The sequence below is a fragment of the Cervus canadensis genome, chromosome 5, assembly GCF_019320065.1.
Source record: "Cervus canadensis isolate Bull #8, Minnesota chromosome 5, ASM1932006v1, whole genome shotgun sequence".
Lineage (NCBI taxonomy): Eukaryota > Metazoa > Chordata > Mammalia > Artiodactyla > Cervidae > Cervus > Cervus canadensis.
The window spans coordinates 75,133,727-75,422,084 of NC_057390.1; the positions used below are offsets into that span (position 1 = coordinate 75,133,727).

Sequence of the window (288,358 nt, forward strand, 5' to 3'; positions counted from 1 at the left end):
GAAAGGACTATAATGACCTTGGTCATTTTGAGCTGTTTAATCTTTACATCGTTTGGCCTATTTTCATTATGAAGGAGATGACTGACTTCATGGCAAGCAGGAAGGATCAGAAGATGGCCTCTTCCCCAGAAAGTCTGCAAAAACCCTGCCTGGCCTTCGGGGGTTCCCACGAGTGTATGCAACATAAAGGATCAGTGTGATACGGGCACATTCGTACATTTTTTAAAAGATTAAACGTGATATAGTACTGGAACTGAGCAGGGGAGATTGAGGCCCTGGGTATTATGCTTTCCCTTGCTACAGGGGATGGAAAGAATATTGTTTCTCCTTAAAATGATTTATTTAAATGGGTAGGCTAGAATTCTACTTAAAACCCAGCGTCTGAATGCACCTGTTGAAGTCAGCTTCTTGTTCTCGCAGGTATTTAGGCATTGAATTTTCCCCATTAGGGAAGTGATTGACACCGTGGTCCTTACAATAACACATGATTATAACTCTGCAAATGGCAATTACATTCAATGGAAACCAGATGTTGCATGGAATTTGACTCTCTTGGTTTCTTGGTGAAGTAGATGAATTTGTAAAGTAGAAAACCACAATCATTACTCAGATGGACTGTACATGAATTAATGACATAATATCTAAATCATATATGGTTGAAAATAATGATTAAGTTAAACTATCAAGATAAGCAAATGAAAAACAGACTCTTAAAAAATTAAAGCTATGTTTTCTCCAATATATATTATATCAGTATGCTAATAACAAAACCAGGCTTGTGTTCATGTCTCTTCAGCCCCAAGAAAGAAAAAAAAAATGTTTAAAAAAGAAGTTCTTCTCAGTGGTTAACATTGAGGAGAAAGTGAACAAGCAAGATAGTTTTTCTTGGCTGGTGAGTTTTTAGAGTGTCTGAAATTTGTCTTTAAAAAACATACTGTTGTTAGGGACAGTTAGCAATGTTTTACGCTGAATAACACAGAGACGGTATATTTTTAAGGACACATTTGGCATGCAGAGTATCAGCTTTATATGCCTGTGCAAAGCATAACCTCTCAAATACAACTTCTTTTCCTGTCTCCATCTCTATCTAGAGCTTCTGTGCAAATGTGTGTGTACACACATATGCATGCGCGTGCACGCACACGCACACACCCCCACACCAAGGGTGCCTCAGGCCAGGGAAGGCAAATCAGCGTCACATTTGAACCTGCCCTGTCCCTTGAAAATCTCAACCTTCAGTTAGCAACCACCTAAGCGGTTCAGTTTGCAAACCTTGGCCCATCATTTCCACTGTCATGAATTCTCCATGACATCATCACTGTAAAATTAGGAACTCTCTCTTTTTTCCTGCAGATGTGAAAGTTTGACATTGCATTCCATGGTCCCGTGCCACATTTCATCAGCGTTTTTCCTTTGCTTTCTCCAAAGCCCGTGGCCGCATGTGGCGTGTAGATTGCTGGTGCTGTTTGGGATCTCATATCAAATGCTGCTACCTAATCCCAGGCGGCCTTCCACAAGCCCACACCTGCAGCTCATTGAATCCTCCTGGAGTACAAAGGGCTGATTTACAGCACGAAGGATCCAGGCACTGGTTGCAGCTGGGGCTCCAGCAGGAAAAGGAAGTTGTTCATCATCTTGTGTGCATTTCATTAACAATAGTGTACCCGATATGTAGCTTACAGAATAATTTCAAATCACTGACAGAAAGCATTATGGCATTTGGCACTACTAGGAAAAATACTTCGGGATGGGCAAATTACACCTGAGCGTGAGGTTTCCATGCGACCCTCTGGAACCGTGCACGCTGATTTATACCAGGTGGGTTGACCTTGCGATATTTTCTGATTCCTTGGGCATTTTCCCATTCCTCACTGCTTTCCCTTTGTCTTTGAAGCTCCTCTAGGGTAGAGTTGGGAGATCCTTAGCTTTCTGTTCATTTCATGTATTAGCCACAAGAGCTTAGAGACACCTGTGCTAAGCATGGTGTTTCTAAACGGACGACCTGAGGAAACGTCCTTGTAGCTGGTGGGCCAGGAGCGCTACAGCAAAACGTGACAAATGGTGTGTCTCTTTCTTTGTTGTGTTTTGATGGTCATAGAAACGAGCGAGTCCCACTGAGTCACTGAGATCCCAGCGCTGGCTCACCGGGATTCTGGGGAATGAAGAAAACAGAGGAGAGTCTTAGTCTTTCTTCTGTCACCATGCTGGGCTGTGCATCGGTTTTAGTATTAACTCCTTTGTACCCCAGGAAAGCCCTCCTGGTGGGGCTGGCCTGAGGGTGATGATGCTGACTGCAGATGAAGAAGGAAAAGGCAGGAAGAGGATCCTGGTCTTCTGGTTCAGGTTCCCACAGCCCTCAGCAGCCTAAGGGCCTGGCTCCTTGGGGAACAACTTGGCCTCCAGTTGGACATCTCACCTATTTACCAAGAAGTCTCCAGGTGCTCTGCCTTTCCACATCTTTCCTGGGAGTATTCTGCAGATCCCAGTTGAAGGATTTTCCTTTTCTTTTTTATTTTTAAAGGAAGTAGGAAGCCTTCGAGACTCAAAACAAAAATGTGTCAAGAGCCCTGGCTCTCACCAGATTGAGGGTCAAGCCCCACACAGGAAGGACGGCAGTGATGGCCATAATGAAAATGCCAAGACTTCCGGTTAGTTTATCATGGATGTTTTTAGCTTCGACTTTTGTATAAAGGAGGACAAAATCAATTAAAGTTGCCATCCTCAAGGGAAAGGGAGCAGGGAAGGAAAAGCAAATTTCTTTTCACTTTGTAATGGTAAACAAAGTCGACACAGAACAGTATCTGATGTGGCTGCACGGAGCCTGGTTTCCAGTTTCTCTTGATGTGTCAAATGTATCCCTTATGTGAATCATGGTTTAAAAATACTTTTCCTCAGTGGGTTCGGGAAATCAATAAGCTTTTATGATTCTTTCCTTGCTTCACATGATTTCTGATTTCAAAAGAGACTCCGGGTATTCCTTTAAGATGTTTATATATTATGCATTTTTAAAAATGAACAATGCTTCCAAGGGTTTCCCAGGCATTGTTGTTGGAGTGGTGTTTTTTTTTCCCTCTTCCCGAGCTTTTTCTTTCTTTCTTTTTTTTTTTAAACATAATGCTCATGATTATGGGGCTTACACATAAATTGAAGCCGGATTTATAAAATGCAATATAAAAATCCTCGGGAAGGAAGATAAATATAACAAGCTATGAAACTCCGTTAGCCTCTTCCAGCACTGGAATGACTACAAACGAGGAAATTAATGACCAGGATGTGTGATGTTGCCCAGGTTAGGGGCTTTGGCTCCCAGGCAGGCCGCCCTAAGACTAGCTGTCCTGCATTCCTTGATTTTTCTGAAATACAAATCTAATTGCAGATTGGAACCTATCCATTCGCTTAGTCTGTAAAAATAATTTTCCCTGAATATTTACCCAAAGCGCATTATTGCTTATACAGTTGTGAAAAGCATTTAGCACTTTATAATCCCATATTTGCTCCTATGTGGGCCTGGGAGTGCACTCGCCTTACAAAATTCACAAATGCCTAGAAGGCTAACAATTTTTACAAAGTGTTCCTCATGGAAAACATCTGGACGCTTTCCAGAATGGCATTCCAGCTGTTATGGTTTTAGCAGTCACAAAAGCACACTGCGCACTGTGTGTGTTTCCTGGTTCTACATAGCGTGTTACTCAGACATGCTCAGCTCTCTGCTCTACCTCTGGAACATTTTAGGTTTGAATTGTTTAATATTTCACTTATGGACAACTCTGCTTTCAGGGCAATTACACATCTGTATGGCGGGGAGTATGATGTAGACTGCTGTAACCAGATATGCACTGGGAGAAGGCATTTTTAATTGGTAGCTTAAAATTGATTTTTTTTTCTCTGTTGGGTCAGAAAGAAGAGTAAACATTGGGGGAGTGAGCCCTAGAAGCATTGCTGGCATCAGGAGAGGGCTGCCCTCTTTCCGATGACCAAGCTATACTCGACGCAAGGGTTTCCAACCTCCGGGATCTAATGCCTGAGGATCTGAGGTGGAGCTGATCTAATAGTAACAGAAATAAAGTGCACAATAAATGTGATGTGCTTAAATCATCCCCAAATATCACCTTGCTCCTTCCATGGAAAAATTGTCTTCCATAAAACCGGTCCCTGGTGCCAAAAAGGTTGGGAACCACTGCATCTATGGAGAAGAGAATCCTGCTGCTCCTCCCGTCTTCCTCCCTCGATGAAGGGTGCTAGGTAGAGCTCTGGACAGGAGACCAGCCACCATGAGGCAGGCTCTTCTTTCAAACTGCAAGTGCTCCTCAACTGGGGAGAAATTTAGGAAAGCACCAGTTCCAGGTACCTGCTCCTTGATCCTTCTTTGCTCCCCGTTCTCCTTCCCTCACCTTTTAGACCTGGGCCCTTGCCATAGCACCCAACCCAGGGGGATGTAATTGCCGCAGCAATTCCAACAAGAGATGGGCCTCTTTGTCCAACCAGCTTCTTGCAAATCCTGTCTAGTGACAGGTCTCCTGCTCAGAACCAGGACAGAGGGTGACAACATGGAGGAGAAGGGAGAAGGGAAGATGCAGTCGTGGACCAGATGCAAATAAGTGATGCTTCAGGGAGCCCTGGGCTTCTATGGCGTGAGCTGTTTTCATCACATGGGGAGACAGGTGAGCAGGGATCCATCTCCTTAATAAAGCTCCAGGATTTGATGACAGCCTCCTCTGAACAAAAATCTCTGTTGATGCAATCTTGTTGTGGGTTACAGGTTACTTTGGGGGGTGGGGTGGGGAGTGCATACTGGCAAGGAAAACAGCCCGAGGAGAGGACAGGAGAGGGGATGATGGGAGGCACGTGGGTGATGGGTCGGGACTGGTTGGAACAGCACAGAGGTAGGGACCAGAGGGAGGTGAGCTGTATGGGACCTGTATGGGGGGGGGGCATGCAGATTGGGGAGCATCACAGAGGAATGCAGTTATTCTTGTAGGCTTGGGAGGAATGATGCGAGAAACTCTGAAGAGAAGTCTAGGGAGATAAGGTTGCTGACTGGAGTTGGGGAGAGCAGCCTTCTTCTTTTGTTTTTTTTTTTTTAATAATTTATTTGTTTATTTTAATTTTGGTTGCCCTGGGCCTTTGTTGCTGTGTGCAGGCTTTCTCTAGAAAGTTGTGGTGAATGGGGGCTACTCCAGTTGCAGTGCTCGGGCTTCTCGTGGTGGTGGATTCTCTTGTTGGGCTCTAGGTGGAGGGGCTTCAGTAGTTGCAGCACACAGGCTCAGTAATTATGGCACGTGGGCTTAGTTGCTCTGTGGCATGTGGAATCTTCCTGAGCTAAGGATCAAATCCGTGCCCCCTGCATCGGTGGGCAGATTCCTATTCACTGTACCACCAGGAAGTCTTCAGCCTGCTTCTTTGAGTCAAATTCAGCTTGGCCAAGAGTTGCTGAGTGCTTGCTCTGAGCAGAATGGAGGGTCAGCAGGTGAGAAGCAAGGTCCGAGGCTGGAAGGCGGTGTACTGTGCCTGCTGCTTTCTGGGGGCCTCCCCAACTCCTCTGAGCAGCTGGGAGGCACTGAGTAGAAATGCCCCCACTGCCCCGGGGGTGGTGTTGCCTACACACAGCAGGGGAGTCATCCCCCAGTCAGATGTGAAAATGGCAGAGGTCATCTTGTTCTCCCATCTCCACTGCTCAGAGAGGTGTCAGTGCCAGGCATTTGCCCCAGGGAATTCCTGAAGAGTCTTTGCTTGACCTTGGGAAAGTCAGAATCAGGATCCTTCAAATTAAGAGGTCCTATCATCCCAGAAAAGTAAGACTCCCTCAGCATGGCATCCAGACCATGTGTGGCACCTGATCCTCCATCAGCCTTTGGGCTCTGGTTTCCATAGTTCCCTGGGCTCACCATTGGCTCAGGAAGAAGCTGCTCCTTTGGGATTGTCCTGATTCTCCCGGGCAACAGTTGGTGATCAAAGTTGGAGCATGTTTCTGGCTTTAGATCGGTCTGCCTCAGAGAGATGTTGGTGACCCTCTGCCCTCTTGCAGGGCTGCCACAGCTGAGAATCTGTTTAGAGCCGGCCTCTGGGTCTGCCCTGACACCTGGAAGACCCACCACACTGCCAGCAGATCACAGCAGTCGAATCTTGCTTCAGGGGGTTCATGATCCCCCTGTGCCAAGGAAGTACATACATCTTAACCCCTAAAGCCTGAGCCCTGTGTTTGCCTCCAAGCCTTGTACCCCAGAATGCCCAGAGGGTGGTTACTGGCAACCTGCTATAAGAAGCCAGGAGGGTAGAGTTCACAGGGAAAGAACACAATACCAAGGCTAAGACTGTTTCTAGCTCTGGATTCATGATCAACTACAATTTCACCCCTGGGATGTATTTAACCTCTTCTCATCTCAGTTTCTTTATCTGTCAAATGTGGATAGTAATTCTTGCCTCTTCAAGATACTGTTTATAAAGCTTTAGTGCTGTGGTTGACATGTATTACTAGTTAAAAAAAGTGTTTCTTCTCTGATTCGGGGACATGCGGAGTCATCATCCAAAGTGAAATAAATGTCATTGTCCAGGCTAAGGGCAGATGTGACCTATGATGGTGACCTGAGTGCCTTTCACATTGCTGCTTCCTCCTTCACCCTGGGTTTCTCCTCTTCTGCCTTCCTGACTCACCTTCTACTTCTCTGACCCTCATCAGCTTCCTCCCAGGGCCATGGCCCCCACTCCTCTGCTGATGATCATGGTTGCTGTCCATAATATTTGTCTCTATTTCCAAGGCCAATCTCACCCTCACCCATGGCATCTACAGGGCTGCCAAAGGCTTCCAACCCACATGCATTCCATTTCTATTCTTCATTGCTCTCTTGGACACCATGTATTTTTAGTTTAGTAACATTGCAAACATTGACTCTTTAGAATCTTTGTCTTCCTTGTTTGTCTGTTGCCTGTATGTCCGGCTCTATACATATATGGACACACATACACACACAAACACATACATATATACTCACAATTTAATTAGTCAACAAAGTTTAACTTACCTCTACATATTTTTCAAAACCAAACTATTCTCATAGCCTCTCTCCTGGCCTATTTAAAGTTCCCTTACAGATTTTCTTATCTCTGATTCCATAATTCTCCAACCTACCCACCCCCTCAGTGGGATCAGTGTTAGCGTTTTAAAACCTTCGTTGGACCATGTCACTTCCTAACTCACAAACCTTCACTGTATCCACTTTGTTTCCAAGCTAAGCCCAAGTTGGTCAACCTAGCATTCGAGGTCCTTAGCATTTGGGCCTTCATCTCTCCAGCTTCATGTCCCGCCATTCCTTCCTTCTCTCTTCCTGTCTCTGTGCTGTTCAGTGACACTCAGTGCCTCTCATCTTTTGCACGTGCTGTGCCTTCAGCTTCCACAGGCTCTTCCCCACCCACCTTCAACACTCAGCCTGACTTTACCCCTTTTGCTGAGACAAAATGAGAGCCATGGAATCTTGTACATTCACCTGTTGTAGCACTTAACACCTTGCGTTACAGGTTTCATCTGTGACATCAACACTCACTACCAGGCCTGGACTATCTAAGGCCGGGGATCTCTAGTTGAACACATGAATAGCACCCGCATGACAGATGACAGAATACTCACAACACCATGGTCACCAAGGCCAGGGTGGCATGAAGGGGTCACTCCAGGGGCTTCAGCAGATGACACAGGGACGCTGGCCAGCTCTTCAGTGAGAGGCTTGGGGACCCGATTGCGGGGCTTCCTGGGGATAAGAAATTCACAGTGAATTTCCCAGGTATAGAATCCTATCCTCTTGAGGGCCCCAAAGCACTTATCACTATAGGTTTTAAGACAATAAACTGGAAAAGTTGAAGTATATAGAAATCTGTTAATATTACCTTGAAGTAGAATTTAAGGAATTATGACTATATCTTTTGTATCCATTTCATTTAAGTAATTGAGGGTATTTTAATGACAAAATGTACTTCTAGTCCTGATTTTTTTTTCGGAGTTAAAAGAGTTGGTGTGTTAATATGACATCCAAACAAATCTGTGACATGACAGATGAAGGGATGGTTGATACTCAAACAGTATCAGAGCCTTCAACCAGTTTGACAGTATTCGTTCAGTTATTAATAGTAGGTCACGGGCATGAGGGAGGCAGTATGGTGGGACATCAAACGGGGTTGAACTTGGTTCACCTGGTCAAGCCAGGAACCCTGTGCTATGTACTAGATAGCTGGAGTATGTACATGGAGTTTAGCAGCTTCATTACCCTGCCCTGACTCACCAGGGGAAAACTCAGCTCCTCCAACACACCAACACTCAATGGCCCTTGCCCAAGGTGTGACCTCTGAAGTTGACCAGGGTTGATATTCTGCCATATCTAGACAGTATCCCAGACCTTACAACATCAGATTTTGATTCACTGTGATCTGAAACCACATACATACTGGATGATAATTTGGGACACTTGATACCAAGTCAAAGTATCCCATAGTAAATTAATCATCTCCAAATTTAAGGATGAGTAAGCACTTCCAAATTAAAGTGTTTACAGAAAGATGGGTCATGGTAATAAAAAACAGAACTTATAAATTTATGGGAAATAATTTTTGAGTTACTCTAGTAGGTCACTTTCACTTAGTCTGTCCTCTGGGGATGTATACAGATATAAAAAACTGATACACATATATGCTAATATTTGATAGGTAACTTTTAAAATCTGAGATACTGATTCCTAAAATTCAGTCAGTAGGTTTAGAATAATTTTCTTTTTCTTTCTTTCCCAGGATGTTGGGTTCTACATAGCTTATATCTGAACCAGTTCTCTATGTTTTTATATTATTTGGCCCCATCGAGTCTTCGTTGCGGCATGTGGGATCTTTCACTGTGGTGCATGGATTCTCTAGTTGTGTTATACAGGCTCTCTAGTTGTGGCATGCTTGCTCCAGAGCACGCAGGCTTTAGTAGTTGTGGCACACAGGCTTAGTTGCTCTGTGACATATGGGATCTCAGTTCTCCAACTAGGGATCAAACCCATGTCCCCTGCATTATAAGGCAGATTTCTAACCACTGGGCCACCTAGAAAGTCCTGGAACCAATTCTCTATATTATTTCATATTCTTCTTGAGCTGTTTGTCAGTTCCCATAGCTTCACCTTTCAGGTGTATATCCCTCACCTTCTAAGTGTAGGGCATGGAACTAGGAGTTCATTGTGTGTACTATGAAAGTTGTAGACCTCTACAAGTTTACCTGTCAGTGTGGGAAATGCAGTGTACACTTGGGTCAGCTGGGTGGGGTGTGCCCTTTGAGATCAAGGCTTGATAGAGCCCCCCACCTCCCATTTTGGAAATCCTAGCTTGTAGAAGTCCAAATATGTCTCCAACTTTTCTGTGAACTCCTAGGAACATTTGGTGTATTCTATTTTCTAGACTTTTGCTTCCTTGTATGAAAACTTGGCTCTATGTTTTTTGATAAGTCATTAGGGTGATTCTCTCGCTGCTGTCTGTGAATCACACCTTTGCAAACACTGATAAAAGGTAGTACAATTTGCCTCAGGTCTTGTTCCCAAGTGGGCATATCCAGAGGGGTTCAGCAGAGTCAAGGACTTCGATGCAATACAATCCCATTAAAACTCAGCTGGGATTCATGACTCCCTGTTATTTTCTTATGTTCATAACACAGAGATGTGTATGAATAATATCAGAGGAGTGTTATGGACAAGTCAATATCAGAAGCGTTCAGAGGATGGAGACGCCATTGTGTTCCCAGAGTACACAAGGAGATCTGAGACAGCTTCCTGAGAGCTGTTGAGATGAGACTTTGGGCATCAGCTCTAGGGCGAACAAGATGAACAATAGCTTGGGAGGGGGACATGGGGGCAGCAAGAACTTGATGTGGTTGAGCCCAGCCAGAGGGAAGAGCCCCTGGCATCAGACTGCCACTTGAACTTGGAGGAGAGACGATAATCTTGCTATCTCTACTGGGAAATTCATAAGACATATTTTCCTTTTGAATTAGTGCCTCCCACTCCATTGATGGACACAACAGAAATTTGTAAAACGACTCCTCAGGGAGGGTGCCTTCCTACTCAGTTGATCCAAAGGGCCTGATGCTCTGCTAGGAAGCAGGTTTTGTCCGCTTCCCCAAGGCCTTCTTCTAAGGCTTCTGAAAAGACCGCCCTTCTTCCCTCTCTGACCTCAGCGCTCCCTCACCTCCACCTGCCCACTCCCGGTCGTCCTGAGGCTGCGATTTCCCGTCTCGCCTTCCTCTCGTTTTTGTTCCTCGTGAGCCTTGATTAGGGGTGAGCCACAGAGCAGTCCCCTCGGGCAGCTCCTTTCTTTCCACTCCTCCCTGAGCTGAGGCATCTGGTTCTCATTCTCCTCTTGATGCATTGGGCTCCACTTTCACCTTGCTCTGTTTTCGTATATATTACCCTGCCGGTTTGAAACTCAGAGCTCCAAACTGGTCTTGCCCTCTGTAATAAAAGTAGCATCCAAAGGGAATCAGAGGAGAGCGGGACAGGTTGAGAAAAGCTTGGGTATGAATTAAGCCTTATCCAGAGCAACATTTCTGTCGTCAGGGAGATGGGAGTCTGTCAAACTCTTTCGATGGAGGATTTCTTACCTCGATCTGTGTACAGTCTTTGTGGAGTCTGTTGACCCCCACAGTGAGATTCAGATTTGGGTATGGACATGTGTGTTCTTTGGATGATGGAATCTGCAGGTTTAATGAAATTCTCAATGACTTCTCGGGCCCCAAAGAGGTTAAAATCCACCGTCACAAATCTTTCTATGTGGTTATCTGTAGCAATCCTGCTGTTCCTAGGAGGAAGCTAAAGCTTAGAGAGGTTACATGCTTGCTAAAGTCACTAACTGAAGTGAATGGGAGGCAAACCAAGACAGGCTGATCCAGGCGGTGAGTCCCTCTCGCTCCAGTACTGGAGAAAAGTCCTTATTCTTCCTAGAAACTCTTGTCACCTATTGGACTGCTCAGGTGTGCAGAGAAGGCTGGGTGATACCAGGTACTTTCTGTCAGTACCTGGAATGATGAGGATCACCTAGAGCAGCTGTGTTCATCCTTGGTTGAAACAAGAGGGTCCTAGGTACCTTGTAAACAGCCTCATGCCCTGGCCATATCCCAAGTCCAGTCATTTAATTCGACCCTCTAGGGGGTGGAGCTCAGGCACCAGTAATTTGTAAAGGTCCTCTCCATTAACCACAGCGTCTGGAATGGTGAAATGAGACTGAACGCCATTTAGGAAACCTGGGTTCTGGCCCCTGAACAGACACCAATGAGCTCAGGGCCTTCATCTTTGATGGTTTCCCACCCAAAAGGAATGCTTAGTCTGGATGCTTCATCAGGACTGCCCTGTCCTCATCTCTGCTCTTCAAAACATTGTTCATTTTCCGAAGCCCAGGTCCTAGGATGATGCCACTAGCCAGAAATGCCCTCTCCCTTGCTGGCCCCTCAAGCACTGCTGGGTCCTCTCTCCTGGCTCTGTGGTTTGCGCTTTGTGGGTCTCACTGTCCCCTACTGAGGGCCGTCTTTGTATCTTCTCTCCTGCTGCCTGCCAGCTCTGTGCCTGGAGTCCAGTAGTCAGCCCAGCATGTGTTTCTGGATGGATGGATGGATGAATATGTGGCCTTGAGGAATTCACCTCCTTCTTAGCCACCCCTTTACCCCAGCCTTTTAGATTAATGTCCCCCCTGAAGTCATGACAACTTTTCAGTCTCAAGAATTAATTTCTAGCACAGTCACTGGTGTTTCCCAGGTGTTACAGTGATTAAGAATCCACCTGCCAACTCAGGAGACACAGGAGACTCAGGTTCGATCCCTGGGTAGGGAAGATCCCCTGGAGAAGGAATTGGCAACCCACTCCAGTGTTCTTGTGTGGGAAATCATATGGACAAGAGGAATGTGGTGGGCTACAGTCCATGGAGTCGCAAAGAGTCAGACATGACTGAACATGTATACATGCATGCACAGTCACATAGTCAACTGGACTAGGATGGTTTTCTGGGATTCTTTCAGTTCTCCCAATGAAGGATAGGCAGAAAGAAGAGCCACAGGTTTCACTCAGTTCTATTTGTAAATAGTTTTTTTTACAACTTCTAGTCAAAGGGAACCGAAGTGAGCTATTTGTTTTGGAGAACTCAACTATTTTTTGATATTCTTGCTGCTATTCAACATTTCCCTCTCCTGACCTGAGAACATCTCACTGGTTTTAGTTGCTCACTGTACAAGGATGTCTGCTGCTCAGCCCCTGTTCAGTACAGACCTCAGAGTCTGCTTCTACAGCCTCAGTACTTAACTCGACCTTGTCTTTGGCATCTCTAATATTATAATGTTTTTTCTTGTGATTTTCGGGGGCAGCAAATTGTACCCTTGCCTTTATTTACTTAAAAAAAATAATTTACTTTGCAATTGGAGGATAATGACTTAACAGTATTGTGTTGGCGTCTGCCATACATCAACATGAGTCAACCATGGGTATACAAATGTCCCCTCCCTCTTGAACCTCCCTCCTACCTTCCACCCTTTACCACCCCTCTAGGTTGTCACAGAGCACCGGATTTGGCACCCTTGTCTTTAAATGCCCTAGTTTGTCTTCAGTGTTCCCAACAAATTGTATTGAGATTCTCCAGATGCACTTACTTGTGATTCATCTAATCAAACAACATTTGGGGATACGGTGGGGGTAGACAAGGAGAAGGAAGTAAAAATACTCAGACGGGTGGACTGAGAGGCCCATGGAGTCCTAGAAATGTGGCTCCTTCTTACTGAGGTTGTTCTTCCCTGGCCTCTAAGAATTTAGCTTCCCAGTACGGTGATCATCACAATGGGAAAGAGCAGCGATCCTGGAGGGTTAGTGTTGGAGAGCGTCCCCACCAGCATCCTGAACTTGGTTTAAAAGGAAGAGGCTTTCACAGGGTCACCAAGAAGGATGCCCAGCCAGTGCCAGGACCCTATGCTCAGTGGAGCTTAGGAAAGGTGGACAGGACCTGGCTCCTTCTCATCATAGGTGGGCAAAGTGCTGTGGTACTGGAGCTGCTCTTTCACAGTGTGAATGGCCTATGGGGTCCTGTCACCAGCTCAGTTTAATATTCATGGAGCTGCAAGTGATGCTTAGGTGATGAAAGTGAAAGTGAAAGTCTCTCAGCCGTGTCCGACTCTTTGACCCCATGGACCCAAGGAATTCTCTAGGCCAGAATACTGGAGTGGGTAGCCTTTCTCTTCTCCAGGGAATCTTCCCGACCCAGGGATCAAACCCAGGTCTCTCGCATTGCAGGCAGATTCTTTACCATCTGAGCCACCAGGGAAGCCCAAGAATACCAGAGTGGGTAGCCTATCCCTTCTCCAGTGCATCTTCCCGACCGAGGAATGGAACCAAGGTCTCCTGCATTGCAGGCGAATTCTTTACCAACTGAGCTATCAGAGGAGCCTTAAGGTGATGAGAGCTCTTCTAAATTAATCACACACAGCCATCTGAACTAGCCACGTTCTCTTAGACATTAAATAATGTAGTCTGTACTGAGTTCAGCCTTGACATTTTCTCTGCCTGCAGCAAACAGGCATTGGAGAAGCTGTTTCTTTTCATTTTATTTAAAAATATTTTTCTCAGGATTTTTATAGACAGAGCCTTCTGAACAAGATGCTAAGGTGTTTGAGGCTCCCATTTCCTTTGAGCTGACCAGTGAAGCACACATTTGCAAAAACTTGTATTCATATTAGAAACCAGAAATTGATGCCAATCACATGCTGCAACACCAAAGAATTTCTGAAATAGGAATAATGGGGTTTGAACTGAAAAAAGCTACCTCAGTAATCTTGTCTCAGAGAAAGCAAAGTCCAGGCAATTATATTGCAGTGACATGGACAGGATCTCAGTGACAAAGCTGACCCTGAGAGACAAACACTGGAGGTGGAATCGGGGTGCAGAGCTCTTCAGGGCACGCTATTTGAATTGCTCCTCTGTGAAAGTGTAGGCTTAGTTCCCGCTAAATTGCAAGGTGAGATCTGGAGTCCCTCCTGAAACAAGCAGTAGCACCAAGTGCAGACCTGTTATTATGGAGAATTCCACTTGATGCCAGACAGATATACTATATTATAGGATGGGATTGATTTCACTGGTGTTTCCTAGATCAATGTTTGTGGCTAAGAATTTGCCTCTGACTGTTATATTGGCTTTATCCTTATTATTTCAATATTTTTTCCCTGTTTTTTTTTCAATTGTTTGATTTCCTCAAGGACCCTAAAGTTATTAAAGAATTTTTTTTTTAACTTCTCCTAGCTTTCCTTCCTAACTCTAAAATTTAGGAATAATATTATTATTTCCTAATTTTATTGAGTTGTGGTCAGGCAATGTGGTTGTAGAATTTATGCATTTTGAATTATTAAAACTTTATTTATTGCATAGTATGAAATATTTCATAGGCATATATTAATATATTCTTGGTTGAATGCCAAATTAGACCTCTCTCTTTCTATCCCCCTCCCTCCTATCCTCTCTCTTTCACATCTATATATCTTATTCCAACCTTATTAATTATATGGTTCAAATCTTCTGTAACTTTGTTTTTGATTTATCATAGGTTAATAGTGTGTTATTAAGTTTCCTTAGTTTCATTTCTAATTTTGTAATTAAAATCATAAAAATTTTATCTAATATTAAATTATTTAGCACATAGTATTTATGGCTTACACTATATTATTGTCAATATAAAAATTATTGCTTTATTCATTTAATATTTTTTTACCTTTTTCTGATGTTATTTCTATTCCTTCTCTAATTTTATTGCATTGCCTGACATGTCTAAGTTAAATCTTGTGCTTTTAACCTTTCTGTGTCGTTTGCTTCGTTGCTCTAATTGGTGATAAATCACTGTTATGTTTTCTAACTTAAGCTTTCTGTTTCTTTTTACTGAGAGAGTTTAACCTGTTTCTGTTTACTGATATAAATTCCTCTTTTTCCATTAATCTGTTATGCTTTCTCTTATTAGAGGTTTAATGAGGATTAAGTGAGATAAATAAGTCTAATGTTCTTAGCATAGTGTCTGGCTCATATGCAGTATAAGTATGCTACTTATCATGTACATAGAGGCTCAGAAAAGAATTCATTAAGCACTCATTCCTGAGAAAGCTTTTAAAACAGCAAAGGTAAGAAAGAGATTCTAGTCTATTTAGTTTATTAAAATTTTCAAATATCCTTCAAAATTTGTTTTGTTCCAGTGACTTACGTCTTCTACCTTAGAAGCACATAATTGACATATGTGCGTGCGTGTTCAGTTGTGTCCGACTCCTTGTGACCCTGTGGGGTGTAGCTTGCCAGGCTTCTCTGTCCATGGGATTTTCCAGGCAAGAATACTGGAGTGGGTTGCCATTTCCTCCTCCAGGGATCTTCCCCACACAAGGATTGAACCCTCATTTCCTGTGTCTCCTGCATTGCAGGCGGATTCTTTACTGCCAAGCCATTGGGGAAGCCAGTTGTATTAAAAATACAGCGTCCTGAGTCTCGTTCTATACTGCTGAGCCAGAATTTCCAAGAGAGAAGCCTGGTGATTCTTTTGAAAACAAATATCCAAGGTGATTATTGTTATTAAAGAAATTTGAGATCTACAGTTTCCTCATTGGGACTTTTAGACCTTATCGTTTGGCTTTATTTAGTAAATCTGATGTGCTTTTTAAAACGTTTATAGCATGGAATCATAGGTTCATTCCAAATCAAAGCGGGAAATAACATTAAAATTAACTGGAAGGGTCCTTTTTAAGAAAATACTTTAAAGGATTCAAATATCATCAATAGCTTTCTTAACAGATAAAACAAGAAAATCTGATAAACAAGAAAACAAATGCTGGTCCAGTACTATCAGGAACAATACTGAGATGGCCACAGTTTTCATTATAGTTTAACTTTGACAGTCTAGCTCCAAGCTCAGGTCCTGGAGTCCAGAGGTCCTGGGTGGTGGCCTTCTTTCCTCCACCACTGTCTCTTTAAGCACTGGCTCAGTGTGCCTCTTAGTTTTCTCAGCTCTAGAATGGGATAGAGTAACAGTACCGACCTAATGGAATGTGAGGATTAAGTGAGGTGAAGCATAGGAGATGCTGAGCAGACTTCGAGGCCCATTTGTTAGCACTTGCAAAAGTCCCGTTTCTAAAATTCTCGCTCATGAACACATGAAGAAGGGGCTGAGACAGAGTGTGGACCCAGAACCCCTGAGTTAATGGATGTGAACGCTGGCTTTGGAAATTTGTCCAGAGCATTTTTCACTCCACCGCCCTACCGCTTAAACCTGGACTTGTTAGAGTTGAAACATGAGAAACAAACAACTGAAATAGATTTGACACGCAGCACAGGCTAAACTGCCCATAAGTCCAAAGGTGAGCACTCATGTTCCCTGGCCACAGCCCTGCGTGATGGAGGGTGGAGAGGGAAGAACCTTCCAGCACCTTACACTGCAGTGGCCGCAGCTCATGCACAGATGGGAGAGAGTGCCGCAAGGACATCCATCCCGACTTTTCCACTTGTAGCCAACCTCCAGTGGGAAGCAGAGGCTGGTACACATAATCCAAAGCCTTGTTACATCTGCGTGCTGCCCTCCCTGGGGTGGATGGTGCTGTAGGTCTGCCCTCCCAGCGGGCATGGCTTGAAGCTTTCATCGCCAGGACCGCAGGGCAACCTTGAAGGATGTGGTGAAATTAATTCTATGGGTCTTGATGCAGAGCCTTGAGCACCCTTCCTTCACATAAATGTATCACTATTTCCTCCACTTTGTTGGCTGACAGGGAGACAGGAAGTGCGCTGACATGGAAGTGAACTTCTCTGGTTGGGCTTGGCCCACAGCAGCCAGGAACCATCAGGAAACATCAACAGGTAAACGTCTGGGTGAATGAATGAAGGAGCCCATGGCTGCACGAAAACCTGTCTTGATTTCCTTAGCAGACTTGGTTTTTCATTCTCGTTCAGTTATAAGAGAAGTCTTGTATCTCCTGTGACAGTGAGAGTAGGTAAAACAAATAAACTTCACCTCCTATGAAAATAAAAAATGAAGATGTATAAGCTCAACAGAGACTGGGCATCAGTAATTCTGGGCTCCAGCCCCAATTGCCCTTAGCAGTTGTGTGGATATAGGCATATAAGCTCAAACCTCAGTTTTCTGTAGAATACGGTTAATAATATTTACCAAGTTGATCTCACCGGGTGTTTAAGGTGTACTGGACAAAGCTTCACACAGAAGCTTTGTTGAGGGCATGGTTCAATTCTTATGTATCGCTGTCTGTGCTTGACTTTCAACTGTTCAGTGGATTTTTATTGAGTGAATGAATGGGTTCATGAAAGAGCACTTCAAGCCCTAAAGACCTCATTTTAAATGATCTTTTTGTCACTCTTTATCCCCTCCTAGCCTATGACTTTGATGAAGCCAGGGAGGGCATCTTATTCATTGTTGTATCTCTGAAGCCGATATCAGGGCCTGGTGAGTGGTAGGCTCCAAGGTCACGGTGGTAAAGTTAGTGAATGCTGGACAGCAGTGATGCTATTACAAAGAAGCTCTGAAGCCCCAGCTCCTTCTCTTGTTCTCAGTTTATTTATTCTGAAAATCCCATTTGGTGTGAAATGTATCTTGGTTCACTTTATCTGTATGTCTTGAATCTTCCATAAACTGTGAGGTCCCAAGGGAGAGGTCACCAGCTCCTCTCTTGGCAGTTTTCCTGACCCCTGAAGACACGCCTTTAAGCTTAGTGGATGGAGCAACTGGAACAGGTCTGACTGACCATTGGGCCAATGAGTACTTTAAAAGCTAACATTTTTTTTTTAAGTAATACAAGCTCATATCAGGAAATTTGGAACTACAAAATATTATAAAGAAATTTAAAAAAACCTTTCCTTAATCATCCCATCCAAGTACTATTCTGTCTTTACAGAATTTAAATTTTATTTGAATTATCAGTATAAAAGGAAATTGAAGAAATTAGTTTCTGACAATGTTTCTTCAGTGTGAAAGTCACTTATTTTTAAGCTAAATTTTATTTGAATTATCAGTATAAAAGGAAATTGAGGAAATTAGTTTCTGACAATGTTTCTTCAGTGTGAGAGTCACTTATTTTTAAACTATTTCTTGTTGCTGCTCTAAATTATTTCTTGTTGTTGCAGCACACAGAATCTTTTAATTTTAGTTGCAGCATGTGAACTCTTCGTTGTGGCCAGTGGGATCTAGTTCCCTGATGAGGGATAGAACCCAGGTTCCCTGCATTGAGAGCACAGAGTCTTAGCCACTGAACCACCAAGGAAGACCCAGTATTCATGTGTTTTAACACATCTTTGATGGACGTGACTTTCAGTATCTAGTTAGTAGAACTTAGTCAAAGGTCAGAAGACACCTCTGAAGTCTAAAAATCAAGCAAACAATACAGTTTTTCTCTAATGAAGTTAAAAAAAAATGCTATGCTGATTTTTCTAATTACTCTGCAATAAAGATTAATAGCAAAAAAACTAATCTGTAGCAAAAATATCCAATAAAAGCATAAAGCGCTTGAAAAAAGATAAGCAGAAATGTTATGGGGAAACAGGGTGGGTATGGTGATTTCCTATGACCACCTCAAGTGTGTATGTGCCGTCAGAGGACTAGTTTGTGCTTCCTTTTCTCCTAAGTTACCAGAAACAGTAAAGTTTTAATTTATTCATTTACGCCAAACATAAGTTGAACACTTATACATGCCAGATAGTGTCCTACACTCTCAAAAATTTAAGCTCATTTTCTTCTCACAACTCTCTTCTTTTGCAGATAAGGAATTGAGATTTGGGGTGAGAGAAGGCCTTTATTCCAATTTCAGTAGATCTGTCAAGGACTTCTGAGAGATTACCTGGTCTAACCATCTGTGTCAGAATCAGGAAAATGAGACCGGAGCAGTTAGATGATACTCATGGTCTCTCAGACATTTGTGAGCACTGCTGGACTAATCCTCAAGTCTCCTTCTTACTCCAGTGCTCTCTCCATAATTCTGGCCCTGACTACAGTCCCGTGATTTGTCATGGGACTAAATACCATTAGCTGTCAAATCTCTGTGCTCAGACCCATTGGGGATGTTGGCACTTGCTCTCATCAGTTACATCATCTTTGCTGTGTGGGGGACCTCTTGGGCCAGTGAACCTGTGTGCAAAGCAGTGAGTATCAGCATCATCATACAGTAAGAGGAAAACAGGTTGGGAGAAAAAAAACAACTAGAGATTCAGAATACTGCTGTTTCCAGAAATTCCAGGCCATGATGTGTGAGAAGATGCAAGCCATCATCCCCCTTCCAACTTCACCCTTTCACTTGGAGTTAGACCCTAGGTGAGAAGGTGTGAGAGGGAATATAGCTACTGTGTTTTCTTAGGCAAATCACTAATGCCAATCAGTGCGTGTGGGCACAGACCATGTGGTAAGCCTTGGAGAATGTTTTCCTTTGTGTCTTCATTTTCAACACCAGCTTCTTGTTGTTTTTTAGCAACGGTTTAGTAAGTGTTCCTCAGGTTTCACCCTTTCAACATCTGAATGTCATTCCTTTGGCTAACCGATTTTCTTTTTTTTTTCCTTCCACTTCTTCACTTGGTGATGACAGGAGAAACTGTTAGTTTTTTAAAAAGTTGATTTAATGGTCCACTTGCAAGAAGCCACATAGCAACCAATCTGTTCTTAAGATTTGGAATTTATTTGATTCATCTTCTCAGATGACTTATTGAAATTGTCTTTAGAATGTGTCTAAAATGGGTGTTGTGCGCTCTGCTGATGGCACTAGACCCAGAATTTCCATCCAGGTATTTATTTAATTGTCTCTTCTAATTCTCTCTGCTGACACTCATCTTGAAGCTTACTTTTGCCATTTTATTGGAACAGTACTCACTCCACCCCTGCCCCAAACATTTAACTCCTCTAAGATAAATCCAAGCCCAACCCTGAAATTCCCAGGTTGGCCCTAAATCAATGCCAGACTGTACGGTATGTTAGTAATGGCTCATACTTCAGGGAGAAGAATTTTCATGAGTAGTTTCAGAGAAGCAGATAAAAGCAGCAGAAAGCCCACACTTGGGCTGTAGTGATCATTGCTTAAGACAGGTAGGAAAGATTATCATGGAGAGAGGAGAAATTCATTGTTTGGATCCAAAATGAGTATTACAACTTTGTGTCAGGAAGCCTGAGCACCTCCAAATTTAAGCTGAACTCTGTAATGGCATTTGAATTTGGTCTTAAGATAAAGATAGATTCAGGGTCTTTCAAAGTGAAGGATGGTCTGCTGCTTTAGGCTGTTTTAGGGGCCTTTGTCCATTAATGGCCTGGCTGCTCTTCAAGAAGGAGTGATCTTTGATCTGCAAAACAACAGAAGTGCCATCTTCCTGAGTGTATGGAAGACACTTGAAGAAGATGTGGGTCATGGGCCAGACTTTGATTTCTTTCCTGTAAGAATCTATGTAGCACAATCAAGCATTTTAAAAAAGATAAACCTGGGGCCCTCACCTCTCTTCTGCGTGTCAGTTTCCTCTGCAGAATCAATGGTATAGAATAGAGATATTTCTAATGATACTATTGTGTTCTCATTATGATTAGTTCTGTACCAGGGTTTTGGAATCGTGAAACTGAAAGCACCTTAGAAGTTATATGGTCTAACTGCCTGGCTCAGATAGCCTTTGCTGTGTGCCAAAACCATGTGGGAATTTAGTGGCTTCAAACAAAAATATATTTTTCTTCATCATCCTGTGGGGGGGGGGCAGGCAAGCAGTCTTTCTGCCACTTTCTTGGGACTCACTCATGACTGCTTTCAGCTGGAGGGTTAGTTGGGCTGGAAGGCCAAAGATGGGCTCATTCACATGTCTGGAAGTTGGTGTTGGCTGTTAATTGGGGTCCTTATTTTTCATGTGACATCTTATCCTCTAGTAGATTAGACCAGCTTCCTTATAGGGACATCTCAGGACAATATCCTAAGAGGGGGAATGTCTATCAAGGACTAGGCTCCAAGTAGAACTCAAACAAAGTTGCCTTCCATGTATTGATCATGATGAAAATACAAGGATCATAATTCCCCTAATCTAGTGCTATGTTTGTTTTGTAACACACTGTTCCCCAGTGGTCATTTCCAAGTTCATTCATCAACCCCAGTAGGTATTATTGGGCAAGTACCACATGCCAGGAACTGTGCTAGGAATTTTGGTAGATTGAAAAGAGGGATGGGGTGGGGAGGGAGGTGTGAGGGGGTTCAGGATGGGGGACACATGCATACCTGTGGCTGATTCATGTCGATGTATGGCAAAAACCACCACAATATTGTAGAGTAATTAGCTTCCAATTAAAATAAAGAAATTAATTAAAAAAAAAGAAAGAAAACATCCCTTCCTTTCAAGTAATCTATAACCTATGCCTTGCATAACATTCAAGAGGGGTTAACGGACCACATTTTAAATATGGCTGTAACCTACTCCTATAGGCTCTATAAGACCGTATTCATGGGTTGAAATAAAAGCCCCATCTTATCTTGAGTTCAATAGCATTACCATATATTTTTACTGGGAGAGGTGCTTTTCCACTTTCCACAATCTCCTCCACAGTAAGTTTAATACATGAAGAAAGACAATATCCAAATTATCGTAAATCTGTCGGCATTCCATTTCAGAACAGAGGCAAATGGAGCTTCCTTGTATCTGAAATGTTGTATGTATTGGGATTACTGTTTTATCCTTTAATGGGGTGGCCCTCAGGGTCAAGTTTTATTATCTGCATCTTAAAAATGTAAAGCTGGAGTTTCAGAGAGGGGAGTAGAGGGGTGACCTGAGTCAGGGTGGGACATTAACCTCCTGACCTTGGAGACTGATGACTCTCAAGCAGCACGGCACTCCAGAGGGGAGGCTGTTTTGGGACCGAGAGGAAGGCCAGACGCCCTGGTGTTTCATTTTAAGCTTTGAAAGGTTAAACTTAGGCTTGCCTTTGCCCTCTAACCTGCCAGGGCCACCCCCTCACCGAGACCACCTTTAGAGTTCTCCACTTTTTCTTCCTGGACCTTCGTTCTGCTCTTCTCCCACACCCCCTTCTGGTACCTGATGTGCACTTGTCATCAGCTGCTCCCTTCCATACCTGATTTTCAAGAAAGAACCAGCTACCAGTTATTTACATTTCAAGTGTGAATGTCAGTTAATGGGCAAGTCTGATCTTTTTCTAGGAAAAGAAAAGCTTTATTCATGGGAAAAGGGATCCTGATCATCAGCAAATAGGTTATAAAAACATACCCAAGGCTCCTTGGATCATGCCTGCTACTTTCTGCTCTTAATACCTACTCAGAGTCTAAAACCCTAAGACCATTGAGGAGTAGAATTTGAAAATCAGAGTGGTCAGTGGAAATACTGTTGGTACTCCCTATTTTGTGGGTGAAAGGACTAAATTCCAGAAAAAAGTGGTGGCTTGTCATGTTATACAACTAGTTAGTGGCAGAGTTGGGATCCAGCTTTAAATCACTAGATCTTTAAACAAGCAAAGTTTGAGCCAGGTATTATTTCCTCTTCCTGTGAAATAGATCTGCACAGAGCTGGACACTTTGCAGATGCATAAATTCTCATAAATCTTTTCTAAGTCAGTGGAGGTCTTTTGATACAAAAAGGGTGGAATAAGGAATGGAAAGGAAGCCATGGACTAGTCTCCGAGTTGCTATTGTTATTGTTTTTGTTGCTGCTGCTACTTGGAAGTAACATCAGAAAAATAGCATTTGACAGAATGAGTCTTGGGCTCTAGCATTCAGACATAAGTCTTTTATGTGGTCTTGGCAACTCACATAATCTCCTTGCTCATCTATTAAACAGAGAACCAGAGTAGGTAATCTCTAAGCAAATTTATAGACTTTCCAACTGTGGAGTTGGGAGAGAAGATCTTGGTGCAGTGACCAGATTGCACATGGACTTGGAGTAATTAGGGAGTGATGGTTGGAGTAATAGAGTAATGCTTGGGGTAATGGTAGCTGTTTGGGGGACAGCAAAGAGGCTCGTTTGAGTAAGAAGAATGACTTATGTTGGCAACTTTGAGTAAAATAGAGATAACAGTTACTTTCTTAACATGAGAAAATATGCCTGTCAGGAACTAAGATGGAGTGCTGACTCATGTTGCCATGGTTAACCAGTGCCCTAGAAATACCCAACAATGGCATTAGCTCTTTGAGTTCTCTTGTTTGGGGCCCCCTTTAAACTCAGGAAATTATGAGAGCCTCTGTTCTTTACTTAAAGAAGTGGTTCTTAAATGATAGAATTTTGGGCATTGTGGACAAGCAAATGGAAGAAACAATTTTAGGCAGAAGCCTTCTAGATGGTCATGCATTCATACTTACACATCTCTCGTCTGGTTTCTCACTGGGGCATTTTTTAGGGTAAGCATCTTATAACAGGGCTTCCCTGGTAGCTCAGTAGTAAAGAATCTGCCTATCAATGCAGGATACATGGGTTCGATTCCCTGGGTCAGGAAGATGCCCTGGAGAAGGAAATGGCTACCCACTCCAGTATTTTTGCCTGGGAAATTCCATGAACAGAGGAGCCTGGTGGGCTACAGTCCATGGGGCTTCCAAGTTGGACATGACTTAGCAACTAAACAACAACAGACCTTGTAACAGTGCTTCATTCAGAATTCCTCCTGACTGCTGGACAGGATAGCCTGTGGATGGAGCACTACTCATGTGAAGATCACATTTCAGGTCTGCTACTCACCAGCCAGGGGGCCTTGGCCAAGGCAGTTAATGTCACCAAATCCCTGTATGGTTTTATGAAAATAGAGACAGTGAAACCTACTCTCTTTGTATCACAGAGTTATTGTAAGGATCAAGTGTAAAAAAAGTGTGAATGTGTTTTATTATTGAAGAAAATTTATGGAGATGAGGGATGGTTCTTGTCTGGACCAAACCCATGGGCCTCTAGGCTCTGGAGACCCATGGGACCATACATCAGCCCTCATCCTATAAAACCACAGTCTTTTCCTAGTGTACCCAAGGCCCGCATCACGGAATCCCATGCACCGAGGGTATATGGATTTCAGAGTGAGAGCCAGCTTGGAATTGTGTTAGCAGAGCAGGTACAGTTAAAAAGCCTGGGGCTTTGGAATTTTTAAAAGGGAACCAACACCAACATCTCTGAAATAAATTGATTTGGTTGAAACTCTTCCAAAGAAATTACCTTAATTCTGAGACTAAATATGCTGCGTTCCAGCCCAAATGGACTTTTCTTGGCCAATCCCCTGAGAAGTAAACATTCAAGTTTAATAGGGAAAGGGCAGTAGAACTTGCAGTTTTAGCTCACTGATGTCACCCATTGCTTTTTGAGCCAAAGAACAAGAAAACCCAACACTTCCTTCAAGTATGAAGGCATCATATGGGAACGATACAAATATGTTTGTGGTTTCTCTATATTTTCTCTTAAAGAAAAACACAGGAATTGAAGAGGATACATTTTTCAGAATCTTGACAGACATATGTGCCTCTCTGGGAGAGGGGGCCCACCTGGGAATGTTGGCTGTCTGGTCATAAAGGCTGTCTTTTTATTCTTTGATTTAAAAATACGATAAAAAATATAAGCACAGAAGGTCCAAACTTGTGGAAGAGCTTAATGTCAAATTGAACTACAAAAGTCAGACCCAGGGATAAGATCTTAGTATTAGGGAATAGGAGAACTTTTGAGCTGAAAGGCCAGAGTTCATTTTGCTGGGGAGGAAGTGAAAAATTAAGATCTGGGGGGTTTGTCTAGCTTACCCCAGGTCACAGGGCTTCTGTCATCAAGGTTAGACTAAAACACAGGGCTTTTTGACATCAGAACTCCTGTTGTCTTGTTTGAGAAAAAATCATTCCTTGATAACAAAGACATTGTCTTAAGGCCACTCTGAGTCCAGTGTTCTCACAGTCATGGCACTAATGACTCTAAGTGATTAGATAACTGGGCAATGACACCTCACTCATACAAGGGAGCAGGCTTAGGCACCTTCCAATGGTAGCTGACTAAAGTCAAGATCTGTATTCCAGGGCTTAGGCAGGTGAATCAAATCATGGATTTCAATGGTCCCAGTAGAGCTTGCATTTTGAGCCAGCTCAGGACTGTTTTCACTGGAGTATGCAGAATACTTGGGTGAATCCAGTTTCATTCTGTCAACCTTAAACAGGCACCGCTGAACTAGACAGATGTTCAAAAGTGAGGGTCATCAACCAAAGAGATGGCAAAGATTGGAGCATCTCCATCTTTATATCCACAGTCTCTAAGGCCCAGGAATTATTGAATATGGATAGTTAAATATTAAGTCAGTGGTACGATTGCACTGAGTGTGGAGAAGAGGGGACGATCAATCTTCCTGGAGTATGGAAAAGAACAAGTTCAAGGAGTGCTTCAAAGCTGATATTCGATCTGCACCTTAAAGGAAAACACATTGCAGAACAAATGATCATCCACTTTATTTAAGTCTCAGGATATAGATCTGATACTTTGGCGGGTGGGTGGTGGGGAGTTAGTAGGCATGTAAACCACCCAAACCTCCCTGATAGGGAAAGTGACCCCTGGGTTTGAAAGCGGGGATCAGCTTGTTTGTATCTGAGCTGCCCAGTCTGTGTCTGGGTGGAGCTTTGTCCTCAGGCACTGGAGGTGACCTTGGGCCTTGGACCGGGTCTCAGGAGGCCTCACCTGACTTCCTGCCTTGCCCTTACTTGAGTCCCTGGGAAAGGCTGTTGTCCTTGGCCTCCCTCCACCCCCAGGGTACGCAATTACTCAGAAACTCCCAGCTGCTCCCAAGCCCCACACTGAGTTTCCAAACAAAACCTATGAAAACAGATCTCCGGTGGCAGCTTCGGCCACAGTTGGCAACTGCCCGTGTCCACGGTCCACCAGCAGGCTTCGAGTCCCAGACACTCTCCACTCCAGATGCACACGAAACCCGAAAGGACACTGTCTTTGAGACACATCCAGGAAAGATCTGCCCGGGAACTCATGGATGCGATGTTTTTCTTTTGGCTCCATCCAAACTAAATGGAGCGGAATATCTGCATCCCAGCCCATCCCTTTATTGCAGACATAGGCTCACAGCACTGCAATGGTGCAGTAGGAGAAAGGCTCTTCTACCTGCTGGGTCTCACGGGGGTTCCCAACCTCTGCTTCTTCCCCGATGGGGACCCCGAGCTCACGGGCGGCCCTGCTCCCCTCACGCCTTCATCTCACCAGTTGCCCTGTCCTCAGTATCTGCACCAGCTTTCTTGTCTTCCTGCTGCTCTCCCCCTCACGCAGGTCCTCATCTCTGGCTATGTTAATTCAATGAGCTCGGTTGCTTCAGTCACGCTGACACTTTGTGAGCCTAAGGACTGTAGCCCGCCAGGCCCCTCTGTCCATGGGATTCTCCAGGCAAGAATACTGGAGTGGATTGCCACACCCTCCTCTAGGGGATCTCCCCAACCCAGGGATTGAATCCACCTCTCCTGTGTTTCCTGCTTTGCAGGCGGGTTCTTTACCTCTGAGCCTCTGGGGAAGCCCATTGTTTCAATAGTCTTCTACTATTCACCCTACACCAGCCATCTGCAGCCTTTCTGGCACCAGAGACTGGTTTCATGGAAGACAATTTTTCCGTGGATGGGGAATGGGGTGGGGTGGGAATGGAGGCAGGGAGTGGGGAATGGTTTGGGGATGATTCAAGTGCATTGCATGTATTGTGCACTTTATTTATAATATCAGCATCACCTCAGATCATCAGGTATTGGATTCTGGAGGTTGGGGACCCCTGTCCTACACTGTTCCCTTCATTCAGAAGAGTAATGTTGCCAGACTTTTCTTTCCAAAGTGTAAACCTTCAGTGACATTATTCCCTTGCTTGAAACCCTTCTGAGGCCAGCTCCCCTACCCCTCGATAGTCTTGGAAGCCAGGCTGCCAGTGTTTGAACCCGGCTCTGGCATCTGCCCCTACTGTGTGACTAGGGGCGTGACCCTGATCCTCTCTGCCTCAGGGTCCTCCTTGTGAAGTGGTTTTAATAACCTCGCTATTCGAGTTGCTTGAGGGCGAAACGTGGTGGTGTTTAGGAAGGTCTTAGGACAGTAATGGGTTGGGGTGAACGCGGTTCCAGGGTGCTCATCACACCTCTTTACCCCTTTTCACTTCTCTCTTGTCTTTCTCTACATCTGTTCTCCGGCCCTGTGGACACTGAGTAGGCAGAGAAGAGAGCTGCCCAGGGCCTGGATAACGAACATGCCTTCCCTGTGTGTCACTTACTGTTGATTATTTGTGAGGGGCTGCCTGAGTGCTGAGGGTGGGTGATTCTGAGTCAAAAAGAGAGCCGTGATCTGTGGGCTATATGTGCCATTAATTCAGGGGAGGTAATAGTGGCACAGGGGCCAGGCATTATTCATTCCCAAAAGAACTAGGGTTTTACTAGACATTGTAACTTAGAGGAATGAACAATTAACTGTGGAATTTCAACTTTCTATAAATAAGTGTTCAGAGTTCAGATGAGTCATGATAGCCTTAGTGCCATAAAACTGTAGAGAATCCTCTACATACCCGTATTTAACTTAGCAAGCACCAATGCCTAAAGACAAGAGGAATCTGCCTGCAGATGCAAGAGTTGCAGGTTCAATCCCTGGGTTGGGAAGATCCCCTGGAGAAGGAAATGGCAACTCACTCCAGTATCTTGCCTGGGAAATCCCATTGACAGAGGAGCCTCGTGGGCTACAGTCCATGGGGTCACAAAGAGTTGGACACGACCGAGTGACTAAGTGGTAAAAAAAAAAAGACATATGGCATGTTCAAGGGGCCATGGCTGGTTTCAACAGTGCAAACACAAGAACCTGGCCCCCAACTACTCACCCAGTGTACTCCTTAAGTAGCACAAGTGCTAACCTCAGGTGAATTTGATAAAGCTTGTCACAGCTTGCTCTCCTATCCAAGAGTCTGCAGTGGTTCCCTCCTACCCTAAGAGGATGGTGAAATCTCTCGTGTATATAGAAATCATCCACAGCGTGATCCTCTTTCCCTGCTCAGAATCCACCATAGCTGGCACTCTCCTGCACCTCTGATGACAACAGAAATTGACATAATCCTTTTGGAAGCTTCCCTTGTGGCTCAGCTGGTAAAGAATCCGCCTGCAATGCGCAAGAGCTGGATTTGATCCCTGGGTTGGGAAGATCCCCTGAAAAAGGGAAAGGCTGCCCACTCTAGTGGGCAGGAGAATTCCGTGGACTGTATAGTCCATGAGGTCACAAAGAGTCGGACACGACTGATCAACTTTTGGAAAGCAGTTGACAGTACACATGAAGAACCAAAACATATTCAGGGCCCATAATTCTATTTCTATATCTCTTCCTAAAGAAATAGCCCTTAGTAAAGAAAAACCTGTATGCAGAAATATTCATTGTAACATTTTTGTAATAATACAAAACTATAGAGAACTTTGGTGTTTATCATCAAAAGAATTTTTTAAAAATAAATCACGATGTATTTATGAAATGAACTAGTGAAACCATTGCAAGTGATGAAGATAAAAACTGTGAAATACCATAAGACATACTTTAAAGCTAGAATGTTAAGTCAAAAAAAAAAACAGGATATAAAAATATCAGTAGAGTACAGTGACAATGATCTGAGAGAGACACGTAGGGGACAAAAGACCCTAGCGACATTTAAATAACTTGTATGAAAATCTTATTCTATTACAGAAAATTTATGTGACAGCCATACATTACTTTCATAATATCTAAAAATTTAATATGTCATAATGATAAAGGTTATGGTTCAGTCTCATTTTCTAACTGTCCTTGCTGGAACCTTTCCACTCTTGTCCTGGTGAAGTTGTGTGAGCTGACGTCTGTGTGTGTGCTTCTGCTCCAAGTGTGGTCGGTGGACCTGTCCTCTACAGAGGTGTAGCCATAGAGTAAACACTAATATGTTCTGGTCATGGATGGGAGAAAGTCAGTTTAGGGTCCAGGACAGGACTTGAGTGCTCTCTGCAGGGGTGGGGAGTGGGCAGAAACGATGAGGAAGATAAATGAAAAGTTGGGCAAAATTAGAGAAAATCAGTGACAGATCCAGGGGGTTCACTGCACTATTTATTTTACCTGTGTGAGTATTTGACTATTTCCATAATAACAAGAGCTGAAAATTCCTGCACATTCCTTCTGAATGCTGCTCTAGTCCTGTCTTTGGGGAATGTTATTTCTGTGCATTTCACTCATGCTGATCTCACTTTTTGTGTGTGTGCTGAGCTAAGTCGCTTCACTCATGTCTGACTCTTTGTGACCCCATGGACTGTAGCTCACCAGCCTCCTCACCAGGCTCACCAGGATTCTCCAGGCAAGAATATTGGAGTGGGTTGCCATGCCCTCCTCCAGGGGATCTTCCCAATCCAGGGATCGAACCCAATCTCTTATGTCTCCTGAACTGGCATGTGGATTCTTTACCACTCGTGTCACGTGGAAATATTTTATTCTTTATTTATTTGGCTGTACTGGGCTTTCCTTGTGGCACGTGGGATCTTTCAGCTGTGGCATGTGGGATCTAGTTCCCCGACCAGGGAATCAAGCCTGGGTCCCCTGTGTTGGGAGCATAGAGTCTTAGCCACTGGACCACCAGGGAAGTCCCTGATATCACTTTTGATGACTAATTTCCTTGGTAAGATGGTTCTATGTGTATGTATGTATGTTCATGTGTGTATACACATCCCTGTGCATATATGTGTATATATACACACACATATTCACATGTGTATATTACATACATATTTTAGATATAACTTGCAAATAGAGTTGTAAACTCTCTGACAACGTATTTCTCACTTTATATTTCTTTTGCCCCAAACAACACTTTTGAAAGACATGGGGATGCATGGTCACTGTTTTATAAATGACTTAGTTCAGATTTATAACTTTCCTGATGACTTGTTAAAAGCAGATTCCTGTGTCTCTGCCTGGAGATTCTGATTCACTTGGCCTAGGGTGGGCCATGGCCTGTAGATCTGCCAAGAAACCTTCCTTCCTCAGTGTCTGAAGCGCAGTGAGGTCTTATACTGTCCTCTATTAAAATAAGCATGTGATTGGGAGGGGAAAGTCCATTCAAACAATTGCCAAGGCTTACTGACCAACACCCTCAGCCTTTAGTCTTTCACCGCTGGCCCAGGGTGGAGAAGGGGATCTGGGGTGAGGCTGGGAATAAGATCAAGGTCTGGATGGTCTCTGAGAGAAAAGATTTAAGGACAAAAAGAGAACTTCACTGATTTTTAATCAACACTGAGGCTGTTTGTTGGACTCATGGCTTTGGCTCAGTAAATCCCTTCCAAAATCTCCTTTCAATTATTTAAACAGATTTGAAGATAATTCAGCAACATGGAGCAAAAACATGTTCTTAATGTGGAGCATGTTCTCAAAAGATCATGAGCCCAAGAAACATGTACTCTGTGAGGGTCTAGATTACATCTGAGAAATACTAGTCGATATGATGGATTTCATGCGTTGGGTGCCCACGTGTCAAGCACTGTGGTAAATACTTTATACTTGGTTCTGGTACAGATGGAGAAAGGAAGACCACAACAGCTTAGTAAGTGGCAAAGCATCTATTTGAACCCACATCCGTTTGATTTTGAAAGTCGTCTTTCTTCCATGCCATTCTGCTTTTTTGTACACCCAGTATCTAGCCAGGGTCAGGAGCACATGGATTCTCAGTAATACTTCTTAAATGGGGTCATTTCCCACCGTGTTAGGTTCCTGCATATTCTCAACCCAGTGCTGGAGGCCAGAAGATTCCAAGAAGAATATAGATGATTCAGAGGAAAGGTCTAGGGAAAAAAAATTAAAAGACAAAATAGCACTAATGAAAGGTAGAAAAGGTGAAAAGAAATAAAGATTTAGAGTAAGAGTGAAATGACTGGGGTAATTACCTGGAGAGGAAAGAGCTGAAGACAGCCCTCTAAATGGTCCTCTGGTTTATGGAGCTGGCAGGGGTGTAGCAAGAAGAGGCTAGCTCGGCTGGAGGAGCCAGGGGAGGCCCAGGGAACCCTGCAGGGACCTGGGACTCCCCAGCCTGTGGGGCTGAGCTCTGTGGAGTGGCTGACCACGGGGTTTTGGATGGTGACCAGTGCTGCCTGCTGAAAAACCTCTAGAAAGGAAAGACCTGCAAAATTTGCTAAGAGCTGTTTGTGTCTATGTGTGTGTGTGTTAGTCACTCAGTCCTATCCTCACTCTTTGCGACCCCATGGACTATAGCCCAGCAGGCTCCTCTGTCCATGCAGTTCTCCAGGCAATAATCCTGGAGTGGGTTGCCATTTCCTTCTCCGTTTGCCATGCCTTAATCTAGTGACTTTGCACACGTGTATCATCCCATAGTGCTCGACCTGTCGCTCCTTCCCAGGATCAGTCTGGTCTATAACAACAACTGGAAATACCATTATCTGCATCTCAGTGCATTTTTGCAAAGAGACCCGAGTCTCAGTGGATAATCTGACATCATAGGCCATGATGGATCGTCTCCGACCATATGCCCTGAAAGATGCACATGCCACAGCGCAGCCAAGACTGTATCGCAGGCGCTCTGGTCTCTCCACTGAAGCTCCCTGTCATCAATAGCTTCGGCTCCAGGTGAAAACATGGAAGGCAGCAAAAAACCAGCCTGTTCAGCCTGTATACTGGGAGCACTGGCATTATCACACTCATTAACAGAGCAGGGAGTGAGCTGGCCAAAGGGATGCTCAGTTCTAGCTTCTTTGACCTGTGTTTTCTGTGGGGTCAACTCTTCTACTCAGCTTTCCTGATTGTTTTTGCTCTCTCTACCTCCTGTTTCTTTTGAAATCAAGCAAAATTAAATCCCATAGTTTTAACAAGTTTAGGTTAGTATTAGTATTAGTATTAGGTTAGTATTTAGAATAGTATTTTTATTAAACCCATCATACATAAAAAATAAAACAAATTCCACAAGAAGCTTTCCACCAGAGAATGAACATAATTGTTTTAATTACAAGGCTTGTCACAAAATTCCTTTTGTGTCCGGGGTGCCTGGATTATGCATTTGGATCTCTTCTGCTATTGGAAAATGTAAAATGATGTCAGTAAGGAGACTCCCAAAGGCCTTTCAGTTACATGGAGCTACTGATTCTGTTACTCCCAAAGATAGCCCTAGGGTAGCCAGCTGCCTACAGCCTACAACTCAAGGACAGGGAAAATATTATTGGCTCATGTGTTAAGCCTGTTGACGTTGAAAGCATCCTTCAAAATTTCTTTCAGAATCTCAGCCTCTCCAGTTGGAACTGTCTCTGCCTCCTTCCAGTCTCCATGATCCTTTCTACTTAGAGCCCTTGTTAGAGATGGCCCAGCTGAACATAGCACCAGGGCACATTCACATGCTTTTCCTTTCATGCCTAGTAGAGGGCCTTGAACCCTATGGACATTACAAAGGTGTTTTGTGAAATCCAACCTTTGCTTCAGAAATCATTAGAGCACCACAGAAACCACTGTAAGTGACTAAGATGGCCATGAATAACTCAGCTCCCCACCATCCAAACCAGAGAATGATCTCAGTGGTATAGCAGCTTGCGTTTGAAGCCAGATGTAGCTATATCTTTTCTTGTGACCAACTCACATCAGCCTCCAGAGGAACCTGAAAGTTCCTAATCCAGAAACACAGGTGATCACACACTGCAGCCCTAAAGGGAGACGTCTGTCACCGATATGGATTTCAACAACCAGAGAAGGTTCCAGGTAAATGGAGATACAGTAATCGTTTCCAGATACGTGGAGGTTGTGGCTGGCTCAGTGATTGTCCCCATCGAGCTGGGAGATCATGAAAAGTGCCCTTTCTCTGGCTCAAATCACTTCCTCCTGTTGGTTTATTATTATTATTATTATTTTTAGTGATACAGTTACGGCTATTCTATGTAACGGACGAGTCTCATTGTTAATATTGTGAATGCTTTGTCCTCAGGACAATTTTATTATGTAAATTCATCATTATGAAATGCACTTTAAAAATCATAAAGACTTACATGGAATTTAAAATATTTCCTCTAATTATTTCACAACAGCACATGGATTAGCAAATAATATAAGGTAGAGGATACTAACGGAGATCTTTACGGGAAAAAAAAAGTACACATGAAATATGGTTTGGCCAGGTTTAATACACACAGAATACACTTTAATACTTTCATATGGTCTGAATAATATCCCCATATTGATTTTTTCCTCGTTTCTACCAACTCCACAGCAAATGTACGACAATGGCTCATTGATTTATTGTGAGTGTAGCAATGGGTTTATAACGGCATGAATCATGCCGATTGCTCAATTCACCACATGCCTTAATAAAAGTTTCACTTTAATAAAACTGAGCTAAGGCAAATATGCCCAGAGGCTGGCCTGACATTCCTTGTACATTACTCTGCCTCAGGAAATTATTGCCATATATTTTACAGCAGCTACAGTAGGCTAGGGGATCAGGATTAAAATGTACTAACTACTGTGATATTTAACAGAACTCCTGTGTTCCCAGTTAACCCTCACAGGTACAAAATGAACAGAGCAATTAGGAGAGAGCACAGTGCAGGGAACAGAACTGGTCTGGGATGCGGCGCTGGGATCAGTGCTGGCCCTTGGCACACTGTGACCTTACCCTAAACGCTCTATGGAGTGGACATGGGGTAAAAATGATCCTATTTCCCTCCCAGAGTTGCTGTGAACATCCAAAGAACATAGAGGAAGTACAAGACTTCATAAACTACAAATGCAATGCAAGTGTAAGGTGAGGTGTAACCCTGAGGGCAGAGCCTGTAGGACACAGACACGCACACACTGACCCCTCGGCACTGTGAACTCGGTCTTTGGCAAGATCCATCATCACGGTTGTTAACTCCAGTGAGTTTGGATAGAGAAAAGATCTTATCCTATTGATAAATAAGGTAATTAGGGGTTAAAAAGAGAAAAAGCCAAGCATGCTAATCAGGCAGTAGTATTCTTTTATAAGCTAAGGATTGTTTTTGTGTTCCATAGTAAGAGTTGAAAATGCCCTGCCACACCTGCGTTGTGTTAGAGAAATTTAAGCTGGGGTGTGAGAATGTAGGCCGAAAGGAATTGCCGGTACCATTCAAATGACTTATCACCTGCTCGTTACTGCTTTGGAAGAAATTGAGATTAGACCATCCATATACCATTAAATGATGATTGGTGCAATGTATGTTAGTCCAAAAGACCAGGAAGCCTCTTTAGACTTCTAATCAATACCAATCACAGGCTTCTTTATAGAATGTGTGATAGAGTAAGGGGGCTGTGGTATGATCCTATGGAAAGAGTCAGCTTTGGGCTCAAGTCACACCTCTGCCTTTAACTACTAGCTGTGTGATCTAGCGTGCATGTGTGCTAGGTTGCTTCAGCTGTTTCCGACTCTTTGTGACCTCATGGACTGTAGCCCTCCAGGCTCTTCTGTCCATGGGGTTCTCCAGGCAAGAATACCAGAGTGGGTTGCCATGCCCTCTTCTAGGGGATCTTCCCGACCCAGGGATCCAACCCACAGCTCCTGTGGCTCCTGCATTGCGGGCGGATTCTTTACTGCTGTGCCACTGGGGAAGCCCCCGTATGCTCTTGGACCAGGTTCACAATCTCTCTGGGCCTCCATTTCCTCCTCAGTAAAATGGGGTTACAGTTGTTGGAGTGACATTTAAAGCTGAAGTTCTCTCCACCTGATCTCAGCTATTTGGTGGTGATTAGTCTCCATCTGCTCAACGAGTCTATCTCCTTCACTCACAGCCCTTTTCCATTTCCACTCCGGTTTTTGTTTCGCCCACACAGCACCCTGGTAGGGAGGACGGCGCTCACCCAGGGCCCAGTCTGGTTTAGAAGGCCTTTCTCTCTGCTTCTGCAGCAGCTTCATCACATTCAGCACTCTCCAGAAACAGTTCCTGTTCATCTCAATCTTGTCTCCTCAGTTAGAACCTGGAGGGAAGAAACTATTTTGTTTTTCTCAACTTTGTTCCCCTAATATTTAACTTTCTGTTTGGCACATCAACAATAGTCAGGAAATATTAAATAAACGATGAATGTATACATGAATGAATAGGGTACAGCAGGTCACATCTCAAAGAGGACGAGCTTTCACAAACGTGAACCTGATTATAAGTTTGGAAAACAAATGAAGACTGGGGAGATGCTGGATGTGCCAAAACTCAATATGTAATTCAAAGTTGCTTCTTCTAAGGTAGGAAAACAACATTAATGCACAACTCGTGTTTACGGACCACTTACTGCGTGCTAGGCACTGTGCTATTTGCTCACGTACTGCATGTAGTTAGCCCCTGTAACAACTCTATGACATTATTATTATTCTTATGTGCTATTATTTTTCCCATATTACAGCTTACTACACTGAAGCTTAGAGAGATTAAATAACCTGCCCAAAGCTGCACAGCCAACAATAGCTGAGCTAGGATTTGAACTTTCTGATTCCAGAACTTGTGCTCTAACTCCTATGATGTACTGAGCAAAAGGGAGTGAGCACCCCAGATGCCATCGATACTGCCATCCACAGAGGAGTTAACGTTTAAACATGGGGCTTAGGGTTATGGCGAACTAAACTGTCACCTAGTTCTCCATACAAGTTTCGCTTCCCCTGGTCCATGTTCTGAGGCTTTAACCACTCATTCTCACTTTCAACCGCAAAGGGACTCCGACAGGGGCAGCTGAAATAAAACCCACCATCATCAGCCAGGAACTGAGCTGTCAGAAGAAATGAAAAATCCAGGGGCAACTGCCTTTTTACCATTCATAAGTGAGTTTATCGGGAACTCTCTTGACGTTGAGCTCTAACTACAGCGTTTAAGAAAATCCCAAATTTGAAATAAATAAGTTGGCTGACATACAGACATTTTACATATGAATTTAATAAAATAGATTTTTCTTTTTGAAATCTTTGGTAATCTCTGAAATATATCAACTGCAACCCAGGAACATTGTATCCCAAGTTGTGATTCATGAAATGAAACGGAAATGTATTATGTAATTCAATTTGGAGAGTCCAGCACAGAGCTCATTAGGGCTGTTGCTGGTGATGTGGACTAGAGTTCGGAGGCCTTGTGGTTTGGGCAATTTCTCTCGGTCCGTACCTCCCCTTCTTCTGAGAACATTTTAACCAAATATCGTCACCCTTTAAAAATAGCATTCTTGAGCATTTTGCCCACAAATGAGGATCGTTCAGGGGAAATATTAGGAAAAACTGTGGATTGCCCCTCACCCCCCACTTTACCATTAACCCGCCTCGTGATGAGTCAGGCTCAGAACTGACTCATGGCCTTTCTATGTAGTTCTTGGATTCAGACCAGGCCTCGCCCGTACGTTGGGCAGGTGGACATCAGGGTGTCATCTGAGGTAACCAGAGCCCACAGAAATGAAGAGACTTCCCCAGGGTGATACTGCTCTTAAATTCAAGGCTAGAACCAACTCTGAAATCCCTGTGTTGTTGTTGTTGTTGTCTGTTTTGTTTTTAAGCTCATCACATGCCTGAATTTCCAGTCAAAGCATAGTTTTCCCTACATGTGGTGATTTCTAAGAAAGCAAATTGGAAAATGAGTAAGAAAGCACTTTTAGTCCCATCTGATTTTTATTGTACTCCTTTAAGATTCTTTAAAAATTTTTTTATTGTGTTTAGATAAAGTACGCCATTTTAACCGCTGTAAAGTGCACAATTCAGTGGCTTTTAGTACATTTACAACGTAGTGTACTGTTACCACTATTTAATTCCAGAGCATTTTTATCACCTTGAAAAGAAATTCTGTGCCCATCAAGCATTTGCTCCCCATTTTCCTCTTCCCTGAGCCCTTGGTGACCTGATCTCCTTTCTGTCTCTATGAATTTGTCTATTGTAGATATTTCATATCAAGAAATCAAACACAGTGAGGTCTTTTGTGACTGGCTGCTTTTACTTAATATAATGTTTTCAGAGCTCATCCGTGTTATAACATGTATCAGTACTTAATTTCTTTTTATGGTTGAATAATATCCCATGGTATGTATATACTAATGGGATTCCCAGGTGGCACAGTGATAAAGAATCTGCCTGCTAATGCAGGAGACACAAGAGACGTGGGTTCAATCCCTGGGTCGAGAAGATGATCCCATGGAGTAGGAAATGGCTACCCACTCCAGTATTCTCACCTGGGAAATTCCATGGACAGAGAAGCCTGGCGGGCTTCAGTCCATAGGGTCCCAAGGTGTTGGACGTGACTGATCCTCATATATGTATATACTATGTTTTGTTTCATCAGTTGATGGATACTGGGGTTGTTTCCAATTTCTGGCTCTTAATGAATAATGCTGCTGTGAACACTTGTGTAATAAGTTTTTGTTTGAATTTTTGTTTGTTTATTTTCAATTCTCCTGGGTTTACCTAGGAGTAGAATTTCTGGATTGAAAAGCAATTTTATGTTTGACTTTTTGAGGAACACCAAGTTGTTTTCCAGAGCTGCTGCCCCATTTTACATTCTCACTGGCAATGGATGAAGGCTCCAGATTCTCCACATTCTCAGAGACACTTGCTACTTTCTGTTTTTTGTTTGTTTACTAGAGTCATTCTAGTGGGTGTAAAGAGGTGTCTCAGGTTTTGATTTGTGTTTCCCAGATGACAAATGATGTTGAGCATCTTTTCATTTGCTTATTGACCATTTTTATATCTTCTTTAGAGAAATTTCTAGTCAAACCATTTGACCATTTCTCTACTTGGGTTGTTTTCTTTTTGTTGTTCAGTTGTAAGATTTCCTTATATATTCAGTATACTAGCCCCTTACTAGATATATGATTTGCATATATTTTCTCCCATTCTGTGGGATGTCTTTTCACTTTTTTGATGGTGTCTTTTGCACAAAAATTTTAAATTTTAAGTTCAATTTATTTTTTCTTTAGTTCCTTGTGATTTTGGTATCATATTTAACAAACTATTATCTAATTCAAAGTCATAAATATTTGCAACTATATATTCTTCCAAGAGATTACAACTTTAACCCTTACATTTGGACCTTTCATTCACTTTGAGTAATTTTTTAACTTACGGGGTAAGATAGTGGTCCAAATCATTTTTTTCCATGTGGATATTCATTTGCCCCAGTACTATTTATTGAAAACATTATACTTTCCCCACTGAATGCTAGGTTTTTTTCATACTTGTAAAAACAATTAACCATATGTTTACAAGTTTACTTTTGGACTCTAAATTCTATTCTATTGATCTATATGTATACCCTTATTCTAATACCAATTTTAGTAATTGTTTAATTACTAAAGCTTGACAGTAATTTGAAATTAAAAAATATATGAGTCCTCTAACTTTGTTCTTCTTTTTCAAGATCATTTTGGTCATTCAAGGTCTCTTGCAATTTCTGTGAATTTTGGAATCAGCTTGTCCTATTCTTCATGAAAGGTCATTGGAATTTTGGTGGAGATTGCATTGAAACTGTAGATAGATTTGGGAAATATTGCCATTTTAGCAATATAAAGTCTTTCAATCCATGAACAGAGGATGTCTTTCCATTTATTTTTAGGTTTTTTAAATACATTTCTTTCAACAATGTTTCCATTTTTTTCAGTGCACAAATCTTGCACCTTCTTGGTTAAATTTATTCATGAGCATTTTATTCTTATTTATAATATTATAAATGGAGTTATTTTCTTCATTTTAATTTTGGATTATTCATTGCTGGTATGTAGAAATACAATGGATTTTTGTAAGTTGATTGTGTATTCTCCAACTGTATTGAATTTGTTTACTAGGCCTGATTGTGTGTGTGTGTGTGTGTATTTTTTAAAGGTGTTCTTTATGTTAAGGTCATGTTATCTGTGGATAGAGATAGTTATATCTGTCATTCCAATTAAAATGAGTTTTCTTTTTCTTAACTAATTACCCCATATAGAGTCTCCAGTATAACACTGAGTGGAAGTTGTGAAAGCAGATATCCTTTTCTTGTTTCTAATCTTAGAGGGAAGGCTTTTAGTCTTTTACCATCAAATATGATGTTAGCTGTGAGTTTTTGATCAGTGCTGCTTCTTATGTTGATGAAGTTTCCTTGTATCCCTAGTTTATTGAGTGATTTTTTTAATCACCGAAGGGTGCTGGATTTCATAGACTGCTTTTCTTGCATCATTAGAATAATCCTGTGAGTTTCCCTGCTCTTTCTTTCTTATTAATATGGTGTATTAACTTAATTATTTTTCATACGTTGAACCACTCTTGCATTCCTAGAATAAACACTGCTTGGTCATGATGTAAAATCCTTTCAATGGGTTCAATTTGCTAGCCTTTGCTAGGATTTTTGCATCTACATTCATAAAGGACATTGGGCTGTAGTTTTCCTATGATGTCTTTGTCTACTTTTGGTATCAGGATAATACTGGCCTCATAGAATGAGTTAAGAAGTGTCCTATCCCCTTCTAATTTTTGCAAGAATTTGAGTAGGGTTGGTGGGTGAAGAGAGCAAAGAAGAAGAGAGGGATCGGCAGCTACACTTTACTGTGGATCAAGAAATGCCAAGCTCTTAGAGTGATTTCCCCCTAAATATTTAGACAGGGAAAAACAGGGTTACCTTGTAGTGACCTTCATCAGTTCCCTAGTGGGAAGCAGGCAGAATTTCTTTAGGTGAAGGAAATTTGTGCCAATTAGAAGCAGAAGTCATTGGGTAATCAGAAAGAGGCCAACTGAAGGAAGGCAATTGTCTGGGGTATATGTGACCATTGGCTGGAAAACAAAACTTCTGGTGATGGAAAGAGATTCAGATTAAAGGGTTTTGATGGAAATAAAGGTAATCCAGATAGGAAGTAGTGACCTTCCACTAAGACTGGCCTTTAACCAGGGATTGTTTCTTGGGGTGGAATTCCCAATGAGCCAAGTCCAACATTTTTCCCTGGTACGATCCTGGAAGGTGTCTCCTGGAGAAAAGAGCAGAGTAAAAGACATTGTAGGTTATATTTAACCTTGTGATAGCTTCCCTGGTGGCTCAGAAGGTAAAGAATCTGGCTGCAATACAGGAGACTGAGGTTTGATCCCTGGGTTGGGAAAATCCCCTGGAGAAGGGAATGGTTACCCACTCCAGTATTCTTGCCTGGAGAATTCCATGGACAGAGGAGCCTGGCAGGCTACAGTCCATACGGTCACAAAGAGTCAGACATGACTGAGCGGCTTTCACTTTCAACCTTGCGATAAATTGGGATCCAAATAGTCTAAGAAACTGGGGTCTCTGAGGGAAGGTCTCCACTTCACATATCAACTTGCACTTATCTTATGAAGAGATGACCCAAATATGGCAATGACTGGTGCTGTTAGGAATTCTTTGCAGCCTTGAAACAGTCCAGCTGTGTTGGAATGTTTCTAGAACTAAGATTTTGGATAAAGTGTCATGTAGTTATGAACAAGATTTTTAGTGTTGTATGGTCCCATCACCTCATGGGAAATAGATGGGGAGACAGTGGAAACAGTGTCAGACTTTATTTTTCTGGGCTCCAAAATCACTGCAGATGGTGACCACAGCCATGAAATTAAAAGACACTTACTCCTTGGAAGGAAAGTTATGACCAACCTAGATAGCATATTAAAAAGCAGAGACATTACTTTGCCAACAAAGGTCCGTCTGGTCAAGGCTATGGTTTTTCCAGTGGTCATGTATGGATGTGAGAGTTGGACTGTGAAGAAAGCTGAGCGCCGAAAAATTGATGCTTTTGAACTATGGTGTTGGAGAAGACTCTTGAGAGTTCCTTGGACTGCAAGGAGATCCAACCAGTCCATCCTAAAGGAGAGCAGTCCTGGATGTTCCTTGGAAGGACTGATGTTGAAGCTGAAACTCCAATACTTTGGCCACCTAATGTGAAGAGTTGACTCATTGGAAAAGACCCTGATGCTGGGAGGGATTGGGGGCAGGAGGAGAAGGGGATGACAGAGGATGAGATGGCTGGATGGCATCACCGACTGGATGGGCATGGGTTTGGGTAGACTCTGGGAGTTGGTGTTGGATAGGGAGGCCTGGCTTGCTGTGGTTCATGGGGTCGCAAAGAGTTGGACACGACTGAGCGACTGAACTAAACTAAACTGAACTGATGAACCTGGGGGAAACTGTGAGGCTTTTGCACTGAATCTTAAGATTCAACAGTCAGTGTTCTGTGATGTTTGTGTCTTCTGTTTCCACCATTTAGAAGTATGTATAAGAACATTATAATTAATAACAGAACATCATAATGAAATAATTCAAAACAAAGCACACAAGTGTGCTTGTGCAACCACACACACACACACACACACACACACACACACACACACACTTGTCAATGGAGCAAAAATCCAGAGTAGAAAGAAAACAAGAAGGGCGCTTGTTCCCCTGATGACAACATGCAAGTGCATGTCCTCAGGATGTCAGCTTCCCCATATGAAGAGACATAACCTGCTTTGCCCCACTTTTTGGGCCTGGTCGGGAGAGTGAATGGGAAGATAATTACCTATGTATTTTGGAAGTAGAAGTGTTGTAAAAGAAAATGTTTTATAGTCAGCCAATTAAAAGGAATCTTGTCCAAGGATATCTTCTATAGCCCTCAACCATCCTGCAGATAGTAAAGGAAGACAACGGAAGTAACAGTGAGAAGAAAACTGACCTAGTGGCCCAAGTCCCAGTGTCGGGGTTATATATTTGCTGAGCACTTCTGTTCTCGCTCAGCAAGTGGCTGAGATTCTAACTTCCACAAATAGCCTACTTCCTCTCTCCTGCAGCTTTGCTGACTCTTCGCTCTCCCTCTCCCTTCCCTGGACTCAGCATCGATGCCCTAATATGTTGGTACCCGTGGACCTGCTGTGTGCTGCTGGCTTCTGGCGTACCCAGCCTCCCATGCCATTCTAAACAACTGGTGAGTACAATGGACCTTATCCAGCCATGTCTGCCTCAGATACCAGCATAGGACTGAGAGTAAATATTTTTTGATCAGTTGCTTGATGAATAAAAATATTTTAAAAAATGAAAATGCAAAAATTCATCTTAGAAAGAAAACAGTGGCGTAACCTTTTTAAACGAACCAAAATGGAAACTTACTGGCCGGGAACTATTAACTTATCTCCCAAACACACAGAAGTAGAAACAGACCAGATTTAGGTTTCATAGTTCACATTTCTGTAGCAGGAGTTGTTGTTTTTATTATAAGCTCTATGTAGACCAAATTAACACTGAATTATAAAACAGTGGAAAAATGCAGAAAGTTGATAACTTTTGTTTGGTGATAACTTTGATAAATCATTATTTTCATAACACAAATGTACATATTTGACAGACTTTTTTTTAAGCTCAATCAATGGCTATTTTTAAACAGTACAATAAAACAAAGAAAATGGTAGTGTGGAGTAATGGAAAGAGGACAGGATTTGGCTGTTAAGTCTCAGGTGTAAAAGTAATACACTATCCTTTGTAAAATTCTCTGAGTCTTAGTTTCCTCAATCGCACTATTAACATGGCAATAACACATTCTTGCACAACCTCCCAAAATTTTGAACAGCCCCAGTGATAGAATGCATGTGACCATGATTTATAAATTCTAAAATGCTCCAGTGTATTAGTTAATATTATTACCAAAATAAAGCAAAGCTCTCTACATCTTCTGTGGAAGGGGGATTTGGCCTTAACCATGATCATTGTAGAATTTCAGATAAGCAGAACCACTTAGATCAGAATTGGCACTGTGGAATTTTGAGAAATGAATGATCTAATTTCATTTTTGTTTTTGTAAAATCGTCAGACAATTTGTTTGTGGTGCTTTCTTACTTTTTTCTTTCCTTTCTTCTCTCTCTCAACATCTGGTTTTCCTGATTTGATCAGACCTAGACATACCAAAAGAGTGTAGAAAATATTTTTGGGATTCATTTGCAGACACTAGTCATTTGGATCTTTTCATGCATTTTATGGGTTCTTATCTCAGCTCAGCCTAGACACTTGCGTCTTTAAATATTCCTCATGTAGAAGATGATGTAGTTATCAGGTGAACCTATTTTATATCCAACTTAAGAAGTTTCTTGAGACTGTACTAGTCCAAACTCCTTCATAATAGAAACGTTGTGGCCTGAGTTGTCCAGGTAGCTTCCTGTCATTGTGTGGAAGGGAGAAATGTCACTGAGGAGATGGCTCGCATGTGGGATGTCAAGTAAGAAATTGGGAGCCCTGCCCTTATTGGCACAACTAGCTCTTGTGCCCTCTTAAGGATGACCTCTGACCCACATCACCAGGTCTCTCCCTCACATCTTCACAGGCATAGAGACTCCACAGCTCAGGTGTAATTGACCTCGCTGTTGAGGCAGGTGTGGAGCTCAAGCCCCCTTTCCTTCCCTCCAGGCCAAGACCACCATAACCTCCCTAAGCTTAGATATGAGGAGCTGGATCAGACTTTATCACTCTGTGGCTTGATTGTGTTGACCCAGCTGGACACTGAAGAAGCGTAGTAAGCTGAAGAAAGATAAGTTATTTACCACCTCGGCTAGGGTTCCCCATGCCTCAAATTGATGTGCACAGATCAAACTTGCTCAGTCCATCAATATAGCCTCAGTCAACAGGCCATCAGGTGGTCAGTCGGTGTTCAGTATTCAAATAAGAGCTACTACGTGAATGAACGAAGGGATGGTAGCGCACTGGTTTTCTTACACCTGGAGCCTTTGGGCATCAGTTTCCATTTATTCCTAATACAATAGAAAAATATTAATTGAGTACCTGTAACTTGAGCAGTATCTGGGTCTTGGGGAACAGTTTTGTCCACAGTGATTAAAAAAAAACAAAAACAAAAATAGTAGTAGTCACTGCACCTGTGGAACTTATAGTCTGCCTGGAAGGGGAGATAAATGTGAAACAAAAGGACACATATTCCTTTACTGTCAGAAGTGCTAGGAAGGAAATGTAGTTCTATGATAGCATAAAGAGGGGATGCAATCCAGTTTGAGTGGATTGCCATGAGGCTTTCCTAAGGAAATGACATTTAAGGTGATATTTGAAGAGCGAGAATGGGTCAGCTCAGAAGAGAATTCTAAGAAGCAATTGTTGCAGCAAAGATTCTGTTCCAGGAGGAGACAATGCATTCCAAGAGTTGAAAGACATTGTACGGTGTGAAGTTAGAATAAGAAGTAGAGTATTACCTGCTGATGCTGAGTATGCAGGGACCAGACTATTAAAATCTTTGTGGCCAGGATAAGAATTCTGATCCTTAGCCTAAGAACAATGGAAAAACATGAAAGGATTTGTAAAGCTCTATATAAGGAGTAGTCTGGAGTGTTAAGAGTGAGTGTGGGATGCCTGTTAGGAGGCTAGAATAGTAGTCAAGATGAACTTGTTAGGAGGCTAGTCAAGATGAAATAAGATGGTAACTGAGAAAGACTAAGGTGATGGTAGAAAATGAATGAAGATAAGTGGACAGAATGGAGAACTTGGTGAAAACTGACAAAGCTTGATGCTAAAAATTCACCAGTTAGGTGGCTCAGACAGTAAAGAATCTGCCTGCAATGCAGGAGAACTGGGTTCGATCACTGGGTTGGGAAGATCCCCCGGAGGAGGGCATGGCAACTCATTCCAGTATTTTTGCCCAGCGAGTCCCCATGGACAGAGGAGATTGGTGGGCTACAGTCCATGGGGTTGCAAAGAGTCAGACACAACTGAGCGACTAAGCACAGCATGCATGTGACTCTTGGGTTTTGGCTTGTACAATTAAATAGATGAGGGGGCCATCTCCTGAGACAGGCATTCTGGAAGAGGACCAGGTGTGAGGAAAGATGACAGGTTCAACTTACCCATGTGGATGTTGAGATAACCTTGTGCCATCTTTGTGCAGACATAGAGTAGACAGTGGATATGTGAGACTAAAGCTCAGGGGAGAGGTCTGGCGAGAACTGAAGCCATGGACGGGAATGACATTCAGTGAAGTGAAGGGTGATGCTGCTGGGGATCTTGCTCAACATCTGCTACCAGGGCTAGGTCCCCAGCTACCAGCTCTCACACTCTGAGAGCTGCCTCCACAAGGCCACTGAGAATGCTTTACATCCAGGGTTGGCAGGCTTCTTTTCAAGTTAAACAGGATTGTGTGTGTGTGTGTGTGTGGTATGTAAGTGTGTGTAGGTAAAGAAAGGTTTGTTCTGTGGATCCGGGGTTGGAGAGTTACCACACACTGCATTTGAGTTTCATTCTCTAACACTCTAGTCTGCCAGCATTATCAAAATGGAAGGAGCCGAGTGGCTTTTTCTGGGATATAATTTGTTTCCTTTACCTTTGGCTTTTTATGGCATTCACACCTTCTTTCTCCAAGGTTCCCTACTGCTTGAGACTTTAAACAGTCTGATTTTGTTTCTAATTTTCTCAAAATGTCACCACCCACAATCAACTGGATAGCTACGCGTTTCCTTCATCCAGCAAGGCCAGGAGTCAAACACCTACTTTTTATTTTCCCACCTGTCTTGGCATCTGATCCTGACTCCTCAAATGAGTCTGCTGGTTACAGCACTCCATGGTGCTGGCGCTGTGTCCCCACAGGTGCCCAAACAGTCTGTTCTTTTGAGCGGGCCCTATCAGAGGTCTCGATCTTGCCAGTGGAATTGTATGGCTGGGTTTTCATTGACTTTTAGTTCTCAGTTTGGTTTGTATTGATGGGGAACACATTTTAAAAATACTTCACTCATCATAGTCCTCAGGTGGCCTTGCTGTTCTACGTGTCTTGAAGAAAAGGCGGTTTTGAAGGGCCCCGGAGTGTGGATTTTGGAAAAGTGAGAATTTTTGCTTGTGACTGATAGGCCTGTTTAAGGCTCAGAGTTTAGTGTCTGTTTTTATTGCCTATCATCTTTTAGTTCTTGTGTAGAAAATCATATATCTTGCCTTGAATTTACCAATGAATTTAGAGTGAGTATGTAGTATAATGTGCTTGGTTTTCATGCTCTGGGGGTACCAGAATAATAAAGGAAGCTGTAATCCACATCGTCGAGATGCATATTTGCATAGCAGTGGAGACAGAAAGACAATGACCAAATCTCAGTGCTATGTTAACAAAGGCAAGGAAGCAACTAACATGGAGAAAATGAAATATTTCACTCATGATTTAAAAGCTACACATTTAAAGGAAGTGGATCTGGTTAGCGTGCAGAAAAACAGGCATATTTAATAATTCACGTCACAGGAAAAGATGGCAATATCCATAGACAAATTATGAAAACAGAATATATATCCCGAAAGTAGAATGTGGGTTTAAATACGAAAGATGCTTTTCTGCCAGTTAGATGTGTAACAAAAATTAATATTAATGGATAAGTAATTCTGGGAGAATGACGGATGCACGGAATATACCAGTGTTAGCAGAATGGCAAAATTTGTGCGACACTGAAGCTGGATTTCCAGAGCTAAAATGTCTAATGATTACTATCTAAAAAAAATACAAGGCTTCCATAGCCACCAGACAGTAATTAGTTTTAGTGAATCTCACACCTGCCTTAAATTAACAACCTTCTACTCATGTTCATATCTTCATTAAATATCATAACAAAATATACCCATTCATTAGATAGAATTCTAGCTTGTAAGCATGACCCAGATATTTGTAAGAATATATTCAATATCTGTACACCCATTACGTTTTCAGATAACAGGAGAAAAACACAGTACAATTTTTTCCTCTTGTTAAGTCACTATCATTTAAGCTTTAACCTGGAACACTTAAAATAGAATTTAGGTTTACAAGATAAAAGCATGGCAAGAAATATCAGATGGCTGTGGAAACATGTGTCTCTGAAAAGTAGAACTCTCAAGAAAGAAAAACAGAAATGGCTTGCTCAGTCCATCTTGCTTAGTAAAGGAGCTGCAGCTTAAATTATCTAAAGGGGCATGTACAGTGAATGTTGTCACAAATTGTGTCAATTATTGTGTTAATTATTGTGTTAATTATTGTATATGTGCTAACAGCAAGTAGTATCAAAATATACCCAGGATTGTTTTGATACCTGTATTTGTTGTTGTTGTTCCAAAAACCTTCTTTGTAGAAGCTTTTTTAAATTGAAGTATAGTTTTTTTAATTGATTTACAACATTGTATTAGTTTCAGGTGTACAGCACAGAAATTCATTTACATATATATGTGTGTATGTGTGTGTGTATATAATATATAATAATCCTTTTCAGATTATTTTTCCTTATATTGATACATGTGTTTGTAATAAACATCTTGGGGGACAGGGGTGGATGAATTTCTGTTAAAAGCGTTCATGTGTGTTACATGTAACATACATGGTAAATATTTATTTACAGTCTTTGTTTAAGAAAACAGGCATTTAAGTGAAATCAACAAAAGGGAAATAGGTACATGGATGTGTGATTTTGAGATGGAAGTGAATCTTAATATGTAAATAAGATGTGTAATGTGAAAAAAAAACCAGCATACCTCAAGGTGTGAAGGGATGTGGAGGCCAGATCTAACAGATAGAAATTCTGTATTACCCCAGAGGACATAACCAGGGCTTAGAATTTATAGAGAGGTAAAATTTGGCACTCCAGAAGGGAGGACCTTCCCAAGAACCTTAGATATCCAACATGGGATTGCTCGGCCTCAGCTTTAGTGAACTCACAATGGCAACAGTGTTTAAGGAGGTATTGGATTACTGCTTGTCAAGGATGTCATAGAAAGAACTGATTTGTGTGAAAGACTAGGCTAGATTGGTGACTTTCAACTTCTTTTTAAGGAGTGGAGCTTTTTTTTCAAATCACCTCTTACATAAAAGCAGAAAATTTAAAAATACACAACAAAATAAGAGGAGTGCTTTGGGGAGTCCCACTCTCTTGGTTTTCTCAACTCTCACATAAATGCCCCTTGGCACCTCCTCTGAATTCCAAGAGCTTAAACACCCCCTCCTCACTCCATAATATCTAAAGGATTTATGGTTCCTTTTGCTTCCAGGATTCCATGATTATTCTGTGTATAAATTGTTCTTGTTTGAATTGCTTCATTAGCCATGTTTCTTTTTGCTTTAATTCCTAAAACATATGGAATTTTACAAATTAGATTTAGGAATTTTTAGCTCAGAGTTTAGTTTAGATTTGTCTAACTACACATGTTGACCAGTCAGGATACAGACATGATGATTTTTTTTTTCCAAAAGAAGAGTTTTTGAGGTCTAGTAGTATCTGTTTTAGATTCAGACTACTTGAAATCAGATTGTATGACAATGAGGAAGTAGAGCATTAAGGAACCAGGTCCAATAACTTTGATCAGATTGTATTTAGTGTGTTATGGAATTATGTGTTTCTTTCAACTCTGTCTGGCCACAGAGGCTCTTTTGAAGCTCACGTGTAGGCAGTTAATCTTGACTAGGTTCATTGATTTATAACAGGGAGAAAAATGCTCTTGTGAATCCAAATAACTTAAACTTGAAAAAGTTTTCAGTCAAGTGATTTTGTCCATAAACCACTAATAAAATTAAAAAGATGTCAAACAGAGAACGGATATCTTGCAGGGGTCACTGCTCTGCAGGTGCAAAAACTGGAGTTAACCAGTTAATCAGCTTGGGAGATTCAATGTGCTAACTAACCTAAAAAAGATGGGTGCATCAAGCAGCTGATGACTTATGAGTCAGAATGAAGAAAAAGGTGGCATGTCTGATTTGAAAAATGAGGCTTTTTAAAAATCTGTTTATCTGGATTGTATATACCCTTAGCAGGCCAAATACAGCCGATTTACAGAAGAGGGAAACATTGACAAGTATTTTCATTGGCACCTTAGTATGGCAGCAAAGAACTGAAGGCATTCTGCTTGTGCCTCAGTTGGAGAATATATGGATAAAATGTGGCGGGTGTGAGGGCCTTGGAATATTATGAGTAAATTGTTAGAAGCAACATGCTTGCTGCAAAATAACAACACGGATGCATTGTAAAGACACAGAGTTAACACATGATTGCCTATGGGAGGGATGTGGGAAGATTAGGAGCTGGGGAATGTGAATAAAAGACAACATTCAAACAATTATTTGTTGTGTGGTGTAAAATTAGTTGTATGCAAGAGAAATGCCCAAGGTAAAATTTTGAAATGAAGAAGAGATTGATCAAATCTGTGAGGATGGATGGAGACTTCTCAGAGAAGGAAATGTTTGGACTGCCTCTTCAGGCATAGAACAATATGGACAATTTGGAGAAAGTCAACAATTCAGCATAACTGTGGCATACAGTATGTATTAAAAAGTAGCAGGAGATGAGGTGAGTGCTACAAGCAGGGTGTAGATTACAGATGGTCTGGTGGACTACATAAGCAACTTGCATTTTAAATCTCAGAGGGAACAGAACTAAGCTGAGAAAAAGTAAGAATGGATTGTGTAATAAACCACTCAAGAGGAAGAGCATAGATTGGACTAGAAGGGATAGGACCGAGAAAGAGAAATTAGTTGAAATATTTGAAAGAACCTATACAAGGAGGACAAATATCTGAATTTGGGAAGTAACCATGAGGATGGATGCTGGGAAAAGATATGGATGGTATTAAGGGGGGAAACTGGTAAGACAATTGTGACTGATTAGATATTAAATGAGAAAAAATGAGAATAGACCTCAGGTTTCTGGCTTGGATGATTAGATGAAAAGTTATGTTGTTAAGCAGTAGAGGGAGTTTAGGAGAAAGTTGAGAAGTGGACTTAGTTTAAGTACATGTTGAATTTGAAGCTCTTGGTGTGCCATTCAAGTGGTGATATCTAATGGGTAATTCGATCTGTTATCAGGAAGTGGTCTGAGCTAGAGGTACACATTTGGGACTTGAGGCAGTCAAAGAGCTGCTGCCTCTGTTTCAGAAACTCAGGGGAAAAATGTAGAAGGAAGAGGAAAAGGGACCAGACATTTTGGAGAATATGAGGGAATGGGTAGATGACAGAAGACTTCAAGGAAGGCTTTTAGGGTATAACAGAAGAATAAGAATAAGAGAAGTTCAGTTCAGTTGCTCAGTTGTGTCCAACTCTTTGCGACCCCATGGACTGCAGCGCGCCAGGCTTCCCTGTCCATCACCAACTCCCAGAGCTTACTCAAACTCATGTCTATCGAGTTAGTGATGCTATCCAACCATCTCATCCTCTGTCGTTCTCTTCTCCTCCTGCCTTCAATCTTTCCCAGCATGAGGGTCTTTTCCAGTGAGTCAGTTCTTCGCATCAGGTGGCCAAATTATTGGAGTTTCAGCTTCAGCATCAGTCCTTCCTATGAATATTCAGGACTGATTTCCTTTAGGATTGACTGGTTTGATCTCCTTGCAGTTCAAGGGACTCTCAAGAGTCTTCTCCAATACCACAGTTCAAAAGCATCAATTCTTTAGTGCTCAGCTTTCTTTACAATCCGACTCTCACATCCATACATGACTACTGAAAAAACTATAGCTTTGACTAGATGGACCTTTGACTAGATGGACAAAGATCTCTGCTTTTTAATATACTATTTAGGTTGATCATAGCTTTACTTCCAAGGAGCAAGTGTTTTTTAATGTCATGGCTACAGTCACCATCTGCAGTGATTTTGGAGCCCAAGAAAATAAAGTCTGTCACTGTTTCCATTGTTTTTCCATCTATTTGCCATGAAGTGATGGGACCGGATGCCATGATCTTAGCTTTTTGAATGCTGAATTTTAAGCCAGCTTTTTCACTCTCCTCTTTCAATCTCATCAAGAGGCTTTCTTTTTAGCTTTTACCATCTTTCTAGCTTTCTGCCATAAGGGTGGTGTCTTCTGTGTATCTGAGGTTATTGATATTTCTCCCAGCAATCTTGATTCCAGCTTGTGCTTCATCCAGCCTGGCATTTCACATGATATACTCTGCAAATATGTTAAATAAACAGGGTGACAATATACAGCCTTGGTATACTGCAATATACCAAAATCTGCAAAATACAAGGAAAACTAGGAGAAAGTAATGTATTGGAGGTCTACAGAACCGAGTACTTTATGAATGAGGAGGCCGACTTTCTTCTGTTCTACACATCTACTCATTAGCGCGTGGGAAGGTCATTCCTGTTGCTCACATCTCCACTGATCCCCAACAACCCACTGTCACCCACCCCTATGCCACTGTCAGCGCTCTACTGTGATCGCCTCTTAACTGTTCTCTCTCCTCCACTCTAATCTTAAAATTTAGCCAGAGTACTTTATCTAAAACATAGGGTCTATCATGTTGCTTCTCTGCTTATAAACCTTCAATTACTTCCCCTTATAAAAAAAAAAAAAAAGAATAATCGACACTTTATGATGGACTACAAGCGCCTGCAAAATCTGCCCCCTGCTGGTCTCTCCAACCCAACTCCTGCCACTTCCTCCTTTGATCTTCACTGATCTCTCTTCTGTTCCTAAGAGGCAACAGTCCCCTGCCTCCCAGGCCCCTTGCTTTTCCTAAATAGTAGTATGGCTTCTCCATTCTTAATTTTAATGACTCAATTCAAATGCCATGTGCCCAGAGCAATCTTCCCCAGTCTCTCTGTCCCTCATTACTCTGTCTTCAGGGTCAGAAGTGAAGTGTCCTCTGTGGTGTCCTAAATGGGAAAGAAATCCAAAAGAGGGGGGATATATGTATACGTGGGACTTCCCAGGTAGCTCTAATAGTATGGAATTTGCCTGCCAATGCAGGAGATGCAGGTTTCATCCCTGGGTTAGGAAGATCCCCTGGAATAGGAAATGGCACCCCACTCCAGTATTCTTGCCTGGAGAATTCCATGGACAGAGGGACCTGGTGGGCTACAATCTATGGGGCAGCAAAAAGTCGGACGCAACTGAACAACTGAGCACAATATGTGTACACAGAGCTGATTCACTTTTCTGTATAACAGAATCTAAACAAACATTGTAAAGCAACTATACTCCAATAAAAAGTAAGTGAAAAGAAAAATAGAAGTGGAATCTTCTGTGTGAGAGTGATAGAGGAGAGAACTGGGTCTTTCCCTTTATAGGAGGAGAACTGCAGGCTTCATCAGCATGGACGCATCTGTGTAATCACCCTCAAAACAAGTTCTAGAATATATTCATCACCACCAAAATTTCCCTCTTGTCCCCTTTCAACCAGTTTCCTCCCTCAGTACTTGCCAGCAGAGGCGGGCTGCTTGTTGATTTCATTGCCAGCCTTTGTGTTTCCCCAAACCTCATCAAGATGTCTTATTGGGAAAAGTGGTGGGAAATAAGGAGCTTGACTATATTTCAATCCTTCAACATAGTCTGTGCAACTATCAGATTTCATCTGGATTGTCTTTCTCTTAGTAAATGAGCTCTACTTCTCTGAGCACACATGAGTGGCAAATGCCCCTTGCGTAGAAAATAGCCAGCATTTGTCAGCCAGCCACAGAGAGGACATTTTTCTTCTCTGGAAATTTAGACAATTTTGCTATTTTTGGTTCTATGGCTATCAATGTCTTCAAAAACATTGTTTTATATTATTTTTCTATTTTACCCCAAATTGTTGCAACAAAAATGTTGGGCTACCACATCCTGCTGAATACTACTTGAAAGTGGAGGTCTGTTTTCTCTCTAAAAGCCAACTTAAAAATTGCTGGAACTTCCCTGGTGGTCCAGTGGTTGAGAATCTTTGCAATTGATGGTTGAGAATGCAATCAAGGCATTGCAATGCCATGGAGCCACTAAACCTGAGCTCCACAACTAGAGAATCTGTGTGCTGCAACTAAAGATCCCACACGATGCACGAAGATCCCACGTGCCTGCTGCAGCTAAAGCCTGACACAGCCAAATAAACACATAAATATTTTAAAAATTTGCCAACAAGTACTTCTTTGACATTCTCTACTCCAGTAGAAGGATGTTTCCAGCCTCCAGGAGATGTAAGAGACATAGGGATCAAACTTACATCTCTTACATCTCCTGCATTGGTAGGTGGATTTTTCACCATGCCACCTGGGAAGCCCTATTTCTTGGACCCCTGTTTTATTCTTAACATGGTACTGAAGGAGTTAGAAAAAGAATCTAAGCCATGAGCTTTAATCAAGGTAGCTGACATCCATTTCAGAAGGAAAAACATACCTGAGTGGAACTATTAGAAAGCATGACAGTTATGTTGACTCTAATGGGGACACCTAGAACCTTGGTTAAGTGATTCTGTATTCCAGATCTCATTTTCGTCCATTGCAAATGAGAGGTTTGATTTTGATGAGCGGTTATCAAACGTTTCTGTTAAATGCACTGAGCCACATAATAGGGCTGGCCAGCTGAATAGCTGCTCAGGATATCCATCTATATGAGGTGTTAAAACAGTGATGGAAATAAAATAAAATGGAGAAAACTGAATGTATCAGAACTCCTCTCAGGAAGAGGACCATATGTGATCTCAGAGTCAGCCATTTGGGATATTGGGTGAGATTCCCAAGGAGCTTGCCTAAGAAACAACAGATGGAGGATAAACCCTTCTAATGAGGAGGAATCTGGTTTAGTGCAGGGCTTTTGTTCTGTTCCCCTGCAAGCTTGGGCCCCATTCAAGATGCCTGGGATGATAGAGCAGAGACTGAGCCTCACTACCAGTGGTCCTGTTTTTCTGCCCTCTTTACATACTGCTTAGTATTTCTACATAAAGGAACAAATCTTTAAAAAATGTAATCTCAAGTATGAATGCTGCATGCCTCACCAAGCTCTGCAGCAAATAACTACTTTACAAATGAATTTTTACCTAGAATCCCAGTGTGAAAACCAGGTGAAACAAACCCCACCCTGTTTAAATTAGATGTAAGGACATGGGACTTTGTTCACTCAGTTTCCCTTTAAACCTGCTGAGAAAATGTTGTCAGATTCTAGTCCTCAGTGGAATAACTATTTAAAAACTACTGATCTAGCTGATTTCCACCCTTTTAAAAAAGCACTAATCTTCTCTGATTCTATGATAAAGTACAGACATCTAGAGAATCGTGTAGCAGTGCTTTGTTTCTTAAATTCTTATATATCTCTCACCAAAATTAATATTTTCACTGGTTTAATAACAAGTATTTTGAGAAAAATAGAACATTGACATGTTAACCCATACAACTGTCATTTATAGTTTCTCTTTTAAAGAAACCTATGCTCTGAAAGTTTTCTTGAACTTTCAGCCTTTGTATTAAATAATGTGTTTTCATTTCCATGAACTCATTCTTGTTCTCTGATGACGTCTTTTTAAAAAAATAATCACCTCTCTTGTTTCATGGAAGCCCTCTCTTAAGCCTCTCTGAGGCTATTCAGAGTTCTTTGGGTGTCTGTTTCTCTTTTTTAAGTTACCTTCTGCTTGTTTCTCAGTTTTTGCTTCTCTTCCTTCTCTTTTGAAGAGCTGGATCTTTGTAAGTTTCTTAGAAGTCTTGACTGCAGTTCATATTTAAGAAGGAATAACTAGGTTGATTAATAAAAGCAGATCCGGGAGTCCCTCTGTTGTTTGGGGCCCCTTTCCAGAAGGAGATGGCGATTCAGACTCTGGGGATCTTGGCTGTCAGGCTTTCTCCCTCCATCTCAGCTGGGACTAGATAAGAAAGTCAATGTTGGGTACCCACTCTCATGTGGAACACAGAGTCCTCCTAGGCACACTGCTGAATTCTTTTGGGAGCACATCTCAGGTCTATGGTCCAGGGGAAGACACTGCTGCTGCGTGGGGTAGGGTGATTGGAGAAGAGGGTGGGATCAGGCTGACTCAGCAGAATTGCACAGGCTCTTCATTCACTACTTCAGCCTCCTCTTCCATTGCCTCCACTCCTGCTCATCCCAGACACTCTGCCATGAAAAACTGCATGTGCCCTGCCTTTCTCTTCTACCTGCTCTGAGCTGTGGCTTCCTGCACCCTAGTTTATTAGGCCGTATGATCCTGTTGTCTAGGATTTCTAAAAGAATAACCATTACTCCCATTACCAGTGCTTTTAATGGGTTTTTCCCTTTTGTATTTTACTGCAGTGGCACACTGAAGATGGGGAAGTTGGAGAGCTCCATTCAGGGTGTAGGCAGTAGTGGTACATTGCCGTAGAGAATTTATAAACAATAATAAAAACCAACCCAAAGAAAGTCTGGTTTTTATTATCACCCAGATCAGTGATAAAATGTTCTCCCTACCCCCTAAAAAAGTATCTTTAAAAAAAAAAAAAAGTTCTAAACAATTGCATTGGTTACTGTAGAGTTTTAATAAAATATATGTATGTTTCAAATAAGCACATTTTTACTACTATTGTCTAACAGACATTGGGTTCTACAGAGAAGTTAATTTGGAAACCTCCCAGTTATACAGTTGGTTCCAACACAAATGGACTCAGCTATACATGTTTGTTTCGAGAGTAAGTTTATAAAGTTTTGGAATCATTCAAGCTTGATTTTGGCGTCACTTGTGTTTCCAATTCCTGTGGTACTACATATTCCTGCATATAACCAGTAGATTGGAAATAAGCATTGACAGGGCAGTATTGTGAAGATAAAGAAACAGAACTTGAGTAACTTGCATTGTCTCATTCTGTGTGACCATTTCGAGTTTTATTTGTGTTTCAATTTTAAACAATGATATACAGAGCAAACTGTGAGGCATAACATCTTTTATTGTAAGCGCAAATTGTAGTTTGTGCATGAAATATTTTATTAAATTACAATAGTATCTTGAAATGGAAGTTTTGTATTTATAAATTAATTTTTTGTTTTAAGCTATGGACCAATCCAAGGAAACAGTGACTGTTACTGAAAGTAATTTTGTCATAAAGGAAAAGGGAATATTAAGACTATCTACTCCAGGTGCCAAAGAGCACTATGCATGCCAGTGTTTCAAGTCATCTAACTGGATTAGAGGAAAGAAGGAAGGAAGTCCAGGTGTTTAGGTGACCATTTTGAAGCAGAAGGTTGGGTACTATGATTAAAAGGAGAATTCAAGAGGTAAAATGACTTTTCAAAAGCAATGGAAGTTCAATAGTGGAACTTGTCTCCCACTTGTGTTTCTTTTAGCTGAAGTGGTCTCTGCAATTTGTGTGAATACTTGGCCCTATGAAGAATATGCACACACATCCAGCTCTACCAGTCCTTCTGGGCTAAGCATGAGTCCTGTTCCTCTTGCTACCATTTCTCAGACAACTTTAGCCCAGAATCATCCGGACTCTCACATATCTTACTCATCCAGCATTTTTCATACTATACTTGTGTTTTGCTTCTACTTGGACTACAAGCTCTTTAAGAGCTGGGATCTATCTTATGGGTGCCTACATTCCTGGCAGCACAGAGGTTCCCAGGAATGGTTGCTGATAGACATGTCTATGGCAGTCTTGCTAAGAAGGGCTAGTCCTCAAAGGTGACCTACTTTGAAGGTGGATTAAAAAAAAAAAAAAAAAAAGAACTGGCCAATTCATTTGGAAACTGGATGAAAAATGAACTCTGAAATCTAAGTGCTATTTTACATCTTAGTCAAAAGTGAAGTACAGTGATGAAGCCATGGGATTTCCTGCTAGTTTAATTGACACAATGGCTCTAAAGGAATTTCCAAAAGTGTGATTTCAGATGTGTTCTGTGCTAAGGAAAGGTCACTGGCATAGGCATGTAGCCTCCTTCAGAGGGACTGCTCTGAAAGATAATACTCAGTGCATCTGCTGGTTCTGTTACCTAAATATCCAGAGGTAATACTGTTTTCTCAAAGCATTAGATCACAGTGAAGGCATTGGTTCAATCTGAATCTCATTATCAGAGATTAAAGGATGACTTAATTTGATAAGAGAGTAACAGTTTTGCTTTCTCAGTTTAGGAGAAAGTCATTGTTGTAATCAGATACCTTCCATACTGAAGCTGAGCAAAAAATTGTTGCTCAATTCAATTCCATGGAGAAATAGAAAAGGGTAGGGTAGGGTAGCTATGACTGTCAAGAGAATATTAGCTTATGTCATCAGGATCCACCCCCCAACCCCTGTTTTTTTTTTTAATCCACACAGACAGTTTAACAGATTGAGGAAGTGGTGGGAGAAGAGAGCTGTAAAGATTCAATCTTCAACAGAAAGATCTTTCATTTGGAAAGATAGGGCTGTGTTTGGATAAAAACAAAGCTTATCAAGTCATGATGGGATTGAAAGGATAAACTGAGACTTGTTCTCAGTTTATCTCAAACACTTGTTCTCTTGTTTATCTCATAAACACAAATGCTAGATATTCAAAAGTGGTAGATTTAGAGTAAATAAAAGGGAATTATAATTTCGATAGTCTTCCCTGGCATCTCAGCTGGTAAAGAATCTGCCTGCAATGCAGGAGACCCCGATTTGATTCCTGGGTTGGGAAGATACTTTGGAGAAGGGATAGGATCCCACTCCAATATTCTTGGGCTTCCCTGGTGGGTCAGATGGTAAAGAATCCACCTGCAATGTGGGAGACTTGGGTTTGATCCCTGGGTTGGGAAAATATACTGGAGAAGGAAATGGCAACCTATTCCAGTATTCTTGCCTGAAGAATCCATGACAGAGGAGCCTGGCAGGCTACAGTCCATGGGACTACACACGACTTAGTGATTAAACCACTGCCATAATTTTGATAGAGGGGAATGAATACACTTCTGGAACCCATTAACCTAAGAGGTGGCACTGGCAAAAATATAAGTAGACTGCCAAGAGATTTGATCCTTTCATGGGTGACAGGTTGTTGTTCAATTGCACTCCATGGACTGCAGCATGCCAGTCTTCCCTATCCTTCACTATCTTCCAGAGTTTGCTCAAGCTCTTGTCCATTGAATCAGTGATACCATACAAACATCTCACCCTCTGTTGCCCTCATCTCCTCCTGCCTTAAGTCTTTCCCAGCATCACAGTCTTTTCCAATGAGTCAGCTCTTTGTCACATCGGGTCGCCAAAGTATTGGAGCTTCAGCTTCAGCAACAGTCCTCTCAGTAAATATTCAGGGTTGATTTCCTTTAGGATTGACTGGTTTAATCTCCTTGCTGTCCAAGGCACTCTCAAGAGCCTTCTACAGCACCATAATTTGAAAGCATCAATTCTTCGGTGCTCAACCTTCTTTATTGTTCACCTCTCACATCTGTACATGACTACTAGAAAAACCATAGCTTTGACTATACGGACCTTTGTTGGCATGGTGATGCCTCTGCTTTCAATATACTGCCTAGCTAAAGAACAATTATTCAGGGAGGCCAGGATGACTGGTCACTTTCCTGACCTCCAAGGCTGATGTTGAATGTGATACTCCAGGCCTCTAGGACTCATTCTTGGTTTCATCATTGCAGACGGTCTTCTGGACAGCAGGGACCAAGGGACTGGTCCAAGGACCAAGGGGCATCATTCTGATGTTCTCAAGTTTCATCTTCCCAGGCTAAATATTAACTTTCAGCCTGGAGTATCTTTCACCAAGTCATCTGTCTTAGTAAATGCTCTTGGGGTCCCAGTATCAGGAGGAGGCCATGAATCTTCCCTGCTGACAGTGAGAATACCCACACCCAGCCGCCATCGTGATTCCCGCATCCCACAATGTTCATGACAGTAAATTAGGCACCAAAGATTGTTTACATAACCCCTGATACCTGGTATATTTGTCAGCCCCACTCCATGGTCTGTGACTTTTGTAGAGCCAGGAAATGTTTAAAATAGAAGGCTACAGATAATATATAAAATTATGAGCACTTTACAAGAACTCAAACAAGTTTATCTGAACATTTCCCTCAGATCTCATATATTTCCTTTCTTCCCTTTTCTGTCTCATTTTGTCTCCATTTTACTCCCCTTCTTTGTTTGGTTTAATTCCATACTCAAACAGAGTAGCTTGTGCTCTCCCTATAAGCTTTTCACTGGATCCTCTGCTTGCTTCCCTAAGTAGCCATTTTCTTGGCTATACTATTTGGCTGTGTGTGCATGTGATTTCCAAATCTGCAGACCCCACCATAACTTTTATCCTAACTCTTGACCATGTGTCCAGTTACTTCTTCTTAGCTTTATGGTTACACTTACCTCGTAAGTTTAGTCTTTAGCCAAAATTCCTGTGTTATGTTATCAGACCTGGTTGCGAAATAAAGACATTGTTCCTTAAAACAATCTCTATAGGGTGTCACCCCAATCAAAATAGAAACTGGGGAAATAGTCATTTTGGATGTATTTCTCAAAACACTTTTGGAACTTCTGTGTGTAGTCCTCATTGGTGGTAAGTTTGTCCTTTGACATTGGAATCTGATTTTCATTTGTTTTTTCTTTCTTTCTTTTTTGCATGGCATATGGGATCTTAGTTCTCTGGCTAGGGTTTGAACCCAGACTCCCTGCATTGGAAGTGTGGCATCTTAACCACTGGACTGCCAGGGAAGTCCCAGAATTTTTTTTTTTTTTTTTTAAGAGTGAATGTTACCTGGTTTAGATTCAGCAACTCTAATGGTAAATTAGCCCTCATAGATTTAGATAGTGCTAGCCCTTCTACAAATCTTACTTTGACATAGCTGTAACTTTTCTTATGCAGTCTATTCCTTTGTATAATTGAGTATCTACTTTGTTTTCAGAACTACAGAAGAGTTGCTGGTATTGAGATGAATAATATGCAGATAATGTTATTGAAATAAATGCTTTGTGTGGAGGAAAATTTTGACCTTGATTCTAACAATCCATTATATCCATTTTTTTTCAGGTCAGGACTAATTCATGATTGTGACATTTTAAATTTGGCAGTCACTTTCTGTGGTTATTTTTAATTGAGTGGAATAAAATAGAATGTGTATAATATATTTTCCAGCCTTGTTGAAATATCATTGAAATAGAAGAGAATAGACTAGTATTGAATAGATTAGAATTCTGCTTCTGCTTAGGATATAGAAAGCTACAAGATAACTTTGCTTCTACTCTATTAATGGGCTAAGACTAAATAATCAAACCAAAACTAAATAATTTTCTTAATAATAGAGTTTAGGTAATAAAGCAACCAGGTAAATAGAATTTCAGAAGTGTGGATCTCTCCAAGGAGAAGAAACACGTGAACTCTCTCACCTTTTGTCATAGCATGGGAAGAAGTGGCTGCCATAAAAGGGGAGAAGACCACTGACATTTTGATGAATTCTAAAAGGCTGAGCATGGATTCATATGATAGTTTAGAATAACTGGGAATCCCAGATACAAGAGAATTTACACTCATTTACAAACTCTTTTATACTGATATCCAGTGGGTTCTCAAAAGAAAGACTGGGGACTGGGCAGGAATGAGGGGGTGAGTGCTCATTGGTAGGGATCAGCTCCCGCTGATGCACAGAAATAAAGCACTGTTAACTTTCTTAGCTCTCCCTCATACCTAGGAAAAGGTTTCAAGATCTGGACAAAGGGTTTGAAACTCTTTTGGATCTAGGATTCTGCACTCATACAAAGCAGACGACTTTTATCACTGAGACGGGGACAAGAAATTCTACCACCAATGCCCCGTCTCCTACCTCCACCACGTCAACACAAGGCAGAGTTGCTACCATGGTGATAAGAAGGAAAGGAGCACCAAAAAGCCTCAGTCCCCGTGGCCCTGGTACATAGTACTTGTCTAAGACCAAATCTGGATCAGGAGAACCAAGAACCCCCACTATGAGTCTAGCCCCAAATAATGAGCAGTAGCTGTCTACTGTTGCAGTTGGTCAGGAGCATGAAGACAGATGGATCTGTGGTATAGAGCTGAAGCATCTGCTGAAAGCTGAGTGGAGCCAGACTTTTGAGGAAAACTCCTCAACACTCCACGCCCCACACTAAGTACAACGTAACAGCAGCACATTGCAAGAGGAATTTGAGTCTGTGCTGCACCAGAGGTTATGTGCCTGTGTGCATACTTCAGTTGCCCCCGACTCTGCGACCCTATAGACTGTAGTCTGCTAGGCTACTCTGTCCATGGGATTCTCCAGGCAAGACTACTGGAGTGGGTTGCCATTCCCTCTTCCAGGGTATCTTCCCCACCAAGGACCAAACCCTGGTCTCTTATGTCTCTTGCATTGGCAGCAGGTTCCTTACCACTAGCGCCACCTGGGAAACCTGACTATAGCAATAAGATAACCCAGATCAATGAGACTGAATCAACTCAAACAGCCCAGTGGAAGAAGAGACATGCCTATTTCTGCATGCAAATATTAACCCTATCTATATTGTTTTTCTAAACAGAATTTTTATGTACATAAAGCAAAAACTTGCAACTTAATGGAGAAATAAACAAGTCCACAATTACAGGTTGAGAACTTAATACTCTAATGCAGTAACTGATAGAACAAGTAGACAGAACATTAGTGAGGCTATGGAAGACCTGTACTAGCAGAGTGATGCTTAGAAGAGTTCACCCACCAGTAACAGAATGTACATTTTTTTCAAGTGCACACGAAACATTCACTAAGATGCACTACCTTCTGAGCCATAAAACAAAGCTCAACAAATTTCAAAGAATCGAAATTATTCAGAGTATGATCTTTTGGTAAGAATGGATTTAAGCTAGAATCAATAGCAGAAAGTTATTGGAAAGAATATTGTAAAATACTCAAATATTCTAAAATTGAATAACAGGCTTCTAAGCAATCAGTGTGTCAAGAAATCATAAGGGAAATTAGCAAATATTTTTAGGGCCAGTGCACTATGACAACGCTGAGGGATGGAATGGGGAGGGAGGGGGGTTCAGGATGGGGGAAGCATGTATATCCACGGCTGATTCACGTCAATGTGTGGCAAAAACCACAACAATATTGTAAAGTAATTAGCCTCCAATTTAAATAAATTACTTAAAAAAAAGAAAATGAAAACAGTATATAAAAATTTATGTGATGCAGCTATGGCTATGCTTAGAGGGAAATGTATAACAGAAAAGAATAGGATAGAAAGTAGTAATGCTATGCAAGGATTCTATTTAGGAACTGCACACATAGCAACTGATGTTAGGTCAGCTGCTGTGAGCCTTGTGGGAGATACCTTTGTTTGAAGGAGACATGACATATATACACATTGGGTAGAAATGTGTTTATAATTTATTGCTTACTGTTTTCTCATTGATTTTGTAAAATAAGGCAGCCAGTTTGATTATCAGTCTAATAGGAGCTCCCAAGTGTGTTGATTTTTTTATTACCATAGGCCATAGTTTTGAAGCAAAGTGAGAAATTTTTTCTCTGTTCTTAGCATGAGTGCAGGACTTTCTACCAAATTTCAGTTATGGATATTCAGTGCATTTTTCAGAAAGGAAGTTTAGAACATGACAGTTTTTGTGTTTATAGCAATTGTGGTATTTAATTCTAACTAGTGTAGATTGCTCAGTAAAACATATTGGTTTTTCATCAGAAGAAAAAATTAATTTGCATGCTTAGTTTCAACTCCTGGATGTAAACTGTGATGATATTGAGAAAAATCATTCACCGTATTCTAAAAAAATACCTTATAGTAAAGTTTATTGAAAATATAGTTTTATCAAATGCTAAAAATACAATGAGAATAACAGAGTCCAGTGTATTTTTTAAATTTATTTTTTAATTGAAGAGCAATTGCTTTACAATATTGTGTTGGTTTCTGCTATACATCAACATGAATCAGCCATAGGTATACATATGTCCTCTTCCTCCTGAACCTCACTCTCACCTCCCACCCTATCCAACCCTCTGGGTTGTCACAGGGCCCAGGTTCCAGTGTATTTTTATTATGAAATTTCAAACCTTCAAAATTAAGAGATGAAAATCTACTTGGCAATACAGTATGCCAAATTTGTTGATAAAAATTCTCAAATATTTTCACCAGGAAAAAAAAGTTATTGCGACATTTTCTACAAAGTTTTGTAATCATTGAGTAGGCTTTTTTTATTATCAAATTTAATAGTTTATAGTATTAATATGTGGCATGGTAAAAAGAAAAAAGTCTAGCTCATATAATTGCTAGAAAAATGATTTTTTCTGTTGTTTATTGATGATGTGTATTGTTGAAGAATATTCCATAGCAATGCTTATTACATCATTATATTCAATTTTGGATTCTGCAATCCAGTCTGATGAAGTCCTGATATTTTTAACACTTATAATTTATGAAGGTAATTGTGGGAAGACAATTTTACAGAGAACTTGTTCAGTTGTATTTATTTTACCTAGATTATAATTTAACATAGTTTTGAATTTCTTCCTAGACTCAGGAAGAAAAGTTATTAGTCAACATAAATTAACCTGAAAAAGCTTTAAAAAATAATTGTAGGTGATAAGGCTGAAAATATATTGAAATGCATATAGGAGTTAATAAAATTATTAGTCTATTGATAATGGTTTCATTTCAAAACATTTAAAAATACATAATAAATCTTGGGAATATCAAAAACTTCTGCTAATGGTCATGAGTATATTTAAAATATTTTTAGTTATTTTTAATTTTTTAAAAGAATTTACTGGGTAACTGGTTTTGAAAGTATTTGTCCAGAAATTGTGGTTAACCATCGACATTTACTATTATCATTCTGAAATTTCTAGATTTTGGAAGAGAAAATACTCAACAGGGCAGAGAAGTTCACAAATGAGATTCATATTTTCAGTTATGAAAGAATCTCTCTTGGAAAATATTTCTACAGATGTCATATGGGTAACAAGTTTGGCTACTTAACTGATATTTTTAGCATTCTTAACAAATTTAATTTAAAACTGCCTGGAAAACCAATGCTATATTTCAACATGTCAAATGTATCAGAGATGTTCCAAAAGATGTTGTTATGGCAAGCAAAACCCAAAATTAGTCACCCTAGTTGCTATGTTTTCCCAACATTGCTGTAACATATTGAAAAGAATGCTATTAATGAAGCCAATTTGAATAAAATAAATTTAGAGGTATTGTTACTTTTCACTTTCATGTCTCAAACTTCTAATTATTACTCTCCAGAAGAGAAATTTAAAACACTAAAGAAAAATGCTTTCTTTGCAGATTTTGAATTAATAATTTAGTTAAACTTGGTCATCCAAAAAGTTTTATTGTATCTCAATTCTTCATTTATACCAGAGACTAGGACATAGAATTTACCATTATTTTTGGCTATGATTACTTGAGAATTTCTATTGCTAAATAGCAAAAGTATATATTTATAATTAGCATTTGCAATCACATACTTTTATAAACTAGAATTTTCAGTACTGAATTGATCAACCACCAAGGCAGACTTAAAAGTCTACTAAAAGTCCTCTGTTTCTAAGGTGGAAAAACAAGGAGTGGGTTTGTAATTCCACTTGAAACAACCAACAAAATTTTTTAGATGTAAAAAACAGGCAAGATAAAAGAAACAACAATTTTCAGGAACTTAGGTATCAGGTGAGGAAAAGCAGTGATCTCTTAGATATGAGAAACCAATGAATTGACCCTTATCATTAGCCACAGTGAAGGGAGGGGGGACCCAGCAGAGTTTGCTGGCCTCTCTGAGTTGAAGAGGCAGAGATGAGATGTGTGCAGCTAGGGTCACAGAGCAGAGTACCAAGGAAAGGAGAATTGCATGGATAGAAAACAAACTGATTTGCAGAGAGTCCTGCTTAAATATTAAGCAGAGTAATGAGCCTGTTCTTATCAGCCAGACTGGAAAACCTCATCATTCATAATTCAAAAAATTCTCAGAAGAGTCTTGCCTCAGTTGTGGGGGTTAATTAGCCTTAATTTAGATGCAGTGCTTCCCAGGTGCTGCTGCTGCTGCTAAGTCGCTTCAGTCGTGTCTGACTCTGTGTGACCCCATAGACGGCAGCCCACCAGGCTCCCCCATCCCTGGGATTCTCCAGGCAAGAACACTGGAGTGGGTTGCCATTTCCTTCTCCAATGCATAGGAGTATATCTACCTAAAGAAACAAAAGACCTATATATAGAAAACTATAAAACACTGATGAAAGAAATCAAAGAGGACACAAATAGATGGAGAAATATACCGTGTTCATGGATTGGAAGAATCAATATTGTGAAAATGGCTATACTACCCAAAGAAATCTATAGATTCAATGCAATCCCTATCAAGTTACCAACGGTATTTTTCACAGAACTAGAACAAATAATTTCACAATTTGTATGGAAATACAAAAAACCTCAAATAACCAAAGCAATCTTGAGAAAGAAGAATGGAACTGGAGGAATCAACCTGCCTGACTTCAGGCTCTACTACAAAGCCACAGTCATCAAGACAGTATGGTACTGACACAAAGACAGAAATATAGACCAATGGAACAGAATAGAAAGCCCAGAGATAAATCCACGAATCTATGGACACCACACCTTATCTTTGACGAAGGAGGCAAAGATATACAATGGAAAAAAGACAACCTCTTTAACAAGTGGTGCTGGGAAAACTGGTCAACCACTTATAAAAAAATGAAACTAGAACACCTTCTAACACCATACACAAAAATAAACTCAAAATGGATTAAAGATCTAAATGTAAGACCAGAGACTATAAAACTAGAAGAGAACATAGGAAAAACACTCTCCAACTTAAATCACAGCAGGATCCTCTATGACCCACCTCCCAGAATATTGGAAATAAAAGCAAAACTAAACAAAAAGGACCTAATGAAACTTAAAAGCTTTTGTACAACAAAGGAAACTATAAGCAAGGTGAAAAGACAGCCCTCAGAATGGGAGAAAATAATAGCAAATGAAGCAACAGACAAAGGATTAATCTCAAAAATATACAAGCAACTCCTGCAGCTCAATTCCAGAAAAGTAAATGACCCAATCAAAAAATGGGCCAAAGAACTAAACAGACATTTCTCCAAAGAAGACATACAGATGGCTAACAAACACATGAAAAGATGCTCAACATCACTCATTATCAGAGAAATGCAAATCAAAACCACAGTGAGGTACCATTACACACCAGTCAGGATGGCTGCTATTCTAAAGTCTACAAGCAATAAATGCTGGAGAGGGTGTGGAGAAAAGGGAACTCTCTTACACTGTTGGTGGGAATGCGAACTAGTACAGCCACTATGGAAAACCGTGTGGAGATTCCTTAAAAAACTGGAAATAGAACTGCCATATGACCCAGCAATCCCACTTCTGGGCATACACACCGAGGAAACCAGATTTGAAAGAGACACATGCACCCCAATATTCATTGCAGCACTGTTTATAATAGCCAGGACACGGAAGCAACCTAGATGCCCATCAGCAGACAAATGGATAAGGAAGCTGTGGTACATATACACCATGGAATATTACTCAGCCATTAAAAAGAATTCATTTGAATCAGTTCTAATGAGATGGATGAAACTGGAGCCCATTATACAGAGTGAAGTAAGCCAGAAAGATAAAGAACATTACAGCATACTAACACATATATATGGAATTTAGAAAGAGTGGTAATGATAACCCTATATGCAAAACAGAAAAAGAGACACAGATGTACAGAACAGACTTTTGGACTCTGTGGGAGAAGGTGACAGTGGGATGTTCAGAGAGAATAGCATTGAAACAAGTATACTATCAAGGATGAAACAGATCACATGCCCAGGTTGGATGCATGAGACAAGTGCTCAGGGCTGGTGCACTGGGAAGACCCAGAGGGCTCGGATGGGGAGGGAGGTGGGAGGGGGGATTGGGATGGGGAACACATGTAGGTCCATGGCTGATTCATGTCAATGTATGGCAAAAACCACTGCAATATTGTAAAGTAATTAGCCTCCAACTAATAAAAATAAATTAAAAAAAAAAAGAAAGTGAAAAGTGAAAGTGAAGTCGCTCAGTTTTGTCTGACTCCTAACGACCCCATGGACTGCAGCCCACCAGGCTCCTCTGACCATGGGATTTTCCAGGCAAGAGTACTGGAATGGGGTGCCATTGCCTTCTCCGCCTCCCAGGTGGCTCAGTGGTAAAATAATTCACCTGCCAATATAAAAGCCTTTGCTCTGTAACTAGAGAAAGCCCACGTGCCACAGCGAAGAGCCCATGCACTGCAATGAAGATCCAGTGCAGCCAAAATTTTTCTAAAAAAATTTTTAAAAGCTGGGGGATCAATTAAGCACATTCCTGGGACATGCAAATTATATATATATATATATATACATATGTTGAATATAATGTTGAATACACACACACACACACACATATATATATATTCATACACACACACACACACACACACACACACACACACACATACATATATAAATGATCCAAGTTAGACTTTTAGAAGTTAAAACTGCAATGTTTGTGATAAAAATATATTGTATTTGGTTAATGTCAGATTAGACACTGCAAAAAAATAGATTAAAAAACTGAAAGACAGTAGCAGAAATGATCTAAAATCAAACACACAGGAAGCAAACAAAATATGGATTATCAATGAGTTGTGAGACAACTTCAAGCAACTTAATGTAATAAGTGCAATAGGAGCTCTGAAATAGAAGGGAGCACACACATATATGAATGGCTAAATAACTCCCAAATTTGGTGCAAACACTAAAGCTATAGATCTAAGAAACCCCCAAAACTCCAAGCATGAGAAACATAAAGAAAATTATAGGAAGGCAAACTATAAGAGTATTTCAAAAGGAATGATGAAGAAAAAATTTTGAAGTCATCGAGACAAAACAAGATACACAAGAACAAATGCAAAAATGACAGCAGACTTCTCAGCAGATTGTATGGACACTATACAAGCAAAAAGTCAGTGGAACAACATATTGAAAGCAATAAAGGAAAAAAAAAAAAAAACCTGTTCACCTAGAATTTTATATCCAGTAAAAATATCTTTAAAAATAAAGAGATGGAGGTTCAAGAGGGAGGAGACATACGTTTACTTATGGCTGATTAACATTGTTGTAGGGCTTAAACCAACACAACATTGTAAAGCAATTATTCTCCACTTAAAAATAAATTTTTAAAAAGGGGGAAAAAAACCTTGTTTCAAATATATACAAAGCCAAAACAATTATAAGAAGATTTTCACTACAAGAAATGTTGAATGAAATAATTTAAACTAAATGTTGAATGAAATAATTCAAACCTAAGGGCTTCTCTGGTGGCTCAGTGGTAAAGAATCTGCATGCCAATACAGGAGATGTGAGTTTGACCCCTGGGTCAGGAAAATCCTCTGAAGAAGGAAATGGCAACCCATTGCAGTATTCTTGCCTGAGAAATCCCATGGACAGAGGAGCCTGGTGGGCTACAGCCCATTGGGTGGCAACGAAGTGGACAAGACTTAGTGATTAAACAACAAGGGAAAGTGATAACTAGATAGGAGACTGCACAAAAGAATGAAAAGCCTATAAAACAATATCTAAAATTTTCCTGTGATTTAAATATCTTTAAATGCTATTAAAAATAATACAAATTTAATGTGGTATTTATAATATGTATAAAAATAAAATGCATGACAACAATAGCACAAATACCAGGAAGAAGGAAATGAGTAGCTCTATCATAAGGTTCTTCTACTGTATGCCAAGTGGTATAACATCTCTTGAAGATAAACTGTGATAAGATTATATGCATGCTTTAAACCCTAAAACAACAAATGAAATTTTTAAAAAAAATTATAGCTAATGAACTAACAAAGGAAATAGAATTGAATAATAAAAATATCTGAAAACTGGAAACATACCAAGTATCCATCAGTAGGTGAAATGAGTAAACAAATTGTAATATATCTATATAATGGAACACTGTTTAGCAATAATAATGAATCACTGAAACACACAGTAACATATATGAAGCAGAAAATAAATATGTGGAGTGAAATAGCTAAATACATAAATTTTTAAAAGTATAACATTTACTAGGAGGTTTTTGTTCTGTTATTCTTCCTCCAACATTTTCTGTATTACATATGGCAGGCATGAAAATAACCATAGTGTGTAATAAATGCTTCAGTAGTGATACACATTTTCTTCCATAGAGTGATTAGAAACCAGCGCTTTAACATAATTGACAGAATGCCACCCAGTTTTTATGCCTTCTTCATACGTTATTTGGCTTGGCACAATACATATCAAATAAATGGATCCTGTCTTTATTTAGGTTCTTCCATGGCTTTATATTCAAAAGCTTAGTTGTCACTGCAGCCAGATCGCTCCCCTGGCCCCAGATCATATATCTGCTCATCCACTTTATGTCTCCACTTGGAGACCTCAAATGCATCTCAAATTCAAAGAGCTTCAGATTGACCTGGTCTTCCTTCAATGTTCTCTGTCTTAGGGATCGTCTTCAACATCCATCTAGTTAATTTTGCTTTTTTGAGTGAATGTAATAAGAGTTATAGCTAGTAATCTGTATCAAGTGACCTATATATAGTGATCTTTTGATGGAAACTCATCAAAAGCTCACTATGTTTATGGTGAGTGAATGACTGTAATAAAAACCATTCTTGATGGCACCCTCACCTCACCCCCCAGATGCATTCTAAAGCTCTGATGAGTATATGCCCTCAAGGTCTCTCCAATTCATCCACCTGTTTTGCTCTCTCCCTCCATCACTTTAGTCTAATTTCCAATTAACTCTTAGCTAGGTTATACAATGAACTCCAAACTGGACTCCCCTTATCCATACCTGCCTCATTCTGATCTGTTTCCTATGTTTTATCTACTGTGGGGTCTGATCTGGGGACAAGACTAGGTCTGATCTTGCCACTCTGTCCATCTCTTAAAACCCCTCACCTTGATTTCCATAAATCCGTCCACCTCTTCTCTCATATGCTCTCTTACACTTGCTGTATTTGCTCCCTCCAGGTCTCTTTTCCATTTCTTTAATACTCCATGCCCTCGTTCGCCACAGGCTTTTTGTATGCTATTTCTTCTGCCCCCAGTGTCTTCCCATATCCTTCCCTTCCCTTCGCCTGATTTAACTTAATTCAATTCAGCTTGCAGGTCACAACGTCATGTCACCCTGAATCCATGACTAGTTTTAAATATTCATTTTACTCATTTATAACACCATGCACCCTCCTTTACAGACTCGATTATAATTTGTGATTTGGTGTTTATTTGAAAGAAGTTGTTTAGGTCACATGTGTCTCCTCCAGACTGTCAACTTCATGAAGGCACCTGATTGTGTCTTTTTCGTTCATTACTGGATCCTTAGCATGTAACCCCGTGACTGACACATATTGAGCAATCGGTAAATATTTGGGAAATGAATGAATCAGTGACTCTAAAATGTCTATAAGAGGAAACTCAAGGACACTAAGACATTCTTATTTAATGAAGCTGAATCTGATCTTCAGCTTTTCTAACGAAGCTTATGAAGTCAGCCACATCAGTAAAGGACCTCTGTAATTTCTCCTTTCACTGAAGTAATTTCTGTTGTTAAACAGAGTGGAAGCCTCTTGTTCTCCTCTAAACTGCTAAGACCTAAACGAATGCTTAGCTCTCCGGTCTTGCCTTGGTAATTGCTGCTGCAGCTTACTGCATACACCCGAGTGCATGAACTGTGTCTTAGCTGACTAGCTCCTTGATGGCGAGCCAAGTGGTAGCAACGAACTGTCAGCTTTAGAGCCCTTGCCCCCTGAAAACATCTCACACTCTGCTGGAGGAACATAATCTCCCACTGCCCTGTGCTCCCCCGGCCCTTGACTTCTGTTTGTACATTATACTTACATCCATTTATTTACACAAACACACACATACACAAACATTCAGGTGTTTTTACAGCTCTTGCTTTGTTGTGCTCTCCTTGTAGCTCATTGCCTGCCTATCTCTTATGAGACAAGTGTTTCTGGGAAGTTGGATGGTCTTGCTCTCAGCTTCTTCTGACCCCCAGCATGGTGCTTTGGTGGTGACCCAGTCTAATGTAATGCTTGCCGACTCAAGCTCAACTGACTCGTGGAAAGTGGCGGCAAAGTAAGTGCTGGAGTTTTCCTCTTCTCTTAGCCTCTGCATATGTCTTGTGCTGTGGTGTAATTGGCAGAACATTCAATTCTGGGTCGGCAAACTTGGGTTTCAGTCTGAGTTTCAGCTTTCTTGCCTATAAAACATAGAAAATAATCCTTGTTTATCCATTGCAATGAGTATTTGCTAGGGTTAAATATGGTATGGAAGGGGACTTCCTTGGTGGTCCAGTGGCCAAGAATTTGCCTTCCAATGCGAGCCAGGTGGGTTTGATCCATGGTTGGGGAACCCACAGACCGTGGAGCACGTAAGCCCTCACACAGCAATGAAGAGACCTCTTACTGCGACTAAAACCCTGAAGCAGCCAAATTAGCTAGCTAATTAAAAAATAGAAATAAAATTCAGTTGGAGTCTTTATAAAATAGGTATGGAGGTATCTGGGCTTCCCAGGTGGTCCAGTGGTAAAGAATCCGCCCGCCAATGCAGGAGATGCACGAGATGTAGGTTCAGTCCCTGGGTTGGGAAGATCCCCTGCAGTAGGAAATGGCAACCCACTCCAGTATTCTTGCCTGAAAAATCCCATGGACAGAGGACTACAGTCCATGGAGTTGCAAAATAGTTGGACATGACTGAGCGACTGAACACATGGAGGTATCTGATAATATGTAAAGCATTCTACAGATGTAAGGAATTGTTATTATTTCTCAATATGAATGTGCATAGAAACATAGCCTGAAGTAGCTAAGACTTCAACTTGCAGTTCCTCTGCGCTGGACCTGTAACTCATGGAGGGTGCCAGAGGCGACTTTGGCTTCCCTCTTTATGTAACCAAAGGGAATGATTCATGAGTTGCGGTTATGAGGTCTATATATGTAGCACCACCTGGGTGTGTGGTCAGCAGTGCCAAAGTTATTTGGTCACCGGAATTTCAGAGAAATGCCTGAAGCACATCACTGGTGCGTGGTGGGTGGTGATGGTAAATTTCCTTCCAAAGGACTAGAAGGGTAGATTTGATGCTGATATCTATCAGAGAACCTGTTGAAAGCGAATGAATGTAAGTTACAGCTTGCCTTCAGCAGCCACAGGAGAAGAATACTTGCAGTCAAGGGTCTACTTAACCCCCAGAGCACCCAGGCAGGTCTGACTTTGCTATCCTTTATTGTGATAGTTGGCTTCCTTTTCTGCTGCTCCTAATTGGATGTGAATTCCTTGAGGTTAGGGATGACTTATTGTCATCTTTTAATTTCCAACTCTTGTGACCTGCAATGCAGAGTATGTGCTCAAACACACACACACACACACACACACACACACACACACAAAACCTTTTGTGACTATTTGGAGGACTGAAAAGAAGGGAAAAGAAAAGGATAGCTGAGATGAGGTTTGTGGTCTCATGGAGTGACAGAGCTGTGACCAGATTGTTACTAAGTGATGTGTTATATGAGCAGATAGAAGCTTCAGAGAAGGCTTCAGAGAGGGGAAGATGACACTTGAACAGCATCTTGAAGGAGGAGGAGGCCAAGGGAAGAACAGAGGAAATGATGGTTTGGAAGGCTCTGTAATGTTACATGTTAAGATGGTGCTTTCACATCCACTGTCTCAAATCTCACTGAAATTCAGATATGAAGAAGGTAATCCTTTAGGGCTACATTCATAGATCAGGAAGCCAACTGCAGATAGCTAAAAGGACTTAATGGTCACACACAGGTTAGACAGAAGGTCAGAATTAGAATTCTCTTAACTTTTATTCGTTTTTGCTCTTTATACTTGAACACACTGTTTGATGTGCTGGTGGCAAAACTTCAACTCTGCATCCCAGACGATTCCTTTGAGTGCACCTAGTAGTAAATTTGATGGACTTCCCAGGTAACTCAAATGGTAAAGAATCTGCCTGCAATGTGGGAGACCTGGGTTCAATTCCTGGATTGAGAAGATCCCCTGGAGAAGGGCATGGCAACGCACTCCAGCATTCTTGCCTGGAGAATTCCATGGGCAGAGGAGCCTGGAGGGCTACAGTCTGTGGGGTCACAAAGAGTTGGACATGACTGAGCAACTAACACACACACAATAGTGAATTTGAAGGGAGTTTCCAGGTGTCATTATAAATGGGATAGAAAAATGAACTGTTTATCAAAGTTTGGAATGGAGAGATTTATTTGGTAGCTGGTGTTTTATTTACAAACAAAAGAAATCCATTGCTTACAATGGCAACCTCAAGGGTAGTAAAGATAAAAGAGTCCAATTCACTGTGACATTAACAAGTTGAGAAAGTGTGGAGAGCAGAACCAAATCTCCTAACTGTTGTTCAATATTGGACACTTAAAAAAAAAAAGAAAGAAATCCTTTTGAATTTGAAAAAAACCCCAAAAAACTCAAACTCCTTTCTGCAGGATTCTTCTCTATTCCTTTCCTTTCTAAACTTGTGAACATTTAAAGAAAAATCAAATCCATATGCTTTGGGATTAACAACATTTTAATCATAAAACTGGATTGCATAATAGCTGCTTGGTGTCCAAGAGTCTGCATGCCTTTGGTCTTCTAAATGAATGTTCCCTTGTAAGACACAACTCCAAAATGTTCAAGCACTATGTAAATTCTTAATGATCATGAACTTTCTCAAATTAAATGTGTGATCTGGAAGCAAATCACTTTAATTCTCTGGGCCTCAGTGGTCTCATCTACAGATTGGGGTTTACTAGGTCTGCTATGTATTCCTTCCTCACCTTGACATAATGTGGTTCTGGCCTTGTGGCTATTTCTGGCTCATAAGCACAATGAGGCTGCCTGTGTTCCAGCTCTCACTCTGCCATGTATATACTGAATCATTTAGTAAGAGCCTCAGTTTCTTTATTTATAAAAAGGCAATAACAGAGCCTACCTCATAGTTTTTGAGCTTAAATAAGTTAATATAGGTGAAACACTGAGATCTGGGTCTGGACATAGGAAGCAATAAATGTGAAAGCTAGTATTGCACACTGGTCTTCTGAACAGAACCAGCTGTTGTTGACAACAACAGCTAATGTTTACCATGTGCTCCACATCTTGATAGGTGCTACAAGCTTGACCTGCATTGTCTCCATCAATCCTTACAACCCTGCATGGGAGGTAATATTTTTATCTTTTATAGACAAGGAGACTGAAGCTTAAGAAAGTTGCTCCAAAGCACATGGCTAGTAAGTATCAGATCTGGGATAAAGCCTCTCTCTGGATGTCAGAGTAGGACTTTTCAACCTCCATCAACTGCTTCTTCCTGTTGTTGTTCAGTTGTTCAGTTATGCCCAACTCTTTGTGACCCCATAGACTTCAGCACACCAGGCCTCCCTGTCCTTCATCATATCCCAGAGTTTGCTCAAACTCATGTCCATTGAGTCTGTGATGCCATCCAACCATCTCATTCTTTGTCACCCCCTTCTCCTCCTGCCCTCAGTCTTTCCCAGTATTAGAGTCTTTTCCAATGAGACGACTCTTCATATCACGTGGCCAAAGTATTGGAACTTCAGCTTCAGCATCAGTCCTTCCAATGAATATTCAGGACTAATTTCCTTTAGTATTGACTGGTTTGATCTCCTTGCTGAGCAAGGGATTCTCAAGAATCTTTTCTAGCACCTCATTTTGAAAGCATCAATTCTTCAGTGCACAGCCTTCTTTATGGTCCAACTCTCACATCCATACATGACTACTGGAAAAACCATAGCTTTGACTATACAGACCTTTGTCAGCAAAGTGATGTGTCTGCTTTTTAATATGCTGTCTAAGTTTGTCATAGTTTTCTTTCCAAGGAGCAGTCGTCTTTTAATTTCATGGCTGCAATCACTGTCCAAAGTGATCTTGGAGCCCAAGAAAATAAAGTCTGTACTGTTTCCATTTTCCCCCCATCTATCCAGGTAGAATACAGGGCTATATCCAAGACTGGACATGGAGACTCGCTGTAATTTGAAAACTTCCTCTGGACTAGGGCTGGAAAATATGATTCAGAAAGTAGCAAACACTGATCTGTAGTACAGACTCACATTATGCATAAATTCTTAATCTAATTCATTCATCTCATAAGTGACTTTCTCCCTTTATCATCAACTTATTGATTATTTCTGTGTTTCTGCTGATCTTTTTACTCAAGTCATTTGCTACCCTCCACTTAAACTCAACTGATGACTCAAGGATATAGCACTGTTGATAAAGAAGAGCATTATAGCAGTTTTGTTTTTTTTTAATAACAGCAAATCAAAACCAGCCAAACAAAACTTAGCACACAATCTCAAATAAATAAAAGTATATGCTTATTAGGGCTTCCCAGGTGGCACTAGTGGTAAAAAAACCCACCAGCAATGCAAGAGACATAATAAGACCTGGATTCAATCCCTGGGTTGGGAAGATCCCCTGGAGAAGGGCCTGGCAATCCACTCCAATATTCTTGCCTGGAGAATCCAGTGGACAGAGGAGCCTGGCAGGCTATGGTTCATAGGGTCGCAAAGAGTCAGACATGACTGAAGCGACTTAGCATGCATGCACACGCATGCGTATTATATTTACTATGCTTCTGTTGAAAATAAAGATGGCATTTTATGTATCCATATATTTATGTATCTATATATTTCTTAACTAGACACAAGGAAAAACATTCTGTGGGTATTTTAAGGTGGGGATGGGAGGCCCGAGCATAGATTGTCAGCCCTTCTCACTGGCATCACCCCATGCCATTCTCCTCCCCCTCTTTTGAATTCAGTCACACTGAAGGTGGGACATTCTTCCAGTCCCACAAACATGCCACACTCCTTCCTGCCCCAGGGCTCTTGAACACAGTTCTTCCTCTCTTTTCTCCCCAAATTTCCTCTCACCTTTGCTCTTTGCCTTACTGATTTCTATAATTTTTCCAAACTTCAGATCAAACTGCCTTTGTTCAGTAAGTTCCCCCACTGCACACTCTCCTTGCATTTGTGAAATTAACGGTTTAATATTTGTCAACATGCTGGAAGGCAAGCTCCTTGAAGGCTGGAACTTTCTTTTCTGTTGTTTTTACCACTGTATCCCCCATGACAAATGCTATCATTTGTGTGCTCCATAGTGAATGAAAAGCTCATAAGTGTCATTTATTTGGGGCTTCCCTGGTGGCTCAGATGGTAAAGCATCTGCCTGTAATGCAGGAGACCCGAGTTCGATCCCTGGACCGGGAAGATCCCCTGCAGAAGGAAATGGTCACCCACTCCAGTATTCTTGCCTGGAAAATCCCATGGCCAGAAGAGCCTGATAGGTTACAGTCCATGGGGTCACAAAAAAGTCAGATATGACTAAACGACTAGGCTGCGCTGGGTCCTGGTTGTGGCATATGGGATCCAGTTCCCTGACCAGGGATCAAATCTGAGTCCCTTGCATTGGGAGCACAGAGTTTTAGTCACCGGACCGGCAGGGAAGTCTTCTCACGTATTACATTTTACTCCTGGAGCCCAGTGCAACTCACACATTAGTGCTCAAAGAGATGACTGGAGAGTGAGTGTGGAGTCCGGGAATCTGCCTTTTAAACCCTACTCTTGTTGGGACCACACTGGCAGACAGCATCTTGAGTGCCACGTTCAAGTGGAGAGAACATGTCTCTTGGAGTCAACATCTGATTTTCAAGCCCATTCATTTATGCATTCAAAAAGTATTTTGAGTGCCAGACACTGTACCAGATGCTGGAGAAACAGCAGAAACTCTCTCAAACTGTGCCCGTCTTCAAGAAGTTGATATTCCGGTGAGGGAGGGACAGGTGATCAGGCAGTTGTGAAAGGCTGGGTGTGTGCTGTGAGAAGGGTGAGCAAGGGGTCCTCTGGGGACCTGGCGTGGGGAGGACACCTGACATCATCTGGGTGGTCCGGAAGGCTTCCTGGGAAAGTGAGAGCTAAACTGAGACCTGGCAGAGGAGGTCAACTGAGGAGCTGTTCTGTGGGGCATTGGGAGGCATGGCCAACAAGTGCCAGCTGAGGGGATGGAATGGATAGAGCTGAGGAGCTCCCCGTGTTTCCAAGACTAGGGAGCGGACATTTGGGAGGGGGCATCTCTGAAGGCAGATACCCTCCTTCACGGTGAGCAATCTGGATGGTTCACAAAATTCCAAAATGTTTCTTCTCTTTCTCCTCTCTATATGGAGAGTAGGTGATATTGCTCTCTTTCCTGCCTCCTCAAATCATCCTGAAGTTTGAAGCACATATTCCCACCCCTCCCAATGCCCCCCCCCCCCATATTATGTTCATGCAATTGCAAAGGTCAAAGTTTAGTCCCTCATGATATGGAAAAGGCTCAGCAAACACCAAAGCAATAAAGTTAAGAAAGTGGGTGACAGCACAGAATTTCATAAGTATTAAGAGTTAATTTAGGGCTTTTATCTGAAACCCCCCAAAGGTCCTGATAATAAATTCTCATTCTCTTTTCCACAGTCCCTCCCATTTCCCCATCCCAAACTCCTTTGGACTTCAGTCTCCCTCGGGCCCCAGAGGAGTTCTCTGGCCATGAGCAGGGAAGTGAGTCTGGTAACTGGCCGACGTGGGGTTCTGTCCTCTCCCCTTTCCGAACGAGACCGCCTGTCAACCTGGGTCACTGTCCTCTGGTGGAAAGCGTATTTTGAAAACACTCTGAGCCAATGACTCTAGACGTTTTGGTCTCTTGTTAGTATAGGATAATAAATTTCTAAATTCAGCAATGACAAATAACCCTTTGCAAGTTATTAATACTTCATAAAGCAAATATTCCAAGTTTTGTTCCTGGCTTTCTCTCACTCTCCTCCCCTTCTCTTATTCTGTCTTTCTCCTAATTTTTCTTTCTCCTCTTCTTGCATCTGTCTTTTCTCAGACATCCTGCATAGTTCTAAGCTTGGTTTTGACTTTTTAAATGTTGTTCCAGGAATCTAGTGTGCTAATTTCTACTTTGATAACCTCTGAATTTCCAAATGGGATTTTTTTTTTAAATGACTTGTCTTGGTTGCAACTGTTGTAATTTCCTTCAGGATATCTTTTACCTTGTTGAAGTTAAAGATTTTATACTTTGTATTTTTTTTCTTTTATAACTACTTTAAAAATCTAATTGCTCTTTCTTATTCATCCTCTTTTCCTCTCCGAGGCTTTCTTCTCACTTCTTTCTCTCTTTTCCCTGGGCTCCATCTCATTTACCCAGCAGCTTCTCTTGCCCTCACCTTTCTCTTCTGTTTCTCTCCAAATTCCCTTCTTTTCTCTCTGGTGTTGATTTCCTCATCGGTAAGCTTAAATATTGTGGGAGGAGAAAAAGATTCTGGGATTTCACTTGAACCCCCACCAGACCAGCTGTTTCTAGAAGCAATAAGGATTTCCTTGAAGCTTCTTTTAAAATTTGTTTGATATGAATTTTCAAAAAAAGCCTTTGCAATAAAAGAGAAGAATCTGAAATTCTTAACAGAGGTGTGTAAAAATTGCTTATGCAGATGAAAGGATCTACTACAAAACTAATCTCGGCATAATACATGTTATTAATACTTCTCTGTGTTGTGTTGATTCAAGTTCTGTGTAAATATGCTTTCAAGCACACATGCTAAATTTAAACGCCACGCTTCCCTTTGCAAACTGCGCACCCCAGCACTTGCTCTTATAAGCAGGCATCGCTAGCACTTTCCTGCCACTTCCCAACTCTCAGTGTTTTATAGCCTTCCAGGGAGAAAGGAGCCTGACTGCTTAAGTATCCTTCAAGGCAGGACGGACAGCGTCTCCAAATACCTAACAGATGTCGTGCTGCATCTCAGGACGTATCCATTATTGATTCGGAACTTTCGTTAGGGTGACTTTTGCCAGGTTTCCTTTCACACTTGTGATGAGGAAATGGATTGAGCATCAGTAAGGGGACAGACAATAACAATAAACAGACACGGGCTGAAAGCGAGGCAGTAATAACAAAAACAATCCCGGCCCCCTTGACAGTTGCTCTTCTTCCAGAGCCAGGTTGCAAATCACTTTCTGTTTCCTTCTCTCTGAGCTCACACACGTTCAGAGACACGGGATCTGAAAACGTGCCCATTTGAGTTCTTGTTCAAGGAAATATTTGGATAAGAGAGACAGGACTAAAGAAATTCAGATCATCTTGGAGGAAGTTATCAAGAAGAGAAGGTGGTGTTAGGCTTGGGAAGGGAACAGAACGACTTAATTCTCTGTTCCTGTCTAATCAGAATTACTCGCCGCCTCAAAAGCAGGTCCTGATTGCGGTGGACGCCAAAGGCATATTTTCCATGTTCAAAGCAGAATCTATCATCTTCTCCGCCTCCTTCCAAACCTGTAGTCTCTCATCCAATTTACCTAATACATCACTGTCCTAGTCATGCTTCTAAAGCTCTCTACTCTCCTCTGCTTTAGAGATTTTCAGGAAGTTGGTGTGATTAACAAATACATGCATTAGCTTTTCCAACCATTGTGTATTGACCATTTGCCTTAAGACTGCAGAGAGCAATGAGAATGGTGGTGCCCAGTGCAGCGGGAAGACGGTTGTATAAACAAATACAGTGACATGTGAGGAGTGGAGTCTCAGAGATCTTATATAATGCTATGGAAGAGAAGAAAGAAGATATTAACTGAATAAGGGGTGCGAGGCTGGAGATTATCAGGGAAGGCTTCCTGGAGGAAGTAACATTTGAGCTGAATTTCCAAGGATCAGTAGTATGTTCCCAGGCAGACAGGGAGGTTACATACACAGAGGTTTGGAGGTGTGAGAAATCATGGTGTATAATGGAACAGTGACAAATTCCAGGCCAAAGCATGGGCCAGGGGAGGGGCACAGGACATGTGTGTTTGAGGGGGTAACTGGATAGACAGGAGAAGTTTAGAAGATGACAGGCCTTGCATACCATGCTGAGGGTTTGGACGTCATCCTCCAGAAAAGAGGAGCCTAGTGATGGACTTTAAGCTGGGGGATGATGCAATCATACTTCTGCTTAAGTTGCAGGACTTCAGGGTAGGGGAGGAGATGGGGAGCATGATGGAGGCTGTCCTGGAATGGAGGGGCTCTGACGTGGGACCCTGAGAAGAAAGTGTTGCAGTGAGAGTATAAGGTAGAGTTGATAGGGGTTGGGGAGCAATTCGATGTAAGAGGGTGAATAACGATCAGTAATAAATTAATGTAGACCATTAACTCACTTAAAAAAAAGCAACTCTAGAGTGGTCTCTCATGACTTAACCAAATTAAGCTGAAAATATTTAGTCTGATATTCAACACCCTCAAGAATTTGGGTCCAATCTATCTTTCTGATTTTATTTTCCAATATTCCTCTGCTGGGAGAAAAAGTAGAGGAATGCTAATTGCTTTCCCTGTGTTTTCTTGATTCCCTGTCATTGCTCAAGCTTTTCTCTCTGCGCTGACAACCCTTTTAACTCTTCTGGTCCAGAGCCAGTGGCCCAAAGAATCCATGCTCCTTTGTCATATCCCCAGTTCATTCGGAGATTTCACAGGACCCTGAGTTTACTTCTCTCATTTCCCTTATTCTGTAGGGCTTTGTATTTATTTGCTAGACTTCTCTTTTTTCCACTCCCTTTATCAACTAATATATCTGAGGTTGTGTTGTTCACACGTTTATTCCCTTTCACATCTCACTCATAGAACATTGCCTGTTGTAGTTACAGTGTAAATTATTTTTAGTTAAAGATTTTTACTTTGGCTGAGTTTCCGTTAATTCCATGAAGTAAAGTGGAGAATTAGAACATTTAGGCAGATAATCCAAACGAAAGTATCTACTTTGAGCATGATATTTGGCCATGGCTAAGTGAAATCTCAGGACAATTTCTTAACTTAGACGAGATTTACTAATTGAGCAAAGGAAAACACATATAAAGTTTTATGCCCTCAAACATTGATTCCATCAATAAATCTTGGTTATGTTTGGCACATCTCAAAGAGACCAACAGATTGTAAAGATATTATTGATAAGATCCTATAAGCTTATATCCTGTTATTAATTTTTATAACAAATTCCTATTGGCTTTAATGAAAACTCTAATTTTTTTAAGGACTGTGATTCCATAAAAGTTCTAAGTGAATTTGTTTTTAGTTCTATAGTGAGGTATGTGTGGATATGAGTAGAAAAAAGTGCCTTTGGACATCTTTATGAACCAGATGTATTTATTCATTTAGAGATATTTGAGTAAAAACTCCCCTCCAAAACCACAGACATGAAACATTATATAGATGCTTGCATCATTGTTATTTTACTTCTCAGTATGATTATTGTTATAATATTTATATGGTGTTTGTTTCTCTGAGCAGCAATGAGTATATCTATTAAAAAAGAAGAAAAAAGAAGTGTTTCATCTCTACATGGATGTTATAGCCACTTAACATATATGAAACCAAAGGATGAAGAGGTGAAGCTAATTGGTTGGGGGTAGTCTGGGGAGTGTCTTTGTAAAAATTTTAGCACAACCTTACCCACTCCAGTATTCTGGCCTGGAGAATTCCATGGACTATATAGTCCATGGGGTCACAAAGTGTCGGACACAAACAAATGACTTTCACTTCACTTCAAAGCCTAGTTCAGTCCCACTGCCTCCCAGTGGGTTAGTGAGTCACACACATCTGTACATTCTGAGTTGCTTCAGTTGTGTCTGAGTCTTTGTAGCCCACCAGGATCTTCTGTCCACGGGATTCTCCAGGCATGAATACTGGAATGGGTTGCCACACTCTCTTCCAAGGGATCTTCCCAACCCAGGGATCAAGCCCACACCTCTTCCATCTCCTGCACTGGCAGGCAGGTTCTTTACCACTAGCACCACCTGGAAACCCTAGCGAGCCATATTAATCCTCTGTACTGTATTGCATCTGTGGTTCTTGGGTCACCCTCTATTTTGCCAGTGTTGGTCTTGCCTGTCTGTCTAGACTGCAGGTTCTTTAAGGATATGAAAACTCATGTTTATTGAGCACTTAGTAAGTGCCAGATACCAAGGATAGAGAAAGGAATAACTCAGTACAGTACCTTCTCAAAGTCGATGGCCAACCCAGGAATGTAAATCCACATTTGCAGCGTAGGGAGACAAGTGCTTTTATAGAGAAAAGCATAAGGTCTCACTGGCTTACAGAAAGGAGAATGGTAACACAAGCTAACTGTTCATAGTTGATAGAACAAAGGCTCACAGAGGACAAGTAACTTGCCCCATGTAATGGCCCATTAATCAGCCACTGCACAAACTGAACCCCAATTCTAAAACCCCAGGTTCCAGGCTTTTTTTTTTTTTTTTTACATCGGCTTATACCCCTTGCACATCTGTGTCTTACATGTTTGTGAACTGTGACCTTATAAGAGTATATAGGAAATGGTTGTTTTGTGGTGTTATTGAATAGCTGGTGATGTTGTTTCATACTGTATTTCATGCCAAATTTTAAATTAAAGCTAAGTGACTCACTAAAGCATTTGCATGTTTTCAAAAAGTAATAGTCACCCTAGAGGCATGCTTTTCTGGAATGAGGGAGGTTGGGAGAAGGACACAATAGACTATTGCTCTGTTTTTCTTGTGCCAATGAAACTGAAAGAAGAAAAAATAAACAAGGCCACTGTTTAACCCATAAGATGGAAATGGGGCAGGACTGGGGTTTTGCCACTCACAATTAGTGAGTGGACTTTGAAAGCGGTGGGGTTGGCTCCTTATATCTTCTGACAATTTCAATTCTGTTTTTGTGGGTATCAGACAGGGAAGATTCAAGGGCAGGGTGAATTTTGGACATAAGTGGCCCATTTTTAATGCCCACTGCTCCATCATTAACCCTCCCACTCAGTCCTGGAAACGCAAGGCCCAGCATCTTCCATCTGCTCCACGTTACTTATGATGATGCCTCTAATTATGTCCAATTGAGTTGCTGTCGATGATTAAAGGTAATAGGTAATAATAACTTGGCCTCATCATTACCACCATTATTATTAGCTCATTGATTGCAATAATTTCTAAAATTACCCCTTGGAATAAAATATGTTAAGCACCTGGTTTATTCTTTTTTAGGAACATCTGCTCTAAATGTGTGATAGTGGAGGATAGAACGTGTCTTACTCTGAAAGGAAAGCAAACAATGTTGACATTGGGAGTCTTGTCTGTGCTGGTATGAATATATCGTGAGATGATGAGAGGAGGAAGTAATGATCAGTCTCAAGTTCAGTGCTGGAATTAGAGCTGTTAAAAAAGGGGAAGAAACACACACACACACAACCCAGAATATTCTGCAGCTACTGCAATCTCTGCTTCTTTGGAGAAATTCACATCTTCAAAGCGGCCCAGATCTCTGCCTCTCCTGGCCTGTGTGAGCAAGATATTGGGTATGTGATGGGTGGGAGGAGGTTGGGGCCATGAATGCAGGTGGAGAGGGGAATGGTATCTAGGGAATTCTTTGAGAAGGATCATCTTGCTAATAGAATGTTTTTGCCTTCATTCTGGATATCCCACCATTGGTCTTTCATTCTTTTTGATTAAGGGTTCCCTTCTCAAGGATCATCTTTGGGAGAGAGAGGCTGGTGTGTGGGGCTCTACAGGGTGATGTCTCCGTGTGTTTTAGCTCATTAGACGTGTTCCCCCTTTATAGGATTGGAAGTCCTGGTGGAGACAGACATTGCATGTTCCTGCTTCTGGGAGGTACCTCAATTCAGTTCAGTTCAGTTGCTTAATCATGTCTGACTCTGCGACCCCGTGAACCACAGCATGCTAGGCCTTTCTGTCCATCACCAGCTGCCGGAGGCTACCCAAACCCATGTCCATTGAGTCGGTGATCCCATCCAACTATCTCATCCTTTGTCGTCCCCTTCCTCTCCTGCCCTCAATCTTTCCCAGCATCAGGGTCTTTTCAAATGAGTCAGCTCTTCGCATCAGGTGGCCAAAGTATTGGAGTTTCAGCTTCAACATCAGTCCTTCCAATGAACAACCCAGGACTGATCTCCTTTAGGATGGACTGGTTGGATCTCCTTGCAGTCCAAGGGACTCTCAAGAGTCTTCTCCAACACCACAGTTCAAAAGCATCAATTCTTTGGTGCTCAGCTTTCTTTATAATCCAACTCTCACATCCTTACACGATACTGGAAAAACCATGGCCTTGACTAGATGGACTTTTGTTGACAAAGTAATGTCTCTGCTTTTTAATATGCTGTCTAGGTAGGTCATAACTTTTCTTCCAAGGAGTAAGCGTCTTTTAATTTCATGGCTGCAACCACCATCTGCAATGATTTTGGAGCCCCAAAAAATAAAGTCTGACACTGTTTCCACTGTCTCTCCATCTATTTCCCATGAAGTGATGGGACCAGATGCCATGATCTTAGTTTTCTGAATGTTGAGCTTTAAGACAACTTTTTCATTCTCCTCTTTCACTTTCATCAAGAGGCTCTTTAGTTCTTCTTCACTTTCTGCTATAAGGGTGGTGTCATCTGCATATTTGAGGTTATTGATATTCTTCCTGGCAATCTTGATTTCAGTTTGCGCTTCCTCCAGCCCAGCGTTTCTCATGATGTACTCTGCATATAAGTTAAATAAGCAGGGTGACAATATACAGCCTTGAGGTACTCCTTTTCCTATTTGGAACCAGTCTGTTGTTCCATGTCCAGTTCTACCTGTTGCTTCCTGACCTGCATACAGGTCTCTCAAGAAGCAGGTCAAGTGGTCTGGTATTCCCATCTCCTTCAGAACTTTCCACAGTTTATTGTGATCCACACAAAGACTTTGGCATAGTCAATAAAGCAGAAATAGATGTTTTTATGGAACTCTCTTGCTTTTTCAATGATCCAGCGGATGTTGGCAATTTGATCTCTGGTTCCTCTGCCTTTTCTAAAACCAGCTTGAACATCTGGAAGTTCACGGTTCACATATTGCTGAAGCCTGGCTTGGAGAATTTTGAGCATTACTAGCGAGTGAGATGAGTGCAATTGTACAGTAGTTTGAGCATTCTTTGGCATTGTCTTTCTTTGGGATTGGAATGAAAACTGACCTTTTCCAGTCCTGTGGCCACTGCTGAGTTTTCCAAATTTGCTGACATATTGAGTGCAGCACTTTCACAGCATCATCTTGTAGGATTTGAAATAGCTCAACTGGAATTCTATCACCTCCACTAGCTTTGTTCGTAGTGATGCTTCCTAAAACCCACTTGACTTCACATTCCAGGATGGCTGGCTCTAGGTGAGTGTGAATGATCACACCATCGTGATTATCTGGGTCTGGAGGTACTTAGGGAAATATAAACTCTGGAGTCGTACTGAAAATATGACTTTCAAATTTCTATCCTGCCCACGACTGTCCAGTGTGATAGTCACTACCCACGTGTGGCTATTTGTTTTGAAGTTAGTTAAAATGAAATAAAATTGAAAATTCACTCATTAGTTGCACTCATCTCGTTTCAAAAGCTCAATAGATAGTTGTGTATAGTGGCTACCATTTTGGTCACTGAAAAACACAGAACCTTTCCATCATTACAGAAGGTGCTCTGGAGCATGCTGGTGGACCATTAGAAACACTTATTGAATAAGAATTGAACGTGGTGAACTTCTGCCAGGTGCTAGATGCTGAGTTGCCATATATGGTTGGTAGTTTAGTCACGAAGCTGTGTTGGATTCATTGCGATCCTGTGGACTGTAGCCTTCCAGGCTCCTCTTCCATGGAATTTGCCATAAGAAATTCCCAAAAGGTCTGAGTAACTGAATCACAGAGAATCCATCCCAGCTCTGAAGGACTCAGATGCTTTTCTTTTTTTTTTAAAAAAAAGGCCAAAAATATATAACAGGATATATGCCTCTGTTAACAATATGTAAAATAAAAGAGTGTTTAAGAATGAACCACTGTCACATTTGTTGTATCCTTTACTGTTCATCATTATACTGAAACAGTGGCATTTGCCCATTTTATAAGTTGATAAAATGAGGCCCAGAGAGGCTGGATAATTTACCTAAGACCACACAGACTACCATGGCAGCCAGCATGCCATCATAAGTGATATGAATTTCTAGTTTTGTTTCATTTTAATTAAAGCCAGAACCTTAGAATCCTGTTTCAATGCCTTCTCCAAAGTATTTTCTGTATACACATGGAAATATAAGCTTATTTACTCTTTCTATGTAGAGTGCTATGCCCCAAATGAATGCAATTTTATCATGATCAGGTCAGATGTTAAGTTAAATCTGGGAAATGAAGAGAAAATATTTGTCATTTTCACAATTCTGAATTAAGTTACTTTTACAAGTCTCTTTCACTGGGTCAAGGAGGTACAATTCATTTTTTAAAGCAGCTATCAATTAATGGTGAATTTGAAATACTCATTGAGAGCAGCACAGAATATATTTGTTAATTTCACAAATTTAACCATATTTTGGAATCACAGTGGTAGAAGTTTAACTTCCCTTCTGATTTCAAGTCTTTACTTTTTCCTCTCTTCTCTGATCAAATCATCACTTCCCTGCAGTCAAATGTGGCTCTGGACTGTTCTGCCCAGATCTGGGTAGCTCCCAGACCCCGTGCCATGGTATCTCTGGTTTTTCAGGGACTTTGCATAATAAACTTTCTGATTGAATTCACAGAAACTAAGGAATATAGATGTCATGGTATATAAGTGCTTGTGGAACTTCTATATGGCTCCAGGGGCATGATTTGGCCCTGGCATCCAGTCCCTTTAATACTGTCAGGGTCCCTGAAGAATGTCATATTTCAGGAAAGAGCGCTAGTCACGTTGTATCATTAACTTTATGGAGTGTTGTGGAATAACATTTAGTTTGATTCTGATGGAATAAAGGTGCAAATCCACATGCATAATTTAAAAATAAAAATCCCTTCTCTGGTACAGTATAAATAATGCCAGGTGTGAAAGGAGAATGGAAATGGTCTCCAGAGATGTTCTAAGGAAGGAGGCTGAGCTTTCTTCATCAGCACCTCCCAGCCCCTGGGGCATGCATGTCAGTTGCTGCCCATTCTTGCCATTGCATCTGATGCCGCTCCTAGGGATTTTTCAGGGCTCCCCTTCACTATCCCCACCCTCTTTCTCTCCACCATAAGTAAAAATAAAAAATGAATTTCTGGGGTATGCTGGCTTCTTTTTTTGGGTTGTGATGCAGAAAAGATTGGATGAGAGTTATGAGAGTTCTATGTTAGCACCACTGGTGCAGGGGAATCAGTTCCTTATTTGCAGAAGATTTTAAGCTTCAGCTAATGAGCTCAGCGCTAGGAAACTCAGTGTAAGATGGAGACTGATGGGCTGTCATTTCAAAACAATGGATGTGTCACTTGACTGACCTGGAACCGTGGAATGCCAAGGTATCAGAAAGCATTCATGTCAACATGTCCCTCCCTCTGTCCTCTGTCAGGCATCCAAATCTGTAACATGGATTTCCATTTCTTTTAGCATCATAGAAAGGTAGTTCATTGCACACTTGGGCTTCTCTTAAGAAATATGACAGGAAAAAATTCTCTTCAGGTTCCCCAGGTTCACTCTTCTGAACCATCTTTCCTCCTTTTAGGGTCCTCACTTTCTTTCTTATCTCACTGTTTTTCTGCTTCTCAAGGATACCCATGTGATAGAGGGAAAGATAATAATTTCTTTGCAGTGAAGTGTTAGGAGCTTTTAGTTGTTGTTCAGTCACTCAGTCGTGTCCAACTCTTTGTAACCCCATGGACCACAGCACGTGGGTTCCTGTGTCCATGGGATTCTCCAGGCACGAATACTGCAGTGGGTTGCCATTTTCTTCTCCAGGGGATCTTCCCAACTCAGGGATTAAACCCACATCTCTTGCGTATCCTGGATTGCAGGTGAATTCTTCACCACTGTGCCACTGGGTACCAGGTTCCATATCCAGAAACATGGGCATCTAAAGGAATAAACCAGTGAGGGAGATGTTTTGTTCAAAAGAGTAAATCAGGTCAGGGTTTTAGGTGCTGTAGCCCTCGAACATGAGAAAAGCAGCGGGTGAAGGTGTTCACCAATGCTGGGACTCTCCCATCAGTCTGATCATTGTCTTGTAAGTCATTGTTTGCTGAGAGAGGAGGAAGGAAGCTTCTATGGGGCCTAAGTATCTGCCTATTTGAAAAGTCTGGAGTGGGGGAGGCCCACAGCCATAGAGCACTTGGAAAAAGAATAAGAACATGTGGTCCACTTGTGATCTGTGTTTACTCGTCTGTCTGGTGTGTCTGAGAAGAGGGCGCAGGCCAGCCAGAGGTCGGCGAGTCAAAACCCTTTGAAGACAGACCCAGCTTCTGAAATGGATCTGGCATCCCCTCGCTGGCTCAGTGTCCTACAGTAGTCTGCATGCTTCTCAGCCCATCACCTTTTGCGTGTGTGTTGTCCACAGCTTTTGCTGGTAGAAACACAGGTATGCAGGATTGTGACATTCTCTAGATTTCTACAGCTGAACGCTTACTCTCTTGAGCCTCTTTCTGTGTGATAGCAGGAACCTTAGCTACTTCTGCTGCTGCTGCTGCTAAGTTGCTTCAGTCATGTCTGACTCTGTGCGACCCCATAGACGGCAGCCCACCAGGCTCCACTGTCCCTGGGATTCTCAGGGCAAGAACACTGGAGTGGGCTGCCATTTCCTTCTCCAGTGCATGAGTGTGAAAAGTGAAAGTGAAGTCGCTCAGTTGTGTCCAACTCTTCACAACCCCATGGACTGCAGCCCACCAGGCTCCTCTGCCCATGGGATTTTCCAGGCAAGAGTACTGGAGTGGGGTGCCATTGCCTCCTCCGCTACTTCTAGGCAGGCTTAAATGGAAAGCCAGTCAAGCAGTGGTTTCCCCTCAGCCTTCTTCAGCCAAGGCATCTAACTGCTTTTAGAGGGGGTGGTATGCACACGATGGCTTTAGGACAAAGGATCGGTGGTGTTGTCCTTGCCCCTCGTGGTCCCCCAGTGGGGTTTACCTCTTTCACAGTGACATTGACCTGTGTCTCTCTGCTGGCATTCAGGTCCATTCACAGCCTCAGGTTAGTCCCACCCGTGCTGTCACTGCTGATGATGGTCCCTTGTCAGGCCTCTTCTGATCCAAAACCTCCCTCCAGGATGGAGCGTGTGTATCCCTTGGGCTTTCAGCCACTCAGAAGGTTGTCTCAGTCTCTTTCTTCCTAATTAGTCCTGGCTTTCTCTCCCAGTTCACGGCCGTGAGGTGCAGAGCACATCTGAGGGGCATTCCATTCAGCCTGCTGGACAGGAAGTGAGATGCCAGCCCTGTTTCTTCCAGGAACTGGTCCCCCCTGCTACAGTTTCTGTCATCTTCCTCTGGGGCTGGGCCTGACTCTACATGAAGGGAAGATGGGGGCGTGGGGTCCCTTCAGTGGAACCTATGTAGTGACGACCAAGTCTTGTCCCCCTTTCTGTCTCAGCCCTCTTCTTTCTCCAGCAGATTGAATTTATGTAATTTTTGGAGGAAAATCTGCCTTCTGCCTAACACTCCTATTTATAGTATAAGATTTGTGTTCTGATTCCATCCAAGTTGTTGAAGACTCAAAAATCCTTCTCTCTACAATAAAAGCCTGGCTCTCACAATGAAAACCTTGGCTCTTCAGGGTATGCTCTGCATTTCTAGAACATATTTTAAAACAAAAAAGTCAAGATTTGATTGCTTTATTTTCTGCATTCTCTCTTTCTAAAGGGGTAAGCCCAGTCCAAAAAATAAAAATCTGAAGTTTCAGCTAATGGTGCTATGAAGAAATGTAAAATAATGCACTGATTATTATTTCAGAGAATTACCCTGCTCTACTTAGAACTGCTACAGTTCACTTTGTCCATTTTAGCAACAATCAGATTCTCCTGACAATCAGGGGAGAGAAGGTAGAGACTATTAAGAGGACAAAGGAGACTAAGGGATATTCCAAAAAATGAAAAGTGAGAAGATATTGATCATATCTTTAGCACTCTTCACCTTTATAAATTATGAAAGAGGAATTATGAAAGAAAAAAGAGGAAAACTGCAGAATAAATTCCTTTTAGTCTGAACTCTACCATTCAGCAGCCATGTAACATTTGACAAGATAGACTTACTGGTTTCTTCATGAAATAAGTGTAATAATACTCACCTTGTCTACTTCAGAGGCACGTGTCCATGTGGAAATCTGAAGAGACATCAATTTTTAAAAAAATTAATCTATTTATTAATTTTATTTTTTTGGCTGTGCTGTCTTTGCTGCTGGGTGTGGGCTTTCTCTCGTTGCAGCTAATGGGGGTTACTCTTCACTGGGTGTGTGGGCTCTAGAACGCAGGCTCTGTTGTGGCACACGGGCTTAGTTGCCCCGTGGCATTGGGATTTTCCCAGACCAGGGATTGAACTTATGTCTCCCACATTGGCAAGCTGATTCTTAACCGCTAGGAAAGTCTGAGACATTATTTTTCATAAATTTTGTTTTCTGTAGAGCAGACGTAACTATGCCTAAAAATAGTTGTGTGAAGCATGATAGGTAAAGAAGGCCAGAGACAGAAGAGCTTGGAGGACTATAGTCCATGGGGTCACAAAGAGCTGGACATGACTGAGGGACTGAGCACGCACACACACACGTACACACACACACACACACACACACATACACGCACACATACACGCGCACACACACACACACACACACCTACATGTTCCTTAAGTGATAGTTGATCTCATTTCTAATTTTAAGGATGTTATTTTCTTTCCAAACTTAATAATAGATCTTTTTCTTTCTGCTTGTTCCTTTCATTTTTCTCCCAGGAAGAATGTAGGTAGTGCTTACTGTAGCATAGTCATTTCACTGTATTTGACTCCAAATTCAACACAGAACTGCAATCTGTGTTTGGACTTTGGGGTGACTTATCAGTCATTGAGCATTGGAGAAGTATGAGTACTTGGTAAATAGGATGTTTGTGTGACTAAAGATAAAAGGATAGTAATATAGTCCCTGCCCATGAGAGATTCCAAGTTCTACTGGGAAAACACTGTTCAGTCATTTATTCATTCAACAAATATTGGTTCATCCATAAGATGTTATAGAAAAACACGAGTGAACATTTTGGCCAACCCAATATTTACCCAGTCCTCTTATGTGCCAGGCACTATCCTAGGTGCTAAGATTACAGAACTGAACAAAGCAATACAAAAATAATACGTGGTGTTCGCCTTCTAGTGAAATTTGACCAAAATACACAAAGCAAGAGTAATTTGCAATATAATTAATTGCTAAGTCATGTGGTAGAGAAGACTAATGCTGTAGGCATGAATGTGGGGGTGTTTGTTTGCAGAATGCAGACTTCAAAGAATTATATTTTGATCTGAAGTTTGGAGGAAACCCATCAAAGTTTAGGTAAGGAAGAAATGAAAGGAAAAGGCTCAAGAGTAAACATGGTTATTTTGGAGACATGGAGGGGTCTTGCTTGACTTGAATGGCACGTGTATTCTGGAGAGAATTGGGGAATTTGACTGGAGCTGAAATCCAGGCGACCATGACAACTAAATGGAGCAGTTTAATTTCAGAGTGATTGGGAGTAAAGGGCTATGGGAAGTTTTGGGTGGGGCAGCTGTAGGGTGTTGGGGGTATAAGGGTGTGCGATGTGATGAATATTGTTTTTAAAGAATATGAGTTTGGTGCACTCAAGAGTCAGACCACAGGAAGGATGGTACCTTTGAGTTTTCATTTCTGAAGATCTATACACCATGAGGAAGATTGGAAATGATCAGGACAGTTGTTTATTTGTATAGTGGTGATGTGTGTGTGCTCAGTCACCCAGTCATGTCTGACTCTTTGTGACCTCACAGGCTCCTCTGTCCATGGGATTTTCTCAGACAAGAATACTGGAGTGGGTGCCATTTCCTACTCCAGTGGATCTTCCCCATCTGGAGATCAAAACTGTGTCTCCTGCATTTCCTGCATTGCAGGCAGATTCTTTATAGCTGTCCACCTGGGAGGCCCCCATAATGGTGATAAGCCTGAATAAAGATGTCCTAAAATCAAGATTATTAATTAATTAAACAAATCATATTCTGTTAGTCTCTGTCTAGTTTGCACAAAGTATGTAACTTTGAACATCTACCTTCATGACACTTATATATGGGGAAAATGATGTGGATTTAATGAAATGATTTTTCTTGGAGTTACCAAGTCATGTTTCTGTTAAACAGCAGAAACTGACAATAGAAATGTCAGCTTCTTAGGAACAATCCTACCACACAGAGAGAAAAAGGGTTTGTGGTATTGCTTTAGGAACACTTTTCTTTTTCTTGATCCAGTGGCCAAGGGCAAATTGGTGAGCAGGCATTATTTTCCAGAGGTGCTTAAGAAACTTATCGTTGAAAAACTAATCAGCTCTCTATTGAGAATTTAGACCACAGCAGTCACATATTTTATAAGCCTTTACTTTATTCAGGGAGGAGGTTTTCTTATGCCACTAAGACTAGAACTTGGTTTGGGATAATGCAGTTCAGGTTTTCTCATAATAGTATGAAAATGCGCTGGGTGAAATGTATAGGTCTGGAAAAGATCAGAGCTGACAGTGTTCAATGGCTTCTGATTTTCCAACCCATCAGAATGCCCAGTGATCTCTCTAGGATAGCTCCTCATCAAGTTTTAAGTTGATAAAGCCCTTAGTAGATGAAACAATGCTTCTCACTGTGGGCTGTGAAAGGAATCTGAAAGGAATAGGATGCAATGGAATTGGCAAACAGAGCAGAATTCTGGGGCATCTGGACATTGTTCATAATGAAACCCTTTATTTGTTCATTTAGAAATGAATGATCAGGAAAGCTTCTGCATTTGGGAGGTATTTGCAAAACAAGTTCTTTCTGGTTGGGTTTGGCTACAGTCCCATGTGAAGCAGTCACACTGCTTCCTCAAAAGATTTTGAATAAACCAGGTGAGCTGGGCTCCTTGAATGGTTTGATCTTTGTTACATTGCCCAGTTCTGCAGGTTCTGACATCTGGAAGGTAAATTAGAACCGCACATCTAATATTTCTGTCTAATGCTTACTATCGATCTTCCCTGAAGATTGTTACTCGGCATTGGTTGCCAAGGGCCTACTAGTCTAGTTGACAGAGTTCTAATCCAGCATTCTCTCTCCCTGAGTAGACCAAGAAAGGGATAGTGCACTTCTTCAATTTTCATTGAAAACAGAAAATGATCAGAGCTGTGTAACTTGATATTTGTGCTGAGCTGTTCACAACTGTTTGTTGAATGAGCCATTCTAGAGGCTTCTAGAACATTTTTGTGTAGAAAATTCTGATTTGCACATTAGGAATTTTGGAGAATCAAACACTCTAGACCCCAGACACAGCATGTTACTCACCTCGTTTCACTCACTTCTGTAAAGTTTAATCAACAAATACTAGACCTGTGTCTCCAGAGGCCTTTGGGAATACAAAGAAAAAGAAGAAATACCTTCTAGTCTAGAGTAATCATATAGTTTACCAGGGTTGCTATAGCAAAATACCACAGATTGCATGGCTTAAACATGAGAAATTTATTTTCTTACAGTTTTGGAGGCTATGAGTCCAAAGCCAAGGGGTTGACTGTTGGTTTTTTCCTAAGCCTCTCTCCTTGGCTCGCAGCTCACTTCTCACTGTGTCCTCTGGTCTTTCCTTTGTGCAGGCATGTCTCTGGTGTCCCTCTGTGTGTCCTGATCACCTCCTATTTTAAAGACACCAGTCATATCGGAGAAGTGCATGGCCACCCACTCCAGTATTCTTGCCTAGAGAATCCCATGGACAGAGGAAGCTGGTGGGTCCATGGGATGGCAGAGTCAGACAAGACTGAGTGACTAACACTTCATATTGGATCAGAGCCCACCAGGAGACTTCATTTTAGCTTACCTCTTTAAAGGCCCTATCTCCAAATACAGTCACATTACTGGTGGTTAGGCTTCAACATATGGCCTTTAGGGGGGCACAACTTAGCTGATACCAGTACCTTCCAATAGTAGAGGAGAAGCTATACTCATAATGTGTGCATGCGTGCTCAGTCACTAAGTCGTGTCTGTCACTTTTCGACCCCACGGACGGTAGCCGCCAGGTTCCTCTGTCCATGAGATTTCCCAGACAACAATACTGGAGTGAGTTGCCATTTCTTCTCCAGGGGATCTTCTGACACAGGATCAAACTCATGTCTTCTGTGTCTCCTGCAGGGTGTATTCTTTACCACTGAGCCACCTGGGAAGCCCCATAGGCATAATGACTATTATACAAACATAGAATCAGCCAGATGTAGGAGCCAAGTTCCACAGATTGAGTTTGAGAGAAGAGAATAGTCACATCTATTCACAAGATCTGCGAAAGCCTTCAGGATGAAATAGTTGTGAGATGGAAATTGAAGATTTCAAAGAGTAAACTATGAAATTGAATCATGAAATTGCTATTTTTAAAATCAAAACAGTCAAATATCAGTGGTTTCATGTGGTATAACAACTATTTCTTTTCCTACTCCTGTTATAAGGCAGGGGCTGGCCGATTTTTCTATGAAGAGCCAGATAGTAAATGTTTTAGGGTTTGTGGGCTATGTGGTTTCTTTCTTAACTACCCAACCCTGACATTGTCGTGAGAAAACAATCATAGGCAATATGTAAACAAATGAATGTGACTGTATTCTCATAAAGCTTTATTTACAAAAATAGGCAACAGACATGCTTGTTAGTATAAAACTCAAGTCTTCAATAATTAAGTCCCCTGACTTCCAAACTAATGCCCTTCCCCCTTTGCCATCCTAATTTTATTTCCTAGGCACTGGCAAGTTTCTAAGTACATAGTGGAAGAGTTCTTTGTTTTAATTAAGAAAAAATCTATTTGGGAACATAAAGACTGCTCCCCCAACACACACTCAAAAAAGACTGCAGGCTGGATTTAGCCCTGGGCCATAATTACCCTACCTTTACATAAGAGAAACTTTAAATTCTCTAAAACCTGTCTTCCCTGTTGTATTGGGACACCCATGGGCCAGGCAGAGCTCCTCCTCTCTGACATGTGGAGCCTTCCAGCATCCAGAAACTGGAGCGAACAGAATATACCTTGGCTCCAACTCAATGTTGTCATGTGGTAACAGACCACAAACCTAAGCCACTTCCGCCTTGTTGTTTAACTCTTGGCACATGTATGTTTTCTTTCTATTTTATTGGCTCTTTAGTGGAACTGCAAAAAGACTTGTGGCCTCCTTTCATCCAGTGGGGGCAAACAAGCAATGACCTCGCTTTTCACAACCTTCTCAGTATCCTTATTGGAAAAAGAGCTCTTTCACAATATCAGATCTTTCCAGATGACTGAGAATTTCCAGCAAATACAAGCAAGCATCCATGGGAGTGGGAGAGACACTCAGTGTACATAATCACTTCTGTCATTTGTTTCACAGAAAGGAAACTGATGGCTGCAACTTCCTAGTGACAATTCAGTGATATCACTGGGGACCCCTCTCCTCTTCTTTTTTCTTTTTAATTAAAAGATTTTTCTATTTTATACTGAAGTATAGTTGTTTAACAGTGTTGTGTAAGTTTCAAGTGTACAACAAAGTGATTCAGTTAAACATATCCATATATCTATTCTTTTTCAATATTGAGAATATACAGAATAGTGAGGAGAGTTTTCTGTGTTATAGAGTAGTATATATAGACTGGCTGCTTTGTGCCTTTTGAGGACTGGAGGTAGAATGGTAACCAGGAAAGGCAATATTCCTTTTCTCATGGAGCTTTCATTTAAAAGAGAGAAGGGAGAAAATAAACAAATAGTAAGGTATAAAAGTCATATATCTTCGAATAGTAATTATTGTTCATAATGAAAATAAAACAGCATAATGGGATGCAGATTAAGGGTGGCTACTTAGGAAATGGTGAAGGGATTTGACCAGTGAGGGGATGGCCATGTGATGAGCTGCCTTGGAGAATTACAGGCAGAGGCTAGAGTGATGCAGAAGCTCTGAGGCCAGAACAGACTTGGCGTGGTCACACTGCAGCCAGGTCAGTGTGGCCAGAGTGGAATGAGCTGGGGGGCAAATAGCAGAAGATGAGGTTGGAAATCCGCTAGGAGACAGTGAGCACCTGGCAAACACTGCGTAGTGTAAGACTCTGTCCCAGACCCCATAGCCTCAGACCGCTGCACTTGTTAAAGCCCTGGGTTGGAAAGATCCCCTGGAGGAGGACATGGCAACCCACTCCAGCATTTTGCCTGGAGAATCCCATGGACAGAGGAGCCTGGCGGGCTACAGTCCATGGGGTTGCAGAGTCAGACATGACTGAAGCAACTTAACACACACACGTCTTTTTAACATGGTTTTCTTCCTTTTTTTTCTCTGAAGTTTTCTTAACTTATGCCCACTCTTTTAATGCTCTGCTTCTAACATCTGAGATGAGGCACTAGATAATTAATCTTATTGAAACAATGTAGGGAATTTCCTGGAAGCCCAGAGGTTAGGACTTGGCGCTTTTACTGCTTGTGCCTGGGTTCAAGCCCTAGTTAGGGAACTAAGATCCCCAAGCGGCTTGGTGTGACCAAAAAGGAAAAAAAAAAAAAAATAGACATCTGTGTTCATGGTTTGGAAGACTTAATATTGTAAAACAAAACAAAAAAAAAAAAACCAAAAAAACACAGAGACAATTTAATGTATATGATCAAGTTGATGCCAAATGAGGACACCAAAGACTCTTCTATGGTAAGATTCATGGGGTGTTTTACAGCCTTTTAAAAGCTCACAAGTTGGCTTAAACCTCAACATTCAGAAAACTAAGATCATGGCATCCGGTCCCATCACTCCATGGCAAATAGATGGGGAAGCAGTGGAAACAGTGGCTGACTTTATTTTTCTGGGCTCCAAAATCACTGCAGATGGTGATTCCAGCCATGAAATTAAAAGACACTTACTCCTTGGAAGGAAAATTATGACCAATCTAGACAGCATATTAAAAAGCAGAGACATTACTTTGTCAACAAAGGTCCTTCTAGTCAAGGCTATGGTTTTTCCGGTGGTCATATATGGATGTGAGAGTTGGACTATAAAGAAAGCTGAGCACCGAAGAATTGATGCTTTTGAACTGTGGTGTTGGAGAAGACTCTTGAGAGTCCCTTGAACTACAAGGAGATCCAACAAGTCCATCCTAAAGGAGATCAGTCCTGGGCTGTTCATTGGAAGGACTGATGTTGAAGCTGAAACTCCAATCCTTTGGCCACCTGATGCGAAGAGCTGACTCATTTGAAAAGACCCTGATTCTGGGAAAGATTGAGGGCAGGAGAAGGGGACGACAGAAGATGAGATTGTTGGATGGCATCACCGACCCAATGGACATGGGTTTGGGTGGACTCTGGGAGCTGATGATGGATAGGGAGGCCTGGCGTGCTGTGGTTCATGGGGTCGCAAAGAGTCGGACACGACTGAGCGACTGAACTGAATTGAACTAAACTGAAAAGCTCACATGCCTTTTTCATACTGAATTCTAAGCTGAGTCTTGCTAGGGAAGACTGCTGTTTCATGGCCAAGTTCTGGAAAACAGTGGCGATGCTGTAGAAAGAGTCTCTTTCCTTTATCATCTTTCCCCCGCATCCTGTATCTTTAGAAAGAAATCTAGTAGATTTCTAAAGGAAAATCCTGGCCATTTCCTAATAATTGTGCCTTTCGAGTATCCCAAATCAGCAGGAAAGATGGTGACTGAGTTCAGAATTTAATGTACGTTTCGCTTTTGGTCCAGCACTGGCCAGTCCATGTTTTATGACTTACCTGTCCTCTCTTTCTTGTGAGTTCATACGAGAATTAGTTATAGAAAGCATCTTTCCTCCCTTCTCCTTCTACTGATGTTGGTGACAAGAAGACAATAAAATCACTAAACAATAAAAACAGTAGAAAACAATAAAATCACTTTTGCTCTTATCTCTAGGGAAGAAGTAATGTTTGAACAGGGCAGGATTTCAATCAGGACAATGAGGGTGTTAAAGGCTTAGGACACACTCCTCCTAGTCTGACCCTGAAAAATTTCTGGGCCTTGGTTTCTTCTCTGTTGTGATTTTTTCCCTCATATTCTTTTACTGTGGTGTCACACTATGGGATCTTTGGCCAGAGTCCCATTACTACTTTTTTCCTGGGCAAACCCAGTTTTTAAAGGTCTATTTTCACTGATCTTAAAATATTTTTTTAAAAAAACTAATTTTTTTCAGAAGACCAGAATCCTGTTTGGCAAGACCAGCATTGATTTTACTTCCAGGTGCAGAAGACAGCCACCAGAGTGACCTCTGGGACATATAATAACCCTGCCACATCCTCCCCAAACCCTTCCTTGAAATTCCATACCAACAGCTCTAATACTTAGATTTAACATTTTTATCTTCCATTAAAATGTAAATGCCCAGAGGGACAGTAATACCTTCAACGTTAAGTATTTATCCTTAAGGGGAGTCAGACACTTAACTGACCTGAGGTTTTTATAGGAGGAAGAGAGGAGAGTAAGAACACTGAAATGCCTAAAACTCAGGAAGATGGGGTTGATGTTGGGAGTAGTTTTTGGTGGAGAGGAAGGGAGTATTGAAGGAGAAGACGCAAAAAGAAGGTTCTTGCCTGGAGAATCCCAGGGATGGCGGAGCCTGGTGGGCTGCCGTCTATGGGGTCTCATAGAGTCGGACACGACTGAAGCGACTTAGCAGCAGCAGCAGCAGTAGCAGAAACATCAAAAACGAACTTGGCTGACTCCACGATCACCTATAGCTCTGGCCTTAGGAAATATCAGTGGGCTACCTATTCCATTCTTTGGTTTATTAATCCTGGTTTCTTTGTTTGTACTATTGGTTTCCATTTCCCTGCCTGATCTACCATATCACAGCCAAGCACCTCTACCTGGGTAATATGATTGGCTAAGTTTGCTGGGTCCAAGTTTCTGAGTCATCTCAAGACTTGATGCATTTGTTCAATTGTTTGGCTCCCTTTCAAGGCTTATTACTTTAAAAACAAAAGAACAAAACTATCCTAAAGCTGACCATTTTCTCTTACTACTGTCCCTCCTCCATTCATGTAATCTCTTTCCAAGTCACAAATCCCTTCCCTGTCTTTCATCCATCTCCCTTTCTAGAGCCAGTTTTTATTTTTATTTTTTTTTAATCTTGTACGCTACATCACCCACATCCAATGGCTCTTCTCCTTGACCATTAATCCCGGATGTGGAATCTTGTCAAATCTTATTTGAAATCAAAGTCCTCTTTATGCAGTCACTAAATCTCCTTCATCTTTCATGACAGGGATATCTTCAAGAACTCCCTCCGATTTGTTGAACATGACCTCCTCTGCCTGGGTCCTTGCAGCCTTCCTTCAATAAAGTGGGCTTCCCCAGGTGTTCTCCTACCAAATCTTTTCAGAATGTTTCCAAGAGCTCTTCTACTGCACACCCCTTCTATCCCTAAACAAACCAGATGTTACCATGCTGAACTCCTATCTCCCTGCTTGTCTTAAGAGGGATCTTGAAAGAAATATGAAGGATGGTCTGGCTATTTTCAAATCCTCGGGAATTACTTCCAAATAAATGAATTTCAGTTACTGCCTCTTTACTTTGTCTGTTCTTCCCATGATTGCAAATTAAAAAAAAAAAAAGAAAAAGGTAAAATGAATAGCCATGTGTTTTCTACTGCTTTATATGATGTACTTATATTATATCCTGCTTTTTTCCAAAGCTTGCCTCTAAGTCAGTTATCCTTAAATATAAACCTGAGAATTGAGGTTGCTCAATATATAACATTCCTTTCGATATATAATATGCCTGAATTTAGAATCGATTGAGAAGGGGCATAGATACATGAAGAATAAACCATCGCATTGAACACTTTGAGTAAGAGGATTTTCCATTGTTTTAATCCTACATTAGATACTTTTTCTATCCAATCTCTGGAACAGTTGGATAACACAGACTTCCTCCCTCACAGTAGTGAAGGGAAGTGAAGTGAAGTGAAGTCGCTCAGTGATGCCTGACTCTTTGTGACCCCATGGACTATAGCCCGCCAGGCTCCTCTGTCCATGGGATTCTCCAGGCAAGAATACTGGAGTGGGTAGCCATTTCCTTCTCCAGGGGATCTTCTTTACCCAGGGATCAGACCTGGGTCTCCTGCATTATAGACAGATTCTTTATCATTTGAGTCACCAGAGAAGTCCAGAGCCCACTGGACAGAGTCAAATGGACTCTCTCGGCATGCAGGCAGTTCCCAAAGAGAGGAGAGAGACACAAGGTCTGAGGCAAACACACCTATTTTATTTCTTCAAGTCTATCACTCAGGAAAGTCATTCCTCCTTGAAGAGTAAATGTGAAAGGCATGGGGGAGGGACCAAGAGAAGAGTTCCATTAGAGGGAAGTTCAGATAGCATGGGGTAGGGTCTTCAACAATGTGAGGTTGCATAAGAATTTGTTACTTGTTTTAAAATGCAAATTTTCAAAGCTCAGTCTGATTCAAGACCTGAGAATGGGCCAAAGGTATCCAAATATATAAAAGAACCCCAAATGATTCAGATGTAGGTGGCTTGTGGCCCCCACTCTGAGTAATAACATTGCACTGAAGTCTTAAAAGGTATTCTCTTAAAAAGGGCACTAAATAGTCAAGTGTTTTGGAGAAACTGGTTTAAAAAATGAAGCAGGTTTCTTTTTTGATTTATAGTATTATAAATACTTGAGAGAAGGATATGTGGTATTTTCCAAATTTCTTTTCAGAATATCTGTTGATCACCTGAGGGGCACTACTCCCTGTCTAACCCAGTTTGGAAAAGTGTGCATTGGGTGTCTAACACAAAAGAAGTAACAATTATAATCTGTACCGGTTAGGACACACCTGGAGTTCAGTTTGAGGTGCTATTACATTGTATGAGCATTGCTGAAAAAACCTGGGGCGTGTTGAAAGAAGAGCAGCTTGGATTTGTATTAGTTCCCAGTCATCTTACCTGAACAATGATTGAAAGAGACTGGAGAGTCTCCCAGGCTAAGATGGCAGCTCAGACATGCACATTTCAACTTACTCCCTGTCAAAACCCTACCAGAGACATGGGAAAGGGAGTCACAGGACTGGGAGATAAAGAGAGACAACAACAGCCATACTGGGAGCTGGAAAGCCTGCAGACCATGGTAAAGGAGTTGGCAAAACCAAGCCTCTGAATCCAAAACCAGAGGGGAGAAAGCTGGGCATCAACATGCTACCCATCCCAGATTACACAGAATGCACAGATGGAGAGGTCCACTCTCTCTTGAAACTGGGCACAGTGGTGGCAGTGAAAATAAGTAGGATTGGGTAAAAATTGCTGGCAAAGCAATCAGATCTCTGGATCTTCCAAAAGCTATGCCACTGGGTAACTGACCCTCCCAACCCCACGTAAGACTAGAGATTTAATCTTTAAGAAGAGTAAAACAGAACTTTGGATTGGGTGTTGGCTGGCACAGATGTTGGTGTAATTGAAAATGAAGGTATCCTACTGAAAACAAGTAGAGAATCAATCTCTGTATGTATTAAACGTCAAATGCTAGGTTCACCAGTCCTTTTTACCTCCAGTCCTGAGTCCTGTAGAATACCAATGTCCCAGGCAAGAAATTCAGAGAATATACTTTAAGGAAACTGATTATCCCAAATGGAAAGACAAAAACCAAGACTTCGCTGCAATACAGCCAAGCAGATCACCCTGCATGGAAGCTCAAAGTCAGAAAGCCTCATCACAGATGGCTATAACAAGATTTTCAGTCCCACAGACAGTTTCAGAACGTTGCAGGTCCCCACTAACAGGCAGTATCAATTTCTCCTCTTCTTGAGACTGAGTGAGATTTTGGGACTTCTTCAATAAATGGACTATGTTTCATGATTTTTTAGGCTAAGTCATAAAAGGTGATGCGGCTTCTGCCTGGCCCTTTCTTTGGATTCTTGCTCTGAGAATCTTGCCATCATGCTATGAGGAAGCCCAAACTTGCCTCCATGAAGAGAATGAAGCCCCCAGCCAAAAGCTAACATCAACCACAAGATCCATGAGTGATGCATTACAGCCCCCGGCATTGGAACTTTTCTGCTGAGGCCTTTGTTAGTGTGAAGCAGAAAGGCCATCCTTGTTCTGCCTGAATTCCTGACCCACAGAATCCATGAACATAACAAATGGCTGTTTTACTTTTATTTATTTTTGGCTGCACTGTGAGCCTTGTGGAATTTTAGTTCCTTGACCAGGAATTGAACCCGTGCATCTTGCTGTGAAAGTTCAGAGTCCTAACCAATGGACCACCAGGGAAGTCCCACAAATGGTTGTTTTATTAATCACTATGCTTTGCATTAATTTGTTATAAAGCCCTTAGTATAATAACTGGAATAAGCATTAATTAAACATTTAAACTGTAATTATTTCGGAGGTTATCTTCCCTAAACATTTCAAGATCCTTAGAAGAAGCAATTTGCCATCTTGGAATTTATAAGAATTGTGTTTGTGTGTGTGTATGAGGAGCAGGGAGATGAGATTATCATGGACTGTAAGTGGGTACAGTACTTGGTATGATCCATCATTCTTTTAAAAGCTTTTGTGGAATTTGAAACTATTTTCTTCTCTCTTTGATTAAAATAAATCATAGAGGATGAGACATGAACTCATTATGAGAATAATAAGTTTCAGGATTTTGTAAAATGAAGAGAAAGTTTTGAATATCCTGAATAGGAATTCAAAGACTACTTATAATACATTCCAGAGCCCAGCAACTTTTTTCATATTGCCTGCTGTTTAGGATTATAGTCATCACTGCTGCGTTCAGTTACAGGTGGGGACATTATTTTGGAAACCTCTCTTTGTATTGTCTTTGTAACCTAGATCTATTGCCCATGACATTTTAGCTATTTAATAACTCTACTGTTCCAGCAGAGCCTCCCCAAGGAGTACTTCAAGCTCCCAGTGTCCACCAACCTAAGCTCTCCGTAGGAGCAATGAAGAACCACAGGTGCAAGAAATCTGAGGATTCCTTCTCCGAGGGGTCTCCCTTCAGTCAGCTCTGTTTTTGTCTTAAAATAGATCTTAGGCTCTATGGAGTAGTTAATCTTAGAAATTCAGAAATAGAAGATTAACCCCCAAAGATTAAGTGATTTTTCTAAAATATGTTAATTCCATGTGATTGCTAATTTATTACCATCTATCCTTAAGATGAATGACAATTTATCCTGCAAACTTCATATCGATTCTTTTCACCAGGTAAGAACAAAAGATTTCCTTCTGAGTAAGGAAAACACATATCTTTTCTCCAAATGAACAATAGAAAATAAAACCATGTTTATGTAGCTTATAAAAGGTGTGAAAGGGATTCTGAAGTTCCGTGGCTTACTCATCTGATGTCACGTTTTTCATTTGAGAGAATATTGTTTCCAGCTTGTGCTTATTATAAAAATAGGATTCCAAATATTTATGGAAATAAAAAATCGTTTGTCAGTCTCTCTCTTCCCAAAAAGATTTAAGGTTACCAAATCACTGGCAAAATCTTATTGATTCAAGAGATACTTACTTTTAGGTTACTTTTTGCTAGGCTTTTGATTGGTTCTGGAGAGACAAAGTCAAGATAATTACACATGGAATGTGCCTTCAAAAAGTTTACAGTGTAATAGGGAGTTGGGCTTTTATAAAAACACTTAAAATGTAAGATATTAATAGAAAGTGAGATGGATCATGCTGAAGGCGGAGACACACTTGAGTGAGAGTTAAGAAGAGGGAGAGAAGTTTTGCAGCTGGTGGTAAGAAAGCAACATCGTGGGATAAAGGAAAGAAGAGTCAGAGAAAAGTGTTTTCACGCTGAAAGTGGGCTTTAAACCCCTCCAACCCCCATCCCCCGCCCCTGCAAAGGATTTTTTAAAGTGAACTATAAAGCTTCAGTTTGTCTGTAACATCCAAACTAGACGTACATCAGTGAGGATATTTTTAAAAAGGCGATTCCAGGGCTTCCCTGGTGGCTCAGTAGTAAAGAATCTGCCTGCCAATGCAGGAGACATGGGTTCAATCCCTGGTCTGGGAAGATCCCACAGCCCATGAAACAACTAAGCCTGTGCCCCACAACCCTTGAGCCTGTGCTCTAGAGTCTGGGAGCCACAGCTACTGAAGCCCATGCACCCTAGAGCTCATGCTCTGCAACAAGAGAACCACCACAATGAGAAGCCTGTGCTCTGCAACTAGAGAGTAGTCCCTGCTTGCCACAACTAGAGAAAAGCCCTCGCAGCAAGAAGACTCAGCATGGTCAAAAATAAATAAATAAAATAAATTTTAAAAAGAGGATATCCCTGGACCCTCACCAGACCTAAAGACCCAGCCTCCATAGAGGCAGATGTGGGCAGTCATGTTTTTAATAGTTTCCTCTTGGGATTCTGGTTGTGGCTGGATTTGGGAATCTCTGGGATGAAGTGTAGGGTTCACAATAGGGAATGTTGGAGATAAAGTTGGGAAGGCTGATTGGTGCCAAATACCAGAGGGCATTGACTTCCAGAAGGCATGTGGGTTTCATTCATTAGTTAGTGGGATGCCAAGAGAGAAGGCAAGACCCTTGAGTAATGAAGTAACAGATCAGTGTGGTGCTTTAAGAACAGTGATCTGCTGGCGTGTGGAAGATGGGCTAAGAAGGAAATCTGATGTAGAGAAAATAATTCGGTGCTGCCTGTAATTTCTCATGACAAAGTAACTAAAGCACAAACTTTAGGAGCAGCTACATCAGAACTGCATGGATGCATTTCTAATCTCACTCTTTTCTTTTAGTTCTTATAACAGCTCTTTGATCTTACATCCCATTGAAGACACTCTCAGTGAACACCTAAACACTCCTGACCCAATGTCTTGCTTTTTGGTTAAAATACATTGTGTTTCAATGTGTGGATGGTATTTGTTGCCATTATTTTTTATACATTTACTTGTTTATTTATTTTTGGTTGCACAGGGGCTTCATTGCTGCGTCCAGGCTTTCTCTAGTTGTGGGGAGTGAGGGCTACTCTCTTGTTGTGGAGCATGGGCTCTAGGCCTGTTGGTCTCAGTAGTTGTGGCACATGGGCTTAGCTGCCCCTTGGCATATGGAATCCTCCCGGACCAGGGATTGAACCCATGTCCCCAGCATCGGCAGGCAGATTCCCAACCACCGCGCCATAAGAGAAAGTCCGCTGCCATTATTTGAAGGAACAAAAAGGTATGTTAAGGCCATGGAGTCTTCTGGACTGTGGAATGCTTAGGAAGGTCCCAACTCTGGATGCAACTGATTCCTTACCAGGAATGGTAGAAGCTGTTGAATTTCTGTAACTGCCCAGCACATTGCATGAAAGCGGGCATATAGGAATCACTTACAAAGTTTCAGTTATTGATTTGAGCTCCAATTCCAGTTTTTGAAGTGTTTGATCCTGTTCCTTGATTCTCTTGAGAAGTCCGGAAATGTTTTTCTGACACATATCCTCTCTGATAACCCTTCCTGTGCAACCCGCCCCCCACTCCTGTGGCCTGGCAGCATGTTCTCATAGACTTAATGGACTCTGATTATCCAGGTCTTCAGATCTCACCAAGTAGTCCCTTTTGAGGATCACAAAGAAGCCTGGGGACTTCTTGTTGGAATCACCTTGCTTTTGAACACACTGCACCTATTTGGGAAAAGGCTCAAATGTTTGGCATATTGGGCTTCCCAGATGGCTTCCCAGTGGTAAAGAATCTGCCTGCCAATGCAGGAGGTTCGATCCCTTATTGTTAACCTTTCATGTGAATCCTTCAAGCAGGTAGAAGCAGATAGTCCTAGCTGTATACAGGAACATAATTAAAAAGAAGAGAAAGGAAAGGCAGTGTCCTTTTAAATGAAAACATCAGAGGAAGAAAAATGGTTATCTGTCTCAAAAATGTATTGGTTTAATAAATTCACGTTAAACGTAACCAAAAAGAAAAAAGAATAAAATGCAAATTAACCTTGAGAAGAACTTAAGATCATCTACTGTGATCTCTACGGTGCTTGTTATGGGCTAAACTGTCAAAGTGAACGTGTTAGTTGCTTAATTGTCTGACTTTTTGTGATCCCATGGACTATAGCCCACCAGGCCCCTCCATCCCTGGAATTCTCCAGGCAAGAATCCTGGAGTGGGTAGCCATTCCCTTCTTCAGGGGATCTTCCTGACCCAGGGATCCAACCTGGGTCTCCTGAATTACAGGCAGATTCTTTACTGTTTGAGCCAGCAGGGAAGATAAACTGTGTTCCCCCTAAAATACATATATTGAAGCTCTAGCCCCAAGTACCTCGGAATAAGACTGTATTTGGACTTAGGGTTTTTAAAGAGGTGATTAAGTTAAAATAAGTCTCTTAGGGTAGATTCTAATCCAAGAAGAATGCATGTAGACATAGAGAAACTTCAGGGATGTGTGCAGAGAAAGGAATGACGATGTGAATACATGGGGAGAAGGAAGCCATATGCAAGCCATGGATTTTGTTGTAAAGGGGAGCAAAGCTCTAGTTAATTAACCTGCACCAGTAATACCATATTCCATCAAATCTAGAACACCATCAATTGGAGCACACAGCATTATTTTATACACCAACAAAAAAGAATAAATACTGATAAGTAAACTGTAATACACTATGAATGGTAAGATGCCTTAAATTCCAGAATAGTTCAAAAGTCAAAAAGTGTATCTTTTTTTTTTTTTTTTTTTATTATAATCAGATCTTTATTTAAATATCCAATCTGCCAACTTAGCGTTTTCCACCAACTCGAGGAGCAGAAACCTTCACAGGCTTCACAATCTTTTGCTTAGGTGCTGCCTTTGTGGGAGCCTTTGCAGCAGCCATTGCTGTCTTTTTAGATGCTTGCTTAGCCTTTTTTGCTTCCTTGGCAGCCCTGATAGCTTGTTCTCGTTGAGCCTTCCTAACTTCAGGTTTCTGATTCCTCTTGGCCATTATATCAGCAAGAGAGGCACCAGTTATGGCCCTCTGGAATTTGACTGCACGGCGAGTTCTTTTCTTTTGAATTTCTTCCGACTGTCCCTTTTTGTGTTTTCTTCTGTAGAGGACAGTCCAGTTGATCTGACGAGGATTCCTCTTGGAAAGGAATGCCGACTCACATTTTGCATTAAGAAACTGGAAAACCTTTCCGTCGGTTCGGGCGTAGCGCCTGCCGTGTCCTGGGTAGATCTTGTACCCGCTGAAACTGCACAGCTCGACCTTCATGGTTGCTAGTGCTGGGGAAAAGGAAAGATGGCGAAGAGAAGCAAAAAGTGTATCTTAAAGTGAATGACATGAGATATAGAAGCACAAAAAAATCACTTAATGAGCAAACTTAAAAAAAAAAATATATATGTCGCAAAGCACGGTAACTACCTGAGGTCTGCTGAAATCACTCTGCCCTTTAAGTTGCTAATACATTCACTCATACGCCAAATATGTGATGGATGGGGCCAGGATGTGTAAAGTTCATCTCCAAATTTCTGAGACTTCAGAAGCACATCCATCCCATGCTAAATTTCTGTTCTCATTTCTGTGTTCCACACTGAGCATGGCCTCTTTTCCTCCTTATTTTAAAATATTTATTGCATCTTATTTTCATGTGTATCCAATTTTATTAGAAGTTTGTGGCAACAGAAGTAGTGAATATTGCAGAACTTAAAAGTCTTTTGCCTCATAACATAAAGAATTTCCTTCCAGCTGATATTTCCATATTATATTCCTCATCTATTAGGTCTGTTTTCTCTTCAACTCCTCTCCTCTGTTGTCATATACACTCCAATTTTGCTGTCTTTGACTCCTGACTGCTTCAGGGAGTTCATAACTTTTAAAAAATCTAACTTTTTTTTTTTTTTTTAAAGCAGCTTGTTAGTATATTTACCCCAGAAAGATATTATGCTTGTCTCCCTTGGAGGCAAAAAGAGGCACATTGTATTTGTATTTGTCATTGCTGTACTTTTGGTATAATAGACAGTAAAAGGCACAAATCTTAAGTATTCAATTTGATGAATTTTGACAACTGTGTATATTAATGTAAGTACCAGCTTAAACAAAATTTAGAGTAGTTTCAGAAAGTCTCCTGTGTCCCTTTTCGATTAATTAACAGCCCTCCCCCCACCGGTAACCACTTCCTGATTTCTATCACCATAGATAAGTTTTGTCTAACATTGTACTTCGCATAAGTGGAATATGTGTGTTCTTTTGTGTCTGAACCCTTTTGCTTAACAAGGCTTTGAAATTCATTCCTGAATTAGTAGTTCATTCATTTTTATTGCTGAGTATGATTCTATTCCATAGATATAGCTCTATCGTTTCTCTGTTCTCCTATGGATGAACTTTGGGGTTGCTTTCTGTTTTTTGCTATCCTGAATATTCTCATCAGCGTCTTTTTGCAGGCATAAGATTTTCTGCTGTGAATTTTAAATTTGCAGTAACTTTTCCCTGCTTCTCAAGAAATAAGTAAATTTCCCTAAGCCATCATCAAAATCGACAACTAATACCACATGTAGTTTTCCCAGGACGTGGTAATGAAGGCATGAATTTAGAGTGATTACTGTTCCAGAGATTTTCATGAATATCTAAACTTGTGATTATTGTGTATGCGACTGTTTCCAGAGGCTCTTCTTTTATTCCCAAATGATATTTTGTCGTAGGTTGCCTGATGGCCTTTGCTGTCCAAATTCTCTTTATCTGAATTCTTGCTATCTAAATGCAGGTACTGAATAGATGCAGATAGGGTTTTTTTTTTTTTTTTTTTTTTTTGAGGTGGTCTCACATCTCTCAGTATCTCAACTCTCATTCCTGTCTACCTGAAACCCAGGGCCACTCTGATTTGGATACTGTGCTTCACAGCACAGTGAGATTAAACTTTTCCAGGTCTGAATGGAACTTTCTAGTGCCAGGATGGCTAAGCTTCTGTTTAGAAGCTTACTTAAGCTTGCCATGCTTACTTAAGCTCCATCCACCACCTTCCAGTGAAGAATCCTGGCAATGCTTTCACTGGAGACCTCAGTGGTCTAATCGTGCAACCTTGAGTGAGTTACTGTGCTTTGCTCTCTGAAGGATGGAATCACGGCTGCGTGCACCACAGAGGTATGAGGAACACGTGTGACTTATTGTATGTAAAAGCTCAAGCATCCTTAGGACTTCTGCTGGGCCTCACTCTTATTTCTGGCTCATCTTTGTTTGCCTCTCTAGATGCTTCCCCCACCCTCCACTTCACTCACTTCAGCTCCCAAAAATTGACCTCTCCAGAGTGCATCACCCAAGTTATCTTCCTTGACTCCCAGTTACCAGTTGGTTTCAGCCAATGGGAGACATAGTAAGGTACTGGGGACAAGGAGAAGAATCAACCTTGAATATTCATTGAAAGGACTGATGCTGAAGTTGAAGCTCCAATACTTTGGCCACCTGATTCGAAGAGCCAACTCATGGGGAAAGACTCTGATGCTGGGAAAGATTGAAGGCAGGAGAAGAGGGGGATGACCGAGGAGGAGATGGTTGGATGGCATCACTGATTCAATGGACGTGAGTTTGAGCAAACTCTGGGAGATAGTGGAGGACAAGGAAGCCTGGGATGCTGCAGTCCACGGGGTTGCCAAGAGTCAGACATGACTGAGCAACTGAACAACAACAACAATTCCTTTCGAGTCCTTTCCCTTCTGCCTTGACTGGATCCCTTCAGGTCTAGAAGTCCTTATGGCTTCCTATTACTTTTAGTCCCCAAGAGCTCCCATTCTTGGCAGGTTTCTGCTTACAGTGTGTTCAAAGGTTTAAGTCTTTGCTTCAGTCTTCTGAGCTACTCCTTTAAGTCTGCTATCACTTTTCTTCCAGGGCCTTGACTGGTGCCCTCTCCCAGGCCTGCAGGTGGTGGTGTTTGCCCCCTCATGTAGTTTGCTGCTTAAGAGACTGTATGTCCATGCAGCAGCAGCAGCATGTCTGAGCCAGAGGAATCCACCTTTTGGAGCCTGGCTTTGTGCAGCCTTATTTTGTTTATGTGCTGAAAATAAGGAGAATGTCATTCTTGAAAAGGGATTTCTTTTTTTTTTTAAACTTTGGGCCAGGCACTCCTTCCCTCCCTCTCCTCCAACACACACACCTAAAAAAAAAATAAGAAAGAAGATGATGCTCTGGCTTGTATTTATGAGGGAGTTAGGCATGCTGTTCTCCTTTCAAAGCTCTTCACATGGAAAGGAAACTGGCCTTGACATTTACACAGTCCAGGAGAATTCCAAATAGAATTTGGACAGATTGGGAAGTTACCATCTTGGAGTGTGTGGGGAAAACAATCCTGGTGGGAAGACGTGGTGACATATATGAGACAATCCATAGATGTTAGGAATGCGCTGCTTTGTATGTGCGTCTCCACTCCACGATCCGATGGGATTGCCAAAAATATGCATATGTTCTTTATGATATCACATGAGGAGGCCATCCAATTAAAGCACTCCCCAATAAATGCAAGGAGTATAATTTCTGAGTATATTTATGATTGCTTAATGTCAACAAAAGGGTCTTTTAAACATAGCACATGCCTTCCCCAGCACTCGCAGATCAGGCTAAACACATCCAAATGCACGAACCATAAAAGAAGGAAGAGGCAGTGTCGGCACCGACCTCTTTGGTTTCTGCATCTGGCCAGCGTCCACTGGGAGAAATGTAAGTCAGAGTTTACCACATGGATTACAAATGTGCTGAATTGCAAGAATGATTATTAAATGAAAATATCCATAGCACCTGCAGCTTGTCCTGGAAAATTCCCCCCGGGCATTGTGGGTGCTTTTTTAAAAATTTTTTTTTTTTGAGAGGGGAAAAAAAGTGAGACAGGGTGAGATGCAAATGGCAACTCCAGCTGCTTCTGGTAGCAGCTCCATCGATGTTCCTGAAGGGTTTGCAGGGGCTGGTCAATCAATCTGAGCTGCTTCCATTCCCAGCACGAGTGTGGTGAGGGAGGGGCTTGGGGAATATCATTAGCCTCTTTCCTTTGAGGTTTGGATGATCAAGAAAATGAAAATAATAGTAATGTAAATGGCAAGTGCTTTTGAAAACAAAGCACATCAGTGCAGGAGGAAGCATGAGACTGGCTCCGTCGCTCGGGCCCAGCGGTAGTGTTTATTCTGTGATAAGGTCAGGGCTTCTTCTGGAAGCAGAAACTGAGCAGCTATGTGGATTTTGTTGATTTAATACATGATTGTGTATATATATAGAACATTCTGGACATATGTAATATTTGGCTGTGTTTCAATTAGCTCCTGTGTGTGTGTGTGTGTGCATGCCCATGCATGTGAAAACAAACAAAAAATAAAGTTAAAGAAAACTCAATGAGGTGGTTAATTTCTGGAATTTGACATCGCAATACCTAGAGTCATTTACCACTCGAACCCTATAAGGACCTGGGCAAGTCACTTCACCTTTCTGAGCCTGTCTTCCCTCACATGTAAAATTGGGATGATGCTTAAGCCCACACTTATCCCACAAGTAGCTGTCAGAATCAAATGAGGTTCTTTGTGTGAAGATGCTTTGAATATGGTAAATCACTAAGTATCAGTTGTTACTATCACAAAGAATTTCCTGCTGCTAAAAAATCTCACATGTAGGTATAACTCAATCAGATGTGTCAACATAAATATGGTTTGCACATACCTAGAAATTGTAATCTGGCCAGAACACCTCACCTTTAGATAATCTCTTTTTGCTTGTCTCCTAGTAAAGAGACTGCATCCATTTAGGTTTCTGTTCAGGGTTGGAGCTGCTGCTGCTGGTAAATTGATGGAAAATATACTTGTATTTTTTTTCTGAACTGAGCTTTTGTAGTACAGATATGACATACATCTTTAAAGAGTTTTAAAATGGAAGTGTTTGCACCTCTTTTCTTCCCCCAACCTCCCTTCCCACCTGCTGCCAACAAGTACAGACATCTCTAGTGTCCCTCGGGCCCTGGGGTTCATGGTGCTGATTGAGATGACTGGTGAAAAGAGGACCGAAATGAGCTGAAAAGCTAACCTGACTTGCCGTATAGAAAAGCCAGAGGGTGACTTTCCTGGTGATCCAGTGGCTAAGACTCCAATGCAGGAGGCTGGGGTTCGATCTCTGGTCAGAGAACTAGATCCCACATGCCACAACTAAGACCCAGTGCAGCCAAATAAATAAATAAATAAATAAATAAACTCTATCCTTAATTAAAAAAAAAAAAAACAAGAAAACAAACACACAAAGTATAAGAAAAAAAGCCAGAGAAAAAGCAGAGATGTAGATGTAGAGATGGGGGGAAGATGGCATTAGAAAAGGTGAGAGCCATTGAAACATTTGGGGGCAGTTTTGAGATAGTGAGAAAAGAGATTTTGTGAAGATTGCCATGCTGTGATGAGTAATATTTTGGAAAGAAAATGGTTTAAATCAAATTTTGAAGATTCCTCCCCCCGCCTCCCCTTACATTGTGCATTGCCATCCCCGCCCCCTTGTCCTTTTCTCAGACTTCAAGAAATAAAGTATTTTGGACTGTGTTTTCAATTTCTCTTGAATGCCAGTTTTAGATTTCTTCTCAATTCAGCTGTATGTTGAGCTGGAACACTAGGTAGCCAGGCTTTCTGTGGGTTATATAAAGATAGGCTTTAAATGGCCATTATAAGAATTTTAACATATATTTTGATGTTACATAGACAATAGATTATATTTTCAGTTATGGAAAGATTCTGGCTTTTTGTTGAGGATTGTGTGGTAAAATGAGGAAAAGCAAATGCAGAAGACATATGTGAATCTATCCGTATCTTCATAGCAAAATGTGGACTGTCAGAAGACTGAGAAAAAGCCAACAACTCAGGCCTATTGGGAAGTTCCTCATCACAGTGCAGACCCTCTCTACAAGTAATCAGACACCTTTCCTGCTGCCCTGAATCTTGAACTCTTTAAAGGTTGTCCTCACACCACAGTCTGTTCCAACTGGATGAGACTGTTGGGAGCATTACTTATATTCCCTCATTTCTTTTTTTTTTTTAATTCCCTCATTTCTTATAGAGAACATTCAAACACAAACTGACTTTGAAGGACTGACTCAAGGACAAATAATGAGCTAGAAGCATCTGATCCCAGGGGCTTCCCAGGTGGCGCTAGGGGTAAAGAACCCTCTTGCCAATGCAGGAGACACAGGAGATATGATCCCCTGGAGAAGGGAATGGCTACCCACTCCAGTATTCTTGCTTGAAGAATTCCATGGACAGAGGAGCCTGGTGGGCTACAGTCCCTGGGATCGCAGAGAATCGGACATGACTGAAGTGACAGCACATGTCTGATCCCACAGTTTAGTGTTCTTGGGACCACCTCATTCTTTCCTTCAAAGGATCCTCATAAAGATCCACAAGCCCAGGGCTCATCTAAAAGAGATGCCCCAGAGAGGTGGATGGTGGAGATGGTGTGGTTCTCGCCACGCGCTGGAACCTCATGACAGAGGTATCTGCTATATCGTCCCCCATCCCACTCTGTACCCTCAACAGAAGTAAGGGGCTGCAGGATGCGGTGTGTGGGCCTCCTGCTGGGAAGGCTTCCTCTACTTGATGAATCCATCTCTAGGAAATGGCCATCCCTGTCTGTCTTACACGGGGCCTGCAGAGTTATGTTCATAATCTCCCAGTCCGTTAAACTGAGATTTCACACCTGCAATGTTCACCTCTACATAATATGCACACTCAGCATTAGACAGGAAGTAAGCTTAAGGCTCTTTCAATGACTGCACATAATGATACATAGGGTTCCGTTTTTCTTCTTATAACAGATTGGCAAAAGCTTGAGCTGACTTGAGTGTAATGTGGCTGGAAAATCACAGCTTGAAATTTATAAATATGAAATCTTTTTCAAATCTTTTTCCTATTGCTAAAAATTCATTTTCTAGGTTCAGTGAGAAGAACTTCACTCATAATGGGCTTTAAAAGAAAAAGTACAAATGTAGTACATTTCCTGACTATAATCAAACTGGAAACATCATGTAAACATCTAGCTCTTATATTTTAGCTCTTCTGCTTTAAATTGCAACCTTCCATCTCTGAGTTATGTGCAAACCAAAGTGAGGACCGTGGGAAAAAAATGTCTGGCTTTGTTCAAGTTAGAGTGCTTGAATATTGGCAGGAATTAGAGATTGATGGAGTCATGGGAAATCATGAAAAATCATTTTGTATAATTGCCTCTCCTCCTGTATCCCATCCCTATTATGCATGACTCTATTTATTGAAGTTCCTTGGAAATTTCTTCTGGGTTTTAAAGGGAACAGGAGATTACTCTTGCTTTTGATGACCCAGTAGAGTATCCAATAATACTTAGAGAAAAAAATACATAAGTGTTTTCCTTACGTCTAACCTAATTTCTAAGTAAACCCTTCTGATTCTTATTATGATGTTGTAATTTGTGATGGACATAACCTCCTGCAAGAACAACTAGAAGCTTGATTTAAAAAATGTCTCCAAAGGCATGAGGGAACTATTGACACAACAAGGACTTGAGGGCACAGATCCTGGAGAGAAAGGAGATTCAATGAGATGAGCACACTCATTTCCTACTCAGAGCACTTGACAATTTGGAGTATGGCGTAAGAGATTGAGAAGTGAGTCAGAGAACCTCTGTCATGGGCAGGAAGGTGGTAGAGTGTTAGGAAACATTAAGGGCTTAGAGAGCAAAAAATTGGAAATCTGGGCCTTCAAGTCAGCTAAGTTTGAGGGCCAAGAAAGGGGGGAAGGTGCAGAGAAGTGAGCCTGGCATTTGACACCAGCTTTTCCTCCAGGCATTTGACAAGTTGTGTGGAGCAAGAGACTGCAAGGCTAAAGAGAAAGCAACTAACTGAAAAGCAGAGCAGATTATATGATGCTAAGAAAAAAAAAAATAGAGTTTAGAACTTGGAAGAGAGGAGGGAACCAATGCAGACACTCCAGGCTCTCAGCTGAGACTACTGGAGGGTGATATTCTGTACGCAGAAGCCAACCAGAGGTAGACCAAGCCCTTCAACGATGCAATCCAGTCTCAAATCAATTCAATCTCAGATTAGACTGAGACCATCTGTCTCCTTCCGTCTTCCAAAAGAGAGGTTGAATCCTCTCTGTAAGAAGATGATAGCATCCAAAGCATGAACATTTTAATACATAATAACTGACATTCAATTAAAAATGATCAGGCATATAGATAAACAGTATCAATCAGTAAATAGACAAGAGAACAGGTAGTATAGATATTAGAATTATTAGATATGGTTTTGAAATAATTGTGATATGTTCAAGACAGTAGATGGCAATATAGAGAATTTTATGGTAGAATGTGAATCCGTATAATCAAATGGAAATCCTGGAACTGAAAATTCTAATGTCTGATATTAAAAAGTGAATAGATGAATTTAGTGGCAGACTGAACAGAGCTGAAGAGGAGTTCAGTAAGCTTGACAATTGGTTAGTAAAAAGAATATTTAGAGTGAAGCATGGAGGCAAGAAAGGTAAGAATTAAAGGAAAGAATATAGAAGACACAAATATGGTAAAAAAAAAAATCTAATACAGGAGGTTTCTAAATCTCTGCACAGTTGACATTTTGAGTCAAATGATTATTTGTTTTGGGGCATTTTTGCTGTGCATTTGTAGACACTCAGTTGTGTTTGACTCTTTGCCACCCCATGGACTGTAGCCTGCCAGGTTCCTCTGTCCATGGAATTTTTCAGGCAGGCGTTCTGGAGTGGTTTGACATTTCCTACTCCAGGGGGTGTCTTTCCAACCCAGGGATTGAACCCACATCTCTTGCATCTCCCGCATTGGCAGGCGGATTCTTTACCACTAGCACTACCTGGGAAACCCAATGGAAGTGGGAGATGAGATAATAACAAATAGTTGATTAAGTCAAAGAAGGAGAACAAAGAATATAATAAATGGGCCAAATGAAAAACAAACATTAATATGGCAAATATAAACCCAGATATATAGCAATTATGTTAAATGTAAATGGCCTATATAGTCTAACTAAAAGGTGTATCAGAGTAGATTTTATCAAAAATCCAACTGCCTAAGGGAGATATACTTTAAATGTTACTGTTCAGTCTCTACGTCGTGTCTGACTCTTTGTGACACCATAAATTGTAGCAACCAGGTTCCTCTGTCCTCCACTGTCTCCCTGTGTTTGCTCAAATTCGTGTCCATCGAGTCAGTAATGCTATCCTGTTGTGTGGTTTCCCATATTTTATTTTTTCTCCACAAGGTCTTATGATAAGTTTCTGTCATTTAGGTAAACTTAATACCTCAAAAGAGCTTAACCCTTAAGCCAAGTAATGGAAAAGGCTAGAGAAGATGGCATTTTCCTGGGAAGGTAGAGGAGACAAGACTGTGTGAGAAGATGGAGGTTTTAAGATCAGTAGAGCCTCTCTTTGTGGCATTAAGGATGCTTCCCATCCTTGGTGGTGGGGGTCAGGGGGCAGGGGGAGGGAGTGCCCTCAGAGGCATTCAAGTTAATGCAGAGTACATTGTAGCCATCATCATCAGTGTTATTTTTTTTTAATCAGTGTTATTTTAATAATTTTATTGCATTTACTTTTTTTAATGAGGATTGAATGAGTTAACACAGCATCATGCATGATATTCAATGGAGATTTCTTTTCCTCTTGCCTTTGAGGAAGAATGCGAACAAGACTCAGAAGGTGGCTAGAAAGAAGGTTCAATTGAGAATAAGCAATTTTTTTCTAGCTTAGAAAGAGATATCATTTACATCATCAAAAAACAGACACCTTTTTAAGGAACTACATTCTCCACTCTGATACAAATCTTCTACTATAGCTCAGTCAGCACCTACTCTGGACCCCCGATAGCCACACACAGTCCTTCCTCTACATCAGTGGTTCTCAAATGGTGGTCTGTGGACCAACAGCATGTAGACCTATTAGAGAAAACCCTTGGAACCTCATCCCAGGCCCACTGAATTAGCATCCCCAGTGACCCAAGAATCAGTTTTAACCAGCGCTGCAGGTCATGGGTGTACAATCAAACTGGAGTACCACTGCTCCATCTTTTTGCTAATGGAGTTTCCCCCAACTTGAGATGCTCCACTGGCTTCTCTCTCCATATTCAATGTCTGAAGCCAGCCTCTCAATCTGCTTTCTCTAGGAGGTTATCCTAAACTTCCTGAGGCCAAAGGAATTTCTGCTGTCTTGCAGAAATGTCAACACTTTTAAGCTAAAAGAAAGAAAGTGAAATTCTCTCAGTTGTGCCTGACTTTTTGTGACCCTATGGCCTATACAGTTCATGGAATTCTCCAGGCCTTTCCCTTCTCCAGGGGATCTTCCCAATGCAGGGATTGAACCTAGATTTCCCACATTGCAGGTGGATTCTTTACCGGCTGAGCCACTGCGGAAGCCCAAGAGTACTGGAGTGGGTAGCCTATCCCGTCTCCAGCGGATCTTCCTAACCCAGGAATCAAACCAGGGCCTCCTGCCTTGCAGGTGGATTCTTTACCAGCTGAGCTACTAGGGAAGCCCTACAATTTTAAGTTGTTCTCTAAATGGTTTCATGTGTGTGAGACAATAAGGACTGATGCTGAAGATGAAGGTCCAATATTTTGGCCACCTGATGCAAAGTGCTGACTCATTGGAAAAGACCCTGATCTTGGGGAACAACAGAGGGCAGGAGAAGAAGGGGGTGACAGAGGATAAGATGGTTGGATGTCAGCTCTGACTCAGTGGAGATGAGTTTGAGCAAAGTCTGGGAGATAGTACAGGACAGGGAAGCCTGGTGTGCTGCAGTCCAAGGGGTTGAAAAGAGTCGGACATGACTTAATGACTGAAAACAACAAATGGTTTCATGCATGTGAGACAATAACCCTGTATATTCCTTTACAGGAAGATTTTTGCAACCTTCTTTTCATCCTTCTACAAGTACAAAGTAATTTTCTGCATTGAATTGAAATCACACAAAACTACTTTGTCTTTGCAAGGAAAATAATGATAATTTCCTTTAAGGTCAGGAATAACATCCCACAAATGGCCTTTTGTCTTCTTCCTGCCTGGGATGTAGAATCTAAGCCCTAGGTAAACGGATCTTGAAGGCCTCTCTCCCATCACTTAAGAATATTCTCCTACACCTCCAAACATGCCAGGGAAGCTTTCTTTCTTCTCTTAAGACTTTAGGGTATGATTGCAGTTTCCAAAGTGTGGCTGCAGTTTTAATAGAGCCTCTGAGCAAAGGAGATAAGGCTTGAAAGTCTCCACCAATTTGCCTGTTCCCTTTAAGACCTTAAGAAACTCTTTGGGCCCATTAAAATGTTTTCCTTTAATTTTTAATTTTTGTTTTACGATAAGGCTAATTAAAGCAACACCTGTTTGGAATGATACAGTTGGTGCTGGGTCAACATTTCCATTGGTTTATAATCCAGCTGTGAAAACTCAATTTGAACTAAAACTTGGGTGTATAATATCCAAACCCAGGGGGATTCAAAAGAAACACTAATATACCAGTGTGCGTATTAGGGGGCAAAACAAATAGAAGCAAAGTGGTTTCAGGTGCTCTTTAGCACTTGCGTAGTAAGCGAAAGGTTTTTACGACCATGGTTTGTAGGCCTTCGGCTCATGTAGGTAGGATGCCTTTGGGTATTTAAAAGGAATGAAAACAGGCCAGTTAGTTCATGTGAAATACTAGCTACTGTGTGCGCGTGGTAATGAGGCTTCTCTCATCAGAGGGGTCTTAGGACCTGAAATGACTGTGCTCATGTTTCTCTGGATTTAAGACCACCTGGAGATGTCCTGGTGTGATGGATGACAGTATGCCTTGAAGACCAATGGGCTGCTTTCTGTCCCCCCTCTTCTGTTGGGAGGCTGAAGCAGAGATTTATTTGCATGTCCTGTAAAGAAACTGGAACTTGGGTTCAGGCTGGAAATAACACTACAGACTAGAACTTGCCCTACAGTGGTTCCCAAACACTTTTTAATACCTACAGAGAGACCAATAAATAAAGCAGATAAAAGGGGAGCTGCTCAGATTGAATTAATCGGAGAGCCAAGAGTCTCTACCTGGCTCAGCTCAAAGACTCTTGGGAGAGGGAGAGGCCTGGTGGGACCTCTCTGGTTATGAGAAGCCTAGTTGGAAAACTGCTATCCTGCCAATGACATGAGCAGGTGACCCGACTTTAAGCTTTATTTTGATATGCTCCTTTGAAGAAGTTTGGTTAGTTGATAATGAGAGGTAAAATAAGTGTTTAGCAGGCTTTGCTTGAATAGACCTTCAAGAAAGCCTTAAGCTCCAAAGACTGGTGGAGACCAGCGTTCTGATTCCAGCTGACCCCTTGAAGTTTTCTGAGTGTGGATCTTGTGTAAGTCCCTGAGTTCCAGGACTTTTTTTTCCTGAGAAATAGGGATGAGAATTTTTGCTAAGTTCATAGTTTCTTTTTTTTAAAAGGGAGATGGGGAATCAAATAAAATGATAAATTTTAAATTATTCTACTGTTAAAGCCATTCAGAGGGTCTAAGATGAAGTAGAATGTATCCTTCTGTACCATATCAGAAGGATAAGGCATGGAGACAGCAGATTTTTCTTGAAATAATTTCAAGAAACTGTGTGGATCACCTGCGGATAGTCTCACCCACTCTACATGACTTCAGTTCCTTTTTTCTCCCCATTTTTCTCACAGCCCAGACTCTCATCTACCATACATGTTTACCATCACTCAGGAGAAATATTTGCCTAATCTAAAGTAACCATCGGCCCTTCAAGCTGGGCAAGGTGTTAGAGATGATGCCATCTGCCTTCTAATCTTACCATGGAAAATTCCAAGTCTAGAACCCAGGTCCCTGGATTCCCAGGTTGGGCTCTTCTGAATAATGGGGTTGGTGCCCATTTACTCCCACCATGGCGGACAAGGATGCTGCCACCCCGACACTGGCCAATGTCCCTTGGTGTCTCTTGTTCTGTTTGGGATCATGGGAAGTCAGGGGCTCTTATATTCCAATACTCTGCTAGGAAGCAGCAGGCCATTTCTTAAAGAACATGCAGCAGCCAGCAAGGGTCCTTACCCACTGTCTCATCTCAGATGCACGTGGATTTGCCATCTTCCAATGAGCTCTCTCCTGATGTCAGACCCTTCTCCAAAAGGTGTCAGTGACTGAAAACAACAATAAATTCTGTCTAGACACTCTTGGAGATCTCCTTTAATGATGGATAAAAATTTGAGTCAAAGTTATGAATTTCAGCTGACCCGATTATAAGTATCAGCAGATACAACCCAGGGGCCAGGCACCATCGCATGCTCCTTTAATCCCACTGTGAGAGAGTCTCGTCTGCCTGCAGGTAAGTTTGCCTAGGTGTCTTTCTCACTCCTGTCTTCACCTTTCACATTTCACAGCGCATTGGTTCCTTGCAGTCGTGACCTGTAACAGTAAAAGGAGAGAAGAGAGAGAGAGATGTTTAGGGCAGTCCGACATCCAAACTTTGTAAGAAGGTCACAATTTCAGTTTTGTTCAGATCCTCCTGTTTAGGATATAGATGTTATAAACTATTGAAGTCATGTAAAACTATTTGCACCAAAAATATATTTCCTGAACTATCTTTACAGTCAAGAATGACAAAATATTCTAAGTCAAGGTATGTGCCCTGATTGTTTTGGTTTCAGAGAAGTAATGGTTCCCGGAGATAGGCAGGGAGTCGGGAGCCCTCAGGTGGTCAGGGAGTACCTCGTGCTAGGAATGTGATGAAGCCAGGAAGGATGCCGGAGAGGGACGCGAGGGCAATGAATGGCTTTTGTTTGCAGTTGACAAGCAGGTGATGGCTGGAAAACACTCTGGAGGCCCAGAGAGCCGTCTGTCATGTGAGCTCAACAGCAAGCAAAACCCACTTGATGGGATGGAGCTAGAGGCAACTGAGGTCTGCTGAGCCTGCAACCCCCTGGGGAGAAAGTGTGTGCTGTCTCTAGAGAGGCTTTGGGCCCCTGCTCTCCACTGGGCTTCCCCACATTTATCTCACACGACTCACCACGCTGGAATTTGACCTGTACCATCCTAATTCCTTTTCCATGTGACTCTTCTGAGATAGGGCTCGCATGCAACATTCCCAGAGCCAGCCACAGTGTTCTGTGACTGTAACAGAGAAACCCCAGACACGAGACCGAGTAGTAGCTGCTTCATGAAGCATCTGGGGCTGAACTGAATCCATTCTGATCAGCCCAACGCCTTCATTTTACCAACGCAGACTCGAGATACAAAAGTCCATATGGCTCACTCCATTAGTGGCAGAACATAGATCCTGGAGCCCAGATCTCTGGCTTGTCCTTTCCTGAGACTGGACTCATCCTACAAGCAGAGTCATGGGAGGTGGGGGCGCAGAGAGAAGATTCTTGTTTGAACACAACTCCTGGGGAGTTTCTGGGTAAATGCCAGGAATGGGGCTTTTTATGGGCCATTTCTTCAGGCTGAGCTCTAAGCTTTCAAGCCAAAGCCGAGGCTCCTGGGCCCCAAGGTTGAACAGTGGTTGAAGGAGGCAGGTCCCTGTGCTACGCCATGTCTTCACTCTGTATTTCTGTTTAACACACTGGCATCTGGCAGTGGCACAGAGAACGTTTTGTTTCTTTGGCTGCCCGTCTGTTTATACCAGGAATCAGGGATGAGGATGGGTTTCTACCTGGAGGAAAAGATAAGGAACTTAGGAGTCAGTTGATCTGACAAAGTTTTGTCGGTGATCATCCGTGATCACATTTAAGAGATGTCTAGTAGGTAAAAATGATGGGACACAGTAACTGAATGAGTTGAGAAAAGGGAGATGTATAGTATGTTTCCCAGACTAGACATTCAGCTGTTTTGCCTAAAGTCTTGAACACGTGTGAAGTAACAGGGGAACAGAACAAGACCTCATAGAATTAGGTGCTCCATCATGTGCTAGAGACTTGAAACGTAGCTTTAAGATAAAGGCAACAATAAGGAGGATTAGAGGCTGATCTTTCTCTCTGCAAAAGGAAAACAATAGTTGGGGCTTAATTTCCACCTTACACCCCCACCCTCACACTCCAGGGTGGGCTGGACTTGGTGAGTCACTTCCAAAGAATAGGTAAGGTAAGGGAAAAGCTTCCCCTGTGGCTCAGACAGTAAAGAATCTGCCTGCAATGCAGGAGATCTGGGTTCCCTACCTGGCTTTGGAAGATCCCCGGGAGAAGGGAATGGCAGCCCACTCCAGTATTCTTGCCTGGAGAATTCTATGGACAGAGGAGCCTGGTGGGCTACAGTCCATAGAATCACAAAGAGTACGACATGACTGAGTGACTAACACAAAGGAAAAACAGAAACCTTACAGTGGAGACCCTACATATCATTAGTGTTGTCAGATGGAGCTCATGTACCCCCAATATAAAATGATGAGAAGACCACGTCTGTGGTATTGCTTCCCCAAATCCAGTCTAACCATGAGAAAAACTCCAAGACATTCTCCAGGCTACTTGGCTTGCTCCTCAACAATGTAAAGGTCATAACAAAAACAAAGACTGCCCAGAAGATATTGGGGAGATATGGCAGCTAAGTGCATTGTGATACCCTGGACTGAATCTTGGATTAAAAAGGGACTTTGATGGAAAAGCTGATGAAGTCCAAATAAATTCTGGAAGTTAGTTAATAGTAATACTGTGTACTTCTGAGTTTTGAGGACTCTACCATGGCAATGGAAGATGTTAGTAATGTGGGGAACTGGGTTATTTTTTCAGCTTCTCTGGAAATCTAAAATTGCTGGGGATTCTCAGATGATCCAGTGCTTAGGACTCCATGCTTTCACTGCCAAGGGCAAGGGCTTGATCCCTGGTTAGGGAACTAAGTTCCCATAAGCCATGCAGCCTGTCCCCCTCCCCCCCAAAAAAAAATTGAAAAAAATTATTCCAGTTAGTAAGCCCCTACCCACCAACCAGTAAGGCCCTTTGACCCTCTCTTCTTTCCCAGTCAAGCCTCATAGAGAAGTCCCCTCTCTTGATCTTTGTGCACCTAAAGTATCCTTTCATTATGACAGCCCGATGCCACCCAGTCCATGTTTTATGGCTGAATTTCTTCATGCCTGGTCCTCTTGATAAACGGAAGCAACGAGATTCAGTTCCATGCTCACTCTTACCTAATGAGCAGTGGTCTTTCTCTGAGGACTCTGAGCTGTTGGCAGTTTTCCAGTGTTGGCTGGTTTGTTTGGCGATGACTTCTCAGAGAAATGAAAAGGATTGGAGTGTATGGTCTGGTGGTTACTAGAATTCTTTATAATGGGAGGAAGGAGAAACCGGGGAGGAATTAGTGGGCCCCTTGTACATTTGAGATGTGAGATTAAGGGGGAAAAAAAGGCAAAACATCAAGATGGCAGACTAGATCCCAAATTTAAAACATTAATTTATAATGATTATCCCCAAAGAAAAACATCCTCTTTGGCCAGTGATTCCCAAATTGAAATGGCTGATGGATGGCAAGGGAGCGACTGCTGAGATGAGGTATGATGCTGTCCACGCAGAAGAGGGGCGGACGTGGCTGAGTTATGTGCTCTGACTCCACCTGGGACTGCGAGTAAATAACAAAGTGCCAGAGTGAGGCTCCAGATGGTTTGCGGAGCGAGTGTGACCAGAGCTCCACGGAGGAGTCGGAGCCTGGTAATTCAAACCGGGCCTGCCTCTGTGTGTTGTAGCAATTCACGAACTTGCCAGAAAGTGTCTACTGGGTGTGCTGGTGGCCCCTTGAGGGTGGGGTGGCAGACTTTCTCGGATGTGGCTGATTCAGAATTTGGAGGCCATGTCACATCCTGGCTAAAGCCCACTGCTTTCTGGGAGGTGATTATTGATCACTCCAGGGAAACCTCTGGCTCAGATCAACAAGCTCGTATCTTATTGTATCTTGTGTTAGCCTATCCTGTCTACTGCAGGGTGAATGTTCGAGGCTGGGGGAGGCAGAATTGGATTAAGAAAGTGAAGCAACAATTCCTTTTCAACCCCCACCATCAGACCTTGTTTTCTATGCCTCACTGCCAGGGTTGCCTTGAACAGTGATGAGGACGCATTTTTACAGAACTGTGTGAAAAAGAAGGGGGGGTCTCCCGAAGCCTACACTGGCTGTCAGTGGGTTACAGGTGCAGGCGTCCAGCTGAAAACCTCAATGAATGCTTCCCATGGTTCCTATCTGTAAGTCCGGGGGAGAGGTTGTCAAGCACCTAGAGCAGACAAGATGGGGCTAGACCCACTCACCCAGAACAGAGGAAGCCTTCAGGGCAGTGTTTCAAGCCTGAAGGAAGAAATGGAACCAGAGGCATCAGGACCTCCGGCCAGGAGGGAAGGGATATAGGGCAGGATGAAATAGTTACAGACCGAACCCCAGGTTGACATCATTGTCATTCAGATGGGCCTATGTCTGAGGACCCATCTGTAAGTAAGTTGTCCTGTAAGTTGGGGAAATACAGCTTTTTTATTTATTCTTTCATTCCCAAACCACTTTTGAGCATCAATTACCTGGAGGGTGGGAAAAAAAGAATATAGCATATTTCCTGCCCTTAAGAATTGAGTAAGTTGTATCACTGAACACATTCTATTCAGGAGGTGCAGGCTGGAGGGACTCGGAAAGTTACTGTGGCTAATAAAGTGCTCACTAACTAGTCTGAGAGACCAGTTTAAAAAAAAAAAAAAAGATCTGTTGATAGAGGTCATTTTAAAAAGCCAGTAGATCTTCCATGAAGGGACATTCAATGTTCAGTATTTGGGACTTACCTGGTGGTCCAGTGGCTAAGATTCTGTACTCCCAGTGCAGGGGGCCTGGGTTTGATCCCTAATTGGGGAACTAGACCCCACATGCCCCAACTAAGAATTTGCAAGCCAAAACTAAGAGTTCCCATGCTGCAACTAAGCCCTGGTGCAACCATATAAATAAATAAAGATATATTAGAAATATACTCAGTGTTTGGAGGAATCTCAGAGAAATTTCTGAAGGATGTGACATTCCAGCTGAGATAGGCTATTTGAGAGGGTGAAGAGGTTTTTCTGAGAACAGGGAGGTGCATGGTCTATAATTCAGAGGTGAGGGAACCTGGGATGTGTCTGGCTTTGCACAGTGAAACAGCGGATGGGGTGGGGAAGAGGCAGGAAGAAGCTGGAGGGGCCATCTAGCAGTCCAACGGGGCCTTTATGCTGATTCCCAGGAGCCCTGGATAATTCTGTGTAAGGACTTGAAAGGCTCAGAGACATGTTTTATGTCACTGTCAATCAAGCGGAGGACAGGTGAGGGAGGCTAGCCCAGAAAACCAGGGGGAACCAGAAGATGAAGAAAATGTGCCCCAGTGTTTTCTTAGCTTGTGTTCTAGACACTCCATCTCGCAGAGTCGGACACGACTGAAGTAACTTATTAGCACACACAGTAGTGACATGAATACCAGAATAAATTCTGTTAATTTCTGACCGCTGCCATAAACAGCTTACATGTAAGATGGCTTGACCATCCTCATAGATCTTCCAGGCTGCTATCGACAGGATTGGAGGCCCATCTGCTTCTTTGGCTTAAAGGGAAGAGGGCAACGCACGATGAACCTTCCTGTGTTGTCCTGCAGGCAATTTGTGGCCCATTTCTTAGGTCCATAGGAACGGCCTGGGTCACCAAGTCCACGCTAAGGAGGCATGGAACCTGGGGGCTGGCTGCTCCTGAGCTGGCACAAGCTCTTATTTTTCTTGTGCTCAATTGCTGGGGAAATGGTTGAAATCAGAAGCAAAATGCCACATTGCACGCCCACTGAAGTCTGGGCTCGGGGAAAAGGAAAACGATTGCCAGGGTGTTAGCTGTTCCCAATCCGCTCCTGGACCTTAAGCTGTCTTCGACAGAGTTGCCAAACAGCCTGGGAGAGACTGGCCTTTGGGTGGGTGTGAGCAGGGGAGGGGGAAGGGAAGAGAGCAGTTGGCTCATCTCAAGGACTAGTTCAGAAGCCGCTCCCTTCCTGCAAGGCTCCGTTACCGCTGGTCTATGTACATACAGCAGGGTGAGTCTTTGTCTGACAGCTTGCTGTCAGATATGCCGATTTGACAGTGTATGCAGGTGAAGAGTTGTTTGAAATGTTTTGGAGGTTTTCATCTTCCATTTGTTATTTTTGTTGGGAGTTTCTTGGGTAAGATGAAAATCTCATGCTAAAGCCTTGGAAGGGAACAACCTTATTGTGAAGGAATGATGTTGTCTTTCTGTAGCTTTCTGGAAGGTATTCTGGGGGTTCACGTCTGCGATTGGGAGGTGATGGTTTAGAGAGCTGGCAGTGACCAGGCACCTAGGAAAGAGCACCATTGGCGGTTCAGTGGACTGGGGTTCGAGCCCCTGTTCTAACCCAGTGTGTTACTTCGTTCACTTCCTCAGGTCTTGCTCACCCTGGGTGAAAAGGAGGGCGGTGATCCTTCCAGTCCATCTGACTCTTAGATTTTACAAGGCGAGGCGGGGAGAAGTGATGGAACGGGTCTCAGAGTGAGCCGATGTCGGAACTGTGAACAAACTCATTCACCACGCTCTGTAATGAAAGCGCTGCAGTCCACCGTGGCAGGCAGGTGTGCCCTGCCGTGGGGCACTGGGAGCCGTCACGGCAAGGCCACAGGTCGCCATGGTTTCCCCCCTCAGGCGTGTGTGCTGTGTTGAGGCCGGGTTACGGGGATAGGGTAGAGTAGTCCCCAGGGATAAAGCAGCAGTCTTCTAGCTTTTCCAGTGGGGATCACAGGGTGCCAGTCAGCAGAAACAGGGACAGCAGAGGGGAGGGTAAGAGAGAGTCTTCTTTTGCCTCCTACTGAAGTTTCATTTCCTAGAATATGACTACAGGCTTCTTCCATTCACTTTTGTATCACAAAAGAGCTCTGTCTGGGACCCTGGCAGGATAGCACGACTTTTCACAATAACCACAGTGATCTAGAATGATTTACGACTTGTTGCCTTGAGAAGCACACGCCTAGAGTCGGGCTGGGTGCCTTCTGGACTGATATCGTGTGGGGTCTCCATCCAAGGAAGGGCTTAAGCGCTAGTGTGGACCCCTCCCCAGAAACTCCCTCCGGGGTGTGGGGAGGAGGGCTGAAGCCCCAAGCCCTCTCAGGAGTTCCTGTGTTCGCTGACATCTTCTGAAGGAAGGGAGGGGACAGAAATTGGTACATTTATGGCAAAGCTGAAAGTAAAATGCTGACCCTTACTATCTACTAAGAAAGGACAAAACCTTAAGAAGTAGAGCTTACGGCATCATTGCATACCCTTTTTCCTATTTTAATTAGAAAATAAGATATGTATACAATTTAGTAATAGCAATGAGTCAAGAGTTGAAAATACTAAGTACTACTTTTCTAAGTGCATTACGAACTAACTCAAGCCTTACAAAAACATGAAACAAAATTATTATTATTCCTGTTTGAAAAAAGTCATCAAAGCACAGAGACGTTAAAGATCTTGCCCAAGTTTACACAGCAAGTGTCAGCACTGAAATCCAAATCCAGTCTGGGCCTGTGAGCCCCGTTTCACACTACTTTGAAAGCAAAAGTCAAATAACATCCTAAATCTTCCAACACAAAACAGCAGTTTCATGTTCTGCCCTCTTTTATCCCTGCTTTTGATTCTCCAGAAGTAGCCACGTTTAATCCTTACTGTTGTTTCCCTGGCATTTACTTCTGTATTTCTAAATATGTTTATGCTTTTTCTCCACTTTTCAATTTTAGACATTATCTACAACTTTATTCTATGCAAGATGATTTCATTCTCTCTATCCCATCCTTCTTTCCCTGCCCTAAACACATTCACATCTCATCTCCCTGTCCCCACCTTTCATGGTTATGGTGCCATTTTTACTCAAATCAATATTCAGTGTGAGGCACTGTGTAATTCTGTAAATACTATTCAGAGGTGAGCCAGGCAACTATACCATTACTCTGTCTCTACAACTTTTTGTCGTTAACACTCCTTCCTTTGGTTTCCTGTTGTTATCTGTGTAACTAATTCTTCCCTAGCTTTGCTTGACAGAGCTATAAAGCATTTCTCAATATGAGCAGAAACTTCAGGCAATCTCTCAGGTTTTGTTTTGCTCTTAGGGTTATTCCTCCCAGAGCCATCTGTCCCATCCTTCTCTGCCAGTCAAGATTGTTGATGCTCTCTGGCTGATGCATCCTGGGATTTGTCTTGATCATTGTCCTGGGAATTTCCTTCATCTGTCTCCTAAGTTAGATCCCTGGTTTCCTGGATCTCACGTCTTCTTTCTGAGTTCAGACCTTCATAACGGGAGAACATATTTTCCATCTTTTTTTTCCTAAGAGAAAACACAAGGAAGAAAATATTTGTAAAGCCTAGCGTGTATGAAAATATCTTTATTCTACTATCATATTTGATTGTAGTATGGGTTTAGATTTCTAGTTTGGATATAGTTTTCTGTTAGAATTTTAAGTCATTTCTCTATTGTCAAGGGGCTCCCAGTGCTACTTTTTGAAGAGTTTGAAGCAATTCTTTATATTCCTAATTCTTTTCATGAGAAGAATTCTATGATGATTTTTCTCTCTGGAAACTTTAAGGAATTGCTTCTCTTTATCCCAAATTTCATGATGATAAGCCTTGATGGACATGCAATATTCTCTTTTGATGTAGAAAGCCATGTCCCTTGACTAAAAAATATTTTCTTACACATATATATATATTTTACAGCTTCTTTCCCTGATCATTTTCTTCAGGTCATTTTACCAGCTGAAAGCCAGTTTTCATGAATTTGTCTTTTAATTTTCTGACTTATTATTTTCCCTTTCCATCCAAATTTTCTTGTTATACTTTCCAGAAGAGTTCCTTCAATTTAATCATCTATTGAATTTTTAAATGCTAATTTTAAGTACTATAATATTTTTAGTGTTTAAGGGTTTTCCTTGTTCACTGTTCTTTATTAGTACTTGTTTTTTTTCTACGTAGACTTGCTATCTCTTAATATCTTTCCTTATATCTGAGAGCATTCGTTCTTTAAAAAAAATATTTCCTGATTCTTCAGTTCTGCTTCCTCTGAGTTACTTTTCCCCCATTTTGTTTGTTTGTTTAGGCTGATATTAGAAACTCAGTGCAAATGTCTTGGTGCAGGTGGATGGTCAAGATCCTCAAAAACTGATTCGAAACTGTATATATACGTTTGGTAGCTGTGCTGGGGGTGGGGAAAGACATGTTGGTGACTCTGTGGGCTTTGCCTTGGGATTATTGGGCAAAGACCTGGGTTTTCATCAGGTTCCCAAGATAAGTAAGCCTGTCTTCCCTGGGGACTGATTAGTTTCTCCAGAGAGTAATTCTCCACCCTGCCACCCCCGTGTCTGGGGAATACATTTGGCTCCTGGTGTTCTAGCTGCTGCTGAGCAGGGAGAGAGGGTGGGTTTCATCACTCCTCCCCCAGCTGCTCACTTACACCCCTGTTTGTTTCTGTACCTCACCCCTGCCTTCAGCTGGCCCTGGAGTCCTCAAGTCCACAGTCTCTCCAGAGGCTAAACCTGGTCTTTGCGCCTAGACGGAGGAAAGCTAGCTGTTTGGTTGCGTGGGCTGTGGGAAGGTTCTGGAGTCGACTTCTTGTCGAAGCCCAGCCAAGCCTCCTGTCTTCAGGCTCAGCCCATACTCTTGTCTTTATAGATGAATACCTGACCACGGCCAAGATCTGTGCTTTTCCAGAGTTGTACTGTGTCCATGCTAAGGTCACTTCTGTTGTGTCCGACTCTTTGCGACCCCATGGACTCTATATAGCCTGCCAGGCTCCTCTGTCCATGGAATTCTCTAGGCAAGAATACTGGAGTAGATTGCCAAGCCCTCCTCCATGGGATCTTCCCAATCCAGGGATCAAACCCGGATCTTTTAAGTCTCCCATATTGGCAGGCAAGTACTCTACCACTAGCACCACCTGGTAAATCCAGAGTTGTGCTGGGTGAATTAACTGTATCTCTGGTTCCCCAGTCCCTTTACTGGCAGTTAGATCTTAGCTGTGTGCTGTGTTGTGCTGTGCTAATTCATTTTAGTCATGTCCAGTTCTTTGTAACCCTGTGGACTACAGCCTGCCAGGCTCCTCTGTCCATGGGATGCTCCAGGCAAGAATACTGGAATGGGTTGCCACGCCCTCCTCCAGGGGATGTTCACGATCCAGGAATCCAACCCGAACCTGCGGCTCTTGAGTCTCCTGCCTTGCAGGCAGATTCTTTTTCGCTGAGCCACTGAAGAACCACTTGCTTAATCTGCTTTTTGTTTCCTAAATTTTGTTGAGCATCTCTCACCTGCGGTAATCCTCTCCCTGTCACTTGGGGTTCATATCTTTTATAGCCCTTTATTTTAATGATGTAGGAAGAAGGAATGAATATAAGTACCTATTTGACTTTTAGCAAACTTGTTTACCTACTTGTTGCTGATTTTCTACATCTAAAATTGCTGAGAATGTTCACTCCATTACCTGTGTGGGATCATTTCTATGCTTCACTATGGTGACTCATGTGCGTGGTCATTAGCAAACAGTTCCTGTTGTTCAGAGCTTTGGCAGTTGTAAAGAATGGTGAGGACCCAGTTTCTGCCCTCAGAGGAGGAATATCAGACCTGCAGGACCACTCATGCAGAACAGAAGACACCAGGAGGGCAGGCAGGGGGAAATTTCTAGGAGAGAGGTGATGAAAGGGTCATAGAGTAGGTATATTTTGAGATATAGCCTGAAGCTAAAGATGGGGTTTGTAAGTAAAGAGGTGACTAGGGTATTGTAAGGGGCAGGAGAGCTCAGCAAACACTCCTGGCTAGAGCAGAAATCTCTTATGAGCCTGGCTTGGGAAGACAGGATAAGAAAGAACAATTTGAAACAGATGGCAAAGAAGCTCTCATGCCAGAAAAGCAAGTATAGACTTAAGTTTAGGGGTGTGGTCTTTTCAATTTTGTAAGGAGGTGAAGGAGCTACTTGCATTTTCTCACGGCTTTGACTCCAGAAGTTGGCAGGAATTTCGTCAAAAGGCGGGAGTCAAGAAGCAGCAGTTGTCCTGGTTGCTGTAACTTCTTGCAGGCCTTTGTGGATGGGACTGAGGTGGTTTCATTGCCATGGGAATGCCCCAGGGGAGGAAGTCCACTTGTCAACCAAATCCAATGACATGTGATGACTTCTATGAAGGTGAGCAGACAGACAGGCCCTTTGTGAGCTCTGGAGAGACTGAGCGAAGGGAAGCGCAGGAGAACTGAAGGAAGCTCACAGCGGGCAGTACAGGCATCAGTCAGAGAGGGTGAGATGCTCTTCTATGCCCTCCATGACTTGTTGGTATCTTGACAGTTTGGCAATATATGCCTTAAGAGTTGTATTATTTTTTTGCATTTTCTCACTGCAACTGAGCAAACTGTTGTCCTTGCAGAGGTTTGCAGAAAGTCAAGGAGGAAACTTCTGGTTGCATGTGGTAGACCAGATACCTGCCTTTATCTCTGATCCCTCTGAAACTCAGCCTGAAACCCCAGAACCTATCTCACCCAATGTCTCAGATTTCACCATGTCAGTAACAGGATTCTCCTTATAATCATAAACTACTTGGTTTGATTCTTTCAAGTGAGGATTTTCAGCCTAAAGGGTTTCATTTTTTTAAGCTACTTAGTTCTCATCTTAGAAATTAGCTCAAGGACCAGAAATGTGCCTGTGTGGATTTGGGGTCACATTGTCGGCTTCCCCAAAACCATTCCAAACATGCAATGACTGTGTATAAAGGTCACTGAGGCAGGCTGAGATGGCACGCTCAGCATCTTTGGGGGCCATGTTACCTTCTTACTATTACATGTGTGAAGCCCAGGAAGCTGATGGTCTGTACTTTCAACAGCCCTGGTCTTGGCCTCCAGGTGTATCAGAGGGATAGGAGGAAGAGGATAAGTCAAGTTTCCTGGCTGTGGGGCTGCCCAGACACAGCCAGCAGCCCATTGAATGATCTGAATGGGTGTAATTAACATGGATCCCATCTGATGTGATGTCCGTATTTCAAGGGGCTCCCCCTGGGGAAGGATGACGGTGGCATGTGGGAATGGTATGGCAGCAGGAGTCTCTGGAAGAGGGAGCTTTAAACTATGACTGTCCTGATTAGAGGTGACTTGCTGAAACAGGAACCCACCCATCTCTGTTACATCCTTTCAGTAAGGCCAGAAGACAACAGATAGCCCAGGGAAAGAAGAAACAGACAAAGTTTCCCAACTGGGCATTGAAGGACTAGTTCTGATTTCTTTTTCTGATTTTATTTTGTTAGTTGCCTATGACTGCTATAGCAAATTACTGCATTTTTGTTGTTATTGTTTGGTCTCTAAGTCGTGTCTGATTCTTCATGACCACATGGACTGTAGTCCGCCAGGCTTAATTACAGCATACTTGGTTGCTTAGAACAGTACAAATGTATTCTCTTATGGTTCTGGAAGTCTGAAGTCTGAAGTCAGTTTCCCTGGGCTAATGTCAAGGCATCAGCTGGGCTGGGTTCTTCTGGAGGCTCCAGGGAAGAATCTGTTTCCTTGCCTTTTCCAGCTTCTAGAGGCCCTGTGTATTCATTGGCTGTGGCCCCTTCCTCCAGCTCAGGGGTTGTGTGGACTCCCTGGGTCTCTGGCAAGACCAAGTCCAGACAAAACTTGCTGCTGGGAAAGGGACCCTCACTTCATATCCTTCGGCTCTGGACTCAGCAGTTCAGAGCCAGCAAGTGGGAGGTCTCCTACAGGGAGAAGGTTGGGGAAGGTAAGCACTGATGCCATATGCTGCTGGTTTGCCAAAGAGAGCTACCGTCCTATCTCATTTGGGTCGCCTTCCCTGGCTTCCAGCACATGGCCCTGAGTGCTATTTTAGTAATTATAGCTCATATTTTTAGCATGATATTTCATGTACTCTCCCCAAATTCCTGTATCTCAGGTACTATTACTTTTTGTACTTTACAGATGAAGAAATTTAGCCTGTGAGAGGGAAAATAACCTACCCAAGGTCACCCTGTAAGCACTTTGTGATGCCGTTGCTTGCCTGCGTGGTAACCTCAGATCTCACCACATCAGTACCAAGAGATGTCAACAATTAGAATATTCAGTGCATTGTGGAGGGGAGTGGAGTTATTGCTTATATTAGTGGCACAGGAGGAGTGAATAAGCCTTCTTTCCTGGACAAAAGAAAACCAAACAAATATGCCTGCATAGGAAATGCTCACCCATGGTGACATGCATCCCATTTATTAATAGCATCAGTGAAAGATGCCTGAAAAGCAGAAGTTCTTCTGAGTAGGGTACTTGCCCTGGAATGCAGCCTTTCTTCAGAATGGTCTTCAGGGGCACAAGCCTTCCCTCCAAGTCCAGAGTGTTAGTGTATGATTTATATAACCAGCTTCTGAGCTGACGTTCTGAGTGGCTCCACTAAGCTTCTTTTACCATATATAAATTACCTAAAAAAAAAACCAAAACAGTGATTATCAACAGCAACAACAGAAATTGGTCACTAAACTCACAGAATCCTATTTTGTATAATAGAATTATAAAAGACTAGTAAAAACAGGTCAACAATCTGTTTATTATAAATTGTTGCTTTGGATATTTTTAAATTCTTCGTAATGTCTAGCACAGAAGCTTAGAACAAAGTAGGTTAAGTGATCAAGAAGTGCTTATCTAATTGGCTGAGCATAGTTTATAACACTTTCATTAGTAGAAATAGTAGTTATCTTCCAAATGATGTCTTTATAAACACATGTCATAGTGTTACTTTTCATTGAGAAGAAGATCTAAATTGTTACCAGGGCATTCAAAAATCCTTTAAAGTCTGGCCATGATGACCTTGCCAACCTCATCTCCTATATACAATGACTATACAATATTTACTGATCCCTCCAAAATGGTAGAACCTTTTTGCTCCCCTGCTTTTGTTCATTTTTAAATTTTCTCTGCCCCAAATATTCTTTCTCCCTTGTCTATTGAAAGTGCTCCAAAACTAAATTCACACTCCATAGAGTTATATCCATTTGTTCCTACTTAGAATTAACTCTTCCCTGGAAAATTCTGCAAGAGATGGGAATACCAAACCACCTGACCTGCCTCTTGAGAAACCTGTATGCAGATCAGGAAGCAACAGTTAGAACTAGACATGGAACAACAGACTGGTTGCAAATAGGAAAAGGAGTACGTCAAGCTGTATATTGTCACTCTGCTTATTTAACTTATATGCAGAGCACATCATGAGAAATGCTGGGCTGGAAGAAGCACAAGCTGGAATCAAGATTGCCGGCAGAAATATCAATAACCTCAGATATGCAGATGACACCACCCTTATGGCATAAAGTGAAGAAGAACTAAAAAGCCTCTTGATGAAAGTGAAAGAGGAGAGTGAAAAAGTTGGCTTCAAGCTCAACATTCAGAAAACTAAGATCATGGCATCTGGTCCCATCACTTCATGGCAAATAGATGGGGAAACAGTGGCTGACTTTATTTTTTGGGGCTCCAAAATCACTGCAGATGGTGATTGCAGCCATGAAATTAAAAAACGCTTACTCCTAGGAAGGAAAGTTATGACCAACCTAGACAGCATATTAAAAAGCAGAGACATGACTTTGCCAACAAAGGTCTGTCTAGTCAAGGCTATGGTTTTTCCAGTGGTCATGTATGGATGTGAGAGTTGGACTATAAAGAAAGCTGAGCACCGAAGAATTGATACTTTTGAACTGTGATGTTGGAGAAGACTCCTGAGAGTCCCTCGGACTGCAAGGAGATCCAACCAGTCCATCCTGAAGGAGATCAGTCCTGGGTGTTCATTGGAAGGACTGATGTTGAAGCTGAAACTCCAATCCTTTGGCCACCTGATGCGAAGAACTGACTCATTTGAAAAGACCCTGATTCTGGGAAATATTGAGGGCAGGAGGAGAAGGGGACAACAGAGGATGAGATGGTTGGATGGCATCATCAACTCAAAGGACATGGGTTTGGGTGGACTCTGGGAGTTGGTGATGGACAGGGAGGCCTGGCGTGCTGCAGTTCATGGGGTCACAAAGAGTCAGACATGACTGAGTGACAGAACTGAACTGAACTGGCTTTGGCAAAAATAATTTGTGTGTGGCAAAGGTAAATTGTGTGTAGCGCAAACGTAGCACATATAGTCCACTTTGGGCCTAGGTAGGTGTGTATAACTTGCTCTACATTCCACGCTTCTTGAAAGCACAGCCTCCTACGTTTTGTTCTTTTGAGTCTTCCACTGCCTTACCAAGAGGCTCACACTTGTAAGTACTAAATACATTTTCATTTAACTCGGTGGTTCTAGAATTGGAATACACAGAAGAACGTGGGGTGTTTTTCTAAAAATACCAATGTGTAGACCCCACCTACAATAATGAAGTCAGGACTTCCAGTAGTGGGGTACACACACTGATATGCTAGTAAGTAAGTTTCCTCCAGCTACTCTTTTTTTTTTTAATTTGTTTTACTGAAGTGTAGTTGATTTATAATTTTGTGTTAATTTCTGCTACACAGAAAAGTGATTCAATTATACATATATCTATATATACATATATATGTATATATATACACTTTTTCATATTATTTTCCATTATGGTTTATTACAGGATATTGAATATATTATAGTTCCTGTCCTATATAGTAGGACCTTGCTGTTTATCCATTCTATATATAATAATATGCAACTGCTAATCCCAGATTCCCAATCCTTCTCTCCCTTGTCCTTCCTCCCACTTGGTAACCACAAGTCTGTTCTCTATGTCTGAGTTTGTTTCTGTTGCATAGATAAGTTCTTGTGTGTTGTATTTTAGATTGTGCATATAAGTTACATCATATGGTATAATTTGTCTTTCTCTTTCTGACTTCACTTAGTATGATAATCTCTAGGTCTATCCAATATTGTTGCAAATGGTGTTATTTCATTCTTTTTATGGCTGAATAGCATTCCATTGTATATATGTGCCACATATTTTGTATCCATTCATCTGTCTATAGACATTTAGGATGTTTCCATGTCTTGGCTATTATGAATAGTGCTACTGTGCACATAGGGGTACGTGTATCTTTTTGAATTATAGTTTTATCCAATATGCTCCAGAGTGGTGTTGCTGAATCTTATAGGAACTCCATTTGTAGTTTTTCTGAGGAACCTCCATATGGTTCTCCATAGTGGCAGAACCAATTTACATTCCCATCAACACTGCAGGAAAGAAAGTAAAGAAAGAAAGAAAAAGAGAAAGAGAGAAAGGGAGAGAGAGAGAAAGGGAGAAAGAAAGAAAGAAAGAAAGAAAAAGAAAGGAAGGAAGGGAGGAAGGAAGGAAGGAAGGGAGGAAGGAAGGAAGAAAGGAAGAAGGAAAGAAAGAAAGAGAAAGAAAGAAAGGAATGGAGGGAGGAAGGAAGGAAGGAAGAAAAAGAAAGGAAGGAAGGAAGGGAGGAAGGAAGGGAGGAAGAAAGAAAGAAAGGAAGAAGGAAAGAAAGAGAAAGAAAGGAATGGAGGGAGGAAGGAAGGAAGGAAGAAAAAGAAAGGAAGGAAGGAAGGGAGGAAGGAAGGAAGAAAGGAAGAAGGAAAGAAAGAAAGGAATGGAGGGAGGAAGGAAGGAAGAAAAAGAAAGAAAGGGAGAAAAAGAAAGAAATGAAGAAAGAAAGTGAAGCTGCTCAGTCGTGTCCAACACTTTTTTTTTCTTCATTTATTTTTATTAGTTGGAGGCTAATAATTACTTTACGATAATGTAGTGGTTTTTGTCATACATTGACGTGAATCAGCCATGGATTTACATGTATTCCCCATCCCGATCCCCCCTCCCACCTCCCTCTCCACCCGATTCCTCTTTGTAACTCCATGGACTGTAGCCTACCAAGCTCCTCCATCCATGGGATTTTCCAAGCAAGAATACTGGAGTGGGTTGCCATTTCCTTCTCCAGGAGATCTTCCCCACCCAGGGATTGAACCTGGATCTCCCTCATTGTAGGCAGATGCTTTCTGTCTGAACCACCAGGGAAGTCCGCATTGCAGGAGGGTTCTCTTTTCTCCACATCCTCTCCAGCATTTGTTATTTGCAGACTTTTAAAAAATATATATTTTATTTATTTAACTGTGCTTGGTCTTCATTGCGGCATGTAGAAACTTTAGGTGTAGCATGTGAACTCTTAGTTTCGGTATGTGGGGACACGTTTCCTGAGTGGGAATTGAACCCATGTTGCTTGCTTTGGAAGCTTGGATTCTTAGCCACCGGACCCGCAGGGACATCCCTATTTGTAGACTTTTTAATGATGGCCATTCTGATCGGTGTGAGTTGGTACCTCACTGTAGTTTTGATTTGCATTTCTCTAATAAATTAGTGATCATGAAACTTCCTCCAGCTCTTCTAAACTGCATCTGGGTAAATGAAGTGGACAGGGGTATCGCAGAAGACATGGCAGCCTTCTCTAATTCCCAGTTTCACCTGGACCTTGATCACAGTCATCTCTGAAGGCTCATCATTGCACCTGGAAAAGTTTTTGGCTTCACTATGACTTTGAAGTGAACTTTAACTTCTAAAAGAAATCTGTGATGACACAAAAGGCAGGTAAGATATATAGTTGAGAGGTCAGCCCCCACATATGGAAATGGTTTGTTACACTCTGGAACGTACCTGTGAAAAATTTAGCTTTGAAAATGTTAGTAGCAGATGCTTCTGTTCATCCCTCTGTGCAGTTTTCTGATTATGATGTGCAATTGCTTCCTCTCACATTCCAAGTCAGTTGTCTTCTGGAGGCGTTTCCCTCAGTTAGGTCTGAGGTGCTAACGTGTAGATCAGCCAGGCTGCCCCTTTTATGCAGTGATGCTCTCTGGAGTCATGCTCCAGGCTCCCCTGACTTGTTCCCCGTCCTGTCTTGACAAGTGTAATGGCCAAGGTGAAGGCTATTTCGCTGAAATGCTAGAACACTTAGTTCCTACAAAGTGAGGTACTAGGTCAGTGGTTCTGAAATTTGAGCATGAATTAGAATCACCTGGAGAGCTTGCTCTTGGAAGAAAAGTTATGACCAACCTAGACAGCATATTAAAAAGCAGAGACATTACTTTGCCAACAAAGGTCTATGGTTTTTCCAGTAGTCATGTGTGGATGTGAGATTTGGACTATAAAGAAAGCTGAGCACCAAAGAATTGATGCTTTCGAACTGTGGTGTTGGAGAAGACTCCTGAGAGTCCCTTGGACTACAAGGAGATCCAACCAGTCCATCCTAAAGGAAATCAGTCCTGAATATTCATTGGAAGGACTGATGTTGAAGCTGAAACTCCAACACTTAGGCCACCTGATGTGAAGAACTGACTCATTTGAAAAGATCCTGATGCTGGGAAAAATTGATGGTGGGAGGAGAAGGGGACAACAGAGGATGAGATGGTTGGATGGCATCACTGACTCGATGGACATGAGTTTGAGTAAACTCCGGGAGTTGGTCATGGACAGGGAGGCCTGGCGTGCTGCAGTCCATGGGGTCACAAAGAGTCAGACACAACTGAGCAACTGAACTGAACTGAACTGAACTGGAGAGCTTGTTAAACCACACATGACTGGACTCCAGCCTTAGAGTTTCTGATTCAGTAGGTTTTGGTATAAAACCTGGCGAATGACACTCTTAAATTCCCCGGTGCTATCAGTGCTACTGGTCCAGCGACCACAGCTTTGAGAACCACTGTTCTAGGTAGATGAACAAAAATGTAATCATAAAGGGAGTAGAAAAAATAGACTGGATTCAGTTTTCAAGTGGTATGGATTAAGGTGATAAATGCTTTTATAAAGGCTTAGAGGAGAGGGGAGGGGCTAATTCTTAATGTTTTAAGTGTTCTTCTGTGGCTAACCTATGTTACTCTCTAGCAGCAAGAAATGAGGAGCAAATGTGTACATGATTTTCAACAACAGTGCACTCTGAGTTATGTGTGTGTAGATGAAGTTACACTATAACATAAGAATTTAGAGGGAGGTGGTGGCTCAGAGGTTAAAGTGTCTGCCTGCAATGCGGGAGACCTGGGTTCGATCCCCAGGTTGGGAAGATCTTCTGGAGAAGGAACTGGCAACCCACTCCAGTGTTCTTGCCTGGAGAATCCCATGGACGGAGGAGCCGGGTGGGCTACAGTCCACGGGGTCGCAAAGAGTCGGACACGACTGAGTGACTTCACTTCACTCACTATGTCTCCACCACAGAATTCTTTAAATTTATTTATTTTTGGCAGTGCTGGATCTTCGTTACCCTACATAAACTTTCACTAGTTCCAAGAAGCAGAGGCTACTGTCTAGCTGTGGAGCATAGGCTTCTCATTGCGGTGGCTTCTCTTGTTGCAGAGCATGACCTCTAGGGCAAGTGAGTTCAGTAGTTGTGGCCCAAAGGCTTAGTTGCTCCAAGGCATATGGAATCTTCCCACATTGGGGATCAAACCCATGTCCTCTGCATTGGCAGGTGGATTCTTTCCCACTGACCACCTAGGAAGTCCTCCACCACAGAATTTTTTTTTTTTTAATTGTGAGTGTAAAGCTCTGAAAGTGAAAGTGAAGTCGTTCAGTCATGTCTGAGTCTTTGCAACCCCGTGGACTGTAGCCCACCAGGCTTCTCCATCCATGAGATTCTCCAGGCAAGAATACTGGAGTGGGTTGCCAGTTCCTTCTCCAGGGGATCTTCCTGACCCAGGGATCAAACCCAGGTCTCCTGCATTGCCGGCAGACGCTTTAACCTCTGAGCCACCAGGGAAGCCCAAAGCTCCATCATGGCAGAAAACAGATATTTCTAATAAGAAAAACAACTTTGCTGACCACAACCCTTCCCAAAGATTCACAGTCTTTGCGTGCATCTCTACCAGGGCAAGTTTCTACCTGCCTCTAAAAACTTCAGAACATTGAGGAAAAAAGGAAAATAGTGACAGAGAAAGAAAAAGAGTTGCTTCTCTGCTGTTTGTATCAAGTAATAACTCTCTTTTAGGATATGAAGTCGGTGCTGAAAAAGTCCAAAGACAAAAAGATTAATCAACCCTGTGTTTTCTCAATGCCCCCGCAGAACTCATCACCTGCTGTGTACTCAGGAAGTCCTGTGTTAGGCTGTGATGGAGAAAATAAAAAATACGTCCAAGAAATGACCCCATCCATCAAGAAGCTACAGCCTATTTTGTGAACTCAGGAAAGCCAGAGCTGACAAACCAAACGCTAATACAACACTAAGGGGGAGGAGGGAGGAGTAGGGTGTGGGGGACCTGGTTCCTGTATGTAGTAAACGGTTAAGCTGATGCCAATCAGAAAATGAGATGAGAGGTCTAGTAACAGAGGAACAGGATCTTACAGGGTTGGACTGAGTCTTCAAATTCCCTTTCCAATTTTTTCTTCCCAAGTTCATCTGGAGAAATGCCTATCCCATCCTTTTCCTGGGGCTTCCCTGGTGGCTCAGTGGTAAAGAATCTGCCTGCCAATGCAGGAGACCCGGGTTCAATCCCTGGGTGGAGAAGATCCCTGGAGAAGGAAATGGCAACCCACTCCAGTATTCTTGTCAGAGAAATCCCATGGACAGAGGAGCCTGGCAGGCTCCATGGGGTCACAAAAGAGTCAGACACAACTTAACAACTAAACAACAAACAGCCCTTTCCTAGCCAGTAGTACATAGAGTGTTCCCTGGTACATAAAATGAGGTGGAAAGGGGCTGCAAGCTTGAACACCGAATAGCTATGGACTTTATTTGGGAGAATGGTTTCTATACCTTTGCTGGCCCCACCTATGCAGCCAGTGGGAGAAAGAGGGGAAGGGAATGGGGAGGGGAAGGGCAGAGCCTATAAGGGCAACAAGGGAAGCAGCATTTAGCTTCGACTCCTTAACAAGTGTCACTAAATTCCTCAGCTGTGTAGAAGTCTCATTTTTCCAGGAGCTTACTGTGTGCCCCTAGGGTCAGGACCAGCCACCATCAGCTCCTCTATTTCTTTTTTCGGCAGGTGAAAACACATCTATGCAATCCCTGTTTAGGGGTTCCTCCATATTTGCTTTTCACCCATGAAGGATATAGGATCTTTTAAAATTGTGTGTGTGTGTGTGTTTTAAATACTAGGCTGTTCTTTTAAGGATCCATTAAGAGAGATATTTAGATATTCTTTCCATTGGCACCTTATGATCCAAATTCTTGCCTGTTAAATGCAAAAAAAAAAAAAAAATCTAAAGAATTGTTTCTTTAAAAAGACCCAACTTAAATGCATCTGTGGAAACTAAGCATAATTTATTTTAAAATTAGGTTAAAAATGTTTGCAGTGTATGCTCAAACTTTTCCAGATGTTAAGACAAGTAAACACTATTAGATCAAATTCAATTTGGCTCGGTGTTTTAATCAACTTTTACCTTGATTTTCTTTTGTGCTTATAACAAGCTTTACTCGTGTGTTGGAGGTGGTCTTAAAAGTGTTAATTTTAGCTTTTCTTTATAACGCACACGCACTAAGGCATTTTCTTATTATAAACGGAGTTAGATAAACTTTCAGTGTAGCTCTGCTTCATTAAACCAGGAAGTTTATATACCCTAACAAAAAAAATATGTATTTCTATTTCATGTTGGCATCAATGGTGGTACTGTGTATAATGTCGTTAGTACTGGTAGCTGGAATTCTCCATGGGAGACTGATGAAAGACAGATGACAATAAAAAGGGCATCAGAAAGCAAAAATAAAACGTGAGATGTGGCTGCAGAAGCTTGGAGGAGACCGAGCCTGGGTCTTTCTGTGTAAAATGATGGGCGGTGGAGGAGGCTGGACGTGCCGGGGGGAAAGGGTGTTCCCATCTTCTGAATTAGGAGGGAGGAGAGATGCTTTGTGGAATGTGTGGTGCTTTGCATTATGTTTCAAGAGGAGTTTTCCGAATTGCTTTGAATGTCATGAAAAGTACTGATTAAGCTCCTGTTTAGAGGACTGAGTGACGCAAGGAAGAATTTAGCCAAGTTAAAGTGGTGGGCCAAGGTGGGAGTTGACATCTGATGCTTTTTACAACAAGCCTTGTTTGAACAAGATTTTCTGGATTCTGGGTGTTATCAAAGGCAGGTGAATATAAGTATGTGTCTATGGGTGTTTTTTCATTATGCATGTGAAGTCGCTCAGTCGTGTCCAACTCTTTGTGACCCCATGGAGGAGCCCACCAGGCCCCTCCATCCATGGCATTTTCCAGGCAAGAGGAGTGGGTTGCCATTTCCTTCTCCAGGGGATCTTCCTGACCCAGGGATCGAACCCGGGTCTCCTGCATTGCAGGCAGATGCTTTGCTGTCTGAGCCACCACGGAAGCCTGCATGTATCTGTTTATAATTAAACAATAGTAGAAGGTGATGTTAATGGCTTCCATTTCCCTTTTCACAGTAAGGATAATTTTGTCTTTGCCAGTACTATTCCTGTCACTGCTGCTGCTAAGTCGCTTCAGTCGTGTCCGACTCTGTGCAACCCCACAGACGGCAGCCCACCAGGCTCCCCCGTCCCTGGGATTCTCCAGGCAAGAACACTGGAGTGGGTTGCCATTTCCTTCTCCAGTGCGTGAAAGTGAAGTCACTCAGTTGTGTCTGACCCTTAGCGACCCCATGGACTGCAGCCCACCAGGCTCCTCCATCCATGGGCTTTTCCAGTCAATAGTACTGGACTGAGGTGCCATTGCCTTCTCCAGTTCCTATCACGGATGTGGATAAATGGGTGAGAAGGAGAAATAAAAGCAACCAAACTGATTTGTTTAATTTGTTTTGGAAAGGACGAAAAAACTCCTAAAAACAAAAAGAGAGAGAGAACAGTTTGGGAAAGTATGAGGAGGTGGGCAAAAATGACAAGGTCTAGCTCAGGACAAATTTGGGGAATGTTTTGGGGGTACATTTTGAAAGAGAAGGAGAAAGACCAGAAGAAGTCATGCTAGGAAGAGAAGGACCTTAGGGTAAAGACAGCCAAGGGTAGTGTGTTATGAATGGGTATTAGAAAGACTCACTCATGTTCTCAGTGAACCCCCAACAACCAAGCACTATTCTTCTTTGTATTTTTTATGAAACACTTTTCTTTCCATGTTTTCCTTATGGCATAGTTGATCAGCCCCCATTTTTTAATGATCTTTTCTTCAATTTCCAGAAAGCCTACTAGATTTCTAGTTCATGAAAATCTGCAACAACCTCCTATCCCATCAACTTTAGGATTGCATTTAGCTTCATGTAGTCATGATAACTGTATGATAATCGTCTTCAGTGGGTTTAATTTTTCCCCACAAACCAAGAAATCTGAAGACTGATTTGGGGACAGTGTAGCTTCTCAAGAAAACATCCCTGTCTTTCCCATCCTTACTTTTTTTTTTCAAAATGGCTGTTCGCCTCCAGGCATCAGAACTGTGTTCTAGGTGGAAGAAGGGCAAAGAGGGAAGGAAAAAAGGTATATGTCAGCTGTGTCTGTCTCTTTAATCTAACATATCTAATAGACGTCCCCTTAAATTCAACCACAGTTATGTCACCTGGTCAAACCCTAGCTGCAAGTGAGCCTGAGACACAAAGCATTTTGTCTATGTTTGTTGTTCACCATCTCCCCAGACAAAATCTGGGTTCTCTAAATAAGACGAGGAGAATAAACACTCAATAGGCTACTAGACATGTCAACCATATATCCAGTTTGTTACATAAGACTGGATACACAGGGATTAGTAGACTTATTGGAAAAGACCCAGAGGCTGGGAAAGATTGAGGGCAGGAAGAGAAGGAGGTTCTCAAAGAAGGAGGCTCTTTGCAAACCTATTTACACTTTTTTAATCAAAGTGAAAAACACTACTTCTTGTGATAGATAGATTTTAGTCATACACATATTTAACTATTTGCATTGTCTCTTTTTATCAAGTTAAATTGTTTAAGTTGCTTTCGTTTTTAACAATTCTGTTCTGTTTCTCTTTCTTAGTTCATTGATTTATTACCTTTTTTATCTTTAGTTCTTTCCCTCTTATTTTCCTGTCAGGAATGTATAAAATCAGAAAAATAAAAAGACTGACAACTCTGTTCAACCCTCAATTAATAACTACTAAATGTCACTGTGTTTTCTTCTATTATGAAGAAATGTCATAAATGAAGAAATTAATAACTACTAAAGGTCACTGTGTTTTTTTCTATTATGTGTTTTCTTCTATTATTCCTTCTCCAGATGATCTTCCCAACCTAGGGATTGAACCCGGGTCTCCTGAATTGCAGGCAGATTCTGTAGCTGCTGACCCATAGGAAGTCCTTCTAGTATGATACTTTTCCACAAACTATCATTTGAAGAGAGGATGTGATCGGTCATGGGAGGCCTATGCTCTGATTGCCAGCACTTAGAAAAGCCACATTAATATATATATATATTAATATACACAAACATTATACATTATATATTATACATTAATATACACAAACATCATATTGTAAAGGCGTTGGAAGCTCTCGAAGCAATGAGCACTTCAGTTCAGTTCAGTTGCTCAGTTGTGTCCGACTCTTTGCAACCCCATGAATCGCAGCCTGCCAGGCCTCCCTGTCCATCACAAACTCCCGGAGTTTACTCAAACTCATGCCCTCTAGATGGACTGAATTTTCAGGTGGTGGAGAACCATTCAGAGGAAGCTGAGGAACAGCAATTGCTTTATTCCAATGGTGGATGTATCCATTCTTGGTGCTGGCAGGAGCCTAAAGATCAGGGTGCCGCTTCTGGGGCAAAGAAAAACCAGGAAACTTTTAGTGATCTCATGGGGCTAAAGTGATGTCTTGAGAGGCTTTAAATATATGACTAACTTTCCCCATAACACTTGATGAATTTAAGGCTATGTGGAAAGATTTAAAAAATATATTTTTTAAAGATTCTGGAAATTAGAAAGAAACTAACTGGAATGTCTAGTTCTTAAAAGCAAAGAGCTACTAAGCAGAGTTAGCTGGGAAAAAATCAGCAAGAGTGAACACCCTAGAAGGAACAGTAAATTAAGCATCCGTAGGTGCTTTTATTCTTGGGGACTTTCATCAACTCTGGGCCCAAAGAGAGGCTTGAAATCCCAAAGAGGCTTGCTTCTGGCAGAAGATTGCTACAGAAGATAGAAAAGGAAACAAAGCTTTTGGTGGTCACCTACTGTTGGAGTGTCAAAATTTGGGGACGAGACTTCAGCACATGTTTTGTCATGCTTCAATCAGTTAGTTCAGTCGTTCAGTTGGGTCTGACTTTTTGCGACCGTGTAGACTACAGCACCTCAGGCTTCCCTGTCCATCACCAACTCCCAAATCTTGCTCAAACTCATATGCATCGAGTCGGTGATGCCATCCAATAAATTTGTGTAATTTTGAAGCACATCGTGGGGGAAGAAAGTGGCAGATTAACCTTTGTCTCTCAGGGTAGAGGACAAAAAAGATTATAAATCTATTGTGATTAAGACTGTTATTAGCATAAGTAAAGTCACATACAACAATGAAACAGACTGGAGAATATTCTAGAAACAGACTTTTACATATGGTCACCTGATACATGACTCATTTTATTGTTCTACCCCAGATTCTATTAATAAATATATTTGTTAGATAAAGTGTGAAAATCATGTTATTGAAGAATCCTAGATACTTGCTTTTTCGAGCAAAATAGTTTCTGATAGAAGCATATTAAAATCACCCTCTCTGATGGTGTTTTTGGTATTCCTTATAACTAAGGCATATTGAGTTTTGTATATTTTGGAAGTATTTGGATGGGAATATATTAATTCATTATTGTTCATTTCTTTATCCCTCTATGTTATGCTCTGGTAGTTTCTCAGTTCTGTCTTCCAAGAAACCATTCTTCAGAATATCCTATTATTTCTCTAGTTCTTTTATTTCAGTTCTAATTTTCTAATGGTTTTTAATGTATACCTTTAATCTTTCAAAGCTTCTAATTCATCCATGATGTTAGTTCCTCCTTTGGCTCTTTGAGAATTTTAAGCATCCAGGATTTATTTTAAAATCTTTTCCAAATACTTCAATCATCTCTGCATTGTCAGGAGTAAACAGTCCCATCTGTTGGTTCTCTGGACTTCCTTTCTTGGCATTAGAACCCTCATATACTTTTCTTCATTTTTCCTCCCTTCCCATCTTCTGTTGGAATGATCAAGGTTTCTTTACCATGTCTCATGCTCCCTTGGGTTAGCAGTTTTATATTACATTTTTATTTTTGAGATGGTTATACTTAAATTTCTAACATACATGATTAATTTTAAAATTCAAGTCATGTCATCTTCACATTCATAAAAGATTTGCATCAATTCAGAGTTCCATGGGAACATTTACCCCTGCAGCCATGTTGGAAGATTAAGTGTTAGCAAACTTTCCCTCGCATTATAAGCAACTGGAAAACTGGACAACATACATGAAATACCTGTTCTCAGGACAGTACTGTGTTCCCTGAGAGGAAGAAACAAAATGAAACCAATAAGCATCCTGGATTTCTCCCTGGAGATGCTTTCTGTCCCGAAGCACAGGAGAGGAGCCCAAGCAGAACACGGTGGTTTTGCTGAATCAAGGAGACAGAGATTGGACTACTGGGAACTGATGCATGGGAATTTGATGGGCAGAGTATAGCAACAGACAAAACCACAGATGGGAGGAGTTGCAGAAATATGCACAGGGGTTCTCAAGTATTTTCTTCAATATACTCAAGGGCATAGATAAAGATGCCATGAGGGTAGACAAAGGACAGCTATTGGAGAGATGTCTGTTGAATGATTTCCAGAGCTCACACTGATTTAGGAGAATTTCCAGTTTCAAGCAGCCAGAGAGGAGAGATTAGACTGATAAACCAATTCTTCAGTATATTTTTGTTTCACGAATAATAACAAAATAAGGTAACCTACACCTACGACTCTCATACTTGCAAGGGTTCCACTACATCTCTTTTGTTCTTATATATTGTTATTAAAATGCTGACCATTGATGAAAGGGGCAGCTTCAAATATGTCCACTCCTCTGATCTCTGTTGCCATCTATATGTAATGGATCCCAAATCTTGTTTCTCTTCCACCCAGATGTCTATTGAACACCTTCACTCAGAAGCATCTCAAATGGAAGTGAAGTGAAGTGAAGTGAAAGTTGCTCAGTTGTGTCCAACTCTTTGCGACACCATGTACTATACAGTCCTTGAAATTCTCCAGGTCAGAATACTGGAGTGGGTAGTCCTTCCCTTCTCCAGGGGATCTTCCCAACCTAGGAATAGAACCCAGGTCTCCCACATTGCAGGCGTATTCTTTACCAGCTGAGCCACAAGGGAAGCGCAATAATACTCAAGTGGGTACCCTATCCGTTCTCCTGCAGATCTTCCCAACCCAGGAATTGAACCAGGGTCTCCTGCATTGCAGGCAGATTCTTTACCAACTGAGCTATCAGGGAAGCCCATCTCAAATGGATGGAACACATTAAGTCGTGCAAGAATGAATTACATTAATGACAGTGCTGTAATATATAATTTCCTGATTATTCCATATGTGTTTTATCTCTCTAGCTGCACTCAAAAATGTGGAGGTCACATATCTGATGAGTTGTATCCTGGCTTTGTCACCTCCTATGTTCCCTAGAGCAATGTTTGGTTTTCTCACTTGTGTACTAAAGATACATACTTCTTAGATTTGTTTGAAGGCATAAATTTAAGCCTGGTGTGCTGCAGTCCATGGGGTGGCAAAGAGTCGGACATGACTGAGCAACTGAACAGCAACAGTGTCTGTTCAGTGTTTTGAAAATCTGTAAAGGATTATGAAAGTGTAAGATATCAGTATATTTCTGCATCCCCTGGCAACATTTTCCTCCTCACCCCCTTTGCATTTCCCCACACCCATGATGACATTAAGCACAGAGAAGCTGCTCAATAAAGGTGTGAGTACTGATGGACTATTTAGAGATGGAGTGATGAAACTAGAGACACTAAACCAATAATACGAGGACCTGCCTTGCTATCATCTATACCACTGACTTCCTGTGTGAGCTCCGTCAGTCTTCTCACCTTTCTGAACTTCTTTTTAAATCCAAACAATCTCTAAGAATATTTTGTCTCCATGTCAATTCTGTTAGTCCTGCATTATAGATCTCAGTGACTCTTCCTACCCCACATGCTACTTTGCCCCCAGATTAACCTTCTCATTACCTTGTATGTTTTACTCTTGCTGTCTCAGATGAGGCTCTAGAGTCTGATAGGGGATTCTCCACTGAACTCTCCATCACAAAAGGAAAACAAATGTGAAAGTGTTAGTGGCTCAGTTGTATCCAACTCTTTGGTGACATTCTGAATTGTGGCCCGCCAGGCTCCTCTGTCCATGGAATTCTCCAGGCAAGAATACTGGAGTGGGTAGCCATTCCCTTCTCCAGGGGATCTTCCCAACCCAGGGATGGAACCTGGGTCTCCTGCATTGCAGGCTGGTTATTTACTGTCTGTGGCACCAGGGAAGCCTGAGATGCCCTGTAATCCCACCTAATTCTCTGGTAGTGCTAGTCCTGGCCTTTTAGTCTCCAGGCCTCCTAATGGACAGGTGAGGAAGCAAGAGCAAGTTGGCGATTTTTTAAGCTAGTCAACAAGTTTCTTGACAGTTGCTTTTCTCATCCTTCTGTCAACAAGGAGGGGCTGGGACCAGTTTCTCCCCCAGGGATGGGATGCTGCCTCTGTCCACCTTTACACACTAACCCCTCAAGGCTCATATTTGGCTCCATCCAGTTTTGGCTGGGTCCACCTAGATGGCCAGTGACCAACTTCCTGTCTGACTTCTACTTGTACTGAAGGAGGAAGCGAGGGTCCCACAGGCAAAGCCTTTTCCACTTCTGGGGCTGTTTCCAAAAATAAAGTTACTGTAATACCCAAAACACCAGGCCTGGGACAGAGCAGCCACAGTTGTTCACTGGCCTTCCACCTCCTGGTGGCCAGCCGCCAGCAGACTGCAGGGCTGCTGAAGGCTGTGTGATGAAATGTGGTCCCCAGGGTCCTCTTTCTGACATTTTTAGACTCACCATAAAATAAACTGCCCCAGGATGCCACCTCCCTCCAGCCCCTCCTAGGGCCTTCAGAGGGCACTGGTGACATACAGATGGCCCTTGAACTTTTCCTCTTGCAACTGCTGTTTCCTAGCAGTTCTGCTTTGGAACTTTTCCCATGGGCTTCAAAAGTATCCTTCTTTCCTCTGTTTTAAAATTCAAACTCTAAAAAAAAAAAAAAAAATTGTAAAACACTTTTTGCTCATTTAGATGCAAACAAACTTTCCTGCATATAAGTTCTCCTCTCTCTATCCTGTATCTCTCTCATCTCTATATCTATGTCTACCACCTCTTTCTCTTTTCTTTCACTCAAGGGTCATCTGCATTCAGGCATGTGAAATTCTTTAAAGAAGAAATGCAAGGAGGAAGCAGAATTGATTTTTTTAAAAAGAGCACTGCATTTAGATCTTGATCCCAAGATATCAGCCTCCCAAGAAGTCCAGGTTCTTAGCTGCTTGCTTGACTGTCCTAACAGTGACAATAACCCAAGAATGCACCCAAACACAGGACTTTACCATAATTTAAACCTGGCAGCTGCTACCAAGCTCTTCTCCACTAGCAGAGGCAGAATTCTCTTTGGGGATCTAGAGCTAAGAATTTGAAACACATTTCTGATGTCGGTGGTGTGTTGGAGATGGCGTGGGGTGGCAGAGGTTGCTGTGACAGGTATGCAGAGATGGAAATTCATCAGAGCTCCCTGAAACCGAGTTGAGGGTCCCAGAATTAGCCAGAGGACTGAGCGGTCCTGACGAGGCTGATATGCTGATATGCTGCATTAGTGGAGAGAGATGGTGAAGAATCCATCCTGGTGGGACACTGACTCTGTACCCACAATACGCACTCTCAGCTGTGGGACACTTGGTGCATTGTTCTTCATTACACAAGAACATTGTAACCAGAAGGGGACCCTTCTAGAGAAGGGGTTTGAGCTGCTGTTTCCCCGTATCTTCCTAGGCTAGACAGAGAAAATGTGCTTAGACTTCAGCATATGACTGTCTCAATTCACTTCAGGAGAAAAAATTTCAGATGAAAGTTAAAGAGAGATTTTCTATTGTATCTTTGCTCTTTGCTCCCAAACTCAGAGCCTGAGGTCTGTGCTTCTGACTTAAGGGTCAGCTGTCCCTCTTCTACCTGAACCTGATCTACAACTCCATGTTTATATATATATATGAAAATGTGTGTATATATATATATATATATATATATATATATATATCTCCTTGCAAAAAAGTTTTGAAAATACGTTTAAATTATCAAAACTAACTCCAGGTGAAGCAGAAAACCAAAATAGGCAGTAGTATTGTAATTAATATAAAAAGTTGTTAACAAACTATACCATCTAAAAGGAAAATGGCCAAAGGCCCAGAGAGAATTTACTAGTGAATTCTATCAAATCTTCAAGAATAGATTTTTTATAGCCTTTCTAAACTGTTCCAAAGGGTAAAAATGAAGTTCCTAACACATTTTTAAAGCCAGAAAACCCTGACACTAAAATATAAAATAGAAAAGAAGTTATAGGTCTACCTTACTTTGGAGCATTCTCAACAAAATTTTGTGTGTGTGTCTGGTGTTAGTTGCTCAGTCACATCCAATCTCTGTGACCCCATGGACTGTAGCCTGCAGGCTTCTCTGTCCATGGGATTTCCCAGACAAGAATACTGGAGTGGGTAGCCATTCCCTTCCCCAGGCAATCTTCTTGACCAAAGGTTCATGTTCCTTTAAATCACCTTGGGATGGATGATGGTAATGCTGACAGACTAGGAGTTTGACTGTCCCCTTTCTAAGTCCTTCATGAATGGTTGACTGAGCAACTTTCTTTAGGATGTAAAGATACTTAAAATATAACTTTTTTCTGTCACTTTGAAACCTCAGCCCTAATCCAGAGATAAGATGAAAATCTGATTTCACATTCTGGTAGACCAACATTTTCTCTACTTAACATGAATGAAAAATTTTATCAGATGGTTTGTCTATATTTATTGAGATGGTCAGGTAATTTTTTTCTTTAATACCTTAATGGGATCATTTGTGCCAGTAGATTTTCTAATGCTGAAGCATCTTGCATTTCTGGGAAAAACTCTATTCATGTATAATGTATTATTTTTTTCATATTTCTGCATTTCACTTGTTAGCATTTACTTCAGGACCATTGCACTCAGATTCATAAATTAAACTGGTCTATAATTTTATTTTCTGATACTGTTCTTATCAGATTTTTGTGTCCGATTATGCTAGGCTCAAAACAGGTCTTGGGGAACTATCTTTTCTTTTTCTATATTCCTTTTCTATTTTCTGAAACTATTTGTATAATATAATAATTATTCTTTTACAGCTTCATAAAATAGCTTCACCTTGATATTTCTCTGGAAGAGAGATTTCTATTGGTTCATTTTCAATTTCTTTAATAGTTATTAGTGTATTAATAATTGGGCTTCCCTAGTGGCTCAGAGGTTAAAGCATCTGCCTACAATGCAGGAGACCTGGGTTCGACCCCTGGGTTGGGAAGATCCTCTGGAGAAGGAAATGGCAACCCACTTCAGTACTCTTGCCTGGAAAATCCCATGGACGGGGGAGCCCAGTAGGCTACAGTCCATGGGGTTGCAAAGAGTCAGACACAACTGAGCGACTTCATTTCACTTCATTTCAGTGTATTAAAATGTTCGTTGAGTCTTTAGTAAATTACTTTCATTCATATTTTCCCAGAAAGCTGCTAATTTCATCTAAATTTTCAAATTAGTTTTATGAAGTTATTCCTACAAATTTTCTAAGATTACTTATCTCTTTCCTGATTCTGTAGAAATGTTCTGTTTTTTGTTCTTAACACCATTTATTTCCCCTTCCTTTCTTTTTTTGACATTCCATTTTGTTAGGCACATGCCATTTTTGTCTTTTAAAGATGAAAGCATTTTCTCTTTTTAAAATTATTTTTATTTTATAATAATATTTTATAAATTTTACAAATATATGTATAACATATAATATATATTATATATAACATATAATATTTTATAAATTTTATAATAATGTTTTATAATAATAAAATTAAATTTATTTATATTTTATTTTATTCAAATAAAATTTTATTTGAATTTGCTTTCTATTTGTTAAATTCTCTATTAACATTTCTTTATTTCTATTTCCTTTGAGTTTTCTGTTCTTTTTTATTTTTTGAGTACCTATAATTTTTATTTTCTTATTTTAATAACTTATTTGAATGTATAAATTTCCACCTAAGTAAAACTTTACTGCAACCCACAAATTTTGATATAGTGTGATTTTAGTTATTTAGGGTTAGGGTTAAATATTTCATTATTTATATCATCATTTTCCCCTTATACCCATGAATTATTTAATAGTGTGTTTTTTAAGTTTATGCATATAAGTTTTAAAATTAGCTTTTAACTATCAGTTTCAAATTCAACAGAATGATGAATAGAGAATAAGAGTCTTTATGATCTCAAATTTTGATGTATTTTGAGTCCTTTTGGCATAATCTGTGGTCAATCTTTATAAATATTTTCAGTTCAGTTCAGTTGCTCAGTTGTGTCTGACTCTTTGCGACCCCATGGACTGCAGCATGCCAGGCTTCCCTGTTCATGACCAACTCCTGGAGTTTACTCAAACTCATGACCATTGAGTCGGCGATTCCATCCAACCATCTCATCCTCTGTCGTCTCCTTCTCCTCCTGCCCTCAATCTTTCCCAGTATCAGGGTCTTTTCAATGAGTCAGTTCTTTGCATCAGGTGGCCAAAGTACTGGAGTTTCAGCTTCAACATCAGTCCTTCCAATGAACACTCAGGACTGATTTTCTTTAGGATGGACTGGTTGGATCTCCTTGCAGTCCAAGGGACTCTCAAGAGTCTTCTCCAGCACCACAGTTCAAAAGCATCAATTCTTCGGTGCTCAGCTTTCTTTATAGTCCAACTCTCACATCCATACATGACTACTGGAAAAACCATAACCTTGACTAGATGGACCTTTGTTGGCAAAGGAATGTCTCTGCTTTTTAATATGCTGTCTAGGTTGGTCATAACTTTCCTTCCAAGGAGTAAGCGTCTTTTAATTTCATGGCTGCAATCACCATCTGCAGTGATTTTGCTAATGCTAAGTTGCTTCAGTCGTGTCCGACTCTGTGCAACCCCTTAGACGGCAGCCCACCAGCCTCCTCTGTCCCTGGAATTCTCCAGGCAAGAATACTGGAGTGGGTTGCCATTTCCTTCTCCAGTGATTTTAGAGCCCCCCAAAATGAAGTCAGCCACTGTTTCTACTGTTTCCCCATCTGTTTGCCATGAAGTGATAGGACCAGATGCCACGATCTTAGTTTCCTAAATGTTGAGCTTTAAGCCAACTTTTTCACTCTCCTCTTTCACTTTGGTCAAGAGGCTTAAGTTCTTCTTTACTTTCTGCCATAAGGGTGGTGTCATCTGCATATCTGCATAAATATTTTGAGTTTATCTAAAAGTAATATCTATTCTTTATTTGTTGATGTGCAGGATTCTATATGTATCCATCAGATAAAGTCTTTCATTTTATTGTTTACATTTCTTGTGTTCTCACTAATTTTGTATCCAGTTGATTTGCTGGGTCTGAAAGAGGTATGTGAAAATCGGCGGTTTTGAGGCAATCCAGATAGTTGAACATTGATGTCCCTTAACATGGGCGTTGTTGGGTTTATGATTCTTGGTTTCATTTTGCATCTTGTTTTTGCAGATTTCTGTCTTTCATCAAGTTTGTATGTCACATTGACATTATCTAGGAGATCCCCAGGGCCCCATTCTTTAATTTTTTTTTCCCCCACTCTGTTCTTCACTTTGTGCTTCCAGCTGTTAAATCTATCTGGTGATTTTTTTTTTAATTCTGAAATTTTATTTTTAGGCCTAGAATTTCCTTCTTTTTAAAAAAATAATTTAATTTATATATTTTTGGCTGTGCTGGGTCTTTGATGCCACACAGACCTTTCTCTAGTTGTGGTGAGCAGGGGCTACTCTCTAGTTGTGGTGCACGAGTTTCTCTTTGCAGTGGTTTCTCTTGTGGAGCACAGACTCTAGGGCACTCTGGCTCAGTCGTTGTGTCTTCTGGGCTCTAGAACACAGGCTCAATAGTTGTGGTGCATGTGCTTAATTGCTCCATGGCATGTGGGATCTTACTGTATCAGGGATTGAACCCATGTCTCCTGCATTGGCAGGTGGATTCTTCACCACTGAGCCATCAGGGAAGCCCTAGAATTTCCTTTCTCGTTCTTTGATTTCTTATTTTTCTGCTGAGATTTTTATTCATGAAAAGCACTTTTTTTTTTTAAAACTTCATTGAACGTAATTATAATAATGACATTAAAATGTGAATAATAGTAATAACAGGATTTACTTTACAGGCTTTTAAACAGCAACTAAGATAAATCCTATAAAACTTTTAACACAGTACCTGGCAAATTGAAAGAGATGAGGAATAGAAATTCATGATAGTGAATGAGGTTGAATATGTAGAGATCATTTCCCGTTGTACATTTCCCTCTGTACCTGAACTTGTGATTTAATAAAATGTTTACCATCTCTTCCTCAAAGTTGCTGTTCCACTAAAACATGTATTTCAGTGTCTCTCATTTGATAGACTCAGCTGTCACACAATCTTTCTTTGATCAGAATTTCAGAAGTACCTGTAATTTGTGTTAGGAGAATAAGATAGAGACAAGAGAGTAGGAAGTGATTTGCCATGGCATAATTTAATTAATCTGTATATTTATTTGATTGCCAGTAGTACTGTATTCATGGCCATCATCACTGATAGTATTAATTGATTATTTTGACAAATAGTTGATTTACCTCTTGGAGAAAAAGAGTATATTTCAAACTTAATTTCCCACATGTCAAAACCTCTTTTAAACCTGGGTGCCCAGCGACAGATTATCTACTTCTGAAGAGAGACTTGCTCGATTATACACCATTTCTTCCCATGATCGCTTCCTCCTCAGATCACAGTTTTGTAAGTAGCCTGATACTATTGCTTGACATCAGGATACAGAATCCTAAACACATGGAACAGTTAAAAACCAGCTCCCATGGATGATTTCATTGCCTCAACTCCATCTGTAATGTAAATCCTTCAGAGGTGCTTTCTATTCTTAGAAGAAAAGTCACAAGCTGGAGGGTGCGTCACCCTCACAATCAGCACCCCTTTTAGTCCCTAATGTGGACCATCTGCTGGTTGAAGAGGTTACAGTGCTACAGAAATGTCATTACAGAATTTCTGTATGTTCAAATGTATCATCTGTCACGTAATTGTTTGTTTTACAGCCCATACCTATAATGGGCTAAGTGGGGACTATTTATATTAGTTAACAATGAGTACCTTTAATTAGTATTTCATGCAACTGGAACATGTTAAGAAAGCTGACACAAATCTGGCTGGGTTGGGAGATTCCATGTGAATTTCATTATGAAATTGCTAGGATATTACAGTTGCACAGGTACCAAGGTTTCTTCAGCTGCCAGAAATTCTGTGTAAGTTCAACACACGTGAAAATGACAAAGCATCACACTGGGTCTAGCTCAGCTGATGGACAGTCAGAATCAGTCCACTTTGTGTCCATACCCTAGATTCTTCATGATGGCTCACCCAGGGCCTGTGGAGGCGTGCAGCTGAAAAATCACAGAACCTGAGCAAATCCTGGGGAAGAAAGCCGGAAAAAGAAACAATGGGCAAAAATCTTTGTAGTCCAAGTGCTTAATGCTAAGTGAGAGGTTGGCAGTTGGATAAAGTATTTTTGTTAACTGATGCAAATGGTTTCGTTTTCTTTATTCTCATTTTTAGACACTTTTATTGATTCAAAGACACCTCTTCAATATCATAACTGCACTAAAGCAAAACTGGGTTTAGTAGACAATGAAGACACAGTTACATGTCTAGACCTATAAGAAAGTGTCTCCAATTAAAATATTGGAGAAGATAGTCATGTCAGCAAACCATCCTTTAATTCCTTTGAAAAGGAATCCCCACCTATGACTACAATAGAAGCTGGCAGGCCATTCTAAACAATCTCTGAGCAACTCCACATGATGGGTCCCCTCTCCCTTTTAGGATTTTGTAAGGTATGCACAGTGTATTCAATCTGTCATCTTGGTTTACAGAATCAGACAATATTTTCACATGTTGATCTCAGCTTCAGAAAGAATGCTAATTGTTTTGTCAAGCCAAAACGAATTTTTTAAACAGTGAGGTTTTATAACATTTTGTGTGATTTATTACTTGGTGGAAAAACAATTCTGTATTTCTGACAACCAGGTCAGTGTTACAGAAGTTAGTAATATGGTTTACGATGTTTTCTGTGAAATCTCTAAAGTGTTGTTTAGTAACAATCTGCGGAAATTCTGGTGGGTATATCATGCTGCCAGAGGCCGCTTGTGTATCTTTGTTTGATAAATACACCTCAGATCACCAAACAACTCTTTCCATCACAGAAAATTCTGGGAATCTGAACCACTGGTTACCAGCAGGTCTCTGCTTCTTGTTACCTATGTTAACCCAAAGTGCATAGATTTGGATGGTAGTTACTGGTGAACAGGCATCACTCTGGCCTGACAGCAAGCTTCAGGAAGGCTTACTCCTCAGAGTCCTCCCCAGTTTCCTTGCCTTGAGGCAATAGGAGGGCAGATACCTAGTGAGCATGTTCTTACCACCCTTGTCTCTCTGTAAGTATTTTGCAATGGATTTTATTCACTCTCAGAGAAAACCATCAGCTTCTCTGTCTGTGTCAATAGCTGGATCTCTATATGTACCGTGTCTGCTTCCACATCCGCTAGATGGACATCATCTACAAGCACATAGTTATAACTGATTTCTGACCACACATTCGCTTGTGCCCTTTATAGGTCCCAGGTCTTTAATCATATCTCACATAAGCAGTAGATGGTTGCTTGTGAGTTTTAAATACAATCAGCAACTTCCTTTTTCTTACAGAAGTCTTGTTTCAATTATATTGGACTGAACTGACTGATTGCACTTGAATGACAATTTTCATCTTTCACTATTCTGTATTTGTATATGGCATGATTATTATATTTTTCTTTTTATCTAAATAGTATCCATAGTAACTTTTACACTTTATATTTCAATAGAAATCAGATATGAATATAACCTTCCTTTATTTTTGTATTTTTCTAATATCTTTAGCATTAAGACTTTACCATGAATGCTTTAAATATTTCCTCTACTGAGTCATATGGAAAGGTTAAATCAGTTTTGAAGTCCTATTAAGGGGATGTATAGTATCTTGGCTGCCTCCAAATCAAGATACAGGATGTAGAACAAAACAGGAAAAAAATAAAAGAATATATTCACAGTTTGTACTGAGCTTTGGGATGCTCTGTGGTCACTTTCGGTCCCCTACTGCCCATAAGGCTCCCTCCAGAGTTCATGTATCCTCACTGGAGATAAAACCAGGTTTGCAACCTCCACAAGATATTGTCTGAGTTTTGCTGGGTTTTTTGGTCATCGAGATAAATGCCACTGTCTCAAACTTGCTGACTGGATGCATGTAAAACAATCCCATGAGGAAGAAGGAGCAAATAGCATCATCTCTGAGCTGGGAATTCCCTTTCCTGTTGAGAAAAGCCCTTATTGGGCAAAGCAGACATCAGACTCAAATGAGAGCGGGATACAGAAATGAAGGCTCATCCAGAAAGCAGGTTCAAGCCACTAAACTGAACGGCTTATGGGAGATGAAAAGGGAGATGAAATATACTCTGAGGGGAATGGCTCAGGATGATGAGTGAGGCTAGGAGTTAGCTCTGTTGCTACATCTTTGTCTTCTGACCAAGTGAGTTCATTGTACCAAGCCAGCATCTTTACTATATGCCAACTCAATTCAATGAGAAAAAGCATCAGAATGGTTTATTGGGAGGCCTTAGGCAAGCTGTGGTGTTGGAGAAGACTCTTGAGAGTCCCTTGGACTGCAAGGAGATCCAACAAGTCCATCCTAAAGGAAATCAGTCCTGAATATTCACTGGAAGGACTGATGCTGAAGCTGAAACTCCAATACTTTGGCCACCTGATGTGAAGAACTGACTCATTTGAGAAGACCCTGATGCTGGGATAGATTGAAGGAGGGAGAAGAAGGGGACGACAGAGGATGAGATGGTTGGATGGGATCACTGACTCAATGGACATGAGTTTGAGTAAACTCCAGGAGTTGGTCATGGACAGGGAGGCCTGGCATGCTGCAGTCCATGGGGTCACAAAGAGTTGGACACGACTGATTGAGTGACTGAACTGAACTTAGGCAAACTAGAGGATCACAGTACCATGAAGTGGCCCTCAATAACGTTTTGCTTAATTGAGTTTTACTCCATTACTAAGTTCTGATGAAATAAAATCTCCCAGGCAAATGTTGATCAGGACAAAAATGTATATATCTATAAAGAACTTAAAATAATTATGATGACACACAGAATAACATAGATCTTCTATCTAGTATATTAATAGAGTTCAAAGACCTTTAATTCTGAAAATCTTTAAGAGTTGGATAATGGACAAGTCTGTTTCACATCAAGTCAGAAAGGATTAGGTTATTGCTAATCCCTTCAACATCTCTTATTGAATAAACCAGAAAGAGTCTAATGCTCTGATGTTAAAACCATTCTAACTTGTCTCTTTTGCTTGGGTTTGCAAATGTGCACACACATCAACCAAATCAAATTGGAAGGAATACATTGTAGTAGATACCAATAAAATCCTCTGCCAAAAATAGTTGCTAGAAATACAGTAGCTTGTAAACTAAATATGCTTAAAGTAACAGAAAGCTATGACAACCAATGTATTATATGAGGTTGTGTGATTAAATCTAACTGTGTGGATTCAATTATAATTGCAGATGTAGGAGCCGGTACATTGGCAGACAGACTTGCTAAGCTCAGCTTGCAAAACAGAGTAACAAAAGCTGGAACCACACCATGAAAAGTCTCAAGTCTCTCTATTCCATAGCATGCTGCCCCCAGAGAATAGTTATTGGGAGGTGGACAAGGGCTAGAACAGATTAGCATATGGTTAGATATAATGATTAGATGACTCCTTGTATAGTTAAAGGAGTGCATAACAAATACTTGGGATGCTGAGCAAAGCAATGTAAGTCAGTGCCCTGCAGCTTGGTTCTTCATGTGTGGGCTTAAGACAGCAGAGCTTACCAACCTGCTGGAATAATTTATGACACTCTTGTGGGCAGAGAGGTAGGGGGATGCCTGCGCTGATAAATGAATTCTTGGATGGGATGCCCTTTTTTGAATGGTCAAACCAGAAATCTATTTGGGTTATCAAAAAGTTGGTTTACTGGTTTGAAATCCAAAAATACCCGGATAATTTAAATAGGCTCTCAATGCAGTAGCATTAAGTCATTTTCTAATAGACAGCTGGTGGGAACCTGCTGCATAGCAGAGAGAGCTCAGCTCAGTGCTCTGCGATGACCTAGATGGGTGGGATGGGGTTGGTGGGAGGGAGGTCCAAGAAGAAGATATAGGTGTACATGGAGCCCATTCACTTTGTTGTACAACAAAAATGAAAACATTATAAAGCAATTATACCCCAATAAAAAATTTTTTTAAGAAAAACTAAGTCATTTTTTTTCTTGAAGTGTCTGTAGACCACAGCTAGCCAACTTTGAGTGCTTACTATGTGTTAGGGGTTGAGTTAAAATTTTACATCTTCAATTCTTTTAGTTCTTTAAGCAACCTTTAGAAGTAGACACTATTATCATGTATTTAATTTTGTTGATGACGAAAATGAGGCTTAAAAAACTGGTTACTTCCACAGGCTAGTCAGGCAGTGGTGGTGGTGGTTTAGTCACTAAGTCGTGTCCGACTCTTGAGACCCCATGGAATATAGTCTGCCAGGCTCCTCTGTCCATGGGATTCTCCAGGCAAGAATACTGGAGTGGGTTGCCATTTCCTTCTCCAGGGGATCTTCCCAACCCAGGAATTGAACCCAGGTCGTCTGCATTGCAGGCAGATTCTTTACCAACTGAGCTACAAGGGAAGATCCAAGTCAGGGCTTAAATCTAAATATGTCAGACTCAAGTTTGGGTTCTTTCTTGCACTTCTGTGCTTCCCAGTAGGCATCTAAACACTTCACCTAGATATTCCAACAACCATGAATTTACAGAAAAAAATTCAAATGAAAAATAAAATAGAATAATGACCTCCAAAGATGTCCATGTTCCAATTCCTGGCACACCTGCAAGTATATTTCCTTACATGGTAAATGGACTTTGCAGATGCAACTAAATAAACAGTCTTGATTAGAAGGTTAGCCCAGTGAGACCCATGTTTAACTTTCTAATCTGTATGTAGAACACAAGAATGAATGTCTGTGGCTCTCAGCCTCTAAATTCGTGCTAGTTATGCCAGCAATAGGAAGGCAATACAGGAAACTTCACTGATATTAGAAGGTCAAGGAATTCCATAGAAAAAAAGTCCAGGCTAAGTTTATGCTAATGGCATTTTAGTACTGATGCATTGAGAAAAATACTCTTGGACTTCATATACTTTGAGAAGCAGGTCATATAGTATATAATCAAAGACCATGACTTAACCATCACCACCTCTGCCTTCTTCTGGGATGTAGAGATTGATATGTGCTTAGTCACTCAGTCGTGTCTGACTCTTTGTGACCCCATGGTCTGTAGCCCACCAGGCTCCCCTGTCCATGGGGATTCTGTAGACAAGAATACTGGAGTGAGGTGCCATGCTCACCTCAGGAACCTCAAGATCCAGGGGATCTTCCCAACCCAGGGATTGAACCCAGGTCTCCCGCATTGCAGGCAGATTCTTTACCATTTGAGCCATCAGGGAAGCCCAGAAATTGATGTGACCAGAACAAATTAATGGCTGCTGAGCCAGTAAATGTCTGTCCTGGGCCCTAACCTTGAACTCCAACTCAGTCAACTCTTTTCCCACATGGACTCGATGATAATTACCAGCCCATTATGTAATGGGAGTGGTGTAGGATAGATCTCAGCACCCTGCATTGTCATCTAAGGAATTTGGTAAATTCCACACGTACAAATAATAACCAGCTACAGGATATAATGAAGGTGAAAACCTATTTAGAGTAGCAGCAAAAATATGAAATATTTAGAAATAGATTTAGAAAGAAGTGTTCAAATTGTGTATTTAAAAAACTGTAATAGCTCCTGAAAGGTACAAAGGTAGACTTGAGTAAGTGCAAAGATATTGCTTGTTTTTGCTTGGAATGTTTTGACACCATCAAGATGTTAATTATCTAAAATAAAATCAGTTTAATCCCAATTGAACTAGACAAATTGATATCAGAATTTGTTTTGGAAAGATACACATGCAAAATAACTAAAAAGCAGTGACAAGGAAGATATCTAAATATATTACAAAACCTTGATAATTAAAACAGTATGATAATGGTGTGCATAAAAATCAATGGCAAGAACAGAAAGTTTATAAATATATGGAACTACATATACTACAAATTATAATCTAATCTAGAATATTATAATGGTGGTTTCTGGAACCACCAGGGCAAAGATGAACTTTTTATATCATGTTGTTGGGAAACAAAAACATAACACTAGATCCATTTTCACCATACATATATGAGTATTTCCAAATGAACCATAAACCTAAATGAAAAAAAAATGCAACTAAACAAATATAGATGAAAACATGGGAGAGTAATTCTACAACTTTGGTATAGTGTTTCCATACTGTGTTTTTTTACTTTTTACTTTTAATATTTCTGTAATCTGTTTTGGAGGCTTCTCTTGTATGCAATATATGTTTGGTTTGAGTTTCTGTGACCCAATATATAAAACTTTAAAAGATTAATATTTTATTTACATGTATGATTATACTATAAATACACATACATATTTGTTTAATTCTGTTATCTCATGTTTTTAGTTTATAAAGTTTCCTTGAAATCCATTACCTCAGTTGGCTTTGGCAAAGATTCAATTGTTCCGTATCTGTTTTTCTTTGCAGATAATGTGACTTTCAATTGATAGACTCAGTATTTCCTTAATCCCTTGAATTTTTTCTGTATTAGGACTTCAATACATATTGTTTTACTTATAGGATTCTTCATTTCAGAGACTCCAGTCATGTCATCTTTAGGTTAGACTGTACCACTCCATTACTAATTGCTTTAGTATCTTAATCTTTTCCCTCTCAATATTCATTAAGATTATTTTAAATCTTTCCTATGTGCTAGTAATTCAGTTTAGTCAACTCTGTTACAATCTTTTTCTAATTAATTATATTTTCTGTGATATAGAAAATATAATTAATTAATGTTAAGCAATGTTTTGGTCCTTGGTTTGTTTTAACTCTAAAAATTCTCTTTTCATCTTACTCTGTTGTTTGAACATCTTATCTCTGAAGTCATTTTCACTGGATCTTTTGTCTTTTTTTTCGCATGTGGTATCCCTTTTGTCTTCCATTTGTTATCATCAACTTATCATCATCTGTTTCTACAGTGTATTTGCAAGCTCTCCCAATGTTTTTCGTGCTTAAAGCGGGAATCTCTTTCTGGCCCTTTTGTCCCTTTGTTTTATTGCAAGGTACGTAGATTCCCTTCAAGTCCCTTTCCATCTTGGCTGAGAGTTGTCTTTGCCGTTGATGGTACAGTTCAGTTGGGGTTTTCCGTATCCTAAAGACCACAGGAGGGAAAAGGAGGGCCAGGCATTTGAGAAAAGCCTCTGCCAGTAGTTTCTATAGCCTTGGTTTGCCGTTGATTCTCCTCTCCCAATTTGGGTATTGTTAAACTATGTCCCAAATCTCACAGATAATTTTATATAAGAATATCCTCCCAGTGTTGTTTAGCCATTAAGCTTTTCAAAGTTCCTTGTAAAAAGTTGAAGCATGGAATTATTATTTGAATCCAAAGGACAAATAGAAAACTGAAAGATCAAAAGTGATGATTTGTTAACGGATGCCTCTAAATGTCACATGATGCCACGTTTTCACTGTTAAATTTGATATTAGTAAAAATAATCCATTATACTTGAAAGAAATCATATGTTCAATTTTCTTATTTTGTAGAATTCCTGAGCTTATATGATACATGTGAATTAATCATTATAATTTTAAAATGTAATAAACTACTGGAAATAAAAATAGTTTTAAAAGCAAAATTATAAAGGAATTTCCAAAAAAATATGTGTGGGCATCATCCATATTTAATGGGGAAATGCAGATGAATTTTAATACGTTTGTTATACTGAAGTGGATATTCGAAAAATAAGACTGTCCAGGAACTATAGACATCACACACATCCCAGCTTTCGTGGGTCATGGATATTTTCTCAGTTCCAAAGTCCTGGATCCTCTCCTTTACAGAGTTGCCTGGCATCATTCTCTTACCCAACTTTACCTTTCCGAAGCCAGCAGCAATTTCAACATCTTCCCAAGCAAAACAGGGCAAAGAGATGGTAAAAGAGGTTGTGGCAGTGGATCCATGTTATATTTACAGTGGCCCTGAATCTTTTGAAATCCTGTCTTGTAGTTTGGCTTTTCCCCCCACATTATGGGTCCTACCTCCCCAAGTTAGGAGCTGGAAACTAATTTTTCTGGTCTTTATATAGCCAGGGCACAAAAATGTGACCCCAGTTGCTGTCATCTATGCTCACCACCCAGTCTGCAAGAATTAGGGATGGACCTCTTTTCAAAATCTGTGCTTTTGCCCCATCTTTTGCATGCTGGAGAAGAGAAAGTTCCGTGTGGCATCTCTTCCTGGGCCAGGAGGCTAACGGAGCACAGTGGAGACACAAGGCTTTCAGACGCAGTGATGGCAGAGGTCCTAGCAACAGCATGCCTGGTGAAGTGTCTGTAGGATGCCCCCCGGCACCTGGACACAGAGATGATGAGATTCCCATTGCAAGAAGTTCTGTGATGTGCTTGGATGTTGTTCTAGGCTACAATAGTAGCAGCCAGTCTGATTCTCTGGCTCCCCCAGAGTTGCTGTGGGTTTTCTTTAGGAAAGAATGTTTCTCCCTAACCAGTCACTGGCTGCTCTTGACTTTGGGGCTTGTAATAAGGGACCATGAGTAGTGAGGAGAAGCGCCTCCAGGTTTTCCCTGTGCTGTGAATTTTTCTCTGTCTGCTGCAGTGAATTTGCTTCCCCTTTGTATTCTCTTTGGTTAAAATGACTCTTCATTGCTCTAGACTATTGGCTTTGGGCCAGGGCTGTCAGATGTAGAAAATAAAAATACAGGATACACCATGGATTATATGGTTCAATTATACGAAATGTCCTTGTCACCAGCTTGGTGAGTGTACAGAGACAATGTTGCAAAGTGTAGATTTGTCTTTGCCTCAGGCTAGGCATGCTGACGTCAAGTGGGTGCTAATAGGTTCTCATTTCCTTTTGGAGGGATGACCATGGTCTTAACAAGGGTTACGGTGATGACTGTACAACCCTGTGACTATTCTAAAAAGCCCTTAAATTATATAGTTTAATTGGGTACATTTCATGGCATATGTATTACTACTCAATAAAAATCAAAACATTTAAGACGCCTAGTTAGATTTGAATTTCAGATAAACAAAAAATAACTTTTAGCATGTCCTATATAATATTTGGAATACACTAAGAATATGTCTTGTTTATCTGAAATTCCCTTTTTAATTTAATTTTTTTTCTTTTTTTAAAATATCTTTTGTCTATTTCAAATTCTTGAATCCAGGGCTGACTTTCAGTAGAGCCCAGCAAGGGAACTGCTCTGCTCGATACAAAACCCTGACCCAGAAGCAGGTTGTCTACAAATATTTTAGTACAAGTTTCCCCATAAGCATGCAGCATCATGGGATGAGGAGGCAGTCACCTTTCCAGCCACACCTGAATTCCCAATTAACTGATGTTCTGTATTTTCTCTGGCAGGCTTACTGTAGATGTTGATGATGGCCTTGCTTTCCTCTCCTCTTTAAGTAGGGCTCACTATAATGGCAAACACTGGAAAATGTGTTATTTCACTTTTGTATTTATTTTTTAAATGTCAGACTCTTAGCTGCACCAAACAAAACCATATAGATGCTTGGAAATTTATGTCTTAATCTTTTAGTGGCTTTTTTTCCCTATGATTGTAACTCCCTGAAAATATCTGGTTGAAGCACACTCATTTGTGTGTTGTTGTTTTTTTTTTTATCTCCATCTTCTTCAGTGTTAATCTATGTATGGCTAAAAAAAACAAACATATTGGTGAAAATGTGCATTTAACTTATGAGAAGTGACTAACTACTATCAATCAGAATATTTTCTCAAGAAAACTTCATTTCTAGAAAATTAACAATCTTTATGCATGATACACCTGGGAAGGGCTTCCCAGGTGGCACTACTGGTAAAGAACCCACCTGCCAATGCAGGAGATGTAAGGGATGTGGGTCCGATCCCTGGGTCGGGAAGATTCCCTGGAGGAGAGCATGGCAATCCACTCCAGTATTTTTGCCTGGAGAGTCCCATGGACAGAAGAGCCTGTGGGCTACAGTCCATAGGGTTGCAAAGAGCCAGACACCACTGAGATGACTTGGCACACATGCATGATGTACGGGAAAAGTTGCTGTGGTACTTCAGTTACAGAATGAAAATCCTGCAGTAGACATCCACGAGGCCATTGCAAAGGTCCAGTTCAGTTCATTTCTGTTGCTCAGCCGTGTCTGACTCTTTGCGACCCCATGGACTGCAGCATACCAGGCTTCCGTGTCCATCCCAACTCCCAGAGCTTGCTCAAACTCATGTTCATCGAGCCAGTGATGCCATCCAACCATCTCATCTTCTGTCGTCCCCTTCTCCCCCCACCTTCAATCTTTCCCAGCATCAGGGTCTTTTCCAATGAGTCAGTTCTTTGCATCAGGTGGCCAAAAGATTGGAGTTTCAGCTTTGGCATCAATCCTTCCAATGAATATTCAGGACTGATTTCCTTTAGGATGGACTGGTTTGATCTCCTTGCAGTCCAAGGGACTCTCAAGTCTTCTCCAACACCACAGTTTGAAGGCATCAATTCTTCCATGCTCAACTTTCATTATAGTACAACTCTTACATCCATACATGACTACCTGAAAAACCACAGCTTTGGCTAGACAGACTTTTGTTGGTAATGTCTCCGCTTTTTAATATGCTGTCTAGGTTGGTCATAGGTTTTCTTCCAAGGAGCAAGCGTCTTTTAATTTCATGGTTGCAGTCACCATCTGCAGTGATTTTTGAGCCCCCCAAAATAAAGTCTCTCACTGTTTCCACTGTTTCCCTACCTATTTGCTATGAACTGATGGGACCAGATGACATGATCTTAGTTTTCTGAATGTTCACCCATGTTCAAAAGGAGAAGACACAGGCTCCACTTCTTGATGGAGGAGTAACAACAGAGCATGTAGGATGGGAGGTATTTTTGTGGCCATCTTTGAAAAACACAAGCTAATACAATATATTCAGTCATCAATTTTTTAGTAAAAGGCAAAATATGTTTAGTTAAATATAGGTTCACTCATTGGATTTCTTATTGTTTCATGTAGATAAACCATGCCTTTGCATGGCCCAAGATTTCAACTTAGACAAAAATGTTAACTATACTAGGTGATGGATGCATCAGTCAGCTTGATTGTGGAAATTACTTCACAATGTATGTGTATATCAAATCATCTTGCTGTACACTTTAAATATATACAATTTTATTTGTCAATTATTCCTCAATAGATCTTGAAAAATAAGAATCACAAAGTTTTTTTTTTCTAGAACTATATGAGTTGGTTATAAGATTCATTTGAGGGGATAAATAAGGAAGAATATAGAGGAAGTCTCTAAAAAAAGAAGCACTGCAGGAAACGGCCTACTAAATATTTGAAACATATTATGCAGTGCAATACTGGTGCATGAATAGACAGATCAGTGGAAAAGTAATGAAACTCCAGAAATTTTTTTTTAATTAACATATGATAATGATGAGATAACCGGGTAGTGACATGATTAGAGATAAAAGTGGGTGTATTTCTCATCTTGTAAGTGAAGATAAATTATCAAGACAATATCTAAAATGACCAGATATTTAAAATGTAAAATTTGGGAGACTTGGTTCTAGTAGTTAAGACTCTTTGATTCCATTGCAGGGGATGTGGGTTTAATCTTGGTTAGGGAACTAAGATCCCACATGTCGAGTGAGTGCTGCAGCGATAAGCAAACAAATAAATAAAATGTAAAAGATCCCCTGGAGGAGGGAATGGCAACCCACTCCCAGTATTCTTGCCTGGAGCATTCCAAGAACAAAGGAGTCTGGTGGGCTACAGTCCATGGGGTCAAAAAGAGTCAGGCTACAACTGAGGGACTAACACTTTCACTTAAAAATTGAAAGAATCGGAGGGAACTAAGATGGCGGAGGAATAGGACCGGGAGACCACTTTCTCCCCCACAAACTCATCGAAAGATGGCGGAGGAATAGGACGGGGAGACCACTTTCTACCCCACAAACTCATCGAAAGATCATTTGAACGCTGAGCAAACTCCACAAAACAACTTCTGATTGCTAGCAGAGGACATCAGACACCCAGAAAAGCAGCCCATTGTCTTCTAAAGGAGTCCTCTATTACTCCTCTATTACTCCTTAATTTTCATTTTTATAACCCACTATAACCTGGCAGAAAAAAAAAAGGACCCTATTTTTAAAGCGAACTTCATATATATTTCTTAAATTTTTTTGTGTTTTTGTGGTTTTTTAATATTGTATTTTTAAGAGTCTAACCTCTACTCTAGATTTTTAATCTTTGTTTTTCAGTATTTGATATCAATTTTGGACATTTAAGAATCCAACCTTCAGTACCCATTTTTACTCAGGAGTATGATTACTGGTTTGATCACTCTCTCCCCCTTTTGACTCTCCTTTTTCTCCCCCAGATCACCTCTATTTCCTCCCTCCCCCTTCTCTTCTCAATCCAATTCTGTGAATCTCTGTGGGTGTTCTGGACTACAGAGAACACTTAGGGAACAGAGTACAACCTAGATCTATCTCTCCTCTCTTGAATCCCCCTTTTTCTCCTCCTGCTCACCTCTATCTCCTTCCTCCCTCTCCTCTTCTTCATGTAGCTCTGTGAACCTCTCTCGGTGTCCCTCACTGTGGAGAATCCTTTCACCATTAATCTAGAAGTTTTGTTATCAGTGCTGTATGGAGGGAGAAGTCTTGAGGCTACTGAAAGCATAAGACTGAAATCCAGAGACAAGAGGCTTAAGCCCAAAACCTGAGAACACCAGAGAACTCCTGACTGCATGGAACATTAATTAATAAGAGATCATCCAAAAGCCTCCATACCTAAACTGAAACCAACCACCACCCAAGAGCCAATAAGTTCCAGAGCAAGACATACCACACAAATTCTCCAGCAATGCAGGAACATAGCCCTGAGCATCAATATACAGGCTGCCCAAAGTCACACCAAACCCATAGACCCATCTCAAAACTCACTACTGGACACTCCATTGCACTCCAGAGAGAAGAAATCCAGCTCCACCCACCAGAACACCGACACAAGCTTCTCTAACCAGCAAACCTCAACAAGCCAAACATCCAGCCCCACCCACTGGGAGAAACCTCTACAATAAAAAGGAACCACAGACTATCAGAATACAAAAGGCCACCCCAAACCCAGCAATCTAAATAAAATGAAAAGGCAGAGAAATACCCAGCAGGTAAAGGAACATGAAAAATGCCCACCAAGCCAAACAAAAGGGGAGGAGATAGGGAATCTACCTGAAAAAGAATTTAGAATAATGATAATAAAAATGATCCAAAATCTTGAAAACAAAATGGAGTTACAGATGAATAACCTGGAGACAAGGATTGAGAAGATGCAAGAAATGTTTAACAAGGGCCTAGAAGAAATAAAAAAGAGTCAATTAAAAATGAATAATGCAATAAATGAGATCAAAAACACTCTGGAGGGAACCAACAGTAGAATAACGGAGGCAGAAGATAGGATAAGTGAGGCAGAAGATAAAATGGTGGAAATAAATGAAGCAGAGAGGAAAAAAGAAAAAAGAATTAAAAGAAATGAGGACAACCTCAGGGACCTCTGGGACAATGTGAAACGCCCCAACATTCGAATCATAGGAGTCCCAGAAGAAGAAGACAAAAAGAAAGGCCATGAGAAGATACTCGAGGAGATAATAGCTGAAAACTTCCCCAAAATGGAGAAGGAAATAGCCACCCCAGTCCAAGAAACCCAGAGAGTCCCAAACAGGGTAAATCCAAGGTGAAACACCCCAAGACACATATTAGTCAAATTAACAAAGCTCAAACACAAAGAACAAATATTAAAAGCAGCAAGGGAGAAACAACAAATAACACACAAGGGGATTCCCATAAGGATAACAGCTGATCTTTCAATAGAAACTCTTCAGGCCAGAAGGGAATGGCAGGACATACTTAAAGTAATGAAAGAGAATAACCTACAACCCAGATTACTGTACCCAGCAAGGATCTCATTCAGATATGAAGGAGGATTTAAAAGCTTTACAGACAAGCAAAAGCTGAGAGAATTCAGCACCACCAAACCAGCTCTCCAACAAATGCTAAAGGATCTTCTCTAGATAGGAAACACAGAAAGGTTGTATGAACGTGAACCCAAAACAACAAACCAAATGGCAAAGGGACTGTTCTTATCAATAATTACCTTAAATGTGAATGGGTTGAATGCCCCAACCAAAAGACAAAGACTGGCTGAATGGATACAAAAGCAAGACCCCTATATATGCTGTCTACAAGAGACCCACCTCAAAGCAAGGGACACATACAGACTGAAAGTGAAGGGCTGGAAAAAAAAATACTTCACGCAAACGGAGATCAAAAGAAAGCAGGAGTCGCAATACTTACATCAGATAAAATAGACTTCAAAATAAAGGCTGTGAAAAGAGACAAAGAAGGACACTACATAATGATCAAAGGATCAATCCAAGAAGAAAATATAACAATTATAAATATATATGCACCCAACACAGGAGCACCGCAATATGTAAGGCAAATGCTAACAACAATGAATGGGGAAATTAACAACAACACAATAATAGTGGGAGACTTTAATACCCCACTCACACTTATGGACAGATCAACTAAACAGAAAATTAACAAGGAAACACAAACTTTAAATGACACAATGGTCCAGCTAGACCTAATTGATATCTATAGAACATTTCACCCCAAAACAATCAATTTCACCTTTTCCTCAAGTGCACACGGAACCTTCTCCAGAATAGATCATATCCTAGGCCATAAATCTAGCCTTGGTAAATTCAAAAAAACTGAAATCATTCCAGTCATCTTTTCTGACCACAATGCAGTAAGATTAGATCTCAATCACAAGAAGAAAACTATTAAAAATTCCAACATATAGAGGCTAATAACACGCTTCTGAATAACCAACAAATCATAGAAGAAATAGAAAAAAAAAATCAAAATATGCATAGAAACGAATGAAAATGAAAACACAACAACCCAAAACCTATGGGACACTGTAAAAGCAGTGCTAAGGGGAAGGTTCATATCAATACAGGCTTACCTCAAGAAACAAGAAAAAAGTCAAATAAATAACCTAACTCTACACCTAAAGCAACTAGAGAAGGAAGACATGAAGAACCCCAGGGTTAGTAGAAGGAAAGAAATCTTAAAAATTAGGGCAGAAATAAATGCAAAAGAAACTAAAGAGACCACAGCAAAAATCAACAAAGCTAAAAGTTGGTTTTTTGAAAAGGTAAATAAAATTGACAAACTGTTAGCCAGACTCATCAAGAAACAAAGGGAGAAGAACCAAATGAACAAAATTAGAAATGAAAATGGAGAGATCACAACAGACAACACTGAAATACAAAGGATCATAAGAGACTACTACCAGCAGCTCTATGCCAATAAAATGGACAACTTGGATGAAATGGACAAATTCTTAGAAAAGTATAACTTTCCAAAACTGAACCAGGAAGAAATAGAAGATCTTAACAGACCCATCACAAGCAAGGAAATTGAAACTGTAATCAAAAATCTTCCAGCAAACAAAAGCCCAGGACCAGATGGCTTCACAGCTGAATTCTACCAAAAATTTAGAGAAGAGCTAACACCTATCTTACTCAAACTCTTCCAGAAAATTGCAGAAGAAGGCAAACTTCCAAACTCATTCTATGAGGCCACCATCACCCTAATACCAAAACCAGACAAAGATGCCACAAAAAAAGAAAACTACAGGCCAATATCACTGATGAACATAGATGCAAAAATCCTTAACAAAATTCTAGCAAACAGAATCCAACAACATATTAAAAAAAATCATACATCATGACCAAGTGGGCTTTATCCCAGGAATGCAAGGATTCTTTAATATCCACAAATCAATCAATGTAATACACCACATTAACAAATTGAAAGATGAAAACCATATGATTATCTCAATAGATGCAGAAAAAGCCTTTGACAAAATTCAACATCCATTTATGATAAAAACTCTCCAGAAAGCAGGCATAGAAGGAACATACCTCAACATAATAAAAGCTATATATGACAAACCCACAGCAAACATTATCCTCAATGGTGAAAAATGAAAGCATTTCCCTTAAAGTCAGGAACAAGACAAGGGTGCCCACTCTCACCACTACTATTCAACATAGTTTTGGAAGTGTTGGCCACAGCAATCAGAGCAGAAGAAATAAAAGGAATCCAGATAGGAAAAGAAGTAAAACTCTCACTGTTTGCAGACGACATGATCTTCTACATAGAAAACCCTAAAGACTCTACCAGAAAATTACTACAGCTAATCAATGAATACAGTAATGTCACAGGATATAAAATTAACACACAGAAATCCCTTGCATTCCTATACACTAACAATGCACTAACAATGAGAAAACAGAAAGAGAAATTAAGGAAACAATACCATTCACCATTGCAACAAAAAGAATAAAATACTTAGGAGTATATATACCTAAAGAAACGAAAGACCTATATGTAGAAAACTATAAAACACTGATGAAAGAAATCAAAGAGGACACAAATAGATGGAGAAATATACTGTGATCATGGATTGGAAGAATCAATATTGTGAAAATGGCTATACTACCCAAAGCAATCTATAGATTCAATGCAATCCCTATTAAGCTACCAATGGTATTTTTCACAGAACTAGAACAAATAATTTCACAATTTGTATGGAAATACAAAAAAACCTCAAATAGCCAAAGCAATCTTGAGAAAGAAGAATGGAACTGGAGGAATCAACCTGCCTGACTTCAGGCTCTACTACAAAGCCACAGCCATCAGGACAGTATGGTACTGGCACAAAGATGGAAATATAGATCAATGGCACAGAATAGAAAGCCCAGAGATAAATCCAAAAACCTATGGACACCTTATCTTCGACAAAGGAGGCAAAGATATACAATGGAAAAAAGAAAACCTCTTTAACAAGTGGTGCTGGGAAAACTGGTCAACCACTTGTAAAAGAATGAGACTAGGACACCTTCTAACACCATACACAAAAATAAACTCAAAATGCATTAAAGATCTAAATGTAAGATCAGAAACTATAAAACTCCTAGAGGAGAACATAGGCAAAATACTCTCCGACATAAATCACAGCAGGATCCTCTACGAACCACCTCCCAGAATATTGGAAATAAAAGCAAAAATGAAACTTAAAAGCTTTTGCACAACAAAGGAAACTATAAGCAAGGTGAAAAGACAGCCCTCAGAATGGGAGAAAATAATAGCAAATGAAGAAACAGACAAAGGATTAATCTCAAAAATATACAAGCAACTCTTGCAGCTCAATTCCAGAAAAGTAAATGACCCAATCAAAAAATGGGCCAAAGAACTAAACAGACATTTCTCCAAAGAAGACATATAGATGGCTAACAAACACATGAAAAGATGCTCAACATCACTCATTATCAGAGAAATGCAAATCAAAACCACAACGAGGTACCATTACATGCTAGTCAGGATGACTGCTATCCAAAAGTCTACAAGCAATAAATGCTGGAGAGGGTGTGGAGAAAAGGGAACCCTCTTACACTGTTGGTGGGAATGCAAACTAGCACAGCCACTATGGAAAACAGTGTGGAGATTCCTTAAAAAACTGGAAATAGAACTGCCATATGACCCAGCAATCCCACTTCTGGGCATACACACCGAGGAAACCAGATCTGAAAGAGACACGTGCACCCCAATGTTCATCACAGCACTGTTTATAATAGCCAGGACATGGAAGCAACCTAGATGCCCATCAGCAGACGAATGGATAAGGAAGCTGTGGTACATATACACCATGGAATATTACTCAGCCATTAAAAAGAATTCATTTGAATCAGTTCTAATGAGATGGATGAAACTGGAGCCCATTATACAGAGTGAAGTAAGCCAGAAAGATAAAGACCAATACAGTATACTAACACATATATATGGAATTTAAAAAGATGGTAACGATAACCCTATAAGCAAAACAGAGAGGGAGACACAGATGTACAGAACAGACTTTGGGACTCTGTGGGAGAAGGTGAGGGTGGGATGTTCAGAGAACAGCATTGAAACAAGTATACTATCAAGGGTGAAACAGATCACCAGCCCAGGTTGGATGCATGAGACAAGTTCTCAGGGCTGGTGCACTGGGAAGACCCAGAGGGATGGGATGGGGAGGGAGGTGGGAGGGGGGATTGGGATGGGGAACACATGTAAATCCATGGCTGATTCATGTCAATGTATGGCAAGAGCCACTACAATATTGTAAAGTAATTAGCTTTCAACTAATAAAAATAAATGAAAAAATTTTTAAAAAAATTGAAAAAATGAAACCATGACAAACACTAAAAAGAGAGCTGGTAAATGCCTAATGTCCATGGGGAAAACTTGCTGGTTATGACTCAAAATCCAACAGCGATAAGGAAAAAATATTAATTTGACTACTTAAAGTTAAAAGGAAATGATTTTGCATAACAAAAATAATAAGAAAAGTTAAGACAATGGACAGATACTGGCCACATATTACACAAGGATAATACACCTAATGTTTGGGTTCAACCATGCAAAACTCTTTGCTCATAGATGTTCAAAAATGACAATTTTATATTGATTAACATAATATACAAAGGACAGCTGAAAAAGAAAATAGAAATTTTAACAACCTTATAGAAAAATAGTCTAGAAATATGAGCACACAGTTCACAGAAAAAAAAATACAAATGGTTCATAACCCATACGGAAAAATGTTTAACCTCACTCATTGTAGGAAAATGCATATTCAAAAACTACAGGGAAATACCATTTTTCACCTGTTATATTGGCAAAAGTCCCAAATGTTGACAACATGTGCTGTTAAGGAGACTGTGAGGGAAATAGACACTCTCATATTGTTGTTGATGGGGTGCAAATTATCCAACCCCCTGGAGAGGAGGAATTGGTACTATCTAGCATAATCATATATGCACTGATGCTCTGACTCAATGGTCCTACTTCTAGGGATTCTTGGGGGTTCATTTTGAATGTGTTGAGCCTTTTCCATAGTAAAAGTCTGATGAAATTACAAATAAAAAACAGGAAATGGGGAATTCCCTGGTGGTCCAGGGGTTGAGACTCCATGCTTCCGCTACAGGGGGTACAGATTTGATTCCTGGTAAGGGCTTCCCAGGTGGCACTGGTGGTAATACAGAACCTGCCTGCAAATATAGGAGAGATGTAAGTGATGTGGGTTCTAACCGTGGGTCGGGAAGATCCCCTGGAGGAGGAGGGCATGGCAACCCACTCCAGTATTCTTGCCTGGAGAATTCCATAGACAGAGGAGTCGCAAAGAGTCAGACACAATTGAAGTGACTTAGCACATATGGCAGGGAGTAAGAGTCTACGTGACTCTCGGAGCAGCCAAAAATAAATAAATAAAATAAAAGACAGGAAATAGAGGGTGGTCCTTAAACTGGTCAATTGGTTAAAAGAAGGTCAGTTAAGAGACCTTCCACTCCATTTTTATGCAGAGCCATCTGGATTTGCAGCTTCATGACATATATTTTGCCAGGGTTCTTAACAAGCTAAATGTAAAGAGGGGGGCTGATGTGTACTTAGATTACTGGGAAAGAAACCAGAGTGGTGGATATCAGCATCTGTAGTTGATGAAGAGGCAGGCTAGTTTGGTGGGTAGTACAGGTCCTGCTAGCTGTATCACCAGAACCATTCAGGCAGTGTCAACAAGACAAGCAAGACTTTTGCATCCACACTTGCTTGTGTAATGCAAACTCAGTTGCAGTTTAACTATGAAAACAAAAGAGAATTCATTACAACACAGAGAACATGGGTCAGAACGTATTTACGTGCCTCTGCTACATATAGACACTCAGACCTCTGTGACTGGGAGCAGATCACAACTGTGGATCTCCACGTTCTCACCTAGAAAGCAAGGGGTTTAGTTCACATGGCATCGAAGGGTCCTTTCAATTGTAACATCTGCAAATTCCACGCAGCTGCGTCTCTGGAGCCTTGGCCTCCAGTGCATTAGCACTTGGCAGCTATGGCAGAAGGGGACTCAGAGTACTATTGAGACAATGTTGGGTGACAGGCTGCCCCTACCTGGACCTCAGTCATGGCTCTGGCCAGCTTTGATAGTCTGTCCCAGCTCAGAACTCGCTCCACTCTTGAGCTCTGCTCAACATTTCTTTTTATGAAGACCATTTGAATGTTTCTGTTATACATCTTGGTTGCCATGCAAACTTGGCTCGCAGAAGCCTGAAACAAACCCCAAACACCTCCTTACATACTTGCTTTATGACATTTTATTTGAATGCCAATATAACAAGTTTATAGTAAATGGAGGATATGGCAGGAGACTAAAATAACACCATAGTCTTTGAACACTCTAATCTGAGCTTAATAATTTTAAGATTTTTTAGATGTTTGTAACTCAACCTATGGGCATAATCTAGTAGTAATGGTACTTGGGTAAAGATGTTATGCTCAAAAAGATTGTACTGGATCAAATAACACAGTGGTTCCAAAGGAAACTAAATCTTTTTAAAACCCTCAAACATCAGTTTAAACTGTTAACTTTAATTTTATTTTAAATTCATGTTAAAGTAATTGCATCAAGCTGGGATTAGGTACCGTCTCTGACTCTCCTTCTACAGAGTTAACCATTTCATGTATTAGAAACACAACTAGAGTTACTTAAAAGGGGTTGTTGTTGTTCAGTCACTAAATTGTGTCTGACACTTTGCGACTCCATGGATGATAGGCTGTTAGGCTCCTCTGGGATGTCCCAGGCAAGAATACTGTAGTGTATCGCCATTTCCTTCTCCAGGGGATCTTAACAGACCAGGGATGGAACCTCAGTCTCCAAGCGGATTGGCAGGTGGATTCTTTACCATTGAATCACCAGGGAAGCCCATTTAAAAGGAGAGGAGGTGCAAAATAAGCTAGAGGTTGCTGCATACGGTGGTTTTGCATAAGTAGTACCTGTTCATGTGTCTCCCTCAGCCTGGACATCGGTCATCCATCTATGCATCAGTTAGAAGGCAGAGCATCCCTCGGAGTGAACTACCTCGTGGAGAGACCACAAAACCGTCTCAAGTCCTTGAGCAAAGGGACATTTCGACCAGAACCTTGCTCATTAAGAATGTGAATGTTCAAAGTTGGTCTGATGGGGCTTTTATAACAACAACTCCTTGGAGGTGCAGCCTTTGGAGGAGAGTGAGCACTGGGCAGGGATCACCCAGACCAGGATTCCAAGGCTTGCTCGGCCAGTCTCTAGCATCCCAACTTTAGAAAATTTATCTCTCTTGGTCTCTGTATGCTAAACTGTCAACTTAGATAGTTAATAAAATCTCAAGGGTCCCATCAGAGCCTGATGTTCTGGGATTTTTTCATTTAGCAAAGCTCTTTGGATGCAAACAGCAAGAAGGGAACCATCCATGGGGAGCATTGTAGAGTGTTATTTCACTTCTCTTTGTTTTCCTGTGACCACAAACTCAGTCACATCAAGAAAGGGCCAAGAAATGCCCAAGTGCTCTGGTCTGGGCAATCTCAGGCTGTGGGGGGCAGTATTGATCTCATTATGTGGGGAAAATAAGGATGCAATGTGGGTGCTCAGTCACTTCACTTGTGTCTGACTCTGTGAGATCCTGTGGACTGTAGCTCGCCAGACTTCTCTGCCCATGGGATTCTCTGGGCAAGAATACTGGAGTGGGTTGCCGTACCCTTCTCCAGGTTATCTTCCCAATCCAGGGATCAAACTCAGGTCTCCTGCATTGTAGGCGAATTCCCTGACAAGTCCAAGGAAAGCCTTTAATTCAGTTTTTCCTTGACAAAGCAGTACTCCATATTTCCATCCACAGAGGGGTCCTGCCCAGTCCAAAAGGGCTCAGACGCTCCAGCAGATGACCACTGCCAAGGTCATCAGAGCTGCAGACTGTCCAGCAAGAAGACTGCATACAGATCAACTTCAGGGTGGACTCACTGAGATTGACTCGGTGGACAGAAGCGGCCAACAGAGAGGGACCAGTCAGGGCTGATGGTCAAGGAACAGCCCGAGTCAGAATAGAGGAACCCTTCCTAACACTGGCCATTTGGGACCAGCGTCCCCTTCTTCCCTGTGCATGTCGTTCTTTTGCCCCAGTGATACAGTATAGACATGAGCCAGCTCCCAGAAGGGGATCGGAACGTGATGTCTATACCCCATCATTCCAAGTTCTTGAGTAAGTGTCTACCTGCGCTGGACAAAGATCACTCCTTGGAAACCAAGTGTCTATGATTCCGTTCAGAAGAATTTCCACATAACTTCCTCTCAAGCTCTTAAAGTTTAAGTGCCCAGATGTGATTTGGAGGCACTTAGTTACTCTGAGACTCAGGCTTCACACAGAACCCAAAGTCTTTGATTTTTCTTTTTTAAACAGGAACGTAAGCGTTTGAATTGGTAACTTCTCAGGCTGCGGGCTCTCAGCTTCATTCTTCCAAATAATTTTTCTTCTGCTAATTATAGAGCAGGGTCACCTGTAGAGTAGCTTCAATACTTAATTTTTTTGAATGTATAACATCTAAAAGACATGGACTACAAGTCTCATCTCAATTTCCTTGTTTTAATTAGGGATTTAAAAATATAGCTATGTCAAAAATAAGATTAAAAATTCAAAGATATACAGTCATGAAAGTTTTTAAAATGGCATGTATTTCATGTATCTACCCAGCGAAAGCCTTACTTTAGCAGGAAAAACATAAAATTTTTAAAACTTGGGTTTGTTTAGATTAATATGTGCTGTATGCCAAGTTGCTTCAGCTGTGTCTGAGTCTTGGTGACCCCATGGACTGTAGCCGGTCACGCTGCTCTGTTCATGAGATTCTCCAGGCATGAATACTGGAGTGGGTTGCCATGCCCTCCTTTAGGGGATCTTCCCTACCCAGGAACCGAACCTGCATCTCTTACCTCTCCTTTATTGGCAGGCAGGTTCTTTACTGCTAGTGCCACCTGGGAAGTCCCTTAGATTAATACAATCAAGTGTAATCATTTATTTTTGGCTAATTTATTCTTCCTTTGCTAAAATAGGTAATTCTTACCTCACAAGTTATGTACTTGACTTCTTATGGGTTTGTTTGAATTTCTGCTCCTGGAGGCGGGGTCCAGGCTTGGACACTGCTACCCTGCTTAAATCCTTGTGATGAGACCTCATTTAAGTGAAGGATTACTTTTGTGAAGTGTGTTTGTTGCTCAGTCCTGTCCGACTCTTTGTGCCCCATGGACTGTAGCCCACCAGGCTCCTCTGTGGGCAAGATTACTGGAGTGGGTTGCCATTTCCTTCTCCAACTTTTGTGATGGATTTGTTTAATTTTGTTCCTTATTATAGAAATTAAGTGTTTAGGGGATCTTTAATATTTTATACATCATTTATAGAATAGAGATCTGGACTACTCTAAACGAAGGAAACCATTTCTCCTTAAAGAGCACAACAGATGTTTCAGGTAACAGGGCTACCTGAGACCTATGGACTCTGTCTGTGTATTAGTCAGCATTTAGCCTGCTCAGCCTTCTTTGAATGGTGTGTGTAGGTTGGGAGGGGGGATGCTGAGGGGAAGAGTCCTTACCCTAAGAGAGCTTTAAGGTCAACTGAGAAAATAAGGAATGATCAATAAATAGTAAAAAATAGAAGAATTACTTGTGTTTGGGATATAAAACATCCCCAGCAGTAACCCTGCTCCTATCCATCCTCCAGTGTACCTATACTGATTGACATCAAAGAGTGAAACCCTAAAATACCAGTGTTACCTTCACCCTCATCTTCTTTGACCTCTTAACCCTTTCCAGGAGATAAGACAAATGGGGGAGTAGAGTCCTGATGGTGAATTTTATGTGTGAACTTGACTGGGCCATAGGATGCCCAGACCTTTGGTCAGACATTACTCTGGTTTATCTGTGAGGCTTTTCCTGGATGAGATTAATGTTTGGATCCTTAGGCTGAGGGAAGCAGACTGCCCTCCTCAATGGGCGTGGGCCTTACCCAGTCAGGTGAAGACCTGAATAGGATAGAAAGGCTGAGCAAGAGGAACCTCCTCCTGCTTTGATGGTTGGAGTTGGGATAGCAGTCTTTCCTAGCCTTTGAAATGGAACTGAAACATTGGTTCTTCTTGGGCCTTCAGTCTGCCAACTTTCAGAGTGGCATTTAACCCCATCTGTGCCTCTGGTTCTCACGCTTTTGGACTGAAACTGTACATCAGATCTCTTGGGTCTCCAGCTTGCCTACTGCAGGTTTTGGGACTTCTCAACCTCCATAAGTGTGTGAACTAATTCCTTACAATAAACTGCTTCTTAGATAAAAAGATGATGATAATGGTGATGCTGCTGCTGTTAGGTAGGTAGATTAGATAGACAGATAGAGGTAGGTATATAATCTGAAGAACCCTGACTAACACAGGAATCTTGCCCTTTAGTTTATTCATGTCCAAAGCACATAATGTCCAAAGCATCACCAACTCGATGGACATGAGTTTGAGGAAGCTCTGGGAGTTGGTGATGGACAGGGAAGCCTGGCATGCTGCAGTCCATGGGGTCACAAAGAGTCGGACACAACTGAGTGATTGAACTGAAAGCACATTTTAGGCATGTGCTAAAAAGAACAAAATTAGAGGGACAGAAGAATATCTTTGTTTGCAAATGGTCAACCAATCCGAGTGTGACTTGCACTTTACCAGCTCGCTCTTCCTCATTCAGTCCTGAGCTGTTGCTGCCGTGGCTTTCCAACTCTAATTGCCTGGAGAATATCACCATTGCTCCCACTGCGAGCCCGCAGGCTGATGTCAGGTGTTGTCTGCAGCCCCTCCAAGTGCTGTTCAGACCCCATTTCTCTGCCATCTGGGGGTGGTCTGAAGTTGTTCAAAGGCATCCTCTGCTACTTTTGACAAGCATTGCTTTCCTCCCACCCTTTGAAGGCTCATACAGTCCCCATTCTATCCTGGCTTTCCCCTACTTTCCCCACTTTACTTGAGACACTTTGCCCAAACCTCACTGAAGGGCAATGTCCTGGAGGTAGAGTTCACCCAGCCACAGCAGCTGCCACCCCACCCAGCATTTTGGCATCTTCACCAACAAACCCCTCCCAGTAGATAGCATCGTTCCTGGGGAAATAGAAGGATGAGGGGAAGAAAATATAGGAGGAGAAAGAAGAAGGAGAGGGAGAAGAGAGGAGCAGAAGAGGAGACAGAAAAGAAAAGGGTGGGAGGGGAGAAGAAAAACTCAGCAATGTGAGTTGATTTAGCCAATATCACAGAGGGACCGGGAACCAGTGTATGAGCTTTATAAACCCCAGTCCAGGACTCTCTACACTAAACTCTCTTTTAAAGACAATGCTACACTGGGAGCCATTCATCTTTGGAGCTTTAAGGGAGAGAGTCCTGGAAGCTAAAATGGTTGATGAAGCCTTTTAGAGGAGGTAGGATTTAAGTTGAGCCTTAAAGTTTGGAGAGGATCTGCAAAGGACACATTCCTGGGGCATCAGGGACAGCAAACCCTAGGGGACCATCTGAACACCCGCTGGGTGCCCTTGAGGCCTGCACCCAGTGCTCACAATCATACCAGCAGAGCAAACTAGCCAGTGTGCAAAGTGCACATTGGAGTGATGGGTTGTCTGAACTGTGTGTGACTTTGCCTTTACATAGAAGCAGTGAGCCGTCTTGTCAGGTGTGCTGGTTGTGAAGCTGGGCTACGGCGAGCAGTGAATATGCAGGTTGCATGAGGCTCTTGACTCTTGCTTTCCTTTCCATGTCCGTTCACAGCAATCGCCTGCCTGCATATTTTCAAGGAAGATGGAGAAATACAATCTGCAAGGACAGTTGAGGCCCCCACAGGAGCATGGAACTGCCTCGAAGTACAAGGGGCTCATGAACATTTTACATCCCCCTTTGGAAATCCTCCTAAACTCTCTGCCTCGCTGGTTTCCTGGTACAAGATCTAATAAATCTGTACACTCAGCTTAAACTTAGTGCCAGGCCTCATAATGGAATGATTACATGTGTTTTGTGTGTCAGAGATCTGACAGAAAGATTAGACAGCACAGTGAAGCAATCGTTGGGGTTTTGGCAGGGAAAGAAGGAGATAAACATGTGTCCAGGGGAGAAAAATGGCAGCTCATGGACTTGCCGCCTCGATGTCATTCAATCATTCAGCAAAAATGTATTAAGTTTAGGTCAACACACATTTGTCAAGTCCCTCCTATGTGACAGGCATTATGTTACGTCCTGTGAGTGCAAGGGTGTACAAGACACATCGTTTATTCTTGGAGATTATGGAGAAGTCCGTCGGAAGAGACAGGCATCTATGAAGTGATTTCAGTATAATGTGGTAAGTGCAGTGCTAGGGGTTGTGATGGGGTACAAAGGTAGTAGAGAGGGAGGGGGCTTAGCTCAGCCTGGAGTATCCAGAGGAAATTTCTGCAGGAGGAGTCTGGAGGGACAAGTCTGGTGAAGGGGACCAGAGGTCCAGGCAGGGGTAAAACATGAACAGAAATATCTGATGACATGTTTGAGTTTGGAAGGAATGAGGGATGGAGGTAAAGATATTAAATATAAGTTTGATGTTACTAGAGTGGAAATAAAAAGACTGATCAGTGCTGTGAGGGATTCAGAGATGAACTGTAGGCAGTTCTAACAAGGAAATTACCATCTGGTCAAATTGATAAGTGAAGGGTGCATTTAAAGTTATAGTGATATAAGATCCCATTATAAGAGACACCAAGTCCAATAAGAAGTAGTAAAGTATCAAAAGTGAGTCAGGGACTTAGATGGAAGGGGTTTGAAAGAGAGAAAAGACACTCGTCAGGGGGGAAGAGTTCAAGGAGGTGGTGATCCTTGAGCAAAAGAGGATAATCCATGAGTGGGTTGAAAAGAAGGTGATCGTCATCCCCAGCAAAGAGAGTACCTTCATCAAAGACTTAGACATAGCATTGATTCTAGTCATTTTAAGATTGCATAGGAACTGAGGCCATGATGTGAAAAAAATTTCGAAAGAAAGTCTTTGTGTGTAAAGCCTTTTAAATGGGACAGGTTGCTTCTCAAAGTGGACTGGAAAGGGAGCCTGAAGATAGACACTAGTGGGCTAATGTGTAGCATCACAAGAAAGAAGAGGTATGAGCAGTGCTTCTGTGGCTTCAATACTAAGCTGTATTTCAGAAGCTCAGAGTAGATGACACCTGTCCCAAAGTAGAGACAACAAATATGCCTGTGGATCAGAGAGAAACAATAGAAATCTGCACCAAGAAACTAATACAGGCACCTGCTTAAGTCCTTGCCATGTGGTCAGTTAAACTATATCTCAAGTGACCTCATGGAAACCAGGACAATTGTGTTTGGGAAAATGCTAAACAAGACAAGATGTCAGGAAGACTACTATAAATCACGATAGACAAGATGTCTGGAAGACTACTATAAATCAGGATAGTCTAGGTAAACTGGGATATGAAGTCCCTGTATTGGTCAGTCCGGCAGGGAAAACAGAAACCATGTGAGGCATTTCAACAGAGAAAATGATTGAATAGAGAAAATGGCTTCGGTAGGCAGAGGCATCTAAGAAAGCAGACTGGGAGCAGTGCAGGAACACAGAGAGGGGAGGGCTGGGGAAATAAAGGCAGAGGTTGGGGTTCTTAGAACCTCCTAACAGAGCACGGACCCTGTAGACCTGGCCCTCTGGGGAAGGAGTGCTTCCTTTCTGCTTCTGGAGGCTCAGGAGTTCAGGAGAGGAAGTCCACGGGGAGAGGCTCAGCTCCAGGGGAGGGCACTGCTGGCTGACTATGGGTGAGGCTGGTGCTGAGACCACTGGATGAAGTTGGAAACTGGAACCACCTGTGATGCGGAGCAAGGGGGCCACGCTGGGCAACACTGACAAGCAGCGAGCAAGCTGCCTCCCAGTTCCCCCGCCCCTTCCACCGATTCACAAAGTCTAACAGCTGGGAGAGGAAAAGTGTAGTTCACAAGGTCCCAGCCCCAGCTTCACAGAACAGAGTGTGGAAAGGTGGGTTGGAACAGAGCACCACTGGTGTAATAATGGGCACTGGCTTGGAAGCATTCCCAATTTTGAGGCAGGAATTCTCCTAAAAGACCTCTCAGCTCAAGAAGTGATGAAATGATAATCTGGTCTCAGCAGAAGAAGGAGATAACATTTATTAGTTATCCACTTTGTGCCAGGAGTTTTACAAATGTTGGTTCATTAACCACAGTGACCCCACAGAACACATGTTCATCCCATTTTATAGATGAAGTGTCAAGCGGTTAAGCAGCTTTGCCCAGAAAAAATAGCTAGTTGGAGGCAAGGTCAGGACTAGAAACCAGCTCTATGTGAGGCCAAAGCCCAACTCTTCTTATGCTGTGGAGCTTGGGTCTCTCTTTGGTGGGAGTTCCTCCTTCACAGGGCTGAGACCCAGGACCCTGGCTGGAGAGACAGTGGCTGGACCATTCCTGGAGACCGTGGGCCAAATGAACTCTTCCACCATCGACCTCTTGAAAGCTTGGGCCCAGGAGGTCCTCCATCCTTTGAGTTCACATCTCTCCAGATTCTAGCAACACCAGCATGATTTACTCCCGCCCAGCGCTGGCGTCCCTCCCATGGGAAGGAGCCAGCTCTCCGAATGAGCTCGCCACCTCTTGGAGGAAGCATGACGCTGCAGCTAGCCTTGGCTCCCTGTGTGGTGCCCTGGGAGTGTTTGTGCCTAAGCTCCCATCCGCATATGTGTATGTCATACAGATCCAACTTTACTCAACAGGATGACATTCCTGGATAATAGGCAATTCAGCCCAAGAGCCAAAAATTGCAAAGGCAAGAGTTATTTTTCTGGCTGAGTCCAGTCTCCAGTCTTCGGTCAAGATGGAAGCAAATTGGGTCTGTGTTTTCTGTAAACGCTGACGCTGAGATGGGACCTTATTGAGGAATTCACTGAGACCCAGGGGAACGGAGAAGATAAATGCTACCAGGCGGCTGCAACTTGAGCGGAATTCAAAAACAATAGCATGTCAACTGGAGATCATAGAAGGCTATGGCGAGGGTGACAGAAAGCAAGGGAAACGACTTGGTCCCTAGACAAACCAAGACGTGGATAATGGGCGATGGCACTACAAACGCGGCTTTGAAAGGAAGCCTGAAGGGAAGGAAGTGGAGTCCGCTCATCCCGAGGAGGAGGGAGGCGAGGCGGTTTGGCGTCCTGCCTGCCCACACTCCCCGGTTCCAGCCTTTGCCCCAGCCTTCAAATGCTTCCCCCAGCAGCTCAGCAGGGCCAGGTACAGGTCTCTCCTGTCACACCAGTGTTTTTGCAGAGAGGGCTTTGGGGTCTTTTGGAAAGTGACTTAGCTCAAGCCACACGTCTGCCAGTGGGGCAGCTGTTACCACTTATACCAGGAACATCTGGCCTGAAGATTACAGTAAAAGTGACACTTGTCTACAGAGAAAAAAATGTTGAAGTATACATTTTGGACAGAAGAAATAAGTAATGACATTTAATGTTTTCATAAAGCTGCTCCATCACGAGCAGCAATCATCCAAACCCAGGGCGCAGGCATCCACGGGGCATCTTGACACCACCGCATGCCTGTGCGGGTGTGCGGAGGGCCTCCTACCCAGAACACCATGACCTAATACGGGCTCTGTCCTCTGAAGACACAGGACAAAAGGAGGCCCTTGTTAGGCTCCCCCTTTTCTAGATCTAAGTCACAAGAATCCCAGGGAGCAGGGCGCAGTGTGCAAGGAGTGCCCCCCCACCAGATGTCAGGAAACCTCGCTCCAGGGTGCAGTCATGTCACTGGGCAAATCGTCTTTGGAGGTTCAGGTTTCTCGTCTGTGAAATGGAGGTGTCAAAGATGATATGTTTAAGGTTCCTCCAAGAGTTTATACTCCGTGCTTTTTGGAATAGAGGCAATTTCTACCATTTCTATGCCAATTCCGTAGGTTAAACATGATTTTTTCCAGACCCTGCTCTTAAAATGCACAATTCCCTTGATGTGGTGATTCTTGCAACTTCTCCAACCTCAGAAGAAGGGAGAGAGTCAAATAGGGCCAGCACCAAAGCCCTGGGCTCCTGGAGAAGAAGACAGCACGTGGAGAGGAAGACCAGCATGCCAACACGGCTAGACATCTGTGTGGGGCAGAGAGGATGCTCCTGGCACACCTGGCCCCTGACCTCTGCATCCTGACCTCAGCATCCTCTGTGTGTGATTTCAGAGAGGGGAGCTAAGAGAAGATGAAGCATACTTGCTGAGACCAGGTTCCTTTTTGTTGGCAGAGTGTTGATGCATGCATGCGTGTGTGCTCAGCCACCCGGTCCTGTCTGCCTCTTTGCAACTGTAGCCCGCCGGGCTCTGCTGTATTGATGAGGATGCTATAATAACTCCACTGAGTTTGGCAGAGATCAGGATAATCAAGTAAGAGTGCATACTTTAGAACTTGGTGATTCATGAGTGATCAGTCCTTTGCATAATTTTACCATGCAGTCATTAATTATGGATGCCTTTTGAATTAAAAAACGTTACCTGTGCCAAAATGACCCAGGAGCAAAGCAGTATTCGTGTACAAACATCCTGTAATGTGTACGTTACTGTGTAGTGCGTGCCTCACCAGAGAAGATCCTAGGAGCCCCTTCTTAGTTTCTCTTCTCCTAGGAGGAGGCAAGCAGGTACCATCATTGCTCCCCAAACACCATCAGACTCCTGTCCATCTTTCATCTGCCGTCTCCCAAAGCAAGCTCTGAAGCCTACCCTTTCCTACGGAGAAGCTGGGTTCTGCTCCCCTGGATTCTCTGCTGAGTCATCCTAACCTCTGGAGTCCTGAGAGGAGAATGACCATGTGCAAGGCCAGAGCCAGGGTGCTGGCCAGCGCACACTGCTCACTCTTGGGCCAAAGGAGATTTTGTGGGTCTCTGGGGCACCTGTAGTTGGGTGATGCAGTTTTTCTAAGCTGTAGTCTGTGGGCCTTTGATTTGACTTTGTACATCTAGCAGTTTTTGCTGTCTATTGTAGAAGCTTAGAGTAAATCCTGGGTTTAGGGCTAAGATTCTGAATAGGGCTAGAGACTGGGCGGGGGGATCCCGATGGGGTCCACCGCTTCCAGGTCTTAGGTCTGAGGCAAGGCCTGAGCCTCTGTATTGCACACAAGTTCCCGGGGGAAGCCCGTGCCACTGGCAGACATGCTGTGAGTACTGCCAAGGGAGGGTGCCTTCACTATGAACTTGGGCTTCGGAATCAAATGCACTGGGTTTAAGTCCTGGCTGCAGACTTACCAGGCTACGCGACTTTGGGACAGATTTCTAAGCCAAATCTGCTCAGACAGAAAGTGAGGCTGATCATTGATGTCTTGGGTTTGATGTTGAGGATTCCAGCTAGTCACATAGGAGTGCGAGGCACACATGCTCAGGAGACAGAGGACCCTGGAAAAGAACTGGGTCTGGCTCTGCCCTCTGAGGCTTCAACCCGTTTGCATTTCTGGAACTGCACTCCTCAGCTATAGGGAGGCCCCTGACCTTGAGACTGTTAATGAAACGGGGATAACAGGAGTGTCTCCTGGAGACACCACACAACAGAGCCCCTGAAATCACTCCAAGGATGTTAGGAACTGAAATCTCATCATGGGCCCTGGATGCACTTGATCTGAGAAAATCAGATAAACACTTTCAAAAAGATATGTACATTTCGTCATCTGTATACTATGAAAGTGAAAGTGTTAGTCACTCAGTTGCGTCTGACTCTTTGCGAACCCGTGGACTATAGCCTGCCAGGCTCCTCCGTCCATGGCATTCTCCAGGCAAGAATACTGGAGTGAGTTGCCATTCCCATCTCCAGGGGATCTTTCTGGCCCAGGGATTGAACCCAGGTTTCCTGCATTGCAGGCAGATTCTTTATGGTCTGAGACACCTGGGAAGTGATATATACCACATATACATAGCTATATAGCATAGGTGACTAAAATTGTTAGCATTCTTTTTTTGACAGTATTCCTCTAGAATGCTTTATGCTGCTATAAAATTAGTAAGATATGTAAAGTGACATGTTTACTAAGAGGCATGTAAATAGACCTATTTTTACCACCACCAACAAAAAAAATTGGGAAGTGCTTTCAAAATAAAGAGCTTCCCTGGTGGTTCAGTGGTAAAGAATCTGCTTGCACTTCAAGAGATGTGGGTTAAATCCCTGGGTGGGGAACATCCCCTGGAGAAGGAAAGAGCAACCTACTCCAGTGTTCTTGCCTGGGAAACCCCATGGGCAGAGGAGCCTGGCAGACTGCAGACAGGTCATAATAAAACCATAAAAAAGGCAGTCAAAATAAAAACATAAAAAAAATCCTCATCGGTTGGCACCAAATGTCATGACCCAAGTACCACAGGGGAATTTATCAGCCATCCGAAGGTTTCCATTCAGCTGTCTACACTGCTTCTGTGTGTTACCTGTTAAACCTGTTACAAAATCTGGAATGTGCAGGGTGCGTCTGGAATGTGCAGGGTGCGTGGGCAAACACAAACTCACCATATAGCTCATCTAGCACCTTCCTTCTCAAAGCTTCTCAAACACTCCTATAACAAACTATGGATTAAAAAAAAAGAAAAGGTCCAGGGACTTCCTGGTGGCACAGCGGATAGGAATCCGCCTGCCAATGCAAGGGACATGGGTTCGATCCCTGGTCCCGGAAGATCCCACATGCCGCAGGGCAAGTAAGTATGTGCGCCACAACTACTGAGCCTGTGGTGCTCCGCCGCGGTGAGATGCCCGAGCATCACAACTGGAGAGAGGCCCCTGCTCATCACACCTGTAGGAAGTCCTCAGTGCAGTTCAGTCGCTCAGTTGTGTCTTTGTGACCCCATGGACAGCAGCATGCCAGGTTTCCCTGTCCATCACCAACTCCCAGAGAAAGCCCTCAGGAAGCAATAGAGACCCAGCACAACCAAAAAATGAGTAATTTTAAAATTTTTCACAAAAAGGTCCACCAGGTTATGTTAGAGGCCTCTTTTCCCTCCCTTTACCCCAAATGTGATCAACTTCTGGCCACAAAAGCTGATGCCCACGTGCCTGAAACTGCACATCCCCATGGCCCCCATTTGACCTAACTTCTGAGGGCACATTGCCAAATGAGGGTTCTTTCCTGGGCCTCCGTATGGTACTCCTAGGCGAGTTCTCCTGCAGAAATGACTTTTTCCTCTGCCTACTAAGAGGAGTCATTTTTTCAAGACCCAGGATGACTGGGATAAACCCATGGTGGAACCTCCTCTGTGATGTGAGTGAAGGGAAGCCCAAATCACTCATCATCCCACCGACAACATAGATGGTAACATTTTGGAACCCAGAAGTTTTCATGAACTTCTGGAGAAGTTCATGAAAACTGTGGTCCAGTTCTCCTCTCTTACAGACAAAGAAAAGATAAAGAAGGAACCTTTACTCAAATGTATGAACTGATTTAATGAAGACCCATTTCTTTGACTCTTGAGTAACTTTTCAACCCTCCTTAGCAAAACCCAGATACCACGGGCAGAATCAGACTTTATCTATGGTTCTCACTCTGCCTGGACTGGAAAGACCACCACCATCTGAATCATGTGTGGAGCTTTTAAAGCAAGCTGACTCCCAGGGCCCCCTGCAGGTCTCCTAAATCAGAAACTCTGAGGTGGAGCCTGGGAATCTGCCTTGTGAAAAACTCTCCAAGTGATTCTGTGGCTGGGATTTTGGAAAACACTTTCTTAGGCTTCCCTGAGAGCTCAGTTGGTAAAGGATCCGCCTGCAATGCAGGAGACCCCGGTCTGATTCCTGGGTCGGGAAGATCCCCTGGAGAAGGGAAAGGTTACTCACTCCAGTATCTTGGCCTGGAGAACTCCATGGACTGTACAGGCTGTGGGGTCACAAAGAGTCGGACACAACCGAGAGACTTTCACTTTTCTTAAGCCATTAACTTGATAACTGTCAGTTAACCACTCACTCCAGCAAGAATTAGCTGAGGACCAGCTTTTAAGCTGAGCTGGGGGGTGTTTGTGGGTCCTCCCTTTCCTCTGTGAGTGGCCTTTATACCTCAGGGCTTGAGATTGACATGCTCTGAGATGCTTCACACTCCCTGTACTTTGCTGCCCTTGAGGACTCTGAGCATTGAAAACTCAGCTTTTCCCACTCATATGGGCCACGTGGCCTTCTGCAGCTCCTCCTGGCTATCTTCTTGAAATACTAAAAAAGCATAAGCATCCCCCCCCACCCTATGTGGTTTATCCTTTTTAGATAAATCTCCTAAAATGTTTGTGACAGGAATTTTTAGCAAAGCAAGGCATGATTCCAGAAATTCTTTATCTGAAAGACATTGAAAATCATGTTCCAGATTTAAGTTTTCTCTCCATTTCCTTATCGGTGATATGCAAACACATACCCAAATATACTGAAAGGACCCAACCATTAGTCATTTTGAAGTGAAAAATCATATGCTAATATATATATATATATATACATATATATATATATATATCCCCTTTTTTTTGTATTTTGAATTTGCTCAATGTGTTTCAGCAAATGCCTTTCTCTTCAGAGGAAAGGTTCTCATGTGGGGGATTGGAGGTGGCATGACCAACAAATGGATTTGCCTGGAATCACCTGGGAAACAGGAGCTACAGTGGGAGCCAGCATTCTAAGCGCTAGCTGAGACCGGAAGGAAGGGCAGCTGGCCCTTGATGGTGGCTACAATAGGGAGTGTGGTTTCCTGCTCTGTGTAAATGTTCAGCTACACTATGATATGGCTCAGATCCATGAATACCATTCCTCCTCCTGAGCTGAAGGTCATAGATACCAGAGAAATGAAGGTTCTTCTAGCAGAGATCATAGTCCTCTTGCAGCTTGCTGGCTACTCTGGATCTGCCAAGGAACAAATATTATGGAGCATCTCCAATTTCCATCTCCCAGCCCACCCCACACCTCTCAAACCTGGGGCTTGGGCTGCAGTCACACCTGGTGAATGGACACCACTTCTTAGAGCTGATCTGGATGCCTTCCACGTTCCATGAGTGGTCGCTTCTCTCCCAGCTGAGCCACCACTTTGGGGATCCAGCACTTCTTCAGTGTGACATTCTGAATGCAGGAAGACCCCAATCATAAACACTAAAGAGGCAGAAGCCCCCATCCCCTTCCATCCAGTCATTATCTTAACTCATGCGTGGAGGAGGCACCCCAGGGCTTCTCATCACTTTAGCTTTAGTAGTTCTTTGTAAGGTCTAAGTCAGTCCCTCCCCTTTCCACCTCTCACTGTGAGCTCAGAATAAGGAACTGGGAAACCCTGCCTCTTATTGAGGCAGAGACAGATGGGTGGCAGGGAGCAGAGCCTTCTTCTGACAGTCTGGAGCAGGGCCAAGGAGCCTGTCCTTCCCTCAGTGCCGAGCTTGTCTTCTCTGCTCATGATCTCAAGCCTCTGCTCCGAAGAGTGCTATAAGAGTCTTGGAATAATCGGTCTTGGAAAGCAATTTCAGCCTCTGTTTTCTTCCTTACGAGAAACTGCAATTTCAGCTCTGAACTTCCCAGGGTTGCCTGCAAGGGATGCCTGTGCCTGTGAGAGCAAGCAGAAGCCCCCAAGGGTCTCGTTCACCTTGTTTTCTTTTGTAGGCAAAGGACAGACCAAAGAGCCCCCAAGCAAGTATATTTTTAGGACTGAGTTCTTCCGGTCTCTTATCTGAAAGCTGGAGCTTTGATAACAAGAAAAAGAGAGCATCAGAGTTGTAGCTTTGCTGAACTCATAAAACAGAAAGTAGAATGGTGGTTGTCAGGGGCTGGGGCAGGGGATTAGGGGGAATTGTGGAGATGGTGAGGGTATAAAATTGCTAGTAGGTAAGTGCTGGATGCATGGCAGCATGCTTATAATCAACAATGCTGTGTCATAAACTTCAAAGTTGCTGAGAAGCTAGATGGTCATTTTTCTCACCACAAAAAAAGAAAGGATAATAATGTGAGGTGGTAGAGCTGTGACCGAGCCAGTACTGTGGTGGTGGTAATCACATTGCAATATAAGAAAATATCAAACCAACTGGTTGTATGCCTTAAACTTACACAGTGTTACATGTCAATTACATCTCAATAAAATTTAAAACAGCTTTTTCTTTTTTTAAAATTGCAGCTTCGATAGATACACTACTATGTATAAAATAGATAACCAATGGGAATTTGCTGTATGTCTCAGGGAACTCTCAAATCAGAGTTCTGTTACCACCCAGAGGGTGGGAGGTGGGTGGGAGGTTAAAGAGGGGGGAGACACATGTATCCCTAAGGCTCTGACGCATGTTGATGTATAGCAGAGACCAACACAATATTGTGAAGCAATTTTCCTTCAATTAAAAATAAATGTTTGGAAAAAATCTGCAGCTTCGATGCCAAGGAGTAGAGAGGGTCCAGGTGAAATATTCTATAGGGAATTCCAGGAAGGAAAGGGACCTGGAATCCAGTGGCCTGGGAGGAAGGTGAGCGCAGGAGACTTGGCTTGTTTCATAAGCAGCTCCTCATCCTCTTCCTTGGGTTCTTCAGAAAGCAGGACTGGGAGTCCTGGGAGGGGCCTGGTCCAGAAGCACCTCTGAGCTGAGGAGGGAGGGCGGGGAGGGAGGAAGTGGCCCCAAGGAGTTATCTGTGAGCTAGCACTAACCCAGCTCTGAGAGTGCATAAAACTTTCACAGTAGATCCTGGTTCATTGTTTTTCCCAGGACCAGAAACCAATGGTGGCATATAGTTGCTAAGTATTTCAAACTCTTAAACCAAAACAAACAAAAAAACCTCATAAACCTGGAGGAGGGAAAACAGAAATTTTGTTCTTTGGAAGGGCAAGAACGTGTGTAGCTTTAAACAAGGTAAATTTCGTAACTCAGAAAATAACATTTAAGGCGATTGCGGGTGAAACCCACTTTGGAGGCAACTGGAGTTTAGACTTTTCGAGGAAGGGGGGCCGGGAGATGTCACTTGCTCACCAGCAGGTGGCGCGTTTTCTTTACGATTACGGTCCCCACGTCTCTCGGTAGAACATCGCAGCCAGACTTGCCCCGAATTCCCTCGCCGGAAATCGCTATGCAGATAATAACCCTCCAGTGTCTGGAAATTAATTACCGCGAACGCGCATTCCTCCAGCGCCGACCGCCTCCTATGTAGCCCGTCAGAGTCACACAGCCGCGGGTACAGTAAGGTATTTCTGTCCGCAGGGCTTCCCCCTGACTATACGCGATTCAGCTAAGATAACTTTCTTTTTTCATCAACTACAGTTTAGTTAGACACTGCGTCGTTTCCAATACATTTATTTTCACCTTTAGATAAAAAGAAAATGCTATAATCTTAGATCCGTCGAAAATAATTCTGACAACTCATACTTGTACAAAAAGTAAGAAAAAACTCCCCACAATGTATGCTCACATTTAACGTCTGATTTTCCCAATTTAAGGCGTGATTTTCATTCTATTTTCCGGGGATAGTCTGCCCGGAGTTCATGCAATTCCACATGAATATTCGTGCTTCGTACATCTTCACATAATAAAGCAAGGATAGATGTATGCATACAGGAATTGTTTTATTTAGTAAGGTGACAAATAGTAACAAGGTACTTATGTGCTCATAAAGCGCTTAGGAAACGGGAAACTGCCTGGAAAAACAGTTCAGTTTCCCTTTCAGTTTTGATACTGTAACTTGTCTGCTGTTACAGTAAATACCGGCTCGTGGGTTCACCTGTGATCTATTCTCCTAAGACCCTGGAGTTGCTTGTACCTTATCAGAGCGTGTTATCTGCGCCAAGTGTGTGTGGAAGTCCTGTTGCCTACCTCCCCGTGGTTAAATACTTTCCCCCCCAAGCTGGATTTTGACCTGATTGATCGTAATGGTTCCAGAGGAACTATTGAGCCATTACAATCCATCATCTAAATGATTACAGAGGGATACCTAAATCTCCTGGTTATTTGAAAACTCTGTACATGCTTAAAGGGGGGTCAAATGAACAGACCCCCCGATCGTCCACAAAGTAGTTACAGGAAAGCTTGCGTTGGAAGCAAAAGCTCGCAATTATTAAATAAATTCCTTTTTTAAAAAAAGAGGTCATTTTTGTGTGGTTGGGAAGTGAGGAGAGGTGGGGTTCATTTTTTTAATCCAATTCCCGCCCCCCAAAGCAAAATAAGCTACCTTCTAGTTAATTTTCTGGAAGCTGCTCAATTTTCACTTTGAAGACAGGCTGGCGCGTTTCCTTCCTAGTGAGCAGGAGTCGGGAGAGGGTCTGGGGTTGGGGCGGGGGGTCTGGCAGAGGCTGTCGCCACCCCCTTTACGCCCAGGATTGGCGCGGCGAGGGCTCGCTTCGGAACGCGGCGCAGGGCGGTCCACGATCCGGTGCCACGTGCCGGCTTGGGTATCGCTCCCTGCTGGACCCCATCGGCACTGGCAGAGAAGCCCGGAGCAGAGCTGGAGGCCCGGTTGTTACTGTGGGGCCATTTCCCCAGGGCTTGCTCAGGCCCAGACTCGGGTGCCCGCGGTTGCGCGGGGCTGGCGGTGGGTGAGCGAACCAGAAACAAGCAGTGGCGGCGGAATTTGAACCTGCTCTGGTCCCTGCTGGAGCCCGCGGGCTCTAAGCGTGTACGGGCTGCAGCCACGGCGGGGAACCCTGCGCGGGACGCCCCGAATGGCTTGGGCGTCCAGAGACGAGTTTCTCCACATTCACTGGGCTCCGGGGGGCCAGAGGGTGGTTGAGTCCCGCCCGAATACCCAGGACGTTGACCACACTGGAACCGTGATGTCCTTGCGAGTTTTAAACGAATCTGTCTTAGTTGAAAAGCAACCTACCTGGTAGCCCTGTTCTCAATCTACCCACTCTGCAGTCCAGACAGCGCGAGGGTACCTAGAGTCAGCTTAGTTTGATCAATTTCTCTATGTTCCCATGGCACAGAGAGGTGAGGGGTTCTTAACTTGCAAGGTTTCTTCCTTCCATCCAGAGGGAACTAGAATCTAGTTGGTCTCCACTGGGGACTGAAGCCAGGGTTTGCGGGGGTCATCCCCTTGGGAGCTTGGATTGAGATGGGAGACTCTCCAGCAACTATCAAATCTTGAATTTCATTATTCCAGTCTTCTGGGGCTGTTCACAGTCCAAGACCTAGAAAGAGTGTCGTTGAAGCCAGGTGTCTGAAACAGAGGCAAGGCTGGGTAATGCCAACGTCCTGCATCTGTCTCATCTTGTCCTGTCCTACCTTGCAGATCAGCTCCGGACAAGGCAGCTTGAGAGGCAAAGCCTGAGATGCTCAGCTAAGACAGACAGCTCTAGCCCTGCAGCCCCATCTTGCTTCATACCAGCTATTAGTTGCGGGATTTGACCTGAGTGGGGATCAATTTTCCAGATAACCAGGCAAAAGCAGTATTAAACAACCGGGTTGCATGGCCCTTTCTTTAGGATCCCTAAAAACTTTCTCCAAGAGCTCTTTAGGGATTCTACTACCTGGAGATTTCTAGAAGTCTTTGAGGCATGTTTGCCAGGGACCCTGGTTCAGAAGAAAGAGGCAAGTGGAAAGATGGAGTCAGCACAGTTGCACTGGGTGGAGTTCTGAGCAAGAGATGGGGTTTGTACATGCCAGGAGGCTCCTTCCATCCTACCGAAACATCCTCTTCCTGGGAGACATTTTCTAAGTGGGCTGGACAGCCAGATGCCTCATTGTGGAGGCCTCTTTGGATTCTTTCACTGCTGGTTAATAGAAGGTGCTAAGCTGTGTCTCCTAGGACACCCTGAGACTAGGGCACACAGTTTCCCTGGCCCAAGGTGGGAGCTGGTACAACCCAGGAATGCCCTGCTGGACTTTCCCTCCAGGCCTTCCTTTGCTCCTGGAACTTGCTGCCTTGGAATCTCAGGAAAGGGAGTGATCTCAGCTCATTCTGTTCCCAAGGGGCCTCCCAAGGGCCACAATGTCACCCCAGGCTAGGATTTTTCCAGCTGCACAGGCAAACTTACATGGGTTCCTTACTCTAACACTAACCTGCAGGGGCTAAGTACAGTCTCCCTTGTGGCAAAGACTGCACCCATTTGCTCTCCTCCCTGCCCAGGTCAAAGCTACCTAGGGGCTGGAGGCCAGGCTCTTTCTAAAGGCCCGAGGGTAAGACAAGGGTCTCCTCCAACTATTTCTTTTGGGGGGCATTTCCACTACCATTTTCCTGGGTCAGGAAACCAAGACTCCTTTAAAAAGAAAGCCAAACACAGAGTTGCAGACGGAAGTTGTAAAGGTCTCCAGAGACACAGTGCCAGTATGCAAGAGACCCACAGAGGCCAGGGTCCAGTCTCCAGGGCTAAGGGGAGGGGGCTCATTAAGCAGCGGCCTTAGGGGCAAACCCCAGGAGTATGAAGGTGCGAATCTGGATCCACCCAAGCCTGGGAGACCAGCCCCTCCTCCCGAACCCGGGGCGGGCTGTTCCAGAGAGGTGGCAGGGAGGGAACTGGGCTGGGGTCAGCTGGAGGTCAGCTCTTGGAGCCAGGCAGTCAAGGGGTTACTGGTACTCTCCCTAAAGCATAAGCAGTGAAGACAATTTCTAGCAGCCAGAACCCTGACCCTCACTCTCATCTCAAACTTCACTTGAATCAGTCTCTTGGACTCAAAGGCCCTAGAGCTGAAGAACTTTGCAGCTTGCATCGCGGCTCTGTGGTACTTAACTCTCCAAACTCTCATCCATCCTTCTAAAACAAAAGAATACAGGATTTTAGAGGGCATGAATCTCAGAAGGTTTTTGGATCCTAGGAAAATAACTATCTTGACTTCTTGCTCCATCCTCCGCCTCTAATCTTTCTAGCGAACTCGGTAACCCAGGGTTTGGGGCCAGTCATAGGCACTGGAGTCTGGGTGACCGCCCTGGCGCTGAGCATTCTCGGATGTCTTGAAGCTGTTCGGTTCCAGAGGTATTCTGGGACAAGACAGGCTATTCGGCGGGGCCGAGGTGTGTTGGGGCCCAAACTAAGGCACCAGGATCCCGACGCACCGCTACCCCGCCCCCCCGCCCCCGACCTTGCGCGGGCTGTGTCGTAGGCGCGCAGGAAGGGGACCGAGAAGTTTCAGCCCAGTTTCATATGGAAGAGGCTGTTTTATTCGAGCTCGCCTGCCGGGACCTCGTGGGCCTAACACGCAGAAAAGGTCTCACAGGTCTGAAGAACTGGGGACGCAGGTCCCGGGAGGTCGGGGCCAGGCGAGCGCTGCAGTCCCAGCCGGCTGCCCGGGTCAGCAAAACTTTATGTCTCAGTGCGCAGGCGCAGGGCAGGATGGTTGCGGGGAGGGGGGCAGGAGAGGGAGGGGAGGAATCCTGAGGCTAGAGGAGGGGGGAGGAGGGAGGGAGGAAGGAGGGAGGGTGGTGGATTAAAATAAGTAGGCGGCTCGGTGCTAAGGGGTAAGTGAGTCGGAGCTCGGTCTCTCCCCAGCGCTTTCTCAGCCGCTCCGGGTTCAGACCCAACCAAGGAGCCGCGAGAGAAGTTCACCAACCTCTGGGCGGACAGGACTCCAGGGCCGCTGAGCGCTCCCGCGTGTCGGGCGCTCGGAGTCCCCGCGGCCGCCGGAGAGGGGCTGGGACTCTTTGAGTTCCGCGGGTGCCTGTGGAAACCCAGCGCCTCTGGCTTACCGGGTCCCCCCGCAGCGGGAGCCCCAGAGACGCGCTCAACTCCGGGACCGCCGCGGAATAAGGTAACTGCAGCCCTGGGCGCCCGGGCTTGGCGAGGGGAATGCGGACAGGATCCCCGGGGTCCCCTTGTCACCGCTCTGCGGGTGTCTCTTCTCTCTCCAAGTCCCGGAAAGAAGCTCCTCTTACCAAATGAAGACTGCTGGACCTCTGTGAAAGTGAGAGCAGCTGCAGTCCTGGGTGCTTGGGGGTGCTTGACTCAGGAATTTCTCGTGCGGGGGTCCTCGGCCTCTGACCCGGGGGGAATGAGGGGGCGGGTCCCCGCTACTACCCCTAGCGCCGCGGGTCTTCGCGGAATCCCGGGCGAGGTGCCCGCGGACTTCGGAAGTCAGCTTGTGGCCCCTTTCTTAAGAAACCGAAGCAACTTGTGCGGGCACAAACTTTCCCAAGACGCGCGCCTAGCTCAATCTGACCTACTTTAGCTGACGAAGGAGGAGAAGAGAGTGGCCGGATGGTCACGGCCGCCCGCGCCACGGACAGGTGCATGCCCCCGCCGGGTCGTGCTTTCCTGAGCTCGTCTTTTTGCAGAGTTGCGATCGGGTACGCGGCTGGCCCGACCCGGGAGTGCCAGCCCGCGTGCCTGACCCCGTCTCGCACTTGCGCTCCGACTTCGGGGTGTTCTTTATTCGGTGATTGCTCTTGTGGTCGGGGCCTGGAGAGTAACCCGCGACTGACCCGGTGGAGGGGAGCATGTAAGGGGCGCGAACACTACTCCCCAATCGGAGACCCCGCACGCCGCGGTAGCGGAAACAGGGCAGCCGCGGGTGTTCTCAGTTTCAGGCTTGAAAGGGCAAGATTCGTTTGCTCCGAGGACTGTCTCCCTTCACGGGAAAAGGTGGGAGCGGGAGGAGAGAGGGAAAGAGGTGACGGGCTGCCTGCTGAACTCATTTCTCCCAGGAAATTTCTCTCGTAAGAGGAATGAAAACCCACAGCCAATCCCTTTTCAGCAGCTCGGCCAGTCGCAGTGTAGGTTCTTGAGTATAGAAGAGCTGCGACGGTTTCTTTGTTGCCACAATTTGGTAAATTTCACCCGGGCTAAGAGCTGCGCGCTGGCTCTTGGGAACAGAAACCACGTGCAAGGCTAGTTAATCTCCCAGGTTCATGGCCTCCTGGAGAAGAGAGAGGCTGGCAAGGACGCGGAGTGGGGGAGGCGGGAGGAACGGATGGAGGGCGACCGGTGAGTGAATGTTCTATATGTGGTTCCTCAAAGTAATTGCGATTTTAGTAAGACTGGGGAGCAGATCACTAAGGACGCAGCTGGGCATTTAGATGCAGGGGTATGGCCGCCTAGCTGAAGGGTTCATTCGATCTCGTTCGTTGGGAGAATTAAACAGAAGTGTCCTGCGCCGGTCAGTCCTCTCTCCAGGGGTCCGGACGCTTGTCAGCACGCGTGTTGGGGATTCGGTGTCAAGGATGATTTTTCCGGGGCTGATGCTGGGCTCCTCCAGGCGCTCGCTCGTGGAGCTCGCTCCTTCCTCATTAATGCAAGCAGTTAACTCGCTCACGCTCAATTAGCCCCGAATAAACCACTTTAATAGACTCTTGCACACTTCATTAATGCCCGGCATAGGGCTGGCGGCAGAACCGGGATTGGCGCTCTACCGCACGAGAGAAGCTGTGTCTGAACCGCTCGGGGACCCGGGCTGGGAAGCGCTAATGGCGTTTGATGCGCGTAGTCGGCACCCTTACCCGCGCCTCCCAGGTCCCGGGGTCCTAGCTTCTTGCAGAGCGGATGCCTGGCCTGAGGCAGGCAAGAGGGCTTTCCTCTCTTGTTTAAGGATCTAAAGCAGTTCACACTGGGGGTACGGGGTCAGGGCCCGGAGAGCCACTGGGACTGGGCGTTTGCTCATCTTCTCCCGCAGGAGAGGCAGAGTGAGAATTATGTTTTCCTCTTAGCGAACCGCCTGAAACTGGATCGTGAATTCGGCCCATTCTTGGTACTTTACTAGTGTAGAGAGCCACGTTTCGAACGAATTTCGTCCCCGGGAAAACCGTTGACCAGAGCCTGGGGAGCCTTGCCCTGGGAATGCGGCAGAAAGCAAACTGGCTGCGCCGCTGAGAAAAAGAAATTGAGTGTTGGGGGAAACAAGATCGGGCAGATAGCCCCGAAAGGTTGGCTCCCAGGAGCAGTTTTGGTGTAGGCGCCCCCTCCCCTCACCGAGCCAAAGTCTGGGCTCCTGGGGGTGGTCAAGGAAAGGCTGGGTTAGTACACGCGGGGCCGGTGCGATTCCCTCACCCCGCCCGGAGCGGGCCCGGGCCCGGGTGCAGCCCAGCGCCCGGCCGCCATCGTCCAGGGATAGACCGAGCGCCGAGAGGAGCAAGTGAGGCCCCGGCGGCGCCCGGCGGGCCCCGGGGGGAGCCAGAGATAAGGATCTGATTTCCAGCGCCTGGAGGGGAAGGAGAGGTGACAGCAAATCAAAGAGCGCTCACCTCGCCTAAGTCTGGGCAGACCTTTGAAGTCGGCGAGTCATCTCCTCTTTCTCCCCCTCCCCCTTCCCAATACAAACAGGCTCCAGCTTTCTCTCTGGCCCGATTCGTTCTTCTTCTTCGCAGCGTCTCAGCGCCTTAGGAGGGTCTCGGGTTGTCCCAGGCGCGACAGCGTGAGCGACGCAGCGGAGAAGCCCGCTGCCCAGGTCACGGCTCCGCCGCCGCCGGGGTCCGCGCTCCCCCGCCCCCGCATCCCAGTTTGTGCCTCGCCGAGACCCTGGCGGAATTAATTGCTGCGGTCCGACAGGGGTTTCATTGGATTGACGATTTAACCTGCGCAAGCAGATATCTGCCGGTTCTGGGTGTTCGGCACCTTCTCCACCTTCTGCAGAGCCTCTTTGCCTATGGGCCACCGCACTGGATGCGTGACCTTCCTGCCAGCCTCCAAGGAGAAGGCTTTCTAGGTCCAGATTGTCCTGCCTTCTCCCGGGAACATCCTGGGCACTGCCCTCACGTTAAGTTAACAGCTTCCCTGGAGCTAAAGGCAGCCTGCGCCTTAAGGACCTGGGCTTTGGGGAAGCCAGGCTTTCGAAACCGCCTGGGTGATGTCGGTTCTGTGGTGAAGGGGGGAACAAAACAGGGGCCTGCCTGTCCCAGGGTTGGGGACTAGGTGGAGGAGAGATCTGAGGAAGAGGAGGGGGGAAATCAGGAGTAAAGAGAGCAGTGGAAGTCAGGGGATTGAGACAGGCAAAGAAGTGCCTGCGGCCTGAACACCCTGCTCCCCGGTGCCTTCTTGAGATGGAGTTCAGCACTTGAGCCTCCTAAGGCCCTCCGTGTAATTTTGGCTTTCCTTCTCCCTGTTTTTGCCTCCACTGGACAGACATGAGCTAGGAGTGTCTGGGAGGCACAGACATAAAAATTCTTTCTGCGGACTCCAGACCTGTCCATGGAGGCTAAGGACCCTGACCAAGGGTCAAGGAGGCCAGGAGACACCAGACTGCTTGTCACATCAGCAGGGCTCCCCTCTGGCTTGGCTCAAGCTCCCTGGCCTTGCATTTGGAGGGTGCGTAGCCCACAATAGCAGAGGCCCAGCCTTCATGCTCCTGCTCATGGGGAAACCCACCTGCTCAGGGAGGGGGTGTTCAACACACACACAAACATCCTGAGCGCCCGAAGACCCTGTCCCCCTTTCTAATGGGGTAGGGAGGGCGCAGGAACAAATGAATGCATGTGGCTGAGTGAGTAAATAAATGTGGGTGTCACTGTCCTTGCTGAAAGAAAGGTGATCCCCAAAGACGATGGAAAAGAGTCGTCCACAAGCAGCTGCAGAGAGGGTGGCATCAAAGGGGCTGGGTAACAGTGAGACAGAAAAGCAAATTTGAAGTCAAAGTTGTGAGTTGTAAGGAGAAAGAGGACATGGTTTCTAGAAGCCAAATTGACTGTCAGCAGCTAATAGAGGTTAATGCTCCGGAGCTGAGAGATGTGTGAATTTGTGTGCTTTTGTATGTTTGCTGTCTGCCTGTAGGACTCTCTGTGGGTGCCCTGTGTGTGTGTGTGTGTGTGTGTGTTCAGTTTCTGCATTTTGTTTAGTAGCACAATACTGATGGTTCGAGTTTATCTTTGCACCTTGTTGTCAACTCTGTTCAGAATGTGTGAACCTGGGTTTATCTGTCAGTGTGCACTTCTGTATTTGTTTATCGGAACATGAATATGTAAGTGCGCTTCCAAGTGAGTTACCTTTGCAGGAGGGTGTGATTCTATATTGACTCGGGCTTGTCTGGATGTACATTCCCTGTGTTTCTGCCTCTCTCAGGGTCAGGTACACTGTAGACTCTCATTTTAAGTTGGTCGCGTTGCCCAGCACTTAGTTTGGTTTCTGTATCAAGTTTGTGTCTCTGCCGGAGGCCATTTGGAAGGAGTCCTTGGATTACTGAAGGTTCCTGTCTTCTCCTTGAGGCCAGTGAGATCCCTGAGTGGGGTCCTAGGCACTCAGCTCAGTCTCTGGGGATAAGACTGGTGTGGCCGGGCTGGAACTCAGAAGGAGGGCCTGAACTTGTCTGTTTCCCCCTCCCCTCTTCTTCTTTTCCTGCAGCAGGAAGACTGGGAACAGACTGCCGCTTCGGCCATGGGCAGCAAAACCTTGCCAGCACCGGTGCCCATCCACCCATCTCTGCAGCTCACCAACTACTCCTTTCTTCAGGCAGTGAACGGCCTGCCAACGGTGCCCTCGGACCACCTGCCCAACCTGTATGGTTTCAGCGCACTGCACGCAGTGCACCTGCATCAGTGGACGCTGGGCTACCCCGCCATGCACTTGCCGCGGTCCTCTTTCTCCAAAGTGCCTGGAGCCGTGTCCAGCCTGGTGGACGCGCGTTTCCAGCTGCCTGCCTTCCCCTGGTTCCCTCATGTCATCCAGCCCAAGCCCGAGATCACCGCTGGAGGCAGCGGCCCCGCGGCGCTCAAGACCAAGCCGCGCTTTGATTTTGCCAACCTGGCCTTGGCTGCCACGCAAGAAGATCCATCCAAGCTTTGCCGGGGGGAGGGCCCTGGGTCCCCTGCCGGTGGGCTGGGCGCCCTCCTGGATGTGACCAAGCTGTCCCCCGAAAAGAAGCCCACGAGGGGACGCCTGCCTTCCAAAACCAAGAAGGAGTTCGTCTGCAAATTCTGTGGCCGCCACTTCACTAAATCCTACAACCTCCTTATCCACGAGCGGACGCACACGGACGAGAGGCCCTACACGTGCGACATCTGCCACAAAGCCTTCCGGAGGCAAGACCACCTACGAGACCACAGGTGCAGTACTGCGGAGGAGGAGGGGTGCAGAACAGAGCTATCAGTCTGCTTCTGATGCCATGGCTGCCCCCCACCCCCGCCCCCAGGTTCCAAGCCTCCTGAGTTTCTGAGCTTCCCCCTAAATCAGGAAGGAAACCACCCAAGCTCGGGGCTGGGTTTCTGGAGCATGGGTGGAGAGAATATGGCAGGAAGAGGTCCCAAGCTCCAGACAGGCATGCACGGCTTCCTCCGTCTATAACACTGTTCGAGAGAAGTTTCTGAGATGAAGTGTGACATGCGACACATGTGACAATTAAGCACTTGAAATGGGCAACTAGTGTAACCGAGAAACTAACTTTACTTAATTTTAATAACCACACGTGGCAGGTGGCTACCATCTTGGACAGCCAGTGCCAGCCAATTGTCCCACCTCACTCACCATCGGTGTTGACTCAGGCCTTATAAGGAGGCTGTGCTGGCCCCTGGTCAGGCAGGCAGGGATCCACCTAGCTGGACATGGGCACAGCTAAGATAGGAGGTGTCTCCCTTATCTCCCCATCCCCTCCCCACACTCAGCATGTGCCCGCTCCCCACTAGGTACCCCATGTCCTTCTTTCTTTTGAGGTTCAAGCTCCTCATTGTTGTGGGAAGGGATTTTGGATAACTATTTATAACATTGCATCATTTTTGCAAAGCTTAATTGTCGGTCTGCTTTTTGCCTTCAGATATATTCACTCCAAAGAGAAGCCTTTCAAGTGTCAAGAGTGTGGGAAAGGATTCTGCCAGTCCAGGACTCTCGCTGTGCACAAGACGCTACACTCGCAGGTGAAGGAGCTCAAAACCTCCAAGATCAAATGCTAGACAGCGCCTCCGAGTGAGTCACCAGGACCCTGGTCACGCTGCCCCCTCCTCCAGAGGGAAAAGAAGCCCAAGGCGACTCTGGCGGGCAGCGAGAGGGGCTCCGGGGACTTTCCTCCATCCCAAACGCGTCCCCCGGGTCCCGGGCGCACGCGGAACTTCACAGCCGCGCCCCGGGCCATGACCCCGGCCGCCCGGGCGGCTCCCCCAGGACGCGGCTAAACTCTTGGCCAAAAGGCGGTACTCGTGTGGCGGAAGGGAAACTGCATTAAAAAGAGAACGAAAGCTTCGCGGAGCCGCAGCGGCGCCTCTCCCAGAAGTATTACTTTTTCTATTGTTATTTTATACGTTTTCTTTATTATTTTTTTTTTTCTTTGACCATATAAGCTTGTAACTCTGACTGCGGAGAGAGAGGGGAGAGGAAAAGGAGATTTGTGCTCTCGCAGCTTCCCACCCCCTCCTCCCGCCCCCATCCCCACCCCCGGGAGCCTGCAAAAGTGTAATCCCAGTATCTGCTTCAGCCTCCGGCCCAGGGAGCGCTGGGCCGAGGAGCGCCCCTCCCGGCTCCTGCCGCGCTGCGGGAGGTGGGCTCCCGGACCCGGATGGTGGGGTGGGGGGCCTCGGGCCCTGCGGCTGAGGGGGGCCTGGCCTCCGGCTTCCCTGCTCCGCTGCCCCTACGCCGCGAGGAGCTGAAGGCTAGCAGCAGGGCGGTGTATTGCGATTGGCACTTTATGCTGACCATCGGTAACGGACATTTATCACTGGAGTTTTTAAAAATATTAAATAAACGGTTATTTTACAGGCATTGCAGGGTGGGTAATTTCCCTCCCCCAATTCCTGCGTTTTCTCCCCAAACGCAGCAAACTGGGCAGCTCCTTTTCTTGAGAGGAGCCGGGGCTTCGATCCCCGCGCCGACCTGTTCCAATTCTGCAACCTTCCCCTGATTGGGGTCAGTGGCTTGGGGTGCATGGAGACGCCCTCCTCTCTCCCGATGGTGGTCAACCTCGGATAACTTAATTTACTTTTCTTCTCCACTTTGGTCTTGGGGCCTCAGTATCGTCTCCCCACTGCGAATCTCCAAAGGGCTCCAAAGAAGCCTAGTCTGCGGCCAAAACCTCGAACGTTTCTTACAGTATCTCCAGGAGCCGGGTCGCTTCGAATCCAACTAGAGGAAAAGAAAGTCACCCCCCCCCCCCAAAACAAAATCCTCCTTCCGGGCCTCCTGCTGCTGCCCAGGGAAGGGAAGGAAGCGCCCTCCCCTCACGGTCAACCTCAAACCGGTACCCTCCCTGGGGGCCCAATAGCTGCTGCAAATAGTCTTCACCGCTGCCTCTCCTAAGTCCCCAAACCTACGTCCCTCCCTCCGTTAGGATCCCCCCGACACGATTCTCCGGCTGGGGCTTGTCCCCAGCCTGGATCCCGGCTCCGTGCCCGCAAAGATTTCCCTGCAGTTTTAAAGCCTTGTCAGGAATGGCGGGGGCGGGCGCCCTGGGAGGCCCAGAGAGTCGAGGAGGAGAAATCCGAGTCCGCCCTCCACAAGTGGAACCTTCCCTGGGGCGCCTAGTTTTCTCACAATTAGAGGCCAGGCCGCCGGGGGGCTCTCCAGCTTGGGGCGGGGTGGGGCTCCCCCAGCTCCCGCAGCCCGACCGCGCGGCGGGCGCAGGCGGTGGGGCTCCCGGCCCTTCCCCAGCCTGCTCGAGCGCAGGCTCTCGGGCTTCCGCGCCTGGCGCTCAGCGGCCGCGGGCACAGCTGGGCCGAGCTTCCCGGCAACTGGGACTCCCCCTACCCCCAATCCCATTCGGACTGAGAAAGTGGGCCCGGGTCTGCATGAGTTAAAACGTTCTCTAGCCTTTCACTGTGGCATCCCCATCTCCGCTGGAAACGCCCCCTCCCACCCTCCGCCCTCGGCCGGCAGAATCTCCGCGATTCGAGAAGCCAACTTATCGCCGAGGCCTTTGCCGGGACCGCGCGGACCAAAGCAGCCGTCGGCATTCGGAGCCACGCTGCCCCCTGCTGGACAGGCCTGGAGGGGCGGCCCAGGAATGGGGGCACTTCGCTCCGTCCTGCTCTAAGCCCTGAGGAACCCTCCTCCGCAGGCCCTGTAGGCGTCTGGTCTTGCCCTTAAAACCTTCTTGACGCACGTGCCAGGGCCCCATAGAAACGAGCGGGACAGAGCGCTGCCGGTTCTGGACCGGCCTATGAGATCTCCGCTAGTAGAGCAAGATACCAGGACTTCTTACCCTCGGGTCCAAAAAGACTCGCAACAGGAAAGGATGGAGCCCATATCCCAGAGAACTGTGACCTCTGGGCATCTGGAGCGAGGGCTAGTCAGTGGGTTTGGGACTTCGACGGCTGGCTCGGGCCAAGGCAGCGCAGGCTGTGGTATGGGTGGTGCCTGGCCTCAGCTTGTGTAAGCGCGCAGGGCAGAAGCCTTGTCCCTTCCTTATCAGACCTTTGAAGTGGTTGTTCCAAGGTGAGGACAGTGCATGGGCGTGCGCGCGCACACACACGCACTACCCAGAGTTTTGAGCACCTCTGAGGACCTGAGAGAGCCTCATTCAGTCCCTTTAGTCTCTTGGGGTGGGGGTGGGAGGGTGTCCATCTTTATCATGGAGAAGGGAATGTCAACCCACTTTAGTATTCTTGCCTGGAGAATCCCATGGACAGAGGAGCCTGGTGGGCTACAGTCCATGTGGTCGCTAAGAGTCCGACAGGACTGAGCTACTAACTTTTACTCACTCATCTTTCTCAAGGATTGATTACTGCTGCTGCCCTCCTGTCCCTCACATTGCACCACTTCCAACCTCCCCAGGATACATAGAACCTCTGCAGGAACTCAAGGACTTCACAAAGACTTGAAGGTGGGGGGTGGGGGATTGCTAGGGAAGATTTTTGTTTCTGGCCCATCCAGCTTTGGTACCGTGAATCCCTGCCCCTGCCCTCCATCCCTAGGCCCTGGCCACGGAGAAACAGTATGAAGTGTGCATTCTTGGAAAAAAAAAAAAGAATCCCTAAGCGCAGAGTTTTGGGGGATGAGGTGGGAGAGGGGCTGAGTGCTGCCCAGAGACCTCCAACCTGTTCCTAAAGCCTCTGTCATTCTGGTGGAATCAGAAGTCACTTTTCAGTGCAGCTCACTTGCAGTCTGTCCGCATGGCAGGGGTTTCATAGACTGATCAGTAACAGCAACTGCAAAGGGAAGGGCAAGCCTGGTCCTGGGGCCACCAGATCCCACACAGGCTACAATTTCCTGACCATACTCTGTAGGTCGTATGAAAGGCAACCAGAGGGTTAGAAATGCTGGGTGGGTTTTATGCCTGTCCACTCTGCAGGTGGCTAATTTTTTCCTGCCACAGATCTGGAAGATTCCACCCTGCCCCCACTCCCCCCACCCCTCCATTTTCAGACATGAAGTAAGCTTCCTTTGGCCTCACGTGCCTAGCGTGGCTTGGGCCGGTAGAGTTCTGCTGGAACCCTTCCCAAAGCTGCTAGGCCTGCAGGTCCTCTTTAGCTCAGGGGTGGGGAAACTACCCGACCTGACTTCGCTGCTGGGCGGAGAGTAGGCACAAGAGACCCTTGGTGCAGCTTGGAGCTCCCCTAGTGCTGTTCTGGGAAGAGAATCAGGAGCGCCCTGGGGAAAAGAACAGCTCTCAGGGGCCTTCTTCGTAGAGGACGGGTTCAGGTTCCACCTCTTCCTTCCGGAATGTAGCTAGGGGGTTTGGGGCGCACGAAGGGCCTTTTACCCGCTGACCTCGTTGTTCCGGATTCAGGGCTAGCATAGGGTCCTGGAGGACGGAGAAAGGCAGTGAGATGGTGCAGGGCTCCTTGATGGCACCTCATCTCCGAGAACATGGGACTGTGATATCTTCCCCACCCCGTCCCCTGGAGCCTCGGCATCCCGAGAAAGGGCTCAGAGGCGTCACCCCACCTCCCAGAGCACGATGACGCCGTGACGTCAGGGCATCCTCCCGCTGCCACAGGGATGTCACACAGGCCTCCGGCAGGAGCCGCAAGGGCACCGCGACGCCTGCAGCGGTATCTCATTTACGTCCTTCCATGGCGTCACAGAGGGGCCACGCCTAGAGCAGTGACACTGTGCTCCCACACTTCCCGGTCCCGCCCCTCAAATTCTGCCTGTAAAGCCGCCAAGAATGGGTTGGTCCCCCAGCGACAGACTCTGCAGACTCGAAGGGTGCGCAGCTGCCCTTGGTGAAGGAGGATGCCCAGCAGCCTCTGCCTTTGGGATCCGGGTGGTTTAGAACAGTCGCCCTGCGCCAGGGTTTCAGAGAGCCAGCTGTCGCCCCGCCCACCTGCCGGGTCCCTGGCCACCCGCCTCTCCGCCCCCTACGCAGGCCCGGCGCGCAGGCGCAGCTGGAACTCACCGCCCAGAGTCCTGGGGCGCGGGAGCGCCGCGTCCCCGCGCAGTGTTAGGCGATTGCTGAGTTACGTGCCCCACTCTCAGGGGTCACAAACTCGGGGTAACAGTGGCCCGGCGGACACATCAAGCCATTGGCATATGTGAGCGCTAGAGATGCCGACAAGGAAGAGGGCACCTCTGGTTTAACGCTGGCTGGAGACTTTTGGAGTTCCTTTTGCGTCTCTAGAGTCCAGCGCAGCCGAGGCCCGAAGGAAGTCCCTGGGATTCCAGCCGGCAGGGGTGGTGCGGCCGGGCCCCGCTCTAGATGAGAGAGTCCACTGCATCCCTAGCCTTTTTGGGCAGGGTCTCTGAGGCAAAGGTCTGGGACCCCCACCCCGGGGGAACTCTTAGGGGCACAGACCTGGTTACCCACCCTGTGCGTTCAGCCCCGCTTTGGGGGCCACCTCTAGGACCAAACTGGTGGTCGGGCCCAGTTTGCATAGGTTTCAGACGAAAAATTCACTAGGGACATGAGATTGCTATCTCATGGAGATCAAACCTCATGTCAGTGGCAGAGGATGAATTAGAATCTGTGCTTCATTTGTGGCCTTAAAATGCAGTTCTAGCTTTACCTGCCGCTCACAAGCTTTGCGCAACGTCCCTACACTTCTCTGAGGCTCGCGATGGGGCTAATACTCTTCCCACCTACCTCATTCGGTTAACGCAGAGGGCAAAGTCATACGTGTTTTCTCAGTCATTTATTCACTGCTTGAACCAAAACCTGAACCCTAATATTATGCAGAACAACTTGGGCATTTACGAAGCACCATGTAAAAGTATTATTGGGAATAATAATGCTTCGCAGGGTGCTAAAGTAGCCTGCCTCTCAAACTGCCATATTCCTGGGTGAATCTTTGTCTTCACTTTATTATAACCCAGGGATTTATCATAGCCCGCTTTATCATAGCCCATTCATGAAATGGTTGGAAAAAAAGTATCTGATTTGGACTATTGTTTTCAAATAAACAACGTAATTTTATTTCTTACAGTTCTGGAAGTTGGAAGCCTGTGATTAGGCTGCCAGCATGTGGACTGGTGATCTTGAAGCCTTCCGGAAAACTTTGAAAGAAGCTTGCTTTCTTTCTTTTTTTCTAACTCCATGGAGACAAATAGATTAATCATTTCACAGATTATGGTTACCTTCGGTTGAGAGAGGAAGTCAGGAGACAAAATGTAAGTGCCCTACTCACCACTCCTTTGAGGCATATGCTTAAGGAAAGAAAAAAAAAAAATCACCCTGGGGCAGACTGAGGTGTGGGTCAGGGGCTATTATGTGGCAGGTGTCACTTAATAAGAGTAGGGATATTTCACTCTGCAAACACCTCTCACTATAGTTGTCTTCGGATTTGTGCTTCCTTTGATTTGTGTTGGAGTGTCCTAGCCTTCAGAAAAGCTAGTCACACAATAGTATTATGTGGACACATTTGCAGGAATGTTTCTGTCACCCATCCACCCAAGCCCTGGCTATCTGCTGCCATTTTTTTGAATACTGTTTTATTTGAAGTATAGTTGATTTACAACGTTGTGTTAAGCTCTACTGTATAGTAAAGTGATTCAGTTATACATATATATATGATCATTATTAAAATTGTATCATTTTAATATTCTTTTATTATAGTTTATCATATGATACTGAATATAGTTCCCTGTGCTATACAGTGAGACCTTGTTGTTTATCCATTCTGTTAACCCAACCTCCCACTCCATCCCTCCTCCAACCCCTTCCCCCTTGGCAACCTCAAGTTTGCTCTTTATGTCCCTGAGTGTGTTTCCATTTCACATTTGTGTCATATTTTAGGTTCCACATATATGTGATATCACATGGTATTTATCTTTCTCACTTACTTCACTTAGCATGATAATCTCTAGTTGCATTTATTGCTGCAAGTGGTATTATTTCATTCTTTTTTTAATGGTTGGGTTGTATTCTGTTGTAGATATATATATGCTGCATCTTCTTCATCCATTCATCTGTGTTTCCATTCTCAGCCATTTTCCTGACCAGTGCTGGTTCCAGCTCCAGCAATAAGAATATAGAAGGACTTAAAAGTGGGATGGTTTGAGATGGATGAAAGATCGGATAAATCAGTTGAGAGTTTTGTTTTTCATTTCTAGACACTTCGTTGGCTGTTAGTAGCTCAGCCATCTCTGGGGAGGGATAAAGTATAATTAATTTATTTTTAATGTTTGGTTTGATTGAACTCTTCTGCTAGGGAGATAAGATAAGGAGTTTTGTCATGACAAGTGCAAGGATGGATTGCTTTTTGTCATTCGCAGGAGTGGGTACCACTTGGAACCTGTAAGTAGATGGTGGCATGAGATGAGAAACTTTACAGGAGGCGTGAAAGAAAACTAGAGGAGATGGGGCAGGAATGGCTAGATCTTTGCCACTCCAAGAACCAGAGAGGGAAAATGAGAATATGGGCCTTGTCTTAAATAATGAGATGTACTTGGGAGACTGGTTCACTTCTTACTTGGGTCAGGAACTGAGCATCTTTGTGCAGAGTTCAGAATGTCTTCAGTATCTCACAGCACATGTAGCTCCTCCTGTAGGTGCAGTAAGCCAAGAACCAGAGCATGGTGCCATGGCCGTCAGGAAGAGTCTCCATGGTCTTGTCATGGGAGAGATCGAGTGATATTGAAATACTTGACCAGATACTCTAAGGCAGGTCGGATGACTTAAAGGGTTCCTGTCAAAAGAAGGAAGAGGAGGGAGGAAGGGAGGGAGAAAAAAAGGGTGGGAGGGAAGAAAGCAGGAAGGAAGAAAGACAGGAAGAAAGCAAAAGCCTTCCTAGAATTTAAAAAAAAAGCAACAGTTCTTACCAACTGTTATAGCGATCTATGCATCATAAAATCCATCTTTTTAACGATAAGGTTCATATCTTCTGTATTCTTTTTAAAATTTTTCAATTTCCTTGTCTATTAATTCCTAACTTTGGTACTTAATGTGTTACAAACTCCTACTATGATGGTAGAATTGTTGTTTTCTTATTGTAGTTTTTTATATATATATATTTTTTTCCCTAAAAATAAATATACCACAAATATTTTCAACATATATAAATGACTCAAAATTCATTTTGCTCAGCACCACCACAACATTTCTCACTACTCTTATGCCTCAGCTGTTCACATAAGGGGCATTACTCCTTTAAATTTTGGGTTCAGTTCAATTCAGTTCAGTCGCTCAGTCGTGTCGGACTCTTTGCGACACCGTGGACTGCAGTATGCCAGGCCTCCCTGTCCATCACCAACTCCCAGAATTTACTCAAACTCATGTTTGTTGAGTCAGTGATGCCCTCTAGCCATCTCATCCTCTGTCGTCCCCTTCTCCTCCTGCCTTCAATCTTCCCCAGCATCAAGGTCTTTTCCAATGAGTCAGTTCTTCAGATCAGGTGGCCAAAGTATTGGAGTTTCAGCTTCAGCATCAGTCCTTCCAAAGAATATTCAGGACTGATTTCCTTTCGGATGGACTGGTTGGATCTCCTTGCAGTCCAAGGGACTCTCAAGAGTCTTCTCCAACACCACAGTTCAGAAACATCAATTCTTTGGCGCTCAGTTTTCTTTGTAGTCTAACTCTCACATCGATACATGACTACTGGAAAAATCATAGCTTTGTAATTTCTGGGAAAACTGGATTATCCATAAGCCCAGCCTGGCTTTGTTCGGGTTTGTCTCTCCTTGACAATCAATAATACTCTTTGGAGACTTCTCAGTGTGGGAGTGTGGATAATGGCAGTGCCTGGGACTTTACCATTATGGGAAGCGTGAGGCATTATTGGATTTCTTCAGTCAGAAACCAGGCAAGCTTTGGCCCAAGACAAATGATGTTTTAATTATTGTAAGTATGGGTTTACCTGGGTCTGGAAGGATTTAGGAGTGCTGGGAAGGGCATTGGGTTTCAATATGTTGCCTCAGCTATCCACCTCCCAATATTTTAATTTAAACAGTACCAGGCATAAAGAAAAAATGAAATAAGTTTATAATGAACACCCAATTACCCACCACCTAAATTTCACAATTAACATTTGAACATATTTGTTTTTTCACATATCTACCCATCCATCCATCCCTCCAACTTTTAAAAATTGAAAATCTACACAAACACCAAATAATTGAAAAAATGGTAAACACCCTCATAGCTTCCTCAAAGAGTCAACAATTGACTCTATGTTTTGTTGTATTTATTTCTCTCTCACTGTCTTTCTCCCTGAACCATTTAAAAGTTAACTCCAATATATTTCAAGCCTAAATACTTCAATGCACATCTTTTAGGAACAAAGACTTAACTGTACATAATCACAACATTACTATCACACCGAAGAAAACTAACAAAAATTTTATTTAATACCATCAAATACACTCTCAATATTAAAATTTCCCCAAACTTCCCTAACCTTTTGAATTTTAAAAAATTATAATCCAATCAAAGTAGATTGTCACTGCATATGTCTTTAGCATCTTTTTATCTAGAACCATTTCCCATTGAAAAAACTTTATTTTGAAATAATTATAGGTATACAAGTTGTATACAGAGAGGTTTCATGTATCCTTCACCCACTTTCTCTCAATGGTTACATCTTACATATTGTTAATACAATATCATAATCAGAAAAATCAGTATTGGTACAACATGTGTATATTCTTATGCTAGTTTTTCACAAACATAGCAGTAGTACTGGGCAGATTCCTGTAACCACCAGCACAATCATGGTATAGATTTATATCATCACCACAGAGATTTACTGGTGTCATCATTTACCAGTTTGAGTGAAGATAGAAACATTATCCCCTGTTATAGACTGAATGTGTCCTGCCAAAATCCCTGAGTTGAAATCTTAACCCCTAAAGTGATGGTCTTAGGAAATGGGGCCTTTAGGAGGTAATTAGGTCCTGAGGATGGAGCCCTCACAAATGGTATTAGTGCCCTTTCAAGAAGAGTCATGGGAGGGTGAGCTTCCTTCCTGTCTGCTCTCCACCATGTGAGGACACAGTGAGAAGACAAGATGGCTGTCTACAAACCAGGAAGATGACCGTCACTGGACACTGGATCCAGACTCCAGAACTGTGAGAAATAAATATCTGTTTAAGCCAACAAGTCTATGATATTCTGTTACAGCAGCCTGAACAAAGGTCCCTCCTTTTAAGCTCCTTGTTTATGTCACAGTAGTCTTAAAAGTTTCCTCTACACATGTGGAGATGCAAACCAGACAATGCTATTCTTTTTGCTTCAACCATCAGGCATAATTTAAACAACATGAGAAGAGAGGGAGGGTCTACTTGTGTGTAAACACATTTTTGCTTTTACCATTGTTCTTTCTTCCTGATGTTCCAAGATTCCTTTTTAAAAATCATTTCCATTCTATTTTAGGGTAGACCTGATGGTAGAAAATCCTCTTACTATTCCTGTATCTGAGAATTTCTTTTTCTCTTTTTAAAAAAAATTTTTTTCATTTATTTTTATTAGTTGGAGGCTAATTACAATATTGTAGTGGTTTTTGCCATACATTGACATGAATCAGTCATGGATTTGCATGTATTTTATCTTTGATTCATGAAAAATAATTTCACAAGTTTCAGAATTCTGGGTTAACAGCTCTTTTTTTCCAGCGCTTGAAAACTGTTGTGCTACTTCCTTCTGGCTTCCATGGTTCTTATGAAAGATCTGCTGTCATTTGAATTGTTTTGCTCTTTCCATAAGGTGTCATATCTCTTGCTGCTTTTGAGATATTTTGTCTTTAAATCTTCAATTGTCTGAAGTTTGATTATGATGGTTCCTGGTATGGATTTCTTTGGGTTTGTTCATTCAGAGTTTTGCTCAAATTTTTAAATCTATGTATGTCTTTTTCCATATTTGAAAAACTTTCAGCTTGTCTTTCTTTTCCATATTTGAAAAATGTTCAGCCATGATTTCTCCAAGTACTTTTTTCGGTGCTGATCTCTTTCTCTGTTTCTTAGATTCCAGTGACACAAATATTATATCTTTTGTTATCGTCCTACAGCTTTCTGTGGCTCTGTTCACTTTTTTCAGCCTGTTTTCTCGCTGCTGTTCAGCCTGGGTAATTCCTACTCTCTCTTCCACTTCAGTGATTCTTTCCTGTTGTCCCCTCCATTCAGCTGTCAAAGTTTTTAAAACTTTCAATGATTGTATTTTTAAAAATTCTGAAATTTCCAAATGGGTTTTCTTCATATATTCTGTTTCTTTGCTGAGACTTCCAGCTGCTTCAGGAGTTCATAGTTGAATGTAGAAGTATTTTTATGACGGCTGCTTTAAAATTCCTGCCTGATTCCAACATCTGTGTCATCTTGATGTTGATGTCTGTTGATTATCTTTTCTCTTTCAAGTGAAGGTTTTTCTGGTTCTTGGTCTGACATGTAATTTCTGATTTTACCCTTGAAATTTTTGGTATTATGTTATGAGGCTCTACATCTTATTTAAATCTGTCTTTAGCAAGTCTCCTCGGTCTTGCTGTGCTGCTGGGGGAAGGAGGAGCAGCTTTGCTGCCACCACATGGGGGCGAAGGTCCAGGCTCCCCATTTGGTGACCCCTGGCACTCTGGGAAGACAGAGGTGCCTGCTCACTACTTGGTACTTTCTCTGTGTGTGCATGCTCAGTCGTGTCCAACTCTTGGTGACACCATGGACTGTAACCCACCAGGCTCCTCTGTTCATGGAATTTTTCAGGCAAGAATACTGGAGTGTGTTGCCATTTCCTCCTCCAAGGGATCTTCCAAACACAGGGATCAAGCCCACATCTCTTGCATCTCCTGCATTGCAGATGGATTCTTTATCCCTAGTGTCACCTGGGAAACTCGTACTACTTGGTGGAGTTGGGATTTTAGGCTCCCGGCTAGGCCTCTACTGACACCTCCTCGGCCGGGGGAGAGAGGTACAAGTCCCTTTTCCTTGCTTCTGCTGGGGGCCGATGGAAGTCCTGGTTCCCTCTGGGTGATACTGTAGGTTTGGCTTCCCTCAGTCTCCTCTGATACCCCTGGGTGGGCCAGGGAAGAGCACCTTTTTAGAGCCAGACAAAGACAGAAATCCAGGCTCCCCACTCAGTCTTTGTGGCCTGCTAATTGGTGGCTTTTTGGATATCTTTTTGAACAAGTGAACCAGTACTGGCCTTACAGTATACACTATATGACATAGACACATATACACTATATGACAGATTTCTTCTCCAATTTCCACTTCCTGGGATTGCCTCTTCAGTTATTGTTCTAAGATGGTCCTGGGTTACTGCTCTATTATATTGTGGTGTTTTAAATTTCCTAATGCAAAATTATCACTGTGTTTGGACATAAAATGCTCTTTATTTTATTATAAAGTTATAAAACTGTTATCTACTCTCAAAAGTTGGTAAGTAGGGCCCTTGTAGATGAAAAAGAACAATTAGTATTTTTAGATTAGTTGTAACCTCTTGAGTTTTGACCAATAAGTGTCTTATTATATTGTTTTATGAAAAGAAAAAATATCTGATGTATATAGTGACTGGGAGCTTGGATTTCTTTTTTGCCCTACTCACTTGTCTGGTATTCAGATTATAATTTTCAACATAAATTTGTTCATAGAATTTTAAGCCTCATTAAATTTTTGGCAATGGAATTTCAGAAATCTATCCAATTTTTTCTAAAGTATTAGGTTAGTTTCCTTCACTGTCAAAGTATTTCCTAAAGGGATAGGATTATTTTTTTTCTCTTCCAAAATTGTGCCTTATAGATTTCTTATTGTTGCCTTTGTCAGGGAGAGAAATAGTTATTGAAGTGAAAACTTCTCTTTAGTTAATATTATTTATTGATTAAGGTCTATGACTTGCTCCAGAGAATAGGGTAAGTGTGGACATTATACTCAATTAGATCAATAGTCCATGCTTTTTCCAAGATATATATCATTACAGCCTAACTTTTATTTCAGTAAGTCTGGGCTGATTTAAGGAGATAACTGGGATAAAAAATAAACTAGGAAGCTGGAGACCTTTGTCTCAGCACAAGTTTATTGCTGAACTTTGCTGCATTGTGCATGCATGCCTGCTCAGTCACTTTAGTTGTGTACAACTCTTTGCAGTCCCATGGACTATAGCCTGCCAGGCTCCTCTATCCATGGGAATCTCTAGGCAAGAATGGTGGAGTGGGTTTCCACGCCCTCCTCCAGGGGATCTTCCCGACCCAGAGATCGAATTTGAGTCTCACGTCTCCTGCATTGGCAGGAGGGTTCTTTATCACCACTGCCACCTGGAAAGCACCTTAGTCAAATTTTGTAGTATCCTACAGCCTCAGTTTCCTTACCTGTCAATGAGAATAAAAATACTTATCGCTTCTAACTTCTACAGTTTTTGTCAGAGAAGATTTAAATTTGTGCCATAGATGTAGATAACATTTCTAAAAATTATCCACCTCTTTTTTTTTTTCCCTAAAAAATATCTGCAAACACACCCAGTTTTTCAGCTGCTCCTGGTCTCAAAAGTGTCTTATAGGGACTTCCCTGGTGGTGCAGTGGATAAGCCCGTGTACCACAACTACTGATCCCACAGTCAGGAGCCCATGAGCCACAAATACTGAGTCCGTGGGCTGCAACTGCTGAAGCCTGTGTGCCTAGAGCCTGTGCTGTCCAACAAGAGAAGCCACTGCAATGAGAAGCCCTCACACGTTGCTAGAGAGTAGTCCCCGCTCTCCACAACTAGAGAAAGTCAGTGCACGGCAACGAAAGACCCAGTGCAACCAAAAAAAATAAAAATCTTAAAGCAAAGGGAATTAGAAAACTGCTAGGATAGCTTAAAAGTTTTTCAGACTTCATCTACAGGGTTGACTTTATTCGTTTTTGCCAAGAGTGAGAAACAAAATTATTTCTGTCTCCTGGATACTCTGGTTCTTCGGTTGTCAGGCATCTAGTTATGTCACCCAGGTGGGGTAAGACAGAAGCCTTGCACATGGTTTATAGAACTGTGTGGCAGACATACAAGGGTTGAAAGAGCTGTAATTAGAAAATCAGTGTCACCTTTAGGAAATATGCTGAAAAATGTGGATATTCTGACTTGTCCCAGAAGTAGAATAAAAGGAAACCAAATGATCTCCAAGTAAAAGCACAAAATTAAAAAAAAAAAAAGAGAGAGAGAGCACAAAAGTTTGAATCAAAAATATTTATTTCTAGAGAAACATTTAAGGGAAACTCATTTCCAATTTCAGAGGAAAAGGGCTCAGTGGTAGTTGGGCCATACCGACAGTATTGCTGTGTTAAAATAGGAATTTCTGCATCAGGCCATCTGTAGGGGCAAGAAACCTTGTCACCACCCTCATGGTGGGCAGGATCTCGGCCTCCATCTTTGGGCTGGTTCTAGGATGTGACAAGGAACTAATGAAACATCTTGAAGATTTTATCTCCTGTATGTGTGCATGTGCTCAGTCGCTCAGTTGTGTCTGACTCTCTGAGACCCCATGCACTGTAGCCCACCAGGCTCCTCTGTCCATGGAATTTCCCAGGCAAGAATGCTGGAGTGAGTTGCCATTTCCTTCTCCAGGGGAATCTTCCCGACCCACGGATCGAACCCACATCTCTTGTGTCTACTGCCTTGGCAGGCACATCTTTACCACTGGGAAGCCCTTTCTTGTATTCAGATAAATATTGCAGAGTCTGAAATTAGGGAGCGAGCCAAAGCTAGGTATTACATGGACTTTAGTTGTGGCTGTTAGGTCATTTCACGGTTGGCTGCAAAGCACATTTTTGACTGGCAGATGCAAAGCAATGTTTAGAGTTTTCTTTATGTGTCTAATATTGGTTTTACTTCCCTGTCATGTAGATCACTATGAGGAGTACAATAGATATGGACCAGGAGGGCATGGGTAGCTCCTGAGGAAGCCAGGTGAAAACCTCCTGCCCTTCCAGCTTGTTAGTTTCACTCTTTTCCCCAGGGGGGGTGATCGTCCTCAGCCAGCTTGCCAAACAGCAGGTTCTTTGAGGTGTCCAGAAAATCCCCGTGTAAATGCACAGCCAGGAAGTTGGGTGCATAGCTGACTTTGTGTTTCACATGGTTCTTGGGGTATGTTTCCCTCGGCCCAGAAGGCATGCCTCTAGGGTGTGCAGAGAAACTGTCTTGAAAATATTCCTCTTGGCAGGGTGATTTCAGGGACACCTGTGAGAGCTTCCCTGCCTTTGAAAACAAACAGACCCTCACCTGCTTCCCTTCCCTTCTCCCCAGGGGCCTAAAGTCCTTCACTTTCTCATGAAAACCCTTCATTCCTTACTGAGAGCTGATGTTTAGAATGCAGACCTAGAGAGAGGAGCTACCATCACTTGCAGGCAGATTCTTCACCATCTGAGCCACCAGGGAAGCCCAAGAATACTGGAGTGGGTTGCCATGCCCTCCTCTAGGGAATCTTCCCAGCCCAGGGATGGAACCCAGGTCTCCCACGTTGCTGGTGGATTCTTTAATGTCTGAGCCACCAGGGAAGCGCTCATTCCTTAGTGAGAGCTGATGTTTAGAATGCAGACCTGGAGGGAGGCGCTACCATCGCTTGAGACCTTACCATACAGAAAACACTGTCCTGGGAAACGGACATCCAGAGATGTTATTCTTATTTTTTTAGGTGAGGAAATAGGCTCAGAAGTATACATTTGCATGAGGTGACAATGTATGTCATAGAACCAGCCTTCAAACCCATATTCTTCAGACTGCCATGTCCCTGCACCCTCAGGGCCCCCTCCTGGCTCCCTGGGACTGAGGTTCACGGAAGTCTCCTCCCAGATGCCCATCCCTCTTGCCTAGAAGGACAGAGTTCTGGGTTTTAACCCCTCCTGGAGTGTAGAGAGCAGCTAAGATTTGTGGGCTCAGAAAGCTTTGGGCCTCTCAAGGTGTGTTGAGCGCAGGGCCAGGAAAGAGGAAGGCGGGGGTCCTAGCCTTGACCTCCAGGAACAAGGCAGAGACCCTCTTTCAGTTTCACGGATGACCTGCCAAGGGGTCTCATTCAGGCTGGTGCCCCTTTTGGGGAAGGGGGAGCAGGTGTGTGTGTGGCTGAACCCCACTTGCACCAGGGTTCTCCTGCCTCCCTTTCATCAGAAAGAGGGTGAAGTTTGCTTCAGAGGGCAGTGTGGGTGTAAGAAGTTCCTGTGTATTTCTGTCCATTTCACTCAGTTCCTGTGCATTCCTGTCCACTTTACTAGCTAGAGTATAAGCCATGAGCATGAGTAATGGTGGAGCACCTAGGCTGGGCTTGTCAAGGGCAGATGGTAGAGTGGAGTGTGGAGGCCCCAAAGGGGTCTCTGGGGCTACCATGATGGGACATGACTACAACATTTCACAGCCCTTCAGAGGTTCACCTTGCAGTCAAGGCACCAATGATCAGTGTGGCTGAACAACAGCTGAAGACAGCAGGCAGAGGAACTTAGGTCACCTGGGCTAGACTCCATACTTTCACTGTTTGGTCTGGGGGTCTGTTCCATGTGCGACCACGGAAACCTTAGTCCTAACACTTCTAACACTGCATTATGAGTGTGTTTACTTCTGATGGCAGCTTCCTTGAGGACACAGGCCAGTTGTGCTGTTTTCAGCATCTCCCGTGTTTTCTGTGACACCAGAGCCCAAGCAGAGGTTCCTAGCTAAGCTGGAAGCAGACAACTGCTTTGGCCCAAACACAGGCTGAGGAAAACATCAGGGGAACTGGGGAAAAGAAGGTAAGTGGTTAACTGTGTTTCTGGCAAAAGTCTTCTGCTCATTTGGGCTGTGAATGAGAACCTTGAGTGTCAACTGGAGTAGAAGACACTGTCCACGGCTGCCGGACCCTGGCTCCAGCCAGAGAGATGGGGCTGGCTAGAGGGACTTTCCAGAAAAGGGAACAGCAGCCTTGCTTGGGGACAAATCCTAGAGTGCTTTTTCAGATAAGCATAATCTGCTAGCATGAAGACTGTCCCTATTATTTCCATTTTATTTAAAAAGAAACCTCTGAAAATTCAGAAGGCAAATAAAGCAATCCTGCTAATATAATGAAGATGAAGCCATAAAAGTAGCTTTTATAGAGTGTCAACCACTCACTGAGAACCTGGCAGCCAGCGGGAAGGAGGGGCAGGGGTGTGCTATGCCTACCCCACGAGGCCAGGACTTCTTCTATTTTTCTAAAGCACCTAGGGTCTCCGAAGGGGAGGGGAGCTGTGCTGTGAGGGAACCTTCCAGAAACCTCAGCTCTGTGAAGTTTCCCTTCCACTGGCCTTGTTTGTTTTCTCCAGGATGAGGCGGGAGGAGTCACACGGCCGTCAGAAAACACTCATCCCCCCAGGGTTGGTGAACATCTCCCTCTGGTACCTCTGTGCCAAGAGCTCCACACTGCAGACAAGCCTCCGTCCGGTGCCCTCTGAGGCATGCAGCCTATCTGCAAAGCCAGTCAGAATGCAGGGGAGGGAGGGCTGGTCTGTCCTCTCAGTAATCCCCTTGTCACCGCCACCTCGGAAGGCTGCTCACCCTGACGGAGTTGTGATGGGCAAGCCCGTCAAACAGATTGTGAGTGCATTAGTGGGATTAGCAGCAGAGGCGAGGATTTCAATGCATTTCCAAAGTTCATTCACAGCCTCTGAGACTGGCCTGCTCGACTGCCAAAGGGGGCAGGTGACACTTTAGCATTCACGTCACCTGAAGTCGTGCCTGAAGTGGTCGGAGGCACCAGCATCCCCTTGTGTTTGTGTGTCTGTGTTTTCATTCCACGTGTATGCGTGTGTGTGTGTGTGTGTATAAGTTGCTTCAGTCGTGTCCGACTCTGAGACCCCCTGGACTGTAGTCCACCAGCCTTCTCTGTCCATGGGGATTCTCCAAGCAAGAATACTGGAGTGGGTTGCCATGCCCTCCTCCAAGGGGTCTTCCCAACCCAGGGATCAAACTCACGGCTCCTGCATTGCAGCGGGGATCTTTGCTACTGAGCCATCAGGGAGCAGAGCTTAATTTATAAATATCAGTATAAAATGCTATCTAAGAGGTCTTTCCCTTCTTACTGATAAACCAGCTGAAACACTTTAGCAGCTCCACAAAACCAGATGCTTTGTTCTTGGCAGTGATTGAAGTATGATTGATTTTAAATTTGCCCATTAGAGTAATAAACCCTCATTGTGGAAAAACTGGATCAGAAAAGTATAAGGGGAAATTTTAAAATATTCAGTCTTTTCACCGGATATTTCCTCTGATGCCATTTTGTTGTGTTTTCATGAAATTTTTCGTCTATGTGAATATGAAACAGTTATAGTCATATATTGGATCTTGTTTTCTTTTTCCAAAAAATATTTTATCATCAACATCTGCCAATTTTCTTGCACTTTTAATGAAAGCACCTGTGAAATATTTTATGTTTATATATTTGTAGCTTTCGGACGTGTGACAAATTTCCACAAACTCAGCAACTTAAAGCAATACCCATTGATTAGCTGACAGTACTGTAGATCAGAAGTTGGCGTCTCTGTGCAGGTCGCAGAAGGTCAAAATCAAAGTGACACCTGGGCCAAGTTCTCCTCTGGATGCTCTGGGAAGAATCACTTCCAAGCTCATTCTTGTCAGCAGGATTCAGTTCCTCAAGATGGTAGGGCTGAGGTCCTCACATCCTTGCTGCTTGTTAGCTGGGGACTGCTCTTAACAGCTGGAGGCCACCTGTCTCCCTTTGGCATGGGATTCCCTTGATCTGCAAGCCAGCAATGGTCCATTGACTCCTGATTGTGTTTTGAATCTCTGGCTTCTTCTCTGATCAGCTGAAGAAAATGCTTTGCTTTAGAAGGACTCACCTGATTCGGTCACGCCAACTGGAATACTCTCCCTGTTTCTAGGACGACAGTGTCCTATTACATGATCTAACCAGGGGGGTCAACTTCATTGTATTGATAATCATCACTATGATGCAGGGGATGTATCTCTACTTACCACAATATTGTAATTTATTTAACTAGTTTCCTTCATTTAAAAAACTGAGTCCTATGGCCGCAATTCTATAGTTAAGTCTGCCAAAGCACCGCTTCCTTGAAATATGAGGTATATTTCCTCTTTGGAGCTTCGTTTGGGAATCCTGCTTTTGGTGAGAGCGGACCTATTGTGGCCTTTTGCTGGATTGTTGCATAGTAGGTATATTCCTTTTCTAGGGTTGCTGTGACAAAGTATCATGAGCTGAGCGGCTTAAAACAAGAAAAGTTTATTGTTGCACAGTTCTGGAGGCTAGAAGCCTGGAGTCTATGTGTCAGGAGAGCTGTGGTCCCTGTGAAACTTACAGGAGAATTCCTTCTTCTCTCTTCTTGGCCTCTGGTAGCTAGCTGACAATCTTGGGTTTCCTTGCTTTGCAGCCACGTAACTCCACTGTCTGCCTTTCCCATCAATGCCATTTTTCCTGTGTGTCTGTCTCCACGTAGACATCATCTTATAAAGACTCCAGTCACATCAGATTAGGGACCCAGCCTACCTTACTTTAACTTAACAAGTCACTTGTGTAGTAATCCTATTTTCATATAAGGCCACATTCTGAGACACTGGGTATTAGGATATCTTTTTTTTTTTTTTTTTTAGGGTATACAGTTTAGTATACCTGTTTTGGATGTGTGGGGGCTTCCCTTTTAGCTCAGTCAGTAAAGAATCTGCCTGCCAGGCAGGAGACCCAGGTTTGATTCCTGGATTGGGAAGACCTTGGAGAAGGAAATGGCAACCCACCCCAATATCCTTGCCTGGAGAATCCCATGGACAGAGGAGCCTGGCAGGCTACAGTCCATGGGGTCACAAGAGTTGGACACAACTTAGCAACTAAACCACCACCATATCTTTTTTTATGGTATATAGTTCAACATTTAATGATTAGTATGGCTCAGTTGGTAAAGAATCTGCCTGCAATGCAGGAGACCTGAGTTTGAGCCCTGGGTCAGGAAAATCCCCTGGAAAAGGGAATAGCTACCCACTCCAGTATTCTTGCCTGGTGAATTCCATGGACAGAAGAGCCTGGTGGACTACAGCCCATGAGGTCACAGAGTCAGACCCAACTTGGCGACTAACACTTCTACTTTTTTTTTCCACTTTCTTAGAATTCCCAGGTGGTGTAGTGGTAAAGAATCCACCTGCCAGTGTAGGAGATGTAAGAGATGCGAATTCGATCCCTGGGTCGAGAAGATCCCCTAGAGTGGGAAATGCCAACTCACTCCAGTATTCTTGCCTAGAAAATCCCATGGACAGAGGAGCCTGACAGGCTGCAGTCCATGGGGTTGCAAAGAGTAGGACACAACTGAGTGACTGAGCACGCACACTCATAGAATATTAGGTGACGATCTCAGTGGAAGCTAAATGGACACGTACAGTGGTAGGCCTTGAACCAGGAGCAGATCACACATACGTAATTATTTCAGCAAAGATTGGAAAGCTGGCTGTGCTGTGGGGCAACATGCTAACAGGTGGGGCTGGGCCAGATTTGACTCCTAATTCCTGCAGATAGGAATATAGGCATATCCGTATCCTGGGGTTAATTAAGATCATGCCTGAAATTTCCTGGTGTAAAATCCTTTGCCCAAGCTTTGGCTAGTGGCTTTGAGGTTCAGTGAGCTGGGTGTGGTAGGCAACAGGCAGATACAGCTGAATCTTCTCTGACAAGTGGTCCTGGAAGCAGTGACTGTGTATAATGTTAGAAAATGTGTTTCCTTCTTTCTCTCTTTTGCTTTTGCTGTTGACTTAAGGTAGCACAGATCTTTTTAGTTTGGAAAGTGATTTCAGAGTTTATTATCCTTTGTAATTTTCACATCCACCCTGTGAAGCTGAAATTACTATTTCCTTTTAGGTATAGGGAAGTTAGAGGTCTTCCCTGTGGTTCAGTCGGTAAAGAGTCTACATGCAATGTGGGAGACCCAGGTTCAATCCCTGGGTCAGGAAGATCCCCTGGAGAAGGAAATGGCAACCCTCTCCAGTATTCTTGCCTGGAGAATTTCGTGGACAGAGGGGCCTAGAGGTCTACAGTCCATGGGGTCACAAAGAGTTGGATATGACTGACTGACTAACACTTTCATTTTCATAGGTAAGTTAAGAATTAGTATTCAATAACTGCCAATACAATGAAAAGTAGATATTGCTGTTTTCAGTTTTACAGATGATAAGCTAAAAAGGGTTAAGTGACTTGTCTTATGGCACTTGTAAACGGTGCCATAGAGCTGGAACAGGGACTCAGGTCTGTGAACTTACAAGTCTTGTGTGCTGTCCTTATCCCCACGCTGTGCTACCAAGCTGACCACTAACTTGGACCTGCTTAGAGAATGTCAGCATGGGCACTGCACATGGATGCCAGAAGTCCCACTTTCATAAGTACATTTTAGACTGAACACTGTGTAATGTTGGAAACTCAAGTCAATTTTCCTTGGCTTCGTTCATTCACTTACTCTTTTTTTTCATATAATTTCTTTTTTTCCAGCTTTATTGACATATAACATTTTCTAAGTTTAAGGGTACACTGACACATGTATATATTGTGAAAATGATTACTACAGAAAGATTGGTTAATATCTCCAACTGACATAATTACTTTTTGCCTTTGTGTGGTGAGAAGATTTAAAATTATTCTCAGCATCTTTCACGTATACAGTAGAGTATTGTTAACTATAGTCACCATGCTATACATTAGGACTTACCATATAACGAAAGTTTGTACCTTTGACCAACATCTCTTCATTTCCCCTACCCCCGGGCCCATAGCAACCACCTTTCTGCACTCTCTTTCTATGAATTTAGCTTTTTGGGATTTCACATGTAAGTGAGATCATACAGTATTTTTCTTTGTTCAATTTCTTATTTCACTTAGCATAATGCTCTGAAGTTCCATCTATGTTGTTGCAAATGGAAAGGTTTCAAAGATTTCCTTTTTTAATGGCTAAGTGATATTCACATATTTACATTTATATCTATTTATCTAATGTATTTGGGCTTCCCAAGTGGCTCAGTGGTAAAGAGTCCACCTGCTAATGCAGGAGACACGGGAGACATGGATTCGATCCCTGGGTCAGGAAGATCCCCTGGGGTAGGAAATGGCAATCCAGTATTCTTGCCTGAAGAATCCCATGAACAGAGGAGCCTGGTGGACATGGGGTCACAGAGAGTTGGACACTACTAAGTGACTGAGCATGCATTATCTAGCATTGTTGTTGTTCAGTTGCTGAGTTGTGTCTGACTCTTTGTGACCCCCATGGACTGTAGCATGCCACGCCTCCCTGTCCTTCACTATCTCTTGGAGTTTGCGCAAATTCATGTCCATTGGATGAGTGATGTTATCTAACCATCTCATGGCCTGCCATCGTCTTTTCCTTTTGCTTTCAATCTTTCCCAGCATCAGGATCTTTTCTAATGAGTAGGCTCTTCGCATCAGGTGGCCGAAGTATTGGAGCTTCAGCTTCAGCATCAGTCCTTCCAGTGAATATTCAGGTTGATTTCCTTTTAGGATTGACTGGTTTGATCTCCAAGTGGGCAGCCATTCCTTTCTCAGGGGATCTTCCAGACCCAGGGATCAAACCTGGGTCTCCTGCATTGCAGGTAGATTCTTTACTGTCTGAGCCACCAGGGAAGCCTTATGATCTATCATATGTACATGTAAAATAACATTTTCTTTATCCATTCATCCATTGATAATCACTTTGGTTTTTTCCATGTTTGACTATTGTGAATAATGCTGCAATGAACATGGAAGTATGCAGATATCTCTTGCAGATATTAAGTTCATTCCTTCAGATACACAGCAGAAATGGGATTGATAGATCATATGGCAGCTCTATTTTTAATTTTACAAGGAAACTCCATATTGTTTTCCACAGTGGTTGTACCAGTTTACATCTCCACTAACAGAGCATAAAGGTTCCCTTTTCTCTACATCCTAATCAACACTTGTTATCTCTTGTCTTTTTGATAATAGCTGTTCCAACAGATATAAGGTGATATCTAATTGTGGTTTGATTTGCCTCTCCCTGATGAGTAGTGATGTTGAGCAGCTTTTCACAAACCTATTGGCCATTTGTGCATCTTTGGAAAAATGTCTATTCAGGCATTCTACCCATGTTTTTAATCAGAGTATTTGTTTTTCTGCTATTGAGTTGTACGAGTTACTCTCCTTTACCTTTGATATTTTTTGTCTTTGATGTCACAATTTATGTATTTTTATATTGTGTATCTATTAACCAATTATTTTAGCTATTGTCCCACTCTTTCCTAAGCTGCAAGGTTTTTGATGCGAATTCCTCTGATTAGCCCTTTATAGAGCTTCCCGTTTATGTGTGGATATTTTTTTTCTCTTGCTTATTTTAAAATTCTGTCTTTGATTTTAGACAGTTTCATTATAATGCATCTTAGAGAAGGGTTGAACTTAATTTTAATTTGCAGACATATGAACTTCATGAACTTGGATGTCTACATCTCTCCCCAGTGTTGGGATGTTTCAGCCATTATTTCTTTAAATAAACTTTTGCCCCATTCTCCCTCTCTTCTACTTCTGGGACTCCTATAATACAGGATTTTTTTTTTTTTGTATAGTTTATGTAAGCTTTCTTCAAACTTTTCATTCCATTTTCTTTGTTGTCCTCTTGCTGGATAGTGTAAAAAAATCTGCTTTCTACCTCACAGAATCTTTGTTTTACTCCATCCAGTATGATAGTAATACATATGATATTGATGTTCTCTATTACATTTTTCATCCCATTTATCATATTCCTCAGTTCCAGAATTTCTGTTTTGTTGTTGTTAATGATTTCTGTCCCCTTGACAAACTCATTTTGTTAATTTTTTTCCTGCTTTCTTGAGTTGTCTTTCTGTGTTTTCTTATAGTCACTGAGCTTCCTTGAAATGTTTGTTTCATTTTTTTTTTTTTTTGGCAGCCTATTCCTTTGAGATAGGTTACTGGAAATTTATTGTGTTTCTTTGGTGGTGTCATGTTTTTTGATTTTACATTTTCCTTGAAGTTTTATATTGCTATATTTGAAGAAGCAGTCACCTCTTCCAGTTTTTACTAACAGAATTGCAGAGAGAAATACCTTCTGTTTCTCCAAATATTATCCATGTTAGGAATCCTGGGCCTTTCTCAGCTCTTTTCTACTGATATTCCTGCTATGTAGTTTTGCTACCTCTTGAGAGCTTGTTTGAAGGTTCTAGCAGGGGAATGCATATACCCTTGATGGAGGGTCAGTCCTCCTCTATCCAGGATGGTCATCCTCTTTGACTGAGCATGCAGCTTTGGGAGGGACACATATGGAGCAGTGACGGAGGAAGGGGACACCTGCCTAGCCTGCCAGATCAGCCGAATCAACTCTGGCGATCAATGGGGTGACAGATGTCTCAATCAGATCGCCCTCACATCCTCTTGTTACCTCTTGGAGCAGGAATTCTTAAGATTACACATCTTCTCTCAAGCCTGCAGAGCCCCGCTTGGTGTTCTCAGCCTTCACTTTGCTTTCCCCAGGCCTGTACTGATTGTTCACATTTGTATCAGTTCAGGTCAGTTCAGTCGCTCAGTCATGTCCAACTCTTTGTGACCCCATGAATCGCAGCACACCAGGCCTCCCTGTCCATCACAAACTCCCAGAGTTTAGCCAAACTCATGCCCATCGAGTCGGTGATGCCATCCAGCCATCTCATCCTCTGTCACCCTCTTCTCCTCCTGCCCCCAATCCCTCCCAGCATCAGGGTCTTTTCCAATGAGTCAACTCTTCGCATGAGTTGGCCAAAGTATTGGAGTTTCAGCTTCAGCATCAGTCCTTCCAATGAACACCCAGGACTTATCTCCTTTAGGATGGACTGGTTGGATCTCCTTGCAGTCCAAGGGACTTTCAAGAGTCTTCTCCAACACCACAGTTCAAAAGCATCAATTTTTTGGTGCTCAGCTTTCTTCACAGTCCAACTCTCACATCCATACATAACCACTGGAAAAACAATAGCCTTGACCAGATGGACCTTTGTTGGCAAAGTAATGTCTCTGCTTTTTAATATGCTATCTAGGTTGGTCATAACTATCCTTCCAAGGAGTAAGCATCTTTTAATTTCATGGCTGCAATCACCATCTGCAGTGATTTTGGAGCCGTAAAAAACAAAGTCTGACACTGTTTCCACTGTGTCCCCATCTATTTCCCATGAGGTGATGGGACCAGATGCCATGATCTTAGTTTTCTGAATGTTAAGCTTTAAGCCAGCTTCTTCACTCTCCTGTTTCACCTTCATCAAGAGGCTTTTAAGTTCCTCTTCACTTTCTGCCATAAGGGTGATGTCATCTGCATATCTGAGGTTATTGATATTTCTACCGGCAATCTTGATTCCAGCTTGTGCTTCTTCCAGCCCAGTGTTTCTCATGATGTACTCTACATATAAATTAAATAAGCAGGGTGACAATATACAGCCTTGACGTACTCCTTTTCCTATTGGGAACCAGTCTTTTGTTCCATGTCCAGTTCTAACTGTTGCTTCCTGACCTGCATACAGGTTTCTCAAGAGGCAGGTCAGGTGGTCTGATATTCCCATCTCTTTCAGAATTTTCCACAGTTTATTGTGATCCACACAGTCGAAGGCTTTGGCGTAGTCAATAAAGCAGAAATAGATGGTTTTTCTGGAACTCTCTTGCTTTTTTGATGATCCAGTGGGTGTTAGCAACTTGATCTCTGGTTCCTCTGCCTTTTCTAAAACCAGCTTGAACATCTGGAAGTTCTCGGTTCACGTATTGCTGAAACCTGGCTTGGAGAATTTTGAGCATTACTTTACTAGCATGTGAGATGAGTGCAATTGTGTAGTAGTTTGAGCATTCTTTGGCATTGCATTTCTTAGGGATTGGAATGAAAACTGACCTTTTCCAGTCCTGTGGCCACTGCTGAGTTTTCCAGATTTGCTGGCGTATTGAGTGCAGCACTTTCACAGCATCATCTTTCAGGATTTGAAATAGCTCAACTGGGATTCCATCACCTCCACTAGCTTTGTTTGTAGTGATGCTTTCTAAGGCCCGCTTGACTTCACATTCCAGGATGTCTGGCTCTAGGTGAGTGATCACACCATCGTGATTATCTGGGTCATGAAGATCTTTTCTGTATAGTTCTTCTGTGTATTCTTGTCTAACTCAATGAAACTAAGCCATGCCGTGTGGGACCACCCAAGACTGGTCGGGTCATGGTGGAGAGGTCTGACAGAATGTGGTCCACTGGAGAAGGGAATGGCAAAGCACTTCAGTATTCTTGCCTTGAGAACCCCATGAACAGTATGAGAAGGCAAAATGATAGGATACTGAAAGAGGAACTCTCCAGGTCAGTAGGTGTCCAATATGCTAATGGAGATCAGTAGAGAAATAACTCCAGAAAGAATGAAGGGATGGAGCCAAAGCAAGAACAAAACAAACAAAAAAACACATTTGTATATTTTCTCACAATTCTGCAGATCTGGTCTGTCTTCCTGCATGTGCTTACTAGCTGTCTACAAGGGCTTCCTCTTGCTGCCATCAGGGGCATGCTCAGATTGCTGAACACAGGGGGAGCCAAGGTTGTGGAGCCCTGGGGATGTCTATACCAGTTAGGAGGACCTGTGGGTGAGACATCCCCAGTGGCTCTTGGGTGGGCTTCCTGATGGAGCGGACTGCTCAGTTAAGGGTCCATGTCCCTTAGAGGCTCTTCGGGACCCCTGACTTATGTTCTCCAAGCTGCTTCCTACTCCCCAATCATGCAGCACACCTCAGTATTCTGGGTGGTGTGGGGAAGAATTGGGTCTCTTTGGCAGTGTCCCACAAAGCTGGGGAACTGGGTACTCACTCCCATCCTCACATTCCCCCTCATGAAAGAAACCACAGGCTAAGGAGGTGTCTCTTGGAACTGATCTGTGCTACCTTGGGGAGGGATGATGAGGATAAAATGAAACTGATCCTCTTACACTCTTCGATGTGTCCAATCTTGGAATTTTCTTCCCTCCAGCCATGAACTGGAACTGTTTTCTTCATGTCGTGGGCTTCTACAAGGTGCTCTCATCCATGAGTGGTTACCTAAGTCAGTATTCTTTGGGAGGAAGATGGTAGAAAAATCTTATTCCATTCTGCTGATGCTATCACTGTCCTTAATGTTAATTTCTTGAGCTTTTATATGTCAGGTTTTATTTTAGGCCTTGGAGTTAGAGCAAGATGAGATAAAATGCTTGAGGAGTTTGTCTTCTAGAATTGCATCAGTTTCATTTTTTTTTATAAAGTGGGGGTTAAAATGTATATACCTAATTAAGTTGTGATGAAAGTCATTCATGTAATGAACTTATCCCAGTACCAGGCAGATCATAATTTTCAGTAAGTGTCAGCTATTTATATAGAGATCACACACATTTGGAGGTTGGTAGAAGTAGACTCTTTTGGAACTGCAATGCCTTAGCATGGGGAGAGCACACTGGATGATCTGGGGGAAGGTGGAAATTTGGAGCCTTAGAAGCATGACTTTTCTAGGTCTAGGATTGAAACATGAAGCTGGAATACAGTGTTGTCATGAGGGCAGTGGGAGGGCCTCCCGAAGAGGGAGGTTTGGAGGAGACGCACCAAGTTCAGCTACTTGTTCAATATACGCTGCCTCAGCTGCCTAGAGCTATGGCCAGAGGTGAAGCATTCCACACTGCAAAGGAAGAATCAGTGAGACCCAAAAGCCATGAGACACAAGTCACATTGTGTGGATCGCATTGCTGGCTTTTACATCTCGTTTTGCCTAAATAGCCCACTGTGTTAGATGCCTGTCTTAAGTTCCTACACCTCAATATGTGGTATTAACTCCAATAGAAAATGTGCAACCAGCCCAAAGCTAACATAGTTTAAGAAATGTAATATTTTATATGCATCACATTTTAGAAAGCTGTTTTTTGTTGAGGAATGGGGTAACCACTACCGGACATTTTACTTTGCCTTGGGGATACAATTCGGAGAGTTGGAGTTTATACTACAATTTAGCTAATCTGCCCAGATTCAGCATCTGTATTCCTTTAAGTGGCATTTAATATTACAACAGGAAATCTTTACTGGTTTTCTATCATAAAGAAACATTACTAGACTATACTGTATTATGTGCTCAAATTGGCTTGCCTTCTCTAGTGAACTGTAGGAGAAGTGGAAACAGTGAGTGGAGAGGGATGCTTGTGTGATCAACCTTGCATCCCACAAGGGTTAGAGTTCTTCAGCATGCATGCCACGCCCACAGAGCAGGTGTTGGGCCCACCAAGCAAGGCTCAGGTCTTTCTAGAGCTCCCTGAGAGGGGAAAAAATCAGGTCTGTCTCTCAGGTTGTTTGTGATGTTTACGTGAGGTGATGTGTACAATAACCTCAGACACGATGGTCATTCAACAAACACAGTTTACTCTCCCTTTCGTTTTAATCCCCTGCTATATGAGTTCAGTTTTCTTCGGTATTTTTCAAAAACAGTTATAAATTAAGCTGCCTTCCTTTCTTATTCCTAGCTAGAGGATCTGGCACAAAGAAAGGATCAGTGGGCGTCTGTGAGATGAGTTGTTTGTGGTGTTTGGTATAAAGGAGTTTCCTGTCCAAGTCCTTTGTAAGCAGTGCTGGGAGTGGGGGTGTGGGCTTGGAGATTCGATCCTATCTCCCAGCTCTTGAGCAGCACACTCAGACAGGTTAGACTTAGCTGTTAGGCTCTTTCCAGGTAAATGTATGAGCTATTTTATCCACATGTCCTGCCTTTAAATCTGCCTTTCACGTACTTGATCATATTCTACGCACCAGGAAAAATATCAGAGTTTGGAATTTCAGGGAAGAATTAGACATCCCCTACCTTTAGGAAGTCAATGATTAAGTAGCAGGAAAGCAGACAGACACACACACAGACATACACTCATGCATACGTATACATATGTGCCTGTGTGTGTATTTGTGTATATTTTTGGAAGTAGTGTTCTAAAGTAAGGGGAAACAGTGTGAGAGATCCAAAATTGTGAGCGTGGGGACCATGTTTTATATGTCACAATTAGGTTCCATGGTCTGATAAGAACATAGGTCCAATGAAAGTCAAAGGAATAATGCTTAAAGTGGAAGTAGTCCCAGAGTAAAGCTGCCTCTGTAGAGGCACTTCTTTCTTTTCTTTTTTTGAACCAATTTTATTTATTAATTTTGGTTGCACTGGGTCATCATTGCTGCATGAAGTCTTTCTCTAGTTTCAGAGAGCTGGGGCTACTCTTTGTTGCAATGCAGTCTTCTCATTGTGGTGGCTTTTCTTGTTGTGGAGTAAAGGCTCTAGGCACATGGGCTTCAGTAGTTGTGGCTCAAGAGCCCAGTAGGCCTGACACACAGGCTTAGTTGCTCTGTGGCAGGTGGAATCTTCCTGGACCAGGGATTGAACCCATATCCCCTGCATTGGCAGGCAGATTCTTATTCACTGTGCCAACCAGGGAAGTCCTAAAACGTAGTTCTTATCCTCAATAAGTCTGCAGTCTAGTTAGAGAAACAGTCATGTGCACACCCCTGGATAAAAGGGAGCATATCTCAGTGAGATGTGTCATAGAGGCAAGAGGAGGACCCAGAGGGACCCACAGCTCCTTGGAGCGATGGGAGACGAGGAAGGAGAGGGAGACAGTTTAGTGTCAGTGAGGGTTGAAGGACTCTGGCAGAAGAGAGAGTGCTGGTTCTGGGTTGAAGCTATAGAAAGGCCTGGCTCCAATCTTGTCTAAGCAGGGAGATCAAAGAGCCTTCACTGGATTGAAGACAATGAGGCGCACATCCTTGGGGAGCCAGGTGCTTCTGTGGCCAAGGACTTTGTAGCTTGTCTGGCTGGCTCGCAGCAACATGGTTGAGAACAGACATGCGGTATTGATTAGAAAACTTCTATGCTTGGGAAAAAAATGTAGACATCAGAGACCTGAAAATGAAAACATGCAAGCATTTGTAAATGGAATGTGCCTCTTATTGTGGTTTACATGCCCAAAGACCTTGTGAGCAACCTGTAGATACGGCCGGGGAAAACATGTCTCAGAGCCCCCTTCTCTCCCCCTGGCACGCTGATGGCTCTCCTTGGATAGCACCTAACTTTCTCTCATGGTTTCTTTCCTGAGGTAGGGCCTTCCTCTCACTGATTGTTATCAGGAAGTGAACTGGTAGCCCACTAAACTCAGGAAGAAATCGTGTGTGTGTGTGTGTGTGTGTGTGTGTGTGTGTGTGTTTGTGAAGTTCAGTTCAGTTCATTTCAGTTGCTCAGTCATGTCTAACTCTTTGGAATCCCATGAACTGCAGCACACCAGGCCTCCCTGTCCATCACCAACTCCTGGAGTTTACTCAAACTTATGTCCATTGAGTTGGTGATGCCATCCAACCATCTCATCCTCTGTTGTCCCCTTCTCCTCCCGCCTTCAATCTTGCCCAGCATGAGGGTCTCTTTCAAGGAGTCGGTTCTTCACATCAGGTGGCTGAAGTATTGGAGTTTCAGCTTCAGCATCAGTCCTTCCAGTGAATATTCAGGACTGATTTTCTTTAGGATTGACTGGTTGGATCTCCTTGCAGTTCAAGGGACTCTCAAGAGTCTTCTCCAACATCACAGTTCAAAAGCATCTCTTTTTCAGCACCATGTGTGTGTGAAGAGACTATAGCAAAGGGATCAAGGACCCACTCTGGAGGACACTTGAAAAGTTACTGACGCTTTCTGAACCTTAGATTCTTCATCAGTAAGTGGAAATAATAAGGCTTATAACCAAGTTCTTGAGAAGACTAAATATAGTCACTAAATAGATTAGTACGATGCTTAGCACATACTAGGTATTCAAGAAATCTCACCTGTTGTTATTGCTATTTGGGGGTGGGTACAAGTTGATATAATATGGGTACATTCTGGGTAGAGTTAGAGCAAACTTAGAATCTTTCTGTTGTGGTGGGGGTGTGAGGGGTAGGGACAGGAGCATACACATTGCTGTCCATAGTGCTGAATCATCTTTGCATAGGGCATGGCTGTGACTCTGAACACCAGGCCACTGCGGATGTTGCTCAGCCTCTCCCAGGAATTCTGAGCCAGGAACTCTGAATAAAGAGACACAGATAGTAGAAAAGCAAACTAACTGTGTCTTTTGGATAAGCCACTGAGAAATTTCTATGGAGAGAAAAAGAGACATTTTAATCCCCTTTTTACATATTTACACTACCAAACACACACATACATACACACCCTAACCTGATATAGTTGAAACACTGATAAAAATAATGCATGTGTGCTCTGTGATGGAAGGGTGGCAGGTATTAGCATGAATGATGAGTCTGAGTAGTTAGCAGAACCCAAGAAGGGTGGAGATTAAGTGAGGCATCATTATTAAATGGGTTAAAACAAAATTAAACATCTAAACATTTTGGGTCAATAAAATATTTGTAATTTTCACAATGTCACAGAACAAGTAAAACCATTATTTTATAATGTACCTTGTCTGTTTCATGTAATATTGAAAGTTTAACCACACTTCTGAGTGTATCAAGTTGTTTTTGGAGAGTAGAGAATTTTGAAAGGCAGGTGTCTCCCCTATATTTTTCTTTTTGGGGAGTATTTTGGTGATGATTTTGGGTATATTGTTTTCTCTGAGGCCTCTTCGTCCATTTCCCTCCTCTTCTCACAGCTTGGCTAACCTGCCTCCTAACACCTACCTGCTAGTCAATTTATCCTTGCAGTCATCCATCCACCTCCAATTATTCAAACATGCAATTATTGAGCATCTACTGCATATTCTGCACTAAGAAAGTAGCTCAACTAATCTGACTGTTGTCATGACAGAGTGACCTTGACCCAGCCCCTCCAGAATCTATGCTGTACTTATTCTTCCATTCAAAAAATTCACTAAACTCTTATTGTTAGTCAGGTGCTGTTTTAGGGAGTGGGGACACAACAATAAATTCTGCTATCCAGGAGTTGGGTTACTGAAATAGGCATCTGACTGGTTCCATTTTTGCCATCGACCTCTAGCAGTTCATTGTCAATATAGCCAGAGGTCCTTTTACACCTAAGTCTGGTCATCATTTCTCTGCTCAGAGTCTCCCAACAACTTCTCATCTCATTTAGCTGGAGCAGGGGTGGGCAGCACAGTGATGGAGGTGATGAGAAGAGTTTGTATTCTCTCTGTGTATTTTGAAGGCATAGCCTATAGGGCTCACTGACAGATCAGAGCTCGCACCCCTGTACTGGAAGGTGAAATCCCAACCACTGGACCACCAGGGAAGTCCCTAAAGTTGCCTTTTTAAATGGATGCTGCCCGCCCAGTAGACAAAGCATGGCATCTTCAGAGGCCTTGCATGATTGTGAAAGCGGCCTGTCTTTCTTGCTGTGGTCCATCTCCTCTCTGACTTGACCGTCTGATGCCTGGGCCTCTCTTCATCCCTTACAGAGTGAAGAATTTGCTTCACTCGGAAGGAAGCAGAGTGCAAAGTGAGGTCACTGCTGCCTGCTAACTCTTAAGACCTTAACTTTCAGAAACATTTCAGAAATGTTTCCTAAACATTTACAAGAAACAAGAGGTATTTTGATAGCCTTATAAACTTTATTTAGTTTTAACAAATACTGAAGTTACTGGTTTACTATACCAATAGGAATTAAATGTTGTGCTATAAAGTTAAAGGCCAAAATAGTTCAGATAGCTACAGCTCTAATTAAGATTTCAGGGCATGGTGGGGAAAGCAATATGGCACAATCTATGGTCTATTTTTTAAAAAACAGTGTAGCTACTCAAGTTCCATTTATTTAAAAGAGCCTTTTATGAAAAACTTAGAGAACATTAGATTCATTAACAGCAATTGTAGGCTTTTGCATCCATTCATGGGTGGCAGATGGATCCATTGAAACGGCTGGCTGAACAAATATGAATTGACCATGACCTCCAGAAGTTAGGAGTCTGTTTGAAACCTGTTAGTGTAACAGTGTTTTGTACAGTAGCTTTAATCTTTTTCCTCTTTGGTAGAATTAAGTACTCATTTTTTCCTTTGTTCCTACCCCTTCTTATTAGTTTATTTACACACACATACAATTGCACAATTCACATTGCATTCCCAAAGTATAATTTTCTCTTTACTCATACTTCAATGCATCTTTTTATCCTACAATAACAGTAATAATATTTTTATTGTAATATTGTATATTAGAACACATAAGTATATTATATATTATTGTTACTAACGAAAATGCACTTTGTAGATATTGTGTACTTTTCCCCAGCTTTACTGAGGTATAATTGACCAAAAAAAAGTGTATATATTTAAAGTGTACAATGTGGTGAGGTGATATACATATAAATTGTGAAATGATTATCACATTCCAGCTAATGAACACATCCATCACTTAGTTATCTTTTTTTTTTTTTTTTTTTTGGCTGTAAGAACATCTAAGGTCTACTCTCTTAGCATATTTCAAATATGAAATAATGATAGTCATGCTGTACAGTAGGTCTCCAGGATTTATTCATCTTATATCTGAACATTTGCACCCTTTGCACAATATCTCCCCATTTACTCACCCCCCAACTTCTGGAAACTACCCTTTTACTCTCTGCTTCTGTGAGTTTGACATTTTTCGACCCCACATGTAAGTGGGATCATACAGTGGCTTTTTCTCTGCATGTAGTTTATTTCACTTAACATGGTGGTGGTTTAATCACTAAGTTGTGTCTGACTCTTTGTGACCCCATGGACTGTAGCCCACGAGGCTCCTCTGTCCACGGTAGTTTCCAGGCAAGTATACTGGAGTAGGTTGCCACTTCCTTCTGCAGGGGATCTTCCCCACCCAGGGATCAAACCTAGGTCTCTTGCCATTGCAGTCAGATTCTTTACCAACTCAGCCATCAGGGCAGCCCATAATGTATTCCAGTTTCATCCATGTTGTTGCAGATAGTGGGCTTTCCTTCTTTTTATAGCTGAATAATATTCCACTGTATGTCTGTGTGTGTAGTGTATATTATATACACAAGAGTGTATATTGTGTGTATGTTGTCACACTTACCACATTTCACACACATCACATTCTTTATCCACTCACCTGTTTATGGACACTTAGACTGTTTCCATACTTTGGCTATTTGAATAATGAATACTATTGTGTGTTAACTCTCATCCAAACAACTGCTTTGTGATTCATATCCCTTACTCACCCAAAAGGAACAAGCCAGAAGTTAAGTAAGAAATTTAAGGAGGGTTTTCTTTATTTCCTTTCACTCTGAAGTTTTTGACGATTAAAACAATGAAAAGCATCAAGAAAATAAATAAGCTCTGTGTGATTCTGGTTCCCCATTATGTAATCCTTAGTGGATTTTCAGGGGTTGTTAGATGTTTGCTATAAAATTATGAAATACATGTTATTTTAGCACAATTATGTTCTACTCCTCCTTTTCTCCTTTTATTTTCCTTTCCTTTCTATTTCTACTCCCCTTCACCATCATTACTATTATTTAATTAATTTATTTTAGATACAGCTACCCCATTTTTAATAATTATTTAGTAGACTCCTGATTGCAGAAGTCTTGAGTGAAAGTCTCCCTAGAATTGTAAATGTCTTTGCTCTTTCAACACATTAGTGATAGATATCTTTTTTTGGCCCTTAATACTGATTAAACTCTTTTTCCAGTGCATTTCAAAATGATCTGAAGCCATTTCAAATAAGACTTGTGTATGTGTGTGTTAGTCTCTCAGGCATGTCTGACTCTTTGTGACCCCATGGATTGTGGCCCTCCAGGCTCCTCTGTCCATGTAATTCTCCAGGCAAGAATACTAGTGAAGTGAAGTGAAGTCGCTCAGTCGTGTCCAACTCTTTGCGACCCCATGCACTGTAGCCTACCAGGCTCCTCTATCCATGGGATTTTCCAGGAAATAGTACTAGAGTGGGTTGCCATTTCCTTCTCCAGGGGATCTTCCCAACCCAGGGATCGAACCCAGGTCTCCTGCATTGTAGACAGACGCTTTACCGTCTGAGCCACCTGGGAAGTCCAAGAATACTAGAGTGGGTAGTTATTCCCTTCTCCAGGGTCCTGATCCAGGGATTGAACCTGGGTCTCCTGCATTGCAAGCAGATTCTTTACCACCTGAGCCATGAGGGAAGCCTATTAGGTATTTAACTTGGTTAAATCCTTTCCTTTTTCCGAGCATCTAATTCCTTATCTATAAAATGGGGATAACAATATCTACCTCATATATTTGTGCTGATTAAATGGGGGCAAATTTGATAGGAGAAAAGTTTGTAGTAAATTGTGAAGTTCCATTTAATATTAAGATGCAAATCATAATAGTAATAATAATAATGTAATTGGAAAAATCAGGGACTGGAGTTGCACACTGGAGTTTGTTTTTTTTTTTTTCTATGACACAAGACTATCTTAAGTGATATGCTATAGTTAGATCATAATTCACACAACCATCTTCTGACTTGGGCAATTAAACTAGGTCATAGTATTTGGGCATGTAAAGAACACTACATGCTTATGCACAAATTATATATCTCGATTTCCGAACATTGGTTTGGCGTTTGGTTCCGGAAGGCCAGTCACTTTCTCTCGGGACTGCCCCTGCTCTGGGTTCCGTCTAGTCAGTGCTGCTCCTCGGCTCTTTGTAGCTCTCTTATGCTTGTGTTCTCTCTGGATCCTGGAAGGGCCTCCAGAAAGGCCTGGGCAAGAGTGGGGTGGAAAGAGGAGGGGCTTTGCTGTTGCTTGTTGGATGGCGAAGCTGGAATAAGGATGTTCCTTTGCCTTGGGGGATCTTGGTGTCAGGGGAAAAAGTAGGCTCTGCTTGGCGACAGGATGGGCACCCCAGGGAACAAGGAGAGAGGGGGCATGACAGGTCAGGCCCCGGGGGAGGTGGGGGGACGTCCCTGCCTAGAAGGCTGTTGGGTCCCTAGAGCTCTCCCAGCTGGGCTTTATAGGATTACAGTTGAATTCACAACTTAAGTCTCTGCCAGAGCGAGTAATTCTGTCTGCAGCAACCCCCACCCCCTACAAGGTTGTATCCAAAGTGAGGAGAGGAAGGATGGGGGTGCGGGGGCGGGGCAGCAATCCTCCAGGCTGTTAGCAGCTCTTTGAGTCAATGGCCTGTGAAATGTTAGAGAAGACCCGAAACCCTCCTCCCTGGGTGGATATCACCTTCTTCCTTTGGATTTTATGAAGAACCTGATCCTCTTTGCTTGGATGGAGCCAAATAAACTGGAGTCTCCGAGGAGGACGATGGCTCAGCCGTAGAGGTCCCCCTGCGACGTCTGGCTTTGATGCCTTGCTGATGGATACGATCCTGCTCAGAGAACGAGACCATTTGTGCCAGTCTGAGAGAAAGGCCATGTTTTTAATTTAACTTAATTTCCTTCACCAAAGAGAATTTTCAATAGGATATTTGACTTTTGCACCTTTAATGAGACCAGATGCTCTGGGGCCTGCAGCCTTGAAGAGAAAACAGACTTTCTAGTTTACACTTCCACTCTGAGCCTTTTCTAAACTGGGCATGTGACGTTACCTTGAGTGCCCCTCGCACTGGTGTTTCTTTCTCTTTCACTTTTTCCTCTTCCTTCCTTTCTATCTCTCTGTCTTCCTTTTTCTCTTCCCACCCATCCTTCCTTCCTCTTTTCTGCTCCTTCTCCTCTTTTGTAGACTTATCTTTGAACACTTGGCATGGGCTAAGCAGATACTTAGAGCTTCACAAACGTATATTTGGTTTCTATTTTACAGATGAAAAAGCCAAGACTCAGCAAGGTTAGGTGAGGAGACTTGTGTTGACTAGGGGGATGATAGGCTGAGTAACACAGTCCTTACAAGCCTGGGTACTGAAATTAGATCATCTGAGTTCGAGTCCAGGCTGCGATGTTTACTTGTAGTTACCCGGGAAACTTCCTTAACCTTTTAACTACCAGTTTATGCCTTAGAGTTTAATTTTATTTTTAATGATGACAGTTAAATGTACAAAAGGGCATATGTATAGTTTATAGACTATTAAAACCAATGCCTGGATACCTTTCAACTAGATTAAGAAATAGAGCATTGTCCATACTTTTCAAGTCTTATATGTGTTCCTCGTCTGTGCAACTTTCATCCTCATTTAACCCCTAGGGCTAACCACTTTTGTGGATTTTGGTTTTATGTTACTTATGTTTTTCTATACAAGTATATATATGTGTATGTGCTTAGTTGCTCAGTCATGTCCGACTCTTTGTGACCCCATGGATGGTAGCCCATCAGGCTCCTCTGTCCATGGGGACTCCAGGTTAGAATACTCGAGTGGGTAGTCAGGCCCTCCTCCAGGGGATCTTCCCAACCCAGGGATCGAACCCAGGTCTCCCGCATTGCAGGCGAATTCTTTACCATCTGAGCCATATATATGTATTATACAATACATATATATACACACACACCCTATCAATAAATAATATATTGATTAGTGTTGCTTGTTTTTATACTTTATTAAGCTGAAAATTCTATAATGTATTTTTTTGATATGCTTTTTGTACTTTTAGCTATATTTATGAGATTTAGCCATGTACTTATGGTCTCTTTATTTTCAGTCCTAAGTGGAATGCTGTTTTATGACTTCATCTCTATTTAGTCATTCTCTTCTTAATGGATATTTGGGTTGTTGCAGCTTTTCAGTATGACAAACAATTCTGTTATGCACATTGCTAGACTTCTTTCCTGAGGCACATCTGCTGAAGTTTCTTTAGGGTGTAAACCTAGGAACGAGATGATCACAGTCACGTATGTTCAGTGTTATGCTCAACTGCTTTCTATATTTGTTGCAAAACCAGTTACTGACTCATGGAGTAAAGAGTTCCCATTTCTCCAGTTCTTCACCAACACTTGATATTGTCACATTTTAAATCTCTGGCAATATAGTAAGTGCAAAATAAATCTTATTGTTGTTTTAACTAATAGCTTTCATTTCCAATGAAACTGGGTGGTGCTAATGGTAAAGAACCCACCTGCCTATGCAGGTGATTTTAAGAGACGTGGGTTTGATCCCTAGATCAGGAAGATCGCCTGGAGGAGAGCATGGCAACCCACTCCTGTATTCTGGTCTGGAGAAGTCCACGGGCAGAGGAGCCTGGCAGGCTATAGTCCCTGGGGTCACAAAGAATCAGACCCGACTGAAGCGACTTAGCACACATACATTTATAGTTATTTGCATTTTTCTCCTAGGTAAAATGCCATTTTATGTTTGCTTGTTTATTTTCTGTGTTTTTTTTTTTTTTTTGCCCATTTCTCCCTTAGCCTGATCTTCCTCACTTATTTAATGGGAGGACTATTCTGGAAGCTCTCTATTAGCCTTTAGAGCTCTCTGCTCTGATTGAAAGACTGATATTTTGTTGCTGCTAACCCTGTTTTCACATATTGCATTTCTTCTCTTTGAAACATTCTTGTATGTCTTAGGGATTGATGTCAGCTTGTGGCCCTGTCTCCTAGGTCATGGACAGCATAGAAAAAGTCTTCTGTATAATTGCCCAAGAGAGTTTTCTTTAACTGATTATTTTTAAATTTCCATTGACAATTAAAAATGAGATCTGTTTTCTCTTTGTTTATATTCCCTCAAATATTACAAGTTGGGTACATATTTATGACTGGCCAGAATCTAAATTTTTCTATCAAAGACGTAATGAGGATGGCTTTCTCTTCCTGCTTTCTTCTGTTCTTCTATGGTGGTGGAATTAAGAAAAAAAAAAAAAGTCTAGGAGATAATTCTTCCTGTCTCTGCAAAGTTAAATACATAATCATAGCTTGTTTTTAAGATAATTTATTATGAGCCTCTTCATTTACTGTGCCTCAGTTTCTAATTCATGTTTTCCTTCAGATCAACTGTTTCTAAAGCAACAAAAATTAAAACAGAAAGAAATTCTCCCAAACTGTTGAAGCAACTAACCAAGAGAAACTTAAACCCAAACTCCCACCAAAGAGCCCCAACAAGCATTATCAAATCTAAAAGTATCCTTTGATTCAGATCAGGAATTACACAGGAGCAACTAAAATTTCTTGCACAATTGCCAGTGTCTGCTCCTACCTTCCCTTGTCTTTTACCAAATTAGGCCTTCAACAGATTGGAGGAGACTCAGTCGCACGGGGGAGGGCAATCTGCAATCAATTCAAATGCTAATCTCCTTCAGAAACATCCAGAAATACCCTCATAGGTATATCTAGAATAATGTTTAATCAAATATCTGGAAGCCCTGTAAAGTAATCAAGTAAACATATAGAATTAAACATCACAAAAAGGTTCCAACATTTAAAAACAGGAAAACATGAAACTCCATAGTTCATAGAATAGTAAGGTGGTAGTGATGGTTGTGTATATGTTGTGTAAATTGTGATCAAAGTCTTGTTGACCTATTTCCACAACAACTACGCAGTGATAGTTTATCCTTTAATAGTTGAGTGGTCTTTGTATGATGTTATCTACTAACAATATCTAAGAATTTTTAGAAAATATCCTCATGCATAATCTCTGTGATTTTCCCCAGACTTTATATCAATTCTTCCCTTTGCTGGTTCTTACTGCTCCTCGAAAATCCTACCCTGCTTCTAATGTTGAATGCCATGACCCTTTGCTGCAGTGCACTGGCAAGTCTGTGCCTGTCTCCTCTGGTTCCCTGAGCAAATCAGGTTCGGTTGTTTTGGGTAATTTATTTGCCTAGGATTGGTTTTTGTTTTTGTCCATATGCTGGACTGTTGCTTCTTAAGGTTTAGTGAGTATCACTTGGAAAACTTTCAATACACAGATTCCTGGGCCCTATTCCCAGATTACTGGGAATACTAGTGGGGGGCGGGTGTTGCAGCGGTGGTGGAGCGGGTGGTGTCAGAGAATTTACATTTCTAACAAGAAACCCAGGGATGCTACTGCTGCTAGTTTAAGGACCATAATTAGGGTTGTGCTATTCTAGATGATACTTACAAAACCAATAGGATTGTTTACCTTTAGTATATATATATATAATGCATGGCTGCCATTTCATTGGTGTCTCTTGGTTTCCAAATAAATAATGTTTTATTATTTGAATCATTTTTGATCATTGGTTACTTCTCACTAAGTTGTTGGCTCTTTGAAGACCAACCCTTACTCAGATTTGATCCATCATAAAGTTAGTTCACACCATGCTCAGCAAGTATATGTTGATTGAATTAAAAGGGAAGGAAGGATTGATCAGTTGATGGAAGTTCGCAGCACGCAAGGCTCCAGGCTCACCTCTCACACCCTTATGCCACATTTCATCCAGACCCTGGAAACTGTGATCTCTCTCACTTCCTGCAGCAACTCACTGGCAGCCTTGAGACCACCCTGCCTCAGGCTGAGAAGTGAGAAATTCTGAAAGCAATCGAACACTGTAAATTTTCACAGCAGTTCGGCTGGAAACTGTTGGGCACAGATGTTTCTGTAATTGTGATATGCTGGGAACATTCTCCGGACTCCAAGCACACAGGGCCTCAGCTTCAGTCTTCCACCTGGGTGCCTCAGTGGGCGAGTCTCAGTACGCTGATGCTGTAATGGGAACCAGGTGGCAGCATGTGCCTGTCTTAAAAGAGCTGAGCAAAATTCATGGCCCAGTACCAGTCACTCCTTCCCTCTGGTCCCAGCTCCTTCCTCAGGGAGCTGGCTCTGGTGATGGCAGACCTCTCTGCCTACTCCAAGTGGAGTGGTTCTCAGCCCCTTGTCCAAGATAGGAATGGAGTCTCATCTTTGCTGTTGGTTGGAGCCCTAGAGGCCTCCAGCTGCCCTTTGATTGGCTGTAAGAAAAGAATCAGGAAAAGGGTTTGGTAGTGTGAAAGAATATGACTCTTCCAAACAATCTGTGTGTAATCAGGGTCACTACCATCATTTGAAAATCCATAGAAGGATTTTGAAACTTGTGACATATTCCTTCTAAACTGGATTTGCTTTTAGCATTTAGTATTGGTAAAGTATCTGCGTGCAATGTGGGAGATGCAGGTTCAGTCCCTGGGTTGGGACGATCCTGTGGAGAAGGAAATGGCAACTCACTCCAGTATTCTTGCCTGGGAAATCCCATGGATGGAGGAGCCTGGTGGGCTATGGTTCATGGAGTCACTTGGACATGACTTAGTGATTAAACCACCACCGCCACCATTCCTGTTTTTAGTTAGAAATAGCTCTCATTTGGGTTTTCCAGATGGCACTAGTGGTAAAGAACCTGCCTGCCAATGCAGGAGATGTAAGAAATGTGGCTTCAATTCCCAGGTCAGGAAGATCCCCTGGAGAAAAGCATGGCAACCCACTCCAGTATTCTTGCCTGGAGAATCCCTTGGACATAGGAGGCTGGTGGGCTACAGTCCACAGGGTCTCAAAGAGTTGGGTACAACTGAAGTGACTTTGCATGCATACACACAGCTCTCATTTGCTTCAGGGTTCTTCCTGCTTGTGGAAACACGAGTAAGGCTATGAATAGCACAGGGGAAATATCTGCTACTGCTTGAAATGTACCCAGCAAAGCTGACAAAAGTTCAATGAACTGGGAGCATCTACATGAATGTTTCTGGTTGGGATAACTTTACCTCTGCAATACACCAAAGATGTAAACAAGACAACGGGTGAAGGATGTAGAACTGGAGACCTAGGAAGAGGAAGCAGACACTTCTTGGGAGGACCACATGCAGTAGTTAGCCTCCTGCCCTAGTGACTCAGGTTAAGTAACTATCGTTGTGCTTACAACTGTCAGTGTTGCTGTGTAACAAATGTCCTTCCATATCTTTTCACAAGACAGCTTCTTAACACAGCTGTTGAAAGACTTGTCTTTATAAACTCTCATATAACCTTTATGTCTTAATTTATCACTAATGTGTAACATTAGCTGTACTACTGTTAAACAAAAAAGTTTACCCCAGGCAGTACTCACAAATCTTCTAAGAACCAAGAGGAGTATTTTCTTCCAGTTTTAGCTTTTATGTAGACATGTTTCATATTAAAATAGAATTGGATTTTTCTTCTTAGCTCCCATTATTCACTATGCTGTTATTTCTTTAAAAAAGTAACTTGTGCAGCTTTTAAAATCTATAACCTCCATATAGCTAAAACAAAGAAACAAAAAGATTCCAAGAAGGAATATTTGCTGTAATGATAGTTGAGTGAGGTAACTGGTAAGATGAAATTTAAAGAAGCTTCTATAAAAAATAACAAAATAGACACACCATTAGAAGTAGTAAGAAAGTTAAGTAAGGTTGCTGTCAGATCGACTTATGCATAATTAAAGTTATTTTTCATCAGCAATAATCAACTATCAACTAAAAACACAGTAAGAAAAGAAGGTAGCTTTCATAATACCAGTAGAAAGTATAAACCATCTAGGAGTGAACTTAGTCAAGAGTACACAGATTTCTATGGGAAAATGTTAAACATTATTGGAGTACACATAAGATGATTTATTAAAATGGAGAAACATTCCTTGTTCCTGTGTGGAGTGAGTCAATGTTATCAAGTTACTTCCTACTCAAATCAATATACATATACAATACAATTTTATTAAAATTCCAGTAAGTTATTTTGAAGGACTTGATAAAAATAATCTAAAAATATCTGGTAGGATTAAGATCCATGAATACCTAAGTGAGTTAAGAAAAAAAAAAAAAAGGGAATGTTTTTCTTGCCAGGTATTAAGACATGTTACAAAGAGTGATATTTGTGTAAAAGTCGCATGCTCTTCAGGGTTAGTGTAAACTGATACAGACATTTTGGAGAACAATCTGCCAGTATTTGGCTAAATTAAGTGTACTCATACTCTATGATTCAGCACAAAATTCACACAAGTCCATAGGTGACCTGAATGGGGATTAGGCACTGTAATGCTGCTATGAAAGAAGGTGTTGGAGGTAACTCAGGGTCCACTCCTTGGGGAGTGGATTGTTAAATGTGGGGTTGCATTTTATGGGGTACTAGTCTGTAAGTTGGGCTTTCCCAGTGGCTCAGGGGTAAAGAATCTGCTTGCAATGCAGGAGATGCAGGTTTGATTCCTGGGTTGGGACGATCTCCTGGAGGAAGCATGGCAACCCACTCCAGTATTCTTGTCCATGGGAGATCCCATGGACAGAGGAGCCTGGTGGGCTACAGTCCATAGGATTGCAAAAAGCTGGACACGACTGAAGTGACTGAGCAGAACATGGGATGCTGTAAGTTAAAAGCAATTGACTGCATATGATGGACCTTAAAATAATACATCATTAAAAATCAGTAAATAGAATGAGGTTACACACAAAAAAGCTTATTTTTATAGGAACAGGTATAAACAAGCTATGACAAACCTAGACAGCGTATTAAAAAGCAAAAATATCACTTTGCCAACACAGGGCCGTATAGTCAAAGCTATGGTTTTACCAGTCGTCATGTATAAATATGAGAGTTGGACCAAAAAGAAGGCTGAGGGCCGAAGAATTGATGCCTTTGAATTGTGGTGCTGGAGAAGACTCCTGAGAGTCCCTTGGACTGCAAGGAGGTCAAATCAGTCAATCCTGAAGGAAATCAACCGTGAATTTTCATTGGAAGGACTGATGCTAAAGCTGAAGTTTCAATACTTTGGCCACCTGATACAAAGAGCCAACGCACTGGAAAAGACCCTGATGCTGGGAAAGATTGACGGCAAAAGGAAAATAGGGTGGCAGAGGATGAGATGGTTAGATAACATCACCGACTCAATGGACATGAATCTGAACAAACTCCTGGAGATAGTGAAGTACAGGGAAGCTTGGCATGCTGCAGTCCATGGGGTTGCGAAGAGTCAGATACGACTTAGCGACTGAACAACAAAAACACATGAGAAGGGTTAGGATTAGAGTTGGTGTTAGAAAGACAAGTCAGAAACAGGCATTAAAAGGAAAATATGATAAAAGGAAAAGTGTACAGAATAATGATGATAATGTACCTTAACTGAGAGGCATGATTAATTTAAAAGTTTCAATTAAAAAAATGAACAAGGAAAAATTAAAAAATAAAAAAACTCGTTTAAAGTTGCAGACTTCTCTGTTTTTCTGTCTTTCTAGGGAATATCAAGAAGATATTTGGAGCTGGACTTATTCTTTTCAGAAAAGGCAGCACAATAAATTATAACATTTGAGTGAAGACTTCATGTAAGGCTGACCTCTGTGTCTTCACCAAGTCTGTCTCTTCCAGAACTAGTTGATAAATCTTGGAGCCCCTCCCCTTATCCAGCTCCTTCTGTCCAGGGGGCAATAGCTGAGCATGTGAGGGGCCAGCAAAGACCTTGGGAGGTCAAGATGGGGACATCTATGGCCCAATCCAACTCCTGAGTACTTGATGTGGGCTTTTATTTCTCTAAAGAAAACTACTGTTAGCATAAGGATCTGGACTAGAAAGGGTGTTATCACTGCTGTGTGCTCAAACATATCTATTTCTGACAGAAATCAATGTGGTAAGGACCCACTGGGGCTTTAGTCATGGACTAATCTGATTCTGTACTTCTCACTTTACTTGGAGTTTGAAAATTGGAACAGCCCCTTTGTTTTGAATAAACATTGGGCTCATAGGCAATTCTAGGCCACGGAAATCCCAAGAAAGAGAAACTGGATATCCTGTTAATTTAGACAGAAATTTAAATGGTTAAATTGAATGTTAGGAAGAAAATGGACAGTGTTTTGGTGAAGTGGGTCATGCTGGCTACACAACCCAGTTCTAGAACTTCAGTAAACAATTTAGAGTACCCATTAGGTGCAAGGCATTATCCTAGAAAATGAGATGGTTTCATGATGACTCAGACATGACTTTCTTTGAGACCACAATGAAACAAATTTTTTTTTTCTATATAACAAGGAATCAAGTTCCTTGGGGTTCATTTTGATCTTATTTGCAAAGGAAGGATCAAAAGTGTATTGACTTGGAGTTTATTGACCCTCAAGAAAGGCTAGCCTGACCATACATTGCACAGTTGTTGTTCAGTTGCTCAGTTGTGTCCATGGACACCAGGCACGCCAGGCCTCCCTGTCCCTCACCATCTCCCAGAGCCTGCTCAATTCCATGCCCATTGAATCGGTGATGCCATCCAACCACTCATCCTCTGCCACCCTCTTCTCCTCCTGCCTTCAATCTTGCCCAGCATCAGAGTCTTTTCCAATCAGTCAGTTCTTCGCATCAGGTGGCCAAAGTATTGGAGCTTCAACTTCAGCATCAATTCTTCCAATGAATATTCAGGATTGATTTCCTTTAGGATTGACTGGTTGGATCTCCTTGCCATTCAAGGGACTCTCAAGAGTGTATAGTGGATATCCTATAGTCAAGTCAAGTACACTTCAGAAATGGTACAACCATTATACCCCAGTCTCTCATTTAATTGTGTCTACTGTGGAGCTCTCCGCTTGACGTTCTGAGATGCCTAGGAAGGGCATGTTGCTTGGCACTGCTTAGGTCCTGCTGTAGCAGTGGGTCAAGGCAATTGCTGGAAGAGCATCCAGACAGAATGAGCTCAACCTTCTGGGAAAGAAAGGCTTCACCTTGCAGAGACCTCTGTGGTTCTTTCTCTCCCTGGCCTGTTTGTTCTCTCCTTGCCTGTCATAACTATGTTTACGCACCACCCAACCCTTCCCATTAAAAATGAGTGGGATGATGGGGCCCTAATGAATCACTCTCTAAGCATCTAAGTCACAATAATCAATTACAGCTCCCTGTCACCCAGACAATGATCTCTGTGAATCGGTGATCTTTACGTAAGCTTGTTAAGAGATCCATTAGAAGAGGGTGAGGACTCTCTTTCCCCTTTGAAATATTATTCCAACAAGAAGCCACATGCCTGTGAGGCCCTTGGCTCATAGGACTTGAGGCTTTGAGTCATGGATCAGCAGTGAGGGTATTAAGACCTTTGGGATTCAACAAATTCTGCCAAAAAGAAAGCATCAGCCTACATTGAAGGGTGTTGCCTCCCTGCGCGTTGTGAGGAAGGCTGCAGTGTTAGGGCTTCACTTTCTTTCTGTCTCTAAAGAATCTACCCTCTTATCTCATCTTGGTCCATCTCAAATTAGGGATTAGATAGACCTGACAGAGCTGTAGTTGGCTGAGTCAGCTAGCTACAGTAGTGGTAGATTATCTAGGGCAAAGGAAGCATGAGGATCCTGTTTAGAGATCCCAGTGGGGTTGAATACAGGAAGGAAGTTCTCTAAGACATGAGTCCCCAACCTCTGGGATGAAATGCCTGAGGTGGAGCTGATGTAATAATAATAGAAATAAAGTGCACAATAAATGTCATGGGCTTGCATCATCCCGAAACTGTCCTCCCTCCTCTGGTCTGTGGAAAAATTGTCTTCCATGAAACCAGTCCCTGGTGCTATAAAAGTTGGGGACCACTGGTCTAGGAATCACATATGTGCATGGGGTCAGGCAGCTATTTGGGAAGGGATAAAAGAACATGGGACTTTGATCTTGAACAGGAAGAGGTACCCAGAGCTTCCATTAATGAAACGGTCACCTCCTGATGTATGTGTGTTCAGGGCATAGGGCTGGGTTTGGCACCTCTAAGCAGCATTGCCCTCGTGTGTCCCCTTTCTGCTTGATCTGTTAAAAGCCTGGCATGGGTACTGCCATCTTTCTTCTACAGACTTCTGGGAGGAAAGTGAGCAGGGGATATCTATTTGCAGAAATCTGCATGCAGAGGAATCCCAGAAGAGTGATCCCTGGGGCACAAGTGTCCTTGCATCTACCATTTTGATTGCTAGCATCTCCTGGTCTTTGTGGCCCGCAACCTCTGCCTTCTCCAGCTAATCATCTGGGCTCTATTCTGTCCCCTGTAACAATCCTTATGGAGGCAGGAAGAACCAAGTGAGCCCCAGTTTCCTCCCTTCCCTCTTGACCTGATCAGGGCCTGCTCCTGAGACCCTCTCAGGTCTGGATCCAGTTGCCAAGACAACCCCAGGCTTCCGTGTCTGCCTATATCAGATCCTTCTGGCTCTATCCTCGTCCCTAATTACTGAGCTACTAAACAGCTAGTCCTGTACATACAGCATCTCATTTAGTATTTGTAACAGTCCAGTGAAAGAAAATTACTATTCCAGTTTTAGAGATAAGAATATTTAGGCTCAGAAATTTTAAATAATTTCCCAATCTCACAGTTAATACATGATACATCCAGGGTTTTGTCTTGAGTCTTTCAAACTACTTTTTTTTTTTTTTTTCCTTCTAAGCTATTTGATGGTATGGACTAGGTAGTTTGTTTCTTCTTGAATTCTTGGGTTGTTCATAAGTTGCCCACCAGGGGCCTCTTTGGCGTCTATGTCCACTCCACACAGAAAGAAACTTTTAAGACAGGCCAACTGGGCCGTACTGCCAGCTCACTGCAATCCATGAAATAAAGCGACAAATGTTAGTAGATGTTCCAGACTGGGGATTTTTAAACCAACAGGATCTCTTTTAGTGATTATGCAAATTTGATTTGTTTGTCAACATGTTTCCTCATTTTTTTTTTATTTGCAAATTTCAGAGTAAAGCTTTTCCATTTGCTGCCTAGTTGAAGATTATCTTATTGCAAAACAATTGGTTAAAAAGAACTATTTATCATTTGCAACAACTTGTCTCTGTGACCAGGATTTATATATTCCTTGGAAACTCTAGAACCCAAATAAAATGCTGAAATAAATTAGATGCTGCAGGTGAAATAAAACTCCAACCATATACTCCATTTCAAATTTTCATTCTGATAAAATCAATTCCATTGTTCTTATAATTAGTAGATGTATTAATATCCTAAAAACTGGTTTTTAAAATATTGTTTATGCGTTAGGGTTGCATAGCTTTCATTTTTAAAAGAGAGTTCATCTATTAAAAATGTTTGAGGGAACTTCCCTGGTGGTCCAGAGGTTAAGAATTCTCCTTGCAATGTAGGGGATGTGGGTTTGATCCCTGGTCAGGGAACTGAGATCTCACATGCCATGAAGCAATTAAGCCCGTGTGCCGCAACTACTGATTTCTTGCACTCTGGAGTCCAGATGCTGCAACAAGGATCCTGGGTACTGCAGTTAAGACCCAGCACAGCCAAATAAATAAATAAGCAAATAAATACTTAACAATTTTTTTGATATATGTATAATTATGGCTGATTTGTGTTGTTGTATGGCAGAAACCAACACAACATTGTAAAGCAATTCTCCCCCAATTAAAAATAAAATAAAAAAATGTTTGAAAACCACTGCATAGACAGTCACTCATTTCCGCTTCACCTTCACTAAGCCCGCATTTGTAGACCTCCCTCCTGCTGCCTTGTGCTCCAGTCTTCATAGTTTATCTTTGACCCCCGGATGTGGGGATTTCCTTGATGCCTTCCTTGCTATTTTGAAACTTGCATGAAGTTTTCAGCTTTGCAAGCCTCAGCTTTTGCCGTTTTCTCAGGTCAGGACTCCCCTTTTCCATCCAGCCCTGCAGAAGCTGCTTCTTCTGAGGCTCTTTCCTGTGGATGGATCCTGAGCTGGGACCTCCATTTGTAGGTATGGACTAGTCTAGCTCTCTGCTCATTACTATCAGAGGGACCATCTGGGGGCCCCAGAGGTGAGGGCCTGATGTTTACACTGTTCTTGCCAGCACAGCAAGTCTGTCTATGGGCTGAGAAGAAGGCTTCTTGGCCATGGGAACTACCACCCGCTGCCCAACCATTTTGAGGACCATTTAAAACACCAAAGTTTGCACTCTTCGGATTAAGCAGTACTGGAGGAAACAGAATTCCTGAGTCCATGCCACGAACTATGCTAGGTGTCTCCTAGTGCTTTTTCTCTTGTTTGTTTCTGGCTTGAACTAAGTGGAATAAACAAAACAAAGAACCCATTAGAGAGAAGTTTGCATTTATAGGGGAAGAAGTAAAGGGAGGTATTTGCCACCAGGGCAGGGATTTATTTATTCTGCTGGTGCTTCTCAGATTACACCTAAGGGCTTGGATGCCTTTGGAGAGCCCTGAAGGATCCTGTGTCCTTGGGTGGGAGCACTGGCACTCTGAACAGAGCCACAGGGATGATTTTTGAGAAAAGTTTAGGACACTCTCATTTGCCAAAGGACAAACAGCATGAGAAGGCACGATCTTCGTCTACAAGGACCTTACGAGCTGGCTGGAAAGAAGAGGCACAATATGTACAAAATCTTTAAAGATATTAGTCATGCATGACCCAACCTTCGGGGCCCAGGAGAATGAGTGATTCGGACAACCCCACGGGTCTAGGCAGCCGCTGGGAGCTAGGGCTAGTCTGTGCCATGTTTGATGGGGTGCTTCTCCTTTTTGCACATTTTTCCTGCCTGGTGTGCAGTCTTTGCTTCCACAGCATTTTCTGCTTCTGTACTTACAAGGAGAGGAGATCTACCTGTGTTATGTCAAGTAACTGGTGGTGGGCATAGGGGATAGTGTGAGGGTTTCTTATAAGGAATTGAGAAGCCAGTCGGGCAATGGGGGCTTATAGCATTTAACCATTCTGTGACTCAATTTCTTCTAATAGGTCTAACAATAGTGGTCACTCTTTAGGCTTTTATAAAAATAAGTAAATTGGATAATCCATATATTGCTTAACTCAGTGGGTGGCATGTAGTAGATCTTTGATATATGTAATTTCTAAGACCACTATTAATTTCTGGTTTCTCAGAACATTTACGTGTTGTGGGCTCCCATGCTCCAGTTCTGTATTCCCCTCAATCACTCTGTCTTGATTTCAGGACTTCCAAAGTCCTTTCAATTTCAACTCTTGTTGCCCTTGCATGATCTTCTTCTTGTGCCCAACAATGTTCTCAGCAGTGACTCTGACCATCTTGGCTCCTGGTTTTGGTTGGGCCATGTCATGTATGCCTGGCCATTTTATTAGCAGGTTTTCACTGGGTCTGATCATCAGGGACTATTGGCAGGTAGAAAAAACACTTAGAAGGGAGCGTGGACATAGTGTCTCGGGTGGATGGGTCATTGTGTTGTGCGGTTTACCCAGCAGAGCCCAACTCTGTATAGATATGTGCCCCATTCAAACAGCTACACAATCATGTGTGCTCAGTTCTGAGAGGACACACAGGGGAGGACTCTACAGTCCTTGTGAGATCTCTCCACTGGGGAGTGTTTTGGGGGGAAGAAAACGAATGTGCCCAGAAGACTGTAACATATGTCAGCTTCTGAGAGCAGAATGAGGGGACAGACTGTGGAGGTCAGTGGTGAGAAAGCAGATCCTAGGAGAGGACTTTGGGAGTCATGCTGGCAAGTGGCAGGGAACATGCTAGATCTTCTGCTAAACGTTTTAGGTATGCTTGACAATGTTCCTGCAAGTACTGTCACTATTTAAATTACACATATGACAGAACAGAAAGGCTAAGTGATCTGCCATAGGTCACACAGTGCCAGCAAAGGAGTGATCCAAACCCAGGCATGGAAGTTCCCACAGCAAGAACAAGGGCATAGAGGGAAGAAATAGTTGAAGCTCATTCTATCAGGAAAGGCCCTTCCATCTGTTTGGCTGGAGCCCAGCGTGCCTGCTGGAGAGTGTTGTGGGAAGAGACTGGGGCAGGTCCTGAGTATTGAGCTGATGGGGGTTGGAAGCAGAGTCTCCTTTGAAGCCCTTGGCCTGGGCCTTGCATATTGTGGAAGTTCAGCAGATGCTCTTTGAAGTGGAGAGTGATGAGGCTGCCAGGTGGAATGGTTGTTGGGACAGTTTCTTGGCCACCATCTTGGATACCCATGCCTTATTCCCTGGCCCTGCTCTTCTTCTGTCTTCAGCTCCTGCTTCACGCAGAAACCAGAGTGATCTTCCTAAAATCTAGGACTTTTCATGTCACTTTTTGCTCCAAGTCACCCAACAGCTCCATAGAGCTCTCAGAAAAGAGTTCAACTCCTTAGTGCGTCATTAAATAGATTCCCAGTCTGGACTCAACCCAGGTCTTGGTCTTCTCCTCGATGTTCCAGAAGATGCCACACTGAACTGCTCACCCTTCCCTAAACAGGCCATCTATTTTGAAGGCTCCGTGTGACTGACAAGCTCTCACCCCCTGTTCTGCCTGGAATGCCATCTCTCACTAGGGAGCGTTGTCTGCTCAGCCCCTTCACAGGAGTTCATTTGTTAACCTCCGCAGCAACCATGTCGAGTGGACTCTCTTACTTCCTTTTTATAGACGAGTACACTGAGATTCAGAGAGGTTCAAATGTTTGTCCAGCAACAAAAACTAGGAGGATCAGAGGCAGGAATTTAATCCAGACCTCTGGTACTCTTCCCCACTATCCTATGTGGTCTCTCTCCTCTATTTTTTCACTGGTTGGATTCTTTCTTATTCTACATGGAGCAGAATCCGATGCCTTGTCTGTGGATTTTCCTTGATTACTCCCTCACTCCCAACCCCCTCTGTCAGACAAGGCACTCCACAGGGCTTCGTTCAATTTTATAACAGCATGTGTCACTTCTTATTGGGCTTCTCCCAGTGGCTCAGTGGTAAAGAATCTGCCTGCAATGCAGGAGACACAGGAGACGCAGTTTCAATCCCTGGGTCAGGAAGATCCCCTGGAGGAGGGCGTGGCAACCCACTCTAGTATTCTCATTGGAAAAATCTCCTGGGTAGAGGAACCTGGTGGGCTATGGTCCATGGGGTTGCAAAGAGTTGGACACGACTGAAGTGAATAAGCACACATATACATCACCTCTTACTAGAGTTAATTTTTTTAGAACTTTTTTATAGACTGAATATCTGTGTCCTTCTCCAAATTCATGGGTTGAAGCCCTAACCCTCAGTGTAACTGTATTTGGAGAGAAGACCTCTATGAAGGTAATTAAGTGATATCATAAGGTTGGGCCTTGATCCAATAGAATAGGTGTCCTTATAAAAAGAGATACCAAAGAGCTCTCTTTTTCTCTGCCATATGAGGACAGAACAAGAAGGCAGCTGTCAATAAGCCAGGATGAGAGCTGTTATGACGTTGCTAAACTGACGTTTGTTGAGTAGAGCACAGGGTCCTGAATGGTGAGCCACAGTTCAAAAATCATCCACAAGGAAAACTGAAATGGAGATATTTATTCCTAGGAATAAATGGCAGAAAGCGAAGAGGAACTCAAGAGCCTCTAGATGAAAGCGAAAAAGGAAAGGGAAAAAGCTGGTTTAAAACTCAACATTCAAAAAGTAAAGATCATGGCATTTGGTCCCATCACTTCATGGCAAATAGATGGGGAAACAATGGAAACAGTGTCAGACTTTATTTTCTTGAGCTCCAAAATCACTGCAGATGGTGACTGCAGCCATGAAATTAAGACACTTGCTCCTTGGAAGAAAAGCTATGAAAAACCTAGACAGCATATTAAAAAGCAGAGACATTACATTGCCAACAAAGGTCCATTTAGTCAAAGCTATGGTTTTTCCAGTAGTCATGTATGGATGTGAGAGTTGGACCATAAAGAAGGCTGAGCATCAAAGAACTGATGCTTTTGAACTGTGATGTTGGAGAAGACTCTTGAGAGTCCCTTGGACATCAAGGAGAACCAACCAGTCCATCCTAAAGGAAATCAGTCCTGAATATTCATTAGAAAGACTGATGTTGAAGCTGAAACTCCAATACTTAGGCCACCTGGTGAGAAGAACCGATTCATTTGAAAAGACCCTGATGCTGGGAAAGATTGAAAGTGTGAGGAGAAGGGGACAGCAGAGGAGATGAGATGGTTGGATGGCATCACCGACTCAATGGACATGAGTTTGAGCAGGTTCCAGGAGTTGGTGATGGAGAGGGAAGCCTGGCGTACTGCAGTCCATGAGGTCACAAAGAGTTGGACATGACTGAGCAACTGAACTGAACTGATTCCTTTTTGTCCTGGATGATATACCCAAACATGCCTTAAGGGGTCACATGGGGAGGTCAAGGCAGAGTGTAGAGAGAGGGAGAGGGGCAGGATTGATTTGGGCATGTGCCTTTATTAGAGTCTGTGGGGTATAGTGCTTTGGGTTTCCTGGGCTAGGGCTGGATTTTCAATTCAAACCCCCAAAGCAGGGTTTTTGTGAGTCTTGTAGCTCAGACGGTAAAGAATCTGCCTGCAGTACAGAAGACCTGGGTTTGATCTCTGGGTTGAGAAGATTCCCTGGAGAAGGGAATGGCTTCTCACTTCAGTATTCTTGCCTGAAGAATCCCATGGACAGAGGGGCCTGGAGGGTTACAGTCCATGGGGCTGCAAAGAACCAGACATAACTGAAGGACTAACACTTTCCTGGGGGTGCATAATGCGAACAGGAATTAGGAGGCAGGGTTGACTGTAACTCACACAGTTGCTGGGAAAGTCCTATCAGAAACTTGTATTTGCTTGTGACTCTGTGGCTGCTATTCAGAGCGTGTGCCTACATGAGGGTGGTAGCATCAATTTAAGGTCCCCTAGATCTGCTGGGCCAAGCAAAATGGATTTCGAGGCAGGAATTCCATGGAACGGCTTAGCTCAACTCTCCACAAGAGCCCTTATCAAAAGGTTTCCTGGGTGGGATCTTGACCTGAGACATCCAGCCTCCAGAACTGTGGGGAAATTAATTTCTGTTCTTCAAACCATCTAGGGTATGGCCTTTTGTTAGGGCAGCTCATGTCAACTAATAATAGAAGCTCTTTCTTCTCTGATTGGGTACGTCTCCCTTCTGGAAAGTCAGCTGTTTGGCAGGGACCCTCTCCGTCAGTGGCCCTATGTTCCCAGCATTTGGCTTGGTGTTTTTTGATCCAAAGTGTGGCACGCAGGAGGCTCCGAGAAGTTAGTGGAATCCTGCTTCATTGCACCTGGCTACCTTGGTCCTCAGGATCCCACAACTACAAAAGGCTCAGAGCCCTTCCTCCTCCAGGTGGTTCCCTTGTGTTTGGGAGATGCTCCGGGCGGGGCGTCTCGTGTGTGAAGCCGCCCTCTTCTCGCAGCCTCCCCGCTGTTGCTGATTTACCAGCTTCTCAAAGAGGGCTTGGCGGCCTGCTGTCTCCTCTGGCCCTCATAAAGCAGCCCCTTCCTCTTCACCCCATGCCAGCAGCCGCCCTGTCGACAGCCTGGGCAGAATTTATGACAAGGATTCATCAGATTAGGAGGGAGGGAACCGAGGACTCCACTGCATGCAGAATGCGGTTGGACAGCATCGTGGGCCCCTCTGCTTGCCGAGCAAACCCATGTGATCGTTTGGAAACAGTTTGATTTGACAGGAAATAACTTTAAAAACATTCTGGGGCTGAAGAGCAATGTAACTCTTTCTGGGCCCGCGCTCGGGCTACCTCCTGCCAGGCTCTGGGACCTCCCAGTGGTCTGCCCACCGCAGTTTGCTCTTTACCCAGACCCTAAGGTAGCCCCCAGCTTGAGCCCAGCCTCCACTTACTCTTCCAAGAATGGAACATTCTCCCAAAGCCCTAAAAGCAAAGCCAGCTCACCTGCCCATTGCTTGTAGAGCATCTGAAAGCTGGTGGTGGGGGGCGGGGGGGCGGCTCACGACTGCCTCCTGTCACCCCTTTTCATGGTCTACTTTGCTCCATAGAAAGTTCTTCAAAACTTAAAAAAATATTTTACCTAACCTCTTATTTTTGCACCCACTAGTCTTACTCCTGACATTTGGGGCAGCAACTAAAATAACAAAAGGTCTGCTCTGTCTTCTACACAGTAAAAAAAAAAAAAACAAAAAACCTCTATCGCCAGGTCTCGTACACCAAACATTTACCAGGAGGCTGCTCTTCTGGGCAGGAGAGGAGAGATGAACACGGGGCACCTGTGGGTGATTTTGCAGCTGTGGCCCTAGCAGCTCCAGGAAGCTCTATGTGCACAGACCACCCAGCATCACCTGCACAGCCACAGGGGTTCTGTCCTACGTGGACGCCTGAGACCCTCACTAGGATCTTCCAGGTCCTCTTTGCCCAGCTGCCCTGCTTGACTCTTCTTCAACCATTCCCTCTTAAGCATAACGTTAAGTATATCTGCCATCTGGTTCTTCATCCCCTGAATATATTCTTATATTCTCATCTGCCAGGGTCTCTCTACCATTGTGGGGCCTCCAGGTTCAGCCCAACCACAGCAGAGAGATCTAGGACTATCCTCTCTGATTTAGACTCTGAACTCCGGTTCATACATCCCTCAGAGTCATTTGCTACTGTGGTTTTAGCAAGTGATTTCTAGAAGTCAGAAGATCATCTGACATGGATTAAAGAAAGAGATGTCTATTCTTCAGCCATACCTAGTGTCATAGGTGCCATTTAGGACTATAATAGTCTATTATGTATTTATCTCTCTTACTAGCTTCTTTACAGGAGGGGCTAAATTTCATTTTTATGCATCTTCAGAGACAGCGGAGTGTGGGGCCCAGGCTGCTGTTTGGTTGAATGGAACATATAGATGACAGCTGCTATGTTCAGGTCTCGGGCTAGCTGTCCTGATGGAGAAAATCTGGCTTCTGCTCTTGCAGAGCTTTGATATAGTAAATGACTGACAAAGTGGTGACTTTTGAGGCATTGCTTCTGGGGCAGGCAGTGCTCTGGGTGATGCTTAGCATCTCACGGCTTTGCTGTGCACCAGCGGAAGGCTTTGGCCTTCTCAGCAGCACAAGTGCCCTTTCTGATTTCAGCAATGCACGTGACCAGGGATGGCGAACTTGGAGCTGTTTCTGGCAAGTCTAGGTCTTTGGGGATTATTTGAGGCATTAAGAGGGAGAGGCTTTTCAGGACTCAAGCTTTTGATGGAGCACCAGTATCCTAGGGAATACCATTATGAGGTTTGAGAGGTGGTAGATGTCTGGGAGCAGGGCATGGAAACCCACCCCAGTATTCTTGCCCAGGAAGTCCATGGACAGAGGAGCCTGTCAGGGTCGCACCGAGTCAGACACTGAAGCGACTTAGCACCCAGAGGTCAGGGTGGGGGACCAGATGAAAGTGTGATTGGTCTTTCCTGGAGGCCAGAAAGCCTGGTGTAGGTCACCTGACCAAAGTTTTTTTTGTAGGAGCCTATGTGAAGAAATTGTACAGGTGGAAAACATCAGAATTAAATAGAGAGACAGGAAAAGCAAAGGAGGGAGGGAGAATCGGCCCTGGAGTGAAGGAGGTGTCAGCGCTGCCTATCAGCCCTCTTTGGGGACAGTTGACCAGGTCACTGGATCCTGCTAGTGCTGTCGTGATTTCTCAGTGTCAGCTACAAGGCCGCGACAGCTCTCCCTTCTCCACGCCCACTAATTCCTTCCTGGCACTCCAGAGACTAGCAGAACCAGGCCTTGATTTCAGCGCCCCTGACCCCATGCCCTGGAGTTCCCCAGTGCAATTCATGCAGCTGCATTTTTCACTCATTCCGTGGTGTCTGTGCCGTCATTTTACACAGGTATTCCTAATATTTGGGCCAAAGAAAGGCCACTAGACTGAACCTTCAGACAATAAACCAAAGCAGCTGCAATTTTTGGTCTACCTCCACACCTCTCATCCCATCTCTCTGTTTCATTCCGGAATGCCCATAACTCATCACCATGGCAATTCATAAATGTAGCTTGAGGTTGAATTGACACCAATATTTGGAAACTACCTTAATTTTATAACAAAATTTCAGTGGCTCATTCAACCTCCTCTTTCTCTCCCCACAAATAACCTAGCTGTGAAACAAATCTCTGCTATGAAGTGGTATTTATTTAATTGTGAGTTGCTGTAGAGCTGTTTAAGAGTGGGTCATTAGGTTAAAATCATTCTGCTGGTCCTCTGAGCACAGGATGTCCTTGTGCTGCCTGACGTTCGGGTGTGCTTTCCCTGAAGCTGAGCTAACACAGCCGTGTTTACATTACACACATTCTCTAGTTGCTGACATTTTTTTTTTCCTCCAGAAGGAAAAAGATGCAACATAAACAGATAACCTTACTTGATGCCGTATGTCAGGTCAAGCTGGACCAACGGTTGATACTCTCCGCTTGTATTTAACTATATTTTCTTCCCATTCTTTCTAATCTGCCTCATCTCCAGATCAGTACTGAAGGAGAAATCAGTCATTCCGGATGGTCTGAATTGGTTGTAGTTTGTACTGTGATTCTCTGAAGCTGAACAGAGTCTCAGAGGTTAATGACCCGGTGGGCTTCTTATGCTCAGAACTAAGAACAGCCCTTGAGTTCCAGGATTTCTCCAAATGAATAGGAGTTTGGAAACCCACAGAGAAACTTTTCGTTCTTTCTTTTTTTAATGTGGAAATAAGGCCAGTTTATATACAATGAAAAAAGAATGTTCTGGAGGGTCAAGGCACACCACAACTGCCCCTTCCTCTGCCCCCCACCACCCCTAGCCTTCCTCCAATAGTTTTTCCAAAGTCCTTCATCTTCTTCCCATTCAGAGCCCTCCAGGCTTTGCGTTTTCTAGGCAGACTTGAGAAATGTCGCCACATTTTCTAAGAGGAGCAGGACAAGATAGATGGGTTCTACCCCAGTGGGACACCTGGATGGCAGCCTTATCTGGAGCCAAGATGGGACTGCCTGTGCCTGCTGTTTATTTATTCTCCTCCTGTTTGGAGACTTTCCCTGATTAATTACTTTCTAGTAATCGAGGCTGCTAACTAATGTCTCATCTGATTAACCTGTACTTCGGCCCTGGGTCCCAGAGGGTGGGCTGGCCATCCCGCCGGGGGGATGAAGGAGGTCATTGGCCAGGGGCTCCTGGGATGCCAGCTTGGGGCTCCGTTTATTTGCTCTAAGTCTTGTTTGCTATTCCTGCTGCAGTGACTGGCGACAGATTCCCCCCACACTCCCGCAGTCCCATCCAATCTAATTGGATGGCTGAAACAGCAGTGAACACAAGATTTAAGAAATGTTTTCTTTGAAAACTTCTGGTCGGACAGACACTTTGAGATCATATTTCACCCTGTTTCAATTGCACACCCTTCCCTGGGACTCGCAGGAGAATTATTGTGAGTGAGTCTTTTATAGGAGAACTGCTGCCTTGTGGTGTGTGTGTGTGTGTGTGTGTGTGTGTGCGCGCGCGCACAGTGGTGGTGGTGGTGATGAGTTGGAGGCAGGAGTCGGGTCTGTGCTGAGGCCGCCGGCATCTTCAGAATCTCAAGACCCTGCCAACGTTAACACATCCGAGGAGGTATTCAGTATCAAAGTCTCTAATATTTGGCTCCATAAACACGATACCGGTTGCAAAAACAAAGCTAAGGATCTCCTGCTGATTACTTCAATAAAAGCTGTTTAATTATGAACGTTTGGGAAATGAAGTTACCAACAGGACCAGGAGAGCCTTGGCGTCCGGTGTCCCTGCTCCCAGCATCCCACTGTTACACCAGATTGTCCACTCAGCTGAAAAGCCTGATGCTGGGCAGGGCGCACCCTCCGCCTGGTGGGATACTGCTTACTTGCCAGCAGCACTCCATCTTTCCGCAGTGGCAAATTTAGGGGACTGATTAGTGAAAGAATGATCAGATGTTATCAGTACCATTTGTAGGCCATCCAAGGGCTACTTGGGGTGGTGATCAAAGCTCCCAGAAGACCCGCATTTGTTTCTAGGCAATCAACCAACTCCCTTTCGGCTCACCCAGAAGTCAGGCTTCCAGGACTCTGCAAAGTAGAAGAGAATTCTGAATGGGAGCCAAGTGGGTCTCATTGTGACAACACATTTTGGAGCCCCCAAATGAGTTTTTCTTAATAACATTTTTGGAAACATGATCTTCTTAATGCTTCTGGGTAATTCTCCTCTCCCTTTATGTGATTCTAGCCAGTTATTTTATGTCAAATGGAATAGATAGAAGTATCCATGTAAAAGTTTAAAATAAAAATTAGAGATGAGTCTGTGTATGGGAGGAGAGAAATACGGGGATTATAGGGAAATATCATCAAGGAGTGAACTCTTCCTCAAAAGTGCCTTTCCCCCATATATTGATAATTATTTCTCAAAGAAAAAGCTTTTTATATTTTAAACGCTTTTGGTGGAAATCTTTCAGATGTGTGTGTTCTTATTCATCAGCAGATATTGAGTACACATTGACCATGCCTGGTTAGTCCTGATGATTCCATGCTGTACTACATAAGAGCAGATTCATTGGAAAAGATCCTGATGCTGGGAAAGGTTGGGGGCAGGAAGAGAAGCGGGTGAGAGAGGATGAGATGGTTGTATGGCATCACTGACTCAATGGACATAAGTTGAGCCAACTCAGGGAGATAGTGAAGGACAGGGAAGCCTGGCATGCTGTAGTCCACAGGGTTGCAGAGTCAGACACGACTTAGCGACTCAACAACAATATATGGAAACAATTGGAAACTACTGAAAGACTCCTGGCTCTTGCGTCCATGCCTTAAAACATAATGACAATCATTCATTTCTTAAAGGCAAGACAGGAGCAGTTATAATGCTTCATCATATCAGGATTATCAACAGATATGAGGTACTTGAAAATAAATTAGAGAATATAATGCACAACACTAGCTATACTTTTTTCTCTGTCTCGTGTATTTTAGCTGCATTTATGAAGATGTTTCAGGGCCCTCCAGGTTGCGCTAGTCATAAAAAATTCATCTGCCAATGAAGGAGTTGTGGGTTCGATCCCTGAGTCAGGAAGATTCCCTGAAGGAGGAAATGACAACCCACTCCAGTGTTCTTGCCAGGAGAATCCCATGAAAAGAGGAGCCTGGTGGACTATAGTCCATAGAGTTGAAGAGTTGGACACGACTGAGCATCTGAGCACACATGAAGATGTTTCAGCTGCAGCCCGTAGCTGCTTCCTTCTTTTATGCTATACAATTTAGGAAAGACTTGAGGACACCAGTCAGAGTGAATGATAGAGATTTTAGACTGCTACCTGATGAGATGGTTGGATGGCATCACCAACTCAATGGACATGAGTCTGAGTAAACTCTGGGAGTTGGTGATGGACAGGGAGGCCTGGCATGCTGCAGTCCATGGGGTCACAAAGAGTCGGACCACGACTGAGTGAATGAACTGACTGACCTGTCACTGGAAACGTTGCACAAAACAGAGTAGAGCATGGTCTTTGCATCCAGAGAATCCTGAGTTCAAATCCTGGATCCATCTTTTATAAGTTGTGTGTCTCCAGGCAACATTACTTAACATTCCTGAGCTTGTGTTTTTGATGCTGTAAAAAAAGAATAATGGTGCATATGATGAAAGTTTTGTGAGTTTGTGTTTGTATTTGATGTTTTAAGTCCTTTCTCAGGAGAATTTCCATCTTTTAGATTAATAGCTGCACCCTGGATGGTTTGGGATTGCTGACGTCTGTTAAGTATCCAGTAATTTATGTTTATGGCCAATACGTGTGTGTGTGTGTGTCTGTGTGTGTGTTGGGTCTTTGTATCACTGGATGCTCTATGCTCTTGTAATGACTGAGTATGCTCTTGATTTTTTATCTCTCTTTAAACAATATAAGAATCATTTTCTTTCGGTGAACAAGACAAAGACAGTAAGTCAGGAGGAAATCTGAGTTCTTACTTTAAATTCAGACTTACTGAAGAAAGTCAGGGACCTCACAGGTGGCTGGTGAGAGACAATGAGGAGGAGGGGAGTCTTTGGAGGAGGGGGAGAGGGAGCCGGGCAGGAAGGGGTTACACCGGGATTTTGTTGGGGGTCCTGGAGTTAAACTTCAGGCCCTGGGGCATTCACCTGGAGACCATGTGCCAAAACTTTTCTTTTTCCCAACTTATATTCAAAAATTCAAGTGAAAGAGTAACTTTTTATGCATGGTATACAAAGTTAAAATAACACCTTAAATTCCTCTGTGTATAGGTTTGTTTTCTCTCCAAATGGTCAGAGTTACTGAAAAAAAATTAGAAAGAAGGTTATTTGAGGTTCACAAGACCCTCTGGGAAGAGCCCACTTAATCAGACCAGCCTCTGGGACTTTGAGAAAGACCAGTGTAATGTTGTTACCTGACGTTAGTGAGAAGGGACACTCACTAGTTTCCAGGAGCTGCCTGTGCTGTTTTTAACTGCAAACACCAGAGTTTGTGGAGCAAAGAGGAGACTGGACTGGGGATCAAGATGCCTAGCTCCTGGCCCAAGCTCTCCTACTATTTATGTGACTCAGATAATTCTCTCAGGGCTTCCCAAGTGGTTAAGTGATCAAGAATCCACCTGCCAATGCAGGAGACCAGGGTTCGATCCCTGGGTTGAGAAGATCCCATGGAGTTGGAAATGGCAACTCACCCCATTATGCTTGCCTGGGAAATCCCATAGACTGTGGAGCCTGGTGGGTTACAGTCCATGGGTTGCAAAGAGTCAAGCATGACCTTGTGACGAAACATTAACAACAAATAATTCTCTTAGTCCAGGTCTTGGCTTGTTTATTAAGGCAAATAATACCAATTCCTTAGAATCAAAGGTGAATAAGATATAAGTCATCTAGGTGATGAATTGTTCAATAATTTTGCAAAGATTGCAAAGTGTTATACAAATTCAAGTGCCAATTCATTCTACATAGTTTTGTTGTTGTTGTTCAGTCTCTTAGTCGTGTCCGACTCCTTGCGACCCCATGGACCACAGCACGCCAGGTTTCCCTGCCCTTCACCATCTCCTGGAATTGCTCAAACTCATGTCCATTGAGTCGGTGATGCCATCCAACCATCTCATCCTCTGTCGTCCCCTTCTACTCACACCTTCAATCTTTGCCAGCATCAGGGTCTATTCTAATGAGCTGGTTTTGCATCAGGTGGCCAAAGTATTGGAGTTTCAACTTCAACATCAGTCCTTCCAATGAATATTTAGGACTGATTTCTTTTAGGATGGACTGGATGGATCTCCTTGCAGTCCAAGGGTCTCTCAAGAGTCTTCTCCAACACCACAGTTCAAAAGCATCAATTCTTTGATGCTCAGCTTTCTTTATGGTCCAACTCTCACATCCATACATGGCTACTGGAAAAACCATAGCTTTGACTAGATGGACCTTTGTTGGTAATGTAATGTCTCTGCTTTTTAATATGTTTTCTAGGTTGGTCATAGCTTTTCTTCCAAGGAATGAACATCTTTTAATTTCATGGCTGCAGTCACCATCTGCAGTGATTTTGGAGCCCCAGAAAATAAAATCTGCCACTGTTTCCATTTTTTCCCCTTCTACTTGCCATAAGTAGTGGGACTGGATACAATGATCTTAGTTTTTTGAATGTTGAGTTTTAAGCCAGCTTTTCCACTCTTCTCTTTCACCCTTATCAAAAGTGCATATATTATGTCTTTTTCCGGAACAGCAAGGCATCTGAAGAGCAAAGCTGGGACAACATTCTTTTTGTTGCCCTTCCTTTCATCTCAGATTTGGTTCTCCATAGTGGACTGTGGAGTAGCCCAGCCCCAGTCCCAAAATGCCAGTCTGAGGCATCCATGAAATGTAATCAGCAGTTAATTAGCCAGTGAAGCTTTTATGGAGTAGCCAATAGATATTCTAAACACTTTAAATTTCATTTTACACTGAAGCATCTCTCCTTCCTCAACCTACTAGTTTCTGAGGCAGGGAAGCCTGAAGTTGGAGCTGAGAAGTTATGGTGGTCATCTCTGTTTTCCATCTTGTGCTCTCATACCTATCCTCTCCTCATAGCTTTCCCTGGTCCACTCTGGGCCTTCCAGGGCTGCAACAGGTTTGTGCAAGAGAGTTAGGAAGCAAGATAGGTGAGACTTAGCGGGTCCCATCATGATCAAGCATTGTTGCCCTCTGGGTTAAGTGGTAGCTCAATACTCTTACACTGGGACTCAACTGCTAGGCCTTTGACACAGTTGATGCCCCTTCATGATTGGCCACTTATGACTCCAGACATCAATTCTAGCCTTGTTTAGGGTCATCGTGCCACCCTGCTCCCAGGAGAATTTTTTGGGCAGAATTTTTCATAACATGATATATTCTGGTATCTTTTAGTAGAGCCCTTGTGGAACCCAAGAGAAACTCCAATTCCATGCTATGTCCAGTGTAGCCTGTCTCCTCTATTTGCTTTTTGGGTGGCCCATCACTGCCTCCTCTTCTGAAAGTGAAACTGTCAGTCGCTCAGTCATGTCTGACTCTTTGTGACCCCATAAACTGTAACCCACCAGGTTCCTCTATCCATGGGATATTCCAGGCAAGAATATTGGAGTGGGTAGCTGTTCCCCTGCTCCAGAGGATCTTCCCAGCCCAGGGTTCAAACCTGAGTCTCCTACATTGCAGGCAGATTCTTTACCATCTGAGCCACCAGGCTGTCAGTGAAAGGGTATGCCTCTTCTTCTGGGTTTCTCTAAGCTCAGAGCTGGTACCAGTCTCTACCTTTAGACCCCAGATGGAGCTCCCCAAAGTGTTATCCTGAAGCCTCCTACAGGTAAAAAGCATGCTTCCCCTTTCTTTTCCTCATGGAGTGTGTGCACGGCTGGTATAATGAATTCTTAGCATTCTTGCCGAAGAAATTCTTTCTTGTAGATGTTTTCAACCTCAGAGCTTTTCAGAGTGGATTTTGGACTAAGGATTGTAAATGTGATTTCTGATGCATTCTCCTTTGCAAGTCCTGCATTGGTGGGTTGTAATGTGTTATTAGGAAGAGTCCTGTTTAGATTCCTATTACCCTTCTACCTGAGGTGCAGGCCAATCACATCACAACCTGTCTTGTCTGCTTTGCAGGTGGGCTTAAGGGATTTCAAAAGTGGTCATGGAAGAAAGAAGCTTTGCAAACTCTAAAATCCTACAGAAATGTCGGGCATTGTTCTTAACGTTATTTTTTTAAAGTAAATCAGAAAATCCAAATGAGTAGCTAAATCATGATGTTTTTATCCTTTAAAATAAAGCTGCGGAATCTTTAGTGGTATTGCCTGGCATTTTTGGTCACAGAGGTGATTCATTAGCACACAGGGCTAGCCCAGATCAGCCAGGTTCAAACTACATGTGTTTCTCTCTTTAAAGGACAAATTTTATTTTTATTAGTGCCCAATTGTCTTCATGGCAGTGGAGTGGTGACCTATGGTTACTCATAAATGCAGATCAAGAATATCTTACCAAAGCTTTTGGTATGAACGCTTGGTACCCCACAAACAGGAAATTTTTGCTCTTTGCAAAGGGATTCAAGAGCTTTATGATCACTAAGAACTCATAAAACCAATGAGCCATCTAAATGGAAATGATACCTGGGTCTAGTCTTCGACAAGTCAATGTCCACTAAGCAGTTGGAGAAACAAATGTGAACAACGAGGGCTTTGGGTTTGAGAACGTTCTGTGTCAGGTGTAGGTGGGATTTCTTCTGAAGGCATGTTGTCTTTCTCTATGCTTTCTCTATGTAGAAATGTGTTTAAACAGGTTTATTTTATGTTTTTATATGGTAAGCAACAACTATAGCAAGTAAACAATCACACAAAAAAAACAGGTAGTACAAAAGCAGAGAATTGAATATATGCTTCCAGTCTTCAATTTTTAAAGTTTATTTAAAATTTTAAGTTGTAACCAAAGGACACATCATAGCACTATGTACTTTTCTTTTTTTTTTTAAGGTTATTTGGGATGTGGTCCTTTAAAAACTGTATTGAACTTGTTACAGCATTGCTTCTGTTTTATGTTTCATTTTTTTGGCTATGAGACATGGGGGAATTTTAGCTACCCAACCAGGGATCAAACCTGCACCCTCTGCGTTGGAAGTCTTAACCACTGGACTGCCAGGGAAGTCCTGAACTATACATGTTCACTTTTACCTATCCCAAAGGTATAATCTCTCAGGATGAGTGTAAACCATGATGAAAAATTTGGATCTTTCTTCACTTTTCTAAATTATAGTTTCCAGATATAATATTATATCTTTCATTTATTTATTTTGCATGTATTAGCCTGGATAAGCAGATCATGTGTGTGTCTATGTGTATGTGTGTGTGTCTGTGTGTGTGTTTGGATATTGAGAGAGACAGTGTGTGTGTGGGGTGTGGGGTTTAATTCTGTTCAAAAGTTGGCACATAGGGTTTACTATGTAACCCCCATTGTGGCTAAGAGTGACATTAATCTTTCAGCAAATATGTATTATCTCCCACGTTCCAGGAACTCTGATAGCTTCTGGGGCTACACAGTTAATTAAACCCTGGTCTCTCAAGGTGCTTACATTGGAGTTGGATCTCTTTCACTATTGTATGTGGAGCACAGAGCTTGAAAATTATTCACTATGATCCACATGTATTCTTTATGTGGTACCCAAACAACGAGACAATCCTTGTTGAAACACATTTTAGAACTTCAATTTAAAACTGCTTTTCCATAAAACATTTTCATGTGAAGAAATTGTAGTTTTATGAGGAGAGGGGATTTTTCTTATGCAGATTTTCTTTATAAATTGGAGTCACTGATGAAATGATAAGGGTGGGAGATTTAGTGGGTGGCAGAGAGATACACATAACATCTTTGGAAGTTGCCAGAATCAACATGAACAAGATGTTCACTATCATAGCTTTCAGAATTTGGACCCATAAAAGTATTGTGGTTGTGTCTAGGACCAAGAGGCATTGATTTTTTTTTTTTTTTAATTTTTTTATTAGTTGGAGGCTAATTACTTCACAACATTTCAGTGGGTTTTGTCATACATTGATATGAATCAGCCATAGATTTACACTTATTCCCCATCCCGATCCCCCCTCCCATCTCCCTCTCCACCCGACTCCTCTGGGTCTTCCCAGTGCACCAGGCCGGAGCACCTGTCTCATGCATCCCACCTGGGCTGGTGATCTGTTTCACCATAGATAGTATACATGCTGTTCTTTTGAAATATCCCACCCTCACATTCTCCCACAAAGTTCAAAAGTCTGTTCTGTATTTCTGTGTCTCTTTTTCTGTTTTGCATATAGGGTTATCGTTATCACCTTTCTAAATTCCATATATATGTGTTAGTATGCTGTAATGTTCTTTATCTTTCTGGCTTACTTCACTCTGTATAAGGGGCTCCAGTTTCATCCATCTCATTAGGACTGGTTCAAATGAATTCTTTTTGACGGCTGAGTAATATTCCATGGTGTATATGTACCATAGCTTCCTTATCCATTCATCTGCTGATGGGCATCTAGGTTGCTTCCATGTCCTGGCTATTATAAACAGTGCTGCGATGAACATTGGGGTGCATGTGTCTCTTTCAGATCTGGTTTCCTCAGTGTGTATGCCCAGAAGTGGTATTGCTGGGTCATATGGCAGTTCTATTTCCAGTTTTTTAAGGAATCTCCACACTGTTTTCCATAGTTTTACTATAATGTTGCAGATTCCATTGCTGGCAGCAGAACTTATCATAGCATAAGTTTGGCAAGATACAACAAAGTCTGGTTCCACTTCACACTGTAGAGGGCTTGCCTGTGGATTTGGAGAAATTATCTCAGTTGATACGAGTCTAGGGCCAACGAGACCAAATTGCTGTTTTGATCCTCATTCAGACGTTAAACACCTTCACACGGAAGAAAGGGTTTTTTTTTTAACTTGGGGATGCCACTTAATGTCAGCTGCCAAAGCTGATCATATGATTATTAGAAGACACGGGGAAGGTGTGAAGGCTTGGTTTCTCCAATAACCTCTCACAAAGGAATAATTCAGCTCACTTTATACAATGACTTTATCGTTCTGGTTGCTAAGGTTCTGGCAGGCACTGCAGATTAAGTTCAGTTCAGTCGTTCAGTCATGTCCAACTCTTGCGACTCCATGGACTGCAGCATGCCAGACCTCCCTGTCCATCACCAACTCCTGGAGTTTACTCAAACTCATGTCCATTGAGTCGGTGATGCCACCCAACCATCTCATCCTCTGTCGTCCCCTTCTCCTCTTGTCCTCAATCTTTCCCAGCATCAGGGTCTTTTGAAATGAGTCAGTTCTTCTCATCAGGTGGCCAAAGTATTGGAGTTTCAGCCTCAACATCAGTCCTTCCAATGAACACCCAAGACTGATCTCCTTTAAGATGGACTGGTTGGATCTACTTGCACTTGAAGGGACTCTTAAGAGTCTTCTCCAGCACCACAGTTCAAAAGAATCAATTCTTAGGTGCTCAGCTTTCTTTATAGTCCAACTCTTACATCCATACATGACTACTGGAGAAACCATAGCCTTGACTAGACAGACCTTTGTTGACAAAGTAATGTCTCTGCTTTTTAATATGCTGTCTAGGTTGGTCATAACTTTTCTTCCAAGGAGTAAGCGTCTTTTAATTTCTTGGCTGCAGTCACCATCTGCAGTGATTTTTGAGCCCCAAAAAATAAAGTCTGCCGCTGTTTCCACATCTATTTGCCATGAAGTGATGGGACCGGATGCCATTATCTTAGTTTTCTGAATGTTAAGCTTTAAGCCAACTTTTTCACTCTCCTCTTTCACATTAATTAAGAGGCTCTTTAGTTTTTCTTCACTTTCTGCCATAAGGGTGATGTCATCTGCGTATCTGAGGTTACTGATATTTCTCCCAGCAATCTTGATTTCAGCTTATGCTTCCTCCAGCCCAGTATTTCTCATGATGTATTCTGCATATAAGTTAAATGAGCAGGGTGACAATATATAGCCTTGACGTACTCCTTTTCCTATTTGGAACCAGTCTGTTGTTTCATGTCCAGTTCTAACTGTTGCTTCCTGACCTACATACAGATTTCTCAGGGGGCAGGTCTGGTATTCCCAGGGTGGTCTGGTATTCCCATCTCTTTCAGAATTTTCCACAGTTTATTGTGATCCACACAGTCAAAGGCTTTAGCACAGTCAATACAGCAGAAATAGATGTTTTATTGGAACTCCCTTGCTTTTTCAATGATCCAGCAGATGTTGTCAATTTGATCTCTGGTTTTTCTGCCTTTTCTAAAACCAGCTTGAACATCTGGAAGTTCATGGTTCACATGTTGCTGAAGCCTGGCTTGGAGAATTTTGAGCATTACTTTACTAGCGTGTGAGATGAGTGCAATTGTGCGGTAGTTTGAGCATTCTTTGGCATTGCTGTTCTTAGGGATTGGAATGAAAACTGACCTTTTCCAGTCCTGTGGCCACTGCCGAGTTTTCCAAATTTGCTGGCATATTGAGTGTAGCACTTTCACAGCATCATCTTGTAGGATTTGAAATAGCTCAACTGGTATTCCATCACCTCCACTAGCTTTGTTCATAGTGATGCTTCCTAAGACCCACTTGACTTCACATTCTAGGATGTCTGGCTCTAGGTAAGTGATCATACCATCATGATTATCTGGGTCATGAAGATCTTTTTTGTACAGTCCTTCTGTGTATTCTTGCCACCTCTTCTTAATATCTTCTGCTTCTGTTAGGTCCATACCATTTCTGTCCTTATATTGAGTCCATTTTTGCATGACATGTTCCCTTGGTATCTCTAATTTTCTTGAAAAGATCTCTAGTCTTCCCCATTCTATTATTTTCCTCCATTTCTTTGCACTGATCACTGAGGTAGGGTTTCTTATCTCTCCTTGCTATTCTTCAGAACTCTGCATTCAAATGGGTATATCTTTCCTTTTCTCCTTTGCTTTGCTCTTCTCTTCTTTTCACAGCTATTTGTAAGGCCTCCTCAGACAGCCATTTTGCTTTTTTGCATTTCTTTTTCTTGGGAAGGATCTTGATCCCTGTCTCCTGTACAATGTCACGAACCTCCATCCATAGTTCATCAGGCACTCTATCAGACCTAATCCCTTGAATCTATTTGTCACTTCCACTGTATAATCATAAGGGATTTGATTTAGGTCATACCTGAATGGTCTAGTGGTTTTCCCCACTTTCTTCACTTTAAGTCTGAATTTGGCAATAAGGAGTTCATGATCTGAGTCATGGTCAGCTCCCGGTCTTGTTTTTGCTGACTGTATAGAGTTTCTCCATCTTTGGCTGCAAAGAATATAATCAATCTGATTTCGGTGTTGGCCATCTGGTGATGTCCACATGTAGTATCTTCTCTTGTGTCGTTGGAAGAGGGTGTTTGCTATGACCAGTGCATTCTCTTGGCAAAACTCTATTAGCCTTTGCCCTGCTTCATTCTGTACTCCAAGGCCAAATTTGCCTGTTACTCCAGGTGTTTCTTGACTTTCTACTTTTGCATTCCAGTCCTCTATAATGAAAAGGACATCTTTTATGGATGTTAGTTCTAAAAGGTCTTGTAGGTCTTCATAGGACCGTTCAACTTCAGCTTCTTCAGCTTTACTGGTGGGGCATATTAATACCTACCAAAATGGAGCATTGGCAGCTTCTATCAGCAAAGCAAGTAAGTCTTGTCCTAACTTTGCCTTGATTTTTTCTAAGATAAGGGGTCTTAGGGCTCATGCTCCCAGAACTAGGTCATTCTTCAGCAGGATGTGGTGCTAGTGTTTGATTCTTCTAGGTATCTTGTGTGAATTAGACCCCTTCATGTGGAGGACAGAATGGAAGCCTGCCTAAGAAGCAGGCTTCTGGCGTCTGCTTTAAGAGAAGTCTCTACACATGGACATCACCAGATGGTCAATACCAAAATCAGACTGATTATATTCTTTGCAGCCAAAGATGAAGAAGCTCTATATAGTCAGCAAAAACAAGACTGGGAGCTGACCATGACTCAGATCAGATCATGAACTCCTTATTGCCAAATTCAGACTTAAAGTGAAGAAAGTGGGGAAAACCACTAGACCATTCAGGTATGACCTAAATCAAATCCCTTATGATTATACAGTGGAAGTGACAAATAGATTCAAGGGATTAGGTCTGATAGACAGAGTGCCTGATGAACTATGGATGGAGGTTCGTGACATTGTACAGGAGACAGGGATCAAGATCCTTCCCAAGAAAAAGAAATGCAAAAAAGCAAAATGGCTGTCTGAGGAGGCCTTACAAATAGCTGTGAAAAGAAGAGAAGAGCAAAGTAAAAGAGAAAAGGAAAGATATACCCATTTGAATATAGAGTTCTGAAGAATAGCAAGGAGAGATAAGAAACCCTACCTCAGTGATCAGTGCAAAGAAATGGAGGAAAATAATAGAATGGGGAAGACTAGAGATCTTTTCAAGAAAATTAGAGATACCAAGGGAACATGTCATGCAAAAATGGACACAATAAAGAACAGAAATGGTATGGACTAAACAGAAATACAAGATATTAAGAAGAGGTGGCAAGAATACACAGAAGGACTGTACAAAAAAGATCTTCATGACCCAGATAATCACGATGGTATGATCACTCACCTAGAGCCAGACATCCTGGAATGTGAAGTCAAGTGGGTCTTAGGAAGCATCACTATGAACAAAGCTAGTGGAGGTGATGGAATACCAGTTGAGCTATTTCAAATCCTCAAATCCTAAATCATCCTAGATGATGCTGTGAAAGTGCTACACTCAATATGCCAGCAAATTTGGAAAACTCAGCAGTGGCCACAGGGCTGGAAAAGGTCAGTTTTCATTCCAATCCCAAAGAACGGCAATGCCAAAAATGCTCAAACTACTGTACAATTCTACTCATCTCACACGCTAGTAAAGTATTGTTCAAAATTCTCCAAGCCAGGCTTCAACAGTACATGAACTGTGAACTTCCAGATGTTCAAGCTGGTTTTAGAAAAGGCAGAAAAACCAGAGATCAAATTGCTGACATCCGCTAGATCATCGAAAAAGCAAGAGAGTTCCAGAAAAAATCTACTGCTTTATTGACTGTGCTAAAGCCTTTGACTGTGTGGATCACAATAAACTGTGGAAAATTCTGAAAGAGATGGAAATACCAGACCACCTGACCTGCCTCTTGAGAAATCTGTATATAGGTCAGGAAGCAACAGTTAGAACTGGATGTGGAACAACAGACTGGTTTCAAATAGGAAAAGGAGTAGGTCAAGGCTGTATATTGTCACCATGCATATTTAACTTACAGGCGGAATACATCATGAGAAACACTGGACTGTATGAAGCACAAGCTGGAATCAAGGTTGCTGGGAGAAATATCAATAACCTCAGATATGCAGGTGACACCATCCTTATGACAGAAAGCAAAGATGAACTAAAGAACCTTTTGATGAAAGTGAGAGGAGAGTGAAAAAGTTGGCTTGAAACCCAACATTCAAAATACTAATATCATGGCATCTGGTCCCATCTCTTCATGGAAAATATATGGAGAAATAATAGAAATAATAGTGACAGAGTTGATCTTTTTGGGCTCCACAATCACTGCAGATGGTGACTGCCGCCATGAAATTAAAAGACAGTTGCTCTTTGGAAGAAAAGCTATGACCAACCTAGACAGCATATGAAAAAGCAGAGGCATTACTTTGCCAACAAAGGTCTGTCTTGTCAAAGCTATTATTTTTCTCATAGTGTTGTATGAATGTGAGAGTTGGACTATAAGGAAAGCTGAGTGCTGAAGAATTGATTCTTTTGAACTTTGGTGTTGGAAAAGACTCTTGAGAGTCCCTTGGACTGCCAGGAGATCCAACCAGTAAAGGAGATCAGTACTGGGTGTTCATAGGAAGGACTGATGTTGAAGCTGAAACTCCAATACTTTGGCCACCTGATATGAAGTACTGACCTATTTGAAAAGACCCTGATACTAGGAAAGATTGAAGATAGGAGGAGAAGGGGATGACAGAGGACGAGATAGTTGGATGGCATCACCGACTCAATGGACATGAGTTTGAGTAGGCTCCAGGAGTTGGTGATGGACAGAGAGGCCTGGTGTGCTGTGGTTCATGGGGTCGCAAAGAGTAGTACATGACTGAGAGACTGAACTGAACTGAACTCAACACTGTGGACAAACACTCAGGCATCATCCATCTTTGCAGCTTTCTTGGCTTGAGAAAATAACATCACTTAGTTGCAACCAGCCTCTTGCCAAGATCTTCCATAAAATCCACAACAAAGCAGCATTTTAAAGATGAAGTATTTCTTGTTGATTGAGCAGTCACTGAATGTGTGTTTTTTTTTCCCAGGAAGTTAGGAAACTAGAGGGTGGTACTCTAATGGCTGCACTGAATTGAGGTTCATGGAGAGAACTAATAGGTAATAGAGATTTGCAAAAGGTAGTAGGTGGCTGTTGGCACTGAAGATGCAATAGAGGACAAATAAGAAGTCGTGTGTCCTGTGTCCCTAGTCAAGGCAGTTCTACAGTCCAAGGCTGTGTGTCCTGAAGAAAAGGTTCATGATCATGGAATATGTGTAGCCTTAGAGTGGGTCAGGCTCTCCAGGGGTACAGTGGATGATGGAATAGTTTTAGCCATGCCTCACTACTATGGTTTGAGATATATATATATATATATATATATATATATATATATATATATATATATATCTGTATATATATTTTATATTTCATTTTTCCATATTAAATCATATGTGTACACTAAAGAGTAAATGTCTTTAGTTTAGACCTTTTTAGTATGAGTTACTTTGCAGCCTGTCTTCTGTAGCTTATTATAAATTTTTATCATCTTTGAAAAAATACCAATCATGCCCTCTTCCTTTTGTGACCAAGCAGTATCCATAGGTATCCTCCATACTGTTCTCCAGCCTGGGCTTTATCCAAGAGCTCAGGCCACATTGACAGTGGTTTAACTTAGGAATTCCACCTGTCACATGGAAGCCCCCTCATTAATAAGTGTCCCCCTTACCTAGAATCTCAGCACAGAGGACAGAAAAAAACTACGAGTTGTTGCTTAGGTATGGTTTCCCAGAAGAAGTCAAAGCTCTGTGGCCTGTTGATTCCTTTGGGGGACCCCCTGAAGTCTTTGGGCCCATTCTTTCTGGTCTGATTTCATCAATCCTGCTATGAATCCATCACCTTCTCTTCCTCCATTTATCTCACTGACAGACCCATAAATCACATGCATTCAGAATGAAGGCTGTCAGGATTTGCTTGTACTAGATATATGTTTGCGCTCACTCTTGGTCTCTGTGCCTGCGTTTGTGTGTGTGTTTGAGTAGCTTACCATCTGGCTTAGCTGAGGCCACAGGAAAAGGAAAGAATGCTACAAGGAAGCGGAGGTAAAGGTGTTGTCTAGAAGACTGGGGGCCTCACAGGCAAACCCGGTTTGTCTCCTGGGCATCTGTGCACGTACTCATGCATGGAGGTCATCAGTTAGTTCTCTTGAAGCATCCATCACTAGGCAGCCCAACAAGAAAGTCTGGAATTTTCTTGTCACCCGGAGGGCACATTTTGCCTTTAACTGTTAAATGACAATCTGCCTCATTAGTTCAGTTGTGTTCACATGGGGTCCAGTGGGCCACGTGGCTTCTCAGCTGAGACACGGCAGGCAGTGTTGGCTGGTCAGGAAGTCCCTGAAAAAGCACGGGGTGCCAGGGTGATGCACCCCTACCCTGCAGACAGAGCTCTCAGGGCTCACTGTAAAGGCAATGGGAGGGGCAGGGTTGTTTTAGTATCAAGAGACCTGAGTTTCTTGATTCTCACGTCCACAGTCCTTGGTAATCCACCCAGGAAAATGAGAAGGGACCAGTAGACACGAGACCACTTTGGATGACACAGGTGTGTGAACTCTTTCCCCCTTCTTTCCTGACCGACTTATGAGCTTCTTGGGCATATCATACAGGAAGACTCAGGAGGGTAAGGGATTCCCTTGTGGCTCAGATGGAAAAGAAACTGCCTGCAATGCAGGAGAGCCAGGTTTGATCCATGGGTCAGGAAAGATTCCCTGGAGAAGGAAATGACAGTATTCTTGCCTGGAGAATTCCATGTACAGAGAAGCCTAGCAGGCTACAGTCCACGTGATTGTAAAGAGTCAGACTGACTGAGCTAATAACACAAACATGAGGGTAAGGTGGAAAGTCCAGTCTTAAAATGTAATTACAGCCATCGAATCTTTTCATGGGCTTCCCAGATGGCTCAGGGGTAAAGAGTCCCCCTGCCAATTCAGGAGACGCAAGAGATGTGGGTTTGATCCCTGGATCAGGAAGATTCCTTAGAGAAGAAAATGGCAACTCACTCCAATATTCTTGCCTGGGAAATCGCATGGGGTTGCAGAAGAATCGACATGACTTAGCAACTAAACAACAAGAAAGACTTTTCATTCTACCTTTGCTATCACTGTTGGCATAATTAAGACCCACTAGAGACTGCCAGAGGCCCAGTGAGTAGTCTATAGCTTGTTTTCTGGGAAGACTTTTTTAGCACTGGCCACGGGCAAGCTCTACTAGTGTGGTTGCCGCATTCACTGTCCAATTGTTTTTTTCCTTTTGAAAAGACACTGCCTGCAATACAGGAAATTGACTTCCAAATTATAGGGTAATTTCTTATTAGAACAAACTCTTGCTTAAGTAAAGCACTCATCTACTTCCTCATCTACTATCCAGGTACCTGCGGGGGAGAAACGGGGGCCCTGGCCTACCTATTCCACACTGTAGGGCGGAGTCTATGGTGTGCCCTGGCTGGAAGAGGGGCAGAAGTGAGGGCTATGACTTGTGTCTGTGTGATTACGCATACACACACTCACACGTGCAGGGGATGCTTTGGGGGCTTGTGTCCCAGATAACTGGGCCCCTCCTCACTCTCTACCCAGGCACTGTGGGAAAGTGTGTCTTCTCTTCACTTGGATTCTGACATTGGGAAGCAGGAAGCCGTGCATCTGCTCAGCTGGTCTTGGGGTCGGAGCTGTGTGTGTGGCGTGGGAAGCACTCTTAGCTCTGAATGTGCAGGCATGGAGGGTGACCACACTGACCTCACTTGTTAATCACCTGCTGTGCACAGAGCAGTGTGTGGAACGTGGTGGGGAGCCCACGAGTTCGAGGCCCCGGCCTGCCCTCCAAGGGGTCAATCTGGAGAAGACGCAAGTGAAACAGAGCACGTAGTGAATGACAGATGGATCAGAGGAGATGCCAGTTGTCAGGGAAGGTTTCGGGCAGAAACTGGGTCTGAGAGTGATCAAGATGTGAAACAAGAGCCGTGCTTCCTGCTTTCCAATGTGGACAGGCAATGAGGGGACATGGGGGGTGGCCTGGGGTTCTCTCTTGAGATCCCTAGAGGCACCCAGGTTTTCCAGGGAGAGTGTTCACCTCAAGGTTACCTGCCTGCAGTGGCAAAAGGATATGTTTTAGTTTTTATTTTTTAAAGTTATTTATTTATTTTATTTTTGGCTGCTCTGGGCCTTCATTGCTGTGTGTGGGCTTTCTCCAGTTGCACCGAGCAGGGACTACTCTCTAGTTGCGACCTGGGAGCTTCTCATTGTGGTGGCTTCTCTTGTTTGTGGAACACGAGCTCTAGGGTGTGTGGGCTTCTGCAGTTGCAGTGCACTGGCTTAGCTGCCCAGTGGCACGTTAGATCTTCCCAGACTAGGGATTGAACCTGTGTCCCCTGTGTCGGCAGGTGGATTCTTAACCACTGTACCATGAGGGAAATTCCTCATGGATAGAGTTTAAAATAAAGGATAGAATTTAAAATAAACGTCTGCTGCTCAGGTGGTGCTCTGCCTCTGGGCCTAAAGGATTCTCGAAGATCCAAGACACAGGGGCCACTCCGGGCGACTAGCCCTGAACAGCCGCTTTTTGATCTCTTTAGGGTTTTCTTTGAGCATTTATGTGACAACAGGGAATTTCTTGGAGGGGGAGTAGGAAGAATATTTTTAGAAGGAAGGACATTTTAAAAAATGACAACTAGTGAAAAGACAGCCGTCAGATTGGGAGAAAATAATAGCAAATGAAGAAACAGACAAAGGATTAATCTCAAAAATATACAAGCAACTCCTGCAGCTCAATTCCAGAAAAATAAATGAGCCAATCAAAAAATGGGCCAAAGAACTAAACAGACATTTCTCCAAAGAAGACATACAGATGGCTAACAAACACATGAAAAGATGCTCAACATCACTCATTATTTAGAGAAATGCAAATCAAAACCACAATGAGGTACCATTACACACCAGTCAGGATGGCTGCTATCCAAAAGTCTACAAGCAATAAATGCTGGAGAGGGTGTGGAGAAAAGGGAACCCTCTTACACTGTTGGTGGGAATGCAAACTAGTACAGCCGCTATGGAGAACAGTGTGGAGATTTCTTAAAAAACTGGAAATAGAACTGCCATATGACCCAGCAATCCCACTTCTGGGCATACACACTGAGGAAACCAGATCTGAAAGAGACACGTGCACCCCAATGTTCATCGCAGCACTGTTTATAATAGCCAGGACATGGAAGCAACCTAGATGCCCATCAGCAGATCAATGGATAAGGAAGCTGTGGTACATATACACCATGGAATATTACTCAGCCGTTAAAAAGAATTCATTTGAACCAGTCCTAATGAGATAGATGAAACTGGAGCCCCTTATACATAGTGAAGTAAGCCAGAAAGATAAAGAACATTACAGCATACTAACACATATATATGGAATTTAGAAAGATGGTAATGATAACCCTATATGCAAAACAGAAAAAGAGACACAGAAATACAGAACAGACTTTTGAACTCTGTGGGAGAATGTGAGGGTGGGATATTTCAAAAGAACAGCATGTATACTATCTATGGTGAAACAGATCACCAGCCCAGTGGGATGCATGAGACAAGTGCTCGGGCCTGGTGCACTGGAGACCCAGAGAATCGGGTGAAGAGGGACGGTGGGAGGGGGATCGCGGATGGGGAACAAGGTTGTAAATCATATGGCTGATTCATCTTCATGTATGCAAAACCACTGACATGTTGTGACGATAATTAAGCCTCCAACTAATAAAAAAATTTAAAAAAAAAAAAAAAGGAAAAAAAAAAAAAAAAAAATACATCTTGGTAAAAAAGTCTTATAGTTTATGGTAGCTTTGTAGAGCTGTTTGGAAACAAGTATCAAAAGCATTACAAATGCAGATTTTTTGACCTAGTCATTCTACTTCTAGAATGATGTCTTGAGGAATAATCAGAGATACATATAAAGATTTATTACATAATATTTAGAGAAAGATAATGTTTGAGAAAGATAATGTTTAGTAAAAAGATAAGCAAAATCTGTAAATAAGCATGTAGGTTAAATATAGTATATCCACTTTATTAAATTCTATTATCCTCAATATCATTCTGTAGGAAAAAATTTAAGCAACCATTAAAAAACCCAAGATATATTTTTAAGTGGAAAAATTAAATTTGTAATATATTACCCATATTTTGTAAGCACACCTTGTAATTGTATTTAAAACATCATTAGTGTTTTACCAAAATGTTAACAATTATTAAAAATTACATTATTTTCAAAAAAAAAAAAAAAAAAAAATGACAACTACTGCAAGATTTTGAAATTTGACAGACGTGCACAACATTTTCCATCCCCATCATGAAACTTTGCCCAATTTCTTGGACCTTTAAATACCACAGATAAGCTTCATTTTCTGGCCAGGGGGAAAGGGCTCATGCGGAGATCTGCGGAGGCTCAAAATGACACCTGTGTTGGGGCTGCCAGTGACTCTGCTATTTCAGTCCCAGAGTTACTTCTTTCCCCCTAATTGGCTGGATGCTAACCCTCTACATATAGGACTTGATTTCAGAGTACCTAGTTTTAAATTCCGGCTTTAGCCGTTTACTGGCTGTGTGACCTGAGGTAAATGACTTCACCTCTCTGAGCCTCTGTTTCTTTCTTTGTAAAATCAGAAAAACTTCATTCTAAGCTCCCATAGGTTCTGGGGAGACTTATTTGCTTTGTGGTCAGGTATTGCAGGCCAAAGGCCATGAGAGATGTTGGGTACGTGATGTGGGGCTTGCAACTCAGTCAGAAGACAGATGATTAAAGTCAAAATTTGAATCTGTTGGGAAAATGTGATAATGTGTTGAAAGTGATGTGATAGGTGAATGTGAGTGCAGAGTTCAGTGATGGCTGAGAGAAAACGTCAGTGGGGGTATAGGTAATACATCAGGAAGAGCTTGTATGAAGAGACATTTGACCTGAGACTGGTGGGTGAGGAGCCAGGGGAAGCATGGATGGGCGTGGGGAGTGTGGTCTAGAGAGAGGATTTGATCTGAGCGAGGGTCAGCCCTTGGTCTCATGGAGCTCAAGACTAGGTGGGACGGACACATGTGGTGCATGTGTGAGGTGGGCTAGCTGAGCAAGGCGAGTGTGCTGACGAGATCCACCCTGTGGAGTCCAGTCTAGCTCTTTGGATGAGATGAGTTTCCTTTCAGTGGCATCTCTTATGACTGGCTTTTCTGAAATAGCTCTCTGATCCTGCCCTCCACCTGTCTCTAGCCCACTCCTCTGCTTTCTTTGCTTCAAAGCAGTTCTCACTATCTGAAATTACTTGTCCCTTTAAAATTAATTTTCTCCCCCAATATTTACTTATTTATTCACTTTTGCCTGTGCTGTGTCTTCATTGGCTTCCCAGGTGGCGCTAGTGGTAAAGAACTTGCCTGCCAATGCAGGATATGTAAGAGATGTGGGTTCGATCTCTGGGTCGGGAAGATCACCTGGAGAAGGAAATGGCAACCCACTCCAGTATTCTTGCCTGGAAAATCCCATGGAGAGAGGAGATAATCCATAGGGTCGCCAAGAGTAGGACATACTGAAGCGACTTAGCATGGGTCTTCAATGCTGAGCATAGCCTTTCTCTAATTGTGGCGAATAGGGACTGCTCTCTAGATGTGGTGCCCAGGCTTCTCATTGTGGTGGCTTCTTGTGTTGCAGAGCACAGGCTCTAGGGCTCAATGGGCTTCAGCAGTTGTAGCTCTTGGTCTCCAGAGTACAGCCTCATTAGTGGTGGCGCTTGGGCTTAGCTGCCTTGCGGCATGTGGAATCTTCCCTGTCCAGGGATCAAAGTGGTGGCCCCTGCATTGAAGGGCGGACTCTTAACCACTGTACCACCAGGGAAGCCCCTTAACTTATAATTTAAATTAAATTCCTAACTACTCTATCCTCAGCGTTGATGCACGTAGTTAGCATAAAATAGACAATAAATATTTTTTCAAAGGATGAGTAAGCAGCAAATGAATTTCTGCATCTAAAGACAGAATTAGCACTGGTGTGCAAGAGATGTCCTAAGAGACTTGGTCAATTTTGTGGATGAGAAAGTAGGAGGTCATCTTCTTTGCTGCAAAATGCTCTGAGGCTGGGAAACTGAACATGGTTCCTACGTATTTGGGATTGAGCGTCTGTGCCTCTTCTGGTTTCTGCAGAGAAGAGAAGCAGAAAGAGGCAGTGGCTGACTTGGAGAAGCTCAAGAATAGCAAGAAGGGATATGTCACCTCCACATTTCTGCCCTGGACCCAGAAGTCTTTGTGATCTTGGTGGTAGGATGGATGTCTGCTTTGGGCCCCTGGTGTGTTCTGAGGTTTGAGGTCCCCATGGACACTCTGCCGCACTGGAAAATACATGCTGTGTTGGGTTAATGTGGGCTTCCCTGGTGGCTCAGCTGGTAAAGAATCCGCCTGCAATGCGGGAGACCTGGATTCAATCCCTGGATTGGGAAGATGCCCTGGAGAAGGGAAAAGCTACCCACTCCAGTATTCTGGCCTGGAGAATTCCATGGACTGTGTAGGCTGTGGGGTCGCAAAGAGTCGGACATGACTGAGCGACTTTGACTTTCACTTCACTTTGGGTGAATGTGGCTTCATGAAGTGCATCCCAGTTAAGCTTATTTCCACAATCGTTCACAGTAGCTGCTACTGTCACTTTTATGTTTCCCTGGAGAAAAGATTTTCGGAAGAACTCATGAAGCCATTTATGATCTCTGACTTCTCCTAAGTTGCCAAGTAGTGATGAGATAAAAAGAGGAAGTGTTTGACATCTTTACTGCTCTGAGAAAGTTGGTTGCACACACTCATGTTGGGCGCACCAGATTTAGACAATACATGCCTTTTAAATTTTTTTTAAGTTAAAAAAAATGTATTGAACTTGTTACAATATTGCTTCTATTTTAGGCTTTTGCTTTTCTGGCTTCAAGGCATGTGGGATCTTACTTCCTGACCAGGAATTGAATCCGCACACCCTGCATTGGAAGGTGAACTCTTAACCACTGGACTACCAGGGAAGTTCTTAATACATGCTTTTTACAAACAACCATTTCCCTGAAACACCTGTTAACTGAATCTTTGTTTATCCACCGACTTACTCAAAAATTCCAGAGATGCATTTTTCTCTGGCTCTGAAGACTCAAAGTCAGTTTGTAGAGCCCCATGTCAACTCCACTCCAGTCTGGCCAAATAGCTGATGGCTAGTGCATCAGTCCAAGCAGAAGAGTTTAGAGGAAAGACGACATTCAGAGCAGGAGCAGGGAGTAAAGACCAACAAGGACTGTGCACCCAGGGACTAGTAACTGTGGGAAGCCCTTAGGCCCGAGGGGCGGGGCAGGGCAGGGCAAGGGGCCAGGAGTGTTACTGGACCCTGATGAGACCCGGAGCTCTAGGGTCAGGCTGTAGCTTAGCAGCTGCTAAACTAGAAAGCAATTAAAACCAGAACTAAGGTGGGATGCAGCCAGGTATCTGATGGGAAGTAATTGTACACCCCAACCTCTCTCTCTTCCTGCCCTTTGCTTTCCTGCTGATGCTTCTCATTGGCCAAGATAAAATGGAACCGCCTGGGCAGAGAGCAGAGGGGAAGGCAGAAGGCTATTGAAAGATTGTGGCAAACAGGCTCATCAGCCTAGAACATAAACATGAATGTAGCCAGAAGTTTCTTCAACAGAATCTGGCAGTGAGTTCCTTTGTAAAATGAACAATCCCAAACATCTCAATAAATAAATGTCTTCATTCAAGAAGCACGCATCAAGTGCCTCCTGGGGTTGAGCTCTATATTTGGTGCTGGTGGATTTTACTTTGGGTTTTCTTTAAGGGAGGTGCTTTCCTACAGAGCCATCCTGGATCATAGACAAAAATAATAGTCTGTGAGTCTTCTGGGATTTCTTTTTAAAAAGTCTGACCCTAGTTTTGAGGACTTTGAAACATCTTTGTACACCTCAGCTCTGGCCAGATCTCAGTGTTGCTTTGGAGAGTGACTGAAGCCTTGCTACGAGTCCTGGTTGTATTTGCACTCAGTTGGGCCAGTTTTTGGTTATGTGTAGAGACCTTGAAAATTCTCTAACTGGGGACCATGAGTAATTCCTAGGACACAATATGGGTGAGTGGAGAGCTGAGGAAAGGTCTGGCTGGAATATTTCCAAGCCCACCCATGGCCTGGGTGCACCTGCTTGACCAGCTCCAATGAACCAACAGAAGTTTGAAGAGTCCACACCCCATATTGTGAGTCTGCTTTGAGTTAGCACCTGCCATTTTAGGTTAAATAATTTGGATGTGACTACTGGGTATTTTGCACAAACCTAACATTTCTCTGCTGCTGTGCATACGTTTCTTTAGTAATTGGTGAAGATTTCTTCACAATGAAGACAGATTAGTAAGTAGGATGATTGAAAAACAAAAGGTAAACTGGAAAAGCTGAAGGAAGAATTTAATCCACTCTCTCATTTTTAAAAGATCTCTAAAATTTATTTTTTAAATGAAATATAATTGCTTTACAATGGTGTGTTGGTTTCTCCTGTACAAGTAAGTGAATTAGCCATAAGTATACATATATTTCCTCCTTCTTGAACCTCCCTCCCACTCCCTATCCCCTTCCCATCCTTCTAGGTCATCACAGAGCACCAAGCAGAGCTCCCTGTGCTATATAGCAGCTTCCGGCTAGCTATCTACTTTATACATGGTAGTGTATATGTTGTTATATGTCAATGCTGCTCTCTATATTTGCCCCACCCTCTCTTTATATGGGTGGAGAAACCAAGGAACCCAGAGGGTTGGGAAATACTCAGGGTCATACCAAGAAGATGGGGGTGGAGCCAGGGAGACAAAGGGGCAGGTCAGACATGGCTGAGAAGCAGGCTGGCCACGGCCAGAGGCTCCTAGCATCCTCTTGGTGTTCCTGCTATTATTCCTGGGAGGCTTTCCTAAGGTGAACAACCAAGGCAGTTGCCTGTGCTGTTCTCATAGGTTCTCAAGGCTCTCCTTTGCCTGTATCCTTCTCTGTGAATACTCTGAAAGAACAGAAAATTTCTCTCTCATGTAGTTTAGAAATGAGTGTTGGAAAATGGAACAGTTTTTTAAATGTGAAGAGCTTGGGACATGAGGGCCTGAGATTTGTGCCTAGTTAGTCATGCTGTTGGGAGATTTATAAACTCTGCCTTGAAACTAGCATTCTTTTCTTGCAATGCTGAAATAAGAGCTAGCATTCAGTGGGTACTTGTCATGCACAAGTCAGTGTTTTAAGCCATTTACATTATTAACTAATTTAGTTTTTATGAACACCTTTGAGATATATGCTCTTTTTATTTCTATTTTTAGATGCAGAGCCTGAGCTGAGAGGTCCCATGACTCACTTATGGTCAGAGTCAATCAGTGGCCGCAATAGAATTTATCTCTCAGTGTTTTGACCATTCAGCCCATGTTCTTGACCAGGGAGCTACAGAACCTCTCTTTTTCAGCATCATCCCTGCTACAGCTGTGAGATGTGGTTTGTTTTCTGAGGCCCCTTCAACACAGAGCTGCAAGTATTGGGTTGGCAAAAAAGTTAATTTGGGTTTTTCTGTAATGGCATATGGAAAACCCTGAACGAACTTTTTGGTCACCCCATTCTTTCTGTCTGCATCAAAAAACAGCAGGGGTAAGTTTTTGCTTTACTTGTGACTGATGTCACAATGCTGCAGCAGTCTCCACCTAAAAGACTTTCAAGTCAGTTTACGGTGAGCCTATACAGGCTTTCTCTGGCCCTGAACTGGACACCCTTGTGCAGTAAACAAACTGCGTGTCTGAACAGCCCAGTTCGAAGTACCCTGGTTCAGTGGCACAGCTAAAGCTTACTCGGTGTTCTTAGGTTTACAAGAATCTTTCCATGAGTTTTTAGGAAGAACATTGTTTTGTTATTATTAAACTTTTGAAAAGCCTCAGATAATAATTATAGCAACATTTTTCTTATGTAGCATTAATGTACAATGGTGCAAGACCACTGTGTTATTATTTGCTTACTACAGGGAGAGCGACATAGCCCCAGGCTCATGTTCTATGATGATATGAACAGCGACACGCATGAGCACCCAGGTCCATTCCTTTCTCTACCTCCAACTGCATGTGTGTCTTCGGGCATGTCCCTTTCTCTCTCTGGGGCTCCCTTTTACCTTGTACTATATATGAGGCTAACTCTGATTTCTGAGTTCTTTTGCAGCTCTGAAATTCTATGACTTAACTAAGATCAAAGCAAGTTGCTTGTTAATGGACGTGTGTTATAGATGACATGGTTCAAAAAAGGATTTGAGGTGGCTTATAGGATTAAAATGCACTTAAACCAGGATGGTTAAAAATAACAAAAGAATTGAAAATAATGAAAAGCAACGCAAAAGAGATGCTTCAGGCACCAAGACTGAGTGAGTCACTGAGGGTCAATGTCATGTCTGGAGTTCCATAATCCCAGGATGTTGCTGCTGAAATTAACCCAAGAGACCGTGGCTTATCCACAATCCCAGCTTCTTAGGTTTCTTGTTCAGAGCTTTCTGCTAGCAAGTGTATGTTATTTTCAAATGAAGCAGACTTGGAAATCTAGCTTTCTAACCCACAGAACCTCTTGGTTATTACATTTGCTAGCTCAGCCAGGAATGGAACCCAGGTCTCCTGACTTTCTTTCACTGCTTTGCCATGGCAGCTACCACCTTCTCTAGTGACAAGGACTCTTCACCATAGAGTACAGGCAGGAATTTGTCATACATATAGTTTTGTTTTCATAAACAGTGTCTCTCTGATTCTCTTAATCTTGTGAAGGGTAGGCAGGAAATGTAGTGTAATTCCCATAGTATATCTGAGTGAATGGGCTCAGAGACATCGAGTATTTTTCCCAAGTTAATGGAGAATTGTGCCCAGGGTGTTGACTCTTTGGGTGTCTATTTTGGGCTTTGTACTATCAGTTTGTCTGGACTTCTGAGGACCCCAAGTGTTCTATTGATGTGCCAATAGTACATGTCTCAGGAGGTAAAGTCAAGACAGTTTATCCAAGGCATCCCAACCCACACACAGCCGAGCAGCCATCAGGGAGAACTGGAAAGCAGAGGGGTGGGGGTCCTCAGAATTGAACCCTGGCCTGAGATGCAAGGGTTTGAGTTTGAACTTTGTCATCTCAGATGTTACTTTTCTGCTATGTAAGAACATGAAACATCATGCTATGTATTGCACAAGTCTTGGGACTGAGACTGATCATACTGTGGGAAAGCCAGAGTTTGAAGCAGGTTAAATCTCTCTGAGCACTGCAGGGGCTTTTCATCAAATTCAGCTGCAGGAAACCCTAGAATTGGACCACACTGCTACTGAACATGTCATCAATCAGTCAACAAGTATTTCTTGAGCAATTTGAGAACTCAGTGAGATCACCTAAGTGACAAGTTAGGAGGGTGGCAAGGTGCCGAGCAAAGACATGGGCTTTAGAAACTTTCAGAAGTAGGTCTGAAGACTGGCCCCATATTTTATGAGCTGTATGTAAAAGCATGTAAAATCACCAAATCACCTGACCTCATTGTCTCAGTTTATCCATCTATAAAACGGGGGAAATACCTACTTCATCAGGCTTTTGGAAAAACACTTATTTGCTATTAATTTCCTCTTGTTTGTCCAACATTTAAAAATGCAAAGTAACAATTCATTGCTAGTTGCCAATTAATTATTCCTGTGTACTTGACATTGTACAAGGCAAAAGAGGGCGACATGGTCTCCTTTCTCCTTACAGAGACAAGACCGTCCAACAGATAAGGCAGGAGAGGAGAGGTGAGGTGATTGAGGATTTCTGGGCTTAGCAAGAACTTTATGGATGAGACAGAGATGGGTCTTGCTGGATGGAGGAGAGCATGCAATAATGTGCGAGATAGGGATTCCAGGTGAGAAGGACCGCAGAAGCAAAGGCTGGGATATTTGCAGGAGCATGAAGGCCACTCTGACTAGAGTAGACAGGAAATCAGGAAAATAATGATGAACAGTGCTCAGTGGGTGAGGCAGCAAGTGGAGTTGACCAATTTAGACATATTACACAAGACTGGTACAGAATGCTGTAGGCTTTTTCAATAGAAGAGTGATAGGACTGGGAGTTGGAACTATGTCTTCCTTTTTTGTATCAAACTTCCACAAAATTTTTAGCATAGGGCTTGATGTTTAAGGATGCTTGGTAGTTATCTACTAAATATTAAACAAGTGATTATAGAAAATCAGTCTGACAATGGTATGTTCAAATGTAGACCCCTCCCACCTGAAACCAAATGACTAAACTCAGCCAATGGAAGGAACCAAAATGGCCAGGCTGGATTTGCATTTCCACCTTGGTTCAGGTTCGTTGCAAATGACTCCACTGATTTCATTTAGGTTTTTATCTTGCGCTTTCTAGAATACAAGAAGTGTACGCACTGGTTGAAAAAATGCTAGCACTACACCAAGAGTTCCACTCATTCTTTCCTTTCCTAGGCTTCTGCCCTTTTCAAAGGCTTCCTGTGTTCCTTATGGACCACTTTGTTGGCTTGAAAATATATACATAACATCTATTATGATACACACATATAGTCTTTTTAACAAGTTTTATTACAGTATAACTTTCATAAAGTAAACTGTATCAATTTTAAGTTTAGTGTTTCATGAGTTTTGACAAATATACATACCTCTGTTCTGTATAGTTTTAAAATATACGAATGAGATCATACTGTACCTACTATCCGGCAACTTGTTTAGGCATTTGACTATGTCATGAACATTTTTCTTTCATCACACTGATCTCTTTTAAAATTACTGCAGAATCCCCTGGTATGAATACCTTTAATTTATTGGACTATTTCCTTATAGATGGATATTTATATTCCCTTCATATATCACAATTCTAATGGAGTAATGAGATGCTTTTCTACTTGTCTTCAACAGAGTAACAGGCATTTCTATAGACTGAATTAATAAAAGTGAAATTTTTTGATCAAAATCTTTGAAACTAAAAAAGAGAAAAAGATAGAGATCACAGGCATCCTTGGAGTTATTGTGGGTTTGGTTCTAGACCACTGCACTAAAGCAAATATTGCAATAAAATGAGTCACACAAAATTTTTCTTTTCCTAGTGCATATAAAAGTTATGTTTACACTGTAGTCTATGATGCGGACTATATCATTATAACTAAAAATGGTGCATCTCTTAATTAAAAGTACTTTATTACTAAAAGTCATCTGAGCTTTCAGTGAATTGTAATCTTTTTGCAGTAATACCATCAAAGATCACTGATCACAGAGATCATATGACAAATATATAATAATGGAAAAAGTATGAAACATTGTGGGAATTACCAAAATGCGACATAGAGACATGAAATGAACAAATGCTGCTGGAAAAATGACTCTTATAGACTTTCTTGACAAAGGGTTGCCATGAACCTTCAATTGTCAAAAACACAGTATTTTCCTAGGGCAATAAAGTGAACTGCAGTAAGATGAGGTGTGCCTGATAGCATCTTAAGTTCCCATAGTATAAGAAAATGTTCCTTTTCCAAAGTGTTTTCAATTTGAAGATTGATCAGATGTTACAAATTTCACCAATCTGATAGATGAAAAAATAGTAACATGCTGTTTTAATTTGCATTTCCCAAATTGCTGGAAAAGGTGAGCATTTTATGTTTGCTGTCCATTTGCGTATCATCTGTGAATTCACTATTCTTATATTTTGTCTTTTTGCTACCTGTTTTTCTTTTTTGTATTGATTTATAGGAACTCTTTTGATATTAGGTCTTTTTTCCCCTACTCAGTACTCAAATTAACATGCTAAAGTTTATCCTAGAGAAAGGTTGCTCAAAGTTTGGTATGCTG

At 42.8% G+C, this 288,358-nt stretch overlaps 2 protein-coding genes across 2 annotated transcripts; one reads left to right on the top strand and one right to left on the bottom strand.

Annotated features, from left to right (window-relative positions):
• The first annotated feature begins 41,702 nt into the window (after positions 1-41,702).
• Positions 41,703-203,315, top strand: OSR1 (odd-skipped related transcription factor 1). The gene is given in 4 exon segments (XM_043469312.1): positions 41,703-41,840; positions 200,973-201,673; positions 202,378-202,489; positions 202,491-203,315. Coding segments are annotated over 3 exon segments (984 nt in total). The 5' UTR covers positions 41,703-41,840; positions 200,973-201,005; the 3' UTR covers positions 202,695-203,315.
• On the bottom strand, positions 106,153-106,718 carry LOC122442040 (60S ribosomal protein L24). The gene has a single exon (XM_043469313.1). The coding sequence runs from the start codon at positions 106,679-106,681 to the stop codon at positions 106,208-106,210; it is 474 nt and encodes a 157-aa protein (XP_043325248.1). The 5' UTR covers positions 106,682-106,718; the 3' UTR covers positions 106,153-106,207.
• Positions 203,316-288,358: the final 85,043 nt, after the last annotated feature.

Excerpts from the sequence above, each read along its gene's own strand:
- LOC122442040 (XM_043469313.1), bottom strand. The coding sequence starts at position 106,681 with ATGAAGGTCGAGCTGTGCAGTTTCAGCGGGTACAAGATCTACCCAGGA.